We start from the raw sequence: 288358 nt of genomic DNA on the forward strand, positions 1-288358 counted from the left end.
ATACATATATATACATATATACATATATATATATATATATGCAAATTGCTAATAAGCACTACAACGGATTTTTATTTTTATTTTTTTTAAATTTTTTTGTTTAATAATATAATAAATAAACATGTGTGTGTGTGTAAGTGTAAATATATATGTATATTTTTTTTAAAGAAAACATATAATTTTTTTTTAAAGGGCTTTCCAATTCTATGAGTTAAGAATTTTCCTTTAATAATTGTTCTCTAAATTTACCTACTATTCCTTCTAATAGGTTTGTCCATAAGCATCTAAAACCCTAGTCCACTAGATTCCCCATATCTACGCATGTGGGATTTTCTCATATAGGAATTTAACTACCTATGACAAGAATGCATACAACCAAGATATTCAACACATGAAATCCTCAGAAAGCATTCAGAAGACACGAAGAAGGCAGGAAGTGCAAGAAGCAAAATATCATATGCAAAAATTACGAGTGTCTACCTAGACATTGATGCTAAATCACTTCTCCTCAAAATTTTGCAAAGCAAGCTCCTTCCTTCTCCAACATTCCCAGGTCCTCCAAACACGCTCTTTAAGCTTCTAGGAGTACCTGAATATAAAGAACTCTCAAGAAGCACCTAGAATGTCTTTAGAAACAACCAGAAGATGAGATAAGCATTGAAAACTAAGCACACATCTTTTCCAACCTTCTAGATGAGTCACAAGGTTGTAGACACCATATGCTTAATTTGTGTGCTAACTCCTGTGTTGTAGACATACATGCAATCAAGAGGTGCACTTACTTCTGGATAGACTTATAAATTTTATTTTAATTCTTTTATTACTATTATTATTATTTATTTATTATTTATTATTATTATTATTATTATTAATTTTAATTTCTTTTATTTAATTGTTTAACTCAATTAATTTCCATTTAATTAATTAAAATCAAAATATCAAAATATCATAACATTATATTAATTTTTCAAAAATAATTAAATTATTAATTAAATCTTTCAATATTAGACTTAATTAATAAAAAATTCACCATAGACCTCCAAAATAAAATATGAAAACCCATCATAGAACAATCTACACAAAATTATTCTAAAGGGTTAAAATCACAAATTATGTCATCTAACACATTCGGTAGGTAAAACATCTCAAATACTTGTCCTACATCTCTAGGACAAATGGTTTAAGGGTTTAAGATTTGGACTTGAGAATTTATCTCCCCTCTCTTACCATTGAGATAGTGCGATAGGGTACGCTCATCCTGGCAATTTAGGGAAGTCGATACCCAATACCTGCAATCTGCATAAAATCCATGCATGTACATACTATATACATATATGCTAAGCTAAATAGACAATTGTAGGAAGTGGTGCATCGTGTAGATCCTGACTAGTAGGTGACTACAACTCCCTTCCCTAACCACATTAGAAATGCCATACAATAAGAGAAAAAACACGCACACCATATACATGCAAGTATGGGGTAAGTATCCATAAGAAAAAACATGTGATAATAAACCATCTAACTAATCACCATCAATAACTGAAAATAATGTAATAATCATCATGCATACATGAAATGTAAAGTCTAAATAATCACATCATATATCAACTGAATCTATAACACAATATCTGATAGTCTCAAAACAATGCTACTAACCATCAACATAAAACTAGTCTAATAGAGCTCGACCATGATAGCAACAATGTATCTAGAAAAATGTGAACAAGGGCAGGCACTACATCCACCCCCCCTAGGATTAGGCTTACTCCTGGAAGCCTACGAATAAGTAGGGATATAAATCTTGTAATCTAGTTGCATCCTCCCATGTAGCTGAAGAGTCATCAGTAGGGTCCCATTGGACCCTTACCTGCTCTATGGTTCGACCTCTGAGGGTCAACTCCTGCTGCTCCAGAATACAAACCGAAACCAAAGCCAATTGCCCATCCTCTACCTACAATGCATTCCAATCAATAACATGTGCTACATCAGAGATATACTACCTAAGTAATGGAAAACATCATGAATGTGAGCTAGGCTAGGCGATAAAGCAAGGCAATAAGCAACTGGACCAATCCTCTCAAGAATCTCGAATGGTCCCACAAATTGAGGTGCTAGCTTTGAACCCTTTCCATATCAAATCGGACTCTTCCATGGATGCACTCTCAAGAATACCTTGTCTCCCATAGAAAATTGCTTATCTGTCCTATGTGCATCAGCATACTTTTTTGCCTATCCTGTGTCATAGCCAAGTGCTCACAGATATGCACTCCCTGTTGCTCCATATCACAAAGCATCTTAGGATCCAATAAGATGTGATCCTCAAGACTATCCCAACTCAAAGGTGTATGACAAGGATTTCCATATAAATCCTGGAATGGTGCCATGCAAATAGAACTATGATACCCGTTGTTGTAAGAAAACTCCACTAGGTAGAGATAGTCCTCCCAATGTGTCTGCCTATCCATCACATACATCCTTAACATATCTTTCAGAACCTGATTCACCCTCTCTATCTAACCATCTATCTCTAGGTGATATACCAAACTAAAATTCAATTTCCCTCCAAGCTCATGCTGCAACGATGTCCAGAATGTGGATGTGAATACAAGATCCCTATTTGAAATGATCTTTTGGTGAATACCATGTAGTCTCACAATTTCACGCATGAAGACATTAGCTACAGAATTTGTCGTATAGGAAGACCTGATTGGTGAAAAATGTGACACCTTAGTCAATCGATAAATGATGACCATGATAGCATCATGACGACGAGCAGTCATAGGTAAACCTACTATGAAGTCCATAGAGATGATGTCCCACTTCCATGAAGGAATGAGATTTGGCTGCAAGAGTCCTGCCGCATGCTGGTGTTTTTCCTTGAATCTCTGACACTTAAGACACCTAGCCACATAATCAACAATTCCAAACTTCATCCTGGACCAATAGAATAAACGGTGCAAATCAACATGCATCTTCTTGACACCCGGATGTGCCAAGTAAGGTGCACTATGGGCCTCTGCTAGAATCAAGGTGTGAAGCTCATCCTAATGCGGCACATAAATCCTTCCTGAAAGCCTCAAAATATCATCTAACTCGAGGACATAGCTTGAAAACTTACCCTCCAAAGGTCTTCTTGAATCTATTTCTCTGCACACCTCCTGGTACCAAAAATTTGTAGGAAGTGCCTGAAGAATCTGACTCCTCAAATCAACACTAAGAGTCATAGATGATATCACATGTCTCCTGTGACTCAAAGAATTTTCCACCACATTCTCCTTTCCTTGAATGTACTTTACCTCAAAATCATACTCACATAGAAATTCAATCCATCGCCTTTGGTGAGCATTCAAATTAGGCTGAGTGAAAATGTACTAAAGACTGTGATGATCACTATGTAGCTCAAATCTGTGCCCCAACAAGAAATGTCTCCACCTTTCCAAAGCATGAACTACTGCTACTAACTCAAGATCATGTGTAGGATAATTTAGCTCATGATCCTTGAGCTTGCGTGATTCATACACAATCACCCATCCATTTTGCATCAAAATCACTCCAATCCCTTCAAGGGAAGCATCTGTACATACCATGAAATCACCTTCTGGATCAGGTACTACTAAGATCTATGCACTAGTCAAAAGCTCCTTGAGCTTCCAAAATGCTTCCTCACATTTCTCTATTCATATAAACTTCTTTCCTTTCCTCTAAAGGGAAGTGATAGGATGCGCTATTCTAGAGAAGTTTTGGACAAATCTACGATAATAACCAGCTAGACCCATGAAACTACAAAACTCTGACACATTAGTCAGTGTAGGCCAATCTACTATCGCATGTATCTTTGCAGGGTCTACAAAAATACCATCACCTGAAATGACATGCCCTAAATACTAAATCTCTGATTTGAAGAATTCACACTTAGCTACATTGGCATAAAGTTGATTGTCTCTCAAGCACTGTAAAACCAATCGCAGGTGTTCCTCATGCTCCTTTTGAGACTTAGAATATATCAATATGTCATCAAGGAACACAAGTACAAACCTATCAAGATAAGATCTAAACACCCCATTCATCAAGCTCATGAAAATTGATGGATCATTAGTCAGCCCAAAAGGTACCGTTGTGAACTCATAATGCCCATAACGAGTTCAAAAGGTGGTCTTGTGAATGTTGATTTCCTTAATGCGAAGCTGATGGCACCTTGACTTAAGGTCAATCTTGGAGAATACTGTAGCTCCCTTGATCTAATCAAATAAGTCATTGATCCTTGGTAGAGGATACCTATTCTTTATTGTCACCTTATTCAACTATCTGTAATCAATACAAAGGTGCAAAGAACCATCTTTCTTTTTCACAAAGAGCAATGGATCTCCCCATGGTGACACACTAGGTTGAATGCTCCCTTTGGCCAAAAGTTCCTCTAGCTAAAGACACAACTCACCCACAACTCACCCAATTCCTAAGTAGTCATATGATAAGGAGCTTTAGAGATACGATCCGCTCCCAAAATGAGGTCAATGCTGAAATCGATGTCCCATTTTGGGGGCATGCCTGGAATCTCACTTGCAAAAACATCTACGTACTCCTATAAAGTCGGGTGATCTAGAATCTTTCCCCTAAGATCTTCCTCATCAAGCTCATTTATCGTGACAGCAAATATCTGACATCCCTTACAAAAACTCCACTTCAATTACATAGTAGAAATCATTCATAGAGATATAAGCCTTGATATCCCAACAATCTTCACATCATTCCTCTAGTCATCCTGGCACATAATAATCTTCTTCCTGCAGTCTATACTGGCCCTATGAGAGCCAAGCCAATCCATTCCTAAAACCACATCATAGGAGCCAAGAGGTATAACCCAAAGGTCAACTACAGTATCAAATCCTCCTAAGCTAAGCCCACACTTATGAACTATAGAATCTATGGAGACCTTAATACCAGAGGCTAGTTCCACTTGCAAACCATGATATTGCTTCATAGCATCCAGCTTACACCTAGCAACTATAGATGGAGAAATAAAAGAATCTGTAGCACCTAAATCAAATAACACTGAAAGAGGTGTACCTCGAATAGCTCCTATGGCTTCAACCACTATTCCCTGATGATCTACCTGACGGTGATCTACCGCTGCAAACACTCTATGAGTTCTACCTACATCTCCAACTGTAGGCTTGGATGTTGTTGGCCTAGGTCTTGAATACTAAGGTGCTCACTGTGGACAGTGAGCTACAAAATGTCCAACTTGCCCACATGTAAAACATCTTGTACTTCTTCCAGATCCTCTCCCCATAGGTGGTGCATTTGACTACTGACAATTATCCTTGCTAACAAAAGATTGACTGCTTTGAGTGGGCTGAGGGGGCTGATTTCTTTTATTGCGCTGAGCATTGCGGTTGTTCTTGGAGTTAGAACCTCTGCCACCGCCTTGAACCTAAGGGTGTGATCCCTTCTACTATTGTGTCTGCTAAGACTGCTGTTGATACTATTTTCCCTTAAGAAAAGGAGGCTTCCTATTTCCACTTGCATTGTGGTTTCCCTTAGATCTTGATGCTAAAGGAGCTCCCACAAAACCTCCCTGACCAAGGTTGACACTTTTTTCTACAAGGATGGCTCATCATACTACATCCTTGAGGGTTTTAGGCTCAAATACCTTGACACCCCCAAATATACGGTTATTCAATCCTCTAATAAAGTGTTGTGTCAACTGAGCTGAGTTATCACTGAACCCTAAAAAGGACATGAGCTCATAGAATTTGTGATCATACTCCGTTACAGTCATAGAATACTACCTGAGGTTATGGAACTCATCTGCCCTTTGTTGCTTCCATTCCTCTGGTAGGAATCGCTCGCGAAAACTCTCTAAGAATAGCTCCCAAGTGACATTGTTCATATCTATGCCCAACTTCTTTTCCTTAATTGTCCACCAAGTGGCCCCAAAATTCTCTAGATTAGTAATGACAAATCTTTCCTTAACATTATTGTCAAAGTTCTGCATAGCAAAAATCCTATCAAGGGCAATAAGCCACTATTCGGCCACATATCTAGAACCTTGCCCATTAAAGGGCTTGACCGTGGATCTCGAAAGGTCCTTCATCTACATAGATACAATGGATCTCTATCAATCCTTCTGAGGGCTCCTAGACTTGGATCTATGCTCATGTTCTAACTGATGTGCTTTATGTTGATCATGAATAAGAGGTAGGCAATCAAGAATGGTCTGCATCATCTGTCTCAAGTTAACCTCCTCAAACTTAGCTTGGTCCCCTCTAAGGCTCTCTTCCTTTTGCTCACTAACATGCTCTCCCTTTCTCTCTTCATGAGCAGGCCTTCCAAGTATAGACTCATGGACATTGATAGCTCTACCACATCCATACCACAACCTCTAATAGAAGACCTTATCCCAGATACCATTCTACAACAATATCCAAGATACAAAATACTATCATAACATAATGCATGCTATTGTATAGCATAAAAGGCACATGTTTAAAAAATAGACTAAGTTCAACTCCAGTTTTGCCTATGTTTAAGTTTAAGTAGAATTTTCAGTTTTGAAAGCTAAGTGTTGTATATGCAAGTAACAATTTAAGTTTTGCTTTAGTTCGCCTAGTTTCAAGTTTGAAAGAGATACACATAATAGTTCAAAGTCCTAGTTTTGTTCCAAAATATCTAGAGCTCCCAATGTAGAAACTCGAGCTCTGATACTTTCTGTTCAGCTTGCACTGACTTTGCTCAACACCTACTATCCACTTCGTAAAGCTTGGCAAACAAAATTTGTTTAACTTTTTCTTCTAGACTTTTTAAGTGTAGCCAGCATTTTGTAACCTTAAGTAGATCATCAATACATCATGTCATCACTATCTTAACTGATCTTTGTACTTTATTGCATAATCATAACTCAACCTTCCTCTAAGTGTTATTGTTACCTCTTATTGATCAAATCCTCTTCATCAATTAACTAAGTGATAGTACTTGAATCTTATAAGTAGTTGTCTTACCAGCACATAGCAGGTTTGACAATAGTGACAAAACAATAATTGAAACACATAATCTTCCTCAAAAATCTCCCTCTTAACAATCTCTCTTATCAATGATCTTTCCAATCATATCTCAACAATCTCCCTCTTTGGCATTGATGGCAAACCAAACTGATCAACCAAGTAAATCAAATGATGAACATCTTGTTCAATCAAAAACCAATTTGACCAAGTTAAAATAGTAAGGCAATACTAAAAATATAAAACTTGTATTGAATTTTCTCCCTCTATCAGCAACTTCCATCTTTTGATTAGGTTACAAAACTCTTTCTTATAACTCCCTCTGATTTTTTTTAATATCTCCCTCTTACTAGGTAGATTAAGATTTCTCCCTCTTTATTTCATCATTCACATGTCCTCTTCTAATTAGCAACATCAACAATTATCTGATCTCCCTCTAAGATTGGTCTTGTTCAGCTTCTTTGACAAAAATCTCTTACATTAATAAGGAATATCTCCCTCTATGATTACACTTTCTTTCTTTGATGTGCATTCTCTCTTTCTAATCAAAAAATTTCTTCTTCTAATAATGATCAGTTTTAATGTGGTTTCTCCCTCTTTATTTTGGCAACTCTTGATCAATAAATCTCTCCCTCTTTGACAACAATGCCAAAGACATATACCAAAAAAATTGTCATCTTAAAATATGTAGATATAAGCTTTTGCAGTTTCTTTTTTTTTTTTGTTTCTCCCTCTTTCACCTTGCTTGTGACTAAATTGAAATTTTAGCTTTATGATTACTTTAGGCATCTCCTAAAGTAAGATTTTTTCATCAATGTGTATTATATGAACATCAGCTTGTTTGATGCAGGGCACACCTTCTATTACTTAAATAACCTTTGATAGGGGCATCACCCCTAGTTTACCTCTTAGATACTCATAAGCATCCTTAGGTAATGGTTTTGTGAAGATATCAACAATTTTCTCCTTTGAGTTAACATATTCCATCTTCACTTCTTTGTCTTGAACTAACTCTCTCAAGTGATGATACTTGATTGCAATGTGTTTTGTCCTTGTGTGCATCACTGGATTCCTTTGATATATTGACAACACTTGTATTATCACAATAAAGTATCATTGGTTCTGTGATCTCTTCCTTCATCCCTTTGAGTAGTTGTATGATTCATATAATGTTTGTGCAGTTTATAGTAGTAGCAACATATTTTGCTTCAGCAGTAGATTGTGAAGTACAACTCTGTTTCTTGCGTGTCCATATAACTAGTCTCTTGCCTAAGAAAAATGCTCCTCCACTAGTACTCTTTCTATCATCAATGTTTCATGCCCAATCAGCATTATTGTAGGCCCTCAATTAAATATTTGCATTCTTCTTGTAGTATAGACCAAACTCTTTTGTTCCTTTTAGATATCTCATTATTCTCTTCATAGCCATTAAGTGATTATCCTTGGGATTATGAAAGAATCTTGCAACTATCCCTACAGATAATGCAATATCAGGTCTTCTATGTACTACATATTAATGTTTGATTCACCTTAGCTAAATCATCATTCTTTCACAACTTGTGTCTTGTCACCATAGGTGTGCTTACTAGTTTGGAATCCTCTAATCCAAAAGTCTTCAATATCTCTTTGACATATTTTGACTGAGTGATATATATATATCATACTTCATCTAGTATACTTGCAATCCCATCAAAATTTGATTTCCCCAAACATAGACATTTCAAATTCTTGCTTCATCTGATTTGAAAAATCCTTACATAAAGCATCTTGTCCTCCAAATATGATATCACCAACAAATATTTCAAATAGAAAAATACATTTTCCTTTTTCTATCTTTATGTACAGATTGTTGTTATCATCAGCCCTTTCAAATCCAATATTCACAAGATAAGTATGAAGTCTCTCATACCTTGCTCTTGGTGCTTGCTTCAATCCATATAGGGCTTTGTGCAGTCTACATACCATGTTATTATTGTTATCATCAAAAAATCTTTCTAGTTGTTCTATGTAAACTTCCTCTTCTAGTATGCCATTCAAAAATATAGATTTAACATCCATCTGATAAACTTTGAAACCTTTGTATGTAGCATAAGCAAGTAGAGTTCTTACTCCTTCCATTCTAGCAACAAGAGAAAATATCTCCCCATAGTCAATTCCTTCTTCTTGTGCATGTCCCTTGTAAACTAATCTTGCTTTGTTTCTTGTGACTTCACCATTTTCATCTAGCTTCTTTTTGAATACCCATTTGGTGCCAATCACATTTTTGTCTTCTAGTTTAAGAACCAGGCTCCATGTTTTATTCTTCTCTATCTATTCAATCTCTTCTTCCATGGCTTTGTACTGGTCTACATCTTCTAATGTATCTTTCATTGTTTTAGGTTCCTTCATTCTTATCAAACATGATTCACTTCTCAATCTATTTCTTTTCATTTTCCTAGCATTTTCATCTCCAATGATTTGATCAACAGGATGATGTCTTTTGACATATTTAGACAATCTTGGCTCATCTCTTGTTTCTACATTCTGTCTTTCAACTTTAGAATCATTGTGGACATCTTTGTTAGGTATCTCAGCATCTCTTTCATGTATACTAATCTTACATTCAAAAAGTGCATCTTCTTCATTCTGTAACTCAACATCTGAATGTAGCTCAGTTCCAAAATGCAACTCGACATTTATAGGATATGACTCGGCAGTTACTGATACTTGTTGTTGATTTGTAACTTGATTTGCAACATCTTCTTTAGTAGGCATAACTTCATAAAAGTATAAAAATGATTTGTATTCTTCTGATTCTTTCATAAGTTCAGCCTCATGTACCTCTATAAATTCATCAAAATTCGCATTTGCACTTTCCACAATTTTTTTAGTGTTAGTATTTAAACACTTATAAACTTTACTTCTTATGGAGTATCTAAGGAATATACCTTCTTTTCTTTTTGTATCAAGTTTTCCATTTTTAACATCTTTAAGAATGTAACATTTACTTCCAAATACCTTAAAGTATTTTACATTGGGTGGATATCCATACCATAGTTCAAAAGGTGTTGAATGAGTACATTTCTTGAATTGCACATGGTTCAAGGTATATATAGCAGTACTTACAACTTCTCTCTAATATTTCAAAAAAACATTTTTCTCCATCATAAGTGTTCTAGCACAGTCCATTATAGACCCATTTCTCCTTTCAGCAATCCCATTTTTTGGAGGGGTCCTAGAGGTAGATGTTTGTCTTTTGATTCCTCTATCATTACAAAACATCTTAAACTCTTTTGATGTGAATTCTCCTCCTCTATCTGATCTCAAGCATTTTAGACTTTTACCTATTTCTTTCTCAACTCTTGCCAAGTACGACTTAAACATTTGAAAAGCATCAAATTTATATTTCAAAAACATAGTTGTCATCATCCTAGAATAATCATCAACAAATAGCATTATGTACTTATCTCCTTTGTAGCTTTGCACTTCAATTGATCCACACAAGTCAGTATGAACAATCTCTAGTATTTCTTTAGAGGTATAAGCTTTACTCTTAAAGCTTGACTTTAACATTTTGCCTAGCTAACATTGTTTGCACACTACATTATTAGGTTTCTTCAACTTGGGAAAACCTCTAACATTCTTCATGTTATTGATACTAACCAAGTTATCAAAATTAAAATGATATAATCTCTTGTGCCAAAGCCATACATCATCAAACTTAGCAACAAAACAAGTAGCATCCTCTATATCAAGATAGAATAGATTACTTCTAGTTTGATCACCTTTTCCAATCAGTTTCCTATTTGTGTCATATATATTGGTAGTCTTGTTTCCAAATTCAACCTTGCATCCCAAATTATTTAATTGTTACGCACTCAACAAGTTATAATTTAGTCCTTCAATGTAGTAAGCATTGTCACATGAAATCTTGTATGTCAGTTTGATAGAACATTTTCCTTTTATCAAGCATGGTGCATCATTACCAAATCTTACACTATTTCCATCATAACAATTCAAGGTAATGAACTTACTTTTGTCTTTAGTCATGTGATTTGAGCATCCACTATCAATGGTTCATCTATCATTTTTGTTCACACAAGTCACAAGTGCAGTTGCCTCATCTTCACCAAATTTTTCCTTCATTGCAACATACACCACTTCATCATCATGTTCATCAGAATCATCCCTGGTTTCTCCTTTAGCAATGTAGCATGACTTCTTTCCTTTTTCTCTGTAATCTTTGTTGTCATCTTCTCTTTTGTTTTTGTACTTGTTGCCATCTCTATAGTTCTTCTTCTATGTACATCTTGTAGCAATATGACTAGCCTCATTTCAATTGAAACAAATGATCGGTAACTTACCTTTGAACTTGTCTTTGCCTTTGTCAATTTTTATTGCCAGTAGTGCTTCCAATTTTTCAACATCTTCCTCATCTGTATCACTGTTACTAGATACATATTTTATCTTTCTCTTCTTTTTCTACTTCACCTCATCAGAGTCTTTCAATAACAACTTAGCTTTGAATGCAAATTCAAGGCTCTCGGGTTTGTAATTATAAAAGTTAGATAGCTCAAAAGTAGTGAGTTTACCTACCAAACCTTCAAGGGTTAGATCATTTCCTAGAAGACATCTCAACTCTTGAATTGTAGAAACTTTAATAGCATAAATAGGCAATAATGTTCTCAAGACTTTACTTAACACAATATCATCATCTATATGACTAGTAGCTCCTCTTATTGCACTAACAACTTCTTGTATCCTAGCAACATATTGAGAAATATTTTCACCTTCTTCCATTCTCATATCATCAAACTTACCTCTGAGCCTCTCAGATTTGGCTCTTTGAACATTTTTGTCTCCTCCATAGATGGTGTGTAGGGTATCCCACATTTTTTTGCAGTTTCACAACCTTTAATATCATCAAATTTGGCATAGCTTAGGGTTGAGGTAATCTCCAACATTGCCTAATTGTGTTTTTTCTTCTTCTTCATATATGTAGTTGTTAGGGCTCCAACTAGATCAACATGTTCCACTATAGGTAGATTGTGCATGATCTCCAAGTCGTCCAAGGTGTAGCTTCATCAAACTTTTCCATCTAGGAAAGTTATCTCTATTGAGCTTGGGTACCTCTTTTTTAGGCATCTCGATCTTTGTGCTTATACTACCTTAAAACTAGTCATCTTAAGTAGATGGCTCTGATACCAATTGTTAGAATACTTTAGAATAATTGGGGGGTGAATCAATTATTCAAGGTCTAGATGTATAAATAAAACTTTTCACAAGTTAGTGAACCCATAAAAAATTTATACCCATGCATGCATCCATTAGGTAATTACTAAAACTTGTAAGTTACTGTAAAATCAACTTGCAGAAATGTAAAGCATGAAATACAACACATTCATTAGCACACTTGACACAATGATTTATGTGGAAACCCAATTTGGAAAAAACCACCAGTAACATGCTACTCCTTTTCACTCTTTTGAAGTGATGCCCTGTGAAAGGTCAACCATGTTAAAGGTTACAATACACACTGTTAAATGTGACCCAGTAAAGGGATTTCAATCACCTTGTTAAAAGTGAGCCTTGTTAGAGGACTTTAGGCCATTCACTTGGAATATCACCCAGTGGAAGGATTTTCAAATGACTGTTAGGTCAACCTTAATCTAAAGGATTTACCCTAGACTGATACAATTTTTAGAGAGTAACAGTAGAGCTTTGATCTAATACAACTTACAACATCTCTTACAAATTACAGATCTCTATTCAGTCCTCAATTATGATTGGCCTTCATACTTTGTAGCTCTAATAGCTTGTTCACCCTTCAAGCATTCATCTCCTTAATCCTTCTTGCTTAACATGTCATTGCAGACTCTTCTCTTGGGTCACTTGATGAAGCAAAACCCTTAATTCTTTCTCCTTCTTAGGTTCTTGCACATGACAATAACCACTTTTGCCTCATGACCAAATATTCCTATAAATAGTAAATTAAGATATTTTTCCACTCATTTTCCATGATCCAAATTAAGGTTTTGGATAGATTAGGTAGGATACAATGTATCTACCCCATATCTTTTCTTTTCTAGAAATTTCTCCTAGAATCCATTAGAATTCACCTAAAAAAGGTCTACGTCAAATTTTGTGCCACTAGCTCATCAACCTTATCTTCCTCCTAGTTCACAAGTTTAAAAAAAACAAACTTGTCAACTTAGATTTGGTGAATCTTCTATCTTTTAACATAATGTAGTAGCTTGGCATTATCAATCTTTTGATGCTCAACACATATTGTGTTGTTCAGCATCAATTGTAAAATCACTCGGTATCAACTAAAGTTTATTGATGCTCGACATCAATTAAACTTTACTCGGCATCAACTATTTTTCTTGGCATCCACTAGAATTTTCTTTCACTCAGCTCCAACTGACATTCTACTCAACTTGCACTAACTTTACTTGGCACCTACTATCCACTCGGTCAAGCTTGGAAGACAAACTTTGTTTAACTTTTTCTTCTAAACTTTCTAAATGTAGCCAGCATTTTGTAACCTTAAGTAGATCAACAATCCATCATGTCAACATTGTCTTAACTAATCCTTGCAATTCATTACATAATCATAACTCAACCTTTCCTCTAGGTGCTATTGTTACCTCTTATTGATCAAATCCTCTTCATCAATCAATTAAGTGATAGTACTTATAAGCAGTTGTCTTACCAGCAGATAGTAGGTTTGACATCAGTGAGAAAACAATGATTGAAACACATAGTTTTCTTCAAAAATCTCCCTCCTAAGAATCTCTCTTATCAATGATCTTTTCAATCATATCTCAACATGGAATTGGATCAAAAGATGAGAAACACAAGAAGTTGGGCAAATGGAAGACCAATTACATCTCACTGGTGGGAAGGTTCCAAGTTTGTACTACCAAGCTTCCATACACAAAAGCCAAATACATCTACAAAATCTTCATAGACAACCATGACACTCTTAAACTATGTACCAAATAGAATCTAAACATGGAAACCACATATGGGAATAAACTCTTCTTACAACTATGGCATACACCTATTGAACCAAGAAAACATCTTTTTCTTGCAGCATCTTCTCATTTGTAAACTACAATGATATTTATGGCCTTTATTTGCACTATAACTTCAATTCAACACATAATTTGAATGGAAAACTCATGAGCCACTAAAGCAGATGTATTTGCACTATAATTTCAATATGCCACATATTTCAAATGAAAACTCATGAGCCATAGAAATAGTCAAGGATGTTTTTTAGTTTATACTAATTGTGTAAATAATGTGGACTATTTGGAAATTAAAGAATGAAAACATATTTAACGGTAGAGCTAGAAATCTTACCAAGTTTCTTAAAAAACACATAGGTTACTATTTTAATTTTGTGCACCTCTTACTATTATAAACCATGTAGACCTCTTGAATGAAGGGACTAAGAAGGTTAATAGAGGGAGTTGCTTAGATCACTAAGTAGAGGTAGAAACAAAAAAATCCCTTTCATGAAGCCTTGGCCAAACTCAAGAATGGCTTAAAGGAAATGTTAGAAGGCACAGGACAATCCCATTGTAATTCGAGTCCTGAATTGTACTACAACGACCTAGAGCAATCATTTTAGCAAACCCATACATCAATTTGTTAAGAATGATGAGATTATGGGCAGGATTGAAGGAAGCAGTGGACAGATTGAAGAAACTAGTGGCTAGATTTCTTGGTTAAAGAGGTCTCAAAAAGAAAGAACAATAAAGTAAGGACCTACCACATTGTCTTTCTTTATGTATAAATTAAACATCAATTAGACTGTAGAAAATAAAATCTAAATCAACTATTGTATTGTCTAGTGCATTTCTTAGTGGAAAAGATGTATTCATAATTGTAGAGATAGAATTAAAAAAATTCAATAACCTCCAACCATGCCAGTATACATTCATTGAATCTCTACATACTTTGTCTAAATGTCCAATAATTGCATTAAAGTCAATAATAGAAGCAAGAATAAGTGAGCTGAAGCATTGCATGTTGTAGGAAGTGTAGGAATATTTACCTTCTAGAAACTGATGATTGAGACATAATGGATGGTTAGAGATTGTGGGGTGTGGTTGATACTATATACCATATATCATATTGAATCGACCTGCTACACATATTAAAAGTCAAAAATTAGGGAAGTAGAAGTCTATGTTGCTCTACACATCACATGACATTATTATGAACATTATTTTGCATATAACAAGTCATATTTTGCAAGGACAAAAAATTAGTTACGAATATTGAAGAAGCATATTTACTATTTTAATCTCTTTTAATCATATACCTTTACATAAGTAATTTATTCATATACTAGATCATTATTTATTCAGAAAACATAAATGTACACCATATTCTTAAATTCAAATCATTCATTCATCTATAAACTTCCCAAATATTTCAAGCTATTCAAATACACTCCAACTGTCAAGCTAGTCATAAATATGCCTCAATTTATATTATACAACAAAATGTATAATATGCCTCGCTACAAATAATCTCAAGATCTGTAGTCTTCCCACATCCTCTATTCTATTTCATCTTGAAACTTTCCCCAATCATCTCTATCCCGCTGAGTCATCCCATATGTCTCAAATATTGGTACATTTACCCCCTCATGCTCATCAACCTCTTCAATTTCAACTTTCAATGGGATGTTCTCTTCTATCGTAATGAAGTTGTGCACGATGCAACATGCTAATACAACCTTTTTTTTGTGTCATGATTGCATAAGATGTTGCATGCCTCAAGATAGGAAAATGTTGCTTCAAAATGCCAAATGTAGGTTCTATTGTATTCCAAAGTGAGGAACGTCGGTGGTTAAATAACTTTTGTGGATTTTTTATTGGATTTTCTCTAGAGAACTCCTTTAGGTGGTAGTGTGTACACCTATAAGGGGCAATAAATCCTGGTACATTTGGATATCCCGCTTCAACACATAAAAAGAAAAAAAAAAATCCTACACAAATATAGATATAAAGTATATTGTTATAACCTTGAAAATTTATTGTAAACTTCACTATATACAAAATGATTCTACATACTAGGGGGAACTACCACTGGATCTTATCTTGAGAGACAAAAACCAAGAATATGGCTATCTGCAACTAACCCTTCCCAACTAGGAAGAGTATATTGGAACTTATTATCAAAGGAACATACACCCATAACATTTTGTAACAAATTGCCTTTCCTATCGTGGTATTTAGCTTGTATGTCCACATCAATAGTAACAGGTATATGAGTTCCATAAATTTCTCCAATACAATCCTACGAAACTAGAATTGATAATTAAATTTTCACTAGTACAATTTAAGGTCAACAAATCAAATATATGCAAGTAGGAGAGTTACCTTAAAGTAGGGATCAAAACAGTCCTTCCCAACAATTTCAGGAGGAGTGGTTGGAATAATAGGTATCAAGTATTCAACGTGTAGTGCTAATATAGCTCTCAATACCTTGTGGAAGTGTCAACTTATTATCTCTCCTGAGTGACTAAAGTTATGGGCAATCTTACGATTCCTCAAATTGTGGCCAAGTGCATGGAGGAAAATCACTAGTTGTTCTTCTAACGATATATTTATCATATCTTTAATGCTTCCATTTCTCCTTATAATTTGTGCTAGATAAAAGAAGGCTCTCCTACTCATGTGAATTTGATCATGACAATCTATCTCATTTAAATAGATACTATTCTTACAAAATGGAATTTCATCTCTTATGCGCTTACACCTCTTTCATCTAGCTTCTTGTGCAGATGCTACAATGGATATTGCATGGGCAACAAGAGAAGCTACAATAGCAAGAATGATTCTATTCTTCCTAGCAATGAGTCCATAAATCCTTGGATCATTAGCAAGATCCATCTGAATGACCTAAATGCATATTAGAAACAAAGATTTCAAAATGTATTGAGTCCAAAGCATTTGAATTTTCAGAAGTAGCATTTCAACAATAATATGTTGGTCCTAGCTATTAATTTAATATGTTTTTTTTACACCATGCAGTTATTTATATAGTCTAATAAGGTATTAAAAGTCTAATAAGCCAATCATAGATACTTATGTCATGTTTAACTTAGATGATGTATTCATATTTAACAAGAGTGTGATGGACATTTGGTGGATTAGAGAAAGAATTTATAAATTTTGAGTAGTAATAACCAACTAGTGAATTGGAAGAAATGTATGTTTTGCACCACAATCAGTTGCCTATTCAAACATGTGGCTTAAGATGGAGAAGTGGAAAATAAATACTTTCTTATAGCTACCACAACACTACAAGTACAACAAAGCCTATTCATACAAGAAGAAGAATAGGGGTTGGAATAGTAGGTCGGATGCTAATTGGAATCCATAGGTTATGGCAGCCTTGCATATGGGAAAGCTCAAGGTCATAAACTTGGAGGCTTAGTATTAGGATCCATGAAATTGAATATGCTAAAACATCTTTCAACAAACATCTTTACTAATCCTATTGATGCTTTCAAGAAATATCTTTACCTCAAATACAAAATTTCATATTGATTTTTTTTTCCTAATTAAAGTCATAGAGAGTGTTGAATAACTACAAAGGAGGGCTAAAAATTACATAATTCATTGAAACATTGCAAAAGTCACCTCAATTTTTATTGAAACCATGTACAACTAATCTTAGATCTGATTGATATTTTCTACTATTTTCATGTAGTATTCCCATCTTACATTTCTTCATGTATGACTTCAAAAATGCAAGTTTGATTACCATGTGTCATTTATTACTCTATAGCCCCTTTTTTAGTGGATTACGATATATAAGTTTGTAAAGTTGTAGGACATTGGTTTGATTACCATGTGTCATTTATGACTTTGAAAATGTAGGTTTCATATGCAAGTGATTGGCATGAAGTTGGATGTTGTGTGCTACAATAGTGTCATCAATGCATGGTACAAATTTAGGATTTGTGGAAGGTATAACTCTGGAGAATCTCCTCATGTTGTAGTGGTGTGCCTACTTTATAATTTTTGAAAGTTTTGTTTAGGGCAAAGGAAAAAATTTATAATATTTTTTGTCACTACTGTAAATAGTTGACAAGAAAAAGTACAACTACTTTTCTTATATAACATTGTTTCCTGTACGCAAATCTATCAATATTTTTCTCTCATTAACACATACTAGAATATCTATTTATTGGTTGGATCAGGCATAATAAAACTCAAAAAATTTTGTAAATTACATGTTGTAATACCACGTGCAAATAGCTCCAATCAATATATTATTATTTTCATAGTGAAACTAGTCCTTTGTTCTCTTGCTTTTTGATCTGGACTAGGACCAAAAGAACAATAATTTGTGTAAAAATACAATATTAACACTTCTCTTTTCAAACATAGCAGTTGAAATCATAGACTAATTAAACATAGAATTGGGAAAAACATCAAGTTCCTATTTTAAAAATAGAGCATTTTCCTGTCAAGAGAGCACAAAAAGTTAGAGACATAGAAATCAATGAACCTAAATAATCATATATTCTATGTTAAGCACTATATTAACAATATTTGTATCAAAAATGAAAGATAAATTGAAATCCAACAATCAAACCTAAACTTTAAAAAGGTTCCATTAAAAATGGACTATTAGAATTCATCTCCTACTAACTTTGCAAGATAAGTAGAATTGAGGGATGAAGAGAGAAATTGTAGCACAAACATTAGATTTTTTTGTTTATTTTTTATTTTTTAATAATCAAGTATTGAGATTTTTTTGTATCAAGAGGCAATAAAATATGGTTGTCCCAATCAAATTTAGAAAATAGGTTGAACTAAGATTTTTAAAAAACACCATAAAATTATTAATATAAAAATAAGATAAAACAACACCATAAAATTCTTACTATAGAAGATCCAGAGTGGAAATGTGCAAGAATGTGTTTTGCACAAATTTGAAATCATGTCAAATGTATAACATTGCCATTTAATTTTTGTAATTGATTGTCCCACATTTGGCCATTTAAGGTCTTGTAGGCCCAAAAATAATTCATAATTTTTTGTGTTCACTATGTTTATGTACAAGCTTTTTGTTACATGCAAAAAGTAAATTAGAAATAGAGATGGCAGTAATAGAGTAAAAAGTATACATGTATACAACCACAGAGCTCTGTGCTTGAACTAACTATTTATGGATAAAGTATAGTAAATCAACTAAATTACTCAACAATAGCATCCATGGAGCAACAGTATTTTCCTTGCTATTTCCTCATTTTGTTGAGGGGTCATCTTATAGGCTGCTTTGTTAGGTAGGGTAGCTCCTAGGATAAGGTCTATCCTATGACTTATGGCTCTTTGAGGGGGTAAGGTTGAAGGTTGACCATCACTTACAATGCCTTGGTAAGTCTGCAACATACCTTGAATCTCCTTTGGTAATTCAGTCTTCTTAGTCACCTTGTCTTCATCTCCTTCTCTTGGTTTCAACATCAATGCATACCCTATTCCTTCACCTTCTTCCATGGTTTGTAGGAACTCTTTTTCACCTACCATAAGAACATTTGGACCTGTTGTCTTTACTTCAGCATCCTCCAACAATGACTGAATTTTGAAGGTAGTATTATCCTTCTTGAAAGAATAGGAATTCTTTCCTCCATCATGTATGGCTTGACGGTCAAATTGCCAAGGTCTACCTAGGAGAAAATGACATGCATCCATAGGCAACACATCACATAAAACTTTGTCTTTGTACCTTCCAATGGAGAACTCCACCCATGCTTGTTCATTTACTAACACATGTTGACCCTTATTGAGCCAAGTAACCTTGTAAGGATTGGTATGGGATATCCTTTTCAATTTGAGCTTGCTGACTGCTTCTTCTGACACTATATTATCAGTAGAGCCTGAATCAATAATGACCCTACATACTTTTCCCATTATCTTGCATTTGATTCTAAACAAATATCTTCTTTGGCTTGGCTCCTCCTTCACCGATTCCTTGATTAGAGTTCTCCTCATCATGAGGTTCTCCCCTTCCTCTGAATTTAATGGAATCTCAGAATGTTTATCTGCTGCATTAGTGTCTTCATGAACAAGGTTAGCTCTCTTATCACCTCCTTGTGATGAGACACCTTTCTTAGGGCATCTATAGGCAAGGTGCCCCATTTGATTGCAATGGTAGCACTTCATATTGGCAAAATAATTGCCTCTTCCTCTTTGTGAAGAACCACCACTTCTTCCTCTAAAGTTAGAGTTAGAATTCCTTCCTCTACCACCTCTACTTGAGCTTCCTTCTTGCTACTCACTGAATTTTACCTCACCTTGAGCTCTAGAATAAGAACTTCTTCCACCATAGCCACCTCTTTGACCTTTTGTATCTTTTCCTTTGCCTTTACCTTTGGAGCTATCTTGCTTTCTCTTGCTCTTCTCCTCTATCTTCAAGGCCATTTGATAGCATTGCCTAATGGATTTGAAGTTCACTAGGCTCATCTCTTCTTGAATAGACCATTTGAGACCATTCAAATACCTTGCTAGCTTGATGCTCTCATCTTCAACTACCTTGGACCTCAAACACAATTTTTGAAACTCTTTGGTATATGCTTGGACATCCAAATCTTTTTGCTTAAGATTTTGTCTCCTTCTATGCATTTGGACTTCATAGTCATCAGGAAGATATGTTTGCTTGACTTTGGATACCATACCCTTCCATGTCACAATAGGACCTTTACCATCCTTTTCCCTCTCAGTTTGCACAAACTTCCACCAAGTAAGAGCTGAACCTCTTAGTCTAGACTTGGCCACCATTACCTTTTGTGCTTCAGAGATACCATCACATTCAAAATGGTTCTCAATGTTGTCTATCCAATCCACAACTAAATCTGGATCCATTTGTCCACTAAAAAGTGGAACACCTTCTAAAGCCTTGCCACTCAATGCCTTCAATGCTTTCAAGAATGGCTCTTCAGGAAGAACAGGATCAGGAGCTGGTGCTTCTTCCTCCAACTCTAATTCCTTTTCCTTTGCTTCAGCTTCTTCTTTAAGTTCAATCTTCTCTTTGACCCTATCAGCTTTGTCTTGGACTTCACCCAAGAGCTGCTCCATTTGAGCTATTCTTTGTCTTAACAATTTTTTATACTCTTCTCGTTCCTCAACCTTCTTTTCTAGTTCAGCATTAGTCACCATGGCTCGGGCTGGTGTATTCTCTCCTACTGATTTAGAATATTGATGCATTGACCACAAGCTTGATCAACCAAGCTCTGATACCAATATGGTGTAAGATAAACTCGAAGGCTTGTTTTCACACCCTCCAAGAGACTTCGCTTGCCTCCTAGTATCCTATTTCTCTATAGGATCTTCCAATAGGCTTAGATCACTAACTAAGACCTATTCAAACTCTTCTATAAGAGTCAATCTCTGAAAACTTCACCTTGAATGATCAACACCCTAGTTTTGATTCACTTCTCCACACTCACTTAGAAGGCTCTAAGTGCCAAATCTCTATAAACATGCTTCAACATTGTAGGGGTCTTCTCCATCATGTAAAAAAAAATCATAATATTTCCCATTTGAACCATTTTGGAAGGATCTTGAATCATCTTCCAATCAGCTTCATCGATTCATCATGTAGAGACCTTAAAATAGGTTTATTTCCTTGTAGCCTTCACTAGTCCATTTTTCCCCTTTTTAGTAAAATTTTTCCAAAAAACTAAAAAAACTAAAACTTGATTTGGATACCATTTTTGAATTTTTAAAACTTTCATTAAGGGTTCTGGGTCTGAAAGTGATCGTACAGGGGGTTCCTATAAACAAGGATAAGATGCCTAATAGGCCTAATTTCTAGGACTGAACTGTGGTTTTGATAGCAAACTTGCTCAAAGAAAATCCTAAATGACTGGTATGACTCCTATATGCATAGAATGGATAGATATGATTTTTATCTTCATGAAAAATTCCTGGAGCAGTACGGATACGTACAACCATACGATGTTTCTTCACTCTTTTCACCTCTAAACCTCTAACCGGGTTGCACAAACTCGCCTAGGGCCTAGCATAATATATAGTTCTTAATGCTTTCATGACTCCTAACTCCTAAAAATATATAAAATAATGACTCCGCTTCCATTTCCATCTATCATGAATGATTATCCATGGTTAGATTTCATGGAGGAGCCATGACTCTCTAAACTACTCAAAACAAGCTGAAAATAGACTACCTAAACTAAAACGCCCAAAACCAGTACTTAGATGAACTCAAAATGACCTGCTATTCAGATGAAAAATTTCATAAACAACCTATAGAACACTAATCAAGAATTATATTTAGTTTTTCAGTCCATTAAATATGACTGTCAACACAATGTTTCTTCACTCTTTTCACCTCTAAACCTCTAACCGGGTTGCACAAACTCGCCTAGGGCCTAGCATAATATATAGTTCTTAATTCTTTCACGACTCCTAAATCCTAAAAATATATACAAAAATGACTCCTCTTCCATTTCCATATATCATGAATGATTATCCATGGTTAGATTTCATGGAGGAGCCATGACTCTCTAAACTACTCAAAACAAGCTGAAAATAGACTACCTGAACTAAAACGCCCAAAACCAGTACTTAGATGAACTCAAAATGACCTGCTATTCAGATGAAAAAGTTCATAAAAAACCTATAGAACACTAATAAAGAATTATATTTAGTCATTCAGTCCATTAAATATGACTGTCAACACAAACACCAGTAAAAATCTGTTAAAAAATGCTTGCAGAGCTCTCTAAACTTTCTCTAAACTATTACAATGCCTCCATAATACTTTGTGTTCGAGTATTAGGTATCATTAGATGCCATTTCCTTCATTTTTGGGCCTATTGGCCACAGAATAACCATCCTATAACTTAGGGAATCCAAAGATACCTGAATGACATGCACTCTTTTGCAATAATTGCAAAATTGAAGACAACTTCTTCTCAACACTTGGCAACTTTGTCATGTGCCTCAATCCTATATTCTAGGACTCATAACCACCTATGTTTCATGGATCCAAGGCCATTTATGACCTTATGGCATCTTTACAACAACCATTATGTGTTTAGAACACATTTAAGACTCCAACTTAAGGTAAGCTCCTAACACTAGGAAATTTAAAAAAACAACAAACAAAGGTTAATTAGTGACCTTAGTCCTAGTGTCTAATTCACCTAACCAACATTGAAAATTACCTTCTAAGGTCTTCAAAAAAACAAATCTATCCTCTTGACTTGGCTAGAGTCAAGTACAAACCAAAAACTTATAAACAATAGAGGCTAGCCTAGGTGCTCCTGCACCACTTGATGATATAAAATCTTCTTTGTTTTTGTTGAAAAAATATTGATCAGCCACTCATATAAATTTTTAAAGAGAAAGGTCTAATGGATTTATAAAGGATTTTTAAAAATGTGAATAGATATAATTTTTATTGAAATTATAGCCTATGGAGGAATTTTATGAAAATAAAACTTGAAAGTTATAATAACTTTTTCAAAATTAATAATCTAATTCAAGAAACACTTTGTATTTTTGTGGCTTGAGTTCCTAAAAGAGATCAAATCAAATTTTTCTCATATCCCTCATCAATGTTAAGGAAAATATAATTTTCAACAATGAATTCAGCATTTGAACTCAAAGTACCATCTAAAGTTACTTTAGAATATATTCTCTTACTATCATTGACATTCTTAGTCACAAAATTCACTTACAGCCACAATGACTTCAATAATTACCAGAATATCTCTAAAGATATTAGCCAAGTCATTGTCATGTACCACTATATATTTTCTACAATTTCTCCCAATTTTGTGTGTATTTCGTAATTATAACACTTAGAATGCACAACATGGATAATTTTGATTTGAACTTTGTTGCACAATTCACCCCTTCTAAATCTCAAGACAAAACTCTAATACCATTATATTTTCAATAATAAGTCAAATGAACAATTGATTAATAGATGCAAAAAACACACAACAATAGACAAAGCAATATAATTGAAGAACAATAATAGTGGTTTTCATTACCAAGTGAAAGTAATTAGGTTTGGTCTTTTTTTATTGAGATCAAAGATTATTATAGTTGAAATAAAAATTTGAAGAACTTGTACATAGATTATTAAGAATATGAATTATAGGATTTTTCTTTTAGTTGTCAAATGTACAATTTATTATAATACCTCGATGATAAAAATAGATTTTTATAGAATATGCAAAATGGCTTATTTTAAATCATATATTTGGACAAAAAGTACATGTTTATTAGTAACATAATTTGACCTAAATTAAGTTTCTAAGTCCCCTATAGAATAGTGATACACTGGTGAAGGTTGGTTAATGATTTTTTATAACATATAATTTTTTATTCACCCTAATTTTTGTCCTTTAAAATTCCACATGTATGGAAAACACAATTTGAGCTAAAATAATCAAGAAAAATATTTTTCTTCACAAATATGATGATTTCTAGATTGGTCAAACATTTCTTTAAAAAATAAAATTAAAGTTTATTAAAAAGATAATATATCTCATTTCAATTTTGTGAGTCCCTATATTTAAAAATACTCATTACATAGAAAAATGTGTCTGGTAGTTTTATTTTTATATTCATATTAGATATAATGTAAACTAAATACAAATATGGAACTATTTTAAATCATATCATGGTTAACTTCTTATGTTTAAGATAAAAACCTACTTCATCAAAGTTGTCATATATAATGATAAAAGGTATGAGAAAGTAAAATAATATGGATATGAGTTGGAGTAAGCCATCTAATAGACTGCACACAAAAAATGTATAAAAAGTGAGCACAAAATGTATAATGTGATCACATAGATCACTGCCTATGAAATTCTCCCTTCGAATCTATATCATCTTTTTTCTTCTACTCATGTTGTCCATCCATCTACTCCTACCATCCATCTAAGTATTCTTCCCTATCTTGAAAACTATGTATGAGGATGAACCACTTTATCAACTATAGGAATAGGGAGTACATATGCCCCTGGGGGAATAATAGCAAGTAGAACCACAAGCTCAAGTGTCATTACAGCAACATCAATTATCTACCTATGTCATTCAAGATCTACCATTAAGTTTTGAAGCACTATCTCAAAAGGGGATATTTCAATTATGGTCCGCCTCCATGTAGGGCCATAGAATATTTCTCATCTATCAACCCTGACCATACTCATCTGTAGAAAGCCTTCAAACTTCTTTCTTTCTAGCCTCGTCATGGTAATATTTTCTAAGTAAATGTCATAGAATATGAATCTCCTCGAAGATTTGGTAAGGATTCTAGCCCTACCACTAAAAATATTGTCATTCTTAAATTTCCATATAATCCAAAGTATTTCAAAAAACATGCAAGACAAATATATTAAAGTTTTCTAAGGCCCAAGACATTGCCAAAAAATTATTTTAGGGATGGTGATGTTAATGTTGGATGTTTTCACCCCCATGCAGTCGGACATTGATAACCGATCTGAGAGATCTTTTACGAGATTGATTCTTTGTAGACAAGATCTTTTACGAGATCCATCATTAGATGGATCCTTGATCAATGACTCTCACTATGTCATTATGAAAAGTTGCAAGTCCTTTAGCCAAAGCGACATAATGAAAATGTGTCGCATGTCCCACTCAGTGTTGGAGGGTTTTAAATGATGGTTTATGGATGATGATTTTCTATGGTTGGGATTTAACCTTGAAGGAATCATGGCCACCCATCAATTCCAACCGAAGATTAAAAGATCATCATCTGATCTATTAGACAACAAAGCACATCAACAGCTTGCGGGTTGTTGTGAGATGGTCATCTTGTTTCCTAAGGGTCTAAGATGTTTCCAGGTGTCACATTTTTGGTGTTTCTTCAAGTTGTAGAGTCTCTGGGAGGCTTTAAAAAGCCTAGAATGACACAATAACCATTGGATCTGACACATCTTGGAGATCTCCTCATTGCATCTCAATTGTCTGCTAAATAGAGAGGATTTGTATTGACAATTGTGTTTTAATCTTTCATCGTTGGAGATCCCTGCCACATCTAGGTCATCCATTTTGAATGGAATATCTCCATTATCAGTCAAAGTTCATTTTTGGTGAAAATTGATTCCCCCTCCCCCTATGTTCAACCCTGTATTTTGTGGGCATTTTGGCTTCTTGCAACCATGACGTGTAAATAGGGCATGTTCTTCAATGCTCAACTATTTCTTGGGGCTTGTTTCCATAGTGTCAATAAACTCCATGCCTCTTTAATGCATTAAATGATCAAATTTTGGTGATTTGATCTATTGTGGCTAGGTGGACTTATTTTGGTCTCATCCTGTCACTTTCAACATGCAATTGCACTTGACGATCAAATTTCTTCTTATTCTCAGTTATTGCACCTCTACAACTTGACTCCACCCTGGTTAGGGTTTGAACTCCATAGTTAAATCACAATTATGCCTAAACTCTATAAAAGGTAGTTCTAAATATATTTTTTGGGTTCCTCTTTGTCTATATTTTGTAGCAACATTATGCTCTGCAACTTTTTCCTTTCACTAATGAAATAGCTCTATTCTTACCTCTTCTTGCCATTCATTATTTGTGCATGTATCTTGACTTGTTTTGAATGTTTCCCTTCTATTCTATTAGATTTACATGTTTTGTTTAATCTATTGGCAATTTTTGCATAGTGAAAATTATCTTTCCTTTCAACATTTCATCAGTTTTGAACCTACATGTCATTTTGAGAAATAGATTAGAGTCAATATTTGTGTATCTAGGTATTTCAATGATTTTTTATATAGTTGTGGGAATAGTTATAACCCTACTTCATCTTGGTGCATCACACCCTTTCACTTTCAGCATTTTAATTTCAGCTCTTCTTCTCCTTTTTCCTCTCAGGTGGTAGTTTAGGTGCACCCTAATAGTGAGGAAGTTGGCCTTCTCTAGAGATTCAGCCTCAAAGAACATGCCCCACACTTGGAGGTTGTTTTCATTTTGCACAAGGTTGCTTGAGGGTCATACCTCAAGCAAGGGTGCAGACTTTTGTATCAACAATTTTTGGCACTCCCTGTAGGACACAAATTCAACTTCATAAGTCGGTTCATTAGCCAGTTTGAAGATCCATCCATTGGGAAATTGGGTGTTTTTCTTAGTTCCATCAGCCTTTGGAGGCACTCATTCAACACCACATGGAAACTCTATGCATCTACTAGTTTCAACAGACCAATTACTAGTATGTTTTTTATTTTCTATGTTTCCTTAGGATTTCTATGAAGGTGCTTGTTTAAATACTTTTTCATGGATCCCCTTCATAGAGATACCTCCCGTTTTCCCCCATATCATGAAGAAGTTATTCCTCATCCCTCTCACCCTCTATCTCAGTCACAATCTAGTTATGACCAATGTGATGACCTAGATCACTGGAAGGCTGATTTTACTCCAACCTATAATGTCATCTATGGCCATGAATATGTGAAGATTTACCCCTCCAAGTTCATCACAATCCTAGAGTTCCATGAGCAGCAAGAGAGGAAGAGAAAATCAAGCCCATATGTAAATTCCTCCTTAGGTCAGATCTCCCCTACAATATCAAATGATCAGTGTGGTCAATTTCCAATCAAACCTTATAATGATCTTAAGGCCAAGTTAGAAGAGCTCTGCAATCATATAGATGGTTTGTCCATTGGCTTTTCTAACTTGGGGAGGATTTTTTATGAAATTTGTAATCCTTGTGATTTTTCAAGTAGTGGGAACATTTACTCTGTTATGCTCCTCATGAGATCTTGGATTGATGTAATGTGTAGCGACAAGGATATGTGGATATCTAACCCTTATGTGTGTCAAGTGGCATCTGAGACAGACAATGTTTTCAAAGAGGCTCAAGAAGCTCTCCTTCATTTGCAGGAGGAAGAATTCAAATAAAAGAGATATGAGGAGGAAGAAAGGCTTAAGCTTGCCAAAATGCAAGAAGTTGAAGGACAAGAGCCTCGAAGGAGGAATTTTTCTATCTTCAGACAAAGAATTCCTCCTCAAATTTCTATTTCAAGTTTCCCTGACCCTCAACCTACAGTTTAGATACCCCCACACACTAATGATGTTGAGCCCCAAAATGGATATTGTCCCTTCTTTCTTGTTAATGAATAAGTGGATATATCTTTGCCCACATCAAAGACACCACAAGCAAAGCTGCCAATTGTAGAGAAAGTGTTGTAGCAAGGGGTAAAGGAGGAAAAGAACAATAAGGTTTTTCTTGTTCTTGAGGAACAAAATTTATCTTTTGATCTTATGGTGGAACCTAAGGGCCTGCTACAAAAAGAAGAAGAATTAGACCATGTGTTGCAATAGGAGGTCTCCTATGATATGATGGAGATAGAAACATTGCCTAGGCTGCCCAAGTACATGAGGTATAGGTTGTTTCTCACAAGCTAGCTCATACTCCAAAGGGGGAAGTATTGTTGTAGCTACTAGAAGCACAACGAAGGCAATTTGAGATAGAGCTTGCAACACATTTGGAAGCCCAACAACAAGAGCATGAGGCAATTATTGCAAGGGAGTTGGCTACACAAAAGGAAAGGTGTAGGAAAGAGCTACGAGTGAAGATGATAAGAATGTTGTATTATATAAAAGATACATCAAAGGAGGCACATCCATATTTTTCTTCCACATCACAAGAGCCTGCACAAGTGTAGAAGATGCATCCTATTGTTTGCAAGGATTCACATGGGCTATAGGAGGAACATATGTTGTATCAGCAACATGAAGAAACACACAATGACCCAATCATAACATCAAAGCCAACTCTTGTTGGCCATAAGGATATGGAGGTTGCAGAGCACAAAAAAGCCAAGGTTGATTGCCTAGGCCCAGTACCATCAAGAGGATTCCCCATTAGACATCTAGCTTTGCAACAATGCATGTTGCCCCGAGTCATGCTTACTCTTGAGCATGAAGGAGATTCTCACAAGGAGGAGCAAGAAAGGCTTGCTCAAGAAGATGGCGTCCCAGTGTCAAAAAGCTTCATTTTTTTCAACATTGTAAGGAAGGTGTTTCAAAGTGTAGCAATATGCTTGTCATACTTGATGATCTGTCTAGCTACGCATGTGCAAGGGAGAAAAATCATCTTGTAAGGAAGGGAAGCTACTTCAATAAGCCAATGAATGGCTTTGTTTGATTTTTTTAATTGTAAATACTTGTACATAGTACAGTAGGTGTTTTTAGTTTCTAAGAAGTGCACAAGCACAGCTATTCCCACCTAGATATAGAAAAGTTTGTATTTTCACTTGTTTTAGAGGAAGAATTTTGTGAGGTTGTAGGTGGGACTATGCCTTATTCTCTTTGGTGACTCCATGTCCAATGGATTTCTTAAGGTCACTGATCCTATACTTAGCAGGAAAGCATCTCCTTTGAGTCATCAAGAATATTAGCTATTTTTGCCCTCATTTAGCCTGGCATTGATAATCGATATGAGAGATCTTTTGCAGGCGGGATTATTTGTAGATGAGATCCAGCAGCTCTCATGTTTCTTGCGAGATTTTCTACCATCATTAGATGGATCCTTGATCAACAACTCTCAATATGTTGTTATGAGAAGTTTCAAGTCCTTTAGCCAAAGTGACATAAGGACAATGTGCCATGTGTCCCACTCAGTGTTGGAGGGTTTTAAATGATGGTTTACACATGAATATTTTCTACGGTCAGGATTTAACCTTAAACAATTTGTGGTTTCCCATCAACTCCAACTGAAGATCAAAATATCATTGTCTGATCTATTAGACAACAATGCACATCAATAACTTACAAGTTGTTGTGAGATGGTCTTCTCATTTTGCAAGGGTGTGAGATGCTACCAAGTGCCACATTTATGGTGTTTCTTCATGTTGTGAAGTCTTTGTGGGGCTCTTAAGCCTAGAATGGAAAATAGTCATTAGATCTAACAGATCTTGGAGATCTCCTCACTACATCTCAGTTTTCCACTAAATAAAGAGGATTTGTATCGACAGTTGTGTTGTAATCTATCATCGGGGGAGATTCCTACCGCATCTAGGTCGTTCATTTCAAATGGAAGATCTTCTTCAATGGCCAACATTCATTTTAGGGGGAAATCAATTCCCCACCCCCAACCCCACCCCCCCGTGGTCAACCTTGCATTTTGTTGGCGGTTTGGCTTCTTGCGGCCATAACATGTGAATAGGGCATGTTCTTCAATGCCTAGCTACTTCTTGCGTCATGTTTCCACAACATTAATGCACTCCATGCCTCTTTAATGCATGAAATGTTCAAATTTTAGTGATTTGATCTCTTGTGGCCGGGTGGACTTATTTTGGTCTCATCCTGTCACTTCGAGTGTGTAATTTCATTTCACAATTAGATTTCTTTTGATTCTCAATTATTGCTCCTCTACAACTTGACTCCACCCTAGTTAGGGTTTGAACTTCATAGTTAAATCACAATTATACCTAAACTCTATAAAAGGTAGTTGTAAATGTATTTTCTAGGTTCCTCTTTGTCTTTATTTGCAACAACATTATGCTCTGCAACTTTTTCCTTTCATTAATGAAATAGCTATATTCTTACCTCTTCTTGCCATTCATTATGTGTGCATGTATATTGCTTTGTTTTGAATGTTTCCCTTCTATTCTATTAGATTTACATGTTTTGTTTAATCTGTTGGTAATTGTTGCATAGTGAAAATTATCTTTCCTTTCAACATTTCATCAATTTCGAACCTACATGTCATTTTGAGATATAGATTAGAGTCAATATTTGTGTATCTGGGTATTTCGATGATGTTTTGTGCAATTGTGGTAAAGTTGTAACCCTACTTCTATCTTGGTGCATCACCCCCCTTTCTCTTTCAACATTTTAATTTCAGCTCGCCTTCTCCCTTTTCCTCTCAAATGGTAGTTTAGTTGTACCCTGATAGTGAAGAAGTTAGCCTTCTCTGGAGATTTAGCTTCAGAGTGTAATTCCCACACTTGGAGTTTTTTTCCATGTTAGGTTCATACTTCAAGAAAGGATGTATGATTTTGTGTCATCAATTAACATTAATAGAGAACCCAAAAAGACTTCATATTTATTTTGCAAATAGATAGTCAAAGAGAAGATGCCGCAAAGTTTCAAGAGCTCTACAAATTGGACAAGAATTAAAATCACCATTAAGTTGTTTAACAGGGATCTTTTCAAGAATCACGCTCTTCAAAAAACATGTATGCTTGGGCTCTACCGTCATGTTCCATATATTATCAAGTATTTAACTCGACAAGGAAGAGTCAAAAGTATGAACTATCATGAGTTAGAGTGAAAAAAGATATCCTCATTATCAAATAAAGAAGAGTATAGTATTTTGGCTTTGGTATTATGTAGGCAAGAGTCATCAACCCATTGGAAGGAGATGAATTTATCTTTCATGATAACACACATTTTAGGAAGGGAGAGAGGATTGAATCTTCCCAAGTATAGAATGTATACATAGATTATTGATATGGTGCCAGAAAATATAATAAAAGATTTTATTTTTATTTGTTAAATATACAATTTCTTATACTACCTAGATACTAAAAATTAAATATATATAGTTTTACAAAATGACTTATTTATTTTGGCAAAAAATATGCATGTATAGTGGCAACATAATTTGACCTAAAGGAAGAAGTTTTCTAATATCTTTTGTTAAATGATGTTACAATGGTGAGGTTTGGTTAAGAATATTTTTTGTATTTTTTTAACAAATAATTTTTTTATTCACCCTAACTTATGTTCCTTAAAACTCCACATGCATAGAAAACATAATTTTACCTAAAACAATTATCAAAAAAATATGTTTCTTCATGTATATGATGATTTCTAGAATTGGCCAAACATTTCTTTAAAAACTAAAATTAAAATTATTGAAAAAGATGATATATTTCATTTCAAATTTTTCAATCCCTTTATTTAAAAATAATCATTACATATAAAAATATGCATAATAGTTTAAAAAGTAACATAATTTTAAAAATTTACTAATCAACCCATTGCCAATTCGAGCAGGCTTCATCTTTGCTAAGCTTGTTTGGAATTGCTATTGACTACCTCCCTCCCTTCTAGTTCTCGCTCGATGATCTCTCTCAACTCCTCCCCTCATGGCAAGAGTTGAACATGCATGTCAAACTTGACAATTATAGATAGTATATCACCACGACTTGGTGTAACCCTGCTCATGGGTTATGCTTGAAGATGTCATTTTACACCGAACACTTTATGGTCATCAGTGACAATACTAGTATTGTGCCTCCTAGCTACTTGTCTCAATCTTGGTGTCATGCCTTACGCATCTCTCTAAACTCCTTCAAAGTTGGCTCCCACTGGGTTTAGATTCAGACAAATTGTCACATGGATGGAGAATATTGGACTTATCACTTGTGTACCTTGGGTACACCCGAGATGGAGATCCATTTCATTTTCACTGTCCTGCCTACTATGAGATTTGTGGGAAATTCTATTGCTTATTTAGAGATTTTTTCTCCCTCAAAACATTCTTCATCTACACAAACCAGAGATGCCTTGCATTATACCATAGAGAGACCATGTAGCTTTGTGACCACGCCTTACAGCTCTTATTCCCTCAGAGAGTGACCCCAGTTCAACTTATTGCTGCTTTTCTCTCTCCCTCGTCTCCTACACATGGGACAAAGCTACCATTTAGTGTCATCACCAGTGCTAGTCACTCTATATTTGTGAGACCTCATAGTAGTTACACTTGTCAACGACACCCTCTCAGCATTTCTCGCTGACAGTTTAGGGAACCTTCTCGCCTTGGTCTGTACCCTTCAGTGCTTGGATTCTTCTTATCAAGGAAGGACCCTTACTCGTTTCCTTGTTCTTGTGCTCATTTTTCTCCTTGATTTTTCTTGTAATTTTTTTTTTCTTGTTTTCTTTCTTTCCTTGGCATCATTTGGTTTGTGTGCTACTAGCAATCTTTTATTTTGTACATTTTTTAGTCCCATAGACCGTTGCAGTCTCTTGTTGGATATTAATAAATTTATCTTATCTTATCTAAGGGTGGATGATAACACAACATCCATGGTCTTTTCCACCTTTGCACGTATTTTGGTTGATATTATCTCCACACCTCTTCATAGAGGTGTAGGTTTTGTGGTGGGGGATAGATGTTGACTCAATCAACGGATTATGAGGGCCTCCCATTTTGATATCGTTGATGCTTCTGTACAACTCACATGACAACTAACTATTCTCTTTTTTGAGATAAAGGCATTTCTACTTGGTGGAATGGTGCCAATTATGAAAATTTTACTTTACATTCATCTGATTATTCCACATATTGTTGATGACTCCTCCTAAGATGATGCTCCTACTATAGCTCTAGATGATACCCATGCTAAAAATTTGGCCTCTACAACCCCTATGTGTCCTTGTACTACTAATATAGACCTATTTGGTTATCTAAATCCTTCTTTTGTGATTTCTCTTGCTCTACTCCAATCTTCAGTTGACAATGTGCAACCGAGCTACTAACTTTTCTATTTGTGTGTTGTTTTTGGCCTATATTTGTAATAGATAGCACCTCTATTTTTTAATCTGTTTTGATATCTTTGTGTTGTGGTTGTGGAAGGGTCAAAACCATCATTATGTTATTGAATTTAATCAAAAGCATATTTGAAAATTAGAAATGGTCATCTATAATGTCTTTTAATTCAATCCAAAAAATCTGAAAAAGGTCATCAACTATATTATTAAAGTTCATTGTTATTTTGTTATTTTCATGGAATTATGGTTGCAAGTTCAAGAATGAGGATTGAGTTTCAAATCCTAAAACAAAAACTAAATCATGGGTTTAAAACTTCAAATTTTATGAAATACATATACATTAAAACATATACACATGTTCTAAGAGGGAACAAGTATAAATATAGAAGTGGGTGCCTTTTTTATTTTTAGAAACCTGAATCAAACACCCATTCCATAAATGTAGGTTTTTAGGTTTAGAGACTTGATATTAAAATTTGTCATTTTACTTCTCATGCTACTCTCTTACATCTCAAAAATAGATCATAGAGTGTCATCCAAAATGTTGATGTTAAAAAATACCCACATGATAAAACTTAGAAACTATAGCATTATTCTTATGGATTGTGGAAATATAATAACTTTGATAGATACCCTTTTTTAATAAATAAATACATTCTCTTGTTTATTTTTCCTCCCTGTAACATTTTCCTAAAGTGGATGCACTTACTTTCTTTACCATATAATAAATAAATATTCATGTTAAAATCATGATAACCATTCATGTGGAAGATTTAAACAGATGTAAACTTTGTACAATGAATCCAACCCTCTTTAATAGAATCGCAAACTTCAATCATTAGTAATATTCAATTTGTCCACATATTGACCTTTTTAAGCTCTCATTTTTATCAAGTTACAGTCTTTAACTTTGCTAGTTTCAACCAATGAACTTCTACCTAATTGTTTAATTGTCATCTTCTAACTCTTGAAATTTGACATTCTAACTTCTAGTTCAAGCATTTCTAAAGAATCTAGGAAAGTTATTAGAGAAAGCAAGTAGATATTTTGACAGAAAATATTTTTTGCAATGCCCAAGACATGCCAATTTTTTAATGCCCCATAAAATTCATTCAGTAAATATTAGTTGGTTCATAAGACATTCTTCTTCTTTGATAATCAATTATGTTTCACTTGTCTATGTAATCAAACTTTAATGCACAAAACCCTTTGCACTAAGTCCTCATCTTTTTGTGTGTGAGCTCTAGAATTGATAGTATTTTTCATGAAGTCTAAATGGAAGGGAAACGTCTATTTACAAAGTCAAAACTCATTTTAGAATTGAAATCAATCTAACACAAATAGAAATTTTCAAAATTTTATTGCCCAAAATGACACACCATGTGCATGGACTAGACCAATTTTCAAAATTTATTTATTCAAAAACACAATACAATATGCACAAACTAAAGCATGTTTTAAAATAGAAGACAATAGGGAAAGAATGTCCACAAAATAAATATTTGGTTGAGGTAAATTTCAACAAAACCTAGGATTCACCTACATCAAAAGTGAATGAAGATTAAAAGTGAAACATATGGGCTATATTGTATGTTATGAGGAAATGAGTATATCTTAATTATATCAACGCAAAGGTAGATGGTTAAGTGTAGCCAAACTTCTTGAAATTGAAAAATGTATTCTTCGCCAATCAATCCAATGTCAAGTTAAGTAACACCAAACCATGTTAGAAACAAGAATGAAACAATTCCCTATTAAAAAACACTTTGAAATAGGAGATAGTGTATTTTTTGCAATTACAAACATACCCACAAACTCCTTAATGCAATTTATTGAAAATTGCACCCCCCTAATGTAGTAGAGTAGAGGAAACAAATTGGCAAGCTCATGTATTATGGCCCCTATAAGGTTTTAAAAAGAATAAATAATGTGGCACACAAATTTTAATTGCCTCGATATGTAAGAATACATATAATGAATGTTTCATGTATTGTGCTATAGAAAGATGATTTACAACAATAGTCAAAATCAATGGCCAAATCTATCTAAAACCTATAGCTCATATTGAAATCTAAGATATATTTTTATTTAAAAAATCAAGATAGTGATTAGGCTTATCATGGACTACCTTGTCCAATTAATGAATCTACCAAAAAATATGTACATAGAATGTTAACTATTTCCCACAAAAATATTGATAGTCAATGTAGATAACACTGTTAGTTTCAAGAGGTTAGTTATGTTGCATGTTTAATCTCTCAAAATTTCAAGTTGTCAATTGGCCAAATTTTGATACAAATTTCTCTTAAGTTAGTCATCAAATACTTTGTATATCTAATTAGTTTAAGACAAGTTGGTCTAACTGAAAAATATCTAATTATGTTGAATAGGGGTTTCTATTTAGTATCACAATCATGTTTTTTTAAGGTTGTGAAAATATCTCCTCAAGGTAAATCAATTCTTTTCTTGTTTCTAAAGTATTCATGGAATGCACTATATTGATATGAATGGTATTGTTGATATGTTTTCATTTGATACAAGAATTCATTATAACTCTAGATATTTGTGATTCTTTTTAAATAGCATAATCAACAAATCCCAAACATGAAATCAAAATACAAAAGGTCATAATCTTCACATTAATTTTCCAATACAAAACTAAGCCATCTACCACTAACAAAAATGTAAGAGGCATAAAATATAATCAAGATAGATCATTTTTATGGCAATAAGTGACACTGGTCATCCCTTCACTTAAGAAAGAGAACTAAAGGTCTCCAATAAATGAAACTTATATTTAATAAGTTCCTTCCATATATAATTAAACACTACCAATTAATAGAATGTGATTGTCCTAAATTTTATGCAACTGCTCCTTGTGATTGTATCCAAGTTTTTATTTTTTTTAAATCGTCAATTTTTTGGCAACTATGGAGAGTGTACAAATCTAGGTTTGATGACAAGGGTGTTTAAGTGTACCCAAAAACTTTCAACCTTTTCAAACATGACAAACAGCTTAGTCAAGAAACTTAGACCCACTTGCTTATTCATGATCATCATAGCTCGACAAAATAGTGTATAAATGTCAACCCTATGAAACATTAAAAACTCAATTTTCTGTTAATACTTAAAGTCAAGAAAGATAGACTCACTTGCATATATTCATGATCATCATAGCTTCACAAAATAGTGCATAATTGCCCCTGATTTAGGGAACTTGTGTTAGAAAAAAATTGTAATGAATAAATCATTATGTTCATTAATAGATTTGCAAAGAAAGTTTGACCCATGATTCATATGTCAAGATTTTGTATGATGAAATGAACAAATTGAAAATCTCTATATTATTTTTTAACACACCGTAGCATAATGGAAATAGAAATGGCACCCTCACTTATCCCTAAAAGCATAACATATGGTTTGTTTTTCACCTTTCAAATTGTTGCATCCATTATCTACTATGTGCATAGTTATAAATTGGCATTGTTCTCCCTCTAGGCATGAACTCCAAACTTGGTGTCCTTGTGTTGTCATATGTTCCTATTCACACCTCTACTTCAACCATTCAAGATGCTAATCAGTCAATGGCTTTCAGGAAAATCATGAGATTTATTTTACCTAAATGTGTATATTGTATAATATATTAAGTAGGGAAAAATATTACAATCAGAATTCATTAAGAAACTCCAAAATGCAAATTAGGAAATGAATATGCAGGTAAGAAAAGCGTTAGTTTTGAAAAGTTAGAAAAAGTTAGAAGAAAAAAATTATTTTCGTAGCTAGATAGCCACTACCCTTAAGGACAAGACACCTAAGAAGCTAAATAGGTCAGAGCTTGATAAGGAAAAATAAAAACATAAGCATCACGTGGAAATTCATATCCCAAAAACTCCAACCATTCACCAAGTACACATAAAAAGAGGAAAAGCCATGAAATAAGAAGTGCATTTCAAATAGGAAAATCTACAAAACATGCCACATTGGTAAGAGGATCATCTCACGCCTCTGAACCCTAGGAGGTAGGCTCACTTAGATCTAAAAGGAAACATTTTTTTGGCCAACACGTCTTGCACATCATTTTCCTCCCTAAAGTAGTAAAAAAATTGATATGATTCAAAGGAGAAGAGTCCCTATACTGTTGGAATATTCAAATATGGAAAGAGTACTTATGAGAGTGGGGGGGGGTGGGGAGGGGTGGTGAATCATAAGTATCCCACTTTAGCCAATAAAACTTTTAATTGAAAGTAAATTGCATGCATGTAAATACATCAAGTAAACATGAAACTAAACACATGCATCAACAACTCATAACACTGGAATTTGGTAACCCAGAAACCCTCCAGGAATAAGAAGGTAAAACTGCGGTGGGGATGATACCCACAAAAATTACTACAGAAATATTGTTCAACCACTTTTGATGGTCTACCCTATTAAAGGCTTTACACTGTGTCAATAGTGACCTGGTCACTTAACATGAAGTGTCACCCTGTTAAAGGATTTAGTCACCTAATTAAGGATTTACAAAATAGCTGTTAAGCTAACCTATCACCATAGTATTTTCATTCTAATACAATTTCTAGAGAGTATTAGGTATCATGAACCTGATAAATTACAATCCTTGATTGCTGAATGCAGGCAACTTTTCGCTTTCACTGATCTTGATCCTTTGTGATCTGATAACCTTCGCTTCTGAAAATAGATTTCCCTGTGCACCCTTGTATATCCACTCATATATTTACAAATTAAATTTTGTCTTCCTTATAAAGACATTTGAGGATTTAGGGTTAGGTATGGATCTACGATCCATATTCAATCTCCATTTTTCGCTCATTAGTTGCATTTATTCTATTGGTTGCATGTCTTCATCATTTTTCTTATTGGCTGCATGAAGATTGCATAGGAAAAATAAAAGATTCGATCTCATCATTAAATCCTTCGAAATTTACCTTATGTCGGCTGTAAAAACGGTTTGCATCATAGTTTGTGCAATTACAAACTCTTATGCTGATATACTGAGTTACTCGGCTCCTGAAGTATTGTTGATACTCGACACATGTTGTTTCCTAGATAGCTTGGCACCTGTTAACACTCGGCACTTGTGTTACTCGACACTTACACTTCACTCGGTATCTGATCTTCACTCGGTATTTGATCTTCACTCGGTATCTAAAAACTACTCGGCACATGAAGATCACTCGGCACCTGTTGTGCAGCTCGGCATGCATGGTGTACTTGGCTTCCAATGTGGAATGTGATTAAGTGTGTTGGAACTCAATGTCAAAAACCATTATGAGGTTAACAATCTCCCCCTTTGACATGAGTGATAAAAACACTTAACTGACCTTATAAGTACATTTACTAATCTGATTGGTATGTACAGACTTTAAAGAAAACTTGATCAAATTTTGTAACTTACAATCTTACAATATATACCTCAAAAATTTTGTAACTCCCCCTGAGTTGATTGTGCCTTATCTATATATCAAGCTCCTCCTTTGTATCTTTTCTCATTTTATAATTTTATAACTCCCCCATTAATTTATCTCATAATATCTGTATCTCCCCCTATTATGTTGTTTTCTCCCCCTTTTTGACACTTATGTCAAAGAATGTTTAAGGGTTAAGACCATATTTAGCCAAAAATGTGTTGTTTACCTCCATAATCATCTTGAGAGTTGCATCCTAATTGTTCAAAGCAATTTCCAGTGACTTATGCTGGATGGCAGTCTCGGCAGCAAGATGAATAAGTCCATCTAATGTAGAAAGATTTGGGTCTTTCCTGAGAACGGTTTCAGCATATACTTGCTCTTTATGGAGTATCTCTAAATGTGGGGTAATGGAGGACTGGAGCTGTATTAATTTGGCCTTGATATTAGGCTCATCTATTGTTAATACAGCTATTTCTTTGTGAGTGTGAAGCGACTGAGCAAAATGCTTCTCACTTTGAGCTGGATCATTTGGTAATTGCATGCTTGAAATGTTTAAATTTCTTTCCAAGCTCAATATCTACTGGATTGATAGAATTTATGGGCAATGACTCTAACAGCAAACTCAACTAGAGGATCCTTTATGGTGTGAATTGTCATTCCTCTTTTGTTCTACTGGGCACCAGTATTCTTTTCAATAACTTCCTTTGATTCACTTCTCAGGGTTTTGTACCGATCTAGGGTTGGGTACCCTGTTACTCTATGTGTAATTTATTTGGTCAATTTGATGGGAATATCTTCTAACCACAAATTTCCACCATGAATTTTGCTTAGTACAAGTCTAACCCATTCTGTTTTGAATACGGTGGGAAAACTTAAAACTTGAGTCAAACCCTTTCTTTCTACGATTTTGAATTCTTCTTTCAAGACTCCATCTACACACAATTTATCATATGCTTGTCTAATTTCCATGTCTCCTAGAGCACCTATCTTACAATTGTAACATTTTCTTACGTCTTGAACCATTACAAATTTTGGGGGAATATGGGAGAGAGCTCCGGCTGGGTCATTTTTGTAGGCAACTTCGGGAATAGGACAAAAATCAAGTTGCTTCACCTCATTTGAGACTAACTGCACTTCAAAAGACTCTTTTTCTTCGATTTTCTTCGAACTTGATGCCATTTATGCAAACTAGGGTTTTCACAGCAAAAGGATATGAAACTACGTAGCTCGACACAAATGAAAATACCTCAAGATTGATGAAAAATGTGTTGAATGTGGTTGCAATCTACTTGAAACATTGGATTCTTGCTATGAAGTCGCTCAACTCTCTTTCTTCTCCTTTGCTTCTTGATCGCGATGAGTAAAAATTGATTGAAATCACGATAATATACCCTAATTCCATTGCATTAAATGCTCAATTGCCAACTCGGCTTTTGAAGAAATTTTAACCTAAGTTGGCTTCCACTATTTCCATTTTACTCAGCTTCTATTGGAGTTATCCAACTCAGCATCAGTTATTAGCTCGGTCGCTATTAGGAGCTCGGCATCTGTTTTAACTCGGTATCCAAAGACAACTCGACAACAATATTTAGTTTTTGTCTTGACATCTTGTTTCATGTAGATTTATACTTTGCTTAGCTTCTATGTCTTGGGACTGATGTGTGATATAGCTTTGTATATCAGTCTTGTGTACTTCTCATGCTTAGTTTGATGAAGTGTGATCACTTGACCCATCGGGTGAAGTGATCCCTCCACTTGATGTGTTGCACTCATCTTTCTTTTTCCAAGTCTTATTCATTTGCCCCCTTATCTTTTTGACATCAATCTTTTTTTTTTCCTTTGTTTTCTTCAATCTTGGGTGCCTTTGATTTTGTAGGACAATTTTTGCTGATATGACCAATTTTCAAACAACTGAAACATGTAGTTTGATTCAACCATCTTTTATAGTTCCCTTTGAAATGTGTTCTTATGTAGTTCTATGATATATGTCCATATTCTTGGCAATAGTGACAATTGTACCTAGTGTTGTAATCCCAATGATAATGACTTTCATTCTCTTATATTTTTGCTGGTTGATTTGTTGTCCACATAGGTTTTGATCTGCATTCAAATGCCCTATGTCCATACATTTTGCAATTGTAACAATGTCCATCAAATCTCTGAGTCCTTGTGACATTGGATCTACAATTTTGTGTCATATGTCCTTGCATGTTGCACTTGTGACAAAAACTTTTGGGTATGTTTCATTGATTGAATCTTCTACTCTTGCACACATTAGTTGTATGTCCCTTCTTATTACAGTAATGACAAGTGGGTTTTGCATTCTTACCTTTATCACTTCTTTGTTCAGCACGTTTTGATGATTCCCCAACTTTAGTGCTATTGTATCCTAGTCCTGATGTATCATGGGAAGATTTTGGAGATTTCAGCAACTGTTCAAAATAATTGATGGCTTCACTTGATTTATTGAGATTCTCTGCTACCTCTTTTTCTATATTCAATTCATTCTACATCTTCAAAGTAGAGATCTCAATATCTTTTACATTAAGTTCATGATGAAGGTTCATCATTTGGGCAAGTATATCCATCTACATGTTTGAGATCCTTGTTAGTTCAGTACATTTTTCTTCAAGTCTGTTTGCAAGATTTCTTTTGTCATTTTCCATCATGACCTTATCATCAACTGCTCTTTTCTTTTGTTCAGTAATTTCACATATCATTATGGCCTGTGATTCGTGTTCCATTTTGAGAGATCTTATCTCCTCTGCTTGAACTTTATTTTTCTCCATCAGTTCTACAATTGTTGCATCAAACTCTTTTGTATCTCCATTGAAAAATATGTTGGTTGTATCAATCTCCTTGTAGTGTATATCATTTTCAGCTATGGCTACATCCTTCCTTTTTTTTAATGAGTTTCTCAACTTGTTTTTGAATTCCTCTAAGCTATGCAAAGCAAGTTGCACATCTATTACCTGATTTTCAATGATCCCAAGTTTGAAAGCTTCCATCTTTAGATATTTTCCTCCAAGCTGTTAGGCTTTTCCTTGTGAGAACCTGGATTTGCTTTGATACCAATTGTTGGAATATTCAAATATGGAAAGAGTACTTATGGGGGGCGGGGGGGGAATCATAAGTATCCCACTTTAGCCAATAAAACTTTTAATTGAAAGTAAATTGCATGCATGTAAATACATCAAGTAAACATGAAACTAAACACATGCATCAACAACTCATAACACTGGAATTTGGTAACCTAAAAACCCTCTAGGAATAAGAAGGTAAAACTGGGGTGGGGATGATACCCACAAAAATTACTGCAGCAATATTGTTCAACCACTTCTGATGGTCTACCCTGTTAAAGGCTTTACACTGTGTCAATAGTGACCCGGTTAGAGGATTTCAAACACTTAACATGAAGTGTCACCCTGTTAAAGGATTCAGTCACCTAATTAAGGATTTAAAAAATAGCTATTAAGCTAACCTATCACCATAAGATTTTCATTCTAATAAAATTGCTAGAGAGTATTAGGTATCATGAACCTGATAGATTACAATCCTTGATTGCTAAATGCAGACACCTTTTCGCTTTCACTGATCTTGATCCTTTGTGATATGATAACCCTTGCTTCTGAAAATAGATTTCCCTATGCACCCTTGTGTATCCACTCATATATTTACAAATTAAATTTTGTCTTCCTTATAAAGACATTTGAGGATTTAGGGTTAGGTATGGATCTACGATCCATATTCAATCTCCATTTTCCGCTCATTATTTGCATTTATTCTATTGGTTGCATGCCTTCATCATTTTTCTTATTGGATGCATGAAGATTGCATAGGAAAAATAAAAGATTCGATCTCATCATTAAATCCTTCAAAATTTACCTTATGTCGGCTATAAAAATTGTTTGCATCATAGTTTGTGCAATTACAAACTCTTATGTTGATATACTGAGTTACTCGGCTCCTAAAGTATTGCTGATACTCGGCACATGTTGTTTCTTGGATAGCTCGGCACCTGTTAACACTCGACACTTGTGTTACTCGGCACTTACACTTCACTCGGTATCTGATCTTCACTCGGTATCTAAAAACTACTCAGCACCTGTTGTGCAGCTCGGCATGCATGGTGTACTCGGCTTCCAATGTGGAATGTGATTAAGTGTGTTGGCACTCAAGTGTCAAAAACCATTATGAGGTTAACATATACCTCGTTAAGGATGTAACAAATTTTCAAAGTAGAGGTCTCAAAATTTTTGAGAGCAGTAATAATATGTTGGGAATCACCCTAAATAACTAAATTTGAAACTTTTTAAGTAACTACAAGCTTCACAAACTCTAGGAGATACCTAGCCTCAGCAACATTATATGTGTTCTCTATAGCCTATAATGATGTAGCTGCCAATATGGTGGTATCTGTGTTTCTAAGGATAGTACCATGACCAAAGATATCTGGATTGTCTTTGTAGGCACCATCAAAGCTCAGTTTGATGATATTGAAAGGTGAGGGCTTCCATCTAATCTCCTTTCTATTTATTTTCTTGTATTTTACTGAAGAAGAATTGCTTTGAAAGGTACCTTTAATGTTCCTATATAGATAAAATGATGGGATCTAAGGAATTGAAATATGAGTAAGAACTCTTAGTCTTTAAACAATATGAATTCACTACTTCAAAAAATTGAAGTTTCAAATTTTTGAATAACCACCTCCTCTTAGTCTTTAAACAATATGAATTCACTACTTCAAAAATTTTATGTTTCAATATTTTGAATAACCACCTCAATGCACCAACCCTCATTTCAAAACTTTCTCCTATTTATCTCCCACCAAATATTTGAGACTAGAATTGATGGGTCTATAACCCAAATAGAACCCAAAAAATGAATCCTGGGACATGCATGCTCATGCATCACACACCACACCAAGACCACCTCCAAGGGGGGGAAACAAATGAAGTTTCCCTTAAAGCCACTCCTAATAGGAAGTGGAAGAGGAGCAATGAATCAAAATATGTTTACTTGTTTCACCATGATTTCCACATAGATTACATACAAATTTAGTAGTTATACTAAGGAGAACTAGAATATCACTACTCAAAATCCTTCTAGAAAGAGCCAACCACAAAAATGATCCCACCTGAACAGTAGGACTTCTAGATCCCACAAAGTTCAAATCTTTTAGAACATGGAAGAAGATGATTTCTTTCAATAACTTGGTATCCATGTTTAACTGTGTAACTCCATGAGGAATAACTAGGGCTGTATGAGTTGATCTTGGGAGATGAATAACTCTCTACTTAAGAATCTAAGTCTAGTTTACCTATTCTTTCTCACCTTCAATTTGTTGACGATTCTACTATTGTGGGTCTTGCTAGGATCAAGGAAGCTAAGCCTTTCGACATACTCTGGATATTTATTTGGCAGCTTCGAGCCAAAAAGTTAATGAGAAGAAATCTTCCATTTACTTTTTTAACACTCTTGATCCTATTCAACAAAGGACTGTTGATATCCTGTGGTTTCAGATTGGGTCGCTTCCTTTCACTTATCTTGGCATCCCTATTGTCGTTTCTAGGCAACCATGTCTCTTCTGGAAAAAATTTATTACCAAGCTTCAAGATAAGGTAAATCATTAGACTCATATATGGCTTTCTACTACTGCTACTCTTCTTCAATCTATTATCCAAGCTCTTCCTACGTATCGAAGCATGGCTCAAGCTATTCATGTTTACTTTCTCAAGGAGTTTGATGCTCTTTCTTGACAATTCCTTTGGAGTGGTAATTTGCATAGTACTAAATGGAGTTTGATTAGCTGGGAGACTATTTGTAGGCCTAAAAAGGAAGGTTGTCTCGGTCTTCAATCAGCTCTCTTGAGTAGTCAAGCGTTGGGTGCTAATCTTTATTAGTGATGGTCTCTAGACAAAATCAACTTTTGGCTCGTATTATCACCCATAAATTTTTTTGTGGTGCTTATCATTGCTCTATTTCTGCACTTCCTTTTGCAGGTCGTGGATCGATGGTCTAGAATATCTGAAGATTGGTGTTGTGTTAGTCAAGAGAGGTATGTTCTAGATATGTAAGTGAGGTTCTCAGGCTTTGTTTTGGTCTGATGCTTGGGATGGATTCCCATCTATTTTATACATGTGCTCTCATCTTCAAACTCTTTGTGATTCTTTTCATGTTGTTGGATGGGATAAAGTGGCTCCATCCATCTATATTATACATGTGCCCTCATCTTCAAACTCTTTGTGATTCTTTTCATGTTGTTGGATGGGATAAAGTGGCTCATTAAAAAACTCCTTATCAATTGGGATCTGTTGTTGGTTACTGATGGAAGCACTCTTCTAATTGGCCTCTTGGAGGCATAGATGTGGATCATTGGGAGTTTTCTCATATTTTGGCCTCTAGGGAGTGTTTCTCTTTGCCAGGTCCAGATGTTTTGGCTTGGGGAGGTACCTTGTCTGGTAAACATCATGTCTCTGTTGGGTATCAGGAGATAACTAGACAATTATTTGGGGATGTTGAGGTCCCTTGGTGGAAGCAAGTTTAGAATAAAGTTTCTTGGTCCAATTACAATTTTTTCATGTGGCTAGTGGCTCACAATCGTTATCTTACGTGGGATAATCTTTGTAAACGTGGATTTCAAGGCCCCTCTTATTGTGTTTTGTATGGTAATGGGGAGGAATCTGTCTCCCATCTGATCTCCATTGCTCCCTTTCTACTCAACTATGGCACCTTCAGCGAAGTGCTTGGGGTTTCTCTTGTAGGCATGCTTCCTCTTTGCCTAAATTTTAGGTCCGCTTGGGTGGTACTCCCTCCAAGTCTTCTCCTCTCAGTGCTGGTTGGATTGTTGCCCAATCATTCATTCTCTGGAATATCAAGCTGGAGAGGAATCATTGAATCTTCTAAGATGTTCGGCTTGGTGTTATGCATCTTTGGTGGAAGATCTCACATTCTCTTCAAGAAACTATTCAAGTAAAGTGTGCGCTTGATGGGGGAATGGATCTAGTTGATCTTGCTATATGCAATTGCCTCAATTTTCATCTTCAGGACAGGGTTGCAACTCAAAGGTATTAAAGAGTGACCAAACAACCTTAGCAATAGAAGAAAGGTCAAGTCAATTGGGATGGGCATTGGACTCTTCCTTCCCATCGAGTTCTGAAAATTAACACTGATGGTTCTTCCCAGGGGAATCTAGGTCCTGCTGATATTAGGGGAGTGGCTCGTTGCAGTTCTAGTGACATTAAATTCTTTTTCTTAGTGCATAAGGGTGATTACACTAAGAATCTCATGGAGGCTCAAGCCATTTTATATGTTGTGGTACAGTGTTGTTTGCAGGGATGGCGCAAGATTATCTGTGAGTCTGACTCCCAAGTGGTGGTGAACTTGCTTTCCTCACAAGAGCTTGAGGATGTTAGTTGGAAATTGACCACTATTGTTAATTAGACTCTTCTCTTTTGTACCTCTCTTGAGTCTGTTAGGTTTACTTACATTCCTCATGAATGGAATAGAGTTGTTGATTGTTTAGCCAAATGGTCTTCCGGTCATGCTCTGGTCTGGAATATTATTGATAAGGGGCAACTTCTCTTTGAGATAGTGCAAGAATTTGATGAACTTGTTGCTCAAGATAGAGCTCCTTGTTGAGCTCTCCTTGTTGTAATCCTTTCTATCTTAATAAATTTTTACGCCTCTTTTTTCAACCAAAAAACAAAAGTCTAGTTTTTTATCCTCCAAAACGAGGTTGCTGAGAGATATTTTCATGATGTTTGTAGGTAATCATTGGTGTTTATGATATTCAAATATTATTTTAACTTTAAATCCCATAAAACACAACAAAATCTCCTTGGTTTTCTCCATTGAATCAATCAAACTAAGAGGAGGGATTTTCTTCCAGAAATCATCCCAGAAATTAGCTTTTCACCATGATATAAAATCTATGTAAGAAATGGATGAAACACCTCCCTGCATTTTATCATAATAAATTTCCATGTGGGAACCAAGATGGGCCTTAGATATGGAGAAAATTCTCTTGATAATGGTGTCATCTAGATACTAACTCTTTAGGATGTCAACCCACTTTAAATGAGGATTAGAGAGAAGAAGAAAAAAACCATACTAGCTTCACAGCCAACACCAAGTTTCTACATTCTAAAAATAGCTATGTGCTTTTCCAAGAGGCAATTCTACTTGGAATATATTTGAGGATGGGATCCCAAAAAGATCCTTTATTTCAACCTGAGAAATAGTATAATACCAAGATAAGTATTGGGGATAGGCTCCATATTAAACCCAAAGACTTTGAGATGTCTATTTAATTAGAGAAGAAAAATTTGTGAAGAAAATTTAGACTTAACACCATTGTATCTCTAACCTGAACTAATGCAATAGTTGTCTAAAGTTTTATTGATGGCACAAGCTTCTCTCAAGATGGATTACCCAAACAATAAAGTATCATTAGCAAATATGGTGTGTGTTACACTAATATCTGAATTTGATATTATAATCCTTCTTCATAAAATTTTAATTGTGGATTGCAACTATGGGCTGACTTAAAGCATTTTCCGCGATTATAAAAACATATGGAGGCATTGGGTCTCTTTGCCTAAAACCCTAACATAAATTTTTTAAAAACACATTTTATACCATTGATGATAACTAGGAATTTACACCTATGGGAGAAGCCAAATTTTAACATTGCTTAGCAAAGGAAAGTCATGTCCACTCTATCATATGCCTTGAGCATATCAAGTTTAATGAGCATTGTCTACATTTTATGAAACTTGATTGTATGAATAGTCTTTGATCTACAAAGGCCCACTTCGTCATCTCCTTTCCAACCACAAACCATTTTCTCCTACGAAATGATTTTGGCAATTACAAGCAATATTCTTCTAGCTATTGCCTTTTAGCAACTTTTGTACATTAAGTTGCAAAGAGAGACGGGTGTCAAGTGAACAAATCAAAGAGGCTCATTTGTTTTGGGAATGAGAAGAAGTACAATGTTGTTGGCATGTTCCAACATAACCCCACTCTTCATGGACCCTTTTAATGTTGCCCAAACCTCTGAGGTAATGAAATCCTAGCATTTTTGAAAGAATAACAGAGAAAAAACATCTATTGTATGGGCCTTATCTATTCCCATTCGGAGGACCATAGAGAAAATTTCATCAATTTATAAGGATTTGAAGAGAGCATCATTGTCCATTTATAAGGAGAGAAAAGGCATGAGAATTAAGGTTGGTAATGCTAGCAATTTTGAACAATCTAATCCTTGTTGATGTGATAATGCTAGTGTTAACATCACTACATTGAGTGATGAGTCTTATTTGACCCTTTGTGACATAAACTATGACCATTCGCCAATGCATTACTTTTGTTATGCTTCCTTATGGTTAGTTGTGCTCGAGAATGGAGATCTTTACATGCATGTGAAAATGGTTTATATTTTTACTAATGTATTGCCTTCCTTTTCTAATTGGTACAAGTGGGTCCTAGATTTATTGAATCCTCTCATCCAGAGTAAGATCAAGCTCTTATTTTGTGTTGAAGGCTTTTTCATTACACCTTTTGCCTCTTCAAAGGACATGCATCGGGTGTTTGGTGATAGGTTATGGACATGGAGATACCACTCTCTCAGTAAAGCCTTGGACTTATCTCTTTCAATCGCCTCCCTAAACCTTTCAATGTATTTGACTTTTGAATCTTTCTCTTCAGTTCTAGGAGTGTGTCTTATATTCGTCCTCTATGATGGAGTCTTGTTATTGACCTTCTATGAGGGAATCTTGTGATTAACCTCTATGAAGTCATTCTATACTTTCTCATATTCTAGTGGACATTAATATCTCCAAACCTCTTGTGAGTGTGTAAGATAGGCCTTGGTCTTAACCACTTGAATGTGATATTATCATCTTCGTATGTAGAATATACATTCACATCAAACAAATGGTCTCTATCTACCCACTCTCGAACACAAAGATACAACAATATGGTGGAGAAATATCCTCGAAGATCACTTGATCATTTGAATCTTCATGCTTCAAAGAACAACAATATGGTAGAGGAAGATCCACGAAGATCACTTGACTATTTGAATCTTCATGCTTCAAACTCTCTAGTTGATTTTAGATCATAGTTCCTATTAGGGTGATAAGTCATCTCAATATGTCGTACATTCTCCTCATGTTCCCTTGAGAGTTCTCAAGAGTGTTTCTCATATGAATGGTGTGACTACCTAGTCCAGCTTCTACTATTCCATCAACATATATTGGTGAGTTATAACAACCTTTTTCTTGGATTGCTTCATTAGATATTCCATCAACTTTGACTCAAGTTTTGCAAATTCCTCGAATGATTTTTAGTCAATAATTAAAGTGTAAGAATCAATTCAACCATATTTATAAGGAGATACATACTATTTTTCATGCACTCAAACCATGGAGGACATATCTAATGCAATGGTCCTTCAAAATAAAATCATAATAACCAAAATATTTTTTTGGGACTAAGATTATCTTTTGAATTGCAACAAATGAATAGCTAAGATATTGGTGTGTGACTTTGAGATTATATACAAAAAGGGAAATAAAAATATTATCATTGATGTAAATATCCATAAAGGATGAAAAACAAATGAAGCTTTATCATGTGTCATTTTGATATTCCGAGTGGATTGGGTAGTAGAAGCTGTAGTAGAGTGTGAAAATGATGTTGCTACAAGTAATCTCCTTCAGTAAATACAAAGTGGTTTGAGTAGTTTAGATAAGTTTTCTTGGAGTCAAGATTCTTTGTGGTACAAAGAGAAATTATACATATCAATGATTTCGCTATCAAATAAAACATTCACACATAACCTTACGAATATCCAATTGGTGGTCATTCAAAATTTTTGAAGACACCATTCAGTAGTCAAGGCTTCTTTTGGGAAAACTAAAGGGGGGTGCTCAAAAATACGTGGTTGAATGTTTAGCTTGTCAAAGAAATAAAAGGGAGAGTCTATGTGTGGCTACCTTAACTCCTTATTAAGTCAATATCATTATATTGTTATTTAGATATTTAACTTAGACTTGAACCTATATAGTCATATCTAGGTCTAAGTAGGGTATATGTTACAAGTAGTAAATCTTATGTAAGTGTGTTCTCATTAGAGATATTAGGAGGCTTACATTGTTAAATTGGCTTGTTACGCTTAGCTATTACAAAAAAAAATGCATGTTTTAAATCATCTTTGTCATTTGTAAAGTAATTTCACTACAAAGCTTGAGCTCCTTTCTTATGCCAAAAGTTGCTTCATTACAACTTTTGCCCCTCCAAAGGACATGCATTTGGTGTAAGTGACAAGTTAAGTATATGGTGTAGTGCCTCTCGTGTTTGCAGTCTAAACCTTGTTATATTTTGTTTCAAGAGATATTGGATACTCATGTTAGGTTACTTTTGAGATGGCATGAGGGTCGAATGTTATAATACTCTGATTTCAGTATCATAGATCCTATACTACTATATTGTTCAGTTTATCATATTTGCATGCTGATGCCATTTTGAGATGACAATAGGTCTATGATGATATGTGGTTATTTGGTATTTGGACATATCTTTGATTCTGTTATGTGATGGATTTTATGCTATGAATATTTACTTCATTCTTGTTTCATTATGTTTTATGCGAACATGAGTGATGTAAATGGATTACATCAGTATAATTGAGTAAATGGTTAAATTAAGTATTTAATGCATTTATTGCTTTGGGTATGATATTATATGCAATTGCACTTGATCATGTGTTTTAGTGTGCAGGATTTATATCCCTGGCAATGGCACATGGAGTTAGTGATTCAGCTATTCATTTTACCAATGTCGTCCACGTATGGTCGATGTATCTTTTAAAATGTTTAAATTAAACCCTTCAGTGATTTGTTAAATCCATACTCAATTGCATTATGTGACTAGACATGTGAAAGTTTTTGTGCATTTAGAGGTTCACATTGTCGCGAACGTTGTTAAGGAAATTTCTGTGATTTTGGATTCTTGGGCTTTGTTTATTTGATTTTTAATTTCTGGTTACTTTGTCATAGATGAATTCCAATTACTTAGAAGAGCATGTTTTTGTTTGGTAGATTCGGAGTCTAGCTAGTCTAACTGGCTATTTACCCTAATTGATAATTGACTCGAAAAGTGAATAAGTATTGAAAGAGGAATTTAATTCCTCACTTCTCACTTTTGCAATTTGGAAAACTGAGAGCTATTTCTGAAATCTTTTTCTAAAGGATTGGTTTTATGTTCGTTGTGAGAGCTACAGGCGTGGGATCTTAGTGAGGACGGACATGTTGGATCCAACTCAAGGAGACCTTGCTTTGCCATCATTTTCAGTCGTATCTGGGGATTATTTAGTTTACCTGGCCGTTTTCTGTTTTAGCCCTTTTTGACTATCAAGTAGGGCTCTCTTGTTTTCAAGTTTCAGCTCCATTTTTGGTTTCGTTTCTGGTAGTTGTTTGTTTGGAGGTTAATAACTAGTGTTCCCCTCCGTTTTTGCTTGCTTGTTCTGCCCAATTGGTCGGGTGTGAACGTTTCCCCAATTTTTTGTATGAAGGTTTGGGTTTTCGCACCATTATGCTAGTCGTTTTTGCATATGGTGTTCGAACCCAAATTTTATTGGATTTTTGAGGCTTTTGTGCCCTAAGACCAAATCAATTTTAATTTCAAAGTTTTCCAATTTTGGGGGTTTTACCTCGTTTTGTGTGCCACCCTATTTTCTTGAGTTTTCCTAGCATGATGTTGGTTGTCGACCTAGATCATCTGTTTGGATGTCAGTCAAACCATTATTCCATGTTTATGTTGCATTGGGATGTGTGTTGCACTCGTCCTCCCGAGCTTGATTTCAGTTGAGTGATATTTTACTTGTATTCCCATCCAGTCCTTATGATCTTCATGATGGTGATGTGCCACACACGAGTACATGCACGTACATTTGTCAGGTGACTTGCAAGGCCTGATCTTCTGTGGTTTTCTGGAAGTATGATCATTTGGGGTTGTGTTGGGAATATGCATGCCTATGGGCACTCATCGTTGGATGAGCATGGGTAGGGTAGGGTAGCTTTTCATGGAGGGGGCCTTCTTTTTCCGCAACCTGGTGACCATTCCCAAGGGTTGGCATGCACAAGTTTTAAGTGATAATTAAATAAAACACTAGGTGGTAATAAAACTTAAGATAATAAAATGTGAGTGAGATCTTTTTGTTGGGGAGTGAGTCTGCATGATCTAAGCTTGGGCTTTCTGATGCCGAGCGACTCTCCATGCAGCGAGCCCCTGCATAGTTGCCCACTAAGTGTCTAACCAGGACCTGTAGTACTTGCATTATCTCATGATCTTGGTTTCAATCATCATTACTATCTGGCGTGAGTGTTAGCCGTGGACGTTTTTTTTGTGTGTTTATGGTTCAATCATTATCTCCATCAGCACGACAAAAGTGGACCTACAAGTTTCACATGGTTGGGAGGCATAGCTACATATACCATTACTAAGGACCAATGTACAAAGATGATCTATTGTCCTAGTGTGACCGTTGTTGGATGTTTTCACTTGGTACTTTAGATTCTGGAGTATGCTTTCTTATGATTTATGCTTTCATTGGAATGCTTAGATATCATGTTTAGATTATGTCAGTTTATTGACGCATTCCCTTATTATGATGTTTATCATATGATTAGATGATGTGATTCGATTAGTTGGAGTATCTTTTGCTTTTCGATTAGCATGTGAGATTTATTGTTTTTATGATGTTATTACACTTTAGTAGTGACGCCCTTAGAAGACAACTCCAATTATCTAGTTGGCAATTGGGATGTTACGCACAAGGGATGGCTAGGACCTTCAAGGTTTCATGATGCTATTAGGATTGGAACGAACCATGCACTTAGCTTGTTATTTTAGTACATTGCAATGTTGCTTTCAATTCTTTCCCTCCACTACTATGTTAGATGGTTAAATGCAGTTTTCGTCTTGCGGTTTAATGTTCGAGTGTCTATACCTCGATATGTGGATCCAGTACTCCCCAATGTGGAGGTTCTATCTCTTCTTCTACCTTTCTAAATGTTCATTGGAGCATTCTTGCTTGTTTTGGGTGATTGTGTTCCAGCATTGGGCGACACTTATAAAGTGTCGCACACCCAATGGAGAAATATCGTGTAATACTAGAAAGTATCGCATGTCTTAAGGAGAAATGTCATGCGATATTGGAAAGTATTGCACGCCCATTGACGAAAGGTCGTACGATACTTATGAAGTATCACACGGCTTCAGGAGAAGTGTCGCCCAGACCCTGAAAGAATCGCACGCCTTCTTTAGAAAGGTTGTACAATACTGGAATGTATCACACAATGTTGAAATAAGTATCACTTGGGTCTTGGAAAAACCTATCTGAGCAGACCGCAAGCACTTTTCGAGTTGACTAGAAGCTTTGGAGAGGTGTTTTGGCTACCCTCTACGATGTTCTTGAATACCTTGGAATTACATTTTGATTTTGAAATGTTTCGAATTCGAAATCATTTGTGTCCTTCCGTGGTTTGTCATTTTGGTCGGTAGTGGCATTTGGAGATCTGTTGATGTTTGGATGCTTGTTTAGTCTTTCGGTGTGATCTTTGCAATCCTCATATGTTGCATGTCATGTGCCTCTATACTTGTTTTTAAAAGAAATTATCTTGGCTTATATTTATCCTTGTTCCAAGGATTTTTAGGTAGGGCACTACATATGGAGCGACAATTCTATCGAAAAAGTCTTCGACTTCTCCTTCAGCCCCTTCATTGAACCTCTCAATGTTAGGCTTGTGTGCATGCAGCTTCTAAATCTTCTTCATTTGTATGAACATTCCTACAACTGGCATCTACAAGGAAATCTTGTTATTGGCCTTCTTTATGGAATCTAGGTATTTGCCCTCCAGAAGTCACTTAACATTTCCTCATGTCCTAATGGACATTGATATTCAATATTGGGAAATAGGCCTTGGACTTAATTTCTTGAGTTTGAGGATCTCTACTTCATATCTATAATGCGCATTTACATCAAACACTTGATCACTACTTGCTCACTCTCCCATCAAAAAGATCTAACACGGTGACTTGACCATTAGACTATTCAGATTTCATGCTATCTAGTTTATTCTAGGTGATGGTTCTACTCACGAGGACAAGTCTACCATTAGGCAAATGGTTGGGAGGAGATATTCATATGCTCCTATTTAAATATCAACACCACCCTATATCTTGAGTAGATGTTTGTCGACCAGAAACCTTCAAGCTGACCTTAAGAAAAAGCATGGTTGAGGAATATGTAATTTTGTATAGGTGGCAGGTAATGGGCTACATTCAAAAATCCTGGAGATCATTCCTCATATATTCAACTTCGTAAAAAGCTTATGACATCATGGTTTGCCCAAGTTTTGAATCATTGTGTGGTTCAAATGCAATAGACAAATGTTTCTAATCATAAAGAATTTATCACAAATTACTTAGATTTCAAAAAATTATAAAATAGCTTTAGACCAAAACCTCAATACAAAGCACTGATTGAAATTTCATTTATCTATCATAAAGTGACCCAACTACCAAAGTACATCAAAATAATAATCATATAGTCGGCTTCTAATATCTTCTAATTTCTAAATTATAGTAGCCAACATTAGTGATCTGGGTTGCATGCTAAAAGTACTCGTACAGGCCACATGGATACATACTAGCACAATGGCATATCCAACTTGCCTTCCCATCAGATCCTCATAACAAGACTCGTAACATAAGTCAAATAACCTGACACCATTATCATTTAAGTTATATTGTGGCAGTGTCAAAATGTCATGAAAACCATCATTATTTATGACTCACGCACCCAACAATATATTCAAGGCAACATAAGGTCAAAGATTTCAATTCAGACATAGTTGTTAGGTGGAAAATTAAATATGTTGCTCATGTGATATCTACACACATTCATACATATAAACAGGTATAATAAAACCCTACAGCAAATAGAACAGCATTGGCAGTAACTCATCTGTAAACCAGACTCTTGCGTTGCGCCTTATTTGTTGTTTATGTTCTTTTCATTGGTCTATTAATTCATGTTTAGAACAGATACCAAATTTATATTATAGAAACTAAGAAATCAGGTAAACCCTCACTTGCCAACAATAAATTTTGCAATAAGGATTTAGTCCGACTAAAATTTCATGCATACACAATTACAAAACTATAATCGATACTGATTCCTAGTGCAAACTTCGATGATGAAATAGATATGTGCAAAATCTGATTCTAATGCCACATACACATTTTACCTATATATGTAGAAGACATGAAAACTTGCAATCACATGCAATATCTATATAAACTGTACTCCCCTTAAGATGTGAAAAATGAAGCAGTTTCAAGAAGCAAATTCACAATTTAACATTCAGGAGGATTTCACAAGCCCATACAATTCTCTATTGATACACTCAAATTATCAAAGTTGGTAATTATTACAAAATTTCTGGTAAACATACAAAAAGTTGTAATTTTACAACTTCAAGAAAATGGATGCTTCCTACCCTACTATGTTAAGAAATTTCTGCAAGACACAATCACAGAGTACAGTTATGTGATGAGCTTTCAAATCAAGGTGAAGCTCAAATATATTCCATCGGCATTGAACCATTTAAGAAGAAAGAATGGCTGAACCATGATTATACATGAGAGAGATGTGTGTTCTCAGCAGAATGCCTAATTACAAATTATATATGGTGTATGATCATGCTGAATTACAAACTTTGCACTCAGTGGCATGAAATGCAAGTCACTATTGCATGTCTTCTTTTTCAGGCCACTAAATTATGAGGAAAGTACTCTAACCACCATCAGTAATTGCAACGCAGGGAAAATTAGCTCCCTCCAAGTACATGCTGTTAAAGGTGTAGAAAGATATTTGAAGCTACCACATAAGCAAGTTCCTACAAAATTGGGGACACAGATGTCCACTCCAGTCTTTCAAAATGTCTATTTTCGCCGCTTGTACCTGTACAAATCAACCAAATTACAGCTGTTAAGATATGGCTGTAGGAGTAGAATGAAATTCTAGAATGATAGAAGACAATCAATAAGCTCTGTATAAATCCGCAGCTCAAATAAAATAGCCATAGAATGATTGTATCTTATGATGGACAATCGAACAATATTTGTCATCTTGATAAATAAATAAAGATGCAAATGGTAGATAAATGAAATTGCCAATAAAAGATGACCGGCTGCATAAACAAACCCAATAACCCATATATAATCCACGAAATGACACAATCACGTAAGCAAGGAATAACATTAATTGCTAAAACAATAAATCAAAGGACAAGAAACACTACTAACAAACTTCAAACTCAAGGATTAACACGACAAAATGTAAATTATGAAATATATAAAGAAAAGTATTGGAGTACTGTACTAAATTAAACTTAAATTGAAAACCTATGTTCTATGAATCAATGGTGTGTTTAGGTTCAACAGTATTAAATTTCTGTATCCTGATCTGTGAAGACAATAATTCAAAATTGTGTGATTGATAACTAAGAGATTTCAAAAGTTAAAGCAGCTAACATGTATTACACAAGCAGCATGGGCTGAGCAAATATCAAGGGCAGTAACTTTGAGCAAGCCCTTTAGAAAATAACCCAATTACCCTGATAATTAAAAACCATTACCTCAAATTTTCATGATAAGGAGCGTGATTTTATTTGATAGTTGAGTGGTGAAACCTAATGACGAGTATATAGGATGGCTGACATCCCTAAGAAATCATTTCCAAGGTGCACAAAATGGCTTCACAAAAACAGAAGAAAAAGAAAAAGAAAGACTACCAACTATGCTACTAACATCATGTTCTCACCCAAATAAAACTCAATAAATACCATTGATAAGAGGCAGAAATTGAAGTGGATATTTTGTTTGCAATCTTCATTTCAAGGAGGTATTCTCTAAGCAGCATATCATGCAATCTAAGCACATTAGGATGCTCTTTGTTGTGCTTTCTGGGATCAATAATAATTTACAAAACTCTGTAACTGGAGTCCTATCCATCTTCTATCCAGATTGTTTTGTAGGTCCTACAATGTCATGTGGAAACCTTCAACACAATGCTTGTGAATGTAGGCAACTTTTGCTCTAACTTGAAAAGGGGCTCACCACCCCTTTCTAATGGGACGTCAATGCCTAAACCAACTTATCAGGAGCAATTGATTTACATGCTTTGATGCTTCACTTACACTCATTGATTGCATGACAATCCTCAGCTCCTCCCAGCTTATTTGTATAGGGATGCTCTCAACAATGGTTCATTGACTCTAATGTTCTTGGGTAAACAATTCATCTTTGTTTGTTGGTTTGTCTACTTGGTCAAAGAGCTCAGTCCACACTTTGCCAAGCAAGGGTAAGTGTCTGGCTATCTCTTGCTACTCCTTACTCGTATGGTTTCTCAAAGAGGAGACATTTGAGTTGTAGTTCTGATTTTGGCTTGCACTCTAACTTCGACTTACACTCTAACATCGACTTACACTATGACTGACATTGTTCTTGGGAAAAACTCCAACCTGGAATCAAATAAGAATGCTTTCCTCAAGGTCTGCTTGTAAGTTTCCCCTCCTCTCTCTTCAGTTGAGATCCTTATGGGTCAGCTTATCTCTTGTTCTATTTTATCACCATTTTTTGATAGCTTACTAATTTTGTGTATTTTACGCATGTGCATCACTAAAAAGTTAAAACAATAGAAACTTCAAAATTCAGAATTCCAACAACATTTGTGCTTAGAGAAAAATGGAAACATTAAGAAATGATCTGTTTTGTTGAAGGGGAGACTTTTAGTTTATGCTCCAACTGTTTATTTCTCTTCTTTTTAAGTCCTACCAGGTGTATGGGTTTATCAGCTAGACACTCCCATTTTGGAAGCATGTATACAAAACCAGGGTATGTAGTAGCAGCATACAGAACATACACAAGTGCATTTTTTCCTCAGAAATCACAACAGTTATTGTTACATATATATATAAGTAGTCCTGCTATAAGTTTCCAAACCACAGCAATTGCTTATAAGAGTATAGTAAACTAATTAGCCAAAAAACAGCTGTTTCCAAACAATTTTGAAAAGGAATTCAGCATGTAAAATTTCTACATTTAAAGGCAAGAGGCAGACAAATTTTGATTAAAATCCCTCACCTGAATTGTCAAAAAGAGACATTAACTAAAAGGGGCATATTAACTGAAGCACACATCAACTATAGAGTTTCAATGGCATGCCAAACTGTTCAAAAATAATGCAATACAAGACTGATTTGCATAACCAAGTCCTATTTTCCACTGTGTGCTAAAAGAAAAATGGCACATTGTACAACATCAAGGAAAACAACATCAATATGGATACATGTACCCATCTTCTTAAAAATAAATCTTCAAATACAATGAGAACATAAGCTCTGATACCTTACCAAAAATAAATAAACTAACGTACCTTGACTTGCTTTTGAATGCCTTTGTTGACTTCTTTTTCCCTCCACTTAATTGCAAGCCACGTGAGGTACTATGTGTTTGCTTTTTGGCACTCATGTCATTTTGGAAGAGTTCTTCCATTTCTCCTTTTCTTCCTTTGTCCCTCCGAGGTTTCTTCTTCATAGAAGGATCTTTCTTGATGAATTTACCAGCTTCTCGTGCCTTGTCCGTGGCCTTAGCAGATTTTGCTCGCCTATATGCCAATTCAACAACAGACATTCCAGCCTTCTTTCCACTACCTTTCTTAGTCCTCTACAACAGGATAATAATCAATAAAATGCCCAAAACGTATCCCCGAAAAAGAAAAGCATTCATTTTGCCAACATTCAAAAGGGAAATCAATCCAGAGAATCATCATTTAACATATTCACATTTTTCCAAATTGGGCATGTTTCAAACATGAAGCTACAACAATGAGTATCTTGAATGCCAGGAAAAAATTACAGGTGAAAGAAAAGGTCAAAAATATTTGTTAAAACATTTCTTTGAATGTCTTTTCTTGCCCAAGTTATGTATATTAAGTAGGATAATAGTCAAAAAAATGCCCAAAATCTACCCCCACTAATTACAAACACCCCAAAAAGATATTTTTCATTCATATTGACAACATTAAAAAGGGAAATCAATCCAGAGAATTACCCTTTAACATTTTGCATTTTTTTAAGTCAGGCATGTTTCAAACATCAAGCTAAAACAATAAGTATCTTAAATGCTAGGAAAGAATTACAAGTGAGAGCAAAGATCGAAGATATTTGTTATAGAACATTTCATGAAATGTCTTTTCCTGCCCAAGTTATGTATGTGTAGACTGAGAAGTTGAGAACAGAGTTAAAACATATAGAAGAAAGGTAAACCTGTTCTTCTTCAGAATTATTTGGATCATCTTCTTCTAACACAGCACGGGCAGCTTCTAATTTTCGACGTTTCTTTCGTGGTAGATTTCTCTGCCAAACGAAAGGTGATGTAAACAAGTAGATAGAAAATGTTGAAAGCATTTAATCCACCAAAAGAAAGAATGCACCCTTTGTTCCTTAGAAAGGTGGAAAATTATAAAGCTGTATCCAGGGCTCATACCTCACGTTCAATTCGTCGCTTTTCTTTTCTTTTCATCTCATCTGCCTCTTCCAGACTAGTTACAATTTTACCAGCAGAGGGCTCTGCATTACTTGAAGCCTGCTATGATCATCAACTATATAATGGTCAAGATTCGCACCCAAAAAATAATTCAATCCATGGTGAATAATGCTGAATATTAAGAACAATCATAAAATAGTACTAAAAGGGCAATGGTTGGTAGAAATTGTGCAAAACAAGGAAGTTAGTATTTGCAAGAATAATCTAAATTGAGAAGGTGGAACCTATATGTGCCTATAAAACATTATGAAAACTCAAAAAATGGCAGAAAATTTAGCTAAAATGATCCAAAAATAAGTGTTTCAAATTCTAAGGATGCTAGCAACTAAGATAATGCAAAAGTTCAGACAGTGGCAGTAAACTTTCCAAAACTATCATTATGAATTGTCAAAAGTCACCAGGAAAAGTAATGCTAGATGAACAGAATAAGGGCATATTAGCTCAATGTTTGTGAATTCTAAATGTAGGAAATTATCCATAGACAATAAAATAAATTGAATTATGGATCGATTACTACAAGAATTGAAACTCTGGGTAAGATGATGGAGAAGCCATGTATGAAAACCTAGAGCACACCTAAAATTCACAAATAAATTTTGACATAATAAACAAGGTGAAGATATCATTTGAGAGAATACGTTAGTTGTACAAAATTAAAAGGGTCCCTCCTACAAATAAAGTCTGACAAGCACACGATATTTGAACAAGTTTACTCTGCAATAAAGAAAATTGCAATCGTCAGCACCGGACAAATAATGAATTTTATTTAAGAGATGAGCACTGTCAACAACAGTAAAGGAAGATTTTCCTGGTACCTAGCACCAATCAATGGTAAGCAGATACATAATGATATCTGACCAGGAAAATGTTTTACCGGATATCCTCTTAAACATAAAAGTCAACTTGTTTGATTACATAAAATTAAACTCCAATATACTAGTAGTATGTTTTGAGACAAAGCTGTAGCAGTTACAAGACAACATAGAAATCATAAGCACTCTTAAGTATCAGTTCAAAGCAAGAGTAAGAGATTAGTCCTGCTCGTGAAAGATTATACATGAGATCCTTCTATGTAGTGAAGATATCAAATTTATACATGATGGTGAATGTTCTATGCATGTTTTACTAGAAGATAAATAATTTTATATGAATTTCTATGCATGTTTTACTAGAAGGTATATACAATTTTCTGTACAATAAACCTGAATTTGTTCTAAATCATCAAAACGATTCATTCACCTAAGAATTCATAAAAAATAGTCACATTAATATAAGGGCTCTCAGTTTATACAGGACTCTAATCTATATTGTGATCGTTTAAGGGCTAAAAAAAATTTTAAAAACATTAAACTAAGCAGCTGCAGGAAAAACATTCTAAACATAGCTGTCTGCTAGCATTGTTTCAATCTCCATTCACTGATATACATAATGCATACACCAGATATCCCAAAAAAAATTCACTCGAAACAGGAAGCAGCAATAACAACAAAAATTATTCAAAAATCACCTTAGATGCTTTTGAAAGAAGTTTCTTGTCTCTTTCTGATTCAAACCATGTTCTTTTAGGACGTGAATGAATTTCATCCTTATGCTCCATCATGTTTTGTGCCTGCAGTATTCTCATGAAAAGAAACAAAAAGCATAAACTTAGGCCCTCACTTCGAAAGAAAGTGCTTTAATGCATGTAGTTACATGTAGACATGCAGGTTTACTACAATATGAACGTAAAATACCTTATTAACTTCCATCTCTGCTTTCCTAAGTGCTCTCTCTTCCCTGCAATGAAAAAAGAAGTTAAAGGTATCAATCTCTATTTAACTAACATGAAACAATTGCAAGTTTGGCATCACGACAAGGTTGAATTTTGCAACCTTTCTTCTTCAATGATCACAGCCACATGCTCTTCCATCTCTTCAATAGCCTTAGACCACTTGTCAATGGACTGTGCTGCAACTACCCTGCTGAGGAGCCTAGAATCATTCCTTTTTGCCTGTAACACACCAAAAATAAGTTAGAAACAACAAATAACGCACAATAGTAAGAAAACAGATTCACGCATTATGGCATTTGTAATACATATACAACTAGTATATGCTGTTTCAACCCAAGACTCTGTGTCCTTATTGAGGACATACAGATAGTCTTCTTTATAGAATATACACTAGTCAATTGAGACATAAATTTGAGCATTTTCGGGTAAAAATTACCACAAATATAAGTTTTTGCCTTTACACGAAAGTCAAAGAATCCAACCTTATGCTCCACAGAGTTTTGGAGATGGGGCAGCTATTAGAAAAATTCTCCAATTTTTATATGGAGAGAAATTTAAAATATGCATACCATAACATTGATAAAGCATTCATCATAGACATTATTAGACTTAAATTGAGATTTCACATGTGAATCAAGAAAAAAAAATTTAAAAATTCAAATGCTTTCATTGTAAATATATGGCATACATATAGCAAAAATGCCCGAGGGCTCATATTAAAATGTAAATATTATAACTAAACTACCAAACAGTTATCATAGAAGTCCGTAATAATATATAACTGTCCATAATCAATAGATGGAAGGTCTTATAGTCAATAAATTAAGTTTGACCACTTGCTGCTCTTCTCCTTTGTGAATGTGAAAATGAGTTTATTTTTCTTCCTTTTGGTTAGTTTATGCTTAGATTAAGTTTTTGAATTTTTAAATGTGGTTTAGGTGTCCTTGTGGACCAGCCAGACTTCTTTTTCAAATTTAAAAATGTCTTTTCTTTGTTTTCGTACTAGCAGTCCAAAACTGGCTTGGGCCATAAGGGATGGCCAGAAGTACCTCGGACGGGTAGGGGACTTCTCATCGTCTCCTAAGTCCCCAACCAATTTCAGGGCCATTTCAGGGACCATTTCTGTAGGGGACTTCTAGTCGTCTCCTACGTCCGCAACCAATTAAAGGGCCATTTCGGGGACCGTTTCCAAATTTTGCAGAAAAGGGTACGAGGGGGGGCACGGGAAAATGACAGCCCCGCATCTCCATACTGTACTGAGGATGGAAGCGAGTCAAAATTTCCAAGGGATGTGTCCCTTGGAACATAGATCCAACTCCATTTGGTGGATTACGTGTCTTCTACAATTAAGCATTATGCTATTAACAGCTATGTGTTAATATCATGAGTAGTTGTTTACAAAACATCACCTGTGTACTTAATTGTCCACATGTAACTAATTGTACATGGGCAATGCTCACACAGGGAACCACCTCCCAAGAAGGCAACCTAAGTACTATGCATGTGTGCTTGAGTGCAGAATGTTCCCTAAGAATTTTCCTTCTTAGCCTGCTACCCCATTTTAGATGTGCCTTATGGCCCAAGATATAAAATGTTCAAACTACTAGGATTCAAATACTCAATAGTTGGAAATGAAAATGAAATAATATAGAGAGCTACAATACACAACACATCCAAAAAGAGTTAAAAACAGCCGATAAATTATTAATTTTAAAATTATAAATTTTAAAGTTACAAAGATGGTGGCCATCTCCCAAGAATATTTCAAAAGACTAAACAGCTTTAGTGGGACATTTCTTTTTATAAAGTTGTCTTGAAAAGATCTTTGTATATCCATTATATTCACCAACACAAGAACAAAATAATAATGATAATACATACAATCCTACTCCCAACTGAAAACAAATCAGCATACAATTCCTTAGAATGATATATTGTTGTGACAAGGATTTTAATGGTGCAATCCTCCATGCCTTAATGAGGTAACATGATAATCCATTTACATTAATCAAGGTTGCAAGGAGATGTGTCCCCAGGCCTCTGGAACACGCTTTCTGCACCAAGGATGTGGTTGGGAATGTTCTCGCAAGCAAGAGACAACCTACTCAATCTCTGAACATATCCAGACATGCCCAGTCAAAAGTACAAAAAAACTAAAACAACACCCAATGAAATAGAAAGAAAGCACACACAATGAATGTTAGGGGGAAATGACCATAAAAGGAAAACAACAGAATTACAAAGCATGCGACAGAAGAATAGCAAAGAGGAACAACAAAAGTTGTATCACTAGAAGTACAAGTAGATTTATCATTTAATAGATCAAAACAACACATAAAACCCCAAAAGAATGCTCATAAAAATTCTCGTTGTTCTACTGGATTTTCCTGTCCACAAATGCACACGCATAAGGTATTGAGTGCACAATATTAATCATTAGGATATTAAATATTTAGATTTTAATTTTTAGGTTTTTCTTTTTGTTTTAAACTATGTCAATTCTTTAGTTAAATTTATTATTATTCAAATATACTAAAAGTTCAATAATTTAAAAATATGATTTTTAAAAATATTATATATCATATTATTCTATTTTTAAGGATTTCATACTTATATTTTAAAAAATTAAATTCATGGGGCAAATTTAATTATGATTTTTCTATCTATTAAAGTATTTTGTCTATCCTTAATAGTAGCTATGTTCACAACATTAACATTTGCAAATTAAAACTTTCCAATTACCCTTATCTCTGTGCATCCCAGACATAAATAATACATATTCATCTAGGTAACCAATCATACTGAAGCTACCTCTTTTCAAATAGTGTAACACAAAGATTAAATAGCCCTAACAGTTACAAGGAAGATGACAGGACATAGAAATCAAAATGGTTGATGGTTGCAGCATAAAAAAGCAAACCTCCAGTCTTATTCTTGAAAATAACCTGCTTTGTATATGTGGGAGTATTCGCTTTTGAGTTTCCACAAGTAATTCATAAAAGCTAGCATTTCCTAAAAGACTACTATTCAACAAAGCATTATTTTTACTAATTTCTCAAACAGGATTGAATCCAATAATCTACTATGACTAGATGATTTACAGCAAAAACAAAAAGTATGGCCATTGACATCTTATTTGAACTTTAAAATGAAATGCTCCCTAGGGACACATCCCAAGGCAAATATAACCATGTCTCTGTAGGAGACATTTTGGGAACACATCAAATTGTAGGATATGTCCCTACCCCATTCATTATTTAGTGAAAAAGCAGAAATGTCCCCAATACAAAAATTTCTTTAGTGGGATGCATGGGCATTGTAAGATTTGGGTGAAAAGCCACCCAAGGTTGTGAATGAATGAAGGAAAGAAAAGCAGGAAATCAGAAATAATCAACAATTATTGTATTCTACTTAAAAGAAAGCAAGCATACAATGAAAATGAGATACTCATATCATAGAAAAGGGATACTATGTAGAGGATTTCCACTCAATAAACTTAAAAACCAATATTGAACAATGAAAAAGTACCCAAGTAAACTTAACCTGGTGCAAAAAGGACTTGAGTGAAGAAAAAGATAGGAAATGAACTAGTTAGATGGAGTACCCATTCACATGAACACCCACTTTAAATGCAACTTACAAGAAATGCATGCAAAGATGAAAAAGAAGGTCAAGTTACAAGGCTTGATGGGGTGCCCATGTACAAAAGATCCCCTCAAACAAAAAAAGGAGAAAACCTAATGGAGAAAAACTCGAATTCATAAGAGGATGATGCAAGAAATATCCTACACGCCCAAGAAAGACCAAATATGTACATACACACTCTCAAAGTGACCCCCCCCCAAAGAAATATCCTACACACCCAAGAAAGACCAAATCAAATATGAAATACTCTCTCTCAAATAGACTGCCCCACCCCCACCTCCCCCTCTAAAGAAATATCCTACACGCCCAACAAAGACCAAATATGTACGTACTCACTATCAAAGCAACCCCCCCCCGCCCCAAAGAAATATCCTACACATCCAAGAAAGACCAAATATGAACATACTCACTCTCAAATTGACCACCTCACCCCCCCCCCCCCCCCCCCCCCCCTCCTCCCCTTCCCTCTCTAAAGAAATATCCCACGCACCCAAGAAAGACCAATTATGAATATACTCGCTCTCAACGGATTTGGTTAATGTTTTTGTAACCTGATTTTCTATAGGATAGTAGTGTCAATCAATGACCTATTCCTAAATCAGCCCCCTAGAAAATGCATGGGGATCTCAATGTGTTTCGTTCAATGATGATGGATTGGATTCTTTAAGATGTAGATACTAGATAGTGCTTTGGTTTTTACAATACATGATTAATAACTTTTGAAAAGTGATGCCAAGTCTAGTAATGATATTTTGAAGCCAAACAGTCTCAATATGACATTGACAACCCCTTGATACTTAGACTCAATCAAAGAAAGAGAAATGGCATGTTGTTTCTTGCTCTAACAACAAATGCAACCAGAACTAATGTGTGAAATATAGCCGCACATAGAATTGCAATTGTCAAGATCCCCAACCCAGTCAAAGTTTGTGTAACCACTCAAATCTAAACCTATGTCTGTAGTGTAATGTATCTTGTACCTATGAGTGCCTTGTATGTAGTGAAGATGTGTTTGGCTTCCTCTAAATTATGGGGTTCCATGGGTTTTACATGGATTTTGATGGCATTTTTAAGTTCCTCTATAAAGAGATGAGTGAGTTGTCCTTGAGATAGATTTGGAACCATTACTGATAAATATTGGAATTGATTAGAAAATTGTTCTACTGTTTTTGTCTATTTGAGGTGAGTTAGTTCTTGGAAGTGCCACTCAAGGTCTCTTTGATCAAACCTACTCACTAGCCTTTGAGAGAATTCGTTATAGGTGGTAATGTTTTTATGTCCTAGAGAAGTTTTCCTGTAGTGCCATCATTTTTGGACTGACCCTCTTAAATGGAGTATGGCAAACGTCATAGCACCTTCTTCAGTCATAGGACTGTAAGATAGATATGTGTCTAATTTTTGGACCCATGATTGCGCAGTTTCTTTACCTTAACCATCAAAACAAGGTAGTTTTACTTTATTTACTTTTTCTTGAAGGTCTTCATCCACATGATTCTTCTTTTTATTTTCTATGATATTAGTTTTGCAGTATTGTTCAAACGAAATAAGTTGTCGAATGTTTGGATCCAAATTTGCATACATTTGTGCAATTTCTTCCACATTGTTTGTGGTTGTTTCTTCATCTACAACAGATTCTCTTCTTGAAATGAACAAAGGAAAGGTATCTTGTGGAGCTTAAGTTTGTAATGAGGGTTTATTTTCCTCATGATTAGAATGACAGTCTCTCTATGGGTTAGGTCGTTCATTTTGATAATTATTGTTGCTTAGTTTTTGTATAGCTTCAAGTAGTATTTTATTGGAGCTTTCAATTCTTTTATTAGTTTGTTCCATAAAGCTTCTTAATTCTTGGGCTAGTTGTTTTGCCATTGTTCCTTAGATGTGCAAAATAACTAAAATTCCACAAGATGGCAGGATTATGCTTTGATGCCAATGTAATGTCCCCACTAATAGGATTAAATTGGGATAGTAATAATTGTAAGAGAATTGTTAAGTTTATCATAAATCTAACTAAATATTTCACCCATAATTGCAAATGAATGTTCTCCACATGGATCGTATTATGACATTCAGAATGAATGCCCTCCACCAAGCATAGCTTGGATTGTATTATGACATTCAAAATGAATGCCCTACACCAAGTTGGCACTTGGATTTATCTTTTATTTTTTATCTTGCTAATTGCTTTCATAAAATATATATATAATATATAACTTGCAATTATGTTCATTATCTTATAATTAAACTTATTACTTACATAATTATTGACTCCATCACATGCATTTGTTAGTTTATTAATAATTTGAAATAATTCCTACATACCTTAAGAAATATGTGGGACCCAATGCTTTTAATGCCACTGAGGGCCCACACTTTTATATAATCCTATACTCTCACTCTGTTTGCCTTTGTGCTTTGTGCAAGGTTACATTGACTTGGACCTGCACTTTCCTTGCCACGAGGTCCGATGACCCTGCTACGTCAACGATCCTAATACTATTAGTGTTGCGTGGCTATATTCTTTCCTTGGGCTCCCGTGTTCCCTTGCAAGATTGCATGGATACCACGTAAATAGTGGGTTGCCCGCAAGTTCCTTTGATGGGTTTGCACTTGCTATGCACTTTGATTATTCTTGTAATCCTGCGAACTATGTCAACCCTTAGGGCCGGTTTGATTCATGGATATCACCTGGAATTAGAATTCGCGATTCAAGGATTTGGTCTTCCTTCCAAATAGTTGGTATTGCTCAAATACCTATTTTAATTCCAATTTTGCAAAAAACAAGCATTCCAAATTAATGAAAGAAACTTTTATTTGAGCAGCAGTCTATTTCATTCGCCCAGTCACTGTAAATAATATCGATGTCATTTAAATCTGCCTTGAAGCGGAGGAGTGCTTGGGATTCACAAGAAGAGATTATGCTGATGGCATTGGAACTACAACAGATTGGGTCTGTTGAGATTCTTCCAGTGGTAATGTAACTACATGAGATTGGTTCTGTGGAGTTGCATAGGTTGTACAATGCATCTCGAGCAGAGCTTTTCTACAATGGCAGCACATTTATGGTTGTGCTGAGTTGCTGCGGGTGCTATGTCAAGACCAGTCAGTCCTTCATCATTCACGACATTCACAAAATTGTGTTTTGAATAAGTTCTAAATGCTTTCTATCATTAGATAAAATATTTTGCTATAAAAATAAATGTGCAACCAAACGGTGGAAATGTTTATTCTCATAATGAATTCTTGGTGAACCAAACAATCCCAAATCAAATCCTCAAAATAGTAATCTGGATTTCAAGTTCCAGAATCCCAAATCAAGATTTGCGAATGCTAATTCCCAAATCATATTCCAGCAACCAAAGGGGCCCTTATGTCTTTTATCTTCATTCTTTTCTATGAATTAATAGCATGTTATCCATCAGACAACCCTTCTAAGGGTCGTGATGCACTTTATGTATTAATCTAATATGTTGGGTGCATGATACCATTAGCGAGTTAAATATTATCTGTTAGTGTTATTATTTCATATTAGAAATGTATTTAGAATTTAATGATTATGTTCTATTATTAATTATTATTATTTGAATAATATGAAGGTAATTTATCAAGATAATAATGCTTCAATTGTATTAATATTCAAATATATTTATTGTTACATATCCATATAGGGTTATGACAGCATTCTTCCAATGAGCTCAAGTGGCTCCATCATGAGGTATGAAACCATGCCAACTACAAAAGAGATGTCAAGGCAAGTATCAGTCACGTAGATGGTTCTACCAATAAGTTGACAAGACAAGTGACATCAACCAATGATGTGAAACACTTTGCTTCAAGCTTGACTCCAAACAAAAAGGCAGTCGATTCATAATTACAATCAAGTCATAGAGAATTCAAAGCACTTGGGCTATGCAAGAGAGATCCCAAAAGAGATTTTTGTGATCTCAATCCCAAGAAAGTGATGCAAAAGACCCATGTAAATCATGGTTAACATATAGTGTAAAGTAGTATCAACACTTCAATGATGGGTGAGGTGCTTCCTAAACAATCAAGCCATTAAATATAGAGAACCAATAAAATAAGATGATTCACCTATTGGAAGAGCTAAACTAGAAAAGGAGTCCATCATGGTAAACCAAACTCATGGAACCTGCTCGAGTCCATAAAGAGACTTCCTTAGTTGACAAACCAATGAAGAATTTTAACAAATCCATATGACTACCCCACATAATCATACAACAAAGCCCAATGAAAAAATGCACGCTTCACAAAAATCTGATTTGCAGCCTAACCATGAGTCATGTCAATTGCAAGTATCAAGCGAACAGAGTTCATTTTGGCGATAGAGGCAAAGGTAGTAGTGCAATTAAAACCTACCACCTACAAGAAAACTTTAACCACATGTGCTCTGAACTTGTCAACAAATCCATCCACTACAAATATGGTTAGAAACATCCACTTATACTGAACTATTTTATTCCCTTATGAAGTGGAACAAGATTCCAAGATTTTTTCTGCATCAAAGTACCATCCTCCTCTATTGTCAAATCAAACTCAATAATACTTGATGCTTCAAGAAATGACTATGGATTTGAAGCCACGACAATGTAGGAATGTGGAATGCCCTACTGTTATAACCAAATCCTTTGAATATCTAAAGAAACCCAACAAGCCCAATGAGGTAAGCAAAGTGATGAAGGAGCATGTTTGGAAGAGGATAAAACCTCAAAATAGAGGAAGAGGATGAAACCCTAGGATAGACTTTAGGAACAGAGGAAGCTCAAGAAAAATCCTCTAAGTCATTATCATTTAAATCCACTATAGAAGGAAGATAAGAGGATGAGCTCGTAAAGCTTTCTACCAATGCACACTACGCTTAATAAAGAGCTTCATCTATCTTTTAATCAAATACACAATATTCTTTGACACTATCAAGGTAACCATCAAAGATCCAAAGCCTATTATGAAGGTTTGAGGCCTCACGCCTCTCCAAAGAAATGTGTACCTATGCTAGCAAGCCAAAAACTCTAAATTGCCTTGTGCAGATTCTTTTGGATTTGGCACAAAACTGTAGGGGAATTCTTTTTGGATGTGAGCAATATAGTTGATAGCTTTAACCCAATATTCAAGTGCAGGTGAGTGTGTCTAAATCATGTAGCCATCCATTTCTTTTAGGAACCCATTTTTCTTCTCTCCAACACCATTTTGTTGAAGTGTATAGCAACAGTAGAAGATCAATTCCTTCAAAGCGCAAAATTTCTCAAAAACAAATCTTCACATATACCCTCCCATTCTCTGTAAAAAAATTTCTTGAACTTTTTAGATCACTTGTTGGCACGAGCCTTAAATTTGTGGATTCGTTTATCCTTTCTACCAAAGATTGTATACCTAAGTATGTCTGGAATAGTTATCAATGAAGGGGAGTAAATAACTAGCCTTCCTAAAAGACAATGTTAAAAAAGTCTCTGACAAGTCACTATGAACCAGTACAAGGATTTCCAAAGTCCTCAAAACCTACCCTTTGTGAAGCTTATCATAGGGATGCTTTCCCAAGGCACAATCAAAAACAAAATCCATCTACAAAATTGATCCTAGGAAGACCTCTAACCATAGTCTATGTGCTAAGCCACTAAAAATAGCAATAGTTGACTATAATGTTCATTACTGGGACTTTACTCAATTTACCCGATAATTCCCAACTAGAGTTTGGATTGCCTTTGTAAATGGCAATTTACTTCGTCATTATAATGTTGGATTGTGTTTGTAAATGTCAATTTATTTCAACTTTGTAATGTTCCCCACTAGCAAGTTGTCTATTCCCAATGATTAACATACATCATTAAGCATTTAAATCAAATTAAATTAAGAAGCAACAAATGATTTGCAATACGTAAGCCCCAATTCCTTACTTATCCCCTAAACGTCAACTCTAAGGAGTATGGGGAATAACTTTTCCTTAGGACACTTGGAAACCATCTACAAGCAGGGTCCTTCAAGTTATTGGGAATGCATGTTCATACCCATCTCGAGACTTTTCCCTCGAGGCATTAGAAATATGTGTCCTTACCCATCTTGGACTCACCTACCTTGTGAGGAATTACTCTATCTCTCCATTACAAAACCAACCTATCCTTTTAAGAGACGATAGTGAGCGATTAGGAATTGCTAGAATATAATAGTATCTTTGGAATAATAGTAGCACTGTGTAATATTATATTTCCTAACAGATGAGAGACCAATCACAGTCAACCAAATCATTATGCATTATATCAATATATAAGTTTGTTGTTGCCTAATAGAAATCTGTTCTATTGCTTATATTCACTATCTATCTTATTCTATTTGGTAAGAATGTCTTATTTCCTCTTCTTAAACTTGATCCTTATGGACCAGAAGAAGGGACAAGTTTCCAATTCCATTCCATTTATTTCTAGTTTTTCTGGTTTCAATTGTGTGATATTTTGAATCAAAGTTTGTGATCCATCATCAGGATAACCACAAAGAGAGAGCTTCAGAAAGTGCATGAATTGTTGCAGATCAAGCTGGGATAAAAAGAGCAAGAGCATGATATAGTACATAAAAAACCAAGGACAGAATAAGAGGGAAAAAATCAAGAGGGGGACAAAAGGGAGGAGCAAAAAACCTAGAAGACTACAAAGTAGAAATGAATCAAGAAAAAAGGAAAAACTTATAAAATAACAACTAATAAAAAACCTTGTAAATTACTAATTCAACAAACACATAAAAAGGAAAGATAACAAAGACCAAAAAGATAAAACTAGCAACACAAACAACATAAAACGAAAAGGGAAAAGAATATATTCTAAAGAGAAACTATAGTAACAATTTAGTTTCAACAACCATAGCAGAGGGGTAGGGCCGTAGAATGGTAGGGCCCCTACCCACCCCTAAAGGGCTGGGGGTTCTAGCCATAACTCTTCCATGGGTTGCCGCTTCCAGAACCCCCGCAGCATAATGGTGTGGGGTTTTATCGTTTATATATATATATATATATCATGAATAAATAAGCTAGAAAACAAATTGCTAAATATCTATAAGTAGCAGAATGAGAAAGGGAAAAACAAAAAATATGTGAAACACATTAAAAGTGGATATCCTAATTATGGATCACAAGGTATGACCCGAAACATTGATTCAAAAAATATCACAAAGTGAAACCAAAAACACTAAAAATAAATCAAAGGGATTGTGAAAAACTGATATTCCTAATTCCATTTCATATCGATCCTTTTATCCCCTGTATATATTTTGTGAGTAAGGGTCAAACCTCTTCCATGTCTTACCTTTTCAATGTTCACACCCTTTCACATTTACCACCCTTCCTAAGGGTCACAATCCTCCATTTTTGTTGAGCTTTTGAAAGTTACTTCCCCCTCCTTCAATTAATCATTCCTTAATTCCTATGCTCCCTTTATGCCGATCACAACTGTCTTATATCTCAGAACGTAACTTAATATGTTTATCTCCCATGCCTTCAACAATAATTTTCCCTCCTATTTATATCTTCATGATGGGAGAGCCACAAGCTTTCATTATTACAACCTTTCAAGAGAGTCACAACCTCTCATAACTACCATAACTACCACCTTTTGAAAGAGCCACAACCATTCATCAATTCTTCCCATTCCAATCTTCATCCATTACTCCTTCCTTAGTTGCAATGCTCTCCTCTTTCTTCTTTTCTTCGTGTCCCCTTCCAAATTAAATTATTTTCTCCCTTTTATATCTCATGTTTTGAGGGAGTCATGTCTTTTCATTTCACGCCTTTTGACCATTCATTAAACTTAGTTAAATTTGTTTAGAAGTACAATCCAGCCCTCACAACAATTCTCAAAGCATCCCGACAACATCTCAACTCTGCTCTGACAATCCAACATCAAGGCTCACATCAATATCACCATTCCATACTTTACAAATGAGAAAAATAACTTTCCTTTATACCAATTACAATTAATCAATTAGGTCATCCTATTCGGGCTTCCCCAATGCATAATTATAAAAACATAGGACCATTCTAAGGCATACATGCCTTCTTAAGAAAATATACAAACATTTCATTAAGTGTTCCACATGCTACAATACATATTTAACACTTGTCAATAATAATCAACACAATACAATGACCCAATCGGTTGCAAGTAAAATGCATCACACGTTATACATCAATGACCTTTCTAGAATGAGCCAAATGATCCACAAATCCGAACATGAGCACTTCAAATAGTCTTCTATTTTCCTCTAAGCTCGCCAGCATTCATTCCTAGTCACCATCATGCTAAAGCCAAAATGCTGCAACTAACTCTGGCATAAATCTCTTCTTACTAGTTTGCTACCAATCTTCACCAAATCATATGCAACTCTACTAGAATATTACATAAAGTATAGCGAACATAGACATGATGTCTACACTCCTCTGGCAACACAAATATAAGCTCGCATATCAATAAATGTCAATCATTGTCTACTCTAAACTGATCAGCAACATATAGAGTCTAAGTCTGTCTGCAACTGTACAACATACGTTGACATCAATGACAAAACCTGTCATTAATACAACGTGTCTACTACCTGAACAACCACTCTAAGTGCCAACAATCTCTTCTAATCCCAACAATCTCCCCCTTTGGCATTGTTGGCAACATATGGTGAAAAACCATCAATCCAAAAGTAATCATCTCTCCCCCTAACAGAACATCCTCAACATATACAATCTTTAACATACATATACACATACCTTCCCTGATGAAACATTTATCATATGATTCTCTCCCCCTTTGACATCAATGGCAAAGGGTGCCAAAATAATGTCAAGTATCAACAATCTCTCCCCTTTACGAAGGTCTCTCCCTATAAAACAAATTTCTTTCCTTAAGAAAGATATGCAATTTAATCAAAATATCTACTTTGGATCAAGCCAATATGCAACCACAAACAATGTCAAGTGCCAACAAACATTGCTATCAAAATCTACTCAAATAAGAGCTTCGAGATAGCTCTGCTCAATGCAACCACTCCCCCTAAGGAGTGGTACCAAGCATCACATCCAGATATATGAATGTGCTCTGATACCACTTGTTACAAGCTAGGGTTGTCATTGCACCAAAAGATTGACCTATTAATGCTCGATAGAACCACTAGACTTATAGAACAAAGGAGGCAATTAAGTCATGTCACGAACCCCGTAGGAGAACGTTGGAGGTTAGTCCAACAAAATTTTAATTATATTTGATTTAGTTTATTATTATATCTTATTTCAGAAAGAAAACATGGCATTGGCATAGTCAAAATACTCATGTCAGAACAATGCAATAGAATGTGTAGTAGTTACAAATTGAAAGAAAGCATAGTGAGTTGTGATCAACCTTTCCAATTGCACGAAGTGCATTATTTTTAAGGTCCCTAATGATGACAAAATCTAGAGCGTTAACTTTTCTACCATTCTTTGAAATTTGGTACACGAAGAGAAGATTGGCTCAAAAATTCAACATACAAAAAACACCCGCAAATGTACCATTGTCAGCATCAATTGAACCCTTTGTGATAACATCCACCAATAAGAATGTGAGGTATTGAACAAGGCTCCAACATAGGAAATTGTTCTCTAACAGCCAAATATGATGTGATGCACCCCAATCAAAAATTCACTGCTGAGAGAATCAATAGAAGAAACAAGTGTTATTGCTTGTCCTATACCTGAGTTGGATTGAAAAAAATGTTCCTTGTGACCAACATTCTTGCAATATCTACAAGTTGGCCTTCCCTTCTTTCAAAAATTCCCTTTGAAGAAGAGGAGTTGGAGCCTATTTTTGGGGCAAATAATGATAGTGCCTGATCTTTCCATGACTTCTTGGGCTTGTATTATGACTTGTCAAGTTTCCCCGAGTATTCTTTATAAATTGATTAACAAGCCAACAAAGCCCAAGACTGTGAATACTCAAGGAGACACGTGGAACGAAGCTCCCTTATTTATACATCAAATTTTCACATAAGGAAACAAAAGGTGGAATATATGTAGATCCCATGGCCAACTTACGAGAGTGAAAGATAAATGCAAAAGCTCAATATTTAGGTCAAAGTTTGATAAGAGAATTTAAACAAGTGTGTTGTTTTCCTCAAGGGGAAATCATTTACATTGTACTCTATGGTCATTGAATTTTGTTACACAATCCTTGATGTTGTCAAAAAACTTAGGATCAAAACTTATTAATCCATTGTCAATTTGATAACTCCTAACTTCATTAATTGTACCATTCAATTTTTTTTATATTTTCCATACATTTGGTGAATTTGTACATTATTCACTTTTAGACATAACATCAAGGAAAACTAGACTCTTAAGACAACCAATAGCTTTTAGGGATGTTTAAACATCCGAAGTACTTTTTCCTTATTATCAATAGATTCAATTACCTTTTGTTCAACATATAATGTATATGATGGATGCACTCAGGCATCCCAAGTAGTTCAAGAGAAGACATTGTAAAGTAATCTCAGCTCTGTTTGGAATGGAGACCTCCTTCAAAGATCTAATCTAAAGGTTGGACCATCCAATTGTCTTTACTAACAAGGCCACAGACAAAAAGATTGAGACCCTTTGGATGGTGCAAGCAGTACGAGCTGAGATAGCTGATCATATCCAAAAGTTCTAAGAACAACTAGCCCAACAAGCACATGTTAGCATGAATGCTAATGGTATTTATGTGGAGGAGTATCATAGTAGTGCTAGAGACATGGTTTAGACCTTATGCGTTGCATTCATGACAGTGTTTGTCATTGATGTCAACATATACCTTATTTTGTGATGATTACCAGAGCTACAGAGGAAGAATTGTTTTACGTGGTCAACGGTCAATGAGTTTGGTTATGCGTAGTTGGGAACATATTCAATAATGTTTGGGGATACTACAGTTAATTGCGCAAAAGGCAATATGAAGATATGACAGAGTTATGCAAAGTTTTCTGATGGTAGCTTCTAGAGATACTTTATGGAAAGCAGTTATTGGTAAATTGATCATATCTTTTAACGGAGATGTAATCTAGTTAAGAGAGCTTAAAGGAAGGCCAAAGACATGTTGAAGATGCTATGTTTGAGATGGCAAAAACAGATGTTCATTCTGTAAGGTTCAGTGAAGACTGTTCCAAAGATGTTTTATGTGAGCCAATTTTTGCTAACATGTAATGTAATATCTTAAGGATGTCCTATATTATTATTATAAATTTGGAAAGCCTCAAGGCCGACTTAATACACGTTTTAGGATTTAATATAAAGGAATTTTTGTTTCCTTGGTTGTAATCATCAGTGAGATAATTTTTATTAGTTATGTGAATTTGTATTTGATCCTAACAGGGCAGTAAAGCTCCTAACAGGGTTGGAATCTCCTAACAAGGATTCAAAGTCTCCTAATAGAGACTCATATGTATTGATTGTATTTCATTTGCTCCTAACAAAGTCCATCCTTTCACAAGGAACTTTTATATTAGTACATCATCTTGTGGGCGTCAGTCCCACCAAGGTTCTCCCTTTGATCAAGGGTAACCCTAGCTAACATATATGTTGTTATTGTGCATAGTTATCTTTCTATGGTTGTTGCATCTATTGTTTACATGTTTCAAAACTAATAGTGATTGAGAATGTTCTAATTACATAGCTGATTCACCACCCACCCCTCTCTCAGTTATCTTGGTGGACTTTACTTTCTAACAATTGGTATCAAAGTCAAGTTCTTGAAGAAAAACTTTAACAGCTTGAGGAGATCCATGGCTTTTTATTTTAGAAAAGAAAGTTCAAAGTTTGATGGAATCAATTATGACAGTTGGAAGAAAAAGATGAAGACTCACTTGTGATGCATGGGGTCCAAAATAATAGCTAGTTACACTGAATGAGGAGGTGATAAAAGAAGCTTGATTCCTGTGAACAAGATGAAAAATATCTATTCATGTAGAATATGCTTGCTAGAGAAGCACTATTATCAGCTCTTCCTCAAAAAAAATATGGAGAGGTAAAATCTTTAAGACTTGCACATGAAATTTGGATTGCTTTACTAAAAATATTTGAAGGTGATTATCATGTCATAGTTATAAAAATCTCACTCGGCAACAACTCACCAAGCCCCAAAAAATTTATTCGGGAAAAAAGTGGCTAGTTTTTCAAAAAAAAAAAACACGAGAGAAATTAGGAACCTAAAAAACCACTAAAATTAAATTAAAACACACAAATGAAAATTGGTGAAGAAAAAATCTAATATTTTAGCCTATATCCCTGGCCTATGCACGCAAGGCACGTCGTTAAACTTAATCATTAATAGGCAAGTTTTTTCAAACTACCGAGCTTTTGAAATGGCAACTTTTTGGCGGAAAAAATCGCCGTGCAAAAATACTTGGCAATTTCTAACTAATCATAGATCACTCTACAATTATGCCAACTATGGATCATGCTAAGAAAGCTAGATTACAGAGTTGGATATGTATGTTTCAAGATGCTAAGATGTAGAAAGATGAAACTATAAGAGGCTATTTCGGTAGAATATCAGATACTGTTGTTGGATTTGGAAGTTTTGGTGGATCTAAGACAAAAGATGAGATTGTGTGGAAAATTCTGAAGACTTTGACACTTTCTTATCATTAGAGGGCACAGATGATTGAACAAGTTATTCCCTGTGCACCTAACTTTAAAAGGAACTCTTCTTGCAAGATTGCAATCATCTGAATTGTGGATGAGACAAAATGAAGAACAGCCTAGACTAGAAACAACTTTAAGCGTACAAAAGAATAGACCTATATTCAAAAGAGAAAAGAAGTTTCAACCTAGAAAGCCCTACAACTCAAGAATACCTAAGAATTGCTTCTATGTTGATGAGGATGGTCAAGTTGATTTTAAAATGGTAAATTTCCTAGATGATAGTGATAATGACAATGATGTAATTGGATTTGTTGCTACTAAGGAAGAAATAAAAGAAGAAAAAGCATTAGTATCACAAATTGAAAGGAAAAAGTCTATTTGAATTATAGCTAGTGATTGTTCTCATCATGTGATTGAAGATATAAATAAATTTGTTGAATTCAGTAGTTATGATGGAGGAATAATTAGAGTTGGAAATGATGCAGCATGTCACATAAAAGCAAAAGGAACTATTACACTTGATGGAAAGACTATCGCTGAGGATGTTTACTTTGTAGATGGTTTGAAACATAATCTTTTAAATGTTGGGCAGCTTGCTGACAAGGGATATAAGTTGTAGTTTACAGAGAAGACTTGCATTATCAAGGATAAATATTAAATATGGTACATTGATAGGTACTGGTACAAGGACAAAAGGTAATGTATTTCAATTAAATCCTACTGAAATGATATGTTTAGCTGCTAAAGTGGATGACAGTTGGTTATGGCATAAGAGATTTTGTGATATCAACTTTGATAACATTGTGAAGGTCAATACTACATTTGCAATTATAGATTTGCCTAAAATTGTGAAACCTACTAACATAATTTGCAAAGAATGTGTAACAGTAAAACAAGAGAAAAGTTCATTTCCAAGCAAGACATTTACTACTTCAGCAAAGTTGGAAATTGTGCATAGATATCTAAGTGGTCCTACAAGAACAAGAGCTTATGGTGAAAGGTATTTTATATTTCTGATTGATGATTTCACTAGAATGATGCGAGTTGCATTTCTTAGAGATAAATTTGAAGCTTTTGAGAAATTCAAGATATTTAAAAATAAAGTTGAGAATGAATCTGATTTGAAGATTAAATACTTGAGATCTAAGGATAAATTTGAAGCTTTTGAGAAATTCGAGGTATTTAAAAATAGAGTTGAGAATGATTCTCGCTTGAAGATTAAATGCTTGAGATCTGACAGAGGATAATTTATTTCAAATTAATTTTACAACTTTTGTGAGGATAATCATATAAAGAGAGAGCTTTCAGCCCCTAAAACTTTGCAGCAGAATGGATCATAGAAAGAAGGAACAGATCAGTGACAGAAGCAGCTAAAGCAATGATGTTTGAAAACAACGTATCACATATCTTTCGGAGAGAAGCAATGAACACAACAGTATACACTATGAACAGAGTTCAGATTAGACAAGGCATTGGTAAGACACCTTATTAACTTTGGTTTGGACATGCACCTTCTGTGAAATACTTTACAATCTTTGGAAGTAAATGCTACATCAAGAGACATGATGACATTGGAAAGTTTGATTCTAAAAGTGATTAAGGAATGTTTCTTGGATATTCATTGAAAAGTAAAGCATGCAAATGATTTAATCAAAGATTGAAGACTGTTATTGAAAGTGCTAATGTGAAAGCTAATGAAAAGTTCAAAATACAAGAAAGAATACATTTTACGATTCTAATGGAGAGGCTAATCAAAGGACTAACAATAAAAATGTTGAGAAAGAATTGGTTTATGAAACTGACACTGATTTGCAAACTAAACTTCAAAGCGATGAACAAGAACCAAGATCTACAACTAGAGCAAAAATCAAGATTGAAAAAGTAACACCTAACAGAAATGTGGCAAAGAATCACCCTACAGAACAAATCATTGGAAGTGTGAACAAAGGAATTATGATAAGGAACAAAGTTAGTAAAGAATTGTGTTTAATTTCTCAAGTTGAGCCTAAGAATGTTGATGAAGCTTCTAAAGATGACTAGTGAATTGAAGCTATGGAAGAAGAATTAGAATAGATTGAAAAGAGTGAGACTTGCGAATAGGTTCCTAGACCTAAAGATAAGAATATTATTGGAACAAAATGGGTATTCAAACACATGGTGAATGAACAAGGTGAAGTTGTGAGAAAGAAAGCAAGATTGGTTTGTAAGGGATATTCACAACAAGAAGGAATTGATTTGAAGAAACATTTGCACCTGTTGCTAGATTATAAGCAGTGACAATGTTTTTGCCATATGCAGCTAACAAGATCTTCAAAGTTTATCAAATGGATGTCAAATCAACTTTTTTGAATGGAGAACTCGAATAAGAGGTATATATTGAACACCCTGATGGTTTTCCTTTGACAAATGAAAAGGATATGGTTTGCAGATTAAAGAAAGCATTATATGGACTGAAACAAGCACCTAGAGCTTGGTATGCAAGATTGAATAAAAATTTGTGAAATTTGCAATTTGTGAAAGGTAATGTTGACAAAAATCTATATTTGAGAAAGAATGAAGATGGTTTAATGATTGTTGTAGTATTTGTGGATGACATTATTCTTGGAGGTAATGATGAAGCTAGCAAGATATTTTCCGAGGAAATGAAGAAAAAAATTGAGATGAGTATGATTGGAGAAATGAAATCCTTCTTGGGATTGCAGATTGTACAGAACAAAGATGGCATTTTCATATCACAAGCTAAGTATTTTAGAGACTTGTTGAAAAAATTTGGTTTGGAAAATTGTAAACCTTATGGAACACCTATGGTAACTGGTTGTAAGTTAGCTAGCAAAGATGAATCCCCTAGTACGGAGCAGACAAAGTACAGATCTATATTTGACAATAATCTATATTTGAGAAAGAATGAAGATGATTTAATGATTGTTGTAGCATATGTGGATGACATTATTTTTGGAGGTAATAATGAAGCTTGCAAGACATTTTCAAAAGAAATGAGGAAAGAATGTGAGATGAGTATGATTGGAGAAATGAAATTCTTCTTGGAATTGCAGACTGTACAAAACAAAGATGGCATCTTCATATCGCAAGCTAAGTATCTTAAGACTTGTTGAAGAAATTTGGTTTGGAAAATTGTAAACCTATAGGAGCACCTACGGTAACTTCTTGTAAGTTATCTAGCAAAAATGAATCTCGTAGTACAGAGCAAACAAAGTACAAATCTATGATTGGTGGATTGCAGTATTTGACACATATTAGAGCTGATATAGCTAATATAATTGGAATTGTGGCAAGATTTCTGGCAGATCCTAAAGAAACACACCTTGCAGCAGTAAAAAGAATTTTCGAAAACTTGAAAGGAACACCTGATTATGGTTTATGGTATGACAGATTACAAGATTTCACATTGTGTGCGTACACTGATGCAAATTGGGCAAGAAGTCTAGATGACACAAAGAGCACCAATGGTGGAGCATTCTTCTTAGGAGGAAGATTGGTTTCTTGGTTGAGCAAGAAACGAGATTGCATTTCACAAAGTACAGCAAAAGCAAAGTATGTAGCAGTAGAAAAAAACTATAATCAGATTACTAGGATGAAGCAGATGCTGAAAGATATTGGAATAGAATTTATTGAGCTTGTTATTAAACATTGCGATAACAGAAGTACAGTGAGTATGTCAAAGAATCCAATGTTACATTCAAAGACAAAGCATATATCAATTATCACTTTTTGAGATAAAAGGTAGCAGAAAAAGAGATCATATTGGAATATGTTAGCACAAAGGAGCAGATAGCAAATATATTCATAAAACCTTTGGCTAAGGACACATTTGAGTACTTGAGACGTAAGCTTGTGGTTATGCGTGTTAAGTTTGTAGTTATAGCCAGATTGATATGACCATGAGTTTCATTATTGATGATAATTTAAATATTCCTTCATATATATATATATATATATATATATATGGTTAGTTATATTATACACGATCTAAGTTACTTAACATGGTATCAAAGCTAGACTACTTATGTAATGAAATAAATATATAAGAGAAAATCAAAGTTTGAGACTTGTTTAAAGTTTAGGACTCATTAAAATTGCCAACCTCAAGATTCATAGAAGATGGTAACCCAGTTGGTGTACACAGAAGCAGCTAACAAAAAAATTTGATAATCTCTCTTCCATGGCTTTCGATCTGATAAAGCCATTGTCTGCAGTGGAATAATTATCTTAGACGAAGCATTAAAGAAGAACATATAGTCTTAGGAACAAATTATTTATACATCTTTACATACTGCTGGTGGTTTAAAAGAATAAAATCATGGACTTGGATTAGATGTGATAATATGGTTGACCCTCCTAGCACGTAATCTAATGCAACAAGCATGTATTGGGATAGGATCACTGCCTGTTACTTATGTTCTTAAAGGAAACAATATTTTAAGGATCGCAGAGCCTACAATGAGTGTCTCGAGATGTCTTACTCTGGCTCAACAATATCACACGGAGGAAACCTATCAATGATGAGCAATGCAGCGAAAAATGCAAAATGCTGAGTCCAATCTTGAGATGTCCAAATGTAGTACGAACTGCAATGGAATTATACGAGCCTCTGGAAAGTTTCAAGGAATTACTAAACTCGCCTAACTCTCTCTGCAAGCAGTCACATAATGCTAGACCTCAACATCAATCCCTTAGTTTGCACAAATAGTTGCAGGCTCCTAGACTGACTTGTTGTATGAACCCAGGAGATTATCTATTGCGCTCGACATCAACCCAATGTTGACTTCCCAGTGGCAGATATGTTGTTACTCTCACTCACAATAGACTAAACAATTGTGATATTGTTTGCAAATTTTTAAACACAATCCTTGACCCACGTTCATATTTTACTCATCTCAAAACACTTGAAAAATCAAAGGCAATGCACTACAATCCATCAAACCTTCATACTTAGCAAGCTCAATGTCCCCAACACAGTCGATCATTACCTCGACTAATACAAGTATGTCATATTGTTCTTTGATCAATTTGATTTAATGAATAGCAACGACGATCTATGCTTGATGACTGTGTAATATATATTTAAAGATTCAAAGGTAAGTTCGCATGAAGGATCAAGAAGTCGATGAATTCAACCATACGCCCAAATCACAAACCTAATGATGCAAAGAGACATTCTACAGCCTTATCCATCATTCATGGGACCTATAAAATGGGATTTGAGCATTCATCAAAGCACGTAAAGTCAGGTTTCTATCAAAAATTATAAGTTGAAAATGATTGTGGATACACACATAAAAATGTGGAACCAAAGTTGGCAAAATATGTCTAAGAATTGCGGTGTTATCTATGGTTTATTATCATTAAATGTATATGGTTGGTGAAGCACCTATAAACACGTATACTAAATATGGAAGCAATAAGGCAACACATTAACTATTTGACACAATCCCTTGAACAAATATGGCTTCTATGAATGTGATTGTTACAACTAATTCAACTTGTTAAAATTACTTTTGAAACTCTTAGGCCGCCCATGTGCAAAGAGGAAGCCTTCAAAAAACAAAACATATAGGCATTCACCAAAGTGAAATAGAAATCATATTTTTTGACTAGCAATGTGAATAGTCCTCTCAAAATGTTTTGGCCATTTCAAAAGCATCTCGATGTGAATTTGATGTCAAGATTATTGGAAATGGATTATCATAAGATGTTATAAAAATGTGGATGTCAATTATAATAGAATGTTGGATTAGAAAACAATGTTGGATTAGAATACTGGATATAGATGATGCAACAGTTGAAAATGACTTCCATCATAAAGTAAGGAGTTTCCTCATCAAAGAGTGTGGAATACCATCGTATTTATGTACAACAGATGCATGCATTTTTTGCAAGACTACAACTAGGGATTCTGACACATCCATCAGAGGGAGCAGATAGAGGATACAGTTTCATCAACCTTAAGTGATATCGATCATATTGATACAAAGCAAATAAACCAATGTTGTGATGGAATCTTCAATGATCGATAGATTGTACCAGTCAAGAGGACTGTAATTCATGCAACTATGTGAATGGGCCTACCCCTTGTGTACATCATAAGAAAGTGGTGACTTTAATTGAACCATCTACGAGTCTCTCTTTGATAAATGAAACTTGACGTATGAATTGTAGAGTCATTCAAGTGGCACAATCATAGTCAATTAAGATATTGGCGTATTGTGGACGAGTTTGTGTTCGCTTCTACTATTAAGCTAAATGAATGTTTGGACCTTCAATGGATAAAAGGAGCAAGTTCGAACTTAGAAAGGAGTTATCATATTTGATACAAAATTGTTCAAAGAATAAGTGGAAATTTTACATTGTGGGGAAACACTAGTCAATGTTCCATTCCCACTTTTAGAGGGGAGATGTTCCATTTTCAAATGATTTAAGAAGAAAATTTTGAATCTTCATATGCAGATAAGTATTCTTATTTTTGACATTTATCTCTCTTATTTGTAATTTCTATACATACTATAGAGGTTATTTGCCTTGATCTTTTCCTTTTGAGGATGTTCTTACAGGAAAAGAAAGTTAGTACTTTAAACATGCTACCAGATATTGTGCAAACTCAACCTAATGATAGTAGCTCCAAAGAACCTGATGATCAAGATGGATAAAATAAGGCTCTCATCTTTGATGATTGAGATTATCAAATTCTTTTACATTAAGAGGGAGTATGACACTTCTTTAAAGGCAACGCAAGAGCTTAGAAGATTGATAGAGGGAGTCTAAAAATACATGTGGATGACTACACAATGTTGATGGGCGTACTCCTACGTATATCATGAGGAAGTGATGACTTATCACCACGAAATCAGAAAATTAGATTCAGAGTGAGTTTGACAGGCATCCCTGGGTAAAGAGAATTTATGAGGAAGTAACTAGAGGACCTGACTTCCAAGGATCGATGTTCAGAGGGAGAAATTTTGAGATGCAATCCTTTGTGGATGATATCTTCTAAGTAGTTTTTTTTTAAATAATACACACGCCGACATATGTATATGTATACATATATGTATATGTATATGTATATGTATGTGTGTAGGTCGATATAGGTGTTAAAATAAAAATTATAAGGACGACTTAATGGAATCGAGAGAGCCCAAAAAGAATTGGTAGAGGGAATCAAACCTGCATCTTCTCCTTGGCAAGGAAACATTCTACTAGTCAACCATGAGGAAATAATGAAAATTGAAAAAACATAAAGATAATGTTTATAATTCTGCGAAAATGTATGCACGTAACTATGTGTGTGCATTCCGTGATTTCACTAGATGTCGCTTGGAAGACAGCTTTCTTTTGCTTTTCATTTTTTGTTTTTTCTTTTTAGTGGGGGGATGTTAGATTGTAATAAGTAATTAGTCCTCCATAATCGTTAGTCAGCAGTTATTAACAGTTGCCATGCACCCAAAAGATATTTTATGCCTTTTGAAGCGTGAAAAAGTATATAACCAAGTTTAATCTATGTTTTAACATAACTCTTTATAAGTGTTCCTAAATATATGATGTTATTTTGTAGGGTTTTTTACCAGTAATGGTTCTCCCCTACATTACCAGATTCGCTCATGCCTAGGAATTTGAAATTCAGTTTGCTCCAAAATCTGCTCCTAGTCAGATTCGGTTAAAATTTTGCCACAAAGACCAAAATTCTTTGGGAATTCTCACAAAGGAGCCCAATCAGAATTTAGATGAATTCTGGACAACTTTTGCTTCCAACAAAGGAACCTGGACAGAATTTTGCAGGATTTTGAGCAAATTTGGTCCAAAAATGCTTTTTGTCTTTTTCAAAAAAAAAATATTTTTGCAAAATTAGGTTTATTCAACTCTCCAACCCTAAAAGTGAGCACTAAAAAACCAAAAAGGTATTTTTTTTGTTATTTGTGCATTTGTGAAAGTGTTGTACATACATACATACATACATATACACATACACACATACATACACACATACATACATACATACATATTCTTGTATAGACGAACTCAAAACAAACCTGAACCTAAGAAAAAAAATAAAACAAATTTGGAGCCCACACCCGAACCTAAACCGGCAACTTAGGTTTTCCCCACATAAATCTGAATATTCTCTGTAATATTACATTGTCTCAATATTTCCTTATCATTTAGGCAAGAGCTTAGAACACAATGGGAACTTGAGAGCCTCTCATCTAAGAGGTCTTGGGTTCAAGTCTATTCAAGCTTAACACATAATAATAATTAATCTAGGCTTTGGCCCACTACCAATCCAAAAAAAATTATCATTTAACTTCTTGATTTAAATATTTTGTCATTCAATTAAATATATTATCAAGTTTTACCTAACCCATCACCACCCTTCTCACACACTTATGCAGTCAACATATATAAAATGAAACTTAGGCTAATCTCAAACACATTGAGAAGCTCTAGATTAGTGATCCGTTTGTATAATTCCATTCAATTTAATTATCTCTTGGTGTGTACTGACACAACAAAATTTATTTGGAATTTATTCAAATCCAATCATTTGATTTTTAACCTTCTCTATAAAGAACGGTAATGCTTTTAAAAAGGATTTAAACTGGCTAAGAACCAATTTCAAATAAAATATTTTCTATCGGTCATGGAGAAACAAAAGTCCAAAATTTGGTCAGATATTTCAGGCAGAATGGAAATAAAATCCTCATCGATCAATAAATCAATTCTATAAAATGTTAAATATTTTCAAATAAGACATACTTCCTTGCAACGATGTGGATAAGAAAAAACTAACCATCTCCTTGAGCAATCTGCGATCTCGTTCAGTGATAAATGTGATGGCATAACCTTTCCTGCCAGCTCTTGCTGTTCGACCAACTCTATGAACATAACTGAAAGACAAAAAAAAAGTATCAACATACCCACACATGAAACATAGATGTTCCATATAGATGAGGAGTTCAATTACAATTTTTTACTCATAAAGGGGGATTATAAGTATAAAAATGACATGAAGCACAATGGTGTTGCAGATGGCCAAGCGAAATCCCCTTCAATCCCACTGTTCTGGAAACACCATTAGAAATAGAGAACTCGTTTCAAGGCTAGGGATGCATCCCCATGCCTAACCTTGAGTGTTTCTCTATTTTTTGAGAGTTTTCTCGATTTTAAAATCTGTACATTGAATTCTTTCTAAAATCTAGAAATGCATTCCCATGAGAAACTATTTTTTAATATCAATTATAAGAATTACACAAAAAAATTGAAGGCTTACAAGTTCTCACCTTTTGATATCACGAGGACAGGCAAAGTTAATAACTGTCTCAACACCAATTATATCCAAGCCCTGCATTGAAAATGTATTAAATGAAAAATTGAACGAAAAAGCATAGCATAGACAGAAAATGCTTCAGAATGTATTTTTGCAATCTTTTGAGCATATTTGATGATACCAGCACAAGAAGCATATTATAAAAAACTGCACTTACTCGAGCTGCAACATCAGTTGCAATAAGAAAATCAACTTCTTGCCTCCTGAATAGGTCTAAAGCCTGAAGAATGAGAGTGAAATACACTTGCTTTAGTTAGAACACCAAAAACGAATTATCTACCAGTTAACCTATTTTGAATGTAGATACGGCGGAAGAAAGCTAACCTTGTCAATCAACAAAGCTATAAACAACTATCCATATTTATAACATATAAAAAGTATTGCTAAATAATCTCGTACGGTATCATTCTATACAGGCTTGATTATTAAAAATAAAATTTATACAATCATGATCAAAATGAGAATTTGGAAACTGATACACTTGTGCACACACAAGCACATTTCTAGATCTCTATACAAAATAAGATATCAAAATAGAAATACAAACACAAACATGGAATTGAATTACAAAGTAAAAACTCTCTAAAAAATGCTTTCAAATATCAAGGTAGATATATGTTGGTATGAACATCAAACAAACAATTACAAGTTTGTAAGTTAGGGCTAAGAAATGGCAAAAAATGTAACCACACTCAGTAATAGACATAGTGGATGATAGTTCAGTAGTGGTGTAAGTTATGATTCATCACTACAGAGGTAATTTCAAGTGAGAGGAGAAAACAAAATGAGACATCAAGGTCAAATCACATAAGCTGTTCTGCTAATGGTTTTATTATTAGTTACTTCAGTTTCCGTTCGAATTGGTGTTTACTGTGAATTCAAAGTCAGGAATTTTTTATGTATTCTGTAATTAGGTGGGAGAGTTCAATTATTCCATAGTATTGTCAAAAGTGCATCCATCCTATATATATACAAGGTCTTGTTCAGATGGTTATTCGACAGAAACGCCTAAGCAAAACCATGATGCATATTAAGACTCTTCATCAGTTTTAGATGGCAAAAACTAACTGAAGATTGAACATTAGGGCAACATTAGAAACAATAATCAATTACATTCCAGGTCTTACATTGATAACAATGTCAACTGATCAAATGGAATAACACAATACAGATCTATTTCTGGAGCAACAAATCAGTAGCTTGTTGGGTATAAAGAAAATTTCCCCAAACCAACCTTTACTTGCAGGCTAGTTTCTGCCATCACCCTTGGCAAAAAATAAACAGAACCATTAACGCTTGGAAGAATAAATTCTAAGAGGATCTCAAAGGAATTTGAATTAGAGTAACCAACACAAAAAAATTTAAAAAGTGTTACATGGGGACTCGCACCCCCTTCCCAAACCTTGGAGTACCCATCCCCAAGACGTCCTTGCACCAAGTTCTCACGTACCCAAGTACCCACACCTCCGCCATTCCACAACCATGCTGCTGCTGGAATGGGGACTTGGATTTCTATTTGAGTTTTGATTTTTTAATGTTACTATCGAGTATGTAATATGTTACTATGTTGAATGTTCAATGGTTCTAGTTCATGTTGCAATTTTGCTATGTTCAAGTATTTTAATTTGGAATGTTCTACTAAAACATCATTCTAATAAGCATTTCAATTTCTATATGTATACTATAGAACACCCCTCCTTGCCCCATCCTCCCCTTGCCACCGTCTCAAAAATGAGGCCCATTTTCCCCCGTCCCAGAGACTCGTCCCCCCGTTCCGACGTACCCCAATATTGGGGTTACATACATACACACACACACATACATACACACATACACATACACATGCACATGCACATACACACATACATACAGACACACACACATGTACGTACATACATAGACACACACATACTTACCTACATGCATACATACGTACATACATAACTACATACATACACACATACAGGCATACATACATACACACATCCATACACACATGCACACATTCATACACACATACATACATACACACACACGTACATACACACACATTCATACATATACAGACATACACACATATATACATACATACATATACATATACACCTACATACATCCACACATATAGGCATACATACATACACACAAACACACATACATCCACACATATAGGCATACATACATACACACAAACACACATACATACACACACACACACACATTCATACATATACAGACATAGACACACACACATTCATACATATACAGACATATACACATATATACATACATACATATACATACATACAAACATACACACGCGCACATACACACACACATACGTACGTACGTACTTACATACCTACACACACACACACAAGTACATACGTACATACATACATCAAAATGCTAAAACCAATCTTCATGCCCAGCAATTAGATAGACAAGCTCAACCTCAATTTAATTCCCTTAAAATTGAGGGACAACCAACAACATTGCTAACAGTTTACAAACAAGAGATATGAGGACAGCACTCTTTCCTACTAATGCCCTTCAATCATTCTCAAGATTATACATGTCCCAATGAATTAAAGGCCATCAAGGTGGTTTTAGCTAAAACCATTTTCATAGCTCTCAAATTATTCTCCAAAAGCAACGATGAACACTACGTGTGCAAAGATTCTCCAGATTGATCAGTATGCCTATAAAAGTGCCATGGAGAAGAAATGAAGGATTAAAATAACTAACAATGATGAACCGTAATTGACATAAAAAATCATACACATGTATTTCCAAAAACTGTATCAAAAAAAAGTAAAACTATCATTACCTAAACAAGGATGATGATTGAATTCTAATTCAAACTTAAAAACACATCATCCCACAAACTTTGTAATGGAGTTGACCCCTAGAACCAAGATTAAATCCATATAGTACAGGCCCAATGTCTGGATTTCAAACAGTATATACATGGCTAGATTTTCAAGTTCTTTTGTGTATCATTAAAATAAATCCTCAATAACAAACTAAACAAATACTATTGAAATGAAGAAATCAAAATTCTAATACAAACCCTCCTCCCTGCAAGAAGAAAGATGTGTAACTAACAATACCAAAGAGAAAAAAGGAAAATTAGAAAAACTAAAACAATGGAGTATATTTGCTGATAGATCTTATGCACTGGTGTTTCTAAAATTTGTATCAATAAAAAACTAAGGATGATGTGGATTCTACTTCAAAACTAAGATAAAATTCATATAATGTAGGCATGTATGCCTTAGGTGATCTGGCATCTACACCTCATATTCAGGAAAAGTTTCATCAATTCACCTCATATTCGGGAAAAGTTTCATCAATTCCTTGCAGTTACTATGATTAATCATTAATAACAAGTAAAAAACACTTGCTACTGAAAAAATTAAAAAAAATGCCCATATAAATCCTCAAATTCACAAAAGAGAAAAAGGATAATGAAAAAACTAGAGTAGAATTGGTATTAAAATCATCCACAAGATTTCCAGATTCAGCTCTAGATATCTTTGGTTGATTGAAGGTTCAATGTGATCATTTTTTTACATTATGAAAATTTCAAAATTGACATGACACCCTATTGCTTCAAAATTCTTAAAAACTTCTTGGATCCATCTTCATTTTATGGGGATATAAGGTTCTTTAGGGCACAAGAACTCTTCAGCAACCTCTCACTCTGTATGGACCTTATCTGCTTTGCTTGAAAGACCATGCAATCTGTTTCCAAAAGTATGCTTGCACCTGTTTTTCTTTAAAACCAGAGTCAAATGACCCTTCTGTTGTTCTAGATGTTCTTTATATGAGATCATGGACCCACGTTTGTCTATGCTAGTTATACTTGCAAACACTTAAAATTTAAAATAACATAAATGTTAAGTCATTGGGAAATCGTAAAAACATAAACCCCAGAATGAAATTACCAAACACAACATATAGAGATGATACTCAAAAACAGGAAGGACTGCGATGTTATGGAAAAAGAAAGAACATCAATTAAAAATTTAAATTCAAACATGTAGCTGAAAAATACTAGCCAAGCCATTATATTTTGCATGCTGCCATAACTCAACTGGTATACATAGCGCATTGTCACATCGATAGAAAAGTGTTGTCCAAGACTATCCCATAAAATACATAAATATTATCATGTATTTATGGGATTAACTTAACAATGAGCAGGTAGAACGATTGACCAGCAGATTGTCAATGTAAGAATAAGAGATGTAGTATATGGTTTCCTTGCAACTATGCAGATACAAAAACTTAGAATAAGTTGTCAATTATTGAACAACTAAAAAATGGGATCTAAACTATCCGGGACAAGTTTCACTTTAAGAAACTTTAAGAAAGCAGATGTGAAAGAACCCCATGCAAATTAATAGCGAGAATTTGTTCAGTTTCTGCATGTGATGGTAGACAGACTTGTGCAAACTTCAGTGTGAAATGGGACCTTGAGAAACTAGTGGATTTCAAAGGTTTAATGGAAACAAGTACATAGGTCAACAATCCTTTCAAACAAAGAGGGTTGCAGACAAACATTTCTCAATTTCTCGATTACTCTAATTTAATTTCAAGCATTTAAGATTACTCTATGTTTGATTAATTGAATGCATTCTTTAGATATGACCTATAGCCAATATACTTGTCTTATTTTGTTTTATAAAAAGATTGCAGAGTATCTAAGACAAAAATGTTCTTAAATATAATAAACATTGCAAATATAAATGTAATATAAAACAGAAATTCAGGATGGAATACTTTACATCAAGCCTCTGTGCCTGAGTGAGATTCCCATGCAGCTCTGCAGCTTTCAAGCCAGACAGTCCAAATAAAATTTTCAATCGGTGGGCTGCTTGCTTAGTGCCACTGTCAAAATGTCATCATCATTAATATGATTTTTGTACTTTTGACAACAACAGATAAGTCACTTAAGGAAATGAATTACAATAACCAAAAAACCTTATATTCAAGCTAGCCTTGTCCTAACAGCCCAATATATTTTCCTGACATGAGATCATTGTCATTTCCTGCTCTCCATTAACGAAATAGGAAGGGAACTTGAACCAGGTAACTACCATAAAATCCAAGACATAGGTGGGCATACTTAAATAAGGAAGTGTTGTAGGTGACAACTAAATTATAAAAAATGTACATGCAACTGACACAGTATTTTGCTGATGAACACTAAGGATTCGAATCTACTGTATAACAAATACCTGAAGACAATAACTTTGCTGGTGAAATTCCTGGAACACAATGCAAGCAATATTGCTTCCTGTGTTGCTTCATGATTTTGACGAATTTTTATTACCCTGAATCAAATAAGAATGCAAGGAATATTAGCCATCCATAATGAACAACAGTATAGATCAAATAAAGTTAATAAACAAACACAATATTTGGTGCAAGCAACTTTTCGACAAACTTTTATGGATCTGCTAAAATTAATCCACTTTGAACTAACCTATTTAATTTACTTACAACTCTAGCAATAAATCAGAAAAACTTTTATCCCAGCTTCTCTGAGAATTGTTTCGCTCATTAAAAGGTGTCATCAAGAAATTGTAAATGAGAGACTGGGTCAAAAAGATGAAGCACCACAGGGGGCTAGAGTTTGTAGAGGATGGAGGTGACAGTTTTCACAGGAACGATGTCAGTGATTATCGCGAGGATCGGACTGCAGGACACAGTGGTGGAAGAAAGAGCCAACATCTCCCTTGGCCACCCCCCAAGCAGGCTTGGGAGCATCCAAAAAGAAAGAGTTGTTTGTCTTCAAACGATGGGCAGTGAAACGCAAAATCTAGCTCAAACGATGGTAAAAATAAATGGTGATACTCCAAAATCATTAACGGGCAGAGAAACAGCTTTAAATATTTGAATAACAACAAATGGCGACCAAAGAATCATTTCCTTCCCACTCAGATGGCTATTGAGAAACCCACCACTATGGACAACAGAGTTATTTCTGTAAGAATTGAATCAAGCATATGGGTAGACTCAATCAGAGACTTTTGGGAAAAAGCTTTCTTCATGAAATGCTCAATCTAGCTCAAACAATGGCAAAAACAAATGGGGATACTCCAAAATCATCAATAGGCAAAGGAGAGGCTTTAAATTTTTGGAAAACAAGGAATGGCAGTCAAAGAATCCTTTCCTTCCCACTCAAATGCCTACTGAGAAACTCACCAATATGGACAATAGAGTTATTTCTGTGAGAATTGAATCAAGCGAATGGGTAGACTCGGTCAGAGACCTAAGGGAATGAAAAAGCTTTCTTCATGGAATATGGTGGAGGCTGGCCAATGTATCCTTGCATCCGTAAGTAGATTGACGACAACTAGGGTAAGCAGTTCTCAGTTAAAACTCTCCCATATGGTTTTTTGCTTGTCATCACCACTAATGCTAGGGGAAAACAGTGGATCATGAATAACGAATGCTTTATGATGGGCCGGATAGGTTTTTCCATCAAGGGCTCGGTTCCAAGCTTTAACCCTAAACAGGTTTCCATTGAAGAGGTGCCCATTTGGATTAGACTATACTATCTCCCTCACAAGTATTGGAATGAAGAGATTATAAAATTTGTACGTGGTAAGTTGGGGACTTTTATCAAAGCTAATGAGACAATAGAAAAGGCTTATTTCAACATGTATGCTCGAATATGCATTTCTTGGTGACCCCATCCACCCCTTCTTCATGCCATAGAGATCAAGACAAGTGAAGGCTAGTGATGGCAAGAAATCGAAGTAGAAGAAACAGTGGAAAATTCTAGCAAATGCAAGGAATGGAGACACATGGCTAAGGAATGCCTTGCAGACAATAAAGGGAAAGATGAAGAGTAATATGTCTGAGGTGAGACTAGCAAAGCGCACAAAAACCCAAAATGATGGAATTGGGACATCAATGACAGTGAATGTAGAAGATGTGCATTAACCACAACTAGTTTGTGTTCCTATAATGGACTCGGGTCAAGAATTGAGAACGCGATGCCAATTGGAGAAGATTGAGAAAATGAGCAGTGCACATAGGATAGTTGCGGACCTGCAAGGAGAGTTCATGAGGGCTCTAATTGAGCCAATGGATTCTTTCATGCCAAGGAAGAAACAACCGCAACCAGGGGAGCAAATGATTGCTTTAGAACCTCTTGTTCAAATCTCATTGATAATCGCAAATGAGGGGAACCTTCCCACCTTGCCTGCCATGTGGAAGTTAGGATAGTGAAAAGGGAATAATGCTTCCCCTTTTTAAGCCCAATACTGATAATATTTTGGATGAGGATTTGCAGAAGACATTAAGTGATTGTAAACTAAATATTCTTCAGATAGGGGAGTCTGTTGCTCCATCCTTAGAGCAACCTACAACTGGATCAAAAGTCAACTCATACTTGGAGGTCTTCAAAGATATTGACAGTCTCCCATTCGTAATGAATCAAATGACAAGGACACATTGGTGGAGGCGTTTGATGGTGTTTGCCTCAAGATAGTTCTGATGAAAAATTGGGAATAACTGATGGGGAAGGAATAAAAGAGAAGATTTATCACCATTACCAAGATAAAAATCAAAAAGCCAAAAACTACAAGTTAAAGATCAAGGAATAGAAAAAACAAATAGCATCTTTTGGAAGATGTTGGGAACAAAATGGGTTAGAGAAAGCTTGGTTCTGGGAGAGACTTGTTCTCTCATGGGCAGCCATGAAGTTCCTTACGTAAAATGTTAGGGGCTGCAAAGTCCTTGATAAGCATTGTCTAATCAAAAGGTGTTTTGATCAAATGAGATCAGATGTAATTTACAGAAATCAAATTAGTTTGTCTATAGGAGATTAAATTATCTTACAAAGACGCAACAAGGTTCTTAGGTATTCAACAAAGATGGTCAAGCTGTTTGTGGATTTGAATGGTGCTTCAAGAGGTTTAGGCATTCTCTGGAATCTGGGAATGTGAAGGTAGATGGTATTTTTCAATGTAAGAATTGGCAATTAGTTAGGGTGAATTTACTTCATTTACAAATTTCAGTTTATTTGTTCAACGTGTATGGCCCAACAAAATCTGATGACAAGGCAGCAGTTTGGAACAATATTGTTGAGGCTTTGGATAGGCTTGACTCGGAACAGCAATTATGTATGGTAATTTTAATGCAACGTTAGAGTTGGCAGAGAAAAGAGGTGGGAAAGGAACGATTGGCAGGATGCAAACTTACTTTTAGAACTCTGTCACGAATAATGGATTATGATAGGTAAAAACTAAAAATGGAAAGTTTACATGGACTAATACGTGCCTCAGCTTTTCTAATATTGTGGAAAAGCTTGATCGGTTCTTCCTTGTAGGGGATCGGCATACCATTCCAATTATTTTTGAAGCTGATATTACTCCTGCCACAGGTTCAGACCATTTCCCAATTGCCTTGGTGTAACAGAAGGATTGGGTTCCTATTCGGTGTCCCTTCGAAATGAAAAATTCAGAGAGGTGGCATTTCATAAAATGGTTGCTGATTGGTAGCGGAATGCTCCAAGGATTGACAGCACAGGGAGTTTTCAATTCTTCAAAAAGCTACATTTCACCAAACAGAACTTAAAAATTTGCAGTTGGGAGCATTTCAAAGACATTTTGCAAAAGAAAGGATTTTGGAGGACCGCCTTGAGGCTTTGAATTACAAAGTCATCAGCAATGCGATGGATGAGACTAGTTTCTTAACTACGAGGGATCAAAGTAACAAAAATCGAAATTTGATCGGAATCAGCAAAGCCGAATCGAATCGTGAATCGGACATGAATCAGAATTGAATTGGCTATGAATTGGCAAATTTAAAAACCCTTGAAATTTAGAGATTTTAGCAATTTAGAACTTATTTCATGCACCCTTTATTGAATATAAATTAAACACACTATGATATCATCAAATAGAATCTAACATACATAAACAAGGAACATAAATGTTAAATCCATCACATATGTAAAATATAAATTTTAGCTTAAGTAAATAGAAATCATAGGATCATAATGAGTCACAACATAGATATATAGAATTATAAATGTTGTCAAATCATAAATGTATGTAAGATGAAAATCCATAAATCATATGTCTCTCTGTAAAAAAAACGAAAAGACAAGTCTATCTGCTCTAGCTCTAGCTCAAGTCTATCTCTCAATTTTCCTCTCTTTTTGTCATACTCAACAAATAGAAGGCCTTTTAGAGTTGTAAGAAAGAGAATTGTGAAAAAAAAAAAAACATTAAATAAGTTGTATTTTTTTTTTAAATGTTTTTTAAGTTGCCCTATTGGGCTGCCCGATCTTTCCACCTAATTCATGGTGATTCATGCCAAGAAATCATCGATTTGATTCACTGATTCACAAAAAATCGCCAAGCTTTAATCGAATCGTGTGAATCGTCATGGTTCTCATTACTACAAAAGGGATATAAAACAGCAATATAGCGAGATTCTATTCAGGGAAGAGGTATATCGAAAATAGAAATTGAGGGAGAATTGGCTTAGGGAGGTTGATCCTAATACCAATTTTTTCCACTACTCAGTTAAGGTTTGGAGATCAATTAACAAGATCTCATCCTTGAGGCTATCTAATGGGATGATTTCGGGTGATTTGGAAGAAATTAAAGATGTTTTTTATCTTCTTAAAATATTTGGCAAGTCAACGACAACATGCAACAAGCAGATGTGGAGGAGGCTTTGAACGTTTCCAACCTTGTTGCAGGGGAGGAAAATAGAATGCTACTTGATCCCATATAGATGAAAGAGCTTAAGGAGGTGGCTTTTTCTCTTGATGGTGACAAGGCACCTGACCCAAATGGGTTTCAGGCCTCCTTCTATCACAAGTTTTAGGTAGTCCTTAAGAAGGATCTTCTTGGTATTGTGAGAGAATCACGATCTAATGAAGTTGTGCTCAGAGATTATATCAACACCCTAGTGCCTTTGATTCCAAAGAAGGAAAGGTTTTCTGAGGACTTCTGCCCTATTTCCTTGTCCAATAATATTTACAAAATAATCTCTAAAATGGCTGCCAATAGGTTGAGATGAATTCTTGCAAATTGATTTCCCTAAAGCAAAGAGGTTCTTCACCTAATAGATCTATACTAGATAGTATCATCATTACCCATGAAGTAATCCAATTGGATGAGAAACATGTTCCTAAAATTGCACATCCGAAAAGTATATGATAGAGTGGAGTGAGGCTTCTTGTATAGTGTTTTGCAGAAATTTGGATTTACAGATGGGTAGTGAATTGGATTAAGGGAACGACATCTGAATATTGGGCGTCAAAAAAGTCCTCAAGGATTCTTTCTACCTCACAAGGTTTGCATCTAGGGATCCAATTTTGTTTTTCCTCTTTATCTTGATGACAAAAGTTCTTGGACAAATGATCACTAGGAGACGGATTTAGATGTGGAAATAGCTAGAGGCACGAACCCTGCGTTTGTTGAAAACACATTTCTAATGGGTGAGGCTTAAATAAGAGAAGAAAGATTTATCAAATGGGTATTAGATATGTATAGTTGAGTCTTGATTCAGTGTATTAACTAGCACAAATCGAAGATTTATTTCTACAACACTGAAGAAGATTCCCTACGCGTTGGTCCCAACTGGTACTGAGAGGAGGGGTCAATCAATACCGACTCCAAAACCAGTTATCCTCCTAACCGTTTCAAATACAGTAAACAACAACCACTACTATAAATGCAGTAAAGTAGAAGTAACTAAACTCACACATAAAAGCACTCATCAATGGACACAGATTTATACATAGAAACCCTCGATGAGAGGATGAAAACCACGGTGGTGATAATGTACCCACTAGCCTTTTACTGCAAATAAAAGGTTGTCCAGAAAAGAGATACAACTTGTTCCTCCTCAGAACACATATGTTTAAGAATGTCTGCAACCTGTTAGGATTACAATCACCCTATTAAGACTACATGGTTACAAGATTTTAGCACTCCTAAGAGGCACCTTGTTAGAGGATTTATCGTATGCTTTCTTACTGAAGCATGCTCGGTTAAGAGCTTACAAAATGATTACAATGGTTAGAAAGCAATCAAATATGACCTAGACTATATGTCGCACCTTGCCTAATTGATCTCCAGTGTATATCTAGAAGAAACCTCAATTTTCTCTTGCCGCTTGGGTGATCACTGTGATAGCTTCTGTATCACAACTACCTTTCTCTACTTGCCCCTGTCTGCAGCACACAAAGTTGCTTTGGGATGATATTGCCTTCCATTCCTTTCCTCTATTCAACAACACTCGTTCTTCATTCTCTCATTCTCCTCTTCTTTCAATCTTATTCAGCGTATACACTTGCACCACACTCTATTAACACACGCACACACTTCTCTCATCGCCTTTAATGAAATGCATAACCTTATATTTTGGTTGTCAAAACCTACAAAAATACCCCACTCAAACCAACGAATTCAAAATTTGAATTGTGCTACTGAGTAGTTCACGAACAACCCATGACACCTACGTCATATGGTCTAGATTGGTAGCCCTGCCAATTTGCTATAGGTCTAGGTCAGAATGCTAATCCCATAGCAATGCTTGCCATGTCTGCTTTTTCCTTGTGATATAGTTGACTCATCATGCTAACTGTAACAGTTTTCATCTCAGCCTCGTCTCTTATGTTGACTGGTGAGGAATCTATCAATACTTGTGAGATGGTATACTTCACTTGACCGGTTGCCAATCAATGACAACATTTTGGTGTGTAAAGTATTTATAATACCAATCACCCTTCATAATGCCAACGAGACCGATAGGGTCAACACAACAAGACATTGTCAGGGTGTTTGCAATGCGAATTACGTGACTCCCCAATAAGTTCCTTGGGTGGAATCTGAGCGAATATCATTAACTAGAAGTACCTTAGGTGGAATCTATGACTAAGCTCCGATAGGATCAAGTGTTTCCGCAATTGTCGGACTCAACTTCAAGTCCAGTGCTTTCCACTCAACTCCTCGAACTAACATCTCGGATCCTTTCTTGGTTTTGCTGCTGGACGATGCCATGCTCGGTAGGGTTCATGAAAAACACGGAAAACCTCAATAACAATTTGCACAAATCACTTGGATGCACAGAAATCTCTCTTTGCATAAGCTCTTGAAAATTCACAGTGATGAATGAATTCGATTTCACCCTTTTTAACAAATTTCATTTACCAATCGTCATAAATGCTTGGTATGTTTGCTTGCTCAATGACGGACTGTCTTCCACTCAGTTTGAATTAATTGCTCGGCAGGGTCATCAATGAATCGATGTCCACACAATGACTTCGTTACTCCCGACCTTGCTTGGCAAGGTCTTGCAACCCGACCTAGCTCAGTAAGTTCTAGAATTTCTTTAGACACTCGATGATCCCTTTGCATCTTGAATGCTGATATGGATCTTTCCTTCTAGCTGACTGGAACTAATGTAAGATATCTGCTTCAGAATCTTAGTTCCAGTTATCCTTGTGGGAGATCAAGTAGAAATGCTTGAGTCACCCAATTCTTGAGTGACATGTGCTTCATTTCTCAGACTTGCATTCTCAAAAGATTTCGGAATCCATTGTTGTCTCATCTGGTTTCTGATGTTGTCAACCTTGGCCATCTTTTCATCTTCAATTATTCCGGTGTTCATACAGTTCTTGGCAAGGTGTCCAAGGTCTGTACAAATGAAACATCTTCTAGTGGTGTCTCTTGTCCTCTTGTGATGTTTCACACAGTTTATTCCAATGTGTCCAAATTCTCCACAGTAGTGACATCTGCACCAAGTGTTGTAGTCGCAACCAAATATAGCTTTTACAATCTATTTTGTTGGGTTCAATATCTTTGTTTTGCATTTAGAAGATTTGTGCCCATGTTTTTTATTCTTTTGAGCTCCTTGCTTGGATTATTCACCTTCTTCTATATATCCAATTCCTGCTTTGCCTTTCTATCTATATTGGCTTTGCTCATTCAATTGATTCATGTCTGCTTGAGATTTCATCATCCTCTCATTAGTTTGTTTCCCAGTGTTTAGATCATTCTGCAATCTTTCATTTTCTGATCTTAGATTCATGATTTCTTCATTTGCATTAGTACGTTGATCAATGAAGTCTGCTTGTTGAAGGGATAGATGCTGAATTTCATTGTTCTTTCCTTCTATTTCTTCTTTTATCTTATTTTTCTCTTCCATGATTTTACACAATCTTATTGACTGAATCTCCTGTGCTCTTTTCAGCTTTCTAACTTCTTCTTGAAGGTTACCATTTTTTTCTAATAGTTCTTTGATTGCCTCATTAGCTTCAGCTGAATTACTTTCTAAATGGATATCTTCAATTCTTTCTTCAATGTAGAGTTTGTCATTCATCTGTACTGCAAGATATTTTCTTCTTTTTAGGGATTGAGTGAGATGCTCCTTTTCTTTCTTAAGTTGCCCAATAGCCAATTCCAAATCTAGCTTTTCATTGTCAATAGCCTTATCAAGTCTGAATACCTCCATTGTCTTTGATCTTTGTTCATGTTGTTTAACTTTTTCTCTGAGAAACACAAAGCTCTGATACCAATTGTTGGAAATATAAGATAGTCTACCTTACTGAGACAAGAGGGGTGAATCATTAACCAATAAAACTCAATCTTAATTCACCAATTAATCCTTTATTTGTACTCTGATCTAATTGCATGAAAAATGAAAGCATTAAAACATTCATAACACTTTGACACAAGATATGATGACCCAGAAACCTTCCAAATAGAAAGTAAAACTGGGGTGGGGATGATACCCACAAGCTTTAGTACTGCAGTATAAAGTTGGCCTGTTAAGGCTTACAATGATCACTTCTAATGATCTGCCCTGTTAGGAGCAATAACAACTACTAGGTCCACCTTGCAAAAGGATTTACAAACACACAATGAAGTATGCACTCGGTAAAGAGATTTACAAAAGACTGTTGTAACGTTTCTGCAAATTCTGTAATAAATCTCCGACTTCTATAATATCCTTTAATTTGTTGAAGATAATCTTCTTAATGTTCTATAGGTAGGAGGAGTTATCAACTTTAGCTCTGATCTAAATTTGACTTATATCTGCAATATATTTGTATAGGTATTATTGCTTGAGGGAACAAATTTGTGATTATTGTGTGTCCTCAAACTACAATAATACCTTCCTTTAATACCAAGATCAATGAGCGTGTCCCTCAAAGGGACATGTCCCCCTCTAGGTCGGCCCATACCATGCTTCTAGAAACCAGTGACCAATCTAGACAAGCCAAATGTTAACTAACAAAGTTGTTATGTTAGTGTTTAAACATTGATATCTTATCAAGAATCACCGCCTCTCATTTCAAGAACTGCTAAGTATATAATGCCTAAACCGGTAGTAAAGGGAGAAGATTATGGTGCGGTCTACACTCTCTCAGATCAGTATGATATTGCAGTTATAAACTTAACACTCCCTCTTAACTCGATAGTTATACTGAGAGGTAACATATCTAGCAACATCAATTACAATGAATAAGCATAGATTGATACTCTATATCTATCTGAATCTTCCTGAGCAAATGGCATCATGGAACACATGATACTGAGTCATATAACCATCTTGTAATATGACTTATCACTTATACTAGTGATGTCAGTATTGCATGTAATGCAATACACAGAATAAATCTAAAGGATGATTAGATTCTTCATTTATCTAGGTTGTGACTCATAGGAACTGGTAATCCTATATCACAACTTGATCTTGAGTTTAAGATCTACCAGAACATAGGATAAAGACTTAAGAATGATTTCTTCCTTTATCCAAGTTGTGATAAATAGGCATAGAAATGTTTATTTCACACATGATCTTGAACTCACCTAGATCTAACAGTAGTTCTCTATTGTTCAATACATTATCTGAGGGATTGTCATCTCTCATAATGTCTTTTATACAAGTATTCTTTATCTCAGAGATCGTTACCTCTTAAATAATGAATATAAATGGTGGAGCCCATAACAGTCAACAGCCTGACAAATAAAATTATTTTATTATAATTTAAAAAATACAAATGAATTACAATTCAACCATACCAAGTCTTCTCTTGAAGTGATCTATCTTCACTCTAGATAGAGGTTTGGTAAGTATGTCTGTTGTCTGATCTGCATTGCAAATGTATTCTAATTTTACAGTATTCTTGTTTACCATATCTCTTACATAATGGTAAGGAATTTCAATATGCTTGGACCTATCATGAAAAATTGGATTCACCGAAAGCTTGATGGAACTCTGATTATCACAATGAATAATCGTAGGATTCATGGCTTGCCCAAATAATCCCACAAGTAACTTCCTTAGCCAAATTGCTTCTCGGGAGGCCATTGTTGCTGCAATTTATTTGGCTTTTGTAGAGCTTTGAGCTCCTAAGGATTGCTTTCTACATCTCTAAGATATCATTGTTGATCCTAAACTGAAACATCCTGAAGTACTTTTTGTCTTTAACACTTCCACCCCAATCTAAGTCACTGAATCCATGCAAATCTAAATCAACTTTCTCACATTTGAGTCCAAAATTAAGAGTGCCTTGTAAGTATCTCATAATGTGTTTAACTGCAACTAGGTGAATCTCTTTTAGCTCACACATAAACTAGCTTAAAGCATTAACAGCATAGCAAATATCAAGTCTTGTATTTACTAAGTACATAAGGGACCCAATCATCTGTCTATAGAGAGTAGAATCTATGGAAGGTGATTCTACTGCTACTTCTTTAAGTTTATGTAGATTAGTCTCCATTGGAGAAGACATAGACTTGCAATCCCACATTCCAAATTTCTTCAAAATATCTAATGTATACTTCCCTTGATTAAGTATGATACTGTCAAAATTATGTCGTACTTCCAACCCTAGAAAGTAATGAAGGAGTCCCCAGTCTTTCATCTCGAATTCTCTAATTAGATCTTTCTTGCATTGATCTATAAGATGATCATCACCTGTTATTAGTAAATTATCAACATATAGTATCAAAATTATCATATCATCTTTATCTCTTTTATAATATAAATTTGGATCAGCTTCATACTTGAAAAATCCTAAGCCGGTGAGATACTTATCAATTCTTTCATACCAAGCCCTTGGAGCTTGTTTACGCCCATAGAGAACTTTCCTGAGCCTGTAAACAAAAAAGTTAGGATCATGAGTTTCAAATTCTTCAAGTTGCTCCAAATATACTTCTTTTGCAATCTTTCCATTTAGGAATGTTGTTTCTACATCCATCTAATGTACTTTCTGTCCCTTCGATGTTGCAATTGCTAGCATTCCTCTTACAGAGGTATATCTGGCGACAAGAGCAAAAGTTTCTTCATAATTAATCCCTTCTTTCAGAGAGAATCCTCTGGCTACAAATCTAGCTTTATATTTCTCAATACTACCCTCAGTAGCATGCTTTATTTTAAATATCCACTTGGAATAAACAACAGATTTTCCTTTGGGTCTTGGAACAATTTCCCAAACATCATTTTTTCATAATAGATTGGTATTCTTTTGTCATAGCTTCTTTCCAGGCTGTATGCTTAATAGCATCTGAAGGATTGGTTGGTTTTGTTTTGGACAAATCATTCGTGTTTATTGTATAACTAGAAAAAAATTTAGGTCTTTTGCTTTCTCTGACTGTTCCAAAAGGTGCAGCAAAGTCTTGTGCTTCCTCGACTGTTTTAATGACACAAAGTGGTGTTTTCTTTGAATTTTGAGTTTCTCCAATATTTAGATTTTGAATTTCATCTTCAATTTCTTCTCTCCCTCTGAGACTTAGACTCACTATTCCTTTCAGAACTAGGTAAAGGAGAAGGTTCTTCAGAACTTAGGGCTCTTTTGAATGCTAGATCTTCTTCAACAATTACATCCCTATTAAGTTCAATATTTTTCTGTCCAAGTATGAAAATCCTATATGCCTTAGATGTTTCACTATACCCTACAAAAATGCCTTTCCTCCCAGAGGGTTCTAACTTGGTTCTCTTTTCTTTTGGAACATGGATATATATAGGCCACCCAAAAATCCTAAGATGACTTATATTGGGTTTAACCTTAGTAAAGACTTCTTCAAGAGTTTTATCTCTAAGGTAAGACTGAGGGCTTCGATTTTGAACATAGACAGCAATAAAAGAGGTTTCTGCCCAAAAATAATATTCTAGATTTTGATCGAATATCATAGCTCTAGCAACTTCTATAATTGCTCTATTATTTCTTTTTGCTACCCCGTTTTGTTCTAGATTATAAAGAACGGTGTACTCCCTCTTAATCCTTGTTTCTTTACAAAACCTTTTAAAAAAATTTGAGGTGTATTCTCCTCCATCATCAGTTCTAAGAGTTTTAATATTATGTCCTGATAAGTTTTCAGTTAACGTTTTGAATTCTTCAAATCTCTTTAGGATTTCTTTCGACTCTTTGCACTTTAAGAAGTAAATCTATGTTTTCCTAGAGAACTCATCTATGAACAAAATATAGTACCAAAATCCTTCAAGAGAAGGAACAAACATAGGTCCACATAAATCTGAATGAAGTAATTCGAAAACATTATTTGTTTTTCTAGTGCTATCATGAAATGAACTTTTGGTGCTCTTACCCATTGCACACCCTTTGCATATGCTTGAGTGGTCTTTATTTAGTTTAAGTAGACCAATAACCATCTTCTCCATAGTTGATAAGGTTTTGAAATTTAGATGCCCTAATCTTATGTGTCATATTTCATTTATGTCTACAACTTCGTGAATTAAGGCTTGAATAGGTCAACTAGATTCTGAATTCAATCCATACAAATATCCTTTTCTCTAACCAATCAACTTCACTTTCTTGATTGAGGAGTTCTTTGCCTAGGTTATTACTTTACCATCCATGAATGCAATGTTATGCCCGCCATCTTCAAGTGTTGTAATTTAGATTAGATTTCTTTTTATTCCTAGTACATAGAGTACACCTTTGAGAAGAAGAGAGTTTCCTGATTTTAGTTTCAAAGTGCAGTTTCCAATTCTTTCAACGAAATGTGTTGAATTATCACCAATGGTAACTTCACCATTAACCTTTTTCTGATATAGAGTTTAGCGCTTCTTTGTATCCTGTTATATGTCTAGAAGACCCACTATCAATTACCCATGCTTTACTTGAGATTTCATTTGATAGTGATGAATACAATACACGATTCTCAGGATCATAGGCATCTTCTTCCCTAGTAAAATTTGTAAAATTTGCTTGTTGTTTAGAATTTTCAAGACAATTAGATCTGTAGTGTCCAAACTTTTCACATTTGAAACACTTTATCTTTGATAGATCTTTCTTGGGTTTGCCATTCTTTTGATTTCCCTTTTTCTTCTTGAAATGCTTCTTCTTACCCTTATAGAAGTTTGTACTAAGAAATTTCAGTTTCCCTCCTTTCTTTAATTTTTTGGATTCTTCTTGAAGACAATCCCCCTTAAGTTTGTTGAAATCAAGAAGTTTATCTCTGGCACTTATTCCTTGTGCAAAAGCTTCCCACGAATCTGGTAATCCATTCAGCCATTAGTGTTAATTTTGTGTCACTAATAATGGTTCTTATACTTGACAGTTCATCTCTAATGTCTGCAACCCTTAGGAAGTAAGAATTCATTGACTCTCCTGTCTTTATTTGTATGTGATTTAGTTGCCTTTTCAGTACAAGAACTCTTGTTGCATTGTTGACCTCAAATGCATTTAGTAATGCATTCATCATATCAAATGTTGGTTGATGTTTTGTAAGTATGGGTACGATATCATTTTTTACTCCATCTAATATGATTTGAATGGCTTTATTATTTCCTCTGCTCTAGAAAGATTTATGAGGTTCAACTAGAGATTGTTTGGATGCTTTATCAACAAAATGTTTTACTTCATTTTCTTCAAGAATCATCATGATCCTGAATTTCCAGGCATCGAAGTGTTCTTTCCAATCAAACTTGTCCTTGGGTCTGATTGTGTATGTCACTGAAGGTGGGAGAAAGGTGCTAGATATGTTTAAGGTCTGATTACTTAAATTTGAAGAGCCTAGGTTCAACTACTAGAGCTCTAATACCATGTAAAGTCTCTACAGATTCTATAATAAATCTTAGACTACTATAATATCCTTTAACTTGCTGAAGATAATCTTCTTAATGTTCTAAAGGTAGGAGGAGCTATCAACTTTAACTCTTATATGAATTTGATTTATATCTGCAATATATTTGTAAAGGTATTATTGCTTGAGGGAGCAGACTTGTGATTATTGTGTGTCCTCAAACTACAATAATACCTTCCTTTAATACCAAGACCAAAGGGCATGTCCCTCTCTAGGTCGGCCCATACCATGCTTCTCGAAATCGGTGACCAATCTAGACAAACCAAACGTTAACTAACAAAGTTGTTATGTTAGTGTTTAAACATTGATATCTTCTCAAGAATCGTCGCCTATCATTTCAGGAACTACTAAGTATATAATGCCTAAACTGGTAGTAAAGGGAGAAGATTATGGTGCGGTCTACACTCTCTCAGATCAATATGATATCGCAATTATAAACTTAACAACTGTTAAGTCTACCTTGTGAAAGGATTTGATTGTTCCACCTATTAGGATGAACCAATGGCTGATCTCTAATCTGTAACCTTGATTTGTTGAATGAGATTCCTTTGGAGTGTAATGATCACCTTCTTGTGATAGATAAATCTATGTTGCTCCTTATACTGCTTGTAGCCTTTTACTTTGCACTTCTGCTCTTAGTGTGTTTTCTTAATATTACATTTCATACTTCGGATGTGATATAGTACATTACATATATATACCAATCCAATTTACAATTCATCAAAGTCGGCTACAATACAAGTTTCACCAAAATACACAAGATCGGCCCAATTGCTGGTACTCGGGTTTTGAAGACAAACTTAGTGAGGTTCTAACACTCGGCAACTATTGTCAACGCTCGACATCGTCATGCACTCGGTGGATGTAGAAGCTCGGTTCATACTAATCACTTCTAAGTGTTCTGAACTCGGTTTGCACTGGTAACTTGGTGAACACTACGAAACTTGGCATATAAACTAAATCACTTGCTTGACACTGTATAGCTCGGTCAACACTATCACTGCGAGCTCGGTATAAATTGAATCACTTGGTTGACATTGTATAGCTCGGTCAGCCTGCAAACTCGGTAAGCACTGGATAACTCGGTTTGCACTAAGAAACTCGGTAAACACTATGAAGTTCAGTTTACACCGATAATCACCAACCTAGTAAATATTGCTCAGTGCGAACTAAATATTGTTCCTGGACCTTGGTAGCAATTGTAGAACTCGGTAGAGCCTGAATTACTTGGTTAACATTGTTAACTGTACTGTAAGCTTGGTAGCTACTAACCATCTGATTAAGTGTGTGTGTCACTAATAAACAAACTTGACTGTAATGTCAACAAACATTACTGTAGAAGTGTGGTTTTAAAGCATATCACCTGGCAAAATGGCAAGGGGGATCGAGCGAATCTCTAGTCTAATTTGTGGGATATAGACATCTCACTACAACAAGTATATATTCCTATAATATACATGTAACAAAGCAAAGATGGAGGAAGAAAAGTTAGGGACTTCACAAACTTAACAAACAATAATCTTGATGAGGAAAGCACATGGAAGGACCAGAGTGAATTGGGATTGCAAGTTAATGAGCTAAACATTCTCAGGAATATTTTCAAGGATAGGAAATTGGCTTTAACGGATGACTTGGATAAAATTGAATGGAGTGCTTCAAAATGTGGACAATACTCAATAAAAATTAGATACATGTTATTGGAAAATGAAGCAAGAAGAGAGGATTGGTGCAAAGGATTTGTTGGAAAAAGCATTGCCTTCTGAAGGTCAAGGTAGGATTCTAATGGTAGATAGACTACAGAGGATCGAGTTTGTTGGCCCCTTCAAATGCTTTTTGTGCATTAGGGTTGAGGAAACATTGCACCTTCTGCTCCTCAATTACGACTTTTTACAAGCTTGTTGGAAGTTTGTCTTGCAAAGATTGGGATAGTATGGACCTTTGCCTAGCACAATTCGAGGATGGAATGGATCTTGGTATATTCCAAAAGAAAATTCTACCTTCCCTTCAAGTTTCTCCTTCCATTACCTTGTGAGAGATTTGGAAGGAGTGGAACTAGAGAGCCTTCCAGTGTAAGGAGGAAGACATACCTAGATTCTCATGAGTTTAGAAAGAGTTGTTTCAAAATTGGTTAGCAGTGCAGCAACCTGCTCCAATGTAAAGAAGGTACCCTTATGTTAAAGTTTTACCCAGAAATAAAGATAAACAACAATAAGGAAGAGCAAAAAATAGGTGCAAAAGAAACAAGTAATTATCTTGGGAAAATCCTTCCACTTGAAGGGAAAAACCCAGCCACACCACGAAAATATTGCTTTTATTGATAATAAAATGTTCAAGTACAATGATTTCCACTAAATACAATATATAAAGAATTGAGAGACTCTTATCTCTCAACTGAAGGCCTTTTTAATTTCTAAAAACAAATCTTTTCATATTCCCAAACGCATGCCTCTTCACATTACACATGACACGTTTCATATAATATCATCTCAAATAAATATCTTAAATATCTTCTATAGCTATAAACAAAATATATAGGTATTATCTCATTTTCAACATATAGCAAAATCAAAGAAAAAGATCTCTATCGCAGCTACAATCTTCAACACTCTCTCTTAGCAAAAGAGAGATCTTTAGTATGGCAAGCACACATAGTTAAATCAAAGATGTCAATCACATAAAACATGTTATCTCAGCATAACATAATTTACCATTATTACTTCATAAGCACATAAAATTAAAGTCTTGGAGTCGCACACATGATTTCCACCATGCCTACTTGCAGAGGGTGGTCCACCATAGCCACTCACAGAGGGGGGACCAAGGGCTTTCACATAAGACTTCTAGAGAATAATGCATTTCCACCATGCCTACTCACAAAGGGTGGGAGGAGGGCTTTCACCTCAGACTTTCCCAGAGAAGAATGCATTTCCATCATGCCTCATCACAAAGGGTGAATCCACCATACCTACTTGCAAAGAGTGATGGAAAAATGGTCAACGCTCCCCTTGAGATTCCTCGAAAGGGACTAACTACCTCTTATGGATTCTATAAGTCTAATGGTTGTATCAGGCATTGAAAGGTCGATATTTTGGTGCAACGACAACCACCACTCTAACAAGTGGTATCATAGCTTGGTAACAAGTTTGAATCTCCTCGAGTAACACTAAGGGCAAGATTGTTGGCAAAATGATTAGCGCTCCCCTCAAGATTTGTGACAAGGGACTAGCTGCATCATGTAGATTATATAAGTCTAATGGTTGTATAGGGCATTGATGTCAATCTTTTGGTCCATTGGCAACCACCATTCTAACAGAGGGTGGGGCAAGGGATTTCACCTCAAACTTCTCTCACAGAGAACTCATTAACAAGGAATTGCACCTCAAACTTCCCTCACAGAGAAGAACTCATTAACAAGGATGGCACCTCGAATTTCTCTCAATGATCAAGTTAATATCAATATTCAAGAAAAAAAAAACTTCTCTTTGAAAATTCACTCCTTGATTCAAAGGGCTTGAAAATTCTTTTGTTCTCCAAGACTTTTCTCAACACAAACAAAATAACTACAGTTAATACTAGATCTATGATAAATTGAGGTACCTCTGCAATCATCATTTCGTTGAGCATTTGTGATGCTTACATTTGTGTCTTGTAACTCAAATGTTACAAGGCTCTATATGTCTCCTCATGAAACCAACAATAAATGTTCATAAATTGATGGCTCCAATCAATGTTATCCGCCGAGTCCAACAGTCCTTTTTTAACCACGTTGTAAAGTCCAATCAGACAGACTTGGTCCTATGATTCCCCGTCACAAAAACCTTTGTATACATGGGCAACATAGAGAGCTCCTCCTCGTCATTGTACTCATCAAGCTTACACAAAGTTGAGGACGATAGGACTCCCAATAGAGGGAAAAACCCCTCCACTTTCTGCATTTACTTCCCCTTGCAGTAGCCAATACAGGCAAAAATTCAGCAGAGTAGCCTGCTCCTTCCCCTGTCCGAAAACATAATGGCAAATTGTATCCCCAACTAAAAACAAGCTCTTGAACTTGTTCCTCCTCCTGGTCACACGGAACTCAGTCCTTTTTTTGGTGGCCACTACTTTTCTTCCCATTTTTCACGAATATCTCACACATGCTCATGATAATAATTCCTTTTTGTCTGAAAGAAAACAAATCCTCAACTCCCTTTCAAGATATCGATGATGATATGCGTGCTTCCGCCAAGAAACAAGGAAGATGGAAACAATTCTTGAGTTTCCCAAGGGAAAACGCCATGCCAAAGTAATGATCTACTCCATGCGAATATTGTGCCATGCCAAAGTAATGATTCCTGCAGTTATGTCATTTCATGTGACTCTTCATCATATTGTGCGTTTTAAGTTTCTTCGCTGGCCAAGGAAGGTGTTCACAGTTTCAATGCGATTCCAGCATAATGAAGCAGACAGATTGCTGGCAGAAAACACATCTCTGCATAACTAAGAACTCTTGAATCTGAACCACAGCAAAAACTCATGCAGCTGGGATGCCGATTCTAGGAGATGAAATCTTGAATTAAATGGTTGCCTCGGAATGGCTTGGAATCATGCCTGAGGGCTAGGTCACAGGATTCACCGAATTTCATCCATGAAGTTCGAATTTCAGCAAATTTTTACCCTTTCTGAACTTCATCCAAACTTTATGATATTTAATATAATACTGTTATTTATAATAATATCAATTTATTTTGATATAATATTGAGTTTTTCAGTTTGATTATTTAGCAATGTCAAACAATTTTGACAATTTGGTGGATATATTACTTATATTTAAAAGTAAATAAATTCATATAAGTAAAATTTAATGTCGAATTTTTTCCAAATTTTTACCCTTTGCAAATTTCATCCGAAATTTATGATTGATGAACTCGAATTCAAATTCGAACCTTGTGACTATGTTTGAGGGTATCAGGCAATAAAGAATCAAAGCATCATACAGAGTTACTGGTATCACAGGCCTCCAATATCGAATCCTTGACAAAATGGAAGCATGAATTCTCCATAGGCCGTTGTAAGGGTGACAGAATCAGCATGGAAGCTAACTTCTCCCTCAACTCCCCTAATCAATTGTCAGCCTTTCGAAATAACATTAAAATTCACAGGTTGAGAAGTTTGTTTAAGTTCAATGATGACAAATTTTGGAGCTGTATTACGGAAATGCACAAGGATTCTTGAAAATAGATTTGAGGCCAAGAACCAATCTAGACATTTCATTCCTTTTCTTGGCTTGGACTATTACGAAAATGCTCAAGGAAGGATTCTTGAAAATATATTTGATGCCAAGAACTAATTTAGACATTTCATCCCTTTTCTTGGCTTGGGCATTGCAAATGGGGAGTAGAGAGGAGGCCTTGAGAACAGTGTGAATGTGAGTCAAGCCAGAGTGGGTGGATGGTACAGTCCCCATTGTTGGCAGGGCAGAACCTGGTGTAGGGTTGCAGACAGGGCAGGGCTCATGGTGAATGAGTTCCAACCATTCCTGGTCTGGAGCTTCTCAAAAAAAGGAATTACAAATTGATGAGGCCAGAGGGTTGGCAAGAATTGCTAGACTATTTGCAGCAGGTGGAGGAGAATGAACAGATGGAAACTGAGTGCAGGTGCAGAATGAAATCTACCCCAAAGAAGTATGAGGCCAAGCTGAAGGCAGACGCAAGCTGTGTGGAGCCAGGGCGTCAGATGTAGACAGTAAAGAGGCCAAAGCTGGCCAATGGTTTTTCCATCACCGACGAAACCAAAGAGGAGATGATGAAGAAATGGGTAGGCTGAAACACCGTGTTTACAAGTTTTGTGTTTTGTCAAGTTTTTGTCTACTTTGCCCAATTTTGTTAATGCAATGAGCCTATTGTGTCTAGTTTAATGTTGATGTTACTCCCACTAGGTATAGGGTATAATGATCCCATTTTGGCTTGTATTTTGTTTGTCAGTAACAAGCATAGATGCAGACGATGTATACAGCATGTTGGCTATATCAGATGGTAGATGATTTTGGACTGTGTCTGCCAAAACAGGTGGCAAGCATTTGTAAAATCATTATTATTACCATGAATAAAAAATCACAATTCACCGATCAAAGAAAAAAGAAACACTTTTATCCCACTAAAACATGAAGAAACGTGAAAAAATGCACTATTTATAATTTTACCAGATCCATCACCATCCCAAATAACTCTTATTGACATATTTTCTGAAACATTTAAAAACACTTAAAATAAATTAAACTGATTCATTGTTCTATTATCTCACTCTGGACCAAATATTTTCTGCATTGGCAAGAATAACTAAATACTATAAAAGTAATCACACTGTTGCAGACATTGTCATCCAGAGAGATGATTCACTCTCAAGAAAGCTGATAAACTTTGAAACAAGCCCAGAAACTTTATCATCTATTTGACATTATGCAATTATGAAACATATAGCTAATAGCACTATAATTATACAATAATCCCCTCAAAACAAGCAACTATGCAGGTATGGAATTATGATGCTCTAGAAATTAGTTGCAGACTGCTTTATTTTCTCTACCTCCTAGATGTAAGTAGTTTAAATAATAACTTTCTATACTATAAGTCACTTTTGTCTTTAGTTCTCGATCATTTCCGTTATGGAAAGATCTTTTGCTATTCTCTGTAGTAGTAGACATCTCCCTTGTTATACAGCATACAATTATCATATTGCAGTATCATAGTGTAGGTTACTTTTTAGCAATTTTTTCTAATAAAATAGTGGTCCAATTACTCCCTTGTTAACACAACATACAATTATCATTTCACAGTATCATAGTGTAGGTTACTTTTTAGCATTCTTTTCTAATAAAATTGTGGTCTAATTACCCTAGAAATTTTGAGTAAATTTCCACAAGTTATTTTAATATATTTGCTTTAAACAAAAATCAGGGGTGTTTTGGCAGATATTTTATACAATAAAATTCATGTTTTTTTCCTAAACATTTTGTGACGAAACTTTCAGAAAATTTTCACTCAATTTTTTAATAAAATAATTTTTAAAAATCAAGGGTTTTTATTACTACAACGAAATTTTCAAGGGTTTTTTGATTGGTTTTTTTGCTTCAACAAATACAGAACTTTTTTAGAGCAAAGGGTCTGGCTGAGAGTTTACTAAAGCGCTGCATTTTTCAAATCATTAAAGGTTTACTGTTCTATAATATCAAAGGTTTTTGACAAAGTTTATCACAAAAAAAAAATCAGATTGTTCCTCATTAAAAAAAAAATGGTGATTTTTTAATGAAATTGTGGATATTGCGATTTTTCCCTGGTTTCTTTGACAGTTTTTGGCAAAATAGTTGCCCTTTCGGATACAGTTCTGGCTACAATATAGATTTTACTGACAACAGTTTTTTTGACTATTTTTTACAAAATCATTGCCCTTGTATTTTTGACGAATTTCGGCAAAATTGTTGACCTGGTCTATTTGACGATTTCCAGTAAAATGAGTGCCCTGATTTCCTTACTATTTTCGGTAAAATCACAGATTTTCAGAATTGCGAAGCCTTAGAGCAATTTTACAGAAAATTGAGGGTATAAAGAACTTTTGCACAACTTTTTAAAACAAATTGTGGGTTTGAGTTTATAGCCAACTTTTTAATATTAATCAATAAAAGTCAACGTCTTTTGAGAAGCTGCATTTTTATCATGCCCTTAGATAGTGGGAGGGATGACTTTGCTACCCAACATCATGTTGGAAGACAGCCAGAGATTCAGTGACAAGCAGAAACCATTGTAGTTGGCATCGAGGATAATGGATTGTATTGCTTGGTTGTAAGATTTTGGCACAAATGTTTTAGTTACTAGAATGATCATCAAGCTAGGGTACTAAAGTAATTATTAATATTGTAATATTTAGCTTATAATGGTAATTAAGTAATTTAGTTAGTAAGTTTCTATACTATAAGTCAGTTTTAGTAACTCCCATTTATGTCCTTAGTTCTTTTTCCAGTATGGAGGATCTTCTGTAACCTTCTATTTAAGGAGCATGCCTCTCCTTTGCTAATATAACATTCAATTATCATTTCAGTTTATCCATTTGGGTGGCTTCCTCTCCAATCTCTACTCTTTGTAACAATCAATCCTATTAATAAATAGAATACTAATATATTGTAATCTATTAATTTTTGCAAGATTAAACATATTTAATGATATCTGACATCTATAATGTACTCGAGCAATTATTTAACATTAATGGGTATTTCTTTTTTATGTAATACAAAAGTTAACATAACATTGATACAAAGAAAGCTGTAAACAGTGTGTGATACCTGTGTAAAGAGGTTGAGATTAACAGAAAGCACTTATACAATCATGACAATATAGACTTCTTTCAAAACATGAGACAAATTCCCACAGGAAGAAATGGAGTTGCATATCTATGTTGTCGGTAAAATCTATATTGTAGCCGACGGGTAAATTTGTATCTGAAAGGGCACGTGACAATTGAGTCACCCCTTCGGGAAAGTACATGTACAGCGTCCGAAGGGACTATTGGATTGGCATCATCATAATCATATTGTAAGCATTGGAGTGCATATTGCATATATGAATAAAGTATTTGTACTGTGTTATATCTCACTGTACTACATGCGATAAGTATCCATTTACGTTGTACGGTAAACATTTGGCACCGTTCCCAGTCTAACCTGGAACAAAGTAAGTGTTATGAAGATTAATGCCGAATTTTCTTAATAAAGATAGGAATAAGATAAAAGACAAGGATGAGATACGCACAACACAGGGAGTATTAATTTTAGCACAACAGACCAAGCACAGACAAAAGCTTCAACAGCTTACACGAACACCAAGGAGGTGAAGGAGCACAGACAAAGGGAGTGCATTCACCTAGCAAACCGAGGAGTGTTGAGGAATTGCTAGAAGAAACTCGACAACGATTGAATTTGGTGAAAGAGACAAGGGAGGAGTTCATTAACTTGTATACATCGAGGGTAGAGAATGTGAACGAAAGGGAAGTAACTCGCACAGCTCAAAGTGTCAAAGGAGCACGAGCGTGGAGTGAACTCTTCGTTCCCGATATACCCAATGAATAGATATAGGCAAAGAATCAAACAACTTTGCTTGAGGACGATGTTTTCTCACCAGGTAACACGATTGTCCAAAGTAGGGCAGTTGTCCGAAGCAGTGCGGTTGTGCAGAACAGTGCAGGTGCTCAGATGCTCAGAACAACACAGGTACTTAAAAGAGCATGCGTGCTCAAAACAGCGTGGGTACACAGCAAGTACCATAAAATTAGAAGAAGGTAGCAATGGCAAAACCAAAGGAAAAATTGCCAAAGTTCAACGATGATGGGACGGCAGTCCGATCAAACGTTACGAAACATGCGAAACAATATGGACGGTGAATGGTGTAACGGACCAAGATGACTGGGTCCGACAGATCCTAACGATGCTACAGGGTGTAGTGATTGATCGGTTTTTGGATGTTGATCCGCAGAAATTAACTACGTGGACAGAAGTCGAAAAGGAATTCACAGAAGAGTTCCAACTACTAAGGGACGATAATGAAATTGTGGCAGAAATATACAGTACGAAGCAGGGAAAAAATGAAACGATTTGTGTGTATACAAGAAGGCTGAAAGAGTTGGTGGGGAAGATGGAGAGCCAACAAGCAGACGGATTAAAGAAAAGATGGTTTGTTGAAGGGCTACGACCGGCACTAAATAAAAAGATGAAAATTGTACCTCCAGCATCATACATTGATGCATATAATTAGGCAATGGATCTAGAGAGTGAGCAAAAAACGAGCAAAAAGAAGAAACACAAATAGTCGGATTCGGACGATTCATCTTCCGAGAGTAGCAACAATGACAAAGAATCAAGTAAGAAAGTTCGAGCGTTGTAGAAGGATATGTTATAGATGATGAAGGAATTTAAAAATCTGAAAAAGAATCCTAACTCGATGAAAGAGGAATTGTGGTGTACGGATTGTAAGGAGGAGGGCCACACAAAGGGCTCCTACACGAAGAAACAATTTTGCGATATCTACCAGATTGCGGGACATTCCACAAAGGAATGCCCGTTCAATATGAAGACAAAGGGACATTAGCAAGAGTTACTGACGCAGGAAGTGTCCACCGTAGGAGTAGGAACGAACACAAACAATGATGCAACCATAGAAGGGTACCAAAAAAATAACTGGTGCGGACGAGGCGGTAAGAATAACAATAATAACAATAATGGAGGCCGAAGTCAAATACAATATGACTCAAGTGGATGGCTGATAATACAATGTCGTGTGTGCAACCTCTGGGGTCACTTCACTAGAGACTATACCACGAAGGAAACGCCACAACTTCTGTGCAAATGGTGTGGTCCGGGAGACCACGAGGATTTGAAATGCCCTATGCAAAGGGTGAACTTGTTAAGCATCGAAACATGTGATGAGAAGATACTAGCCATCACTCACAAGCAAGCAAAGAAGGCAATGTACCCAGATGCAGAGGAAGAAAAGAAGAGGTTGCAGCAAGCACAAACGGAGTTGGAAAAACAAATGGAAGCTGAAAAATTACAAACACTACTGGCACCTCAAAGAGGAACCTAGCAGAACAAAATATTATTAGTCAGGTAATGCAAATGAAAGTTCCTATGAAATTAAATGACCTTCTTACAATGCATCAGTTGTAGATGGCAATACTGAACATGACACCACTCCCGAAAGCAACGAAAGAGACGGGAAAGGATGGTAGTAGAGCGACTACAACAGACCCAATGCTATTGGCACTCATTACAAGAAGACATCCGACAGTAGTAGAGATGGGTATCTTGGGAACCGTACTCACTACTACTGGATGGTCAAGAGTAAACATACTACTGGAGGATATATGGAAAAAGTTGGGACAACCTATGTTGTGGCCACCTACATTTCAATTACTCACTATCGATCAGCACGGAATCAAGCCCTTAGAGGCCCTAATGGCACGGCCTATAACCATCGAGACACAGCCATTCTTATTGGATTTCGTGGTCATCCCTTTAAAAAGAAAAGGGTATGACTAGCTGGTACAAGCAAAGGTGAAACATGATTCGAAACGAAATACCCCGTCCATGGAATGCGGAGGCCGAAGATTTCTAATCAACTTACACACACAGATGATAGGTGAGGAGGCACCGTTGTCAAATTCTGAAGGCGAAGGTGGAGGGGACGACGAGGTGAAGAAGAGAATGGAACCTGATGAAGAAAGAGTATTGAGACTGGAAAGGAGGGTCTAACAATGATGACTTAGACTTGATGAATGGCCTCCTCCATTGGCAGATGGATGATTACGAGCTCTTTCCGCGCTGTAATATGTTAATGGTCGACAAAGGTAATAAAGTAGAGGAAAATGAATGTCCAAAGGAATACAGAGAAGCGAAAGAAGGAAAGGTGATTACGACTTAAGCTGAAGGAAACAACATACCGTATGGCCAATACAAGAGAAAGAACATACCATACGAACCCAGCAAAAGGAAAGATTCCACTATATAGTACATGGTGAACGAACCACATGGAAAGAAAAGGTTACACCGCACCACGGATTTAGTAGAAAGGTGTCGACAGAGAGGAAAACACATCGTAACAAAGAGACAGGGCTTAATAAAAACTTCAGCAGTACGGAGTGAAAGTCCTAGAATCAAGAATACAGTTATCAATGGCAAGGAGTGGCAGCCAACGGAATTCATGGTACCAAGTTTAAGGATCGCAATCAAAAACAAGATTGGAGATATGGAAAGCCTAAGGGGAAGAATGTATAATTTAAATAAACTTGATGAATGATGTCAGCAAGTACAATAGGCCACCAAAGTTACTCAAAACAGGTGTAAGGCATGGCATGACAAGCACTTGAAGTTGAACAAATCTCAACAAGGCCAACTAGTGTTGAAGTATAATCAGCACAACCAGATCAGACCACGCAAATTTAAAATAAAGTGGGTCGGGCCATATAAAATCCACGAAGTTCACGATAATGGGGCAATCAAATTATGGACGCTCAATGAGAAGTAGCCAATGCAATCAATGGGTCGAAGCTAAAAGCTTATCATGAAAGAAATAACGTGCCTCCGACCAACTCAGAAAGAGTATAAACATAATAATAAGGGATGTATACAAGTAAATATAAGTAATTATAATAAGTAGGTACAAAATGAAGCAGTCAAATGAACATAATGTATGGACACCAAGCATCAATCAAAAGGAAAAGTGCAATTAATACCGTATAACATCAAGGAAAAACATGGGAGTAAAACAATACTGTACTGTACGGTCATCAATTAGAAGAGTAGAAGCAATACTGTATGATATTAAGGGAACACCTGGTGGCAGGAGAGAACATCATTAGCATCATATGGTATTATAGCACACAGTAGGTACCGTACAGCTGACCAATAAGGAAAGGAGAAGAACAAATAGGCACTGGATGGCTATATTAACATACGGCCAAGACAGAGAAAGCATACATCAATCGTACGGTCGTACGACAACAAGTAAGCAAGGTACACCGAGAAGGGCAAGCCATCATCGTCGTACACCATACGAACTCCTTAACTAGAAACAATCTCATGAGACATTTCATACAAACAGAACATTTCAGGAACTGAAGGGCAAAAATGTGAATCGTAAGGCCTAGGGATAGGGAGTATACCATACGGCCTACAAATACCTGTGGATAGAGAGTGTACTGTATGGCTTGCAAACATGTGTGGATAGAAAACATAATGTATAATCACTTTTTGAGCATACTGTACAGCTAGGAGGGTATTGTATTGTCGTACGGCCATAACTGCAAATACACAGAGGTTAACAATATGTAATAATACTGTACAACCGTAGAAGTGCACTATACAGACACGAAAAGAGGGTCATTAATAGCCATTAATAACACCATACGAACTTATGGACTTCGAAAACACATTAAGGAGGGATACCGTACATATTACAAGGTAATTGGTAAATACTTGCTTATTAATAACAGAGACCGAAAGGTCAATTTATACAATCGAAAATCGAGGCACAAAAATCGAGGCACCCAGAAAAAACGGACGACAACCCAATTGAGCTCTCGAAAAACCCACCAAGAATCTGCAAACAAAAAAAATTTTCAACCCCAAAAATTAGGATTTCGAAAAAAAAACGGCCCTAGCTGAAAAAAGCTTGAAAAAACTTCAGATTTCTTGATGAGAAATGGTCGAATCTGCTTCCCAGAGCACGATGACAGACTGAGACGGCTAAGAGCATGAAGATTTGATATAGAAACATGCAGATTTTCACCCCAAAAACGCGAGTCTCCAAAAAATGGCCACGATTTCCACGCGATTTGCAGACTCGTAATTCGGGAATTTCTCCAAGCAGAAAAACCCTAGGTGGGTTTTGGAGAAATTAGCTGAAATAATTTTGGAAAAATTTAAACAAATAATTTCAAGAAGAAATTATAAATTTTTCCGAAAAAATTTAAGTATTTAGCTCTGATACCATATTACAAGGTAATTGGTAAATACTTGCTTATTAATAACAGAGACCGAAAGGTCAATTTATACAAAAGGAAGAGATGATGTTTCCTTAGGAAACGATCGTAAAGAATAGAAACATTCTATTCCAGAGAAAGCAAAAAACGAAAGCAAACTAAAGCTAAAGATATTTACAAGATAACCATTAACTAATAATAGACGTCTTATCTATTATTGTAATAGTACAACCATAGTAGTTCAAGAACAATATAAGGTACAAGCCTACGGGTGAAGACTTTTGCATCAAGAGTATTGAAAATGTACTGTACGGACTTGAGAGCAAACAAGTACAGTGCACGGTACGGTGAGCAAGTGGAAGAACAAGAGTATTGTACGGATATTGTTTTGGAAGGAAGAACTACCATTCGGCTAATACAGAGAAGGGGGCAAGGAAAACACAAGGAGTTTTTATCTTTTCTAAAAAAACGTAATTAAAAAAACGATAAATCAAAACAGCTCACAATGAATAAGGTATGGTACCGAAGGGAAAGACATAAACAGGTAGTGAATAAAATATAATTGGTTGGCAGAAAGAGTATGGGATCGGAAGAAAATCACAAAAATAGTGTGTTCCATGGACTTTTGTGTGGGTTTGAAGACGCTAATTTGGTCTTGCATGGGAAGTGTGACCAGTTGCTGCAGACATGGAGTGTCTATTTGCCAGAGGTGGAGAGAGCACTGGAGCAAGCTTTTCAAGAGGGATGCTGCACTTTGAGGCACTCGAAACAGGTGTTGGACGTGAGGCTATCTTGATAGATGCATAGAGAGCTCAAAAGGAGCTACCATCCAGTTGGAGGCAGTAGAGCGACACTTGGCTCAGCGTACCCAGGAGTTGGAAGCTAAGAAGGCAGCATGGGTGGCTATCAAGGTCAGATTGGCTAGGGAGATAGTATTGTGTTAGCAAAGGCTTCAGATACAACGTGTTTTTGGAGACTAGTTTGGTGTAGGCACGGGAGGAATGTGAATGTGATGTGACGGAAAAAGATCTATCCCGTTATAGTTAGTCACAGTTAATGTATTCCATTTTGTTGATCTGTCTTGGTAACTTTGTAATTGTCATCCGAAGACAACTTTTCTTTTTGGGGGGGATGATGTCGGTAAAATCTACATTGTAGCCGACAGGTAGAATTGTATCCAAAAAGGCACATGAGGGTTGAGTCACCCCTTCGGGAAAGTATATGTACATCGTCCAAAGGGGCTATTGGATCAGCATCATCATAATCATATTGTAAGCATTGGAGTGCATATTGTGTATATGAATAAAGTATCTATTATGTGTTATATCTCACTATACTACATGTGATAAGTATCATTTTACCCTGTACGGTAAACAATCTCTTGCAAAACAGCTAGAGCCTCTTGGTTGTGGACACAGACAAGAATTGGGCAGATGTTGATAGGTCAATAGCATTGGGAAAAGAAGCCTTCTACATGGAAAAATGTGCCATAGAGAAGAAAATAACTAACAACCGATTTCAAGTTATAACATTTGGAAAAATTGTCCCCCCACCCAGATCTATTTTTTGGAGAGAGTACTCTCTCTTACACTTTTAAGAAATTAACTCTTTCCAAGGAGACTCACTAAGAATGTTACATCTAGATTTGACTTATTCAGAAACATGCTCCATTTGCGCACACTAATTTAAAAGCTGAGATCCTCGCACCCTCACCTCTATGGCAAGAACACCTCTTAGTGTGAAATACATTTTCTCTTGATTTTAGTTATAGCTATAACATAATGAAGCACATGGTTCCAGAGAAAGAAAAAATAGAACTTATTAAACATTCTGATATATTTGTTTCCTTGGGATCCTGTAGCAAGCATAACCATCACATGTTTCAAGGAAAACACTGTATCGCATCTATTGATTCTCAATGGTTTCAAAAACATAAAACTGATCTTCAGAACACAAGAAGTAGGCGACTGTAAGATCTTCTACATATGCCAAATATGAATAATGTTTAACATATGCCAACACGCCAGGTATATCACAGCTGGAATTTTGAAAATTTGATGATTTGTACCCCTAAGAGTTAGATTTCTCAAATGACCAGTCAGTCAGTCATAATGGAAACAAGATAATACAAACTATAACTAAAATGTGCCTACTCTTCAATCAGTGTGGAGGGTCGCTTTGTGAATGGATCTGCTGAAAGGCGTACAGGACAATTAAGTGAAAGCTTGATAAGTTCATCCACTTCTTCTGTCATTGTAGCCGAGAACAGCATTGTTTGTCTTCTTCTTGGGCAAAGTTTAACCTGCAAAATCACATCAACACATTAAGAACCCAAATGAAACCTTGTATAGAACCAAAAGAACAGCAGACATATTTTAACTTATTCTGCTTGAATTATGTCCAATGTCATCCACTGCTAACTAGCAATAGTTTATAGAGTTAATTTTAAAAGTTTCTTAAATGGTACTTCAAATTTCTCCAGATCAGTAAAAATAAAATCTTAAAAAGAATAGATATTGAAAACGCCGTGTCTCCTTCAATAATGTATTTTGTCTTTAGTGACCAAGTAGTACAATATGTATATGGTTATTTTCAATAAATAAATAGATATGCAATGCTTTATGTTCCCCCACAATTGACCAAAAGCACTTATTAAAATATATATCTCATGTCCTGATAGTAGTATTGTTAATGAAAGTTGACATAGATAGTTAAAAATTATACTGGCCCTGCTTGGTTGGTGTTTGATGTTTGAGTGTAACTGCTCCAAGTATGAAGGTCTTCAGTATTTGAAGGTACTGGAGACATTTATTACCAGTATTGATGATGTGCTGTTTTCCCAAATTGTAATGCTTTGACTGCTCACAAGCTAGGACAATGGTATATCATTACCTATCATATGCTGGATAGCTTCTGATTGGGTCGGTGGATAGTTAGCAGTGATAGATGGCATAGCTCGCTCAGTGCATACCCTAAAGCATCAATCTCAATCTCCAACTGCTGATGCAGTTCTAGTAAACAGGTACCAACGGGGAATGAATTGGTCCTTCAGTTGTTCAAACAACTTATATAATTAGCTTGTATGTTTGACCTAGTGAATAATGTTCTATCACTGCAATTAGTTTTTTTATTTGAAGGCTGTATAATATAAGAAAATCAGAAAAAACTGGGTGGAAATCTGCAATAAAATTGACTAAGCCAAGATAGTTGCGGAGCTCTATTATGATTCCTAGGTATTGACCATTCCTCGATCTCATGAATCTATCGTGGACCAATATGAACTTCTCTTTCATTAATGTGTTAATACTCTTCACAGAAATAGAAAGCCTCTTCAAAATGGCATCTAGATTTTGGTGCAACGTTCAGAGACCTTGCTAGAAATGTAATCTGCCCATGGCTTATTAAAAATAACTAAATCGTCCATCCAAATAAAATAAAAAAATTAGTAACTGATTCATATACAATTGAGCTTAGAAGACTTTAAAAGCTATAAATCAATACATAAATCTATAGGGTTTGGCACCTGAAAATTTGAGTGTTTTTTGAGTTTGCAAAATGTCAAGAGAAATATTCAGTGTAACTGTATATATGTATATAGTTCCATACAGTTGTACAATAATCCTAAGATATGATTTGAAAAACTCACTGTATATATGTATATAGTTCCATACAGTTGTACAATCATCATAAGATATGATTTGAAAAACTCAGTCACAATTGCTACAAAACAAATCAGCTTTCATATCCATTGGAATATTATTTTGTGTCATCATTATTGGTTTGAAAAGTGAATTTCAAACACCCAGGATTGCCCCATTTGAATGTTACCTTACACTGTCAATTTTAAATTTATGTATTTTTGCAAGTTTCCACCTCCCATTGTGATTTTTCACCATCAATTGTTTAATATCCCAGCTTTTCCTCCTCTAAATAACACTGTCATTTTACTCATTTCAGTCGTGCTGCCTGCAATATAATTTACTTTCAAGTTTCAAGAAATAAGATGCATGTTTCTTCAGCTAGAATATATTTTCCTTGATAATTCAACACTTCACTATCTAACAATCTTATTTCTTGCTGAGTTCTGCTCACACTCCCTCATGCATGTGCACATGAACAAAAGTGTGAACATGCACGTGTGCATTAACCTGCACACAAACATGAATGAATTAACACAGGCATGTGTACATTAACAAATGCACACATGCAAGCACACATATAAAACTGTGATAATGCTCACGTGCAAGCACACAAATAAAACTGCAATCTCACGCACTTGCAAATGTGCAAATTTATTGGATGAACCAATAGAAGTAACAAAATCTACTTAGTTATATAGATGAGTTTCATAAATTCAAGACATCTCTATCCATCTCACGAAAACCTGCAGATCATTAAAGTACAATTCCCTTCTTTGTACGGAAGTATACTTATAAACTAATGAACTTACATTAGTGACCATAGAGGTGAGAAAGTTGGTAGGTGACCACAAAGGTGGATTCGTTGTGTTTAAAGTAAAGTTATTCGAATATATTAGAAACTATCTCCTTGTAAACTAGAGGTTGCTTCCACATTAAAATTCGAGATCATACAAGTAATCTTACAATTTGAATGTTGACTGCCAATTTAAAATAATTCAATTGTCCACGTGTAGAATTCACTGTCAAAATTTGAGTATTTTAACTCTTTTCTCATTGACGAACACTCTTTCCTGCAAATTCCAAATTTCAAATATTCAAGAATTTCCTGTTTTGAATGCTACACCTCACTATCAAAGTTTATGTATTCTGGGGAATTTCTGCCTTATACTGTGATTTCTCCCCATCAATTTGTTAATCTCTAAATACCAGCCATACCAGTCCTTCTGCCTACAACATATTTTACAATCAACTTCAAGTAATAAGATGCATGTTTATTCAACTAGAATATACTTTACTTAATAATTCAATGCTTTTCTATTTAAAAAATTTATTTCTTGCCAAAATCTGCAATACATTGTAGATGTGGATATTTAAAAAAACATTTAAATGCCAGAGATATCTTAGTTGAATGATTGTGTTCACTGATAGAAATTCTACGGTGGCCAGTAGAATAAAAATTGTTATAACAGTGTACCCTAAATATTTACCCATGGCTGAACGATTCCAATGAACTTAGCTAGAAACTTCCCCATGTTCCCACTTTTTCTTATCCTAGAACTTACTATCTATTTTATCAATGAATATCCCCACCAAGAACAAATATCTAATGGATCAACATATCAGAACTGAATTTAACCTTTACCATCTTCCTCTGCAGATCTCAATTCAACTCTCATCAATTATCCAAAGATCACACGCACCAATATCAAAATCAAAATGCTATACCCCAATCATGTTCCCTCTTTATCATATAAACGTCGCCATTGGCTTAATGAAATCCCCAAATAATAGAGATATGCATGACATTGAATCCAACATAGGTAGCTCTATTTCTGGCTCATTGACCAATTTAACAGGTTCCCATAAAAAATACAAAAAAATTATAAATCTAAGAAGTTAATGCAAGCACAAATTTAGGTTTAGGTTTGCCAGTATGCATTTTCACAGCTTTAATACAGCTGGGTTTGGCTGTAATACACACACACACACACACACATATATTACTTGTTTTGAGCTCAAGGTTCCAATCAGGGAATGGAACGTAGCCTTCTTTCATGGCCTATGTTTCCTCTCCTTCCTTGGTCCAATTTATCATTCTTTCTTTGGTTGTCAATGATCGCCCCTGTATTCATCAGGAAAAAAGGGGGATAGCTACAACAATTTGTGTAGTTATTTCAATATATTCTTTGATTATTGACAGCTTTTGGGGTTTTTGTTATAATTTCCCTAGTCCTTTCCCTAGTCCTTGTGCTCATAGCCTTCCTCCTACTAGCAACTTATAAAATGGGTATGGCTTACTAGGCCACTTTCGTCCATCAATAATAAATATCCATACATACACACATACATATATATAGAGATATACATATTATACAAATATTATACCCACACACACATATACATATACATATACACACACACGTGACAAATTAAATTTAGTTTATAAATACAAAATTGGTATTGATTTAAAAATACAAAACAAGTTTACAATAATAAATTCATTTATTATTTATAATCTAAAATATTTAAGGAATTACTGAATATCTATAATTTCATAAATTAATTGATTGATAAGTAGGAGATAATTTCCACAGCAAGTCAAATTGTGATATTGCTATCAGGATTTTACTGTGTAGTTTTTGGGTCAAACTCATCGACCCATATTTCATGAGTAGTGATTCAACATGAATCCATCTCTCGTGGGAATAAATGGAACACTCAGCACTCATTGGATCTAGGTGATGCTCACAGAGGTCAAGCATCAGGACTTCCCGAGAGGACCATCCTAGTACTACTCTAGCTTGAGTGCACTTAACTACGGAGTTTCCTCCATGGTTAAACCCGCTCTGATTGCACTCCCCAAGGAGGAACCTTTGTAGTTAAGCACGCTCAAGCTAGAGTAGCACTGGGATGGGTGACCTCCCGGGAAGTCCCGATGCTTGACCTCTGTGAGCATCACCTAGATCCAATGAGTGCTGAGTGTCCCATTTATTTCTCATGAGAGATGGATTCATGTTGAATCACTACTCATGAAATATGGGTCAATGAATTTGACCCAAAAATTACACAGTTAAATCCTGATAGCAATATCACAAATGAATTGATGTTAAATATATAATAGAAGTTGTGGATAAAATGTATAGATCAATTACCAAGATGATATATTATAATATATTTATATGCTTCATTTAGACATACAATACAACTAATAAAAAGCTATGTTGCCAGTTCCTAATAATTCATGACTTCGTTCTTGTAACAACTAACTTTCCTAACCCTTAGTTTCCTGATATTTTATCAATCAAAATAAGCTATCTACATATTCACATGCATAAGATTAACAATTACAACAAATTAACTAATTCTCGTGAAATGCCTTAACTAACAAATGGAGATTTAATCCCTTTATTCAATAACAATAAAGATTAAACTTGCATGAAAGAGAGATCATTAACTAACTGATAGATTTGAATATCACTTCGTTTAACTGAAAGGATTAAATGTAACTCCAAACATAAATAAATACATATCTAGCTGAACTTGAAAAGAAACATGAAAGGAAATACAAATACCCACTAGATCGTATCAAGCTAAGAATGCAGACCCAATCTGTCTTGGGCAAGTATATGCTTTGGCAGTGAGGAGAAGCATTGTCTAAGGCTTAAACACCCAAGCATGGACCTAGTGTAACCCCCTCTCACTCTTAGCTGAAAATGGCCCTACCTTGCACATGATAAGGCACAGGAACACCATCTCCTCTTGTCACCTAAGCATCCTAGTGTTAAGAATGTCAACCAGACAACTAGTTAGACCATGGAACCCTCCTATCAGCCTATCCATCCGACTGCAAGTTATCCTTACCTCTAGTGATCGCAACAACACCATTTGCCACTAGATCTACCTTGGCAAGGGACTTACATGGATTTACATGGACACTACATGCCCGATCACCCACCACTTGACTTGACAAACAAGACTACAACCAACTGCCAACCATGAGCTGACTCAGTTTACAATTTCAGACTTTAATTTATTTCAATGTAGTTTAATTTATTACTAATTCAATCTCTTAATTTGCAGGGGTATTCCCACAATCCATTGTTCACAAACTACACCTTTCATCTTGGCCATGCGCGACCATCCTTGCTGATCTTTAGTGTAATTGTTCATCCTTCATGGAATTTGCAGGATGTTTATACAGTAATAAGTTCCTTGCCTTATAAGGGATTTTATAAACGATATCAAGAGTAAAACATGGCTTTCAAGAGAATTCATTATTATAATGCCCCCCCACACCTCCCTGCCTCTGAGACATGTGAATTTTAATGCCACTGTACAAAGGCCTACAACTTGTACAAATTATCTGCTTTAATTCAGTACGAGAACCTCATTTGTTTTAAAATGATAAGTTATAGCATATTTCAGGTCTGTGCAAAGCCGGTGTGATCTTTTCTCATCCATTTGTGCTTGGCCAGTAGGAATTATCAAACCGATTGTATCATGAAAACAATAAAATAATTGACACAATGATTGATTACCGATTGGCAGAGATTTCACAGTATAAATATAAAAAATTTCATCAAATGTATGACTTCTACGATTGAATACAATACTAGACAATTTTGAGATTCGGTAAGGAATAAGAAAAGCATTTCCAAAATACAACCTAACGGGGTTGTGATGCAAACAAAATGCATCCTGAGAACCCAAGTTGCAAGCTCCAATGTTGGACTTACTGACCTCTATTGGCACCACTAATAAGACGAAATTTTACTAATATGAAATATAGCATACAAAAGTATAGATTTGCTGTATTTTGAAAGCAAGCCCTTGAGCGGCTGCAATCTTCCATCTTATAGAGCAATGCTCGGTTACACGGGAATAATGCCCGATCAAGAAAGAGTTACATGAATGAAAGATTTGCAAGGTGGCGAGCATGAGTTACAATCTTGATAGAACTTGAGAAAAAAATGCTAAGGGGCTGAAATAATGAGGAAAATATAAGAGGCTGATGGACTTCATGCATTCAATTAATTTGACATAAAAAAAGAAGAAAAATAGAATCCTTCCCATTAATTTATTATATCAATAACAGTCATATTATTTATGCATGTTTGTACATGTTATTTATACACATGCATACATATACATTATATTTCAAAAATACCTATGCTTACACACATTATATTTAAATATATGCATACATACATATACATACATGTAACACATACAAATGTACGTAAGTACTATGGGTATTATTTATATGATAAGTTGTGTCTGACATTACAAGAAAGATGCAAAGCATCTAGACTCCCAAATCAAAAGTAACAATTGTTTTTATTTCACTTAATGTTCATGTGAATATATGTTTATGTATATTTTTAGATTAGAAGACCTAGTTAGCTCATGGTGGACAATTGCCATAGCCTTGTTTGTCCAGTCTTTTTTATCCTCACCACGGTGGCTTAGACTCATACTTGCTAGCCCAGTGGCAAGTTGGTGCACTCATGCCCTATTCCCTCTCTACCAGTGCTACCCCCCATCGCCTCACTCCTAGAAGAAGAATTAACATGGTGAAAGCATACTTCCACAAAATTCAAATGAAAATTAGTCATCATAACTAATAACCATATTAACTAACCATTTCCAATTCATGTAATAGCATATGGTTACCCAAAATCTTCCATTCTACATGAAACATAACATATAACCAATATTTCGATTCATATGAAATCAAAATGAGTAACCAATTCAACCACCGGTTTTGGATTAGCCTGAAATATCAACAACTAAATAAATTTTCAAAATCAACAAAATAGGGGATGTAATAGTTTCTAATCACAATCCTAGTTAAGTGCAAGTGGGTGTGCAACCAGCACGATGTCCCCTATTTCTAAAGATTAAACCAAATTAATAATAATAATATTGTAGAGTGAATAAATAATAAATATATTATTAGAAAAATTAAATAATAAATGATAAATTATTATCATATAAATAATAATATGTCATACTACATACATAAAAATAATATTGGAATTATAGAATTATTATTAATTATTAATAATAATAAAATAAAACTAATAATCATAAATAAATACACATATATAGAAAAGTCCCTGAGTTGTTGGTATAGGTTTAGGGGCAGATTCAAATTCGAGTTCGGATTCATAGGTTCGGGCAATTTTTCTTTCCATTATTTTTCATACTAAGAGTATATGTTGCTTGATCATTGATCAATGTCAAATGTCAAAGATAAGCATTAAATACTCGCCCATTAATTTATGTTCACAATTCTAAAGAAAGTCATATATTGAATTACTGAATTGCAAAAGGAAATTTCAAAACATAGACTAATTCGTCAAATAATAAAGTTTGAAACATAAGGATAAATGAAAATCATAATGACAAGTGTTTAATAGTTTATCATTGTATCAATGCCTTTTGAGGATCGAATGGGTCATCAAAAAATGAGGGATCAATGGCTTCATCCCCACCTGCAACTAAATCAAGATCCTCATCACTAGAACCCAAATCAGTTCCACTACCCCGAAATGGTGTTGTATCATCGAAATCCAACAAGGTAGCTCTAGCTAGATCCTGGATGGTCATATCAAAGTCAACAAACTGAGGGGCTACATCCCACAACTGGTTTGGCCCCTTCTTGTATTTTGGATCCTTGCATGGCAAGAGACACTAGTAGTTGTGAATATATACTAAGTCCTCCACTTTTTTGAAACCCAAATGGTTATGCTTCATTGAGTGGATAAAAAGGAGTTTGTACTCCAATTCCTCTTAGAAGCAAAAGAGCTCATAACATAGAGAGGCAACCAACAAAATTTTTTTAAAAAAATTAGAAATACTATATAAATTTAAGAAAGTTAATTCTTCAACGCAAGTGGCCATAAAAAAAGGAGAAAAAACTTAAAACTTACTTGTGATAGGATCTTAATGGCAAGAGGCTAGAGGTAGATATAGACTTCTCCATGTAGGTACCACCATCTAATACCATCCATTCTACGTTGCCCATTAATTGAATCAAGGTTAGCATGCTTTTCCTAAGACAAACTCTACAAACTCTCTCCTAATATTTGATGTCACCTCAGGATTGCTAAAGAGCCTATTGAATGCCTTCTTATACCCACTAGCAACCTCAAAATCTCTATATGGTAGCATGATACTAGGAATAGCAAGTATCTTAGCACTAAAATACCTCGAAGCTAGTGCATATGTCAAGAGATGTAAAGGTGTAATCATCTTGTTTCAACGATGAAGAACAACTGACTCCAACTTTTGTACAAAGTGTCCTTTGGATCATACTCTCTCCTATGAATGACCTCGTATGTCAAATGTCCATGTAAGTTATCTTGATGTAATGTCCATTAAAAATTTAAAAATTAAAATCTATCAGTAAACAAGGATAGAGGATTGTATTGAACTTACTGATTTCACTCTCTCTAGCATTGAGTTCATGGCATCATAGATGTCCCCCAAACAAGGATCATTAGTGTCGGCAAACCAAAGCATAGTCATGTGTGCGGATACACGAATTTCTTTTTTGAATTTTGGATGCGTCTAATACACACACGCACACACACACACACACACATCTATTTGTATGTATATATGTGTGTGTGTATGCATGTATATATATGTATATATATGAGTGTGTGTGTGTGTATACACACAAAGAAATGCAAGAAATATACAAAAGTAAATCATTCAATTGTGAGCTTGGAATCAAAAATTCCAAGTACCTTAGCTACCTAAGCTAGGCTTTAAAAGCCCAACAAGCCAGGGCATTAATATGTTTTGAAGGACAATGACTTCAACCACATCTTTTCACAAATAATGGGTAAGCAGCGAAAGACAATTCCTCACCTCAAAATGGAAGGCTCCACAATTTGAAATGTTGGGATACCTCAAAAGAATCAGAAATAAAATTTGTCAACTACAATTGACATGCATAAATCAGATAGAAAATCTAATTTTCATAAGACAGTTTGGATGCTTTCCTGCATTTCCAAACAATGATAACATAGTCATTTGGTTAAACTTGACTACCTAGGTATACAATCAACTTATGACTTTCTTGATTGGCCTCAGGACTTGCTTTTGCCTAGAAAGTAGAAATATTTAAATCAACAACTCCAAAACTCCACAAAGTGGTCAAAGGTTGTTGCCAAGAAATAGGAAAGATAAAATAAAATGCACAAAATCACATACAGCCATTACAAACAGTTGAATTCTCTGCAGCAATCACATATACATCCTTAGAAAAGTATCACCAAACCTAAGAAAAGCATTTGTGGCATGTCATTTGTCTTGGCCAAAAAAACAATTTTTTACATGGGTAAACTCAACTTATAAGAAGATGCCCTCATAATAAAATCCATATAGTTTAGGGAAATCCATGGACCAACAATATACCCCAAAAAGCGCCTCCACAAGCATCGACAAGCCCAAGCCCAAGCGGCACTTCCTGGGTGCATCTAGGGAGAATCTAAAGGCATCTAAGAACCAGAATGCATTGACGTCAACATCCAGGGGTTTCTAGACAGAATCGCTATCTAAGCTATTAACCATCTAGGACAATGCATCAGTCACCCTCACAAGTTGTCTAAGGACGTATGAAGCAAAATGAGTTTCTACCACCTAATAACAAGTTAATTGTAAATTAATAATGCATTTAAATATGTAAACAACACAAAAAATATTGTATTCAACAATATACATGACAAAATGATAAATGAAAATTAAATTTCAAGATTTACCTTCAATAATTCCAAATTGAAGAAAATTTTCAAAATTTGCTTGACATATGTTGATTTGTCACAAACATTTGGATCTCCTTGGGCTCCTCCATATACCTTTTTCACCCATTAAATTTAGGTGTCAATTGCTTTCATCACAAAATTCAAGGAGTGGATGGTGCATGGTGTCCAAAAGATGTGATCATATCGTGCCTCTACCAAAGCACCCATGGACGATATGGATTCATATCATGTCTATTACTACTTGGACAACATTATCAACACCCACGGACAATATGGATTCATATCGGGTTTGTTACTACTTGGACAACATTATCAAAACCCACGGACTCTATGGACTCAATGACAATCCGAGCAATAAATTCAACATATTTTACCTCTCTTTCACAATCAACTGCCATCAAAAACATTGCCATCTTGGGAGAGACAACAATCACATTTATTAATGGAAGGTTTTTGCAATCTTTCCATCCATCAAGGACAATAGTCACTCCCATTTTGATCCAAGAATCTCTTATTGGTTTGAGAAGGTTGTCTACATTTTCTTCTGAATACGTAATATGGTGGTTCTCACCTTTTCATATCCAGGACCTTGGAAAACATTGCTTGATTTATCACTTCCACCATCTCTCTCCAATAAGGTGATCTAACTAGATTGAATGGAAGACCATTCACAAAGAGGCAACGTCCAACCTTTATATCTGTAGTTTCTCTTAATTTGTTTTATATGCCCTATCTAATGGGCCTCTCTTGCGGTTACTGATCTCGAGTATTTCTCATCTTCTTCATCCCTAGAAGTCATAGTTAAGAAGAAATGATGTATAGTGGTTATTTGAGGGGATGGTGTTCGTAGTTTGTTTGTTGACTTTTCTTATTTCCCCCTTGAAACTAACCTGTAGCTTCTTGTTCTTGTAATACAGATGCTATTTGAGAAGCTGGCAACCCCTTCTTTTTTGTCTCTGAGCCCTCACACATATAGATCCCTTTACCCCCAGGGCCTAGAAAATGAAGTTTTATATTAGGAATTACAAAACTTACATTTCCATATACTTCCAGAGAGAAACCTTTTTCAATTTGAAAATTTTGGGACCCCTACTCACCCACTGTGTTCGGACTACTCATTATTGCAATCTATAACAAAACCGAACAAAAAAAAATTCAAAACTTATACAAAAACTTAAAAAAGTTTAGAACAATTAAAAAAATAAAACAAACTATCAAAGAACCAAAAGAAATGATCAAAAGCATACCTAGAACACTTAATGCTGATTCTTGGAAGGATTTATGACTCCAAAATCAATCTCTAGCTCCTTCTCTTCAAACTTGCAAAATGGGCACACCAAAATGACATAGCTAAATAAGAGAGCAAATGAGAAACAAAATGAGTGATGTGCTTTTTTTCCAGTGTTTTGCCACTAGAGTCATGGATTTGCGCAGGTTCCTAAGGGTCAGCGTGGGATCCTCTTGGGTTCCTCGGGGTCTACTAAAAAACAAGTGGGTTCATGGCGGGTCATCAAAGAGTTTGTGCCACGGACTGTGGGTCCACACTAGTCCATCAAACCCACGGTCTGTCGTACAAACCCTATGAGGACCCGCCATGAACCCTAGCGAAATCCGGACACATTGAAGTCCTGGACCCACCTGGCTGTCTGGTAGGGTCCAAACGTTGCAACTCAGAAAAGGCTTGATTATGATCACTCATTCCCAAAACAAAACTCACCTTGAGACGTAAATGATGGCTCACAAAAGTTCCACTCTACAAGTGATTAATGCAAAGAGACAATCTGATTTTTTCAATAAAACAAAATATGTGAAAAAGCATTTGCAAATAGGAATCAGCAAATTCAACTCCTTCAATGACTTCTTTGGAACAAAAGAATCATCAAGAATTAATTCATTGTCAATTGAGAAACCAATAAGACATGCAAAAGGTGTGACTCGAAATCATGAACAAGAATCTGATAGCTGGAGAAACCTGAAGCCTCCAACTGTTAAGGTAGGGCATCAGTAATCTGATAATCTGCGAACAAGGTACTTCAAGACCACCATTCCATCGGAGGATAGGAGGTATCACAAACCTCAAACCACTTCTCATATAATCTTTGGGTCTTCAGGATTAAATCTTGATCATTAAAATAGGGAAAATAAGTCATCCTTGTCAAAGGATCAAAGCCCCTTTTTCAGCAAACATTTCTCAGATTCCTTCTCAGCAAAATTATGAAAAAGGTTAGATTACGGTCCATAAGGGTCAATCCAAGTCTATAATGGCTACGGCACACTAGAGAGGTGATAAAATATTAAGGGTTATTAAAGGTTACTCCCATATCAAGCATTAATTTGACAACAGCCTTTGGGGCCAAAAAAACTCCTTTGGGAAACCCTGGAAGAGAACATGGAAAGCATGCCAAACAATGCAATCCAACATTAGGCAATGTGCGAGTGGAAGGAATGGACTACATAAATAAAGCAACAACCTTATCTTCTACAATATTAAATCCTAGTCCAAGCACCCACGCACAAAATAATAAGGGCTCAATTAGCAATCCTCAAAGAATGGTTTAGTTTAACCAGGAAGTAGAAATATTTGGAACAAACCATAAAGAACCCCTATTTCATATCATGAGAACCTCAAAGCCAAATAATCCAAGTAATGATGATGGATATGGAGGGGAATTGAGAATAAATGTAACATGATTGTATTGAGAGACGGATATACAAAAGAATACTCGCATCATTGCAGTAAACATGGACTATTTTCTTATTGGTGCGGTCCTTTCCTCCACGAACAACATTGTTGAATGGATGAAGGTGACCTTCGGTAAACAAGTAGGTAACAATAAACTTTCAGATAATTTTATATATATAGATTGTAAACATATAGATCGTTTGGGAATTCGCTATTAAATGGTCCTATTTGTCTCTATGAAGGTTATTATATTGAATTTTTTAAGTGGAGATCAAATTCTAATGCAGTTAATTTTGTTTCTCTACTCATCCCAACATGGGTAGTTATTAAAAACTTTCCTATGGAATTATTGCATAGTAGAATTCTCAAACAGATAGGAAACTTAATAGGGGAAATCATAGGTATAGAAACTAATTCCTTAGGACTCATTAGGTTAGATTTCTAATAAATCTAAGAATAGACTCTCAGCATATAAAACCTATAAGATGGTCACAAATTGATTCCTGTATAATATGACTACCACCATTTTTAAAGGATATGAGCATGACATGGCAATCTTCAAATAGGAAGCAATGAATAATATTTAGATGGTAGTTTTTACAACTTAGCAACACAAACCTCCAATTTAAAACCTAGTTTCTCTAGTGAAGTTTTGATTAAATTTGTGCATGGAGGTTTGACTATTTAGGAGGTAAATGGTCACAACAATTACAATTCATACAATAATTCTGATGAAATCAATTTCTATATAATTATAAACCAATCAAAAGACATGGACAATGAGACTCGTCAAGAGATAGAATTGTAAGAAGGAAAATAATTGATAAAGAGAATAATCAAATAGATCCAATTTTAGTACCAACACACCCCTATCTTGATCATAGGTCTAAGAAGGACACAACTCCCAACATAACCCAACAACAACTTGCAAAAGACACTATTCTTCTAGGCACAAGCACCATGGAAGAAGCTAGACAATTCAAAGATATTCTTAACCTAAATATGGAGACTTCAAGCTAAAAAGTGTTTTTATGTAAAGCCTAATCAGACTCGAAGGTTAGTTCTTTCCCACTTCCTTCGTCGCAGTTTCCCCCCAATTTTTTCTACAGGGGTTTTGGGGCAATGCCCTTATGATGGGGTCAAGGGGCAGAGCCCTATGGAGGATCCTAGAGTCGTTATTTAAATGATTTTATTATTATAATAGATGTCAAGAGTTATTTTTTCTACTGGACCACATGTTCTAGCCCTAATTTTGTAACCAATAGTCTTGTATAAAATGGCTTAGGGTTAGGGATTTTAGTATGGTATGATGATTTAATAGGCTTCTTGTAGCAGTATTGAGTTACGAGGGATTGCAGATTGTAATTAGGTTGAATCACTAGATAATAATATTGGATGTGTTGTTTGGTGGACATAGCCCAAGGATTGGGTGAACCACATTAAATCTTTGTGTCTTCTATTTGATTTATTTGTGCTTTATTCATGTATGTTATTGGTTATACTTGCATGTAAATGTTATTTTTTATCTCTAACCCTAACAAAAAGCAAATGTAAATAAATATTTTAAATTTTTCCTCAACGCTAAACCATCAGTAGAACAAGGTATATATAAAATCCCCAAATTCAAGGTTTGAAACTTTCCCTACAAAAACCTTGGTATACTTTTAGACAAAGGACATCAAAATAAACAACTTTGGAAAGCTATAATTTCTGAGATGCATAACAAAGCGAGAAGTTAGAAAGAAGGATGGTTATCAAATGTTGGCATAACAATGATGGTTAAATCTGTCTTATCAGCCATCCCAACATATCAAATGTCAAATGTTTGAGCTCCCTATTTCTACCAATTTTAAGAAAATCATAGATAGCAAACTCGGGAAATTTTTTTGGCAAGGGACCTCTAATCACAACAAATTTGTGATGATTAAATGGGCTCACATTTGTAAACCCATCCTACCTGGAGGGCTTGGTATTAAAAACCCACAATGGCAAAATAAGGCTTTGGGAACTAAATTAGTCTGGAACCGTTTTCAAAACCCTAAGAGAAAATAGGCTTCAATTATACTAAACAAATACGTTAAGGAAGCAAACCCTATCAATATTTTTAGAACGAGAAATTTAACTTAAGGATCACATATTTGGAACTTTATGATTAATTGTAAAGATATCATCACTGATTACTTAACCTGGGATTTTGGTAATGGAGAAAATGCCCTTTTTTGGGATGATTCTTGGGCTGCATATGAACCAATAAATACATTGGGGCTTAATCTTAGAATCAAAGAAGTTTCGTCACAAGCATGGGGAGTTAAACTAGATGGTTATATCTCAAAAATGCTAGCAATCCTTCTCTAGGATGGCAATAGAAATCAATGGATAACATTCCTCTACCAAATGAGCATAAAACATTGCTTACTTAAATTCTTCAAACTAGACGTTTGACCCTAAAAAACAGAAAGGATAATCTTATTTGAAAAGGCTCAAACGATGGAAAATATAAAGTTAAGAATGGATACAACAAAATTACTATTTCACACGATAATCTTGTTTGGGAAGGCTCCAATGATGGAAAATATGAAGTATAGAATGGAAACAACAAAATTACAATCTTGCCAAAATATCGACATCCCTCTTAATTTGCGTTGGAACAAAACCTCTTTGAAAGCTGGAATGTTCCTATGGGCAGCCCTTCAAAAAAGAATACTAACAGCAGAATGGATTTTAAAAACTTGGATATTTTGGGCCTTCAAGATCCATACTATGTAAACAAGATGAAGAAACAGTTAATCGTATCCTTTTCAATTGCCCTTATGCCAAAAAATGTTGTAATGAGATTAGCTATAAATCGTGTTGGGTTTTAGGCTTCAACCCATCCTAAAAACTTGGTTAACTTTCTTGAAGTGTGGCCTACTTATTTAACGAATAATTTATATACAGACTATTACAGAAGTAATTGGTAAAAAACTTGCTTGTTATTAACAGAGACCGAAAGGTCAATTTATACAAAAGAATGAGACAATGTTTCCTTAGGAAACGATCATAAAGAACAGAAACATGCTATTCTAGAGAAAGCAAAACATGAAAGCAAACTAAAGCTTAATAGATATTTACAAGAGATAACCATTAACTAATAATAGACGACTTATCTATTATTGTAATACAGACATATGGATCATATCTCCTTCAATAATAGCTTGGGAACCTTGGAAAGAGAGAAATTGAAGGATATTTCAAGACAAGAAAATGACCACTTTTCTTTGATAAACAAGATAGAAGCTAGTATTGTGAAAACTACTAACAATAGGCTCGGGAACACTAATCATATAGAAGGCATTTTCTCTCTATGGGATAGAAAAATAAGGAAAAACTGGTGTGGTTTAATCATTCCACCCCAATACGGCAAAGGAGGGACACAAAGCAAAGCAGATAGGGCTACTTGTAAATGGTTTTAGTCACAATATGGATGATTTAAGCTAAAATTTGATGAAGCCTCAAGAGGCAATCCTGGTGAAGCAGGTATTGGTTGCATAATACATTCTTGGGAAGGTACAATACAAGCTGAATTGGAAAAACCTATCAACATAACCACAAACAATATGGCAAAAGATAAGGCTTTGATAATTGGTTTAATGTTATGTAAAGAATTAGGGATTAGGGATCTAGAAATTGAGGGTGATTCTCAAATAATCATTAATGCTATGAGATCCCAAGGTTCTCCAAATTAGAAACCCAACTAAACCTTAGAAAGGGCTGTTAACTTATTAAGCTTTTTTAATGAAACATAATTCGAACATGTCTACAAAGACAGAAATAGACTGGCAGATGGTCATTTAATTAAGCAAATATTCCAAAAGCCTATACATAATATAATTTGAAATACCCTGGCATATTTGGATATTTAAATTAGAATTTGTTTATTATTTAATAAAAATATATACAAGTATATGTGGAGTTGAACATATCATCAAAATTATATACATATGTATATATAAAATTAAAAATTCAACATATGTATATGTATATATGTATTTATCACATTGGTGAAAGCTTTTTCAAGGCTTATTGTTTAATGATTAACTCGCTAACATGGTTCCCTTCTAAGCTCATTTAGATGAGTCATAACTCCGGGATCAGAGTACTAAATAGTCTTCTAGAGAGACCTTTTTCTAGGAACTTACCATTTTCAAGTTTTATGAGATTTGTCCCTTTTAATTGAGATATTCGCCATACTTATTATCCAGTCAAATCCAAATCTGTACAAAACCTCACTAATATACAGACTTTTTAAAGTAAGGATCTTGATTTTAAGAATAATATTTATTTAAACAACAGGTTTCACACAATTTTGAGCAGGCCAGCTCATAACTGTAATCAGTCATCATGATTTCTACTGGTATTTTTTCCAAAGCCCGGTAAAGTTAAGGTTATAAATGTAAAATGACGTGCATTCCTTTTTCGTTCAACTATTTCAAAATGGATACACTCATAAAGATGAAGGTGAGGAAACAGGAAATGACTTTCTTAGGAGATATTAGTGAGCTGAAGATAAAGAAGATCATGAATTCTAAACAAGGTCTGATCGATGGGGTTGTGTAGATTACAGGTAAGGAATTTTCTGCTTTGATAGATAGGCCCAAAAGGAAAACAGAAGTCGTTGCAATATTTGTAGCTACAATTCTTCATGTAGACCACGATAAGCCATCTGTTTATAACCTCTGAATGTGTTTGTTTAAGCATTTTCTCTTAGCAGAGTTAGATGTAGTTTATTACTACAGAATTGTTATTGGCTGCTATGAATATCTAAAAATTAATACCAAGTAACAGCATACAATATTATATTAAGGGTAAAGAATCCTTGTGTGTGTGTGTGTGTGTGTGTGTGTGTGTGTGTGTGTGTGTGTGTGTGTGTGTGTGTGTGTGTGTGTGAAAAATTAGTAAGAAAATCAGAACTATACTTAGACTGTGTACATATATAAACCAAATCATCTTTGTATATATATATATATATATATATATATATATATATATATATATATATATATATATATATATATATATATATATAGATTAAATTGGAATTAGCAAGGTGATATTGTGCATTACTTAACCTATGTACTAGTATCTAGATAGAGTAAGTATGAGAAGTTAAAGTTATTATCCTGATTTTTCGAGGCGCCCTAAAAGGGGACATTACAGCTAGGGATCATACAGTTTGGCATATGGGTTTGTCTTGGACACACCAAACCCTTGACACATTTTGTCATATTTTTGATGCAACAGTGAGCCTAAGGTTTTTTACTATAATTTAGTTTATTATAATCAAATTCTTTTTAAAATATTTTTTTAATGTCTCGATCATTAAGCTTTCTTCCAACACCTTTCACGGAAGACATGGTGTCCATGGTGCTTCTAGCATGATCTTTGGAAGGTTCTCATGTAGGAGTGTAGTCAGCATTTTATGCTGAGCATTCATAAATAAAGATGTTGTTAGCTTAAGTATTGATTATGTAAGTAATAGTCAGATTATTAATTATTAGTCTGCTAATATTATTTTATAAATTAATTAATTAATTTTGTAATGTGTTACCAACCTCTCGGAACTGCCAAACCAATTACCCATCGGGAACAAATGACAACATAAGATGACTAATGCTTACACAATTAATACTTTGGCTAACAGCATAAACTGTCGAATATAAGGAGAAAACTCTCCTCATTGTCCGCATCACTTCCGTCCACTACAAAAGATACTTCTATCAGCAATATAACACAATCAAATACCCCATATTTAGGTCCATCTTGGCAAGATATACAAAATAATAAAGACTACTTTTTCCATCTGCATGTGGGGTTGCAACAAAGGGAATAGTTGTGTTGCTACTAGATAGCATCAATGACAATTTCAATTATTAATCATGCTTTTATAAGCACACAGGTGGATAGATAGATACACAAACACACACATATATACATGTACATATTTTTGTATACAAGAACCCAAAAGGAACCTAACTTCAAAACTAAATTGTCTAAATTGGCAAATATAACATGTGGACACAGACCCAAACCAGGACAAAGATTAGTAACATAAATAAAATTTTAAGCAATTCATCCTGGCTGTGCCTCCCTCCTCCATAGCTATATCCAAAACCAGATGGAAGCAGCTCCCAATGGCTCATGCTCCAGCCACACAGATTTGTATATGGGGATCCTTATAACTCACCCCAGCTGAATAACACCTGAAAGAGAAATCAGGGATCTTCACGGGGATAACAGTTTTTATGTGTTGCTGGATCACTAGTTTAATGAATACACAATTGCATTTGCATATCATAAATATTTAAAAGAGAACTTTTTGAATCAAAATATTGTGTTTGACTTTTTTTATGTGTTTATTTAATTTTTATTTCTTTGCCTGGAGTTTCTCAGGGTCCATCTGTTACATATCCAAGTCATACAGACAACCAGGCAACCTCTTTCTGCGTCTGGACCTGTTCAGTCTAGGTGTAGTGGTCTCTGGGACAAGCCTAAAACATAGCTAAGAAACCCATCACTCAAGCCTTTATTGTTACCAATTTGCAAAAACAATAAACTGTATGATAAACTATCAGATCTACTCTGCCTCTGCTAAATTTTCACACAACAAATTAATGAGAAGTTATGGTTGTAAAATTATAAGTCATTATCACCTAAGTACATTGTTAAAATTACTAATTTTGGCTAATAAAATTGAGCATTTAGAAAAAATAAAGTTAATTCACATTACATCCACCTAGATTATCTAAAATATATGAACGAATAAACTAATAACAAGCAGTGCCATTTCAATTGCAACATTATTTAGCACATTACCAGTTCTTGAACTTCATTGCTAAATCCAAGCTCAAGAAGACGATCTGCCTCATCAAGAATTAAGACTGCAAGTTCTTCCAATCCCACAGACTGTGCATTATATAGATGATCTATCATTCGCCCAGGAGTAGCTACAACAATATCAGGCCGTGACCTCAATGCAGCTTCCTGCACCTGAAATAAGGCAACTCATAGAACATAGAAAGAAATTAATATCTTTGCGGTCCACTGATATTCTTGTAGCAATAATTTTGACAAAATTATGAGTTATTCTATAAAAAAGGAATAAAGAAAAATCGTTTCAGCTAGTGTAAAGAAACAAATTATCAATAGTACATCAGCAAAATAAATCTCTAAGCAAGTGGCAGATAAATTAGCGACAACACAATAATGGTTTTTAAGAGTGTTATTTCCAAACATGTGCACTAGAAGTGAGGAAGTGGGGGGGAATTAACTGCTACAGCCATAAAGCATTCATCTAACTGGAAAGTTGAAGTAGAGGTATATGCAACATAACATTGCTGAATCTTGAAACAGAAATACTGAATAGATAGTGTTTTGCAACATATTTAATTATATTTCCCCATAAATATTGTCAAACAGCATCACTAAATTCACATTCAAATTGGTATTCAACATAATCAATGCAAAATATTTCAGAAGCTCTAGAATTAGCATGCACAAATAAAATAGAGAAGAAAGAAGTTGATTATATTTATGTTATACATTAGCTGAGAGACCCCCAACAATGAGGCAACATCGAATGTCGGTGAACTGTGCAAGCTTCTCTAGCATACTGTGAACCCTGTAAATATCAAAGAAGCAGAAACCAATTACAATTTATCCAAGCCACCACATTGGCAATCAACACATAAATAATATAAAGATTTTAACAATAATCTCAGGAACAAACGGCTAGCACAAAGATTTACAGTCTTAACAAAAATATTAACATTGTATAGAAAAGATTCCAACTATGCTTTTAATTAATTTTAGAAATGTTTTTCATTAAGCTAATTGCATTGATGACCTCTTCTATAGATGAAATGTGTTGAAGATTGTAGCTGCAAAGAGATCTTTATCCCTGATTTTATAAAAATATGACCATTATGGTCATCTTCAGTTGAATAAGACATTTGTAATAATATAATGTGTCATTAATAATATAATGTGTCATGCATCATGCAAAGAGGAATGCGTATGGAAATATGAAGAGTTTTTATTTGAAAAATGGAGAGACCTTCAGTTGTGTAATGAAGTCTCTCTATTCTTTATATATATGATATATCACATCAAGTGAAAAGTATTCTACTGGAATATTTTATATTATCGATAAAAGTGATTTTTTGTGGTGTGGCTGGGTTTTTCCCTTCAAGTAGAAGGGTTTTCCCAGGATAATTTCTTCTGTCTTTTTGAGCATTGTTTATTCTCTTTTTTATTGTTGTTTATCAATTATTTCTGGGTAAAACATTAACTAAGTACCAGAGCCAAGTTCGATAACAGCAATAAAAGGAATTTCCGGTTTTGTTCATTTGTCCGTGCATCTATTTTAGAATTGCTATTTTGTAGGCAATCTAAAAGCATTTCAGTATTGCTGTTATGATAGCTTCATTTTTCCCTTCTAAAGTGGTGTTCTACCTTTTGTCTCTATTGTGGCCGGTCTCTATTTCAGTTAAATAGACATTCCATATTATGTATCTGTGTCTTGAATATGCTGAGGCCAAAGGTTGTGCCGGCAAAAAAAAATTTAAATGTTCTGGAAATATCAGTTCATGATTATTATTGGTCATCAGTCTCTTTTGTCATGATCAATGTATTTTATTAATGTCTCTCCTTATATATTTGTGGTCGCTTTGATTTCATTCTTCAATGTCATCATGGCATTACTGTTGTTTATGTGTCTAGATTATATACTCTAGCTTGAGAGTTATGTTTCTAATATCAGGTGTTATATTTCTCATCTCAAGTGGTTCAAAAATTTTCATATGAAGAGTGGATGGGGAGCTCGTATATTTTTACAGGCAGTTGGTCAGAGTAGCCAATATACGATTTCCATGTCAATCTGCATTGGCTCCTTATTGGCATGTCTCGTATTCATGCTGTATACCCTTCGCTTTGTTTTTTTTCTGTTTACACTGACCTCATTGAATCATCTTGAGACATGACATGCTTTTTCTTCTTTCATCATATGTTTTCTGGTATCCCATTCTTTTGCAGAGGAACTGTGCAGTGTCAGATGAAGGAGTTAGGAAATGGAAAGGAAGAGCACCTGGAAAGGAGCAATGCCGCTTACATTTCAATATGCACTCCATCTTGATTCTTGTACTCTGTTGTATTGGTTGGGGAACCAAAAACATCTAATGAGATCACGGTGGGACAGTCCAACCCAGGTTCCTGAAATCAAACATCCGACTGCAATCAAGTCTTTAAACTTTTGGAATTTGTACAAGTCAATGGCGCCTCGATTCCTTGTGACAGTTTGCCTAGACAATTACTTAAGCTTGGAAAAGAATGCATTATCAGCATGTTATTTCTTTCCTTGTTTGATCTTTATTATTGTGTGCTTTCATATTTCGTTTCTTTGGACCTATCAGCAATTATACTTTGAGGATCTAACCATCATGATAGTTCTTGTATTTTCTACATATGTTTTTCGGTTCTGTTCTTTTCCAGTACGCTTATGTTTGTTGTAAAGAAGAATTTTTATTCATATGATAATGGCATATTCTGGTTCCTTTATCAGTTGTTTTCCTTGGTCGTCTTTGATTGCCTTTCATATGCTCGGTGAAAAAAAATCCGTTTCAGTCATATTGCTTCATGTACCTCATGATGGAGACTTCAGTGTACATGACTGTTAGTTATCGAAGTATATTGTGCGAGCGTAACTGTTGGTCGAGGAGTCTTGTATCTAAACGCTTGTATTGTCTGTATTTGCGTCTGAGTATAGTTGAGTCTCCACAGTGGACATTTTGAGTGGGATTCCTCCTCTTCGAACAATTTACGCTGATGATGTATCCCTAAAATTCCATAACCGTGGTAGATTTGCACTCATGGTGGTGGCTTATTCTCAATGGAGAAGATGGATAATCTTCCAAGTCTGAGTCATTACTGTCACAGCACAGAGACTCTGTCGACATAAGTAACGGTGTCATTTTTTTTATATACATAGTTGAAAAAGTAAAATAATTTTCTGTTTATCGGTACTCGTAATAATTTCAGTTAAGATCATTAGAAATAATCTCCTTTGATGGCAGTGTTACATATGATCCACAGCTCTTGGATCTGATTGTATATGCAGCAGGATGCTTCATTAGTGTTCTTATATGTTCTATTTCATTGTGACTTGATTTTATGTAAGATACTATGATTGCTAACTAGGTTATTCAGATGGCTTCATTGTCGGTTGAACTTGGAGATTTAGTTGACATGAATTATCTTGTGTATTAATTAATATACTGAGATTAGAGATAAGTATTATTGATGATGAATTTTTATTATATCCCTAAGAATTGTTTATGCTTTTAGCATTAATCTCTATGGCAGATTGCTTTTATGATCTCTCTTTGTTACTATTAGTATAATAGATAGTTTCTATTATCTCTGTTTAGTTTCTAATGGTTATCTATTGTAATCTTCTATAAATACTAGAATGTTTCTAATATTTAGTTTTCTATTTCTAGAATACAATGTTTCTATTCTTTGTGATTGTTTCCTAAGGAAACATAGTTCAGCCTCTTGTATAAATTGAGCTCTCGTTCTCTGTTAATATCAAGCAAATATTTTCCAATTACTTCGTAATATGATATCAGAGCAAATGATCTAAATTTTTTCGAAAATAATTATAATTTCTTTGTTGAAATTATCTGCCTTTTTCTTTCGAAATTATTTACATGAATATTTGCTTCCAACTCTCTCTATAATCCAACTAGGGTTTCCGTTCTGAGAGATCTGAATCCGCCAACTTCTGGGTCAGTTTTGCAACCCATTTCTGTCCAGATCCGTCTATTTTTTCTACACATTTCTACTAGTTTTTGTGGTTTTTTTGCAGCAGGGTCAATTTTGTTCAAAACCCAAATTCCGAGTTAGGATTTTATTTTTGATTCCACATTCTTCATGGGTTTTTTGAGAGCTTAACTAGGTTGTCGTCAAATTTTTTTGGGTGCCTTGATTGTCGAGCCAGCCAATCCAAAAATCGACAACATATTCATTATGGGTTTTTTCGAGCTCTCTTTTGGGTCACCTTTCAAATTTTTTGAGTCTCTACTTTTTGAGAGTTGCATGTACTTGGATGTTGTTTGCATGTGCTGCTTTACCATGCAAAGTCTCGTGTTTTGCCTCCCTTTAAAATTCTAGTAGATTTTCATAATTTTTTTCCTCAAAAAAGAAAAAAATTTCTAATGTGTTTTCATTTTTTTTTTCCCTAAAAAAAAATTCTTATGGGTTTCTATAAATTTTCCCTTAAAATTTCTAATTCTGTAATTCGCAAAGTTGTGTAAGATTCATTTGTGGGTTTCTAATTTTTTCCTCAAAAATTATTTGTTGGATTTTACCAGTTTCCCTAAGAAAAGGAAGCTTTGTATTGTCAGGTTTTGATTGTTTTTCACCTCAAAAATCATGTTGGGTATTTTCATTTTCCCCCTAAAAACAATGGCTTTTTGTAGTTTGTTTTGGAGCATTATGGTCATCTGCAAAGTTTTAAAGCATTTTCCAAAGTACCATCAACAGTCTTCTTAACAAACATCCTTTGCTCCAAATTCAGAAGGCTCCTGGAAAAAGAACATTCAATGAAACTACTGCCACAAGTAAGGGCACATGAAGGTTGAATGCCAGAAGTGCTTAGCTGCCCTATCTAAGCAACCTAGTTCTCAGCCCAAAGAAAACAGTGCATAGCCCCTTGAGCAAACAAAATTTGCCTTTTACCCTTTTTGACAGCTTCGTGCTCTGGATAAAATAACCATTAAAGGAGGGTATTACTATAATAGATAGTTTCTATTATCTCTGTTTAGTTTATAATGGGTGTCTATTGTAATCTTCTATAAATATTAGAAATGTTTCCAATATTTAGTTTTCTGTTTCTAAAATACAATGTTTCTATTCTTTACAATTGTTTCCTAAGGGAACATAGTTCAGCCTCTTGTATAAATTGACCTCTCGGTCTCCGTTAATATCAAGCAAATATTTTCCAATTACTTTGTAATAGTTACAGGATGAAGCAGTAAGATGAATATTGCTTTGCATACAAAGAGAGATGTTTCAGCTTCAGAGGGAGGTTCCCTATTGAGAGGGAGTCTCTATTAAGAGATGATTTCAGTTATCAATGCATTCTCTCTGGGAGAAGTTTGAGGTGAAAACTCTTGGTCCACCCTTTGATCCGAGGCATGGTGGAAAAGCATTCTTCTCTAGAGGAAGTTTGAGGTGAAAACCCTTGGTCCACCGTATGCACTAAGGCATGGTGGAAACACATTCTTCTCTGGGAGAAGTTTAAAGTGAAAGCTCTTGGTCCACCCTCTGTGTTGAGGCATGGTGGAAACGCATTCTTTTATGGGGAAAGTTTGAGGTGAAAACCCTTAGTCCGCCCTCTATGCTGAGGCATGGTGGAAATGCATTCTTCTTTGGGATAAGTTTGAGGTGAAAGCCCTTGTATACACCTCCTTGGCTAAGGCATGGTGGAAATGCATTCTTCTCTAGGAGAAGTTCAAGGTGAAAGTCCTCGTTCCACCCTTTGCAATGAGGCACAGTGGAAGTCGTGTGTGACTCCATTTTAAGTAACTATGGTGAATTATGTTATGCTGAGATAGCATGTTTTAGTGAGAATCTATATATTGAAAAATTATCGTTAACATCTTTGGTTGCAGTTATGTGTGCCTGTCTTACTAAAGATCTCTATCTTGCTAAGAGGGAGTGTTGAAGATTGTAGCTGCGATAGAGATCTTTATCTCTAGTTTTATAAAAACAAGCAAAAAGCAATGTACTGGAAATTTCTTTTTTATCAATAAAAGTGATTTTTTTGTGGTGTGGCTGGGTTTTTTCCTTCAAATAGAAGGATTTCCCCACAATAATTGCTTGCATCTCTTTTTAGCATTGTTTATTCTCTTCTTTATTGTTGTTTATCAACTATTTCTAGGCAAAACATTGATAAAATAAAGGCTTCATCCATCTTAATCAACCGGATGATGTGAAAGCCAAACCTCTAAAAATCTACTCCTCAAGGACCTTTCAATTTATCTTTCAATTGAAAGTCTGATCAAGACCATCCTCATTAATAACAGATGAATAAAAGTGTTGTTTAACAAGAGAAAACGATTGCATGGAAACCCATGACAGCAATTGTGGTCTTTTAAAATCTTGAACCACATAATGATAAATACCAACTATAACCAACTGTTGGAGCAAACTCTAATCATACAAAGTTCAAACAATGTCACTCACGACAATTCTAATATCAATCACAAAAAAAAAATTCATAGATTAAACTTTGCACATTTAGTTATTAGATTAATATTTCATATACTTGTGTCTTACAAATAGATTCCATGTTTGGATTAAGACAAGCATTGCCCCATTGTGGTTACAGAATTCAACAGCTAAAACCTCAAACTGCTTTTATATAATCATTTATAGCAATGTTTCTTAGGAGAAAAGAAAAATACATGGAGATATATTATACTAAAATTTGAATCGATGTCTCGAATTTGCTAAATTAACAAAATGTTGTATGTTGTGCACCAATAAGCAAGGCCTAGTCAATTATAAAAATTTGACATTTAAGAGAATGTACTGTTATTATTTATTCGAGTAATTCCTTGACAACAATTCATATCTACTAGATTACCATATGTTGTAATCAAAGTAACAAGACTCGCCGCGAGTCGGGCAAGTCTCCCGAGTCAGCGAGTCAAGGGGTGACTCACAGGTCAAGGCGTGACTCATGGGTCACGACTAGCTTGACTCGGCCAAGGCAATCAAAATCCGAGTAAGTCAAAACAAAACAAAAAATGCTTCTTTTTTTAATATTTAATTTGGTTCATTTTTATCCTTAAGACCCTAAAAGGGTTTTCATAACACTCTATTGTGAGAAAGAGAGAGAGAGAGAGAGAGAGAGAGAGAGAGAGAGGAGAAATAGAGTGTCATTGTTTTGCAACCAGCTGAAAGGAAGAGGAGAAATGCTTGCATTTGTGACATTGGAGCAACTACACGCTTGCATTTAGATTATCAAAAAGTTTATAGGAGCTCTTCTCAATTCATTTCAAAGAGGTAAGAGTTGATTTTTTGGATTTTGATGATTTTCTATGGTTTTTTTCTCTATGCTTATGGGTTTTTTGGATGAATTTTTTTTGTATGTTTATGGGTTTTGCTTTACTTTAGATCTTCATAAAATACAATGCTTAAATAGTAATATTTGTTCTAAAATATCTTATTGCAGCAACCTTGACATTTTTCCTTACTCGTGATGGCTCCTCCAACTTAAAAACCCAAGCTCTCTAAAGGAAATAAAAAAGATGAGTGCTGAAAGTACACCGTAGAATTTCCGGGTAGAGGCAGAACTCAAACAAAATGCCTATTTTGTAAGGTCGTTAATAGTGGGGGGATAAATAGATTGAAATACCATATTGTTGGCATACGTGGTCATGATGTTGAGCCTTGTAAAGTTGCAACTCCTAAGGGTAAACGTTTTAGTTATGTTGCCTTAGAAAAATATGAACAAGAAAAGGAATTAAAACAAAACCAATTCCCTTCCACGCTCATCTGGCACTACTTTTGTATCTAGTTTTACACCCCTAGGTTCAATAGGTTGTGTTGGAGAAGGTGCTTCCCTTCTCCCCTATCGTCCTATTGCTTCTGCTAGTTGTACTTCTTCTACATCTATTCCTTGCATTGCTAGTGAGGCTGCCCCTACTAGTAGTACTAGCATTACCTTTGGTCCTAGAGTCAAAAAATCTAGGATGGACAATTTTTTCCTACCACGTTCCACTCCTGGTCCACAACCCTCACTTGAGAGCTTGGTCTGGAATAGGGAGATCCATGAAGTTGGAAGAAGAGCAATTTGCAAGTTTTTGGTATTTCTACAACATTCCATTTATAGCAGCCAAGTACTTCAAATTCATTTATATTTTATTGTTTTACGTTTTGAGTTTTAAATAAAAAAATTTAAATAAAATTTTATAATTTTAACTTGATGTTGAAATATTTTAATTAAAATGTTTTTTACAATTGTAACAGGACTCCTTGTTGGTGTTTACCGTACAGGGTAAAAGAATACTTATCGCATGTAGTACAATAAGATATAACATAGAACAGATACTTTATTTATATACACAATATGCACTCCAATGCTTACAATATGATTATGATGATGTCTCAATAGTCCCTTCCAAACGATGTACATATACTTTCTCGAAAGGGTGACTCAACCGTCACGCGCCCTTTCGGATACAATTCTACCCATCGGCTACACTATAGGTTTTACCGACAATATCATCCCCCCAAAAAGTAAAGTCATCTTAGGACAACAATTACAAAATATCCAAGACAGATTAACAAAATGGAATAAATTAATTGTGACTAACAGAATAGATCTTTTTCCGTCACATCGCATTCACATTCCTCCCGTGCCTGCACCAAAGTAGTCTCCAAAACACGTTGCATTTGAAGCCTTTGCTAACACAATACTGTCTACTTAGCCAATTTGACCTTGATAGCCATCTGTGCCGCATTATCTGCTTCCAACTCCTTGGTATGCTGAGCCAAGCGCCACTCTACTACCTCCAACTAGATGGTCAGCTCCTCCCGAGCTCTCTATGCATCCACCGAGACAGCCTCACGTCCACCAACTACTCCAAGTGCCTTAAAGCATAGCACCCCTCTCAAAAGGCTTGCCCTAGTGCTCTCTCCACCTCTGGCAGACAGACACTCCATGCCTGTAGCAGCTGCAGGTCTCATCAACTAGTCACACTTCCCAAGACTGATAACTGAACTGACCGGGGGTCTAAGGGGCAACGCCCCCAGCGTGGTCGAAGGACAACGCCCCCACAGGGTCCTGGGGCAGACCCTAAGCACGCTCCCCTCACACCCACTCAAAAGTCTATGGAACATACCATTTTTGTGATTTTCTTCAAATCTCGTACTCTTTCTACCAACCGCCTATATTTTCTTCACTACCTATTTATGTCTTTCCCTTTGGTACCATACCTTATTCATTGTGAACAGTTTCGATTTGTCTTTTTTTTTGTTTTTTTTTTTTTTTTTAAGAACCTCCGATCACCCTTCTTTTGTGTCTGTACGGTGGTCGTCCCTTGTATCAATTTATGTCGTACGGCCATACAATGATGCTTTATAACTTTTATGTGTTGACCGTACGGTATATGGCAACCTCCTTCCCTTCAAGTGATTTTGTACGCTGAACTTTTGCTAGCTAATGGTCGTACGGTGTCAATTTCTATCTGGTAGTCGTGCACTGTACCATATACCTACTTTGCAATCCGTACGGTGATCGTACTCCATATCTGTATGTTTCCCTCCTTGTCTGTACAGGATTCACTCCTCTCCTAATAGTCGTACAGTGTACGATAGCCTTCCAAACCGTACAGTACTATAATCTATCCTTCAACCGACCTTTTTTTCTTCTTGTTCATTCGTATGGGTCATACGGCACTTGCCAACACCATACGCTATGCTCGCGCTTGGCTTACCTTCACGTTTGTACAGTATCAAATTCTATTGCTTTCCTTCATCTGTACAATGATCTCTTCTGGCTTCCTCAGCACCTTGTTTTTATAAAGACCGTACAATGCCAAATGCTTCTTATATATCCGTACGGGATGCCTTTCCTTCCAGTGATAACCGTATGGTATATTCTTCCCTCCAAGAGATGGTCGTAAGGTATCATTTTCTTTCCATCTGCTGGCCGTACGGTACCTTTTCCTTATCTTTTGGACCGTACGGTACTTTTCCCTAACTTTATCTCATTGTTCTATTAGCATGTTCTGATTTTTCGCTTTAGTATTTACTTGTTTGCTTTCTCCTCAACAGTCATATTATGAAATTTTTTTTTACTTATACATTATTTCCACTTATTTATTTTACATATATATATTATTTATTCTCTCAATTGTTTGTCAACTGAGGGGCATTGTTTCTTTCATGATAGTTTTTCAACTTTGACACATTCACTGCATCAGGCACTTCCTTCCCGTCGAGCATCCATAATTTTATTGCTCTATTATCGCCCACTTCGCAGATTTTTTATGGCCCGACCCACTTTATTTTAAATTTGTCTGGTCTAATCTCGTTGCGCCCATTATACTTCAACACTAGTTGGCCTGGTTGAGATCTGTTCAACTTCAAGTACTTGTCATGCCATGCCTTACGCCTGTCCTGTGTAACTTTTGTGGCGCAGTGTGTTTGCAGTCGTTGCTCATCAAGTTTATTTAAATTATACAATCTTTCCCTCGGGCTTTCCATATCGCCTAGCTTGTTTTCGATCATGATTCATAAACTTGGTACCATGAATTATGTCGGTTGTCACTGCTTGTTGTCAATAATTGTATTCTTGATTCTAGAACCTTCACTCCATACTGCTAAAGTTTTTATTAAGCCCTTCCTCTTTGTTACAATGTGTTTTCCTTGTTGCTGGCACCTTTCTACTAAATCTATGGTGCAATGTAACCTTTTCTTTCCGCGCGGTCCATTCATCGTGTACCGTACTGTGGAATATTTCCTTTTGCTGGGTTCATACAGTATGTTCTTCCACTTGTACTGGCCATACGGTATGTTCTTTCCTTCATTTTCAGCTGTAACCACCTTTCCTTTTTTCGCTTCTCTATATTCTTCGGACATTCATTTTCCTCTTCTTTATTACCTTCATCGACCCTTAACATATTACAACTCAGAAAGAACTCATAGTTTTCCATGAGCCAATGGAGTAGACCGTTCACCAAGTCCAAGTCATCATTGTTAGACCCTCTTTCTAGTCTCAATACTCCCTCTTCATTAGGTTTCAGTCTCTTCTTTCCCTCGTCATCCCCTCCACCTTCAGCTTCGGAATCCAAAGACGCTGCCTCCTCACCTATCATCTGTGTGTGTAAGTCGATTACAAATCTTCAGCCTCCGCATTTCATGTACAGGGTATTTTGTTTCCAATCATGTTTCACCTTCGCCTGTACCAACCAGCCCCCATCCAAGGAAGACATCATACCCTTTTCTTTCTAACGGGATGACCACGAAATCCAATAAGAATGGTTGCATCCCAATGGTTACAAGTTGCACCACTAGGGTCCCTAAGGGCTTGATTTCGTGTTGATCGGCAATGAGTAGTTGAAACGTAGGTGGCCACAACTTAGGTTGTCCCAACTTTTTCCATATATTCCTTTGGTAGTATGTTTACTCCTGATCCTCCGTCTACGATTGTGTCCATGAGTACAGTTCCCAAGATACCCATCTCTACTATTGTAGGATGTCTTCCTGTAGCAAGTGCCAGTTGCATTGGGTTTATTATAGTCACTTCGCTGCCATCCTTTCTTTTCTATTCCGTTGCTTTCAGGAGTGGTGTCATGTTCAATATTATCATTCACAACTAAAGCACTGTAAGAAGAAAGTCATTTAATTTCATAGGAACTTCCATTTGCATTACTTGCCTTACAATATTTTGTTCTGCCAAGTTCCTCTTCGAGGTGTCGACAATGTCTTTTGCTTGTAATTTTTCCGTTTCCATTTGTTTTTCCAACTCCGTTCATGCTTGCTACAACCTCTTCTTTTCTTCCTCTGCATCTGGGTGCATTGCCTTCTTTTCTTGTTCACAAGTGATGGCTAGTATCTCCTCATCACATGTTTCGATGCTTATCAGGTTCAACCCTTGCTTAGGGCATTTCAAATCCTCATGGTTTCCTGGACCGCACCATTTGCACAAACAGCTGTGGTGTTTCCTTCGTGGTATAGTCTCTAGCGAAGTACCCCCAGAGGTTTAACCCACGGCATTGTATTATCGATCGTCCACTCTAGTCGTACTATATCCAACTTCGGCCTTCCTTACTGTCATTATTGTTATTGTTACCGCCTCATCTGCGCCAGTTATTGTTCCAATAACCTCCTAATGTTGCATCATTGTTCGTGTTTGTTCCTACTCCTACGGTGGACACTTCCTTCGTCAGTAACACTTGCTAGTGTCCATTCATCTTCATATTCAACGGGCATTCCTTTGTGAAATGTCCCGCAATTTGGCATGTATCGCAAAATTGTTTTTTTAGGCAGGAGCCCTGTGTGTGGCCCTCCTCCTTACAGTCCGTACACAACAATTCCCCTTTCACCGAGTTAGGATTCTTTTTCAGATTTTTAAATTCCTTCATTATTCGTAACATATCCTTCTGCAATGCTCGAACTTTCTTACTTGATTCTTCATCATTGTTGCTACTTTTGAAAGATGAATCGTCTGAGTCTGATGATTTGCGTTTCTTCTTTTTGCACATTTTCTACTCAATCTCTAGGTCCATCGCCCGATTATACGCATCTATATACGATGTTGGAGGTATAATTTTCATCTTTTTCTTTAGTGTCAACCATAGCCCTTCAGCAAACCATCTTTTCTTTAATCTGTTGGCTGGTTGGCTCTCCATTTTCCCCACCAACTCCTTCAGCCTTCTTGCATATACTCGGATTGTTTCGTTCTTCCCCTGTTTCGTACTGTATATTTCCGCTACTATTTCATTATCATTCCTCAATAGTCGGAATTATGCAATAAATTATTTCTTAAAGTTCGGCAATGTCTTTAATTTCTGAGGATCGACATCTACAAACTAATCAATTGCTACACCCCGTAGGGTCACTAGAAACTGTCAGATTCAGTCATCTTGGTCCGTTACACCATTCGCCATCCAAATCGTTTCACATGTTTTACAATGTCTGATTGGATTAGCCATCTCATCACCATTGAACTTCGGCAATTTTTCCTTTGGTCCTGTCATTGCTACTTTTTTCTGATTCTGTGGTATTTGTTGTGTACCCGCACTATTCTAACCATCCGTGTTGTTTTGAGCACCCGCATTATTCTGAGCACTCGCATTGTTCTAAGCACCCATACTGTTCTGCACAACCACGCTGCTTCATACAACCGCCCTACTTTGGACAACCGCATTACCCAGTAAGAAAAGATCTTCCTCAAGCGAAGTTGTTCGATTCTCTGCCTGTGTTTGTTCGTCGAGTGTATCGAGAACAAAGAATTCACTCCACTCATGCTCCTTCGGCACTTTGAGCCGTACGAGTTATTTACCTTCCGTTCGAATTCTCTACCCTTGATGTACACAAGTTAAGGAACTCCTGCCTTGTCTCTTCCACCAAATTCAATCACTGTCAAGTTTCTTCTAGCAATTCCTTGGCACTCCTCGGTCTGCTGGGTGAATGCACTCCCTCCATCTGTGCTCTTTCACCCCCTTGGTGTCCGTTGGTAACCTGCTGAAGCTTCTGTCTACACTCCGCCTGTTGTGCTAAAATTAATATTTCTTTTGTTTCAGGTTCAACTGGCAACAGTGCCAAATGTTTACCGTACAGTGTTAAAAGTATACTTATCGCATGTAGTACAGTAAGATATAATACAAAACAAATACTTTATTCATATACGCAATATGCACTCCAATGCTTACAATATGATTATGATGATGGCTCCAAAGTCCCTTCCAAACAGTGTACATATACTTTCCCATAGGGGTGACTCAACCGTCACAAGTCCTTTTAGATACAATTCTATCTGTCGCCTACAATATAGAATTTACCAACAATTGGCAAGGGATGATTGATGCAGTTTCCATCTGTGGTACGGGCTTTAAAGCCCCCACTGAAGATGAATTAAGTGGCCCCCTCTTACTAGAAATGGTTGAGAAGATGAAACTTGAGTTGGAGGACCATAGAATGATTTGGGGCCAAAGGGGGTGTACCATCATGACGAATGGATGGACAGATAGGACGAATAGGACTCTCCTCAATTTTATTGTTTCTAGAGAATGTAATTCATCATCCTCTACTTCTCGAAGTTTAAAATTTAATGTATGATTGAATAACTAAAATCTTGTTTTATTGACTATTCAATGATAACTATTTTGTTTAATTTTCACTTTTAGGATCCACCATGTTTTAAAAGTCTATAGATGTTTCTTCACATGTCAAAAATGCAAAATTCTTACATGAGGCTATTGAGGAGGTCATAAGGGAGGTGGGGGAAGAGAATGTTGTCCAAGTGTGACTGATAATGCAGAGAATTATGTTGCTGCAGGTAAAATTTTAACTTCTAAGTTCTAAAGATTTTATTTTAGTTTCCATTAAATTTTAAAAATTAAAAGTTTTTTAACACATCTAAATTTTTAATTGTTTACTAACTAATTTAAAATTGTTGTAGGAAAACTTTCAATAGAGAGACACCTCAAGAATCTTTTGGACTCCATGTACGGCCCATTGCCTCAACCTCATGTTAGAGGATATTGGCAAGCTTGAATGGGTGAAATCATGTGTTGCTAAGGCCAAAAATCTTTGGAAGTTCATCTATAATCATGCCTTGATCCTCAGCATTATGAGGGAATACACGAAGGGAAAGGAGTTGGCTCGTCCCAGTATCACAAGATTTGCCTTAAATTTTATCACACTAAAATCCTTGTTGAGTTCAAGGTTAGCTTTGAGGTGCATGTTTGTTGGTCCACAATGGAGTTCCTCCTCCTTTGCCACCACCCCTACAGAGATAGATGCAACAAAATGCATTTATGATGAAGGTGGTCTTTGGGAGCCATGTAAGGAGATTTTGGATGTAATTTAAATTTTAAAAGCTTGAGTCTTAAAAATTTAAAAATTAATTTATCTCATACATATTTTTGTTTTATTTTCATTATACAACTTTGCAAAGTTTCATCATTCACTAAATTGATTTTTTGTTTAATTGTTTTGTAGATCATTGAGCCCCTTGTAGCCCTCCTACAAGTTGCTGATGGGGAGAAGCCCGCTATGGGCTAGATATATAAGGGCATGGATAGGACCAAGGAGGCTATTAAGGCCAAATATATAAGAGTTGAAGACAAGTATGGCCGTATTTGTGACATAATTGATAGGAGATGTCAAAATCAGCTTCATAAACCCATCCATGCAGTAGCCTATTACCTCAATCCGGCATACCATTTCCGTGAAGATTTCAAGGCAAATGAGGAGGTTCTTGGTGGCCTATAGACTATGATATCGAAGATGGTTACTAATGTCACAGATATATTGCTTGAGATGGATGCCTATAATAATGCAACAAGGCCTATTTTTTCAAGTCAAATTTGCAAAAAAGGTTGTACAAAATTGCAGCCAGGTAAAAATTGCAGCTTAAGCCTTATACAATCTAGTTTCTAAATTTCTAGCTTTAAAGTTCAAATTTTGAAATAAAAATAAATTTTTTTTCTTTTCCTGTTTTCAAAATTCAGATAGATGGTGGCAAATGTTTGGGCCTTCAACCAAAAACCTTCAGCAAATCGTCTTTAAAGCTCCTATTTTCATGGTGTTAAGCTTGAGGTAGGATCTATCCTCCTAGGTCCTCCCTTCCCCTCATCTATCCACTTGGAATCTACTCTTCGCATCATAACAGCTATATCTCGAATTTTGTACCTGATTTTGGGTCTCCTCTTCAGGTCCCAAGTTCGAGTACCTTTGGGTGTTAATTCCTAGGTAGGTCGGCATGCAGGAGTTAGTTAATTTCGAGCTCTATATAAACCCTTCCATTAGCTTTATTTTTCATCCACGAGCGTTCTATGATCCAAGCATCGCATCATCGAGCATTCAAGCATTCAAGCTCTCAAGTTCTTAAGCATTCTTCAAGCATTCTTCAAGCATTCAAGCTATTTATCCATTGCAGATCAAGGATTTATGCATTCAAGCTATTGAAGGAGTTTGTGCTAGATTTTCTATTGCATTTTCAACAATCAAGATCTCCTTTCCTACATTCAAGTCCTTTGGCTACATCTTCTACATTCATCCTTTCAAGATCTACATCCATCTACAAAGCAAGGATTTTGTGCTAGATCTTCTATTGCATTTTCAACAATCAAGATCTACTTTCCTACATTCAAGGTCTTTGGCTACACCTTCTACATTCATCCTTTCAAGATCTACATCCATCTATAAAGCAAATTTTGTGCTAGATCTTCTATTACATTTTCAACAATCGAGATGTCCTTTCCTACATTCAAGTTCTTTGGCTACATCTTCTACATTCATCCTTTCAAGATCTACATACATTCATGAAGAAATTGGTTTCACTTTGATGTCCTTTTTAGGGTTTTGAAGTTAAGTCAAAGCTATTACATCTATATACTTATTAAATTCCAAATTCAAGAGCATATTCATAGATTTACATTGTTTCATGTTAAATCTATCAGTAGTACTTGCGAGCATTCTATCTTTATTTCAGTTCAGGGTTAATTCCTAAATTGGTGTTTGACCAAGGCAATAGCCCCTCCACAACAACAAACAAACATCTTTGTTTTGCAAGCTTCGAGTTTTGGATTGACGAACAAGTTACGAATTGGCTACCCTTTTCGGCTCTCTGTAGAACTGCGAAATTAGAAATGTCTCACACAATCAATCACACTTGTAGTACATCCATGATGATCCTGTTCACCCCTAACAGATCTCCAACGGTTTCTAGGTTTCGTCTGCTTTGCACATTCCATCTTAGATCCTAGATTACAGCAGCTTTTGACATCACCCAACAACACATTTTCAGGTTTGTATTCTATAAGGTATACCATCTTCTTCTTTTCATGTCCATTGCGACAATACTTTATCCATTTGCTTAAATCCTCTTAAGGTGGGGGTGAGAGGGAAATAAACCCGAGTCATTCATTCCTCTTTGTATTAGGTTTAGATTGGGACTTCCCCTTGTATCAATCCAATCTAATCAAAAGGGATGGATCTTAGTCTTCCCCCTTTCATTTATGTGTGTGGTTGGTATGCTTCCATTTTCCAACCATACAAAAATTGGTGAACCCGTATTGTGTCTTCTTTTTCTTGGAGTTAGATCTTTCTATTTTTTTGTTTACCTTCCTCCATTGTTGGTGACCTATATTTATTAGATTCTTCTCTTGCTTAGCCTACATTTGTATCATGAAGATTTTTTGGTGTATGGTTAAGTTTTTCAATATTCTCCTCCGTACATCTCTTTATAGCACTTATGATGTTTATGAAAGTTTTATGCATTTCATTGTTTTGATGACTCTTCATGCTCTCCTTGCTTATACTATCATGAAGTTAACGAATACATCTTTTCCTTCTTTCAAGATTATGATTATGATTATGATTATGTGGTTGGCTTATTTCTTCTTTGGATTATGTGAGAACTTTACTTGAGGATGCTCCTAGTCATCTTTCTAACCCTCCTAATCCTTTGCCTAACCTTCCTAACACTCCTCCTTTGTCTCCTAGCACTTCCCAAACATATGTTCAAGCTCAAACTTCAGTTCATGATGAGGATGTGTCCCCCATTCCTTGATGAGCCTTCTCCTCCTATTACTCATAATAAGGGGAAACGTAAAGTTTATTTTGTTCTTCCTCCTATAATCATTCCTTACACCACCTTTGCACAGGATTCTAACAAAAAGTCTCCTCTTGTTGACAATTTGACGAATTACTATCCGAAAGGTTATTACCTAATTATTAAACAAAGTTATCATGGCATTGGACTTGGTAGTAATGAGTAGGGTCTTAAGATTTCTATTCATGTATCTCCTAAGATGGACAAAACTGGTATTGAATATTCTCCTTCTGACATAATGCAAGAATATTCTAGACAACCTCCTCTTCATCTTCTCTTATCTACTTCTAATCTTGATTATCCCGATACTTGTAGATATATGACTTTAAAGGTGTATATTCAAGCAGTTGTTGCTGAATAGGAAAAAATTAGCATACCTCTTGAAGACTCTCTTTTTGTATTTGCATGTCCTTTTCATTATGATGATTCTCACATGATTGCCGATTGTATTCATTTTTGGTTGTATGTTATGGAAAAGGCTTCTTTAGGTATTATTCCTTATACGCATGAGAAGTTACAATTTCTTTATAGTTTCACTTAGTCTTATCTCTCACCTATTGGAGTGGATTCCCCATTATCTTACATAATGTGTATTTGGACTCTCCCAAAGGGTTTCTTTTTCTTGTTCCTTTTGACTAGGATCTAGAATTCCTTCTTTTCTTTCCTAGAGATCCCTTATTCTTCCTATTTGTGAGCATTTTTCTCGAAACCTTATGTGGGAATAGGAGTTTGTTATTTCTTCTTGATTAGAACTTATATTTTCCTTTTGCATGATCCACTATCTCTATCTGCTACATCTATTACCTTACATGGGTATAGATAACTTTCTTCCTCACATTTGTTCTCTAGATGTTATAATGGTATCTTTTGTAAATCTTCCTATAGATTGATATTGTTTAAAAAACATTTTCATCTATGGATATGTTTTCCTTTGAAAGTATTATTCATATCTTCGATATTAATGTTCCTCATATAATGTATTATACTTCTCTATAGTGTAGTATTATATTTCTCTTGTCGGATATTGGGTGTTTGCATTTTGTGCATGACTATCAATTTTTGTGTACGACTCATCCTTTTGTTCTTCAAGATCTGGTTATGTAATCCACTATAGATCTCTTTTCTTCTCTCACGCTTGGGGGGCAAGAAGTTTTGTACATTCTATATCTTTTTTCCTTAAGAACCCATTTTCTTCCAAGCTTCAGTGGAACTTGTTTATATTGTGACATTGTTCTTGCTGAAGATAAGGTAGATATGGTCAGATCAATGATCTGTGTGTGTGTGTGTGCGCACGCGCGTGCACGGGTGTGTGTGTGTGAATATGCTTTGCATTTATATATATATATATATATATGAAGAACAAATAAAACTCAACCAACCTTAAAATAAATAAGTTGAATAGAGGCAGATTAATATCGTGGACTTCATTTTTCTAGTTGATTAATAATCATATTGATCATTGATTGATTGATAACAATAGCAGTTAGTATTTACTAACTAGCCACTTTGGGTTGGTTAGCAAATACTAACTAATTATTAACCAACCATTGCAAATGAATAGTCATAACTTATTCCAATCGGTTCTTCAAATGATATTTATGCATGCTATCAAGAATGAAGTATGGTCATAGAAATTGATAAATGTTTCATGCAACCATATTGCAGACCGATACCATTCCACATTGAAGATTGATATTGTTACATATTGCAGATTAAATACAATATATATTCCAGATCGAATATCTTAATAGAGAACTATCCTACATTAACACGGTATCAGAGCAAAATCTGGGAGTGATAAAGTTACAGTAGGATATTGACTCGTATGCAGCAGTACACAAGGGGCCTTCATGGACAATTTGATCTATGATGGAGACTGTATCACCTATTATCTAGTAGTGCAAATTGAATACTAATCTATTAAAGCATTCTCAATACTAAACAAAGCTAACACTTAAAGATAGGACCCAAGAAGACAATATAGAAGAAAGTAGACCAAGAATGGTAAACTCCTCAAGAGCTTCTCATGATGACAAAGCTATGTCCCTGATAGGAGGGGATGTATGCTCACGTTGTGCTCAAGCTTCCAAAGGATGGGGGATTTCACCAAATGTGAGTATGGATGAGAGTTTCAAACAATCGATGTATGGAGAGATTTCAGCATTATGATGGTATTTTGGTAGTTTTTAGGCTCTCAAAATAGCATGATAACTTTGCATGAAAGGTGGATGATATTTGTGAAGGAAGAGGGTTTCATTTAGAAGGTCAACAGGTAGAGAGATGGATGGTCAGGATGCAAAAATGGTAAGATGGTGAGGGAGAGTCAAGATGCACTCAAAAGAGAGCACATGGATTGTGCTTGTTTAGAACCAAAAAGGAGGTGACACTTGTCACAAAAAGGATGAGTGTCAGAGGATAGGATGAGGGTTAGTCAAAGGAGTAAAGAGGGAGGTTGAGTACGTAAGAGGCATGTAAGAGTCATAAAGGGAGGTGTAAGAGATGTAAGACTCATAAAGAGAGGTGTAAGAGATGTGGTTGAGTTTGTTGACTTTGGCTTGGGTTAGCAAGTCTTAACCCTTGCTTAAAGTTGTGCACATGTTTAAGAGGGGATTAGGATTAGCTTAGGAAGAGGGTTAGGGGGTAAGTGGTTTAGCTTTGATGGGATGGGTGGGTTAGTTGGCTAAGTGAGGTTAGTATGGGTGAATGGGTTGGATTAGGGGTTAGGATAGGGTTTAAGAATGCTTTTAGGATTTTAGATATTTTATTAAATGATTTATTTAATAAAATAGGGGTATGGGATTAAATTAAATAGATTTGAGGATTTATTCAATTTAATAGAGGAATAGGATTTAATTGATAAATTGATTTTGGGTGATCATTTGATTTTATCAATTGGACTATAATTAATTTAATTAATTAATTAACTAGGGGATGACAATTAATTAATTAAATAGTAAATATTTAATCAATAATGTCCTCGGAGATGACTAAATACGATTACCTATTGATGTAATCAGATTTAGGTGTCTACAGAGACCAATAATAAATATTACATATTCCATTACACTGCGGAAAGAGAATGGACAAAGGCATGGAAAGAATGGAAGAGCTGGTCATATACTCCAGCAATAAGATGACAAAGGACAAGTATTACACAGTGGAAAACACATTTAATTCCATTCAGTCTGAGTAAACAGGCAGAAACATATCCACAAATATTATCACTTTTCACCCACCAGGCCATGAAGCTCTCCTAGGGGATGTTTCTATTCGCATACCCATCTATCCAAAAAAAAATGTCAAATAATCAAGCCAGACAGGTGCACGTAGCTTGACCATGTTACCCGTGAATTGAAATATAAGTTGGAGATGTGTTGACTGTGATCTAATGTTACATGGAGGATTATATTACTTAAGTAATTAGAGATGAATCATTGACACTCGGAAAAGAATTCCAAGAATATGCACATAACCTGAATCGTGGTCAAAGACCACAGTTTTGATGGAGGATTTAAGCCTCATATATGCCGATGCCATTTTGGTGGTGGATTTACATTAAATGCACACTTTGGGGGAAAACTCATTATCTGTCGCTGCTCGAAAATTTGCATGTCCTGACTATCCAACAGTGATAAATGAGTGAAAAGGCCCACAGTTAATGTGGAATGTGATTAAAGGATATTATTTTATCCCCAGAGAGTGAAGCTATAACCTCACTGCAAGATGTTCAAAGTGGTGGCTTCATATATTTATCCATCATCGCAGATATTAAATTTCCATTGTCCGATATTTGACAGTTCATAATATGTATTAAAGCTGATGGCTGATCTAATGAGGATCAAAATTTATGAAATTGAATTAGTTGGGTGAACACACAAAATCATCATTTCTGTTCACTGCAGTTGTACTGAAATTTATGAATCAGAGAATTCTATTAGTCAGAGGAACATTTATTAATGGAGAATGGTATATACTGATCTTCAAACTACATATGGACATGATAATCATTGATTTCTTTCTAAAAATGGATTTGCCTGTATAATTTAAAAAGGGATTTGCCTGTGTAACCAATTCTATATCCATATCCTCCAGTCTTTCAGAAATTACAGTGAGATCAAGCCTCTGCTGCTATTAGCATGACTGACTACCAAAACAGCTCTTGCATAACAGATATGTGCATCTGAAAATAATATAAGTGACTTGTGTCCAAAATTAAATCTGGAGACTGTTGGGACAAATCAGTGAGATCAACACTCTTCAAGCGTCTTGGTTGGTCTACCTACAGATATTTTATTATGACTACACATAGTATTGAGACCTTATTGTTCACTTCCTTTAATGGCATAATGTCATTTGGAAGATTCGTGAATTGACAATACAACAAAGGTCTAAAGATTGTGCTGAATACGGATTACCAACAGGATAAAAGTGTGGTCTGTGGATATCAAGGATGACTTAATATCAATATTATTATCAGCTGCGTTGGTGGTAATACTTTCCCAAGATCAAAATTTGCAGTTGCCATAGATATGGCTTGCCAGCTGGGTTCAAAAAGAGTGTGGACTATGATTAGTCGTATGTGGAAATCCTAGCAGGCTCTGAAATAACCATGGTTAGCCACAAGAAGTTGATGTGTGTTTGTACATGTTTAAGGACTGGCTCTAGAGAAAATTTTTTGTCTGTCTCTAATGTAGGTGATGTTTCCTATAGCACCCATTGCATGGAATAAATTGCATAGCAGAGATGCGGGGAAAAAAAAATGCATCTCATATTTGTGGATTTATTTTTGAATTGAAGAGTGCAAATTGCTTGAGTATGCAATTAATTTAACAATATTGATCAAGGAGATGGTGATGTTATTGCTAAGGAATTTGACTGTGTTGATCTGAGCATACAGCACATGCTTTGTTCCTTGGGATTTTCACTACTGTAAAAGACTGATGTTGCTTGTTGGTAGATAGTTATTGGCAGAATTTATTGAGTTCAAGTCTCATCAACAAGACAACATAAAGGAATGTGCTTGCAGAAAAATATTGCCATTGCTCTTGATGTATCACAGATAAAGGTCTCGCTTTCAGGCCTTAGAGAAGAGCTTGGGAACAAGTGTATAGAGTTAAAGAATTTGCAAAATCTTGATCTCAACAAAAACCATCGTATTTCAAAATCTGTGGTACTCTATGATCAGTCATGGAGTCGTCTGATTATTGGTGCAAGAGCCTATGAGTTGTAAGTATAGCTCATTAGTGCAGGACTACCTTATAAAGAGGGAGCAGTTTTCTTTAGTAAGAGATCTTCCATGATAGGACAATTTGATGTATCAAATAAAAGGAAGTTGCCATATTTGATGTAATGAAAAATTGTTCAAAGATATAAGAGTGGACATCCTACATTGTGGGGGGGAATGATAACCAATGTTGAAGGAAAGATGGAAGAAAAGAGGCATCTTCAGAGAAAAGAAGACTGGTACATTAGGCATATTGTGTGGGACTCAACTTTGTACCTCCAAAGAAGTTTCACAGCCTAACTACATTTACTATGTATGCTCTCGTCACAGAGGGAGCAAATAAGGGACATCTGAGGACCATGTCAAGATGAGTTCCCTGGTAACCATGAAACTGCAGCAGTCAAGAGGACTATGATTTTTATGATGAAGTTCTATGTTGAAGAATGAAGAAAATAACTTTCTGCCATGGGTCTTAGTTGGTGGAACTTATCTAGATCAAGTTCTTCAAAAAAGAAGAATTAACATTAACATGGTTCTCTGATGAAATCAAAAGGGTTAGTGTCTACTACCGGTCACCTAAGGATGTTGATGTACAGGGATATTCTTCTATAAAGTGAAGAATGATGCATTTAAATGCTGCTAAGACATCTCTTCGGGTGATAGAATTATCTTATGACAACAGGACCATTGTAGTATTGAATCCTCCACATTCTGTTGTATAGGAATCATAACAAATGACAAGAAATCTCTTAGAACAAGTTATCATGATTGAGATCATGTAAGCTTCCATGACAAAATGAGTAACTAGGGGATCTACTTCAGTTAACATCAGAGGATCTTGAGGGAAGTCAGTCATATTGAGACACTTTCTGTAAGTGATTAAAGGATCAAGATTTACAGGGTGAACTTCTAAGTATGAAGACTGGAAAACCTTTATGCGGATATCTAGGTCATGATGTTCATAGATAGATAAATACATGTCAAATCAGAAGCATTCAAGGGAGAAGACTGATGGATCCTGTGTGTCATACAGGTTGAATGATGAAGTCACAGCTTGCTTCCATAAAGCTAAATTGGTTGCGCACCTTTTAAAGTGGTTATAGTTCTTCGAGAAAGAGACTCAACATTCAAAGGGAGTCTAAAAATCCATCACATGCAACCTTGGACGAGGAAGTTAGTAGGCTGATGTCTAATTTAGAGGCAGTTTGACATTTCATTAGAAGAAACTTTGACGATGAGGTCAAAAGGATAGTGTTTTCTTCATAGTGAAGGAGAAGTTCAAAGTGCAATCCCTTGTAATGCATTCTTCTTTATGAGAGAGAAGTTTGAGGCGAAAGCCCTTATTCCACCCTCTAGGAGTAGCTATGGTGAACCCACCCTCTGATATGGTTCATGATGAATGTCATGTGTGTGACTTCATGACTTGAATGGGCCTGCCCCCTGTGTACATTACAGAAAGGTCACGATCTTTCTGATAATATACACTTTCATTCAGCATTGTAAGGTGACAACTTCACAATGCTTACTATCACGACGAATATCATGCTGACTTGATATTCTTAGAAATGCCTTGATAGTTAATATCTCATGGACTTATTGATAGATATCGTGCTGACGTGATATTGGCTGTGTATCAATATGTTCTTATGAGATAATCATGGTGGATATTATGTGATGTAATATCCATGGATATGCCATGATGAGTTATGGTAGACTTCATGCAACATGATGTCAATGCACATAACATAACGAGGATATATGAATATCATGATGACTTGATGTTCAATATACTCCCTGATATCACAAGTCATGTGATATCTAAACTTGTTAATACTTAGTTAATCTTCCCTAGGTAAGAGGGAGTGTTGAAGATATGGTAGCTATGGTCAAATTAATGATCTATTCGTACATATATATGTGAATATATGCTTTGCATATGTATACATACATACATACATATATATATATATATATATATATATATATATATATATATATATATATATATATATATATATATATATATATATATATATGAATAACAGATCAAACTCGGCCAGTCTTATAGTAACTAAGTTGAATAGAGGCAGATTAATACCGTGGACTTCATTTTTCTAGTCGATAAATATTCATATTGATCCTTGATTGATTGATAACAATAGTAGTTAGTATTAATTAACTAGCCACTTCGGTTTAGTCAGCAAGATACTAACTAATCTATTATTAACCAACCATTGCAATGAATAGTCATAACGGATTCCAATCGGTTCCTCAAATGATATTTATACATGCTGTCAAGAATAAAGTATGGCCCATAGAAATTGATAAATGTCCCATGCTACCATATTGCAGACCAATACCATTCCACATTGAAGATTGATATTGTTACATATTGCAGATTATATACAATATATATTCGAGATCAAATATCTTAATAGAGAATTATCCTACATTAATAGTTCTTTTTTTATGAAAAACTGTGTCTTGGCTATGGATTCTCTCTTTTGCAAGAGGTGCATGTCCTAAATCATCACCTCTTCTTTATGAACTAAAGCTATGTCCATTATGAGTGCATTCCCTTGTTTGGAGATTGTTATCCTTTATCTAAGGATCCCTATTTCAAATATATGCATAGGGGGGTGAATAGGTGTATTCTCATTCTTCTTCCCCTCTTCTTAGAGATGTTATCTTAATCAAGCACTCCCCTTAGGTGGACGTCTTGTCATTAAGATTTCTCTATTTTGAGAATCTTCTTTCCATAAGTACTAGATCCTTTTCACGGTTGTCTATGTTCTTAGACTGTAAGAATTAAGGCTCTTCGCTATGAATGTAGTTTGCATTGTTGCTCTAAGGACATCTCCTTGTTGTGTAAAGTAGGTATCCTCTTTCTCTTCCTTCTCATGTCTAGTCTCTAGACATGATAAGGAGGGGGGCATATATATGCCCTTCTTGTATACAATCTTGCTCTCATGGGGTAGCAAATACGGATTCTAACCATGGCTTAGAATACTTTAGCCCTAGATGCTAAGTATGCTTTCTAAGTCATTCTCAAAACTACGCATTGTTACTTCATTCCTCTTTTGCACACACAAACACATGCTAAATCTCATAATGAGTAATGCAAATAAACTTGCTAAATCTCATTCATGGGTAACGCATCCAATCACATATATGCTAAATCTTATATTCGGGTTATGCATAACAACTTGCTAAGTCCCAATATAGGTAACGCATTCAAATACAGCATGTTAATCACCATACAAGGGTAACGCATCTTTTTACACAAGACCATGTCATGGTGATACAATGGATGTTGATCTATGGATGGAACTTTGGTGGGTTGACTAGCGAGTTACCATCCCATTCGACCATTCAACGCCATCTTTTGTAGCAGACCTTTCGGTGATTCACAATGGGGTGGGCATTCTATTGAGTGAGGTAATTACTCTTTCTGTCTTCTCTCTCTCTTTACTTTTATGCTAGTAGAGGTGGATCTAAAAGTTATGTTGATTAATGATGTTACTCTTGCATTTCTTATGTCATCACTTATGCTCTTGTAATGGCTTTCCAAATATGATATTAGTAAGTGAGATATTTCTTTAGCTAAGGGCTCTCTTACTGGTTGATTTGGGTTTGTTTTAGTACTAACCCCTGTGTCATGTTTTTTGTCATTTTGCTTTTTGTTGTCTTTTGTTTTTCTTTGCACCCTCATGCATGTATGTGGAGTTAGGACCCTTAGTCTTGGGGGCTTGCTTTCCTTGATTAAATGATGTTCTATTTCGTTGTGATTCACCGGATTCTTTCTCCTCTTCTTCTTCTTCTCTCTACTTTACTGCAAGTATGGGTTGACGCACACTTTTGCTAAAGTGGGGGCTAAATGTGTCGTCCTAAATTGGATACACTCCAATTTAATGGAAGTTAGCACCTATTTAATGTGAGATCACCAATCTCCTTGCACCTTTCATTCCTTCTTCCCTTTTTTGTCCTTCCTCCTAGGTGGAATTGGGTTAAAACCCAATAGATCCTCTTTAAAGCTCCTATTTTCATGGTGTTAAGCACGAGGTAGAATCTATTCTCCTAGGTCCCCTTCATCTATTCACTTGGAATCTTCTCTCCGCAGCGCAATGGCTATATCTCGGATTTTGTATTTGATTCTAGAGATCCAGGACCTGTTTCGAGATCCCGAAGGGATCTTGGAGGTTTCAGGACCTGGTTGTCAGTGACGCAGTGCGCTCCTGATGAGCCAATCAAGAGCACAGTACACCCCTAATTGGGACCTATTTTGGGTCTCCTCTTCAAGTCCTGTGTTCAAGTACCTTTGAAGCGTTAATTCCTACAAAGATTGGTTTGCGCAAGTTAGTTAATTCTAACCTCTATATAAACCCTTCCATTTGCTTTATTTCTCATCCACAAGCATTTTAAGATCCATGCATCTCATCATCAAAAATTCAAGTACTCAAGTTCTCAAGCATTCTTCAAACATTCAAGGCATTCAAAATATTTCTCCAATGAAGATCAAGTATTTATGTATTCAAGCTATTGAAGGAGTTTTTGCTAGATCTTCTATTGCATTTTCAACATTCAAGATCTCCTTTCCTACATTCAAGATCTTTTGTTGCATCTTCTACATTCATCCTTTCAAGATCTACATCCATCTACAAGGCGGATTTCAAGGACATACATTCATGAAGGTTTTGGTTTTATTTTGATGTCCCTTTTAGGATTTTGAAGCTGAGTTAAAGCTATTACATCTATATACTTGATTACATTCCAAATTCAAGAGCATATTCATAGATTTACTTCGCTTCATGTTACAACTATCATTACTACTTTTTGTCATTCTATCTTTATTTTAATTCAAGGTTAATTCGTAAACTAAGGTTTGACCAAGGCAACCCCCACCCCCCCCAACAAACAAACAAGCAACCTCTTTGTTTTGCAAGCTTCGGATTTTGAATTGACGAACAGATTATGGATCTAGTTACCCTTTCCGACTCTATGCAAAACTGTGAAATCACAATCAATGTCGCATACAATCTATCAAGATCACAATGCACCCATGATGGTCCATTTAGCCCCTGATGATCCAATTCACCCTTGACAAATCTCCAATGCTTTCTGGGTTTCGTCTGCTTCGCAGATTTCAGCATAGATACCAAATTACAGCAGCTTTTGACATCATTCGACAACACATTTGCAGGTTTGTATTATATAAGATATATCATCTTCTACTTTCAATTTCCATTACAACATTACTTTATCTTTTTGCTTATATCCTCTTAAAGTGGGGATGAGAGGGAAATAAACCCGAGTCATTCATTCCTCTTTGTATTAGGTATAGATTATTACTTCCCTTGTATCAATCTAATCTAAACAAACGGGGTGGATTTTGGTCTCGCCCTTTTCATTTATGTGTGTGGTTGGTTCGCTTCCATTTTTCAACCATACAATAATTATTTAAAATAATTAATTGGGCCAAGAGTGGTGACCCTTAGTAAAGGGGCACCACCAACATATATAAAGGAAGATTAAATCTTCCTTTTAAGAAAGGAGGATCGGTCATACACATGATGAGATAAACAACATGGTATCCGAGCAAAAACGAATGTTTCTAGGATTGGGGAGTTGTGTTGAGAAATGTCTACCCTACCCTCAAACGAACCAAAGGATGGTTGATTTTTGTCATAGTCTTTTACTTTTTTGCATGGATTTGGTGAGGTCGTTGAATACAAAGGGTACGTTGCCACATTGGAGAAATGACTAACAAGCTATTTATCTAACTACACTGGCATGGATCATGATATGGACAGAATTGGAGTCCATTTTGGGCGAGTTCATTGTACAAGAGTAGCAAAGATATTGCATAGTTTACAGAAGTACGCCTATGTGGTATAACTCCCAAGCACTATTGATAAATCAAGTTATACATGCAGGTGGCCTGTAGATGATAGCGAGTTAGACCAAATAGGCTTGGTGGAGATAGTTTCCACTTGTAACTTGAACTATCAACATGGACTTAATGTTTCTCACATGATATATGAATGCATTTCCCATGTTTTAAGTTTTGTTGTTGTCTTCAATTTCATAGACCCACTTTGACTTGCATGCCAAAGAGTCAACCCTTGTGTGAGTTCAAGTTTGTGAAGAATTTGATATATTTTGGGCAAAATATGGTGGGCCCCAAACTTATCACATGGAAAGATGTTTCGAACACATAATGAAATTTGATATGATGATTCTGGAATAGAATTGATGGGCAGTCACAACAATTTATATGCCCAAGCCAGAGAAGGTTGTATAGATCACCTTGAAACAATATATATCATTAAGTGGCAATAATATGTGAATGAAATAAAAAGAGGAAAATGAATAAGTGGAATAACAAAATATTCACGACAATAGTTTTCAAACTAGGCACAAACATACAAATACGTGAGGCAATGGGCAAAATATAAAATTCATGAAAATTATTGACTAAGTGCAACAGAATATTCGAGCCTCTAACTATGTGAAAAAAAAGGTAAATAGTGCCAGCACAGAAAGTTCATCCTTATTCGAGTGTATATCACAGTGGGTCCGATTTGGTTTCAAGAACCTCCATAGCTCTAACATCACAATTCATAAGCTTTTGCGCCATTTGCACTAATCAATGGTTATTATTTCTCACCACAAACATCAAGAAGGAAGGTATTGAGGGTTATGCTTTTGAGAAAGGTGAAAAACAGTTCTGTAGTTACTATTTCAGAGTTTCCCCTAACTCTCCAGCAGCATGTGTATTAAGAAGCACATGTAATTTCCAAGGCATGAAGCCACTGACTCATATCGGGCCTTTCCTTTGACAGAGTTCTTTTGATTTGAGTGGAAGGAAATTCTAGCTATTTAAGTATGTATTTGTCCTTACCAAAAAAGAAAAAAGGCTACAGAAACAGCACATGAGCAAGTACAAATGGGTCACTTTTCACACCAACAATACAAGAAAAACAATATTGAAAATCTGAACTCCCAACCAGTTAAATTTAAGGTGGTTAGAATCAACATTTGTAATATTGAAAAATGATGTTGCTTTGTGAATGGGAAATTTTGAACAAAAGGATACTTGATGAATTTGTAGTGATCTACACTAGTCACAATTATAACTATTTGGTGAAGTTCACCAATAATGTCATTAATGCATATTGTGTATGGAGTTGCCAATGTGTAGTGTGTTCTTGTTGATGTTGAACATATGTGTGAATGATGCCCCGATCATTCTGCTTTTGAGGATATCTCGGTTTCGGAAGTGTATAAACTTGATGACTACATGGAAGTAGCATAGGTTCAAAGAAAGAGGTGTGTCGTGTGCAGAGACAAGTGGGGGAAGTCTATGTTTTTAATGGACCTCACACTACTCGAATCAATGATTCTACGAAAACGGATGCCTCTATCATAATACCTGTGATCATAATCGAATGTCCATTTCAAGGTAATTGTCATTCCAAGTGGAAAGTTGATAAATTGTCAACGTCAAATTACCAATTGGAGATCCATTGGTCTCTACTAGAACTAGAGGTCACAAGTGTCAAAGAATAGTCTTCATGGAGTTGGAAATGAGCAATGTGAATTCTTAGGGATTTGTCGTGCCGCATGTGTGGTCCGCTTGTTGGAAGCCTTGGATCCTATGATGAAATTATTGATGACCTACGTTCATTGAGAAACTTCGTTACACAAAGTGAAGAATACCGTCACTCGGTTAACCACAATGACTTTCCAATCACATGCTGCATAGGAGTCAATGCGGCAATCATGAAGGAAATTAAAGTCATATGTTAAGGGATATTCATATACTTCTCATGCAATGCGTTTGGATCAGAGGTACCAACTGATATGATAGTGATATCCCTATTTTACTTTACAGTTAGGACAAAAGAATAATCCCATAACTATGGGTTACAAAAACTTGTGGTAGTGGTTATGGAAACTACCTAAGTATTGCGGGTTATGACACTAGGGAGGGCAGTGTTAATAGTGGGCTACATGGGCTTTATGGTTCACAGGCAAGAGCTTTGTAAGTTGGATTGACTAGCTACCGAAATTTGAAGTTGAACCAAGTATTGCAATTGACAAAGCTAGCTTAAATGATACTAATGAATTTGAAACCAATTGTATAGATCATACAACCTTTTGTGATGAACTGCTTAAGTGTTTAAAGAATGAAAGCATAGATCCTTCTTTTAATGTTGAATTGAAAGATCAAATCAGAGGCATTACACTACACACAAACTTGTACAGATTCAAATTTGAGTATTGTTTAAAAGTCAACTAGCCTCACAAGATTTGTTAGTATTATGTTTATCCCACAATTGCTCTAAGTGCTTCATTAGAATATCAAGGAAGATCTTGATAATTATTGCCATGAGACTGAGTTGGTGGCTGAAGACCTTTCTTCGAAGAGGAGGAATTTACATTCAGAGGGAGTTTGACAATCCATCACAGGCAACCTTGGACGAGGAGGTCAGAAGGTCGATATCAAATTCACAGAAAGTCTGATATTATTTCATCAAAAGCAACCCTCAATGAGATCAAAAGGTAGATATATGTTTTAGAGAGAGCCTTCTTAACAATTCTTCTCAATGAGGGATAAGTTTGAGGTGCAATCCCTTATATGCATTTTTCTCTATGACGGAGAAATTAAAGGTATCAGCCCTTGCAACATTTTTCTCTGAAATGGAGAAGTTTGAGGTATCAACGCTTTATGCATTTTTCTTTGAGAGAGAAATTTGAGGTATCAGCCGTTGTAGCATTTTTCTCTGAGATAGAGAGATTTGACGCGTCGGCCCTTATAATGCATTCTTCTTTGTGAGGGAGAAGTTTGGCTTGTAAGCCCTTATTACCACCCTCTAATGTGATTCAATGGTGGATGCCATGTGTGTAATGCCATGGCAACAACACGTGTTAGAATCTGTGGTGACTTTCTTGTACTTAAGTGTTAATTCTCCAGAAGAGCCATCGTGAATATCAATGTAAGGTGATGACCTCACAATGATGGACACTTGTGCATCTTACAATCATTAATGTGTAATGTCCCTTCTCCTAGCTTGAGTATTTGATGCTTAAAACATGTAGCAATTATTAGCATATGGAAGAGATAGCATTAATGTATATAAATGAAACAAATTATAAGCAATTAACAAGATAAATAATTATTAAATCATCTAACTCCCATCCTAAACCCACTTAATCCTTAAAAGAAGGTTATACTCGTATTTACCTAACCCTCTGATGAATATAACTCTCAGTTAGGCAACCATCATGTTAAGAGTGCATTCTAAGGCCTTTGGCATCTCTATTAATGAGTGAACTCATTAACAACACATACTTGGGACAGATCCCACCTCTAACCGAATCTCTTGTCTCTAACCTAAGAGATTCTCTACAAATCTCTCTCTGGGTTCCAATTTGGAATCCAAACATTCAATAAAGAATGCTCTCTAATCTCTTAAGTTCTCTTAAGAGAAACACAACATTCTAATTTATGCCCTCTACCAAGTTCTTACTTGATCTCTATGAGAACTAGAGAGTTCTTATCTCAAGCATGATTATCAGTCCTTGGACCTATAAACTTTCAAGGAATCCATTGCAAAATTGGTATCTAGGCAACTTGGATAAGACCTGCTTTATCCCTCGTTGAGCTAAAAAAGTGATACGATTGGATATATGGGGATTAATGTTACTTTCTATTTATGAATATTTTAAAATGGTATAGATACCTAAATTGGAATTATATAAATATATGTATTGATACTCAGTGTATTTCTATTTGGCTAAAGAAGGGAAGGTGGTGATGTTACCAAGGAGGGTCTTGTATAATTCCAAGCAATTGGATCTTTGTCCCAAGATAGGGTAGGGGTCAGTAATCCATAAGTCTTTGGGATGCAAACTTGGACTTGTAAACTTTGAGGGAATCCATTGCACATTTGGTATCTAGGCAACTTGGGTAACATTTATATCCTTCAATCCGCAAATCAAATAGTGAAAAAATTGGGCATGCTTGTAGAATACTAACTTCCTACTTAATGTTTTCATGCGTTTGTATGTCTACTTTGTGTCTACTTCATGTTTTCATGCATTCATATGTCTACTTTGTGTATGCTTCATGTTTTCATGCATTCATGTGTCTACTTTGTGTTTTCATGCACTTGTGTGATTAATTTACGGGTGTTTTGTGTTTTCATGCATTAAGATGTATACTCCACAAATTCCTTAGGTGTTCTTGCATGCAAAAATATGCTTTGCATGTTGGCTCTATAAGAAAATTTATGATCTTGCTTGAGGACAAGCAAAATTTGAGAAGGGAGAATTGCGATGTCCTGACTTATATTATTAGATGAACAATTAATAAACAAGAATAATATAATTATAATATAAATAATGATACAATCATAATATAATATTTTACTACGACAAATAAATACAATGATATATTTTATAAGTATTATATAATATTATAAATATTATATATATTTAATAATGATATAATGATCCAATATAATTATCAATTATAAATAATGATATTATGACAAATAGAATATATTCAAAATATTGAAAAGTTATATTAATTAAATATTATAATTTAACCAATATTATTCATATATCAAAAGTTATACATTAATTTATTGTTTAATACCATATAGAATATTAAAGATAAACAATAACTTTTATAATAAGTGATTAATATAATATATCAAAATAATAGTATATGATAAATTAAATATGATAGATCAAGACATAAGAAAACTAATTATAAGTAAATAAATCTATTATTAATAAAATATAAATAAATCAGGAATATATATAATTAATAAAATCTTTTGATTAAGATGATATACAGAGACTATATGAAATAAGTCTGCAAGAAAGCTTAATGGAGAAATGTTTTAACTAAGTCTCACCATGGGACATTACAAAGTCTGCAACACAGTTATAATGATCACACTAGCCTTAGTGATGGGACTCAATATTAAGATCACTCTTACTTCACTCCGATTAATAATGACTTCAAGTCTACATAAACCATTTTAGAGCTAAAACACTAAGTCACCTCAATGTTAGGTTTTATATTGTTTCTTTAAAAAAGTGTCCATTATACATAAAATAACTAAGAAGTATTCTCTCCTCCAAGATTTCTCGTGTTCTTGGTTGATTTATTTGTTCTCTGTTGATTTTTCCAATATATTAAACATTGTCATTGGCAACAAAACCATTAACTATCCTATGGTCTGATATTAGATTCAATTCCAAATGTTCCAGTTACATCATAACTTTGAGATTGACCAATATTTTTCATTTTCAGTATATTTTAACTTGCCTAAGCAAAATAATGTGTGAGATACTATACAAACAGAATGACATACTGAACAGCCAATTCTCTTGTCGGAGTAAGAATAAGAACTCTTATGGCTGGAATGCGCTTTGGACGAAAAAGTAATCTCTCCAACACTGGTAAGCCAAATGCAGCTGTCTGTGATTGGAAACATAGTAATTGATCAACTATCATCAAAAAGGAAAAGGAAAAGGAAAAAAACCATCATGTTATGGAAGGAAGACAATAATACTATACATATCAAGACCCAACTAACCTTTCCAGACCCTGTGATTGCACTGCCACATATATCACGCCCAGTTAATGCCAGAGGTATACAAGCTGCCTGTGTTTTAGAGTAACAGAAGATTTTAAAGATCAGAAAAAGCTTATAGATATCATCAAGAATTGCGAAATTCTGGAGCCTTGCATTACATTTAAGTTTTTAACAGGTCGTACTTGGAAATGCTATACCATTTAACTAGCAAAATAATGACATGTTATCAACTCAACTTGATCACATGAATAAAAACATGTTCACATCATCACTGCTATATAAACCTGTACTTTGGAAAAGCATATTTATTACAAGCAATGCATACCAGCCAGGCAATGCAACAAAAATGTAACACATAACAATTGACTAAACCAGATTTTATCATATACATTTAAGTAATAAAAAACAATGACCATAATGCATGAAGAAAATATTAGAATTTTTTGTCCAACATGCAAATTGGATGCAACTCTCAAAAATGTCCTTGGGCACTAGATAAAAATACAGATTGCAGGCATGATTAAATTCAAATGACACAATACAAAAATTTATTAAATGCCGTTTTATTTGATTACAACCTTTTAGCATTAAATGCATTTTTCTGACAACTACTCATTGAGAGGCCTCCAATTTACTGGTTACAACCACCCTTTGTAAAAATTATAAAACTAATTTACGACACTTCGGATTGTAGACCAAACAAACCCCCCCGCAAAGCCCCCCCGCCCAATTCAAGGGAGTGAAAAAGATCAATTCAACATGACCAATTACAAAATGTGTCCATATCAAAAAATATTGCAAACTATCAACTAGGCAACTGTATCCTAGTAGCTTAAGCCAGTACACGACAGGAATGGGGATGGATATTGGTATGGTGGTATGGCAATGTTTTCCCTTGGGTATGGAACATTTGGATAAGTGCATGTGCATGTATGCACACAAAAAACTTAAGAAATATGCACAATTGTAAAGGTAGATACATTTAATAGTAATGATACTTCATCATGGTAGTGACAAAGGTAAATATTGAATACGAATTGATGGTTAATATATTTAATATTTATCTTTATCAAATGGCATTTAATAGTACTAAGTATACCTGTCTATGTTCTTGATTCTGGTCTCCACACCTAGAACCCCTAATTGTAATCAAATTTCTTATACGACAAGAGATCCCAATAACCAGCGGGGGGTTGGGAATAGAGGCCAAAATGGATTCGTGGGCCAGCAACATAAGCTGCGCAGGTTGTTAGATGTGAGAAATTCCCAATAATAGGATTGCGAGGGAAATTTTTGATCCAATGCGGGTCAAAAGTAGGGGTTCAAGGGCCCTGCACCCAAAAGAAAAACAAGGAAAATGAGAAAATAGAGAGTGAAGGGAGTAAAATGATCTTTGAATTGGACAAGATGACGCTTTTAGGGACATTTTTAGGGATTTTGATGCAAAAGAAGTCAAAAAATGTATTTTTTTATTAACTTTGGGTGGTCAGCAACTTTGGGTATCATAGGTATAACCCATACATACCATGGGCTTAGTTATCGGTTCAATTCGAAATACGGGTTCAAAGAACTAGTTCACCACTACGGCAAAATTTTGGAAAGGGTTTAGGGTTCATCCATACAAAATTATAATATATACATATTAATGAAGCCTAGAAGCATAGAGTATCATAAATTCATATGATTTAATCATCTAAACAACAAAAACACCATAGGCATAAACTTTAAACAAGTAATCATAGCATCATGAATCAAGATCATACCATCATATATTTCAATTTTCAAGTTCAACATCAAAGAGTAAAATTAAATCATGATCCATGAATCATAACAGCAAGTTCAAGTATCATTTCAAGTTCAAGTTTCAACTAATCATAATGTATAAAATTTTAATATTCATCATATTCATCTTCTTCATCATCTTCTTCTTCTTCTCCTCCTCCACCTCCTCGTTGTAGTAGTCCTTCCGCATTAGTTGACTCAGTAATATAGAGCTAAGGCCAATGGGATCAGTGCCAATGACAATAGTATGGGCATCATAATCTTCTAAGTTTTCAATTGTAAGCCAAGAAGCAAAAACATCCAAGTGCACCAACTTTGCATCTGCATCCCACCTCTCTGTCTACCCTTCTTTGTATTCTTTAGTCTTGTGCAAGAGGAGACGCAAGTTGTAATGCACAAATACCAAGTTCTCCACTCTTTTTGACTGCAACTATTGCGCTTCACTGAATAGATGAAAGAATATGTGCTCCAATTTCTCTCTGAAGAGGAATGAACTAGAAATCTATGAAGACATGACATGTAAACAATTAAAATAAAATTTAAATTATGTATCTTGAATCTTAGAATTTCTAGAAATTTATGTAGAAATTCACCCGGGTTCGAACCAAATTCAATCTGGGAAGCTGAAATTCACCCAAGTTCAAATTCTTTGACTATGGGTTTGAACCAGCCCCAAGAAAATTGAACCCTGTTCGAACTTGGGCTGAACTGGACCAGTATTTCGAACTGGTTTGAACCAAGGCAGGGTTCTAGGGGCAAAACTACGAACCTGGGTAACTATGACCATGGGCATTGGGCATATCCGAGCACCTGGATGCATACCCAAACACAAGTGCATACCCTAGGCCTACCCAAGTGTACCCCCAAGCAAACCCATATGCAATTACAGGGGTGGGAGGCATCAAGGGTGTACCCAATAACATAGTTGTAAAGCTCGCACTTACCAAGTACCGAAAATGGGACTCGGCAAAAATGCAGCAGATTACTTAGTAACTTGAAATTTGCTTAATTTTCATTAGAACCCTTTTTTGTTTTGCAAAATTCAATGAGGGGATGCATCCAATGAGTCAATAAATGACAACATAAAGAAGCAAGCTGAGTATAGTTATATGTGCTTGATTTTAATATAGATTGGGTACAAAATGCCATTCTCAAATGGAATGTTGATGGCTAATAGTCTGAAGCTAAATAAAATAGCAAGTTGTTTTTGTAAAACCAATAAATACTACATCAAAACATTTTACATCTTACTCTTCCCAACTCTAGTAAAACTGGAGAGGTAGAATTGGAGGATCTACTCGTAAAAGTTCACTTTGGTTGTGTCCCCTTGCTTCACATGACAAGTTGTAGCTCAGCATCCTTGATGTAGATGTTGCTGGCATTGGCAATGACTCCTCATCATCCTCGACCACGTCATCCCCCTAATGTCATTTACTATTAATCCAAATCTGCCACTCCTGTTCCACTACCTACCTCTACAAATCATAGATGTCATCCTCAATATACAACAAAGGCTGGTCCTATGCTATCCAATCACTATTAGGATCTATATCATCCAAATCGATTGGGCTACCTGATAAGTCCTCTACCTTCCTTTGCACAACCAAAGATTATATTGCACAAAGACAAGGCCATGGAGGCATTTCTGAGCTAACTTATTCTTCTTCTTCATGTGTATGGCCTCGAACAAGCTCCAATTGTGCTCACAGTTGGATGAACTACAAATCTTCACTCCTTGGCACACATCATTGCAAATGACCACAAAATATTAAGAGGGTGCCTTCCAGTGGAGGAGCACAAGAAATCAGCCAAAATAAAATTGGAATAATCTTTTTTTCACCCTAGGCATTATATTTATCTATAGTCGAGGTTTAGGTAAAAAGCTCAACAAGCAATGTTTGTGACTATTGGGCATAAATACTTGTCATGCAAAAAAACTTGCAAGTTTTTAAAACTCTTCAATATTTTGGCAAGTGTTTCAACTATATCTGGTAACTTAGCCTAGTACTGATCAGCCTGTGTTAATAAATCTAGTGCCCTAGGTCAATGCCTTTCCCTCAGTCAACTAACATGACCATTCTAATGGAAGCATTCCTCGTTTCACATCAGCCTCTAACCTTTCTTCTTATGCATGTATCTAATGCCTAAAACAAATGACCTTATAAAACTGTTGGACCGATCTAGCAAACCTTCCTCCCTATCAAACAAATGACCCAGTTATAAAATCACAAAACTATTAAATATCTTGACAAACCAAAACTAAATTCTAAAGCAATAAAAAGGCTACAATACATTTGCACTGACTTGTGATCAAACTTGTTACAAAACCAACACAGCCAATCGTAGAGGCATCAACAAGCTAAAGACAATCAGATACACTAGAATCTTGAGATACACGATGCTATCGACCATGTGGCAAGGCTAACATCAAATCATGGTGTAATTCATATGTTGAGAGGCAGCATATTAAACTAGTACAGATATCTTAAATAAATCTATCTAAACAAATGCCAATAGATATCTACTACAAAATAATTATAATTTAATTTACTACATCTAAATTTATTTATATTCTCTTTATCTTCATTTATCTAGTTTTTTACTAACTTAAGCTTTTTATTTTAATTTCCTAAAAAATGGATGATTTATATCTCCAAATATTATAATTTAAACAGATATTTTATGTGGTATTCATTAAATTGTTTTTAAAAGTATATTGTATTTATAATAAGATTTAAATTTTTGAAATGTAGATGGTTGTCAAATTTAATCTAAAAGAATAAAAGTTAACATTAACATGCTCACATCATCCCACTCCCCCATTCTGCCATTGTAGAATGCCTATCGGCATTAATGATATTATCATCACAACCCAATCACAGATGCAGCAGCACACCGGAGATGATTGGATCCTCTACAATTTTGAGGCACATGACGTTATTGACCAAGTGGCAAGACTGACATCAAATAATGGTGCAATTCATATATCAAGCAGCAGCGCATGAAACGATATTAAATTTACCTGACTTAACGCCATGTCCAAACTCGGATGTGCCTGAGTGCTAAGGTTACCCAAGTTTGTCAGTTTTCAGGGGGAAAAAATGACTTAGATCACAAACAATATACTTATATGGGTGTTGGGCATGACTGAACATGCACCCATACAAGAATGAACTGCACAGAAACAAACCTTGTTTCATTTTCCAACCACTTATTTCTCCTTATAGTCCTAAAAAGAACTTACAATAATTCAAATCTCTTGTTCCTCCAAGAAAAAGAATGATTTATCTACACAATGATGGACACCTTTTACAATAATGGTAACTGCCCACTCCGAGCTTTTCAAAATAGCACACATCACTTTAAGTCTCTAGTATTAGCGTTTTACTTTATGTCAAACATCAATGTTACCAGGTTTGCCTGGGTCTAGGGATAATGCAAGGGTTTATCCTGATTCCTGACCAGGACATGTCCCAGCCTCCCAGGTATGCCATAAGTGTACCCAGGTTTTTCAGGCAAGGAAACCAACCCCTTTTTCTAAACCATCATTTTTGTTTAATTGAGTATCAGGAAGAAATTCAATTCACAAATCTTCAATATATTTAGCATTTTCTGAAAAATGTGATCCATTCTTGCTCCTTGCTTGGACAATCCTTACAGTCAACTGGCACTGTGTTAGGGAATCAATCCAGCTGTATGTTTTTGCATACCAGTTGATCAGAACCAATCTTTACTGGTTGTGAAACAGACCTGAGATTCACCATCCAAGAATCGCATACTGTAGAGAAACCAAATTAACAATGCCCTCTCCATAATTTTATTTGTTCATATATATATATATATATATATATATATATATGCACTCTCCTAATTTTATTTGTTACTGTTTACCAAATAAAATTGGGGGGGTGCATAAAACACAACCTGCACTAGACCTCCCTGGTTTACCTCTTAAAGCACCATCAGTATTCAACTTAAAACTCATCCTTTGAAGAGGTATTGATTTGGATTCATCCTCGGATCTTTTGGGTGCTTAACCTCTGAAGTGTCATCAATGAGAGAATATAAAATATAAAAATATTATGTTTATAACATATATTATTATGATAAGTATATAGTAATAATATTTTATGCATAAATTTAAAGTAATATACTGTAAATATTGTATTTTTATGTGAATAATAATGTGATGGCTGATGCTTTGTCTAGGAAACCTCATTTACATTCTATCTCTGATATATCTGCTGATTGGAGGTTGTTAATGATAGCTTAGTATGTCAAAAACCCATTTGCCAACAATATTGCACAAGGCAATGTACAAGATGACAGGTTGAAAATAGCTGATGACGTGATTCTTTACAAAGGACAAGTTTACATCACACCCAAGCCAAAAGTGAAAGCTTGCCATGATACCCCACTTGCAGAACATTCAGGTTCCTACAAAACAAATAAACAAGTGAGGAAAAGTTTTGCTTGGAAAGGATTGAAAAAAGGATGTAATGCAGCATGTGGGCAACACAAAGAATGTCAACAAAATAAGGAGAAGCATGTGTTCCCAGCAGGACTATTCCAGCCTCCGCCCGTCCCAGATCAGCTATGGGAGAGCATATCTATGGAGTTCATCACAGGTATGTAAAGGGTCCAAGGTAAGGATTGTTTATATGTACTGGTGTATAGGCTCACAAATATGCATAGTTTCATGTGATACCATCACATTTTGAACCACCACAAGTGGTAGATCTGTTTTTTAAAGAAATATTCAGACTTCGAGGGATACGAAAAACAATTGTAAATCATAGGGATAGCAAGTTCCATAGTCTGTTGTACCAAGAGCTATTCCATCTGACGGACAAAATTGATGCATAAGACCAGCTACCATCTACAGACAGACAAGCCAAGTGAAATAGTAAACAAGTGGATTGAGGATTACTTAAGGAACTAAGTTAAAAGTCAACATACAACGTGGATCAAGTGGTTGCATTTGGGTCAGTGTTGTTACAACACCACTCATCATATGTCGATGGGTCTGTCACCTTTCAAGGCACTCTACAGCTCTGATGCAACTTTCTTTGTGGATTTGATTTTTACCAACAGTAGAGTTTCTAGTGCTAAAGATGTGAAACCAAGCAGGAGTATTATGGTGATTTTCAAGAACTTGCAAGATGGTTGGAACCAACAAAGACTATATGCTGACAGGTAAAAAACTGAAAAGACATTTGACGTGGGTGAATTGTGCTCTTCAGGTTGCAGCCTTATAGACAGTCATCCATTAAGGGAATAGAAGAAAAGTTGAAGCCATGCTTCTATGGTCTTTATCGAGTAGTAAGAAAGGTGGGACAAGTCACTTATGACTTGGAATTACCACCCAACAGCAGAATACACAATACCTTCCATGCTTCATGCCTTGAGGAGGCCCTTGGAACTATCACCACTTGATTATGAGGAAAAGTTAAATGAATTGGAGACAATCCTAAATGTGAGAGAAAAGATGCTGAGAAACAAGGTGATATCTGAACACTGGAGAAATTGAAGGGACAGACACCTCAATATCTTTGAACCACTGATAGAGAATTTTGAACAGCCCGATCTGAATTTCTGAATTTGCTTAAGGCCAAACAATTAGAGGATGGGAGGACTTTTGTGATCCCAATCTAATTTAAGGCATATTTTATAGTACCTTTCCACGTGAGTTTTCCTTTTAAAAAACTTAATAAATTGGAAATTTTAAATAAATGTGATTATTGATAATTCCGTAATATTTTTTTAAGTTGGTAGTTAAGTTATTTTATTGTTCTTTTTATTTTTTTGTCTTTTTAAGAGCGGACTTGAGGTCAGCTACCCTCCTCCAGTGTAAAAGCCTATATAAGAATCCATTATATTAAGAGATAGCATGCAGAAAATAATTGAGATTGGCCTCTGAGCACGCAGGAAAATGATACCACACACTCAGAACCCAGAGAGGTAGGAAGAGCCCTATTTCAGTTAGCAAGTTCATCTTTCACACCCAGATAAATCTGAACTATGATTTAGTCTCTTCCAGCAGCAAGTTGACAGTAAGTTCAGATTTAGTTCCTTCCTGCAGAAAATTGACAGTAAAGTAAAGAAGACTGGTGCACATCTCAGGCAGTAAATAGCCCAAGACAGATAATGACAGCAGTGCCATTTCTAGGGCAGATTTGCAGTGCACCATGCTTCAGATCGGGCGTCCACATTAGGTTTGCACCATATGCACCTGGCTGGAAACGATAGCTCTTTTTGCCAGAAGATCTCCAACGCCTGCCAATTACTAGAATAACATTTTTATTATTTATTATTTAATGTCTATATTGTAACTTATGTAAATAATAGATTGTTTCTATTTAAGTTTTAACAAATACTTCATTATAGAAACATTTGTTTTGTAATCCTTCAACTGGTCATTTGATCATTCCATTTGATTCATTAAATTATTTTACCATAACACAGTATCAAAGCTGTAAATCAAAAATTTGTTTTTTCCTATAAAAAATTGGATGAGTTCTTTTAGGTTTTGGGAAAATGAATTTTAAGATTTTGTGTGTAGGATTCCCTAGCTCTTTTCTTCGTGACCAACTTCTTAAGACCTGACTGAGTTTATTCTTGCTTATTAAGTTTTTTCCTTCTTACGTGCATTTGAGGGTTTTATCGTCATTTTGTCTGTTACACAAAAACGTGTTCCCTGTCCCTAGGGAGCTCATTTCCATCCCCAAAACATTTCAGGAACAGTGGGATGAAAAGAAAACGTCCCTTAGCCATCCCCGATTTTAAAAAACAGCAGCAAAGTGTAGGAAATGTCCCCTCACATCTAGGGACACTGAAGCATCCCTGATCCATCCCTGATCCCTCCCCAAAACCCCAAAAAAAAAAGTGTCCCCAAAATATTCAGATGAATTTTGGCATTAAAAATTAAATAAAAACACTTTTATTAATATTATTTTTACCAAATCAACAATTCATGAAAATTAAATTTGTTATTGAAATCATTAAATATGTTTAATCCTCCCCAAGAAACTGTAAGAAATGTCCCATGACATTTGGGGACACTGAAACATCCCTGATCCCTCCATGAAACAAAAAAGCATCCCCAAAATATTCAGATGATTTTTGGCATTAAAATTTAAATAGAAACACTTTTTTAATTCTTTTTACCAAATCAGCAATTCGTGATTAAATATGTTTAAAATTTGATGTATTTAAGCAAAGAAATAATAATATATTAAAATTATAAATATACTATTTAATTTAAGCTTTTTTGTATTCATCATAATAAACATATGTTAAAAAATTAGATTAAATAAAAATGTATTATAATTATAAATTTAATTTGATAGCTTTTAAATATTTAATTATTAGAATAAAAGACAATTCTAGTAATAGTGACTTAGATGATTCATTCCTGTTTTTCAAACATTCATTGGATGATCCATTCCTGCCAAAGGGAGATAGTGACATAGATATAACTGAGCCTTTGGACATTTGCTAGCGAAAATGAAGCTTAGTTTCATAGGTTGTGACTATACCCTGTTATATTTTGATGTTCGAGACTTTTGGATACATGTTTGAGACATTTTGATTTGGATATTTATATTGCTAGACCACAGTTTTGATGTTTGAGACTATTGTTATAATGTTGTTATATTGATTTATACTATTACTACCATCCTTTATGTTGTTATACTACAATTGTAACTTGTGAATCGGTGATTTATTTGCATATTGTTTTGTTAATAATCAATTATTTCCATATCTCTCTTTCCCTCTCTCTATCTACAATATTCACACACAAATTTTTTTAAAATTTGTATGTTGTCGTCCCCTATTTTTTTAATTCTTTAGTAAACATCACGAAAACGGGTCCTCTGTCATTCCCCCATCTTTGTCCCCAAAACATCATGGAGCATAGAATTTTTGCTTGTTCATTGGTCAATAATGCTTCTCTTTGAATTGTTTTTGCTTGACTATAGTTGATCATTATGCAAATTGCGTGTGTTGAATTTCTCATCGAAGACTTTTTAACCTACAACAACCCTATTTGTTTTCTTCAATGACTCATTTGTGACATTTTCAACCCTCACAAAGCCGCCCAAGCTACTAGCCCAAACAACCATATTCTAATTGATTTTTTTCTCTGATCGACTGCTCATGCCTCTTTTCCATCAAATCTATGTTTCCTATCTTTTTTTGGGGCTAGGGTCTTATTCCCGGAATCCTCTATATTTTGTTGATAGCTTCTGATTTTCAGTATTTCTTCTGTAGATCTCGATCTTTCAGCCAGCTAGAGTTTTTGCAAAATCTCCTAAATTTTTGGTCAAAATAAATTTTATCCTACATGTTCTTTATGGGTTTTTTGAGAAGATATATGGTCTTTGTCATAATTTTTTGGATCTGTGGAAATTTTGATCACTGAATTCATACCAACTATACTCCGTACTTCTTGAAGTTTATATCTACATCTATCTTTGTTTTTGCACTAGGACATGTGCCTCGAATACCATAATCAATTTTTTGCCTCTTCTTAATTTCTCATATTTTGTGCCCCGAAAAGCATGCACAATGGAATCTTTGACCAACGTAATGTTGGAAGGCAATCAGCAATTGAACAGCAAAAATTACAACACATGGAAGCAGCAAATGGAGACTATTTTTTAATATTGACGCCTCAATGAGCTTGTTTTGGATAAAGAGACTCATCCTACCGAACCTAAACAAGATCAAGATAAGTTTGACAAGCACAACCAAGAAGCGGTCATGCAAATCAATCTTTCAATTACTTATGATCAGCTAATACAAGTGCTATCTGACAAGATAGCTGCTGAGATTTGGACTATTTTTGAGACATTGAATAAGAGTTGTGTGTTCTTCCTAAAGAACAGCTGTTTTCTATCACGATACATGAGTGTATGTCCTTACAAGAGCATCTAACAAGGATTGAGGATATTTGAGATCAGCTAGAGGCCATTGATTAGAAAGTAAAGCAAGAGGATATGATAGTAATAACCTTAAAGAATCTACCTAAATCCTATGAGCACTTCATTAAAACACTCAATAATACTATGACTAAATTTGACTTTAAGTTTTCAAACTTGTGCAACAAACTTCTGCAGCAAGACCATTGGGAAAAACAATTTGGTAGCAGTGCCACTTCATCCTCCTTAGAGCTAGCCTTCACAAGGAAAATCCTTTCTGAAGGATAAAGGCAAATCTCAATCAGTTCGGCAAAAAGGTTGCAATCAACCCCTGGAAAGCTCAAAGATGAATGCCACAAATTTGGTCACTTGATAAACGACTATCGAAATCGGATTGCTTCTAAACAAGGAAAGTTGGGAGGATCTCGACTGAAAGCTAATGTCGTAAAGAACTCTGAGGAAAAAGAATCAACATTTTATGCTTTCATGGTGAAACACCCAACAGATTATGCTTGGTACATAGACTTTGGTGCTTCTCGACACTTTACTCATTGGCATGATTGGTTCAAAGACTTCTTACCTTTCATTGATTTAGTCATTTTTGGAGGAGTATATTGTTGTTGGCAAGGGCAACCTACAGATACAGTTTGGTGGGAGGAATCTCATGTTCCTCAATGTACATTACAAAACTAGTATGGAACTCAATTTCCTCTCAGTGAGCTAGATTATGTGACATTCTCCTTAGCTTGATGTAATATTCAATTCACACAAGTGTTCAATTGTTGATTGCCTAACTCGCACTATTGTGATTGTTGGCATACAATTGATATTCTTGAGCATGGCTTTGTAGCTCAATCATCCTCTAGCAATCTTTGGCATTGGCAGTATGGCCATCTATACATTCACTATCTTGCTCAGCTTGTTCAAGAGGATCTAATTCTTGGCTTACCTGAGATTCGTTCTTAGCATCACCGAGCTTGCGGAGCTTGTTACGCTCGAAAGAAGTACATGACACCATTCAAGGATGGTGACACATGGCGAGCCTCAAAGGTATTGCAGTTGGTTCATATTAATGAATGTGATCCAATAAATATACCTTATATTACTGGTTCTAGGTATTTCTTTTTTTTTTAAGATTTAATCATAAAATTTCGTTGTACTTTCTTAGACAGAAATCAAATGTTTTTATTGTATGCCTTAGTAGAAAAAGAGATTGGCTATCTCATAGTCACTCTTAGGTCAAATTGTTGGGGGGGGGGGGGAATTTTCTTCTAATGTTTTCTCCAACTTTTGCGATGCACACAACATCAAATGCCAATTACTACACTTTACACTCCTAAACAAAATGGCATTGTTGAACATTAAAACCACACTATAACTAAAATAGCTAGGTCAATGATGGAACACACAAGTGTTTGTAAGAAATTTTGAGCAAAAACAATATTCACTATAGTCTATCTCCTTAATCGGTATCTTACACAGGTTGTTAAGGGGAAAACTCCAAGAAAAAAGACTAAACTGGCCGCATACCTAGTATCGGTCATCTGAAAGTTTTTGGTTCTTTAGCATATGTTTGGATTCCAAAAGCCAAGTGCTCCAACAATGATTCCAAGAGTTAGAAGCTTATGTTCATAGGGTACAGTAACAACCACAAGGCTTACCCGTTGATTGATAATAACACTAATCATCTAATCTTTAGTCCTGATGTTGTTTTTTATGAAGAATGAAAACTATTTCAACTTTCCTCATCAATGCAAAATTCTTAGGATCAACATTTGAAGGTTGTTGATTTGGGTGTCCAACTTTCATTTAGTTCATATGATGGAAGAGATGATGTAGACTATGAGTTTCATGTGAACTATTTGAATTTCTCGGTGATGTTCCTCCTATTGAACCTGATCCAAATCTTATTATTCCTCCTACCTCTAATGATGGTTCTATTAGAATATTATACTATTTCTTTAATGGTCATCTTAGTTAGTCTTTAGTTTATTAGGTAGTTTCTATTTGTCTTTAGTTCATGATTGTTTCTTTTAGAATCATCGTCTTTGTAAAACTATATAAGGTGCTTTTGTCTCCTTTGATAAAAAAACTACAACAATATCAATTTACCATAACATGGTATCAGAGCAAGTCGATGGGATTTCATAAAATTTGGCAGATTTTTTAAGGAAAATTCAAGCCTCTTCTAGTTTCTAGAAAAAAAAAATTTCGATTTTTTGAAATAAAAATTGTTTGAGGTAATTTACGAAACTTTTGCAATTCATCTTCGACAATTTTTGCTGGAAATCGCAAGCCTGGTTAAGGGTTTTGATCCCACGATTTCTTGGTTGCAGTAAAAGTTTATGATTTTTTAGGTTTGCATGTACTTGGATGTGCTTGCACGTTGCTTGCATGTGCCGGTTTACCATGCGATGTCTCGTGTTTTGCCACCCTTAAAAATTATGGCAGGTTTCCATTTTTTTCCCCCTTAAAAAAATTGGATTCTGTCATTTGCAAAGTTGCATGGGATAACTATGTGGGTTTATAATTTTTTCCTCGAAATTATCTAGTGGGTTTATAATTTTCTCCTCAAAAATTGTTTGGTGGGTTTATAATTTTTTTCTCAAAAAATATCTATTGGGCTTTACCATTTTTCCTAAAAAAATGAAGCTTTGCATTCTTTAATCCGTGTCTCAAATTTTGATGTTTGATTTTGATTGATTTTTCACCTCAAAAATCATGTTGGATTTTGATCAATTTTTCACCTCAAAATTTATGTTGGGTTTTCATCGATTTCTATCCTAAAACATTGTGGCTTTTTGCAATATTCTTTGGAGCATCATGCTCACATGCAAGGTTTGGAGGGTTTGACGATATTTCCTCAAAATCGTGCTAGTTTTTCTCAATGTTTGTCACTATCTCCAAGGAAGAGCAACTTTGCTATCCAACATCAGGTTGGATATTTTGTGATAATTTCTGGTTAGATGTTTTACTAATCCTAAGAGAGTTAGTGGCAAACTTATCTTGCTAGCAGAGTCAATTGCAAACTCTTGTCTTTTGTTGCAAACCCTTCTAAAGAAGGGGGCACCCTTATTTGTTCATTTTTGGGCGGATTTTGGCTTCTTGGTCATTTACATTTTGCAACTCCAGCAGCAACAAAATGTTTTGAAATATTTGTGACCAAACAACGTCAATTAGACAATGACCATTAAGGGAGGGTATTATAATATTATAATGTTTCTTTAATGGTCATCTTAGTTAGTCTTTAGTTTATTAAGAAGTTTCTATTTCCATCTTTAGTTCATGATTGTTTGCTCTAGAAACATCATCTTTGTAAAACAATATTTAAGGAGCTTTCATCTCCTTTGTTCAATAAAAAAACTACCAGCAACATCAATTTTCCATAAACAGGTTCTTCTACTCTTCAGCCTAAATGGTGGGCTAATACAATTCGTTGTCTCCATTCTAATCAGCGCATCGAGGGTAGATCTTCCAGAAACAAGAGTAAGCAGCAAAATATAGTCAACTTTGCTCTCATGGCCAACATTCAATATATATTTGAGCCTAAAACAAATACTGAGGCTAGAGGGATTCTTGAGTGAGAGAAGGCTATGGAAGTTTAACATCAGTCTTCTGAAGAATAACACGGGTTATTTCCGACCTTCCTCCAGGGAAGAAGCCCATTAGCCGCAAATGGGTGTATAAAGCTAGAACAAAGACGATGGCATCCATGACAAGTACAAAGCTCATCTCATTTTTCGGGGGTTCTCACAGAAATAGGCATTGACTGTGACGAGACCTTTACTCCTATAATATAGCCAAAACGAGTAGCGTATGGTTAGTCCCTGCCTTAACTTCTCAATATGGTTGAAAAGTCCATCAGATGGATGTTAAGAGTACTTTTTCAATGGTTTGTAGCAAGAAGAAGTCTAGATGATGCAGCCTCCTAGTTTCAAAGTTGCTGAAAAGGAAAGTCAAGTGAGCAAACTGGTGAAAGCACTCTATGGCCTAAAGCAAGCTCCTTAAGCTTGGTACAGCACAATTGACTTTGGCACTTGTGACCTCATTTGGAAGTTGGTTGAAGATGGATCAGTTCAGTTGCTATATATTCCGACTACGGATCAGACTGTAGATATTGTCACCAAGTCTTTGAGCCCAGACAAGTTTATAAAATTTAGCGGACAACTTGGAGTAGTTGATAGATTGGCCATTAAGGGGGCTGGTATTAGAATAATGTCTTTATTATTTATTATTTAATGGTCAATATTCTAACTTATAGTAAATATTAGGTTGTTTCTATTTTACAAAAGTTTCATTATAGAAAAATCTGTTTTGTAATCCTTTAAATGGTCATTTGAACATTCCATTTAATTCATTCAATTATTTTACCACAACACCAATAAGAGGTGCTGAAGTTGGATCAACAGGACATCAGAATTAGGAAAACTCAAGTCTGAATAATACGGGGAGCTCATGGAAGGAGTAGTCAGGCATAGCAGGGTTAGTGGAGGAACCTGACTGAGTTGTAAGATAAATATCAGGCGAAGACCATACTGAGTTGTAAGATAAATATCAGGCAAAGACCATAAGCAACCAAGGCTAGTAGCTGAAAGCTTTCATCTCTCAAATACAGCTAAAAAGAATCTGTATTTTTAGGAATTTACTGTTCCTGTTGATTGTAAACTTCTGAAAATTTGGCTAATGAATGCAAAAGCTATCTGATTCCTGTTTAAATTATTCTCTTGTAATATTTTTTTGAAAAAGATTAAGATGGTTTTCTGGCTGCATAGTGTTTAAAGTGTTTAACATCTTCCAGTAATTTTGGATATGGCATGGATATCATCATTCATGACAATGTTGTATCTACACGAAAAGGGCACTGTTACAAAAAATATATTTTTGGTGTACAGCTACACACAATATCCAAGCCATATCTCAGCTGTATCATGTCCACATCCATATCTGGTACAACAGAGAGGGGGCTGGCATATCATTTAACCTTGCTATTATCTCGACCTCAATTTAAATAGGGAAGAGAATTTTCTAAAACAATCTTTAAAATGAATATGAAATGTCTGTCTAGTTAGCCAATTTCATATCTCTAATAATTTGGCATACTTCAGCATACATGATAAATTTTGCCACAACTTCTCCCATTTCTGTGTATGGTATTATATTGCTGCATAGTTTTTTAATTACATCTTGTTTATTTATTGCACCCTTTGTAACCAAAAAATGGAAACGTGTACAGAAACAGAAAGGGCAAATTCCCCAGTGACCTTCAAGAAACAAAGAAGCGCAAGAATGTCTGTGCAAAAAGTATAATATATTTGCATTGCCAAGAATTTCTGTACAAAAAGAACAAAATACTTGCATAAAGAACTAAGTTTTTGTGCAAAGAATGACTGAAAACCCTGAAAATACCTTGGAAGATCTAAAAACTATCAAGAAATGTCAAATAATGACTACGGCAAATTTTTCAGGTGCAATGGCAGGTAGCACATCAACACATGCAAACACACTTAAAAAATGCTATGAGGTCGTTCAAAACCTGAATCGGAGTGGGCTTTTGATAGCCCAAACTTTCGCATGCCCTCAATAATGGACGTGAAAGATTCAATTCAACAAATGAATTTGCACTAAAAGAAGCCCCTTCTGACGACGCAAAAAAATCATTCGAGCCTTTCTTATGACTTCCAGTTTCTGTAGCTTTAGTTTCAACATTCTCCTGACATGAAAAAGAAATAAAATTCAGCAAATTTATCCTCAATTAAAAGCTTTTGTAGTAGATGAAAAAATAATCAGCACATTTCCAGAGAAAAAAAAAAGATTTACAACTGGGCAATCATTCAAAGTAATCAAGACCTTCCTCTGAATTTCAAGTTATCAAATTGAACTATTTTGTGCACAATTACAAAATAGTTAAAAACATTACATAAAAGGAAACAAAGCCAGAACACAAGAAAGAACTTTAAGGAGAGAAAATGTTTCTAGTATGTAATAATGAAAGGGAAACAATTACTTCAAAGAAAAGCAACAAAATAAACCTAATACAAGTGTGACATATGTTAATATTTTGCCAAAAAATAAAGATAAACAACAACCAAAATAAGAACTTTAAGACACAAAGAGAGACACAACAATTTATCCTGGGAAACCACTCCAGCTTAAGGGATAAAACCCAGCCACACCAAAAAATATCTCTTTCATTAATACAAGAAGTTTGAGTACAATGTTTTCAACTGAATACATGCTTATCATACAAAGCAATCATATATGCATCAAATTGAGAGACTCTTCATACATAACCGAAAGTCTCTTCATGCTTCCAAATGCATGTCGCATGTCTCTTCATATAATAAAATGTCAGATATTTAGGATCTGACACCTAGCACACCTTGAATGCCATGTTGCGCTCACTTGGTTATACGAAAGATACAAATGAATATGCCAGAAATATCATAATAAATCTCTTCTCTAGAAATATCAGAGCTAAAGATCTCTATGGCAGCTATAATCTTCAACAACATAAACCCCAACTCTATAATGAATTAAGTGAACATGAAATGTATACATTGTTTGAGAAAATAAAATAAAAGCATAAGATGTTCTTACTACTAAAACAAGTAAAACCATCAGGTTGGGGACCTAGCTCATTTGGCGAGAGCTTCCTATGGTAAAGCACAAGGTCACAAGGTCTAGTCTACCCCCAGCCCATGTAGTACTGTTGGATGTGTCATGCCAGCATCAACAGTCATGTTAACACATTTACCCGGAACATTGCAATCTATAGGGTGTGTGCTATACTCAATTCTTGCAATCTTAAAGAAAAAACAAATAAGAACACCATTTCTTTTATGTTAAAAATTAACATTATCTCTTAATGGTCATTGTGGAAGCTGAAAATCCACCATTGTCCAACATATAAACTGGTAGTGTATCTACCAAAGAAGCTAAATCCCATCGTCAGTAGAATTTCTCATTTGTCGGACCTCTGAATTACCTGCAAACTTTGTGAAGGACAAAACAATTATACTGGACCCTTCCTAGCATTGATGTGGCTTCACTGTTATGAAAAAATCTATTTATCTGATATATCAAAGTTATCAAGCATATCACAAATGAGGAGGCCACATTATTAATTGAGATTTGCTTATAGTCATTTTTCCCAGCCTCATGAGTTGTCTTTTGAGAAAGATAATTAGCACCCCTTACACCGTTCCTTTAAGCGAGATTCAACCAGGATTCACATTTGGACTAATTTGTAAAATTTTACAAACTTTGGAATTATTGTTTTGAACACATATTCTAATATGGAGTTTGGGCAGATTAAAATACTATATTTGTTAAGTCACCTGACCGGTCTTATGGAGTTTGCAATTAATTTCAATAGCCAAAAATTCTTTTCAATAATACTTGTATAAAAATGATGATTTGTTTTCTGCAAAATTGGGTCTGATATATATATAGTGAGATGAAATCGTAATATGCAATTATATAGGAGACATCAGGATAGATTGACCTATATATATATCCACCATTGTCCAACATATAAACTGGTAGTGTATCTACCAAAGAAGCTAAATGTATATATGTCATCGTCAGTAGAATTTCTCATTTGTCGGATATATATATGTCATCATTGGTAGAATTTCTCATTTGTCGGATATATATATATATATATATATATATATATATATATATATATATATATATGTATGTATGTATGTATGTATATGTATGTATGTATGTATCTATATATGTATGTATGTATGTATGTATCTATATATGTATGTATGTATGTATGTATGTATGTATGCATATATATGTATGCATATATATGTATGTATATATATATATACATACATACATGTATATGTATGTATGTATGTATATATATATGTATGTATGTATCTATGTATGTATGTATGTATGTATATATACATACATACATATATATATACATACATACATACATATACATGTATGTATGTATGTATGTATATATATATATATGTATGTATGTGTATATCCACCATTGTCCAACATATAAACTGGTAGTGTATCTACCAAAGAAGCTAAATGTCATCGTCAGTAGAATTTCTCATTTGTCGGACCTCTGAATTATCTGCAAACTTTGTGAAGGACAAAACAATTATACTGGACCCTTCCTAGCATTGATGTGGCTTCACTGTTACGAAAAAACCTATTTATCTCGCTTATCAAAGTTATCAGGCATATCACAAATGAGGAGGCCACAATATTAATTGAGATTTGCTTATAGTCATTTTTCCCAGCCTCATGAGTTGTCTTTTAAGAAAGATAATTAGCACCCTTATACCATTCCTTTAAGCAAGATTCAACTAGGATTCACATTTGGACTAATTTGTAAAATTTTACAAACTTTGGAATTATTTTTTTGAACGCATATTCTAATATGGAGTTTGGGCAGATTAAAATACTAAGTCCCCTGACCGGTCTTATGGAATTTGCAATTAATTTCAATAGCCAAAAATTCTTTTCAATAATACTTGCATAAAAATGATGATTTGTTTTCTGCAATATTGGGTCTAATATATATATATATATAGTGAGATGAAATCGTAATATGCAATTATATATAGGAGACATCGGGATAGATTGACGTATATATATATATATATATATAGAGAGAGAGAGAGAGAAAGAGTGAGAAAGAGAGAGTTTGTAACTGATTATCTATTTAAGAATATCTAATATCTTTATGGACTTACTAATATTGGTCGATGGTTCTTTTTATTCGTTGATAAACAGGAGATTTTTTCCACAGCGACTCAAATTGTGATATTGCTTTCAGGATTCTAACTGTGTAGCTTATTATTACAACAAATCAAGTGAACATTAAAGGTTTACATTGTTTGAGAAAATAAAATAAAATCATAAGATGTTATTACCACTAAAACAAGTAAGATCATCAGGTTCAGGGCCTAGCTCATTTGGCGAGAGCTTCCTATGGTAAATCATGAGGTCGTGATGTCTACTCTGCCCCCAGCCCATGCAGTACCGGAGGACGTGTCATGCCAGCATCACTAGTCATGTTAAAATGTTTAACCAGCACACTGCAATTTATAGGGGATGTGCTACACCCAATTCCTGTCTTAAAGAAAAAACAAATAAGACTATCATTTATTTTATGCTGAATATTAACATTATCTCTTAGTGGTCATTGTGAAAGCCCACCATTGTCCAACATATAAATGGTAGCTTATCTGCCAGCGCAGCTAAAACCCATTGCCAGTAAGAATTTCTCACTTGTCGAACCTCTGAATTATTTGCTAATTTTGTTAAGGACAAAAAAGTTAATACTGGACCCTTGTTAGCACTGATGTGGTTTCACTGTTTGAAACATATCTCTTTATCTCATATATCAAAGTTATCAAGCATATCACGAATGAGAAGGCCACAATATTAATTGAGATTTGCTTATAATCATTTTTCCCAGCCTCGAGAATTGTCTTTTTAAGAAAGATAATTAGCACCCCGTATACCATTCCTTTAAGCAAGATTCAACCAGGATTCACACTTGGGCTAATTTGTAAAATTTTACAAACTTTGGAATTATTGTTTTGAACGCATATTTTGATATGGAGTTTGAGCAGATTAAAATACTATATTCTATGGCATATTCGGTGGAGCTACTAGGAAAGATTGGTGATTATATTAAGAGATGTGTAATAGATTAAATCAAAAGGTTTATTTAATATTAATAAAGTATTGATTCAAATTTATCACTGGATAAATACTGGACCCGGTACTTGGACAGGAGAAGAACATAATTCACTAATTGCCAAGTATACTGCAACCTTGGCAATAAAATAAAGTGCAATCCGTGAATTCTTGAAGAGACATAACTAAGCTGCTACAGGTCTGGCGCAATTTGGGAGCAAAAAAATGCTACAGGTGGGGACAATTTGGGAGCAACATCAAACCAAGATTAAGGCAAAAGTTTGAAGCCAAGGAGCTTAACCGTAGCTTGAGGTTCTGCATTTATATTCTTCCCTCTATGTGGCCCTTCATTACTCAGGACAGTCGAATTTCATCAGCGTGAGGATTACATGCAGCTCCCTCTATTTTCACATTGGTTCTTTTCAATAAGTTGAAAACCAGGTTCGGCTTGGTATTTTTCAACCTTGTTGAATCTTAACAATGGCCAGAAAATTCCATAGATATTTCTGCCAAAAAAACTGTTTTCAACAAAATCAAGTTATTTTTTGGAATATTTGGCACCGTTCTCAGCATTTCAGAAATTTCAAGAAATAGGATTTTCATAAAGTTTCCACTACTGTTTCAAGAACACCTCAATATATTTGTTATTGCCAATCCATTTGGTACCAATTCCTTGTTTCTTACCACTTGCTTAAAAATCTTATTCTAGAGCCAAACTCATTCCTTACCTAACAGTTTGATCTTCATGTTTTCATAGTTTTCCAATTAACTATTTCCTATTCTTGGCATAATGAAGCCAATATTCCAAATACACTTGCTTTGTGAGACTCTTATGCCTGTAATTGTATGCATTCAGATTATTTGAAATAGTGCAGATTTGGCAACATAAGCCTACTTTGCAAAAATTATTTAGAAGGATGGCAATAGAGAGTCTCCCTGGATTACTAATTCTATTGCAACATTTAGAGGATTATATAGAGCTACTCTTAAAATTAGTGTATTTTCAGCTACCGAACCAAACAAACCTTACTTGTGCAACAGTTTTGGTGACAATAAAGAGATTTTAAATGATAAGCCAACAGTGAGCTATATTTTGCAGTAAAGTGTCAACTGGGAGCTCAAGGTCAATGGCATCCTACACACTACATTTGAGGAACTCGGCAGATTAGTGGGAAGGTTAGAATATCATATTGCAAACTCAGTAATTTGGTCCTTGAAGCATCAATTGCTCATCTATTCCATCACTGTGCAGAATATAAACTGGAAGATATTGAGAAGTGCCTTGAAAAGTATCAAACGATGGGATGATGTTTCATTTGCTTGGAACTATCCAAAAAACCAGAATATCTTAAAAATTATAGGTAATGTCCTGTAGAAGCTCCATCCAGATGAGCATAAGTCCTTTTCCTTATGTTTACAGAATATTTGCCCCTGATTTTGTTATGGACATTGATTTTCAATGTGGTCATGTACACTGTTCCACGAAGCACTATTTCCAGGCATCCATAAGGCATATATCCTACTTTATGACAGCAGATGCTTCCCTAGGTGCATCATCTCTTACACTGCATTTCTTGGTGTGACAATGCAAAAAAGGTATTGGCATGATCAGGCTCCAGGATCTCTTAGCTCCCCTTCAGCAGACCTCCACAAGCTTTCCCTTTCACACATACCAGTTGATACCTCCCAGTATACTTCACTTTCCCTCCCACCCTGCCATCTACATGTTTGACCATGGTCAAACACATCGCAACATCTGTTTTCACACTGAGAAGATGCAACATAGGAGATGACAAAATAAAGGAATTAAGTCAGTATTTATCTTCATCAAGCGGTAGGCATACACATGATAGTTTCTGAACTGTAAATTGTGTTGTCTTCAATCAAAGGTTGATGTAGATTTTGTTTATGGATGCATAAAAATCATTACAACTGCCAACAAGAGGAAAGGATGAGCTCAAGTAGTTAATATATAGGCTTTCATAGCAAAACTTCCACTTTAGATCCTTGAGAGAAATATTAATTGAAAACAAATGGTAAATGATTGAGCTTTTTAAGCAAGAATCCAACTCTGAAACCAAGATCCAATCCTAGACACAACGAAGCCAAAACAAAAGGGACCAAATGAATTTGGTGCAAAAGACAACCCTTAATTATGGCAAGTTGGCAACGAAGCCAAGGATGTGCTGCTTTCGTGGTCAAAGGAGGATCAATTAAAATTTTAAAAACAAAAACACTTCTTTAAAATATCAATCTCCCGAGCATGATTTTAGGGTTCAAATCCCCAAGTTGATATAGTAGCATCCTCCATGAAAAAAGGATGATTGCGTCACATGATCAAAAGATAAGCACATTTCCAGCTAGTTCATTTTAGCTCTCACGAGATGATTATGTTGTTTTTCCTGTCTATTCTGACAACCTCACATTTTAGTTCTCCAAAGGGACGATTAGATTGATCCTCCTTATTCTAAACTAGTTCACTTTCCAATTCCACTCGTTGCTCTGGCCGTTTGTGGACATCATAATTTTGGGATTGTGAGTCTTGTCAACAGTTGCTAAGTCCCTAATCAAGAAAGCCCTTGTGAATGCAGCTGACTCAACTCCCTCAACCATTGAAGATATACCCGAAGCATGAGTACTAGTAAAAGAAAAACTCCAAAGACGAACATAAAACAACTATAACAGCTAGAATCTTCTGATATCGATACCTTGAATATTCAATACTATCTAGTGCCTTCTTGCACCCAAGTGTATCTATGTCATTACCGATTGACAGCACAAAAAACATCCCGTTTGGCTCCTTTGACGTTAGTTTTGCCATGTAGATCAACACTAAAAATAAATCACGTGAAAATAAAGAAGAAGACAAAAGAATCTTTAAGCTGCATAACTCCCCTCTCCTCTGTCCCTCTATTTTAACATATACATTCCTGTTTTGTGGCAGCCAGAAAAGAAAACACAACTGACATCATGAAGGATGTTCGTTTCAAGTCATTTTGATTGAGTATTCACAGCTTAAATTTGTCAAGTTCTTGCCACTCCTTTTTGCACTAGTCTCGAAGTCCAATCAAACCCAAATTAGTTCTGCCGAGTCCAATCCAAGTCTAAGTCTCCATATATTATATAGATTAACTTAATTCTCGGTCTAATTGCATTTTTAAAAACTTAAAATCTATTGAAACAGAAGTAACAAAATTAAGCAAATTTTAGAGGAATAAAATAAAAACCTTGCGGATTTTGGCAGGAGTTTTTGAAGGAACGACAGGTATGTCATCCAGACTTTCGATGTCCGAGCTCTCCTCGTTTTCGTCATCATCATCATTAGCATCATCATTGTCACCCTCCCGTTGAGCTGCCTTCATTGCCTTGACATCCTTTCCATCTTCTTGCGCCATTCCAGGGCCGTTCCTTGAGAACTTTCCTCCTCCTCCTTCTTCCTCTTCATTCTCTTCTTCGTCTTCATCTACATCATTTTCTTCACTTTCATGAGATTTATATAAACGAGAACGGAGCTGAGAGATCTTGTGGTCAATTGAAGTGGTGTTTCTTCTGGCATGCTCATTCGCAACTGTTTCAGAATAGCCTGCGAACTCCCATGGCGATTGGGACTTTGGAGGAAGAACAAAGGGCTCTAAACCCTCGTCTTCGAATACGAAATCCCTGTTCATGTCTGCTCTAATGCCAGCTGCTGCTGCCTTTACGGCACTAGTACTGTGAACTAGGAAGAAAGGTTTATTGGGCTAACTTCGCCCCAATTACTACCTTTCGACCAACTGGTAAAAGCAGCTTCAAGCCGTGCGAGGGTAGGATATGCCAGGAAACCCACTATACTCTGAACCGCGAGAGCCGTCAAAAGGGTTAGAGAGATTATGAGAAAAAGCGTTAAAAAGCATAAACAGCTTTTATTCTATTGGGCGTTTTATCGTAGATAATTTATAAATTATGGAAGATTTGGTTAGGCAATATTATTACTAGTATATCTCAAAATTTAATTCAATTTTTTTTAAAATAAGCTAAGGTATCTAATTTCAAAAGAATTAATATAAATCTATCAAATGAACAAAAAAAAATTATATGAATAAATTATTGTATTTGTTTTAAAATATACTATACTTTGATATTAATACATAGAAGTTACTTTTATGAGACTGAAAAATTCAGCAAATTAAATTTAGAGTCTTGATCTGCCTCATTTAAACTTCCATTTCCTCTCTATAATTTTCACAATTTTTATTATATTTAGTCTACTTTTATTTTATTTTTCTGACATGTAAATGAACGTCAATTTTTTCTAAAATAGAAAATGTTACATTGAAGATTCCTGCCACTGTAGAAAGTCTCTCGACTTAATTATAAACTATAGGATTTAATACTTATAGCAATTAATGCTTAATTTGTTTGTCTAATTAGAACACTTTATTATTCAATTACTTTTTAACTATAAAATTTTCATAAATAATTTAAAACAATATATTTATTGACAATTTGAGTGGTTGTTTTGTGCTAATAGGAATGTAATTTTTTATTTATTTATTTGTTCAATCAAAATAATTTATTATTCAATTACTTTTTGCAACTATAAAGCTTTCATCTATATTATATTTCAAATAGAACTAATAATTTATAAAACATATTTACCTTGTGATGCCCTAAATTTACGTGGCAAACATAACAAAAAAAAATTATTATTTTTTTGTTTGAAGGTGTACTATAGATTTTATGAATGGGTCTATACTTGTTATGAACATTCCATTGAACGATGAGCTGTCTGAATAACAATTTATATTTTCTTCTCGAGGATGTTGGAAATTTATTGATTCGACCACAAAGTTTGGAGATGATAAGGTTAGTTGATGTAACAGAATTGGTTTTGTTTGAAATCTAGACTATAAATTTTCTTATGAGAGGTCACTTGGTTGTCTATCAATGATTTCAAGACTAAGTTATAATGATGTTATGGTCATATGTCTTTCATCTTCTATACTCCAATTAAGACACTTTGTATATGCAAGTGAAGTTGAATTTCTCGTCTTTATGTAATTGCAATGTTTCTAGGGTTTGCGAACACGGAGATGTTTAATAATTGTCCTAAATGATTTGAATACAAATTACCCTATCACATACATAGCTTTCCCATTTATCTTCCATTCCCATTTTATTGCATATATATATCCCCTTAGTGAACTACTTATCTTTTATTTATTTTCCACTTCGACCATCTTGGTAATTTACTAATTAGATGCTACTAACTAGGTCCCAAATATTAATTATTTATTAGATTAGTTATTTTATTATTATTATTATTTTTACATATACTTATATCTCTTATAATACCTATATGTAAGTTAATTAAATTACTAAATTTATCTTATACATCCAATGTCAATTTCCTATACTACAATCAATCTATAACATGGTTACTTTATGATTTATTAAATAAATTCTAATAACCCCCATTAACTTATTCCCTCTAATAATATACATTATTTGTTCATCATAACTCTTTTTAAATTGTTACTAGTTTTTATAATTTTAACCTCTAACACATGACACCAATCATAAACATTTTAATTAAAGAAACCCATGAACAAAACACTAAAATGAAATAACTTACTATAATCCTACTTTTTACATCTTTTCCTAACTTTCCAATGTTAATTTAAAACTACACCTAGATTCCTACACCTACTAATTTATAATAATAACACTAACCATCATAGCTCTTTATCCTAAGCTAACACGTGTCTTCCTAATACCACCTAAGACAAATTTGACATCCCAACCCTTAATACAATTTTCTTTAAACAATTAACTCTCCCTTTTGTGCAAAGTCTTCCTCCCTCCAACTCACATACCTTGGTGTTCTTCCCAAGGTGAGGTAACAATCATGTCAAGTGCAGATTTTTGATCCCAAGGCAATTCAAATTTGTCATAATTTTTCAAACTTGAAACATTTCCCAAGTCTTTTCTTACTCCTTCCTAGGCGGGGAAGGAATATGACATGACTTTTTCATCTCCTCCAAGTGGTAAACACCTAGGAAAAAGGTATTGGCATATGTCAATCATGTGTCATAATCATTATCTTTCCCAAGTCTATGGTGTTGATGAGAGCAAGGACACTTAGGTAAGACAAAGGTTTATTTTTAAATGTTTTCTTTTATCCTTTAGTTTGCTTGTCTCCTTTTTTTTTGTCCTTTATAAGCTAATGATTTAATTATTGTTTTTTTTTTCTTTTTGTTGAGCATGTGACTCTTAGGAATCTCTTCTTGCATAACTTAAAGTATAGTTCTTTTTTTTTACGTGTTAAAGTTTTTGACTTTAGGACATATGTTATATGATTAATATTCATGTACTTATCTTATTTTATTAACCCTCCAACCACAAGATTCATAGTATATTCTCCTTGATTAAAATATTGCTCTGTAATCTAGGGAAGGAAATTAATTTTCTTTCCCATACATTTTCCAAAGACTTAATGTGCACCTACAGGCTTTCCCTTTATGGGTATTGAACTATGCCTTTATTTTTCAAACTAGATTTCTCCTAATTCTACCATGACTTTTTCTTTGTGAATATGTTTTAATGATGCGATGGTATTACCTATCCTAAAAATCTATTAGAACTAGCAAAGATAAATGTTTTAATTTTTATACACAAAATGAACTATCAAGTAGGATATCTTCTTTTCATTTATTGAATACGTAGCTTACACATTTACACTACAACGGATTATGTATTGAATTAAATCAACCATTTCTAAGAAAAAAATTGCAAACTCTATGAAATATGTACATTAATTGAATTAAAAGGGGAAGTATTTCATTTACATGATTTCCCATATCGCATCAATCACATAATGCAAAGATTTACAATGAATGTTCCCTTACAAGAGAACTATGTACAATTTCTTAATCTTCCCTTACACAATCTCAACAATATATAATAATGAGCAATCCCTTTTACATCAAAATGCAATAACAATGAAGATTTGAAGACCACAATACATTTGAGGTAACATAAAACATTGGTTTTTCTTTACACATTTGATTTTCCAACTTGTCAAGGGCGAATCCCCAACATCTTCAAGAAAGTCATCTTTACAAAACCTGCACATAACACGCAAACTAGGAATCATGGAGGCTCACCTCCCATCCTAGGCTTCTATGAAGCCACCCACCAATCAAGGGAAACAAGGTCCAAATGGGATACACACATCATTTGTCATTGCATGAACACAACACATAACACAAATAGCTCCCTCCAGTGGCTTGCACAATGATTCACCATTGGAATCATTTCACATTGGGTGAAGGTGGACTCTTCAAAGAGGAGATGCCATAACCAACATAAACATCATTCTGAATTTGCATTTTCCTTTCAAGGCCATCATAAAGATCTCCTCCTTCTTACACACAAAACCTCTTGTATCTCCCAAAACAACAAGGTATATGGCTTCAATGGAGCCCATACTCCATGAAAGAAAAATAACTCCTCATCATGAGAAAAAATTTCTCAACTACAATGTTGAGCCCAACTAATCCCTTCACCCAAGGCTTCTCTTCCCTCCCAAGGGTAAGTGAAGCCTTCACACCCATAATCACATTCAACATTCAAAACCAACAAGGAAATCAAGAAGGAAAAACCAAGAAATCTTCAAGAATCACAATACACATTCACATTACCACAACACAATACCAAAGTCCTCAATGCAAGATTCACAATACAATGCATGCTCCATTTAAAAATCCTCCATACTTGCATATTTATTTGTCCATATTAAAAGCATGAAAGAAAAGAAACATGTTTTGAGACACCAACCTTGGTCCAAGCTAAAGGCAATGATAGTTGTAGTAGAGCTCCCTTAATCTCCCTCCAAAACCCTAACTATCTCTAAACTTAGAGAGTGGATGAACAACCCACTAATTTGTCCAAGACTCTCTAATAAGGCCCTCCCACTAACTATTTTAGCAAAGACACCTAGCCACTTCCTCTTACAAACTTGTCTCCTCTAAATTTTCCATTTTTGACTTAGTGGGAACATGGGAGAAACACATGTGACAACTCCAAATTCGAATTGATGGAAGAATGCATGGGTAAAGGGGCCCCCCTAGGCTGTCTAGGCACTCACATGGTCAAAATTAGGTCCCTAACTTGATATACTATCATATGGGTAACTTATTTTAACATAAAAGACATCTTGGGACCACCTAATGATCCCTCAAAACCCTACCAAGTCCAAATTCGAATTTCCTTTGATTGTGACCCATCCTACCCCTTGTTAAGTGGGTTTACTTACTCATTAACAGGGTAATTAGTTTTAGGGTAAATTGCCACCATGATCAAAAGCCTACATGATATGTCAATTACACACAAAATTCACAAGTGTCAAGTGACACCTAATAAACACATTCCACATCACCATGACATGCTCCTAATGCCTCTTTATGATTAAACATATCCACATGCAAGCATACTCTAATTTATTAAGAAAAATACTTGCACAACAAGGCTTTTGAATCTTCCAAAGATTAGCCTTGGTTAAACTATGTTCACAAAGGTTTGGAACCTATTTCCCCCAATAATTTTCATGGTTCCACTTCCTACACGTTAAACTCAAGCATCAGTAGTCCGAGGAAGTCGTATAAAATACATATATCATAAATGCATATAATTTCATAATTCAAATTCAATTTTATTCCCTAGTCATTTTAAATAGTTTATTCGAAACATTAGAATATCAACATCTGCATATCATAAGTCATCACAATCAAATTAACATTTATCTGCATATCATAATCATTCATCTGCATATCATAAATCATCATAATCAAATTAACATTTATCTGCATATCATAATCATCATAATCAAATTAACTTTTTCGTATTGCATGAAAACCTAATAGTATCATGTCATAAAACTGCATCCATATGTGTTTAATCATTTCATACACAATATCAGGTCCTTAGCACATATCATAATGTAAAACACTATTGCAATATCAAAATCAATAGATAAAACAATTCATTATCCATCTAAGTCTTGAATAGCTGTCAAAATATCAAAGTCTCGAATATCAAAATGTAAATAAAATGTCTATGCTATGACGATTTAGGGTGAGCCCTCACATACTTTTATTTGTTTGTTCAATCAAAACAATTTACTATTCAATTATTTTTTGTAGCTATAAAGTTTTCATCTATATTATATTCGAAATAATTCATTAAAATATATTTATTGACAAATGGACTTGTTGTTTTGCAGGGCTTTTAATTATTTATACACAAAATACATTATATTATTTTTGAGACTCTATATATTTTATTATTGCATAAACTGCATATTATTTTCTTCTATCAGAGAAATTAGACGCTTTGTATCCTTGTTATAATGAAATTTGATAAAAAAGAGTTTCTAAATTTTTAATTTATTTTAACACAAATTCTCTAAAAGTTTATTTATTTGCACTAAATCCTAAATCCTTAATGTAGATTATGCCTTCTATGTTCATTTATTTACACTTGTATTTGTTTATTTTTTCAAAATTGAAAGTAAGGAATACAAATCTTTTAAAAAATTATTTTACATAGTTGAACTAAATAGTTCAATTCTATAAATATTTCTTAACCGTAAATGTAATCAATTCAAATTTAATATTTTAAATAAATGAATAATTTTTAACAATATTTACATAGAACTAATAATAAAACAATACTTACAATTATGATGACTCTTGATTAATCATACAGTAGGAATTAAATTGTTATCACTAAAATTACAATTATTGTTACCAATGTAGTGATGATATGTCTATTTGAATTATTAATTTTTAGGAATTTTTTTTTAATCATTAAAAAAATTTAGAGACCCTTGTATATCAAAAACGTGACACACTTTTATAAACCATTATACTTGAGGGAACCCATGGAGAAAGAGTCTCGAGGTGGCTTATAGCTTTCTATCTATGACGTGCGAGAATTTAAAAGGGTATGAATTTTGGCTCTCAAATGAACCTCAAAAGGAGACCCTTGCAAGGTGCACTATACAATGGAAGATTCAAAGACAAGAGAAAGAATGCTTGTATCTAAGAACTTCGATTTAATGCAAATGCAAGCTAGAATGAGAGTAAACTAGATGAGATTGTAGGTTTAGTCTAAATGAGATGCAAGTACAATCAAAGTAAATTTAATTTAAGTACAAGGAATGTAAAAACTAAGTCAAGAACAAAAAAAATAAAGCTAAGTTATCAATGCATGAGTAAACTATAATGAAGACTAAGCTAGTATAGATGCAAGAGTGCTCAACTAGAATGCAAGAGTGCAAAAGTGCTCAAGAGACAAATTGACAGCATAACAATAGCATGAACATAAGATATGAGAAAGTGAGGGAAGAACCTCCTTTTAAAGAACAATGGACGGTGGGAGATTAAGAGGCAAAATTTATTGTAGAGAAATATTCTCATTTTGACAAAGTCAATGATTGTGGATAAGAGGCAAAAGATGTGTTGAGGAGATTAACACCCAAAAGAGATTCTTCTCACCTTGAAAATTGTACATTAAAGTTGTAGACAAAAAGCCTTTTATTTTTAAATTGGAAATTTCCTTTTTCATGTGCACACATAAGATAAAAGGGATTTACTTAATTAAAAGGGGGCATGTTCCTCTAATTAAAAAAAGACTAAGGATAAGGTGCTTAAACCATAGGTTATAATCAAATTAATAATAAATTGATGATTTGATCAAAGATAAATGATTAAATAATTATACAAAAATGATTAAGCATAAGATGTAGTCTAGCATAGAGATTTAAAATGTTGGAGAGGGGGCTTAAGGTTTACTAGACCATTTTTGGGTGAGTACATTTTCCCATCTTTGATTGATGTGTAAATGATTTGGGAACACTTTAAGTTAAAGAATGATGATGTCAAGATGAATGATAGAGATTTGACTCCAAACTTGAACAAATGAAGCACAAAGAGATAACTAATCTCAAACTTGATCGAACAAGGACTAGCAAAAATAACAAGATTCAAATACTCAATTTGAAGCAAAAATTAAACATTGAAATAAGGATAAATAATACAATATCAGAATGATTATGATGTGATGAGAACTAATATGCCTAAGCAAGTAGATCATATCAAGAGTATGCCCCAAGCAAAGCAAAAAGCAGATAGATATGGAAGAATCAATTTGTAGATAGATTATTCCCATCCCCTCAGGATCAAAATCAAAACAAGGTAGATGAGATGAAGAAAAGAGATAGATTTTATTAAACTGAGATAAGGTAAGGTTTGTGATTATTGATAAGTGATTTAGGGATCATAGGACCAAGTTTGACCATGAAGCATTGGGAATATGTCCTAGTTTGATTAAGTTTGTCCAAAAAGATAAATCATGAGAAGTAGATCAAAGTATAATGAAATGATGATGTGATAAAATGAAGAGGTATAAATGATGAAGAAATGATGGAGTGATTGCCTCAAAAGATTCAAAGGATTAGCCTCCAAATGGGGTAGTCCATTGTCTGTAGAAGAGAAGAATTTAAAATGTGATTTCGACAACCAAGATGAAGTCAGATTTTGATTTCGATTCCAAAAATAAATCCAGAATATTTTAATTAGGTTAGGGTATGATTTTTGCGGAGATCAAAGACTTTGAAAATTAGGTCAAAAAATGTTATCTCAGGGGTCCAAAAGGATAGATTAGATAGAATGATATGATTAATCCCTTTGGATTGTAAGATAGAGAAAAGATTAAAGAGAAATGATGATGAAAGACCAAGAAAGTGACAAAGACACGATCAAAAGACAGAAGAAAAGATGATTGGGCATAGTTGATGACGCGTCAAAAAAGTGATGAAGGAGACCCTCCTATCTCATGTGCAAGCTAACAATTAAACCTTAAAATGTCAACTAACATGAAGATGCAAAGTTCAAGTTGAAAGGTTCAATTAGATAGGTCCTTCTTTTTATCATCAAGCCTTATTAGAGATATCACAAGATCATACAACCATCACTAGCGCAAGACTATGAAGATATGAATGTGATCTATATCAGATATGATGTGGGAACCTAACCTATACATCAAAGACATAGAGGTCAAGATTCCCTAGGTTTGATATATCATTACATTGAGACACAAAATGTCAAGATGTCCATAAGCATGGTCTTACATGAGTAGATACAATTGAACATACAAGGATGAAGTCTTGATCATCCTGAGTGCCTAAGGGGTGAAAGAAAGAAACAACTAACATCATCAAACCTACATCCATAGAAATAAGTCAAAGGAAAACATGCCCCTGGTCCTCTAACCAAGTGGCATCTTGGAGATTCTGAGGAGGGCACACTTAGCAAAATCTTTAACAATCAGCACATCAAGAAAATAAGTTATCACATATCCTAGTTATTTCAGTTTAAACCCAATGTGAAAAAGAAAAAGATAATCATTGATTCATTAGGACTGATGTTTATAGATGAGAAATATTGCACAATCCCAAACTATAGACAAAGTATCAACTTAAGGTAGTATAACCAATAAGTGGTAATCAACACTCGATATCAAGCAAAGCGTTAAGAAACATTATTTGGGGTGAGCCACCAAGAAACACCTTCGCACACAAGAGACCAGAGTAAGATATAGTTCGTACCCCCTAGACTTGGACAATGAACAATCCTAGACTAAAGAAACAAAGACAAGAAATGGAAGCGAGAAGGGCTCAGAGCGCAAAGTGACAAGCTCATAGATATGAGTGCATAGGTCTCAAGTAGCACCTATTTCTAGGTTTTCACCACTTGGAAGATTTTATTTATTTATCTATTTTAAATTATTTTTTCATGACTTTTTGTACTTCTTTTATGTATTTTGATATCTAGTTTTTTTGGTGATACATCAAAGTACCTATTGCTAGGTTTTCAATAAGATAACCAGTTTTTCTATATATTTTTCTAATTTTTGGGATTTTTTCAGGACCATATATCAATTTTTTGGGAGATATTTTCAAGACATTAAGATGTGTACAAAGATCTAGAAGGTAAGAGCATCATGTGTAGAACTGCTTCAAGTGAAGGATGTTGAATTTCAGGGAGTTGGTCTCCCTCAAGTGTAGAAAGCTTATATGCACCAAACCCAACAAAAAATAATAGCTATGTAAGGACCCAACCAATTTGGTTTGAACTTGCCTTTATGTGCTCTATTCTATTGATTTTTTTGGGATTCTCTTTGAAGGTGAGTTCTCCAACCTGAAATGCTTTAGAATGAACCTATTTGTTATAGCTTTGTGATGTCCTTTTCTAATATACCCTCATGTGGTCAAATGCAACTCTTCTATACTCATCTAGAAGTTCTAATTCTTGCATTCACATGAGTTTGTAATCTTCGTCCATGATGAGGCCTTTCAAAGAAACCCTAAGTGAAGGTATCTCAACCTCAAGAGGAAAAACAACTTCTAATCCATAAACAAGTGCAAAGGGTGTAGCTCAAGTGGGTGTGCTAATGCTAGTTGTGTAGGCCCATACTGTAGGATTGATTTTCACGTGCCTTTCTCTACCTGATTTGTTAACTATTATGTGCATGATTTTTAGTAGTGTCTTATTAGAAGCTTCAGTATGGTCATTACCTTGAGGGTAGTAGATTTAAGACCAGTATTGCTTAATCTTAATTTCCTACAAGACTACTTGAGTTCCTTGTTTTTGAATTGCCCTCCATTATCAGTAACTATAGAGGAAGGTATGCCATACTGAGAAATGATATGATTTAAGATGAACAAAGATATTTGTTTTCTAGTAGCAGTTGAGAGATGGATAGCCTCAACCCACTTTGTGAAGTACTTTTTGGTAGTGATGATGAACTTATGTCCACTATAAGAATTAGGATGTATTTGACTTACCAAGTCAAAAGGCCACTACTAGATAGGCTAATGTACAATTGATGGTATAACTTCTCTACTTGGAGCATGAATTAATTTCCTATGAAGTTGACACTTCTTACAAGATTTAGCATAGTGCACAACATTTGTTTGCATAGTAGGCCAATAATAACTAGCCCTTAGTAGCTTTCAAGCTAGCGCAAAACCATTAGAGTGAGACCCATTATATACGATAAAATTAGTGTGCGAAGAATACAAAGAATAAACTAAGCATTCATATACTAATAACAAAGCAAATAAATAGATTAACAAAAAGGAAATCAAATAACAAAACATGCATACCTTGTATCTCTGTAGCTTCTTCGATGTGTGGATATGGTCATGATTATGGACGTGTATTGAATTGTATACTCGATGCTTCAGAAATGGACGATCATGGATGGATGCATGGAAACCTGAATATCACCAAATAACACTTTGAAAGTAATTAGCTCTCAAAACGATGTAATAATTCTACTCAGAAGGTGGATGATTTGTGAGGAGTAAAGTTTTCAATTTATAGGAAATTGGATGAGGATGAGATAAGAATTGTTGATGGATAGTTAACTAAGTGAGGTGTGAGATAGGCTTAAGTTGACTATTTATAGGTGGAGGAGATAGACTTTTGTGTTTAGAGGTGGATGAGGGAGATGTGGCATGAGAATGGACTTAGGCTTGAGTCTGAGAGAATAAATCGTGCCTTAATTTATGCAAGTGACTTGGAGAGGGATTTTAGACATGAAAGAGGAGGTGATGTGTTTTAGTTAAGGTGGGTGAGGTGGATCAACTAACTGGAGGATGCATTTGTTGGAGAAAAAGGTTGGTGGGTGAGCTTAATTAAAAAAATGAATTATTTAATTAAAAGGGGAATTATTGGTGCAAGAAATTTAATTAAATACACGAATTATTTAATTAAAAGAGGGGTATTTAGTGCATGAGATTTACTTAAATAAATAAATTATTTAATTAAAAAAAGAAATTATTGGTGCATGAGTCTAATTAAATAAATAAATAATTTAATTAAAAGAGGAATATTTTATGCATGGGATTTAATTAAATAAATAAATTATTTAATTGAAAGAGGAATATTTAGTGCATGGGATTTAATTAAATAAATGAATTATTTAATTAAAAGAGGAATATTTAGTGCATGGGATTTAATTAAATAAATGAATTATTTAATTAAAAGGTGAATATTTGGTGTATCAGATTTAATTAATAAATAAATTATTTAATTAAAAGAGGAATTATTGGTGCATGAGATTTAATTAAATAAATAAATTATTTAATTAAAAGAGGAATTATTGGTACATGAGATTTAATTAAATAAATGAATTGTTTAATTAAAAGAGGAATTATTGATGCATGGGTTGAGTCTAGGTAACTGTTGGTTCAGAGGATAAGATTGTGGGTGGAGGATTTAATTAATTAAATTAATTAAATAGAGAGGGGTTTTGGAGATTAAATTAAATGGGTTTTGCATTTATTTAATTTAATAGAGGAAGGGAGATTTTATTAATAAATTAAACTATGGGTTGTCTATTAATTTATTAAATGGGCTATAATTAATTGTTTAAATTAATTAATTAGGGGATAGCACTAAAATAATTTAATATTTAATATTTAATCAAAATATGCTTTAGAAGATGACTAAATTTGATTACAGTAAAAGCAAGTTTTGAGGGAACCTGAAACCCCTTACAACAACAAAAAGAAAAAATGTTAGAAGTCCCACAGGTTTTACAAAGACCTAGAACGTACAAAATAATTGAGAAAAGTTCAAAACCAGGTTTTACAAGGACCTGGAACCTAAAAATAGTTTATCAAAATAAACAAAAATTGGAAAAAGGAAACAGACACACAAAGAACCAAGACTAGCAACCAATCTAGCAACCAAAACCAACAATTAAGCTAGCTCTTTAATCGGCTTAGCCATTTTATTACCAGCAGTCACAGTCCCTTGAAGGATGCCCTCCACTGTCCATCCAGGAGCAGCTTCAACAACTTTCTTTGTACTTTGTTTGGTTCTCTTACTAGGGTCATCAATTAGCTAAATTGTAATAGGGGAAATAATTTCCTCGTTGCTTCTTCTATTGATGCTCACAACAACAACACACAAACTCAAGGTAACCATATCCATCCTTTGACCATTGTCCTTTACTAGTTGACATTGCTCCATTCATAGGCCTTTAGCTTCTCAGGGATATTGCCCACCTGATTCTCTAGCTAAATTATTTTTGCTCTCTCTTCATCCATGTATTTTGAAGCTCACCCATCTTTTTCTTGAGGATAATACTCTTTTTGTAGATCCAAGAATCAACTTGGAGAGAAGCAGTTGCTTCCAATTTAGCTTTGTGGAGGAAAGTTAGCTTCTCATTGTTTTTCCATTCTTTATTGGCCTCTTCTTCAACCAAATTCTTAGGATTGAAAGTAGCATCCTAGATATCATTCAGCTTTAACTCATTTTCCTTGTTTAAACTCCCTTGGCCAGTCTCTTCCTCCTAGTTATCCTTATTCAAATTATTATTATTAATCACAAGGGAATTTTTATCATCAAGCATTTCCTTTTCAAAGTCAACCAAGAGCTTCACCTCTTGAGTCTTCATCTAGGTAGGCCCTTGTCCTTGAGTCATGATACATTTATTCGCAGTAGGGCCCAAAGGATCAGAATGAGTCTTGGTCACCATTTTCAAGGACTCATCATTGCCACTTTCCCCATAATCTTTAGCCAAAGAAGCTCCCCAACTACTAGAGTACCCATCAAAGTTGGAGCTGAGATCACCAATCTCTGCCTCACCCTCCTCTTCTTCTTCACTCTAAGATTTTGTGGCATCCATGTTTACCTTATAGAAAATCTTTGGTATTAGTGTCCTTATTTTTATCCTTCTCAATAGTTTTCTTTTTTTCTTTCTTCTCAAGCTCCTATGAGTTTGACATCGACTTAGTGATGATATTCTCTCTACGAAACTTCTCAATTTATGTTATTAGATTTAGGTGTCTACATTTTTTCCATCTTCGATATAATGTTGGTACAACACTATTTCAAAGATGTTTTTAAATAATAGACATCATAAAGAAGGTTTTAAAGCAACTAGGTTGCCCTAGTCTCGATAAAAGATTGTATTATGCGATGTCCCTTTGAGAAGGTAGTAGGGAGAGAAAATGAGACTACATGACATCTCAAAAAGTAAGCAAAATGGGGTGAGATGGAGGATCCACAAAGGATGAAAGAGTTTTAAAAGTGGCTCATACTTTCACTACGAGAGTACAAGATAAGGGGAGATCAATTGTACAAACTAGACAAATTTGTGAGGTAGGATGGAGGACATGAGGGGTAAATGAGGGATTTAAAAAAAAAAAATTGAACCCTTCAGGTGGATGAATGGTTGGGATTTCAAAAACTTTGTAGGATTCTACTAGGGTTTTTTTATAGATTTAAAAATAGGATAAGGATGCAAGATAGATGTTAATAGGATGATTTTTATAAGTATAAAAAATTACTCTTTTTGTTGTTTCCTTGTTGTGAAATTGGGGGATGAGATGAAATCCATTTGAGGCTTCGAACGTGGGATTCTCCATGAGGAGAACCACCATATAGTTGAGCAATTAATTTAATAGAGTAATATCAGGGACTGGCCAAAGTTACCAAGAACATCAAGGCCTTTTCACCATTTTTGCATAGGACTGACTCAAAACAAACACATAAGGATTTCCCCAGTATCACACTTGAAACCCAATGGGCATCAGAGTGGAAATGACACTAGGTAACCCACAAACAAGTTATATTTCCCAAGTACACCATGTAATCATAAATGATCATATATTTGGATATGCAAGGGTTATACCTGACTAACTCATAGGAAGAAAAGAAAAAACTGAAAGACAAATCAAGAACTTGCTTGCTAATTGCCCCATTCACAACACACCATGCTATGAATGATCACAGTGGCCTTGAGGATGGGATAACCAAATTGATCTAAAAAAAATCAAGAACCAAAATTGAAATCCAACATCAAAAGAAAGAGTGAATCAACAAAGAATAACTATGTGCTAGAGAGATTGATAGGCCTCAATACTCATGGATCCAAGTCTGATGAGAGGAAAGATGTATCCTACAAGGACTTATTGATAACACCTAGCACCTAGACTCAAAAGCAACCAACAATTCTAAGGACAATACTATAGTGATAGAGGATTGTGCATAAGAACTCTCTGAAGTGGGGAATAGTGAGAACTAAAGTCCCTGATCTAGGATGAGACTGGGTTATGTATGATGGGAGCAACGAATGATGATGACTAAGGACTAACAATGGATGAGTTAATGATTGGTGACTGATATGGGGTGATAGTGATGACTAACAAGAACTATGGGGTATGGTATGTACAATAAAACTGACTAAGATATTTACAAGGATGACATTGTGCAAGAACTATTTATAGGGGTGGGAGATTTATATAGGATGGATTATTGGTGGTGCAAAAAAAATGTATGATGGTGTCTTAGTCAAGTTAAAAAGCCAAGATGGATTGATGGTGGATAGGGTGATGTGGATAATGAGAATAATATACCTCACAACAAGGCAAGGATTAGGAAGGATACATCCCAATGATGATGATTGGATTTTGATCAAGGCTAGAAACAAGACTAAGGGTTTGACTAGATGGGTTTATTGATGCACAATTTTAGATAGCTAGAGGGGAAGAATGAGATGTTGCATGTGATGGTAGATTGCTAAGGGATATGAATGGATGACATTGGATTACATGGTGATAACATGAAGCTAGATACCAATGACAAGGGTTATGTTAGGTGATGAAAATAAGGAGGATATATTAGGAGGTAGAAGGATGGAAGAAAAAGGTACAGTGAATAGGAAGATATGGATATATGAATGTGGGAAGATAGGTATTGGAAGATAAAGATGGAAATGGAACAAGATTAGGGAGATGGAAGGTGGGAAGATAGGGATTGGAAGATGAAGATGAAAATGGACCAATAATAGGGAGATGGAAGGTGGGTAGGATAGGGTCTCCAAGGAATACAATGCCACCAGTTATAATATGTCATGCATGAGGAGGACTTAAGAGGGGTATGATAAGATGGAAGATAGGGCAACAACAAGATGAGGTAGGTAGATGGAGGATAACTAAGATGGGTAGATAGAGCTAAAGGAAAGGAGTGTGATGGATTATATAGAAGGAAGAATGGGTGGAAAAAGGATAGATGGATACACATTGTGATGGGAGAATGAATGTCAAAAGGGGACCAAAATCATGTATGTATGGTGGTGACTTTTATTTTATTTTAATTTATTTTTATCAAGATTCAGAGGATGGAGAAGGTGATATGGACAAGGTGTGGTGGGTATGGTAGGAAGATGGGATGGTTATGGTGAGTAGAAGAACTTGGCCCCAAGTGTATAGAGCATTTGGATGGAAGGATTATGCATGATGCTCATTTGCCAAGTTTTCATCACGGTACTTATCCAAGGCATTTGTTTGCTAAGTTTTCACCATTACATAATTTTTTATTACTTAATTTATTAAAAAAAAATTGGGATTTTTACTCATAGATGTTGATATAGTGGTGGATAAGGAAGAATGAATTAGATTGGATTAAATGAGTGGAATGGTGGGTGGGAGTTTGCAGACAATGGATGGGCAGACGTAAGACTTGTGGATAAAAGGATGAGGGAATTGGAAAGATCGTTATTGATGCACACATTGAAGGGTGATGAAGTAGTGGGAAAGATGATGTTGAATGAGATTAAGGAGAAAATGGAGTAGGATGAATATAAGGACAAAAAGTAAAGTTGGAAGATGGAGGATTGGAATGTAGGATAAGAAGCATAAGGACTAAGAATGAATTCGGGGGATGGAGGATGTGTATATGGAGATTTGGATAACTTATAAATAGAAGAGGATTTTTGAGCAACATGAATGAATGCCAACTGATAATTTTATTTGAGATGTATTTCTTTTATGATTATCTTGGGTGTCCATATGGTTTTTCATTTTTTCATTTTAGGCCTTTGTGGCCTTTTAAAAATTTCTTTCTTTTGGATTAGATTTTTCTCTTCTTGAACAAGTATTTTAGATGGGACATGTTGATACTTGAATTTTTGGATTCATGCTTTTTAATTTTGGCATCCAATTTGCTTCTATTAGCCATGGTATGGGAACAAGAGTAGGGAGGATATGGAGAGATTATGGATGGAATGATAGAGGTTGAAGGTTGGAAGGAATTCAAGGATGAGTTCCTTTGATGATCTAGCTTGTGTATTTGAGGGGATGGGGTGATGGATAGGAATAAAAGATATAGATGCATGTAATTGCCCAAAATGGATGGGATGAATGAAGGATAAGGACCTAAAACATATGGAAGCAGGGAAGGAGTAGGACCCAAAATAGATGGAGCAGATAAATGCTTTAGGTGTATAAGGACCCAAAATGGATGGAAAGGGTGAAAGATTTAGATAAGGGATTTAGCAACCCAAAATGGAGGGATGAAAAGAAGCAATAGGATAAGGTCCCAAAATGGATGTGAATAAGATGGATGGGAATTTTGGGGTGAAGATGGAAGGACTTGGGAGCATGAAGGGATAGAAGGCATACCAACATCTAAAGATAAACTTTTATTTCTTTTTTCAATATGATGTTCATTATTTGGAACAGAAAATGTGAGTCCATTAGTAGGTGGAGGAGTAGAAGTTTTGGATATGATAGTTTTTTCTTCTTCTATAGATGTATTGCCATGGATTACAAGAGATGTAGGATCATGAAGCTGAGGGGATGGGGCTTGATTATCTTTATTTGAATGAGTGGATGGAAATGGATATTGACTTGGAGGGATGGATGAAATAATAATATGTTGAAGTGGAGTGACAGATGAAAGGGTAGGACCTTGATATGGAGGAGATGGTGACTACTCTTTAGATGGAGTGGATGGTAAAAATGGATCATGTAGGGGAATAAGTGGGATGGGAGGATCTTGATATGGAATATGTAGAATGGTATGATTGTAATTTATGCCAATAGATATTTCAACATACTTTTGGCTAAGATCTTGACATGACTAGTTGAGAGTGGATAGTGTGATAGGATACGTATGAGTGAACTCATCAGATGGGGTTGATGAGAGGATGGGTGTTTCTTCAATGGGGATGGGTAGATGGAGGATGGTCTCATGAGGTTCATTAGATGAGGTTTGGATAATGTTAGGAGGAGGAGATGTGGATAGGAATTGGATGGATTCAATGGATGAGAGGGTTTCAACACTGGTAGGAGATGGAAGGGGATATATAAGTGGGGTGGATGAAAGAAGGATGATAGCTAGGGGATATGGTAGAGGAGTGATGGGTGCAAGAGATGGAAAGGATTTATCACTAACTTCATGTGATGGAATTAGATGACATGACTCATCAAACTTAGGAGATGCAATTTCTAATAGATTCCTTGTAAAATTCCTTGGAGACTTGGGTGTTAGATTTTGAGGTGGATGACTGGTAGAAGTAGATGGTGGAAAGCTATATAAAGGTAGGGTGACATTTTGTAGGCTTGGCTAAATAAGTGCAGGTTTAGAAATGGATGTATGAGATGAAATGGCTAGATAGTGCACATAAGGGGTTACCCTTGTTTGTTGGTGTTGTGGTGGTGCAAAATATTGGCTACCTTCGAGAGGAGGCATTAATAGGTTATTAGTGATGAGTAGTTTTTTTTCTAGTAGAGGTGTGATAGATTGGGGTATGGAACATGAAGTGTATTGAGGGGTGTGGGTTTTTTCTAGAAGGGGGTTTTCAGTGACATAGGATAGAATGGAATATGGTAGACTAATACAAGGTGGAGGAGTTATGAAGGATAAAGTTGATGGAATTGGATTGGAAAGAGTAGGCAAGTCACGTTGATGCATTGCATAACTATGACTAAGTTGAGGATTTGGAAAATGGGTTGGAGGATATGAAGGTGGTGGATTGGACTAGGGATGCATCTATTAGTATCGATATGGAAAGGTGGAGATTGAGATATGACTATGGAGGAAGATGGAGACATGAATGATGTATATAGGGGATATTGAAGGATTTGAGAAATACAAATCCACAAAGCCTGAAGAATACCTACATGTAAAAGCCTATCACACAGAAGAAAAAGACAAGAAGAGCTGAGGGTTTTGCTCTAAAAATATGCAAATTGTATTCTTAGAAATGAAAAAGATAAGAGATAACTACAAAAGATCAATCCTTATAGAAGGAGATCGAAAACCTAAAAGGTAAAAGCCATTTAATAATTACTAATTAATTATTAAAAGTGAATGAAAAAGGCACAAAGGGAAATATCAAGGAGGGAGTAAAGATAATTTAATAAATGAAATTAAATTAATGCTTTATTCTAACACCCCCCCTTAAGATGAGAAACAATGTAGCTACAAACAATGCAGAAAGAAAAAGGAAACTACAATGCAATGCTAAAAGCAAACTTGGGTCCTGGCAACAAGGCCTGATGAGGTAACCAATCACAATCAAATCTCTATGAAATAGAGAAATAGAGAAAATCTAGTGGGAAAAAATCTACTCTAAAAAGAGATAGCAAGAAAAAAAGAAGGAAGGAAGGACTCATCACTAAGACCCCCTTAGGAAAACTTCCTTCACCCCACGCATAAAACACAGCTCAAGATGCAAAAGGTTTAATGAAGATGTCTACAACTTGCTGAGCAATTGGAATATACTCCAAGCTCAAAGTGCCATCCTAAATCAAATGTCTAATGAAGTGCATGTGAAGCTCAATGTGCTTGGTCTACTAATGGTCAACCGAGTTGCAGGAGATGTGTATAGCACTCTGATTTTCACACCACAAAAAGGTGGGACTATCAGGATGAAATCCAAAGTCTATCATCAACTTTCAAAGCCATAAAATCTCCTAACTAGCCAATACAACTGCCATGTACTTTGCCTCTATAGATGATAATGTGTGAGCATGTTGCTTCTTGCAAGACCATGTGATAGGACTAAAACCAAGATAGAAGACAAATACATAAGTAGACTTGTGATCATCAATATCACCTGCCCAATTTGAGTCTGTGTAACCAACAATGTGAGGATCCCCTGATGTGTAGTGAATGCCATAACATGTTGTACCCTGAATATAACTCAAGATACATTTTGAAGCTTTCTAATGACTCTCATTTGGATCACTGGAGAATTGAGAGACAATTCCAATTGTAAAGGAAATATCAGGAGATTTGTGTGTTAGGTACAACAAACTACCCACAAGTTGTCTGTATAAAGTGGAATCCACTATAAGAGTAGAGCAAGTGGTAGATAAAACAACACTTGACTGAAAAGGTGTAGTTGCAAGCTTGTAATCGAGCATGCCAAATCTCTAAAGCATATCAAGAGAATACTTTTGTTGGAGTATGGCTATCTCATTGAAAGACTGAACAACCTGTAGGCCCAAAATATAGTGCAGAAGTCCAAGGTTTGTTATCTCAAACTACTCTCTCAAGGCTTGTTGAATACTTTGTATCATGAAGACTAAGCTACTTGTCATGATGAGGTCATCTACATAAAGCACAAGTATCAATAAGTTAGCCCCATGACGTTGGATGTAAACTGTAGGATCAGAATGACACTGAGTGTACTATGAAGCAAGCAAGATAGTTCAAGCAGGAAGGAATCCATCTTCTCATACCAAGCTCGAGGGGCCTATTTGAGAACATATAAAGACCTCCAAATCCTACATACTAATGAAGAGTCCTACACAAAACCATGAGGTTTCTCCATATAGATCTCCTCATTAAGGTCTCCATGCAAAAAGGCACTCTTCATGTCCATTTGAAAAGTTGTCCATCCCTGTGAAGTTGCAAGAGAGAGTACAAGGCAAATAGAATTCATCTTGGCAATAGGGGCAAAGGTCTCAAAGTAATCAATACCCTTAACATATGAAAAACCCTTTACAACAAGATGTGCCTTGTACCTATCAATAGAACCATCTACAACATACTTGGTACAATACACCCACCGACATCAAACCAACTTTATTCCTTTCGAAAGAGGACAAAGATCCCATGTGTGGTTCTTCGTCAAAGAAGAGTACTCCTCATCCATAGTCCTATCCCATTCTAAGTGTCTTGTCACCTGTGAAAAACTTTGTAGATAATCTAAAATGGCATGACTCAAGAGGCCACTACCTGCAATCTGAGCATGAGCGCAATGAGCATCGGTAGGATCACCTGCCAGAGGTTTGGTTGCATCAACATTATCACAAGCCCATTTGGGCACTTGTAGAACATCTTGTGGAGGTGGTGAAGGGGGATCAATTTCTAGGTCTTCCTTAGAGGATGCATAATCCTGTAGAAGAGTAGAGGAAGTATTGGGTAGTGAGGAAGAAGTTGGAGATGGAGGATCCATCTGAGGCTAACACTCATCAAATTGAACATCTTGCTGAAACAAGACATCTCCAGAATCGGGATCAAACAACATGTATGTCTTCACGTCCTCATAGTAGCCAACAAAGACGAGTGGTCGACTCTTCTTCTCCATGGATTTTTGTTGATTATTTGGAATAAATGCCCAAGTCTCACTACCAAAAATGTGGAAAGTAGAAACATTAGGCTTTACATGAGTGCATGCCTCCTTAGGAGTCAAGTGTTGCAATGCCTTGTGAGACAAGCATTTGATTTTGAATATAGTTGGCACAATTGATAGCTTTAGCCAAGATAAAGAACTGATGCAAGAGTTTTTAAAGTCTTTTCTATTTACCATGGTAGTCTGATGCAAGAGCATCCTGGCTATCACGTTATCCTGCTGATTTTGTTGGTTGCTATCAAGTTATAGACATTGTCGAGTGCCAAAATTTTTTTTGTCATTGTTGAGTTGAAGTTTTCCAATGTCGTGTTAACCCTCGGATTAGTGTGTTGTCCCATTTCACTCTGTAGTGTGTGTCGAGTTTTGGAGTGTGTGTCAAGTTCTTCAATGGGTGTTGAGCTATCTAGTGTGTGCTAACCATTCCTTCATGTGCCGAGTGACTTGTTGATGTCAAGTGTCAGCATTTTAGATGAGTTTTCTATGTTTGTTTCCAGTTTGAGCCAACCTAATGTGTATTTAATTTCATGATGGGTATTTAATATTTGTTGAGAGCTAACTTGTGGCTTGGTTTTGCATTTAATTTAAGGGTTTATTTATTTGGTAATTTGTAATAGGCCAAATTGTGGACATGCAAATATTTAAGGGGTCTTGGGTAGAGTCTTAATCATAATTTTGGTAGAGGAGTCTTAGGTGGAGCAGCTTGGAGGTAGAAGTCTATATTTGAGTTTGGAGATCTGTTCTTCTTTGTAAGATGTATTCTTCTTTGTAATGGCCATAACCTAGAAGGTCATATAGTTGGGCATGTTGGATGTAAACTTCTTGACTCAAATATATGAAATATTCTCTCTGGATTTGAATCTCGTTCCTCTTGTTCATTTTCCATTGTGTTTTTGTTTGTTGGTTTCTAAATCACCTCATTTTGGGTTACATCTAGATTCACACTACATCATCTAGTGTGCGCCGAACATTCCTTCATGTGCCAAGTCAACCTATTGATGCTGAGTGTCAGCATTTTAGATGAGTTTTCTGTGTCTATTTCCAATTTGAACTGACATGTCACATATTTAATTTTGTGATGGGTATTTAATATTTGTTAAGAGCCTACTTGTGGCTTGGTTATGCATTTAACGTAAGGGTTTTTTTATTTGGTAATTTGTAATAGGCCAACTTGTGGCCGTGCAAATATTTAGGGGAATCTTGGGTAGAATCTTAATCATAATTTTGGTACAGGAGTCTTAGGTGGAGCAACTTGTAGGTAGAAGCTCGTATTTGAGTTTGGAGATTTGTTATTCTTTGTAAGATGTATTCTTCTTTGTAATGGCCATAACTTAGAAGGCCATATGACTAGGCATGGTGGATGTAAACTTCTTGATTCAAATATATGAAATATTCTCTGTCTAGATTTGAATCTCGTTCCTCTTGTTCATTTTTCGCTGTGTGTTTTGTTTACTAGTTTCTGAATCGCCTCATTTTGGAGTACATCTGAATTTGCGCTACATCATTTGGTATCAGAGCTCAATTTTTACTGAGTGTGCAAGAAAATCACCAAAGTGTGAGGTAGTTTGTACCAAGACCTTTGTTGGGTGAAGTTTATCAGAGAAGGGTTTTTTATTTTGGAAGTCCTAGCTAGTTGGTGATTTGGTGTAGGGTTGCAGATATATGGATTTGGCCTGCACTTGTAGAGGACTTGTCATTTGATCATTGTTTATGAAAAGATGGTTTTTGGAAGGAGAGATGTTGATCTATAATTATTTGACATGTTGAGGAAACTTGCAGCTAGAGTAGAAGCTACCAAGTTAGCACAAGACCATGGAAGACATCTTGATGATGTTGAGAGTGATGAGTATGATTCTTTTTAGGATGATTTACATGAAAGGATTGATGATCTGGAAAAGTCTAATTTGAGTTGGCATCTAAGGATTAGAAAGAAGGTTTGTTGTCTAGTTAAAGAGATTATGAAGAGAATAAGATAGATCATGGAAGTGCATGATGATATTGCTAAAATGGAGGAAGTATCTTTTGGTTTTCATGAGCAAATGGATAGATCTGACATGGAAATTGCAAAGCATCTTGTTGTACACAATGAGATTGTTGAAGAAGAGAGTTTTCCTTATGTTGGTAACGATTTGGATGTTTCTATTATTCAAAATGATGAATGTGATTAAAGAGTTATTTATTGCTGTTGTTACTGATCTAGAGTTATATGTTCATTATGTTATTGATTTGGATGTTGCTTGTGGTAAGAAGATGGATTTAGTTGCTGGTAATATGGTTGAGGGTTTCAAAGATATTATTGATGTGGATTTACCTGATGTTGTTGTTGCTGATATGGATATGAACTTTTCTATTGCTGAGATGTTGAAGGATATGAATGTTGCTACTGAAGTGGATTTTGTTGATGCTATTGATCTACATGTTGTTGGAGAATTGAATATATATACTATTGTCATTATAGATTTATATGTTGCTACTATTATGGATATAAGTTCATATGTTTTTACTAATTGGGTTTGTGATTTGGATGTTGTTGTTGATTTGGTTTTCATGTATGAGGATGTTGTTATGGATGATCATGATGATAAGTTGCAAATGGAGCATTGCGATTTTTAGTTGAGTGAGTATGTTGATTGGTTGGATGAGATTTTGATTTTTTAATGGATGAAGCATAAATGGTTGATTTTCATATTTGATCTCTTTTCTTTGATGGAGTGTCAACCTTTGGTGAAGATGAAGCTCAGTACATAATTTTCTTTCGAAGGCAAAGCATGGGACACATTTTTCTATTTACCTGGGGAGTTTGATGCAGGAGCATCTAAAGTCTTTTCTATTTACCATGGTAATCTGATGCAGGAGCATCCTGGCCATTACATTATCCCATTGATTTTGTTGGTTGCTGCCGAGTTATAGACATTGTTGAGTGCCAGTAAATTTTTAGTCATTGTCGAGTTGAAGTTTTCCAATGTCATGTTAACCCTTAGGTTAGCGTGTTATCCTGTTTCACTTTATAGTGTGTGTCGAGTTTTGCACTGTGTGTCGAGTTCTTCAGTGGGTGTCGAGTTATCTAGTGTGTGTCAAGCATTCCTTCATGTGCTGAGTGAACTTGTTGATGCCAAGTGCCAGCATATTAGATGAGTTTTCTATTTTTGTTTATAGTTTGAGCTGACTTGCCACATATTTAATTTTGTGATGGGAATTACAATTTTGTTTGAGAGCCGACTTGTGGCTTGGTTATGCATTTAATGTAAGGGTTTTTTAATTTGGTAATTTATAATAGACCGACTTGTGGTTGTGTAAGTATTTAAGGGGATCTTGGGTAGAGTCTTAATCATAATTTTGGTAGAGGAGTCTTAGGTGGGGCAACTTGGAGGTAGAAGTTTTTATTTGAGTTTGGAGATCTATTCTTCTTTGTAAAATGTATTCTTCTTTGTAATGGTTGTAACTCAGAAGGTTGTACAGTCAAGCATGTTGGATGTAAACTTCTTGATTCAAATATATGAAATATTCTCTCTCTAGATCTGAACCCCATTCCTCATGTTCATTTTCCACTATGTGTTTGTTTACTGGTTTCTAGATCACCTCATTTTGGGGTACATTTGGATTCATATTGCATCAAGAACTCATAGCTTGAGACTGAATCATACAATTGGCCATCTCCTGTAATGTCTTGTTCTTTCTCTCTGCAACCCCATTCTACTCAGGGGTGTGGGGAACTATGAGCTAATGTTGTAAACCATGCTCAATGCAAAAATTTATGAAAGAATGATTCACATATTCCCCCCCATTATCAGTGTGTATTTTCTCGATAGACAAACAAGATTACTTCTCTACAAATGTCTTAAAGATTTGAAAGGAATCAAAGACATCAAACTTTTACTTCAAAAAGTACATCCATATGTGTCTAGAGAAGTCATCTATGAAGGTGAGCACATATCAAGCACCTAAAAAAGATGGAGTGGGAAATGACATGAGATTACTATGTATCAACTCCAATGGTACCTTAGCACATGTGGATCTACCTGTTGGAAAAGGATCTTTGTGATGGTTGCCAAGTGTGCAAACTTGATACACACTATCAGTACAAGAGATATAAGGTAACCCAATCACTACCTCCTATGTACTCATCTATTGTAGATATATGTAGTTGACATGGCCAAAATGCTCATGCCAAATTTTTCTCACCATGTCTGCATGAGCAATGAGATAAACATTTGTAGAACCAAAGCTCTTAAAGCTATCAAACTAATATAAATGAGATTGTAGATCAATACTCCTAGTAGCAACATTTAACTTAGGATCATGGAGGTCTAGAATAACCATACCATGTGGTGAGAACTCAACTATCTTTCCAGAGCCTATATGATAAATCTGACAAACATACAAGAGGTTTGAAGATATGGTAAGAACCAAGAGAACATCCTATAATGAACCACCTTTTAAAGAGATAGTTCCCGAACTTGTGACTGAAAGCTAAGAAGAATCACCAATTGCAATGTGTGTAGTAATGCTTTGAGCAAGTGAGGTTACCAAATTAGGTGAGTGTGTCATATGATGTGAAGCTTCAAAATCAAGAATCCAAGAAGTTGTAGAAGATAATGCTCGTGTAGAAAGAGCATGGCCTTTCCCTATAGGAGGAGGTGGTGGCTTCAAAGAAGTAATAATGTTATGTTATATAGCCTCCTCTAAAGCCTTAAGACATTTCCAACACCTGGAAACTAGATGTTCTTCCTTGCCACAAAAACTACAAGGATCGCATGTGTACTTCATAGTCTTGGAGGAAGACTCACCAAACTTAGAAGAATTACCCTTCCGAGAGGACTTTCAAGCATCTGATTTAGGAGTAGGGTTGGAGGAACTCTTACTACCTGCTAAATCTGACTTATACTTTAGTTTTTGCTTTGAATTTTGTATAGATATTTGAGCTACCAATACCTTTATCTTTGAACTAGTCATAGTATCCAACTATGTAAGCTTGGGTTGCTCTCTAGTCAAGTAATCACAAAAGACCTCAAATGTAGGCATAAAAAATCTATTACCCAAAGCATCTTTGGTGGAATAGAAGGTAGAAGCAAAAATTTGAAAGTTTCCACAAAGCTTATAGAGAATCAGATAAATGCACTCAATGTCAGTCTTTGTCTTTCCACAACCCTACAATAAGGATCTCTATTGATTAAACTTCATCAAGAAGTCATTGATGGTTAGAAAGGAATTTGGTATAAGAGAGGTAAGCTTTGCCTCAATGTGAAGTATCTTGAACTTGTAGACTGTCATATACCTATAAAGAAATCAACCTCATTGCCTCATCCATCTTGTTCCTATCTTCCATAACCTCATAAGGCCTCTAAAAAACTAGTTGTACTGCATCTAGATAAAACCACAACACTTTTGACCAGAGAAGCTAAGTCATTGAGGTCTTCCAACTATGATAGTTATGAGGGGTCAAAATTTCTAGACAACAAGAGGTCTTGACCATTGTTTTAGAAGGTGTTGAATTATTTTTTAATGAATTTCTATTTACATATGTAAATAACAAAAATAATAAGATAAAAAGCCCCCCACAATGCAAAAAATCGAACCCCAACTGCTCGTAGGAATGCGTAAATGAGAGAAGAGCAAAAAATATTTAGATATGAATCACAAATACCTAGTATAAAATGCTAGTGAAGTGATAGACAATATATAAAGTTCCCGAGAAGAGCTTTTTGGCACTTTTTTCGGATAAAAAAATGGAGCTATAACAAAGAAGTTACGTCCCTCTAAAGATAAAAGTCATCAACAGACTTCAAGCAAAAAATAGGTACCAAACTAGAAAAAATCCAAAAAATACCTACTCGATCGTCTCCATCTTCGAACCATCTTTCTAGTGCTTCTATTAGATTGAAAAAAGACCCCTATATGCTCAAGATATTGCAAAAAAACTATAGGGCCCCCAGAGTAGCAATAAAAATGAATTTATTTATAAATAAATAAATAAAAATAAAGCACCACTGTTGGTGGTGCGATGGTGGCTAGGTGGAGGAGCAACCAACTAAGTGGAGTAGTGAGGCAGTGTGCAAGTATAGTAATGATGGTGGTGGATAATTCGGTAGCGATGGCCAGAAAGTGGTAACAACAGTTGAAAAGTGGTGAAGTGCCAGTGGCCGATAAACAAAACTGTTGAAGGCAGTTGAAAACCACAATGGTATGAGGTAAACACTATGTGGTATAGTATAAATTGTGGCAGTTTTTATAACTACAATGCATTCAAGCACTTTTTTGAATTTTTTATTTTATAAAAGTGTCTTGATATGTGTACCAAAGGTCATACGACCATGGTATGCAAAACAAATTTGCCTCCCACGTCAACGTTGTCCAAAATTGATAAACTTTATATAAAATGAGGGGTTTGGATGCCTTCTAAATCCAACCGCGAGGTTTGTTTGTCCTAAAAATGCTTTGAAAATCAAAGACCCCCTATTTTCACAAAAAAAAACTCGAAAAACACCAGATCTATTTTGTCAAACCCTCGTTCTTCTTTTTCTCCAAATATTGAACAAGCTACAACAAATTTGGCTTTGATGCCATGAAGGATTTGAGCAATAAAAATCCATAAATCTCGAAGAATACCTTCATGTGAAAACCTATCATAGACAAGAAAAAGACAAGAAGAGGCAAGGATTTTGCTCTAAAAATATGCAAATTGTATTCTCAGAAATGAAAAAGATAAGAGATAATTACAAAAGATCAATCCTTATAGAAGGAGATCGAAAACCTAAAAGGTAAAAGGTAAAATCCATTTAATAATTACTAATTAATTATTAAATGCGAATGCAAAAGGCATAAAGGGAAATCTTAAGAAGGGAGTAAAGGTAAATTAATAAATGAAATTAAATTAACGCTTTACTCTAACAAATATGCAGGTGGAGGTGTAGATGAATGAAAAAAATGGATTTCCCTTGACAAAGGTGGGATAAGGAGGACTAGTGGGTATGCATGATGACATAATGAGATAATTTTGAGGATTTTTTTGAATTTGGAGGATGTGTGAAGTAGGATTTCCAAGGCTTTCAACATATGAATCATGGTAAAAAAGAATCTCATCAACACTGGAATAAGATGGAGTGGGATCTGTGATAGTGTTGGATGGTGGCATTCGCCCAAAGTCAAAAATTATAATGTCTTCTCTTTAAAAATGTGTCTTGATGGTATCTTTATGCTTAGCAATGATGACACTGATAAATAATGCATTCCTAGTCTAACCCATAAATGCCTTTATGGCCGAATCTATGCGTTGTGAAGTGATGATGTTTTTGGTGTTAGGTTATGGATCTTAAGATATTAGGTCTTGCATGTTTGTTGTTTTCTTAGGATTGAGATTTGCACTAGTTCTTGTGTTGAGAGGATATGGAGTAGTTCCTTTTTCTTCCTTTTATTGAGACATGTGATTGGTGGCATGAAATGACCCTATGACCTAGGCATGGAATGAAAAGATAATGTGATAGTGGATGCAAGCTAGGGGACAATGTCTATGATCCTTCTAAAATGCACAAATTTCCTAAGGAGATAAAGGTGGTGACCAATCCCAAAAGATAGTTTGATGGTGGAGGATTAGTCTAAGGACACGATTCTTATAAGACCATGAGGATTATCTTGCTATGAAATATAGGATGTGATGTGTGTAGGGGTTGTAGTATGATGGTAGATAATCAAGTGTGGAGCCCAAATTTTTTATCAAGGTGATGAGGGACACAAATAATGAGATACACTACCTTGGACAAGTGTGTTAGCCAAGGGATAGTAGTGTCTCTATGTGGATGTGAGATATAACATATGTGGCCGCTAAGATGATGATACCAAAGACAAGATGTAATTGGGGAAGGATTATGGATGTGCTTCTAAGGGATGGTGAAACTAACAATGTTGAAGAGGATAAGCTATATGATGGCTCAAAGAAATGACTCTACGATAAATAAAGTGCGAAGTGTGTGAGGAAGAAGCTGGACCTAATCATAATAGTCATAAGTGGTGATTTTGATAATGGCGTAATTAACTCCAGGGGGGCTCTTACTCTGTCAATCTTGCACTCTCACTCTACTTGTAATGTGATTTAATACCATCTCTCTCAATTTGATCTAATCAGGAAATTCTTGGATTGGGTGCTTCTTTTTTGTGTTTGGCTTCTATTTCTCTATATATTTGGGATGCTCAAAGCTTAACCTTTTTGAACTTGGGTTTATATCATTTTAACACAAGGACTCAACTTTTTAGATTTTCCTAGTATAACAACTTTTAGATCAGGTAGTGACAACAATAAATATACCTTAGCTTTGGTTGAATATCTGATTTCTCTGGAACAAATCCTAAGGTGTTGTGAATGGACTGGCTAACAACCTTTCAGACTTAATGATAAATATCTTAGTAAAAAAGTGTAGGATGTGTGATGAGGCTAAAAGGAATCATGATGGTTGATGGATGAATGGTCAATAAGCCCGTGGTTTAATCCTTTCCTAAGGATTAAATTGTTGACTTTATTATCCCACTCATTTTGTAATGTTGTTTCAACTCCTCAATTTGTAGTTCCTTTGCAAGTTTAGGATTGGAGGGTGTTGCTTTTTGGCCTGCTGACTCTCTTTCTCTATATGCTAAGGATGGTTTAAGCTTGACCTTTGTAAACTTGGACTTTGGTTGGTCATATATGAGGACTTGACTTCTCTGTGGAAAAATAAATAATTTCTATAATAAATAGGAAAAATAATCTTTTGAATAGATAAAGCAATGATATGATTTTGTAATTTCAACCGAAATAATCCTAGGGTTGTTGCGAATGAACTTGCTAACAACCTTTCAGTACCCAAAGATAGATTTCTTAACAATAAATAAGATATGTGAACAAACAATCTCTCAAAGGACATAGCAACTTTAGGAGAGACAAGTACATGGTCTTTTTTGGAAAAGAATTTGTGGAAAATAAAATTGAGAATTGTGCATGTTCAACACATGTTTCCACTTAAGAGTCTATTTTGACTATACTTAAATTATAGAAAAATTTTCCTACCTCATACTACCATGAGAAACACATCACACAAACTTACATGGATATAAAGCGAGATATTTTTTTAATGCCTTGTTTCTATACCAGTTGGGGAATTTACCAGTGTGAGGTTGATCTTTGATGGGGTGATGCTTCCCAATGGAAAAGCCTCTCTAGAAGTGCTCCTAGGGTTGCTATAGATGATATTGCTAACAACCTTTCGATACACATGTCACTTAATTAACTAGATTCTAAAATGCAAGAAATCAAATGAGCCCACAAAATGTTGTAGTAGAAACACTCCTAGAAACACACCAAAAAGTTTGATCTTTCCAAATTGAAGATTTTAAGTTAGTTATCTATGACAAAAGGCACATGTGATTAAGAAGTAATATTCACTTTTCCAACTTGAAAACATGCATGGTCAACTTAGTAAATTGGTCGTCAACTTAATACATCATTAGAAGGGGTCAATTTAATAAATCAAATCATGAAAACAAGAAAGAGATGGGAATAAGACGATGCTAACCTTAGTCATTCAAGAATTGTGCATTCATTTAAAGCCCAAATTGAAGTGTGTAATCTGCAATGTTCTTTGAAATTTTATGCATTCAAGATTGTGTGACTTCATTTTAGACTAAAATTGACTTTTTTTTTTTTTTGGTTTATCTCTTAATTATTCAAGATTGTGTGTACGTGAGAGCATGCATTGTTCTATTTAATACCCAAAATGAAATGTGAGTTAAATTTTAAGATTAAAATTTTTAACTCCTGAAGCTTTGTTTAGGTTTGAATGTTTTATTGTAGCCTCCTAACAACATCTCCAACCTACAAAAAAGCATTCATTAGACAATGCCTTTATTTTCTCTCGAAAGATTTTTTTAATGAAAATCATGAAAAAAATTATAAATTGTGAAATATTGATCCAACAAATTTGAATTTTTTATAGTAGGTTGCTGGCGTCAACATCAACTTGCAAAAAAAATCAACCAATTCTTTAGTTTTCTCCCAAAATAATATTTTAATGAAAAGTCATGAATAAATTATGAATTGATAGAAATTAATCTTTAAACTCTGATTTTTTTACTATAGGTTTCTGACATCAATATCAACCTACAAAAAAAAATCACTAAATTATTTTATTTTCACCCAAAATGATTTTTTTATGAGAAATCATGTACAAAATATTGAATATTGCAAATTGCTCAATTTTTTTGAATTTTTTTATTGTCTCTTGCGCACATCAACAAGACCTTACAAAAAAAATTCATCATCCAATTATTTTATTTGCTCACAAAATAATTTTTTGATAAAAAATATGAAAAAAATATAAATTAATCCAATTTTTTTTTTTTTTTTTTTTTTGTATTTTTAATTGTAGTATGAGAACATCAACAACAACCTACAAAACAAATTTCATCATCCAATTCTTTAATTTGCTCATAAAATAATATTTTTATGAAAAACCATGAAAAATATTAAATTATAAAAAACTGACCCAAAAAATCAATTTTTTTAAAGTAGGCTACACACATCAATAATAACCCACAAAATAAATTTCATCATCTAATTCTTTTATTTGCTCCAAAAATTTTTTTTTAATGAAAAATCATGAAAGTAATATAAATTGGTAAAAATTGATCTAGAAACTTTGAATTTTTTTATCGTAGGCTCCTAATATTAATCTTGACCTACAAAACCCAAGAAACTATACAAGTGAACCACAAACACACAAACATGTTACACAATCCATTAGTATGTTAACAAAGAAAAATGAATCTTGGATAGCGAAATGACCCATTTGCGATGTCCCACTGGGCATGCCCAAATGTATGCGATAAAATTACTATGCTAAGAATACAAAGAATAAACTAAGCATTCACAAACTAATAACAAAGTAATCAAATAGTTTGACCAAAGAGGAAACCAAATAACAAAACATGCAAATCTTGTACCTCTGCAACTTCCTCGATGTGTGGATACAGTCATGATTATGGATGTGTGCTCAATTATATGCTTGATGTTTCAACAATGGACAATCATTGATGGATCCATGGAAATTTGAATATCATCAAATAGCACTTTGAAAGTAATTAGCTCTCAAAATGGTATAATAATTCTACTCAAAAGGTGGATGATTTGTGAGGAGCAAAGTTTCAATTTATAGGCAATTAGGTGAGGACGAGATAAGAATTGCTAATGGATGGTTAACTAAGTAAGGTGTCAAATAGGCTTGAGTTGACTATTTATAGGTGGAGGAGATAGACTTCTGTATTCATAGGTGGATAAGGGAGATGTGGCATGGGAGTGGACTTAGGTTTGAGTTAGAGGGAATAAATCGTGCCTTAGTTTATGCAAGTGATCTGGAGAGGGTTTTTAGGCATGGAAGAGGAGGTGATGTGTTTTAGATAAGTTGGGTGAGGTGGATCAGTTAATTGGAGGACTAGGGAGGTGGATGGATTTGTTAGAGAAAAAGGTTGGTGGGTGAGCTTAATTAAATAAACAAATCATTTAATTAAAAGAGGAGTTATTGATGCATGAAATTTAATTAAATATGTGAATTATTTAATTAAAAGAGGAATATTTAGTGCATGAGATTTAATTAAATGAATGAAATATTTAATTAAAAGATGAATATTTGGTACATGGGCTTTAATTGAATAAATAAATTATTTAATTAAAAGAGGAATATTTGGTGCATGAGATTTCATTAAGTAAATAAATTATTTAATTAAAATAGGAATATTTGGTGTATGAGATTTAATTAAATAAATGAATCATTTAATTAAAAGAGGAATTATTGGTGCATGAGATTTAATTAAATGAGTGAATTATTTAATTAAAAGAGGAATTATTGGTGCATGAGATTTAATTAAGTAAATGAATTATTTAATTAAAAGAAGAATAATTGCTGCATAAGTTTCAGTTTGGGTAACTGCTAGTTTAGAGGATGAGTTTGTCATTGGAGGGATTTAATTAATTAAATAGAGAGGAGTTTTGGATATTAAATTAAATGGGTTTTGTATTTATTTAATTTAATAAAGGAAGGGAGATTTATTAATAAATTAGACTATTGGTTGTCTACTAATTTATTATTTGGTCTATACTTAAATAATGAATTAATTAGGAGATAGTGCTAAAATAATTAAATATTTAATATTGAATTAAAATATGTTTTAGAATATGACTAAATTTTATTACAAATTTATGTGATCAATTTAGGTGTCTACACCACATATGTCATCATGGACTTCAACTAGCACATGTTTAGAATCATCTTTCTCTAGACACCTAAGAATTATTTTGTCTAGACCCCTCTAAACAAGTCATCAAAGATGAGGGTATAACGGGAAGCATTATGAATAAAATGTCATTTCGTATTGGGATTAGGCCGCCGAGAATGATTTTCTCATGTGGGTAAGAGTAGATGTTAACATATCAAGAGGAATCATAACCAACAATGGTGCAACTGACATGGTTATTAGGGGAATCATAGGTAGGATGATGTAGTTCTTCCACCAAGAATTCAAATCTAGACTCATGTTCTTGCAACTGTAGAATGGAAGCTAAAGTATTCATGGCATCAACCGCCTTATTTTGAGCTCTAGTGATCTACTAGAATGTGCCAAAAATGAAATAATTATTAAGATCATCAATCATTTTCTTGTCAAGAATCAATTTCACGTCTTTAGTTAGGTAATCATTACTAGTCTAACTAATGATAAGCCAAGAGTCTCCAAAGATATGCAATTCAATAATCCTTGATTCGATAGCTAGTTTAATCCCATTTGTCAAAGCCTCGTCTTCTACTATATTCTTTGTGCAAGGAAATAACAACTTGTATGAATTTGGAATAGTCTAACCATGAGGTGTGACAAACAAAATATCAACACCAACACCATTCTAAGTGTGAGATCCATTAAAGAATATTTACCATGTTTGCTCAATCACTTACATAATAGATGAATCAAGGAAGTCAATCTATATATGTGCATCATATTATAATGGGAAATCAACAAGTTGATCTATTTAGCTTATCCTTTGATATCCTTATGACTGATATATTGAATTTCAAATTCAGATAGAATCATAATCCACTTAGATAACCAACCAGTAAGGGTAGTCTTGCTTGGAAGATACTTCAGTGGGTCAATCTTAGATAGATGATGTATAATATGTACAAGCATGTAGTGTCAAGGTTTTTGAGATACAAACACCATAGAGAGGCAATTTTTTTCAATGTTATTTTAGTTGACCTCATAGGCTACTAAAGTTCTATTGATATAGTATATAGCTCTCTCCTTCCCATTTTCATCTTGTTATACTAGTAATGCCCCCAAGGATATAGTCTTAGCTAAGATACATAAAATAAGTGGTTTCCTTGGATAAGGAGGCATTAAGGTCATAGGTTTAGATAGATATTCATTGATCTAATTGAAGCATTTACATTCCTCATTTCATTTACATGTAGCACATTTATGCATTTTCTTATTGAAGCATTGAGCTCTATCAACAAGTTGGGATATGAACCTCCTGATTAACTTAAGACATCCTTGAAGATTCCTTAATTGACTTATGTTTTTGGGAGGTGGCATCTCTAGTATAGTATGAACCTTTTCATGGACAACCTTGACTCCTTTAGCTAAAACGATACATCCTAGTAGTTTTCTAGAGGTGACATCAAAATCACATTTTTTAGAATTCAATCTAAGTTTGAATTGTTTCACCTAATATAATATTAAGATCAAATCTTTGAGATGTGTATTCCTTTTCTTAGATTTTTCTAAGGTATCTTCCACATAATTTTCCATGTTCTTATGCATCATGTCATGAAAGATGGTAGTCATAACTCTTTGATAGGTAGCTCCAAAATTCTTTTGTCCAAATGGCATGACATTCTAGCAAAAGGTTCCCCATGTGCATGTGAAGGCAACCTTTTCTTGGTCTTCAGGAACTACTTTAATTTGATTATATCCCAATAAACCATCCATGAGAGAATACATTTCATAACCTGTAGCCATATCCACTATCATGTCTATGTTTGGAAGTGGAAAGTCATCCTTTGGGGAAGCTCTATTACGGTCTCAAAAATCAGTGCACACTTGAATGGACTTGTCATGTTTAGACATTGGGACAACATCTGAGATCCATTAATTATAGTCTATAGCTCGTATAAATCCAACACTCAAGAGTTTCTCTAATTTAGCTTTGACCAACAAAGCTATGTATGGATGATCTTTCTTAATTTTTGTTTGACTAGTTTAACACCAAGAGCTATGGATATATGATGCATAATTAGATTAGTGTCAAGCCCTTCCATGTCTTCATATGTCCAAGAAAATTTGATTTTCTTTTCTTTGAAGTACTCAACGATTTTTTTCTTCTCTACTAGCACAGATTGAGCTAAATGTATGATCTTAGGTGCTTCTTTTGTTCCAAGATTTATAGGTAGTGTCATCTCTATCAGTTCTAAAGATCTCTCCTAAAAGTAACTAATTAGGCTATTGAGTACCTCATCCTCAAGTGCCTTAAAGAGGTTTTCACCTTGAGATACATCTTTTATTTTTACATTTTTGGCTCTAATACTGCCACAAAGTAGTTTTTGTCATCAAAGCACCTATTCTTTTTATTTTGTGACCAAGATACTTGATATTTACCTCGGTCATGTTTTTTGTTGGTTTACAAGTGGAAGAAACTATAAGTTTAAAGGTAACAGGTTATTTCATAGTCATTTTGAAAATAGGATAATTCATGTTGTTGGTTCTATTGCAACCAATCAATGAGGTTGGGGTGGACAAGTAAGAGTGAAGTGGAAGGTTCTAAGTTGTTGATATGGGGGACATCATCTCCAATGACAATATATTCATAATCTATAAGGTCCCCATCAAGGGTAGCTAAATCCATATGAGTTTTAGAGTGGTCAACTTGATCAATGAAAGAAACATGCAAGTTTGACTCATCAATCCTACAAGTGACTCGTCTACCAATTTGGTTTGATTAGAATAAGTATGCACAACATCTACTCCCACCTCTATTGACTCTAAGAGAGCATCCCATTCGTATTCACGTGGGTTAGTATTTTCTTCTTTTTGTAGCAAATGTGCTATATTTTCATAAATTTGAGCTTGATTAGGATCTTCAATATCTGACTCTTTATTTTGGTGATAATTAGAAGGTTCATTATTTAGATATAATGGAGGACCTTCTTTATTCCAAAGAACTATAATAGAGGGAACACAATTTTCTTCATCTTGGTCAGAAGTGTTAGTAGGCACAGTCTATTCCTTAGATTCACTAGAATTATCAGGAGATGGATCAAAAATAGGTTGTGCATCAACATTAGAGTATCTCAATCTAGTCTTGTCCTTGACTTAATGGTTCAGTAAGAGCATGTTTCTTATTACTCAAAGGACCATGACTTGGGTAACCCATCTTAGCTAGAAACTCATAACCTTTTCAATATCTTTTGGAAGAGATTGTAGTAGTAAGTGTAACTTCCTCAAGCTCTTCCTCTCTATAGATCTAGTCCCTAATAGCTTGTTATTCTTTCTCATCTTCTAGAGGTACTGAGGATTGAACAAAGGTCCCATATATTGTCATAGAAGAAGATGTAGGTTTCATAGCTTATGCTTTCTCATCTTCTAGAGGTACTGAGGATTGAACAAAGGTCCCATATATTGTCATAGAAGAATATGTAAGCTTCATAGTTTATGAAGGTTTACCATAAGAACAAGGGGAAACTAGAAGTGTAACAATAGAATCTGGTCAATATTCCCCCATCCCAATATGTAGAATGTTCAACTTTTTCTCATAATCAACAACAATAGTCCTAGCTTGATCAATGGATCTATTATGTGGCACTAAGTATTTAATAGTAAGAGTATTGATAGATATAGAATGATACCCTAGAATAGAAATATCAGTACCATGGAAGGGAAACTTTATGCACTGGTCGTAAGTTGAGGGAATTGGTTGCATGCCATTGATCCATGGTCTCCCTAACAATTAGTTGTAAGCAAGGGATATATCAAGAACTTGAAAGATTGCATCTTTTTTTCCATTGGACCAACTCAAATAGAAAACACAACCGACCCATTTTAAGACCTCTCAACTTCATCATAAGCTTTAATGGTAATCTTCCTCCTAGGATCAATAGAAAGTTATGACAATCCGAGTTGTTTAACACGCATTGAAAGAACATATATTTAACTAAGTTCCATTTTCTTTCTCAAAAAATGAAAGGTGGTGTAGAGAAACAATGTTATTCACCATGGTCTAAAATTAATCAGTATCAGTGTTTTAGGGATACTAGTTGCTTGCAATTCTTTTTCTAAAATCTCTATGTGCATAGGTGATAACTTGAGCAACTCAAAGATTGAAAGTGAGATGGGGTACACTGAAGTTGATCCACTAGATTATAGATTGACTTGTTGGAAGTATAAAATATTTTGGAAGAGGATCTTGCTTGCTTAGAATTAGTTTTCTTGGAATAATTTGGAACCTTAAGGATAATCTTGGGATGACTCCTAGTAACAAGATTTAGACTTTCACCATGTGAAGGAGAGTTGACACCTCTAAGCATGATCATGGGTTTATGCTCATTGTAAGTTTAGGGTTGCATGGAAGAACCAATACCTCTCAAGATAACTCTAGGTTCCTCATGAACATTGTAGTCATAGTTAGGTCCATCGTGTTTAGGTCTAGCGATGTTAATAATTTCATTCACAGGTTTAAGCATATGAATAACATTATCATTTTCTATATAGGTATAGTCAATCTTAACATCCCCATTTTTCTTTGATGTTGAAGTTTCTCCTTTTTCATTTTTAGGGAATGACTACTTAAAAACCTTATGATCATAATTTTTAACAAGACCATTAACTCCAACCTTTTCCACATCAACAAGATCTTGGATTATATGTTTCAATTTTATCCAATTCACAATTTTGTGGCCTTTGTTCCTATGATAACCAAAATAACGGTTTTGATTCCACCACTTGGGCTTCAAATCAAGATCATAAGGTCTCTCTCTTTTTTGGAATGGTAATGATTTTGTTTGATACCATAGTCTTGAGTATCACATCATAAGAATCCCCAAAAGGTGTAGAATCACACTTAGGTTTAGATGTCTATGGTTTGGTCTTATTAGAGTCATTATATTTTGAAACCTCTTTTTGTTTGATTGCTTGGATAACACTATTCAAATTGAAAATAGGCCCTTTACACTTAGGTCCATCAACAACACCATCATTGACAACATGCTTGTTGTTGTTCCATGTCTTGTTCTTATCTTTTTTATATCCATTACTATTGTTAAATTTGTTCTTGTTCAATGTAATTTCTCCCTTTTTGACCAAAATATCCTTTATGTGAAAGGCACTTCCAATCATATCATTAAATGTGAGGAAGAATTTCTTTCTAAGATCATGATGCAACTTAGGTATAAGGTTGTTGACAAGAATGTCAATTTTCTTATTTTCAAAAATTTGTTGAGGATATCATGAGTGTAACTTCCTCCACCTTTCTAAGAAAGTGACAAAGGGTTCACCTGATTTTGTTTGAAATTTCATAGATCAAGCATTGTAACGAGATGTTGAATGTTGTAGAAGTATTGTTGAAAAAATCATTGAACAAGTTCATCAAAAGACTTAAGTGGAGGTGTGATTTTTGTCAACCACTCCATAGCTTGACCACTTAATATTCTAGGAAAGAGTCTCATAAGGTATGTGTCATCATGCACAAAGTTCATGCTCAAATCATAAATTTTTTTTTATTGCAATCATGCAGATCAACATTACCATCATACTTGTCATACTTAGAAATCTCAACATCTCTTGGAAAAGGCATCATGTATAAACTCTTGTAAATAGTAGGGAACATGTAGTCTCAATAGAAAATGATGACTTAAGCTTTTCCTTTTCTTTTTCCATGCAAGATGATTTTTTTTCAAGTCTTGTGTCTATTTCATCAAAACCTCTATTTTAGAAAGTTCTTTCTTTTGAATCAATTTATCAACGTCAAAGTTGTGGGGAAGTTTCAACCCTCTAGAAGCTAAGTGCATTAATTATTGTTCATGATTTTGTTCTAAGGTTTTCAAAATGGGATTTTGATAATGATCACCTAGTGGAAAGTTTAGGAGTTCCTCTGTAGTGATTTAAGATCCACATTATTGCCATGTTGAGTGTCATTATGTGAAGATCTTGGAGGTGAGTCAAAGTCATTATGTTGTGTCCTTGGGGGGATCTAGGAGCTGTGTTATTTCCATCATTTCTTAAGATATTGGCATTGAATTTTTGATCCAAATGGTTTGGTTGTTCCTCCATGTAAGCTTTTCTCCCTAACTTAATTTGCCTTAACCTCTCATTGTGTGTGAAAAATCATTTAATTGTTTGTTCTATTTATCCCTAGACATGGTGAGAGATACACTATTTTCAGATATCAGTGAAGCAAGAGGTACCTCAGAGGTACTTCCAAATTTACTAAAAGGATCAAATCAAGTCTCAAAATTATCCTCTTCCTTGTCAAAGATAGGTTGAGGTTCTTTGTCTCGATGACATTGATGCCTAATTGGATAAGGTAATTTGCCAAAGCTAATTGGAGGTTTCTTTACTTGACCAATTTGATATCTAGTTATTAATATCATGAAAGAGAATGAAAAGAGATAATCAAGATGAAACAAGACAACTTGATGTCCACGCTAGAGAAGCAAAGTGTTCACTTGTCAAAAAAAGCAAAAAGATGATGAAAGAGAGATCAAGATGACTTGTCACAAGGTGCCCAAGTTGTAGGTAAATACCCTATGTACAACACTTGTGACTTGAGTCAAGAGATAATTCCAAAACAAATAGAAAGAAAATGAAAGAGATAGACAAGTGAACAACTCTACTAATCAAGAATGTAACCAAGGTATCTAGGTGATCCCTTTTCACTAAAAATAGTCTCTAACATGCTAATTTCAGACCAAGAGACTAGAAAGAGTCAAGTAGGAGCTTTCTAAACTAGCTAAGAGAAAATTTGAGGCAAAACCAACTCGGCTTAGCAATTGGGTGACAAACCTTAATAAGACAGAAGATAATGTCAGAACAAGACAGGTTGTATGATACTTCACAATAAATCTAGATAATACTTCAGGATGAATTGACACTCTGGAAGACAAAAAATGATGCTTCATAGTATATCAAGATGATGGTTCTCTCAAAGGCAAATGATATTCTAATAGGTTGTATGATACTTCTCCCCAAATAGGTGATAGTAGACCAAAAAGCATGAAAGATCGAATTGCGTCTCAAAAACTATTTCAAATGATCATTTTGATTGTTTTGGAAATGTAGATAATTGTGACAATGTGTAATCTCAGTTTGAATATAATTTTAAGGTTTCAAAATCAAAATTTCAAATGAAATGTGATGCATAGAGTAGTATTCAAGCAATTAAGCAAGGGATAAAGTAGCCTTGTATGATACAAACACTTGGGAGGTTTCAAAGAAAACCACATGAATAGTATCATCATGTGTGTGTTCCAATGATTTCCACATGTCTTATCACAAATGAAGACACATCAAGAACATTCTACCTAAGGTCACAGTTCATTACTCAATACCTTATTCCACAACTTGGTGTTCCCTCCCCTCACACAAAGTGGTTGCTCACAATAGATATTGGCTTTGTCATAGTGATTTGAACACATCTAAAGAAATACATATGGTGAGTCAAATTTTTGGGTGATTTGGTTAATCCACTAGGATCAATCCTTGCACCAAGATATTGAGCTACTAAATAAGGTGGTCTCTAATACTTGGTTTCTAAAAGGGTCTCCATTCATATAATTCCTCTTGCATCCGAGATGAAATAGAGCCTCACAGCCACAAGATAATTTAAACTAACAATTTCCCCATGGTTGCAATCCCATGAGTGCCCTCACTGGAGTGAATGAAGATACTATGTCCCCCAAGGCTTTATCCTTTGTCTAAGGCTTTGTGATTGTAGTGTGTGGGAGAAGCTTGATTCACTTGTTCCCACTTGGGTCATTCCTATTGAGATATTTCATCCAATAGCAAGCCCTCTAGAGGTAAGAGTCTCACTAAGAAATTAGACACAAAATAAATCCACACAAGGACGTAAAAATAATTATTTACCTCAAGAGAAAAAAATTGTACTCTCTTGCTCTAAATGTATCTCCCAAACATGCCAAGCAAGGTTAATTAAAGCCACTAAAGAGTGACCTCTCTAGTCAATTTCTTGGTTCACATGAATGGGTCAAGATTTTTTATTGCCTCAAAGAGACAAGAGCATACTCTCCTACCACTAATTATAACCCTTAATTGTGAGTTATTAAGTGCCTAATGAAATAAAATATAATGCAAGCAAGCACAATGATACAAGCAATAAGCAAATGAAACAAGTACAATGAAATATTTTGTTTTTACTTTTTCTTTTAGGGCAACCCTACAAAACCACATATTAGTATGCCTTTTCAATGCAATTTCTTTCTTACAAGAAATCCCTATAAAACCACAAGTTAGGGCACAAAATATAAAAATGAAACAAAGAGCCTTGCAAAAAAACTTGTTAAGAGTTGTTAGGAAACTAGATAACATGAAATACAAGGAAATGACAAAAAACTAGGTTAAGACACTTGGACTGTGCAAGCAATCAAATCTGGATGACTCTTTACAGTTTGTTAGAGAATCATATGATGCACCTAAGAGAAGCTAGATGACATTCAAGTTCTAGGTGATAGATTGTGCTAAATGAAAATGATATCCTATCAAAAGAGAGGTGATGGTTCACAGAGAGAAACAATAGTCCAGAAACTGGTAAGAATTATTTGGTAGTTATATGAAATATCTCCCCACTATGTTGTGAAATATTGTATGATATTACTATAAGAAAAATCAGAGAGATGAACTTGCAACAACAAAATGAGAAAAGTGCAAGAAAATAAAGATAAATGTTTGAGTCCAACCCACGGTGGGCACAACAAATTTATGCCAAAAATGTGACACACTTCTATAAACCATTATACTTGAGGGAACCCATGGAAGGAGTCTCAAGAGGTGACTTATAACTTCCTATCTTTGATGTACAAGAATTTAAAAGAGTATAAATGATGATTCTCAAGTGAACCTCAAAAAGAGACCCTTGCAAGGTGCACCATAAAATGTAATATTCAAAGATAAGAGAAAGAATGCTAGTATCCAAGAATTATAGTTGAATGCAAATGTAAGCTAGAATGAGAAGAAACTAGACAATATTGCATGATTAGTTAAATGAGATGCAATTAAAAATAAAATAAATTTAATTTAAGTACAAGGAAAGTAAAAACTAAGCTAATAACAAGAAAATAAAGCTAAGCTATCAAAACAAGAGTAAAGTACAATGAAGAGTAAGATAGTATGGATGCAAGAGTGAAAAAGTGTTCAAGTGCTCAAAGACAATTTGACAACATAACAATAGCATTAATAGAAGAGAGCCTCCTTTTAAAGAACAATGGACAACAAGAGATTAAGAGGCAAAATCTATAGTAGAGAAATATTCTCATTTGACTTTGATGCAAAAGATTCTCAAGATGTAAAATCAATTGTTGTGGTTAAGAGGCAAAATATGCGTGGAGGAGTTTAAGAGGCAAAAGAGATTCTTCTCACTTAAATAAATGTGCATTCAAGTTGTAGACAAAACATTTTTTTTTTTTTTGAATTACAAAATTCCCTTTTCATGTGCACGCATAGGGTAAAGGGTATTTATTTAATTAAAATGGAGCATGTTCTTCTAATTAAATAAAGACTTAAGATAAGGTGGTCAAACCATAGTTTATAATCGAATAAATAATAATTTGATGCTCCGATCAAAGATAAATGATTAAATAATTATGAAAATTTGATTAAAGCATAAGTTGTAGTCTAGCATAAAGATTATAAATGCTGAAAAGGGGGCTTATAGTTTACTAGACCATTTTGGGTGATTACAACTCTAAGTAGTAAAAGCTAGAATTACTAACCAATTCGAAAACCATAACATGCCTATGATTTAGAACTTTAAAAAAATTAATATCTAATTTATATAACATAACATAATATAATAATAATTATTATAATATCATTTATTAATAAATTTCAAGTTTGTTTTATGATGATCTAATTTTATTATAAAATAATATATTAATATAGTAAATATAACATAATATCAAGACAAAACTTTGTATTCTTTAATGAAAATAAATTCTAAACTCATAAATAGATCAATGAAAAGAAATTATTAAAACAAAAACAAATCAAGATTTTTTTTTTTTTTTCAAATGTGACCATAGAAAAGCTCTCTTTTAGTTGGGATATCCATAAAAGAATTTACAATTATTTGCTTTCATTAACAGATTTTGGTTACAAACATTTCAAGCAAGTTGTTAGTGTTAAATTTGTAGGATTTAGGAGGGTATAAGAAGCAAGAAAAAAGTAATCAATATATAGAAGATAAGAATGTACATCCAAGTAGAGGAAATTATCAGTGTATAAATGATGTAATCATCTCTTGTATAAATAGAAAAAAAGGGATTCCCCTTAATAATCATACTTTATATAAAGGAAGGTATGCCTTCCTAAACAATCCCAAATTAAAATTGGAAGTCTTGATGTAAGAGAGGGTGTGCCTTTTCAAAGACCTTTTTTGAATCAAGTACAACTATTATCGAGACAAATACAAAATATAAAGTCTCGAGTTACGTTGGAGTTTTTCTTCCCCTTTGTTTTCCCTCCAATTCCTGCACTTTATATAGGGTTAAATATTTTTTGTAAACTGTTTTAAAATAATATATAAGGCAATATGCCTTCTACCAACAAAAAATATTAAAAACATAATATTATTAGTGTAGGTTAAATTTATATTTATTAGTCAGAGTTTTGCTCCTCTCAAATTACTTTTTGGTCCCAACAATTGCTAGCCCTTCCCATTATTTATTTATTTGGTCATTTTTCATCTCACTCCACTTTAATTCTTTTTTTTTTCCTATATATTTAGCTTAATTAATTTTTTTCTTCATTTTAACTCTTATTTTTCTCCTATTTATTTTATAATCTCAGCTTTTAACTCATATTTTTTCCCTATCTATTTAACTTTTTGATTTAGGTTTTATTTTTTAAATTATTTTAGTTTCTCACTTTAAATGTTATTTTTTTTATATTATGTATTTAGTCAATAGGATATTTGTGGGAGGAGTTGTTATTTTTATTTTATTTTTTCTATTAATGTTTTATAATAGATTTTTTGGTGGAGATTTTTTTAAATGGTTTTTTTAATCATTAATAAGAGCATTTGTATTATTATCAATTTTATTATTATTATTTGATGATATCAATAATAATAATAATAATAATAAAATATGTCTCTACTCATGAAAATGTCGAATAGCTAATTTCAGCAATGGTATCAACCGAAACATAAAAAGGGAAGACCTAAATACAATAAGGGAAGTTAGGGTTTTCCAAGACATGCATCAAAACCAGTTGAAAATACTAATTTGAAGCAGAAGGAAATAGGATGCCCACAACATCAATGCTTTGGGAAATTTGAGGGTTTTGTACTAAGAACATCAAACTCATTCCAGCCATTAGAAAAATTTAGGGCGCTGGAAAGGAAAAATCGTTGGGATGAAAGCAAGAAAGCAAGCCCTAATACTGCTATTACATATCATGCTGCTTCAAAACCAGATCCAAAGATTTTCAATTTGTGTTCAATTATTTTTTCCACTGAGAAATTTGATCAACAAATGAATTTTTTAGCTATACCAAATATGCGAAACAAGGGTTTTCTCAAAAGCTTTGCACTGGCTCTGCTAATTCAATAACACGTAACCCTTGCCTAGCTCCAAAAAGCCCTAAATATTCCCTGTTATATATTCCTCCTCATAGTAGAAGAGATAATCTTAAGGCAGTCGGTTCTCTCGAAAAACCTAAAGAGGGTTTATCCCAAAAAGCTGCAAAATTAGAGGAGAATGTGATTATTATAAGTAACCAATATAGTGAAAAACATTGGAAAGAATGCTAGGAATTAGGCAAATTCACCTATTGGAACAGTCTAATTGCAGAATTCACAACCTTATTGATTGGTTGGAAAACTTCTACTTGGAATAGGTAAGTATTTCTCACTTTACAAATAGAATAGCTTATCTTCATTGTTCAAATGAGTTGGTTAAGAAAGAGTTTCTTCAGCAATCAAAGTGTTTTTTCAAAGGTTATGTAATCAATTTTTTTGAGTGGTTTCCAGACTGCAAGGAGGAAAATTTAAATTTCTTATCCCTACATGGATAACCCTTCAGTCGATACCACCTGAATTGATGCATTTGGAAATTTCCAGAAAAATAGGCTCCTCTATGGGAGACCTTATAGGACTTGATGTTTCCTCTAAATTTTGCAATAGTATCAGATTATTGGTTAAATGTAAAGTCAATTCTTTTTCTTTTGATCCTATCAAAATCATTACCAATTCTGCAATATATTAAATCAATTGCCTCGGAAAAGAATCCGAGATGTTTGAAATTTTCAGATTAGACATTGAATGTAGTATAGGTTTTAAGTATATACAACTTACAACTGATCTTGTGGATGCCTTCCCTTCAATGAATATAAAAAATCAGAAAGATAAAAAAGAATATGATTCATTTCTCTTGAGGCCTCAGTTGAAATCTATTGTGATAAAAGGTGTAGACAAAGAAAACTACCCCAAGAGGGTAGAAAACCCTGATCAACCCAACTCATGCCACAAAGAGCCAGAAGCTCCATCCATAGAAGGGGATGAAATTTCCAAATGTTGGGAAGAAGAAACACAACATATATCACACCATGAAAGAACAGTTTCCCAAAAGGAAAAATCCAAAAGTAGAAGGAAGAAAAGAAGGAACAGTAAAGGGAAAGATAAAACTAAAAATAAAAAATCCAATAGTTTCATCAAGGAAAAAGAAGACTCTAGGAAGGAACAGGAGAATCCAAATAACAATCTCCTAACCAACAATGGAAATATAGATTTAGACACAATAATCTCTAAATCAAATCTAGAGCTAGCAATTAATGAATCTTCTCCAAACAGAGCAGGCAAAAAGTTCTCTAGGTTCTGGCAAACACCTGAAAATCTCAAAAATAATGAAAGGAAAGGAAAGATCAAGAGCCTTAATTAGGATATTGGGGCAATCTCCTAGGATTTTGGCAATTTTCTAAACAATAATATCAACTACTCAAAGGATACAGATAATGGAGACAAAGAAGACGAGAATCTGGAACAACTAACTGAAGACCTTATACAAGTCTTCATTCCAGAGAACATAGATAAAAGCAGTTCAACTCAAAAAGGGAACCTATTAAAAAGAGTTCTTAAATTGGGTGGAGAGGACTACTCCTTCAAATATTTAAGACAAGATATTATAAGTATAGAGGAAGAAGATAGAAAATAGAGGCAAATCTCAGACAAGCCCAAAGAAGATGATAAAATGGATCAAATCATAAATAAAGCAGAAGAACAAATTAGTATTGCAGAACATATCTTACAAGAATTTGAAGATGAGGAAAGAAATGTTCATGAAGAAGGTCATAATGATGTTATTAGCAATGCCAAGGATAATTATGAATAATTGGGCATTCTAATGAACCAAGAAGGCATTAAGGTTCCTAGATGTGGGAAAACTAAAGCCAAAAGAGGTAGAAAATCATTGAAAGAGCTCAGAGAAGCAGACGAACAGGCCAAAGAACAATAGAAAATCAGTAAAATTTTTAATTCTGGGAAGGGGAAGACCCTTCCCAAGGAAGCATGAAGATCACTACATGGAATGCTAGAGGCTTAAATGCCTCTAGCAAACAAAGTCTTTTATATCAAAATCTAAAAGCCTTTGAATCATATATTATTATTTTGCAAGAAACTAAACTTAACAAAGCTAAAGGTCACAGATTAGAGAATAAAATGAGAAGGTGGAAGCTAAATCTGCAAGAATCCAAAGGGGCTTCATGAGGTCTGGGTCTTATTTGGAGTCCTAGGAAGGTAATCCTTAAGATCATTGGATCAAGCCATTCTTGGATCAACAACTTTATCAAAGGTATCAACTCTAACTTATAGTTTATTCTGATTAATGTGTATGGTCCAATTCAAAATATAGATAGAAAATCTCTTTGGATAGAAATTAGTTTATTTAGAAAGGACCACAACAATGAACTCATAATCATTGGTGGAGATTTTAACACTATACTTAGATTAGATGAAAAAACTGGAGGTACTCAGCAGGTCCACCCAACATCTATAGATTTTAAAAATTAGGTAGACAATAATTACCTAGCTGATATTCCTACCAGCAATGGGAAATATACATGGAATAATAGGAGGAAATATTTTAGTAATATAGTTGGAAAATTAGATAGATTTTTTGTTAGAGGGGATCTCAACAATTTTGGTTTTGATATTCAATCCTCAATCCTCCCTATAGAAGGATCAAATCATTACCCTATATGAATTATCTTATATGAACCTAAAAAACCACATAGAAACCCCTTCAAATGTGAAAAGATGTGGTTTCTTGACCATAATTTCATGAACCCCATTAAAATATGGTGGAATGAAGAAACTTTCAAAGAATAAAAAATGTTCATCTTTGTGTCTAAAATGAAATATATCAAAGAAAAGATTCTTAAATGGAATAAAGAACACTTCAGAAATATATTTAAAGAAAAATTAGACATTGAAGAAGAATTAAACAAACTAAATATCAAAATAATTTAAAATGGTATGAATAACAGCTCCTACCTTTTAGAGAAAGAATTACTAGTCAAACAAGAAAATATATTAGCAAAAGAAGAAATTTTCTAGAGACAAAAATCTAGAGAAAAATGGTTAATTGAAGGAGACCAAAACACAAAATTTTTTCATAACAACACTCTATCTAACAGAGCCTTTAAAAGTATTACCAAGATTAAAGATTCAACAGGAGCTCTCACAGAAAATCCAAATGTGATCACTGAAACAATGGTCAGTCATTTTTATAATATTCTCAACAACTTTGAGAGTTCAAATAAGATTGCACAAGAAAAAATGTTGGAGACCATTCCCCCATTAATAACTTCAGAAGATAACTAAAATTTAAACAAACCCATTTCTATGGAAGAAGTCAAATCAACCCTCTTCAGTATGAATCTAGACAAATCTCCAGGCCCAGATGATTTTCAAGCCTTTTTCTTCTAGAAATGTTGGGATATTATTGGTTTAGACTTATGGAAGGCTATCGAAGCTACTAGTAACAAAGGTTTACTTTTATCTGAGATAAATTTTACATTTCTAACCTTAATCCCCAAAACTGAAAATCCTGAAAATCTAGGTGAGTTCAGATCAATAGCTCTATGTAACACCATCTACAAAATATTTTCCAAAATTCTTTCCAATCGTTTAAAACCCCTGCTATCTAAACTTATATCCAAAGAACAAATTGGTTTCATTCCAAGGCGATCTATTTTAGATGGTATTTTAATCATACAAGAAACTATCCACTTAGCTATTAAAAACAAAACCCCTAGCATGTTTATAAAACTAGACATTCACAAGGCATATGATATGGTCAACTAGAGATTTCTATGTAAAACTCTAGAAGCATTTGGTTTCTCCCGTCAATGGATCAATCTTATATATCAATGTATCTCTACAACCAAAATTTCCATTCTTATAAATGGAACTCCTGAAGGTTTCTTTGAAACTTCGAGAGGCCTAAGGCAGGGAGACCCCCTATCTCCCTTCCTTTTTACCATTATGGCAGAAGCCTTTACTAAAGCCCAAGTAGAAGGAAAAATTAATGGTATTTCCATAACAGACAATGTTCCTAATATCACCCATCAACAATACACAGATGATACAATTCTCCCTAGTGAGAGCTTTATTTATGAAGCCATTAACATTCAATCTATTATTCAATTATACTCAGAAGCCTCTGATCAAAGAATTAATGTAGATAAGTCTGAGATCTTCTTTACCAATACCAACCCAATAGTGGAAAAACAAATTTGTAATATTATGGGCTTCAAAAAAGGTAATTTCCCATGTAAATACTTAGGTATTGAATTAGAAAATGGAAATAAACATAATCAAGTTTGGAATCAGGTTCTAACTAAATTAGACTCAAAAATTGGAGGATGGAAGGACAAATGGCTAACCAAAGCTGGGAAAATCACCAAAATTAGAGCAGTCCTTTCAGCTTTAACCATATGTCCTTCATCCTGCCCCCCTTTGCTTAAGCTTATCAATAATAAGCTAGAAGCAAAATTGAGGAACTTTCTTTGGAAAGACTGTGATGAGGACAAAAAGATGGCCCTTATTAAATGGGATAAAATTAGTAAACCTAAGGAGTTGGGAGGTTCAGGCATCAAGAATCTAAATTGGCAAAATGAAGCTCTTGGCGCTAAGATAACTTGGAGGCTTTTTAAGGAACAAAACCATAAATGGGCTAAGATCTTGTACAAAAAATATCTTAATGCTGATGACCCCCTCTCTATCTTTAGAATGAAAAATCTTCCCAAAGGCTCTGATAGTTGGAATTTTATAGCTAATAGTAGACAACTAGTAACTAAATATCTTTCATGGGACATAGACAATGGACAAGAAGCATTGTTTTGGGAAGATTCTTGGGATGGCTATCCCCCTATAAATTCTCTAGGGCTTCTAGAAAAATGCAAAGATCTTCTCACTAGCCTATGGGGTAATAGAGTAAAGGATTATATGACTCTTAACGAAGAAAAGAAATGGATTTGGAAATCAGTAGATGATTTAGATCTAGATCTAGATGCTAAAGACTCATCCAGGAAAATGATCTCTAATAGGAAAATCAAATAGCTCAATAGGGAAGACAAACTAATTTGGGCAGCATCAAAAGTAGGTAAATACAGTGTTAAAGAGGGATACAAATCTATTATTAGTTCTTAGAAATGGGAAGAGGTCAACATCCCACTTAATCTCTGTTGGGATGCCTCTTACCTACCCAAAGCAAGATTCTTTCTATGGCTAGCTTTTCAAGGAAAGATCCTCATTGCTGACAAATTACAAAAAAGAGGTATTCAGGGACCATCGAGATGTGTTCTCTATAAACAAGACAATGAAGAAGTAGACCATTTACTATATAACTATGCTTTTGCTAAAATCTATTGGGAGTGGCTCAAACAAAGGATGGGTTGGACTTCTCTTTTAGAAAATTTTAAGGACCTCCTGATAGGATGGCCTAAAGATAATTTTTTTGGCATCTACAGCAAGTTATAGAACATTTTCCCATCTATTCTCATCTGGGAAATATGGAAAGAGAGAAACAGAAGAATTTTCCATAATCAAGAAATGTAGGCAACCAATCTAATCAAAAAAGCTGATGCTAGTATCATTGAAACTCTCAATTCTCATATTAGGAAATCACAATTTAAAGAAGGGTCTTTCTCCTTCTGGGATAGTATGATTAAAGACAAGTGGGTTAACTTGATCAATCCTCCTCAACTTTTACTCAGCTAAGAATCTAGCAGCCAGAAAAAACTGCAAATGGAAACCCCCTCCCTTGGGTTGGTATAAACTTAATTTTGATGGTGCTTCTCGAGGTAATCTAGGAAAATTGGACATTGGATGTATTATCAAAAATGAAGTAGGAAGATGGATTATTAAAAGAGCTAAGCATATTGAACCAACCTCAAATAATCTAGCCAAACTAGAAGCCCTCCTTGAAGGCATCAAATTATATCTAAAATTAGGATTAACTAAGGTCATTATAGAAAGAGACTCCTAGATAGTTATCAACGCTTTACGAAAGAGAAAAACTCCTAATTGGTCTTAAGTTCAAAACTAGAAGAAATTCTTAATTACCTAGGCAAATTAAAAGAATTTCACTTAACTCATATTTTCAGAGAAGGTAACTCAAAAGTAGATAAACTAGCCAATTTAGGAGCTGACGGTTGCAACCTCCTAAAAATTAATAAAATTTCTTAGTCTAATCTTACTCCTATCCTATTACTTTCATGTTTTCATAGTTTAACCCCTTTATTTCTGTATATAGCTTCTTTAGGACCTAGTCTACATTTCTGTTCGATTGTTATCCCTCCGTATAGCCCATTTATGTTTAGACGTATTAGGTACCTTGCTTATGATAGGGATTTCTCATAGCCTTAGATCAAGTGTTATTTAAATCAGTTATACCTTTGATCCCTTTATAACCTTAAGATGCGTCTTTATCATTATTTCTCTCTAGAAGCATCCATCCTTCTAGAATCTTCAAAGACCTTCCTTATTTAACTCCTTTCTTTGATCCTTTCGCTTTCATACCAAATTATGGATTCCAATATTTTCATCTTCCATGAAGCCGAGGTGAGGACAATGGCATTCAGGGGGAAAATCAAGCTGAAAAGGTGGAACAAAGTCTTGAATTAGGTCGATGACATGACTAGGGTAGCCATAAGTAGAGCTCTAGGTGAAGGTATGTTTAATTATGATTTTACTTGGAGAACAAACAATGATATAATTGGAGCCTTTATAGGATGTTTAGCTAAGGCAAGAATTGGGCAATGGGAAATGTTAAGATTATGCACCAATTTGTTTGATTCAGTCTGGTGCTATGGGCTACAAAAAACCATAATGAGTTTAGATGATAAAGCTAGGGTTCCACTCCCAAAAACGTATCCTCTAGGAAGTTTTGACATTGCAATAGTACCTAAGTGCTTGGCCCTAACCATCAGGGATATTCATGAATTCTCTCAGGTTTGACCCAAGATGGAGGCTAGTATAATTTTTTTATTAAGATGGAGAGGTATTAGGGTTGATTCTGATATTGAATGGCTTTCAAACTATCTCATCATTTTCAACTCCTACATAAAACTAGGCACAGATCTAATCAATTGGGTAAATCTCGACTTTTGTTTACCCAATTTTGAAAAAACCAGCAAGGAGCATAATTCTCTTGTCTTCTTATCTAACTTTCAATCTGAAGACTCTAATGAAATCTCTGAAGTCATAATGGTTTTCAAAAACCTTAAATAATTTATCTTCCTAGTTTTAGACTTGGTTATGTATAGACGTTATCTGCTCGGGCTTGATAGATGATATAGTATAGCTAGTTAGATAGGAGTCTATGGCCATTTTGGTATTCTAATGTAGTTAGCTGACTTGCATCTTTATTTTGGATTATGTGCGACTGTTTCCTTTATGATGAACAATATTAGTATGGACTAAACTTTAATTCAGGTTTATCATATAGTTATGTAGTTTGCTTCATTCTTAGTATAAATTTATTATAATACTTAGAGGCACTGTCATCTCTAGGGCATTGGCCAAGTATCTCCCTCCTTGCTTTTCTTATCATATCATGATTTTGTGGACCATATATATATATATATAGATTAGCATTTATACATCAGTGTATGCTTATGTATATAGTTTAATGTGATCCTTGGCATTTTTTGATCACATTGATATATGTATGTAAGTATAGCCTAATGTATCATGTGCTTATATATATATATATATATATATATATATATATATATATATATATATATATATATATATATATATATATATATATATATATATATATATATATATATATATATATGGGTTTATATTTATATTTGTGTATATATCTCTAGGTGGTTCCTTTGGTTGATTCTCTGGATATCAATTTCAAGATGCATCTCTCTATTTTGGATGACATCTCTGTTTGCTTCGTGATTTCCTTCAACAGGTAAATTCATACAGCTATGTTTTATCTATTTCTTCTATCTTTTTCAGCTTTAGTTTATCGTTCTTTTAAATTTAATCTTATAACAACACTTTAAATGGATCAGACTTAGCATATATACATTAGAATATGCTTGCGAATATAATTCAATATACTGATCATGCTGACATACATATGCAAGTATATCTCCATGTATTTTATGTTAAATCTTTTGCATTTATATCTATGTACTATGTTATGTGTGTTCCCCTTTTGGCTTCATCAGTTTGTGTTTTGCCTCTATTTGGGTTTGCCTTTTGGCTTATATCATTTGTAGTTTGTATGCTTGACTATGTTTATGATGTTTGGTGGTTATGTTCTTATATGTTATCTTTGTTAGGTGTATGTTGTTTTAGGACTATGTATTTATAGGCTAATATTTTTGTGGGTAGGCCTTTTATTCAAGTCCTCATATTCTCTGTTTCTTCTGAAGGTTCAGTTTGAAGGACTCCTTTTTTAATTTAGTCTCTTTGGCCTGGATCTAGCAGGTTTAATTGACAACATCTATGGTTCTGGTCTTATTCATAGATAGGTCTCATGCTAATTAGTCCCTGACTCTAGCCTTAATCATAATTAATACATAAATATTCCTAACTAATGGTGTACCATGCTTAATTAGGATTTTGATAGTTTTACTTGGTTTTCTAAAACTTATGGCATAGGATGTTTACTTATCGATATGACCTATTTTTGTGGATTATAGGCATTAGCTCTTTTATCTCTTTTGGAGCTACTAATTTGTTTTGTTACGACTTTAAAGGCTGGTATTGTCTTTCTGGGTTAATCTGCTGATTATTCATTCTATTGACTAAAAATTATGATAATCTAATATCCTAAGGTTTTTATCTGTAGATCTTACAGATCAGATTATTTCTTTCACGTTGCTAACCTATCTAACTAATCAATTCTTTCTAGCATGTCTTGCGGTCTCGTTGTTGTTGTTTACAGGACTAAGCAAGAGAAGGTATTCATTCAAAATCTTCACACTGCTAGAAGTCTCAATCGATCTTTAGATTAAATACTTGTATCTATCCTTATAAAGGATCAATTTGTATTTAAATTTCCTCAGTTGAATACTCCAAAGAATTTTGAGACTTCTAATCAGGGGTATGCCCCTTTGATATTTTGTAATTTTAGGACTTATCTCAAGGATTTTGAGACTTCTAATTGGGGGTATGCCCCTTTGATATTTTATAATTTTAGGACTTATGTCCCAGGCAAGACTGCAGGTTTTCTTCCACATTCTTTCCTATCAGTGCCCGTTTGAATGGAGGACACGTACAATAATTTTAATTAATAAAATATATTCTAAAGGCTTTGACCATTTACTGATTTAAAATAAAATAAAAATTATTATTATATTTATAAATGATAAATTGAATATAAATAAATAACATTTCATAACCTATTTTAAAAATATGTTATTTTATTTAAATTAGAAATTTTTAATAATTTAATTTATCCACATAAGGTTATATTTTTAATTTTATTATTATTATCAAGTCTCTATCAACTTATCGTTGCAAGTACAAAAGCATACAATTACTATTTATAACTACAATGAAGATTAGGTAAGGGTTATTCTTTATGAGCATATAGACTATGTGTATGTTTACAACATATAATGATGACATATGAGGATAGTTCTACATGTCAGAAGATAATTGAAGAATATTTCTTATGCTACTAGTGGCAGATTGTCACTTGGTGATTGATATGGGTGATACAATTAGAATAAAAGGACTGATGACATGTCTTAATTAGTTGGATAAGGAGTTAGAAGTTATGTGACCAAAGAAAGTATGGTAAGAGTATTCCAGAAGAAGCTTGTGGAGGTCAAATATGCTTTGATTACTCTAGGGAATTGCATAAGAAAAATAATGTTGATGAAGGTAGTGTTCAAAAACATGTTATGTACATAGAGATATGTGAATTTCATGTGGTATGAGTATGACAAGTTTGTAATTTGAATAGATGGTGAAGATTAAATGACAAAAGGACAAAGTATTTGTACGATGTTGTTTAAAGAGAAACACATGAAAAAGTAAATTATAGGAAATGATTGGTGTTTACAAAAAGTGTGATGAATTATGAAATGATATTGGAAAAGAGGAAAGCTATAGAGTGGACAAAGTAGAAAGGGTCTAATAGCCAAGTAGTGCTATAGATATATCATTCAACATGTTGTTTCCTAATAGTTGCATTAAGGGAAATCCCTTAACTGGGTGGATCTTAACCAGTCCCTTTGTGTAAATAGTTTGATAGGATGCACTCTTAGAAGGAGTTCTAAATCTTATAGTGAGATAGATTCTAACAAATCTTTGTTTTACCTTAATAGTATACAAATCACTCTCAATAGGGTGAACCCCTAGAAAGGGTATAAGTACAACTCCTAACATGGTCAAACATTTTATTATAGTGTATGGTTTTATGGTATCATCCCCATCCTATTTTTCACCCTCTAACAAGGGTTTCCATGATACCAAAATACCTATGATTGGTCGGTGCATTTACTTTATTACATTCCAACAATTATTTGATGTGTGTTTTGGAAGTGAAGGTTTGAAATAATCAAATTGGTAGTTTGAAGTAGCAATTTACCTATTGTATTGATTCACCCCCTCTTAGTACCTCATTATATCAATAAAATGTTATATTCATCTTGCATAAAAAACCTTCATGGATTGATGATATGATCCATCAAATTCATGAACATTCTTTAATGTATGTTTGAGATATAGAATCATTTAAAAAAAATATAAATGCATAGATCTACACCATCAGATCCTATATCTTGAGTGAATGTATACTTGATAACCTAAATGGATAAGGAGATATAAGAATATTGTGCTAGAATGATTTAGAATAATTGGGGGTTGCGGGGGGGGGCGCGGTGAATTAGTTATCCTCAGCTCTAGATTGATTGGTGTAGGGGCACCTTAGGGGAAAGGTAAACCCTAATAGTCATTTTTGGCTTGTAAATGGCTTAGCCAACCATTGACAAAATAAGGACTAGTAATGAAGTCCCAAGGTGTGTAGAAGGAGGTATTAGAAGGTTGAATGCAAGTTTGAGCCATGTTTTAATTGTTAAGACCTAGTAGGTCTTGATAGGGTCAACTTGGATGGGTTGGAGTCACACTTGTCAAGTTGGGAATGATACAAGGTCAATTGTCAAAGTTGCTCATGATAAAATTTCCTAAAAACTTGGAAGATGCATTTATTGGGTTTGAGGCTCAACCTTAGGGTCAAGATAGATGAAGTAGGGATATAAAAGCTCATCCAAACCCTAAACTAGAAGAGGGACCATTTGTGTATGAACTGGAAGCAAGATCAACACTGACTGTAATGACAGTTTTGGGTTTTTGACCTTCATTTCAAATTTAATGGATTGAAAGGTTGAATATCTCCATTTAATTAGTTAGTGTGTAGCTTTTGAACTATCTATGCATGGTTAATTTGGAGTTTTTAATCCATTTGTTGCTGTTTTGAAATTAGTTTATTTTTCACCGTTTTATTGCCTTATACATAGCAATTTATGTGAAAATGCCTGCAACTTGAATTCTAGCCATGGGAACTTGATGGTCATTTGGAATCAAGAAGAATACATTGTGCATAGTGTAAACATAGAAGGAGAAGTTAGAATGAGTCCATTTTTTAATTTTGAAAGTGAGCCCTAGGCAAGCTTAGAGTGTTTGGCTAGGAAACAAGAGGCTTGCAAGGAGAGTTTAATGGGTTTTCTTGATTGGGATGAGAAAAGCCTAGTTGAGGCAATGTAGTAGGAAGATTCAAGGGTCCATAGGCCAAAAGAGAAGGCTTGAGAAAGAAAACTTAGTATATGGTGAAGCATTTCCTATCATTGCTCTAGAAACCCTTAAAAATAGGGTTTTCAACAAAGGTACTGTACGAATGCCATGGGATTTTGAAACCTAGAAAACCTTTGAGTCTAGGTTAATGTGAAACAAATTCAAGCAGACAAAAAAAGGGCTTGTTAAGGATTTTTAAAAGTTTTTTCAATTTCCCTGTTTGTAGGAGGCCTAATTGGGGCTCTATCATGCCCAAAAATACGAGCAAAAATGCACGTAATTTTAATATGTTGTTTTGCAAGATTAGATTTACTACGTTCATCTTAAATTTAACTACACAAAAAAAATTACATTATCTTAGTAGTCTAACATAACTTGTTATGTTTACAAACATAATGATTAACTTTCTTAACAATTAAACTAAATTTACATTTAACCAAAATTTTACTAAACATTAATTAAGAATGCAACATGTATCGATTTGCAAAAAGAATATCACTATCTACATTTTACTAATCTAATCAAAACTAATTAATATTTATAAACTAAAACTAAACTACATAACTTACATAACTTTTAAACTAATTAACTTTCTATCGATTAAATTTACTAAGCATTTTAAATTTATAATAATTACTAACTAATATTAAGGAAAACATATAAATTTATTTACTTAACAAAACTCTTAACTATAATTAAAAACTTTATTACTAACATACCGACCCTAAACATATTAATATTAACATCACTAAAATCCAATACTACTAATTTCCTAATTTTAACTAAATAACATGATACTAATATTTAGGATGACAACTAAATTAAATTAAAAACTTTAACTAATTTAAATCTTAATAACACAACTAACTTACAATAATTATTAACTAAAAAAGACATTAACTAAATTAATTCCTAAAAAGAACCCATCAATTTCTAAACTCAAACAAAATTAATCTATAACATTAAATACATTTATTTCATAACTTCTTAATTAAACTTAAACTAACTTAAAATTTAAACAATCCTTAATTTAAACTAAATTAATGCAAAACTTAATCTTATAATAAACACTAAATATAAATAAAAAAACTAACTAAAAATAAATATTAATAAAAAACAAAACTTAACTAAATTAAACTTACAATAACTATTAACTAATGAGAACCCATTGATTTCTAACATTTAAAACAAACTTTCTTTCAAACAAAACAACTTTATCTAACTACCCCATTAATGACTACTAACACAAAATTAAACTAACTTAAAATTTAAACTAAAACAAAAAAACAAACTAAACTAACTTAATTACTAACCTACACTAACCTCCTTCTATCTCCATCCTACCCCACTAGCCATCCCATGTGGCACCTACCCACGTCAAAGCCTTACCACTACATGCTGCCCTAAGCACTTACAAACTCATGCGCAGACCAATTTAAAAATACTTCCCACCAACACCTAGGTAAGCGCTAGAAGGATGGAGATAAAAAGGTAAGGATAGAGTTAAAAAAAAAACTTAATGCCAAAGCCTTCAAGCAAACAGGTCTGTGCTTTCCAAGACCTGCACACCAATAACATGCTGCCCAAGGATAGTGATGGGCAAAAAGGAAAGAAATTTCAAGACTATAATAACAAACTACCACCATAAATAGCCTACGCCCCACCCAAATATCCATATGAAGTGATTGGGAGAAAAGACATGGTTAGTTTCGACCAGGGTACGAGCCACAAGAGTCAGGCCCTATTCTAATACAACTTGCCTAAAAGAATGTAAGAGGTAGTTGTGACTTAGGCCAACGGGAACAAGTAAAAAAAAAAAATTAGTGGGTGAAGATTAATGTTATAAAATTTGATAGATGGGGATTTTAGGGTAGACTTAGGATAGATATTTAATTTCATGCAAATTTTTTTTATTTGTTTATAATTTATTTGATATTAATAGAATTAACAAAGAATTTTCAAAAGAATCAAAGAAGGAATATGCTCTGTTGTATCCAAAAAGGTTAAAACCTTTTGCCATACAAAAACCAAAGAGTATTTTCTCTTGGGGATTTTTTTTTTTTAAAGTCCTTATTTTTTTCTAAGTATAGATTTTCAAGTTGATTTATTAGCCAAGGGGATTATATATATATTTTTAAATTAATCTAATAGGACTTGTTATAATCAAAATAAACCAAAAATTTGAATGATCCATTTTAACAACAATGCAAGATTGATTTTTTTTTTGTTTTCAATAATCATGAAAATGAATCTACGATCACAACATAATTTTCGTCTCAACATATATGAAAATTGAATTTTGCCTAATTGAACATCGTCATTTCATCTTATTTTTTATATACATCCTTGTAATCGAAAAATAGAAAAAAAATCTCATGAGAAGCGATATTACTCAATCACTATTTCATTGACAACCTGATTCAAAGGCTCAGCCGAGAAAGAATTAGGAAGAAAACCCAGCATCGTAAATAAAATTTACATAGGATTCCAATCTCGAAATTACATCAATCAAATTAAATTTCCTTCATGGCCCTTAAAAAGAGACCCATTTCATTTTTTGAAATACATTGCTGAGGTCGTGGAGGGAACGAAAACTGATCAGGTGACAAAACAACATAACAAGAAACTAAATCAGACATTCATATCCACACTAGGTTTTCACAATAGGATTCAACATTGAATCAAAACTAGGGAAAGGTGGATTTTTCCAATAGGAGATATCAGACACAACACCAAAATAGGTGCCCAATTGGGGCTATAAATCAAGAACTTCTGTACTTCCGTTCTTCCATTCTTACATGCCAAAACTCATCCATGGTTTGTGCTGATAGGTAGGGGCCCATAACACCCTACCCTCTCTGCCTCTTCTCGTCTTGAGAAGAGACTCTACACTGTTAGAGTCCAACTGAATACCTTTCCCCAAATTGGCCACTTTTTCCCTATCTAAGGGTGAGTAATGCCAAAACATTCATACAAGAAAACTTCAAAATTCAAACAAAAACATGAAAGAAAAGCATTCAAGAAAACATGGTTTCAATCCTTCTCAAGCATACCCAACATACATACAAGCATACCAATAAACAACACAATAGCATAAGCATGAATCAAGCATGAAACATCATGAGAAACATGAACAACATGAACAAGGAGATGAAGAACTCCTACCTTCACAAAGAGGTTATGGTAAAATGAACAAATTGAGAAGAGCTTTTCCTTCCTTGCCTTCAATCTTCCATGACTTCTCTCTAAAAGTAGAGATTGGGTAACAACCAAAACTACTCCAAAAAGGGCCTCTAAATAAGATCCAAACTCAACCACCAAAAAGGGCAATAACTTCCCCCACTCACCTAAAAATCTAGAAGTTTCTAACTCAACCAAACCTAAGGTTAACCTCTAAGTGGAGTTGAGGTTATTCAACTCATGGTAACAACTTTCAATTTTCGCACTAAGGCAAAAATAGACTTTTTGAGTGATCTCAAAAGTCAACAAAAGGGGCTTAGGGGGTGGAAAATGCCCCCAACCCATACCCATACCCCTTGGGTGTAAACATTTTATGATTTAAGGCCTTAGGAAAAGATTTGGGACCAAACAAATGCTAGGAATAATTAAGACTATCTAACAACTCCAAAAATGCAGATTAAGCACTAATTTGAATTAGGGATAACTAAGCTCGATTAAAAATTGATTAGCAAAAAGGGCACTAACTTAGCCAACTTAGGTCTATAGGTTACACAGATAACCCTAACTAGCATGCTAGAATGCATAAACAATTCACGAGTGTCAAGTGACACTATAAAAATACTGCTACGAAACATTAACATTTACTAAATTACAGAAAGATACATTCATACATCTTACAATACAATCAAGATACGAACAACAAGGCTTCCACAAATGGCACATTGGACCAGTTCCGTTCCTCTGTCAGGTTTCTCAGCTAAAATATCCTGCACACTCATTGCACACATCAGTAGCCCCATAAAACCACATGCACATATGTATATACGTATTAGGAAATCACATAAATTAAAACATACATCTTTCAAATCAATCAGGGTTTCTCTCATCCTAATCATATTCTTAATCATTAAAATTTTATAATCAAAGTGTTAATCCTGTATTTACTTATTTCATCAACATACATGTTCATAAAGCATTAAATGATGAACTCAAATATGTGAAAGTAAACATCACACAACATGAAATAATATAATATGTTCAAGTATCCAATAATGTCTCAAGTCATGAGTATCAAAATAATAATGTATCACTATGCTACGATGGGTCGGGGTGGGGCCCTCACAGGCTCATATGGCTATAAGGCCTAAAAGAGCAATTTAGTGATTTTGAAGAGTTGGGTTTGGAAATTTGGTGCAAAATTTTTTTTTGGAAAAAGATCAAGAACAACATGAGGATGAAAAAAAGATGAATTTTCCATGTTGGGGGTAGTTGCTGAGTTTGTCAACTTGTTGAGCATAAAGTTTCTTAGTTGGGTTTTGGAGAGTGAGAAGTGTAACAAGAATTGATAGGTGAGTTTCAAGGTTGGAGATGATTAGGAAAAGATCCTCTAGTGAAGGGTATCAAGAAAGAACCCTATAAAGGATAAGAGAAGGCCTTGGATAGAGAAATATAGCTCTAAGTGAGAGAAGCTGCACATCAAAGTGGTATCATAGTCATCGAAAGGCTTGGGAAGTGAATAGCGGATGTCAGTAGAAGGAGAGTCCATGGATGAGAACATCATGGTGACCAATGAAGATTTGGAAAGGGATCCAAATGAGCCAAAAAAAAAAAGATTTCTTGAGGAAGTTATGGAAGAGATGAAGAAAAAATTAGAGGAAATTGCTGAGACTGCAAATAAGGTGAAGGAGCAGTTAGAGGATGAGAAAGACAAGGGAAAAGACAAAGTGGAAGAAGATGAGGAAGTAACACCTACACCAGATCCTCCATTAACAGAGGAACGTTTCCTCAAGGAAGTAAAGGCATTGAGTGGTAAAGCATTAGATGTAACACCCTGCCAGGGAATCCAAAAGAAATTAACCTGAAGTTTCACTAAGTTTGCCAAACCTTTTTTTTAAAGATAATAAACAACAACAAGTATAATATAGTGGAAGAAATAATCACATACTTAAACACAACCCATAAAACAAATTACAGCTCTTAAGGGTCCCATGATGTTGAATCACATTTAAGTTTAATTAATACTAATTCTAATACACAAAAAACCAAATCAAAGAATAATCATAAGTACAAACCCATTTAAATAATATGCAATTACAAGATTCCATTTGGCATAATTAGAATGCATAATAATCCACTGTACAAGTCATAGGGTATGGAAAGCTCAAAGAATAAACATCATCAATAAAATACATCATCTCATAAGATCTCTACTAAATCAAGTATAGTACAATAGAATATAACCACCATTAAAAATACAAGATAAGAAAGGAAGGAACAACTACACAGGTACATCCAACAATGACATCCAACTATTAGATCTCAATGGTATAAGAAAATTGTACTACAACCCGACCTCGTAGAAGCTAAATGGAACACTCCCATTGAGCTGAGGAGATAACCTCGAGTCCTATACAAATATCAATCCACAAGTCATAACTAATATCTAGGTCAAGGAAATCCTACTAGAAAATTGTCTCAAAGGGTACCAAGACACAAGTATCATCTAATCCAAGAGGCAACAATGACATTTAGGAAATCTACTATGTAAGTGGGCAAGTATCATTGCATGAGCCAACTCTAAGGTTACCCTGGCAACCACTCTGGACTCCAGCCCCCTAGTGTCTCTATGCGACATTATCCTTTCGTATAGACAAGGCATACTAACAAAGCAAGGTTGCAACCAAGCATCCTCTCTACTCCCATCCTAGCCTGTACTAACACATGAGGCATGGGAAAGGAAAAAAACATAGGCTCTTATTAATTCATTTTAAAACCCATTTAATGAAATGTTATCACTTATTAAAACAACTTACAATGGGTTACCCAGGCAACCACTACGGGCTCTGGCCTCCATTGCAAGCCACTTCCTAATGCACACATAGATTACCTACCCTAGGCTCATAAAAGTACAAATCATAAAATCACAATTTTCACCTTGGCCCTTAACAAGTGACTGGAAAGCACCTATAGATAAAATAAAATAATCACCTCAATTTTTTACAAGCAACTAGAAAGCACCTAAAGATCAAATCTAAAATATTGCCTCTGTCCTATACAAGCAACTGGAAAGCACCAAAAGATAGAACACAATAATCACCTCAGTTCCACACAAGAAAACTAGAAAGCAGCCCAAACATCCAAACAACCTCATCATAGAGAGTATGTCACACATCACCATGGTTGGGTAGGAAAGATCATATAAAAAACATCATCATAGAACAAAACCCCCAAGCTTTGCTAAACATCCTGAATGGTCAAGCACTAAGCTAAACCTGAACCCAACATGAAATACAACATACATCTCAATAGAATTTTAACAATTATTTTTCATAGTTCATTTGATTTCAAAACACAAAGGTTCGATGTGCAAATAGGGTTCCAGTTTCTGTCTTTTCAACATATGATAATTAAAGTTTTCGAATAATAAAATTTTCTAGTAATAAAAATCATTTTCATATAAAATTGACCTGTCAAGTAAAATTCAAGTTTACTTAAAATAATCATCTTTCCAATTACCATTATCAAATTACTATACATATACATTTTAATAATACATTAATTAAAACTTTAAATGAATATTATTGAAATTAAACCAATAATCATTAATTATTAAAAATAATAATGATTAATTTATTAATAAAATAATTATTAATCTAATAATAAAATAATAATTATTAAAAAATAATATTAATGACTTTTAACATTTAATAATTATTAACATTTGTTAAATCTAATTTAACATATAATAAAAAAATGTTATTTAAAATTTAATAAAACATAATTTTTAAAAATAAACTTGTACTATTAACGTTTATAGCCCACTGAATTTAATGGCACGCTCCCGCAATAGCAGGGTACTACATTAGCAGTACCTCTTGCTGCCAATGGGAGATAAAAAGGTGGGGGGGTTAATGACCCACTCCCCTTCCAAATTAACTAAATAAATAATTTTTTTTTAATAATAAAAACATATAACAAGAAACCCCTAAACAAAATCAAATTCCTTTTTTATTTTTATTTTTTATTTTTAAAAAAAATTATCATAATACAATTTCCACAATTACCACAATAATTTAATTACTATATATATATATATATATCTCATTCGTAGATTTGGTAGGAAAACAAAAAACAATAAACAAATTTGTAAATTTAATTTCTAGTATCTTTTCCAAACCCTCGTCTCGATTCTAACCATTCCAAATGCAAATTTCCAAATTAACAATCAAGGTTTAAAAAAAAATGAAATTCATTTACAAATGTCTTAAAAAACAAAGAACAATACATTCACAAACAAGGGTTTCAACTCAATTGAAATTATGAAAACAATTTCATTCAAACACAAAGAAGACAAATATTTTCAATGAAAGAGCTACTGTGCAAAACCCACAAGATCCTACCTAGATCAGATGTTAAGAAACTAAATGCATAAAATTCACAAGCAATTCCACCCTTTTCTTTTTTCTTTTATTTCCTTACAACACCCTCTTCCCGAAAAATGGCTCCTCCAAACTTGTGTGTGGAGAAGTGAGCTCTGAATTCCTAATAAAGAATTTTTCCCCAAATTAGGGCTTTGATTTAGCAATCACATGAAACCTATTTCCCTTTATTAGTGTATTATATTTTAATTTAATGTGCAACCTTGTGCAATTTAATTTAAAATAACTTTATTAAATTCATTCCTTTTTCTTTTTTATTAAATCTTGAAACATTTTTAATAAGATATTTATTAAATTAACTAAATTTTATTTGGAGTTTATTATAAACATGAAACTCCTAAATAAATTATTATTAAATTAAATAAATATGATTATACAAAAATTAGAACTTTAATTAAATCTTTAAATTTAATTTTTTATTTGATTAATTTCTCAATCAATTAAATATAATTAATTATTGATTTTACTTTATAAAATTTTCATTAAATTAAATTATCTTCTAATTTGATTTAATTATAATTGAAAATCACCATAGACCCACAAGACCAAATACAAAAATCCATAATAAAGTACATAATACTAGATCAAACTCAAGGGTCAAAATCACGAATTCACATCACTAGACAAATTCAGAAGGGTCCTACTTTCTAGGACAATTGGCTTAGGGTTGGGATTTGGACTCAAGAATTATCTCACCTCTTTTACCATTGAGATACTGCGATAGGGCACACTCATCCTGGCAATTCAGGGAAGTTGATGCTTGGTACTTGTAATATGCATAAAATCCACACATGTACATACACATATTATCTAAACTAAATAGACAATGGCAGGGAGTGGTGCATCGTGTAGATCCTGACTAGTAGGTGACTACGACTCCCTCCTTCAACCACATCAGAAATGTCAAACATAAAGTAAAAATACACATATACCATACACATGCAAGTATGGGGTAAGTAGCTATAGTAAATCACACATCTCACTAATCATCATGAGATAATTGAAATCACCGTATGAACATACATGTATCATGATAGAAATAATCCTAAACACATGAAACAACTAAGTAACTCAACACATAAATTGAGTATGAAATAACATTTTATCAAATCTGGTAACCAAGTACCGCTAATCATAAAATATAATCATAAAACTAACCTAAAAGAATCTAGCAATACAATAGAAAAGTCAACTAGGGTTAGGCATTACATCAGAAGGCATACCTATTTTCACTAGCAAAATCAATGCTGAAGCAATTATGGAATGGATTGAAGGCATGAAAAATTACTTTGAATGTGATGATATTTCAGAAGCACAAAGAGTAAAGATAGGAAAATCAAGCTTAAGAGGACAAGCATTTACTTGGTCGAAGTTCTTGTAGGAAGAAAGAGAGAGAAAACAAGAAGCCTATAACCAATTGAAAGACTATGATAGCCAAGATAAAATAGAATTACCTACCAGAAGACTATGATATCCAACTACACAAGAAAAGACAAAACCTAAGACAAAAAGATCTAGATGTATCTACCTATACAGAGGAGTTTCAAAAGCTAAGACTTAGATCTAGAATCCAAGAAGTTGAAAGTACCAAGGTGGCTAGGTATCTGAATGGCCTTAGATGGAACATGCAAGAAGAGTTGAGTCTATTTTACCTTACTACCTTGCATAGTTGTTATCAACTGACCCTTAAGGTGGAGGAAAAACTGAAAAATAAGCAAGATTCTAGTAACAAGGGCAGAGGAAGAGGTAGAGATTCAAGATGTGGACATAGAGGTGGTTCTAGTGGAAGAGGCAATGGAAATAGAGGCCAAGGGGACAACAGATTAGGTAAACAATCTTAGGACTCCAATAACAGGCGAGGCTATAACAGAGGTAGAGGGTTTTCTAGTGGAGGAAGAGGTAGACTAGAAGGGTTTGGAAGAAGCTCACATTTTTCTTCCACGAAGTGTTATAACAATGGCCAATTGGGGTATCCTACCTACAGATGTCCTAACAAGTCATCATCTTCACAAGGAAAGAAGAAAATCAATTGTGTGCAAAAGGAGGACTGCAAACATACATAGGTAAGCTTGGACTTAGAGAAAGGAGAGAACTTGATGCTTAGGAGAGTGTTGATGAAGGAACCTGTCAAGGATGAACACAAGCAAAGGAAGGCTCTTTTCATAGTCAAATGTAAGATATTAGGAAAGGTATGTAGAGTCATTATTGGCTTAGGGTTCACTAATAATGTTATTTCAAAAGAGATAATTCAAAAGCTTAAACTTACCTTGATACCTCATGTGTGTCCTTACAAGGTCACTTGTTGAACAAAGGGCAAGACATATTGGTTAATGAGAAAGTATGGGTTGAGTTCACCATAGGCAAGTATCAGGACAAGATACTTTGTGATGTCCTACCAATGGATGCATGTCACTTGCTATTAGGGAGACCATGATAGTATGATAGGGAGGTAGTCCATCATGGTAAGGAGAACAAGTATTCATTTAAAAAGAATGGAATCACTTGAAGATACAATCTCTATTGGAAGAGGACAATGTTGAAAAGGTTGAAGCCAATGCACTCTTAGTGAGCCGAAAAGAATTCCTAATGGACTTGAAACAAGGACAAGGAATTGGTTATGCCATCAAGGTGAAGCCAAGGGAGGAGGAGTCACCAAAGAAAATACCTATACCTACAAAAGTACAACAATTGTTGGATCAGTTTGAAGACATCATATGTGATGGAGCACCACCTACATTACCCCCAAAGAGAGAGATAAGGCGCTAGATAGACTTCATACCAGGTGCCACTTTTCCAAACAAAGCAACATACAAGATGACACCTAAACAAACTAAGGAGATTTCAAGGCAAGTTCAGGAGCTATTTGACCAAGGATTGATCAGGAAAAACATAAGTCCATGTGTTGCCCCAATTATTTGGGCTCCTAAAAAAGGAAGTAAGTGGAGAATGCGTACTAATTTTAGGGAAATAAATAGGATAACAATAAGGTATAGATATCCTATTCCTAGGATACAGGACCTAATGGATTGTCTTGGTGGAGCTAGATATTTCTCAAAAATTGATCTTAAGAGTGGATATTACCAAATTAGAATGAAAGAAGGTGATGAGTGGAAATTTGCTTTTAAAACCAATGAGGGTCTCTATGAGTGGTTCGCAATGCCATTTAGTCTTACCAATGCACCAAGCACCTTTATGAGGGTAATGAACGAGGTTCTCAAAGACTACATAGGTGTGTTTGTAGTAGTATATTTGGATGACATCTTAATATTAGACAAGACAAAGAAAGAGCATATAAAACACTTGGAAATTGTGTTGAGGAGACTTCAAGAGGAGAAGTTGACTATAGATCTAGAGAAGAGTGAATTCATGAAGCATGAACTTGTTTACTTGGGCTTTTAAGTTTCACAATAAAATCTAAAAATGGACAAGAGCAAGGTGGAGACTATCCTAAGTTGGCCTACTCTTGGGACTATTACTAAAGTGAGGAGTTTTTGTGGGTTAGCCTAATTCTATAGGAAATTTGTAAGAAGGTTTAGTGAAATCTGTGCTCCTATGGAGGACACCATGAAAGGAGGTATGAAGACCAAATTTTCTTGCACCAAGCTAACAGATGAGAGTTTTGAGAGACTAAAGAAGGAGGTGGTCACTCAACCAATATTGGTTTTTCCAAGTTTTGAAAAGTTGTTTATTGTGGAGTGTGATGCTAGCAACATTGCATTTGGAGCAGTGTTAAGCCAAGAGGGAAGACCTATGGCATTTTTTTAGTGAGAGGCTCAATGAGGCAAAGACAAGGTATATTGCCTATGACTTAGAACTATATGCACTAGTTCAAGCCCTTAAGAAATGGAGGCACTATCTTCTACCCAAAGAATTTGTGGTCTACACTAACAACCAAGCACTAAGTTTCATAAACACCCAAGAGAAGCTTAACCTTAGGCACATCAAGTGGATGGAATTCTTGCAATCCTACACCTTTACCATAAAGCACAAGAAGGGGCTTAATAATAAGGTGGTTGATGCCTTAAGTAGGAGGTTGCTGACTATCCAAGAGGTCAAATTGCAAAGCATAGGGATTGAAGAGTTCAAAGATCTATATGGTGGAGATACTAACTTTGCAGAGGCATAAAAGGTATGTAGTATTTTGAAAACCATTTCCATAGTTAATTTTCTTAGTTTACCTTGCATAAAGGTTTTTTGTTCAAAGGACGACACTTGTGTGTGCCAAAAGGGTCTATGAGGGAAAACCTCATTCATGAGAAACATAAAGGGAGTATGAGTCGCCATTTTGGCCTTAACAAGAAACTAGACCTAGTAGAAAGGTTTTATTACTGGCCGAAGATGTAGAGGGATGTGAGGAGGTATATTGAACAATGTGGCATATGGAAAAAGGCTAAAGGCACCTCATCCAATGGGGGACTCTTCCAACCACTACCCATTCCTAATAGGTCTTGGGAATGTAATAGCATGGACTTCATAGTTAGTCTGCCTAGGACAAAGACAAGATTGGACAATGTGTTTGTTGTGGTGGACAAATTCAGCAAGATGGGCCACTTTATACCCTGCAAAACTACACATGATGCTAGTCATATAACCCATCTTTTCTTTAAGGAGATAGAATCCATGGTTTTTCATTGAGTATTGTTGTAGACAAAGATGTCAAATTCATGGGGAATTTTTGGAAAACACTTTGGAAGAGACTAGGCACCAATTTAGCTTACATTTTTTCCTATCATCCCCAAACAAATGGGAAAATAGAGATAATCAACAAGGTTCTAGGAAACCTATTGAGATGTTTGACTAAGGAGTATGGGAAAGGTTGGGAAGAAGTCATTCCTTAAGCAAAATTTTCCTACAATGACAGTAAAAATAGGACCATAGGACCGAGTCCATTCCAAGTTGTATATGGTGCACATCCAATAGGGATAATGGAGCTTATAGAAATACTAGGATATGATAGGGTTAGTGGGCATGGAAGTTATTTTTCTCAGTCAATGAAGGAGAGTCATGACTAGGTGAAGCAGACATTAATGGAAGCCAATTAGAAATTTAAAGAGAATAAAGACAAAGGAAGGAGAGAGTTGCAGTTTCAAATAGGAAACTTAGTCATGGTGTTTCTTAACAAATCTAGATTACCACGTAAGCTTCAAATGAAGAGGAGTGGACCATGTAAGGTGTTGGAGAAGTATGGTGCCAATGATTACAAAATTGACCTACCCAAGGACATGTCAATTTCACCAATCTTTAATGTTCAGGACTTGACACCATATATGGGACCATATATTGATGAGATACAATATCAAATAGGGCTAAATAAGGATGTATCAGAACTACAAGTGCCATAAAAGATGTAGCCTCAAGATGAAGGAATGTTGGACACTAGAGTTAAGAAGAGCACTAGGAACAAGGTTTATAAGGAACACCTAGTCAAGTGGAAGAATACCCTTGAAGCAAAAGCAACATGGATTGCAGAGAGTGACTTCAAGAGGTATGGAATTAGCATGGAATTCCTCTTGCCATAGGTAACTTAGTCTTTTCCTTGCAGGAGAGTATGGTGCAGGGACACCCTAAGGGAAAGGAAAACCCTAATAGTCATTTTTGGCTTGTAAATGGCTTAGCCAACCATTGAACAAATAAGGACTAGTAATGAATTCCAAAGGTGTGTAGGAGCAGGTATTAGAAGGTCGAATGCAAGTTTGAGTCATGTTTTAATTGTTAAGACCTAGTAGGTCCTGATAGGGTCAACTATGGTCAAAGTTGAAAATCACCTCAACAATCAGGGATACTTGTTTGAATGTGGTTTTTATGTGTTTTTGGGTCAAGTTGGATGGGTTGGAGTCACACTTTTCAAGTTGGGAATGATACAAGGTCATTTGTGCAAAAATTGTCAAAGTTGCTCATGACAACTTTTCCTAAAAAGTTGGAAGATACATTTATTAGGTTTGAGACTTGACCTTAGGGTTAGGATAGATGGAGTAGGGATATAAAAGATCATCCAAATCCTAAACTGGAAGAGGGACCATTTGTCTAAGGATTGGAAGCAAGATCAACATTGACTGTAATGATAGTTTTAGGTTTTTGACCCTCACTTCGAATTTAATGGATTGAAAGGTTGATTATCTCCATTGGATTAGTTAGTGTGTAGCTTGTGAACTATCTGTGAATGGTTATTTTGGATTTTTGAATCCATTTTTTTCTGTTTTGAAATTAGTTTAGTTTTCATCATTTCACTGCCCTATACATAATAGTTTATGTGAAAATGCAGGTGCAACTTGAATTCTAGCCATGGGAACTTGATGGCAATTTGGAATCAAGAAGCATACATTTTACATAGTGTAAATATAGAAGGATAATTCAGAATGAGTCTATTGTTAATTTTGCAAGAGAGCCCTAGGCAAGCCTAGAGTGTTTGGCTAGGAAACAAGAAGCTTTCGAGGAGAGTTTAATGGGTTTGCTTGATTGGGATGAGAAAAAATTGGTTGGGAAAATGTAGTAGGATGAGTCAAGGGTCCATAGGCTAGAAGTGAAGGACTGAGAAAGAAAAATTAGCATATGGTGAAGCATTTGCTATATAGGGCTATAAGGCCTAAAATAACAGTTTGGTGATTTTGAAGAGTTGGGTTTGGAAATTTGGTGTAGAAAGGTTGAAGAAAGATCTAGAACAACATGATGATCAACATAAGATGCATTTTCCATGTTGGGGGTCCTTGGTGAGTTTTTCAACCTAGTAAGCATAAGGTTGCTTAGTTGGGGTTTGAAGAGTGAGAAGTGTAACAAGAATTGATAAGCGAGTTTCAAGGTTGGAGAGGATCAAGAAAAGATCCTCTAGTGAAGGGTATCAAGAAATAACCCTTGAAAGGCTAAGAGAAGGCCTTGGATAGAGAAACATACCTCTAAGTGAGAGAATCTCCCCATCATAGATGTACCAATAAAACTTATTAACTCTTCAAAAAACTTAGATCTAATATCTAATCCACTCAGTCTCTATAGAAATATATCAATAACATAAACTTGCAGTCCAGTGTCCCAATAATAACAAACTTGCAAAATGTAAAACATTAATAGTAAGACATCTCAAATAACATCTACACAAGTAAAACACCAAGATTTAATGTGGAAACCTAATTTGAGAAAAAACACCAACAACATGTCACTAATTCATCACTCTTCTAAAGTGAGCTTTGTTAGGAGCCAACCCTATTAAAGGTTACAATACACTTTATTAGGTGTGACTCTGTTAGAGGATTTAATCACCCTATTAGGAGTGGGCTTGTTAGAGGACTTAAAAACATTCTATAAGAATTTCACCTTGATTAAAGGATTTACAAATGACTGTTAGGTCAACCTTGATTAAAGGATTTCAAATTGATACAATGGTTATGAATTACAATAGGTTCATTGAAATAAATACAACTCACTTTTCAAGTACATATCACAATTTAGTTCAATAGATGATTCATTGGCACACCTTCTTTAACATCTTCATCATTGATTGTCTTGGCAGCCCTTCAAGAAATCACTCGTCAACTCAAGACTTGACTGTTCATCCTTCAACTCAAGTTTTCCAATCAACATAATTAACAACTGCTCAAACCTTACTAGGTTAGCCTTTGTTCCTCTTTAAATAGGCATCTTGATCTTTTTGATGCTTAAACACCATCGTTGATGTTAGGTTTAGATCAAATTCATTGAATCCTTCCATCTTTTTATTTCCTCCTCCTCCTTAAAAATTCTCCAAACTTCTCATTGAATCCATGAATAGAAATGCTCAAGCATTGTGTCCCTTGCATTAAATGTTACAACTCATGAATCTTTATCTTCAACACACTTTACATATTACAATAATTCAACGATATTGGCCATGAATCTCAATTCCTTCACAAATTGTAAACACTTGACCAAAACTATGTTCCTCGACGTCGGTCATCACTAAACTTTCTCACTTGGCCTACAATGTCTTCACTCGATCCTCTTACTAGCACTTGGCCAACATTGAATTTTCTCAACTTTTACCGTTCACTTGGTTGAGACTAACATAGCTCAACTTCAACAATAAGTTCATTAATCTCCTACCTTGAAGCTTAGTTAATCCTATGTTTTAGTTCTTTTTTGATCACCTCTTCTAGGCTTCAACTCAACTATCTTCTCTACTTAGTGTTATGATTGAACAACACATTATCTTTTCAAGTTCCATATGATCAAGTGTCAATTCTAGTTCTTCATAACTCAACCTTTCCAATAGGTCTTCTTGTTATCTCTTCTTCTCAGGTAGCAGCTGTCTCACCAATAAGGTTTGACATCAATGCCAACATAACAATTGTTCCAATTGCAGTTTCTAATAATATTCCTCTTTGGAATTAATGGCAACACTTGCAGTTACCATTTAATCCAAAACACTTGACTTTCTTCAAACAACTCCCTCTAAGTTCAATTTATCATATCTTCATTAATATCCTTAGTTTCATTCTAATTCTCATCTCAATGTCCAACAATCTCTATGATCTCATCTTTTAATTTCATCCTGATTCTCATTCATGTGGCTTTGATATGCAATACCTCTAGTTACACTCCAATAGTCTTCCTCTATCATATCATAACATAGTCTCCCTTTGTGATATATAACATCTGAACTTCTCCCTCTTTTATGTATGACTTCTTATAATCTCTCCCTATTTTTCACTATTGATGGTAGCTGCTATGCAATTCTCTCCCTCTTGACTTTTTCTTCCACATGACAATTGTATATTCTCTCCCTCTTTGACAACAATGCCAAAGACTCTTCAAAGGATACTTAAAAATTTGCAGTTAACTCTATCTCATACATCTTCATCATGTAGATGGTTCTATGTTAGCCCTTTAAACTAGATTCTTCTTATGTCATCTTACTTATAACTGATTCAACATCTTGTGCTTCTCACTTCACAACTTTAGGCAGGTCCTAAAGTGTGACCTTCTACATCAACTTGTAAGTTAATTTGATCAACACATTTGATGTAGAGATCTATCTTAGCTTAAGTAGCCTTAGTTAGGGGAATCACCCTCAATTTACCTCTTAGATATTCATGAGAATCCTTAGGTAAAGCTTTTGTGAATATATCAGTTATTTGTTCCTTTGTATTAACATACTCTAATCCCACTTCTTCTTTTTTGTACCAGCTTTCTTAAGTAATGATACTTGATAGAAATGTGCTTGGTCCTAGTATGCATCAAAGTATTTTTAGATATGTTTATAGAACTTGTGTTATCATAAAATATAACAACAGGTGTGTTCTCTTCCTTCATTCCTTTCAACAATTACTTGATCCACACTATGTTAGAACAATTAACTATTGTTGCTACATATTCAACTTCTGTTGTAGATTGAGAGATGTAATTTTACTTCTTGTTTGTCCATGAAACCAGTCTCTTTCCTAGAAAGAAAGCTCTACCACCTGTACTCTTTCTATCATCAACATTTCCAACCCAATCTTTATTAGTATACACTTTCAGTTCAAACTTATTATTCTTCTTGTAATACAATCCAAAATCCTTAGTTCCTTTCAGATATCTCAGTATTCTTTTCACTGCCATCATATGATTCTCCTTACGATTTGTAGAAAATCTAGCAACAAACCTAACTGCTAGTGCAATATCTAGTCAACTATGAACAACATATTACAACTTTCCAATCATAGATTTGTACAAGGTTTGATTCACATCACTAGAATCATCATTCTTTGAAATTTTATTGCCAAGTAGCCATGGGTGTTCCAATTGGTCTTGAGTCTTCCATACCAAAAGTCTTTAGTATCTCCTTGATATATTTTGATTGAGTAATGTAGATACCTTTCTTCACTTATACACTTGCAAGCCAACAACTAGTTTGATCTCTCCAAACATAGACATTTCAAACTCTTGTCTCATTTGATTTGCGAATGACTTACACAATGCATCCTTTACTCCAAATATGATACCATCCACAAATATCTCTACCAAAAGTATCCCTTTTTCAGATTTAGTATTCAAGTATAGACTTCCATTATCATTAGTCCTTGGAAACCCAATATTTACAAAATATGTGTACAATATTTCATACCATGCTCTAGGGGATTTTTTAAATCCATATAAATATTTGTACAACTTAAATACCATATCAAGTTGTTGTTTGGGTCAAAAAATCCTTTAGGTTGTTAAATGTAGACTTCCTCTTCCAAAATTCCATTCAAAAATTTGGACTTGATATCCATCTGGTATACTTTGAATCATTTGTAAGTAGAATATGCAAGAAGAGTTCTCACTCCTTCCAATCTTGCAACAAGAGAAAATATCTCCCCATAGTCAATACCCTCTTCTTGTGCATACCCCTTCCAAACTAGTCTTTCTTTGTTTCTTGTTACTTCACCTTTCTCATTCATCTTGTTTCTAAATACCCATTTTATTCCAATAACATTTTTGTCCTTTGTTTGAGGTACCAGTGACCAATGTGTTTTTTTCTTCTCTATCTTCTTAATCTCTTCATCCATTGCTTGGATCTAGTGTTCATTATCTAAGACATCTTTCACTGATTTGGGCTCAAATTTACATAGCAAACATGTGTCACTTCTCAATCTTTTCCTTGTCATAACTCTAGAGTATTTATAATGGCCCGCTCAAGAACCCAAGAGAAATAAATCTAACATGTAACAATGTTTATTGAACTATTTAAAAAAAAAGTTTAAACAATATCAAGATAACATTAATGCAGAAGCAATATAAACATACACATCAAATACACATAAGCAATGTCAATACAATTTCAATTCTTCAAGGGTTTCTTCACGTTGAGTCACATTAAGAATTTTATAATAATTAGTTTAAGTTTCAAGTACAAAGTCTCATGATCATAAAGAAGTAACAGATACACAATCTCACAAAAAAATGCATAAGTATAACTAATACAATGAAAGTACTTCCAATAATTAACATCCTTTGCACATGTTGTAGGGTATGTGAGAATAGATACAATACATCATAATACATGATAACGTATATACATCAAAGGAATAGAGGTCTCCAAGATAGAAGTAAGAATGATAAAGTTACAACTGCATCATTGATAATCCAATAGCTTGCAGTATGAGGGGGACCCAAATGGTAATAAGGCACTACCTCCTGACCGTGTGGTCACCTAGTCAGGCTTCCACTCCACTATGTAGGGAAGATAATGAACAATCTACATATGAAAAATCAATCATGAAATATTCTTAAGTAAAGAATTCCAAATAGCTAAAACTACCTCAAAGGTAACACATACTACTCAAGAAGATAAGATAATCCAAAAAGGAAGGACACTCAATCTATTACCAACATCGCATAACAAAACATCATACATATACCAAGAATAGATCAAATCATAAAAATCATCAGATAAAGTTAATGAAAGATATCCACCTCAAGTCAAAAACCACATGCCAAAAGTACAACATCCATGAATCAACAATCACTATCAATGAAAGTAAATACAACATTAAATACATCCAATAATAAGTAAACCACCATTAACTACACCAACAAAGATTTAAAAAAATCTATAGAAGAGAATCAGATTACATACTAGGGAGTGTCATCACATGGTCAAACTACTTGAGTTACCTTGGACTAATCTCTCAATAGACCCTAGACCCTCAAGTGTTGAGTTACCCTAAATTGGTTACTCTAAACACTGGACCCTCAATGTGACACATATAGAATGAAAAACCCTCTCAAGAAAACAAGGCAAACCAATCACACTGTCATCCCATTCCCATCCTTTTTCTATACAAGAACTCAAAACATGGGCGAGGCAATATCTCTAACTTGTCTTTTTAGTCTAGATGATCACTTATTGCATAACTTATAATAGGTTACCCTGGTACTGACCGCTTTGGGTCCCAAACACCTACTGCAAGCCACTCCCAAAGACATGTACCTAGACAACCTTGTCTAAGCACATAAAACACAGTTGTGTCCCATACCTCAACACCCATAATGAACAAACTTGGCCCCTTATCAGGAAACATGAAAATAAAATGGTTCTCCCAACCCAAGTAAATAATAATTACTCAACAAAATAAATCTTATGAACATATGTCTCATTTAAAAGTATAAAATGCATCATGAGGTCCAATCATATACACATAATAAAAGAAAACACAAAAGCCTCTGGTGTATGTCCTATTAGGCCATGTAATCAACTCAAACCATTTACGAAACAAAACCACATGACTGTAAACAAACATAAAGAATACAAAGTCCAATCAAATGTTTTTGACAAATCAATCTCAGGGTTTAGCTAAGCCATCAAACATGGTTCTTCATAGAATGATAAACAATAATATTTTGCATAAGCAACTTCTTGTTCATTAATCCATACATGCAAATATAAGGAACTCGATTAACTAACAATTTCCAACTAACAAATATCATTAAAAATAAAATATCTAATAATTATTATTAACCATAATTATAAATTTAATAAATATAAATAAGTTTTAAAAACCTACATCTCAAATTTCTAGCTTTGCTAACTATAAATAAATTACAGTTTAAAAGAATCATTAATTAAAATTTATTACTTTTTCAATAATTTTAAATGTAATAAGCAAATTAATTTATTATTCTTTAAAAATAATAAAACATAATATATATTTAAAAAATATTTATATAGTTTTTTATTTTAAAAAAATATATTAAAAACATGCAATCATAGCCTAGAAGGGCTTATGCTACCTCCAAGATAGAGGGGCTACCAAAGCAGTGGCATACACTACCAAGGCAACTATGCATGCTACCTTGCAGCAACGATCAAGTTGAGGGTAGTGGAGGAAAAACCCACCCTTCCAATATTTATTTTAAAAAAATTTACGAAGATATTTAAATCAAATTGAAAATCCAACCTAAATAAAATTCTAATCAAACCCTGGCCTCACAATTTATTTTCTCCCTAACATTTTCTTCTAGAGAAACAAATGAAATTATGAATCCATTCATATAGATTTGGGAAAATAATCTAGAATAGCAAATAGGATTCAAGCACCTAGAAAACACAAACCAAACATATCCTTTCAAATAAAATATTCAACCTTGGTTTTTCAAACCCTACCTCACGCTGATGCTAAAAATCTGGCAACCTATTGAAAACCCTTATTGAAACGAAACCATTGAAGCTACCAAAAATTTCTTCTTCTTCGAAATCCAAATTTTTCTCCCCAAAACCTATGTGTGCAATAATGACTGGAAACCCTCTAAAATATAATTCTAATTACCTTTTAGGGTTTTTGTCTCCACAAGCTCTAAAATTATAATTAATTTTATTTAATGATTCCTTTCATGCACCCTTAATTCACTTTTTAATTAAAATATTCTTTTATTATAATTTATTTATTTCTCCATGTTTAAAAAAAAGTAAATTCATAAAAATACATTTATTTATTATTTGATTAATAAAGATAACTTAAGCGCATTATTTAAATTCCACTAAATTATTTTAAATCTTTATTAATTAAATAATAATGCTACACAATATTTAATATTTAATTTCTAAATTCTCTTAATGTAGTTTTCTAAATTATGACTTAAATTAAATCTTTAATTTAACAAAAAAATCCATTTAATCTCAATTATGCAAAATTGTCCTATTTTAACATTTTTCCATTTAAAAAAAATTAAATAATATTTGATAAATCAATATCAAGTGTACAAAGCACTTGGAATTCTTCTTCCTCTTCTTGTCTATATTCTTCTTATTCCATCTACTTCTTCTTCTTCTTCTTGTGGCAGATCTTGGCCTTTTTTTTTAAGGAAGCAAAATCATACACACTTTTTTTTAGTGCTTAAAATGAACTCCCAAATCATACTTAAATCCATTAAAAATTAAAAATTTGCAAAAAAGAAAAAATCTTTTAACAAGTGAAACTAAACCAATCTAATCATTTGCATCCTTGCAACATCAAGGTTTTAGATTCATTCATGCAAAGTTAGGAACACTTCATTTTTTGGAATTTAAAAAGAACTTCAAGTTTCCATTTCAAAAGGTTCAAAATCAACACTAAGTGCACACTAAAATCTAAATCAAACTCAAAGCATCAATCAAGGATAAAATGAACCTCATTTGAAAATATTTTAAAGTTCTTTTAAAAATCTCATGAAAACTAAGAGTCCTAAATGGTTGCCAAAAATTATCCTAAAAGCTTTTTTATTTGTTCCAAACAAATGTCTTATTGCAAAATCTTGAATGTTTCTTAGGATTTTCATGCATCAAAACAATCTAGGAATATCATTTTTGGGCTTAAAACATGCAAACTAGAACACAAAATCTTGAATGAAAAGCAAAGTCCAAAGAGTCATTTTCACTTTTGAGTCCAAAAACAATCTTGAATGATCTAAGGTTAAAAAAAAAAGCACTTCAAAGTTCTTAAAACAACACACAAAATCTCAATCTTGAATGCTCAAAGGAAAAAACTTGAATGTTTAACCACTTGTCTTTGAATGCGTGTTGCTAAAATCACTCTTGAATGCCATGGATTAAAATCAAATTTTCCTTGAATACATGCTTAAAACAACAAATCCAATCTTGAATTCCAAGGATCAATTAACCATTGCAATATCAAACACTTCATTTGGAGCTTCTAAAAATTGAACAAAACAAATCTCTTTTCCACATGCAATCTAGGTAAAGTTTGATTTTTGGACATTTAAGAAACCTTGTTAAGTTAAAATACAAATTTGCAAAAATCAATTTGAGTAGTTCCTTGGACTCACCTCTTTTCTAATCACCCATCAAATATTAACCATTGGTTGCAATCTCAGCGCCATTTATGGGGATGGGTCTACTTGAAAAAGGTGTTAAATGTTCCACAATCTAACTCACTCACTTGGTCTTTGAATTTTTGCTTTAACTTTATCAAAATTCTTAAATGATCAAAACTCTAGATTAAATCGATCACACTTCAAGTTTGGGCACTAAAATTGAACAACAACTGACATGGAGAGCCTCCGGGCACGCGCTTGAAATCGAATCTCACACACTTTTGTTTTAGGCTTAAAACAAACTCACACTCAATCTTGAATGCCTTAAAGAAAATTAATCGATACTTGACGTGAAGGGCCTCTGGGCGCGCGAGTTTGCTTTTGTTGACCCTAACTCTTCTTATTGTTTTCATTCTTCGATCGATTTACTTTTGTTGGCGCTTCAAGTTGGAATAAACATTGTATCTTAAACATGAGTTCTTGCAAAGTCTAGATCAGAAAACTTAAGCGTCAGTTGGTAAAAGAACAAATGTGTTTTTTAGCCCAAGGTCATCCAAGTCTTCTCTCCCCTTGTCGTCTTTCGAGGCCATCTTGGGTGCATAAGATTAGGATCCAAAACCTTGTTTCTTTTTAGGAGGCCTGCTTGGGGATTTCATCACCCCTTGGACGACCTCAACTCCAGCGTTCTGGCAGAGTATAAGAATCGGAAGGTGAATCGAAAGACACCTCTCTTGGGATCAAGATTTTGTCAATCGGGCTAAGCCTCAAGGAACTTTATACCCTTGAGAAGTGAAAGAGGAGAAGTGGGTTACCACTCCTCTCGGCTGTGTGACATCTTTTTGGTCTCATCTACGGATTTGGGCCTCACGTACCTTGGGTATATCGAGGACTCCTTAGCTAAACCAACTGTCAGCCTTGTAGACAACCATCTAGGATGTTAATGTGTTTGAGGTGACTGATCGAAACATTTGTAGAACATACACACTCCTTGGCGCAAGTATCACTTTCTGAGAATCAAAAACTTCTATCTGGTTGTTTCTATCTATTGCTTGATCTTTTATTTGTTGAATGAATGTTTGCCAAACTTGGTCAATCCTAGCTTAGGGCATACTTAGTGTAGTCACTGCCTATTCCAGAAGTTGAATGAGTTGAAGCAAAACAACCAAGATCTCTCAAAGCCAAGCAAATTCAGAAATTGATGTCAGAGCAACCCAAACCTAAACAGAAGTTCCACAAAGTTAAACTCAAACCATCTCTAGCATACCAAGAACTTTCAGCCAAGAGAAAAGAAATAACACCAAGCCCACGAATTGCCAAACTCCACAAAGTAGAGGCAAAAGCTACCGACGAAGCACTTCAAGAGGCCTGGTTAGAGCGCACCATCAAATTTAGCCAACATCCAGGAGTTAATCCTGCTTATGCCTTACCAACTAGGCATGATTTCTATGATTAGACACCCTTGTTTCTCCACATCTTCTTGGATAAGCTTCACTTTAGAGTCATTTTTGTAGAAAAGCCAGCCATCTTAGGTTATCCCCTTAAGCATTATTAGCTCATCCATCTCATTTAGAATCAAACCATCTAGCCAGCAACCAAAACCTCACATCCAAGCCTTCACAATTGTTGTCACTTTTGCCAAAAGTTTGCCACTCCTAAAATCTTCCAAATCCATCAATCTCACCAAGGTTATCCCTTTGACAGAGCTTTGTCTAGGGTGATCCAGCTTTGTCACTTGTTATCCCTCATCACCTTGAGCTAAAGGTTGGGATCCACAAGTGGTCAATCTCGTGTTCTTCCTAAAGGATCATCAGTCTATCCTTAAGTTGACACAATCACCACCAAGCTTACACATAGGAAAGCAGACCTTTCGTGCTTTGGCAACATATCTTTGAAGTTAGAATCTCCAACCCAATCCTCCTTAGGTTTTGTCATATAGCTTTGCCTTAACCTAGGAAATCATTTGCATAGAGAAGCCTTCCCCCTTTTGCATCCATCAGCATTATTGCATCTCATCCCTAAGAGCATTTTTCATGCCACCCGTCACTCGCTTAGCCAAGAAGAAAGAAACAATGGAGCCCTATCATTTGGATCGAATAGCCTCACCCCCCTTGAGCACTCAGCCATCCTTCAGCGCAGAGAAAGCTATGCCATCACGTACTGACATTGAAGCTTTCATGAACCAACCAGGAAATGCAGTATTGGTAAATGCCATTATAGACAAGAACAAAGAGACAATCATGGCTAATTTTCGAAGGGAAAATGTAGGAACCTTTGACTTTGGAAGACCCCCTCCATTATCAGATCCATCTCACCCATTGTTTGGGCAGCTACCACCACCCATAGGCTCTTATGATCCAAATTATCCTCAATATATGCCAAAAGAAGAGCCTCCAGCCAATCCATATGATCCAACAGACCCAAACATACCATCATCCACCCAAGTTGAAATCTCCATGCCGCAAGCCAACCCAGCCACCACCACTCCATCCTTGGTTCATACCTCTCCGCTCCAAACCCCCTTTACCCAAAACAGCTCACCGTTCACCCCCTTCACTATTGCTGCTGCTGCTCCCCAACCCAGCCTTCCAAATCCACCCATCTCCCAAATTAGTGCTAGCATCTTTGGCCAACCTCAGCAATATACAACAGGGATGCCACCCATGGGGCCAAGTAATCAACCTTTCATCACCCCCAGCTTGTTCACTGCAGCCCAACACACAATCCCATCATTTCCATTAGGTCTTGGGAGCTCAATACCATTAGCCACAAATCTACAAGCTACTACCCTCACTCCACAAAGCTATCAAATCCCACAAGCTACTACCAATTTTCTACCAAGCTCCCAAGTGACCCCAACCCCTGCCACCACTCTACCAAGCTTCCAAATCCAACCACAAAGCTATCAAACCCCATCAATTCCATTCCCAAGCTTTCAATTCCCACCACCTCCACCACCAACTAATCCATTACCTCCAATTACCAACTACTTTTCAATGCCACTTCTAGGAGGTAATCCACCACCCCAGCCAACCACCAATTATTTGCAGATACCATCCCAAATGGGGGCACAACCCACATATATTGGTCAAACCCCACAAGCCCCCCGATCCTTTCCCCAAGCCTCTCAACCATCTTATAGCTTACCTCCACAAAGCAATCCATTTATCCCATAGCCAGCTTATGTTCCTCAATCCCAACCTCAAATCCCATATCAACAGCAAGCCTCGCAGCACATGCAGCAATATGCGCAACCTCCCCCTCAGCAACCTGTCATCCACCATGCAGCTGCCCAAACAATGTACAATCCCTATCAACAAATCCCTCATAGCCATCCATATTCAGTGGCCCCATCCAGTACATACCTACCTCAAGGCACTCCTACATTGGGGGCACCCCAGCCATCACCTATCAATTCAGAATGGGAGCAAATGAAGATTGCTCTGAAAGCCATCCAAGAACGGAATGATCCGAAGACATTCAGGTTTGAGAATGTGTGTCCTTACCCATTTGACAGAGCCATTACCATGACACCATTTCCCAAACACTTTGAGGTACACAAATTTGACAAATTCAGAGGAAAAGGAGACCCTGTCACACATATCAAAGAATTTTACATGCACTGCCAGGATGTAGCATACAATGATGTCTTCCTCTTGCGCCTTTTTCCCAAAAGCTTAGCTGGACCAGCTCTTGAATGGTTTTATAGAATCCCCTATGGTACAATTAAAAACTTTGCTGAATTATCTGAGGCATTTGTAGCCCAATATGCCCATCTTGTTGAAATAGAGCTATCAATAGTTGATCTTGTCCACACCAAGCAAAAAGGTGGAGAAAGCCTTGCCGAATACCTGCAAAGATGGCAAACCCTTACCACCCGCATATCCTGCACCTTGCCAGAACGCCATGTTGTGAAAATGTTTATTGATAATGCCCATCCTAGCTTGGCTCACCACATGACCATGAACTGTTTGCAAACCTACAAAGATATCAAAGAGAAAGGAATGATCCTTGAGCAAGGACTCATTAAAGATGGTGTGGTCAAGCTTTACAAGGAAGCCAACCAAAATCAATCACATTCCAATGACAATTCTAGGTATTGGAACAAAAACAAGCACGTTGCAACAGATGGCGTCACTGACACCAGACATGTGAATATTGTTGGTCCTTCTCACAACCAGTCCAACCCACCATATCAACCAAAAAATCAACAAGCTATCAACTACCAACAACAGAATAACCAAAGCTATCAAAACCACACTCCAAGACCCAACTTTCAAGGGTCTAGCAATCAAGCTAATGCCATCAATGTAGCTGCAGGACAAAAGCCTAGATTCCAACCTACACCTAGAAACTATACACCCCTTGGTGAGCCATTGGATGTCATTTTTGAGAAATTAGTCAAAGAAAACCTCATCAAATTTCCTCCTACCCAGCAAATTGACCCAAGCCAATCCAAAGCTGCATGGTACAAAGATAATGAGTACTGAAAATTTCATAGGGTAAAAGGTCACACTACCCTCAGATGCATGAAACTGAAAGACTATGTGCAAGACCTCATTGATCGGAAGGAAATCACTGTTGGTGCCCAAACCTCTCCCAATGCAGGCTTACAGATCTATCAAAATGCTTTTCCTCCACACCACAACCAAAATCCTGGAAAAGCACCTATCCAAACCAACAACAACAACACCAACAATCGTCAGCCAAACCAACAGCATGGGAAGAACAATGACCACACTTCATCCTATATAGACTATGGTAGCCTTAAAGGTTGTATATCCGAGAAAGAGCCTTCCGTCAATGTTATCAATATCCAAGGACCAAACAATGAGTGTGCAGTCACCACTCGAAGAGCGCGATTTAACATCGCAGGCCCACCTGTTACACCAACACCATCAGCTCCATCAAAAAGCCAGTACAATATCTTGGAACACCTTGGGAACATGCCAGCCCAAATCTCCATTTTAGACCTTCTTCGCACTAGTCCTGTGTACAAGAACATCCTTGACAGTGCTCTCATAGAATCTCGTGTCCCTTCTGATATCAATGCTACTGATTTTTGTAATCTTGTTGGACACCTCTCATCCTCATGTGCCCTATCGTTCAAATCCACCGACATACCCGTGGTCGACCCAGATCACACCCTTCCGCTTCGCATAGCCATCATGGTATCCAACTTTGTTGTAAAAAGAGTAATGATAGATAATGGATCAGCCTTGAATATTTGCACCCTAAAATTCATAAAACAAGCTGGGCATACTGAGGCAGATATCATCAGTGAGGTTATCACCATCAAAGCTTATGACAACTTGGAAAGAACCACAGAAGGAACTATTTTGCTGCCAATCAAGGTTGGGCCAGTCATCCAAGAGACACTCTGCCATGTTATTGATCTAAACCTACCATTTAACATCCTCCTCGGTCGCCCCTGGATTCATGCCATGAAAGCCGTTCCATCCACTTACCATCAGTGCATCAAATTTCCGCATCAAGGCACTGAGGTAACCATCCATGCCGATCCAGAACCCTTTGCTTACTGCAATGCGGTTGAAGCTTCATATACAAACCATTGCCCTGGAATTGATATCGGCACATCCATCGCCAGCTCATCCCACACTTATAATGACCCAGAAACCATCCTTGCCTCTACCTTGTCTACCGTGAAGATCAATAACAAAGGTTGTGGAGAGTATAGTCTGTCAGATGCATTTGCTGTCGGGGCACTCCCACTTGATCCACATGCCCATGGACGACCGACATATCACAAAGCTAAGGAAATTCCACCTCCTCGATACAAATAGTTTGGCCCAACAACCTTTGTATCCTCGAAAATCCCTCTTCATGAGGAGCTCACTCCAGATATCAACAAATGGTTACATAAGGATGCACCTCAAAGAAATCAAGCACGCCTTGATTTCTTCAGCCAAAAGTATCCCCAAGAACATAAGCTCATCACTGACAAATGGAACTATCAAGGTGGTGGTCTAGGACCAGAAGAAAGAGGCATGCAGTGCCCCATCGACGCACACAAGTGGGAATCGAAGTCAGGTCTTGGCTTTGGCATACCCACAACTGGGGGCACCAATGAGAACGGTCACACTTTTTCAAACATTCACCGCGACCTTGTTGAAATTGAAGACATTCCTGAGGAAGTTGAAAAGAGAGCCTACGACGATATCCTAGACCAAATCTCCCTCGGAGACTCTGTTCTCCAAGAACTATCCATCCACCTCATTGACCTACCACTCGCCCATCCACAACTCATAGATTGGGACCAACCAAGTGTCATACACATCGATGAGTTCACATCAGAGGAGGCACTTATAAGATTCATGGGAGCTGAAACTCCTCACAAGAAAACAAAGCTAGATTCTGCCTATATCTACAAGCTAGATCCCAAAGGGTATTTTGGAGAAAATCCCCAACCTAGTTCCGATACACCCAAAACTGGAACTAAGGTGAATCTGAGACTAGCTAAGGCAACGAAGAGAACCCCTCAGCAAGAAAATCCAGAGCCACAAGAAGAACATGAGGATTTAGCATTGCCTCCTCAAGATAATCGACCAGAGGTGTCTTCTATTCTAATTGAGGATACTCGAGAAGTCAACATTGGTTCTTCAGAAATCCCCAGACTTGTTCACATTGCTGCATCCCTATCACAAGACCAAGCTGACCTCCTCTTTGAGGTCTTAAGAGAGAATATTGGCCGATTTGCATGGTCATATTAGGACATGCCAGGACTTGATCCAAAGCTTGTAGTTCATCATCTTGCAGTTGATCCAAAGATCAAGCCCGTCAGACAAAAGCTTAGAAAAATGCACCCGAAGGTGGCATTATTGGTCAAAGCTGAATTAGAAAGAATGTTAGCTGCTAAGGTTATCCGACCTATCGACTACTCAGAGTGGATCTCCAACATGGTCCCTGTCACTAAACCTTCCGGTGACATCAGAATCTGCACTGATTTTAGAGATCTTAACAAAGCTTGTCCAAAAGATGATTTTCCCTTGCCCAACATAGATATGATTGTAGATCTTACAGCTGGACATGAAATTTTGTCCCTCATGGATGGATTTTCTGGGTATAATCAAATCAAGATTGTAGAAGAGGATCAGCATAAGACAGCATTCACTACCCCTTGGGGAACCTTTTGCTACAACATGATGCCTTTTGGCCTAAAGAATGCTGGGGCTACCTATCAAAGAGCTATGACAGCCATTTTTCATGATCTCATCCATAGCATTTTGGAGGATTATGTGGATGATATCTTGGTCAAGTCTCATACCTTCATGGATCATCTTGCTGACTTGGAGAAAGTCTTTGATAGGTTAGCCAAATATCATCTCATGCTGAATCCCAAGAAATGTGTCTTTGGGGTCACATCTGGCAAGCTTCTAGGCTTCATAGTTTCTAAACGAGGTATAGAGATCGACCCCAAGAAGGTCAAGGCTATCTTAGACATGCCTCCTCCCCAGACACTGTGACAACTTTGCTCTCTTCAAGGAAAGCTCCAATCTGTTCGGCGCTTCATCTCCCAGCTTGCAGATAAGTGTACACCATTTTCACATTTACTAAAGAAGGATGAGAACTTCAAGTGGGATCCTTTATGTCAGCGCAACTTCGACCATCTCAAGCAGTATCTCATCAATCCCCCTATCTTGGTTCCACCAATTCCTGGTCGTCCCCTAATTTTGTACATATCAGCAACACCTACTGCTCTAGGGGCACTTCTAGCACAGCTTGATGACTACAAAAGAGAAAGAGCCATCTACTACATCAGTAGAACCCTAGTTGGTTATGAACTCAATTACACTCCTATGGAAAAAGCTTGTTTGGCAGTTGTCTTCTCAACTCAAAAGCTTCGCCATTACATGCTAAGTCATACCATCCAACTAGTCTCCAAGATTGACCCTCTCAAGTATATGCTCTCTAGAACAGCACTTACAGGCCGTTTGGCCAAATGGGTTATGCTCCTTAGTGAATTTGACATCTAGTATGTGGATAGAAAGGCAATCAAAGGGAAAGCTATAGCAGATCACCTAGCTGATGCACCTCTAATAGATGCTTATCCGTTGATCACAGAATTTCTAGATGAGCATATCTGTCTAATTGAAGAACAACCCCCATGGAAACTTTATTTTGATGGCTCATACACATCTCATGGATCAGGGGCAGGAATATTGTTGGTCACACCTCAAGGAGATTACATTCCAAAAGCCTTCAAGCTACAATTCCCTAGCACCAACAATATATCTGAATATGAGGCCCTCATAGCAGGATTAAAGATAGCTGTAGAATGGAACATTGTTGAGCTACAAATCTTTGGCGATTCTCAGCTCATCATCAAGCAAGCCCTAAATGAATATCAAACCAAAGATGAAAAGCTATTACCCTACAAAGAGCTAGTTGATCAGCTAACCCAACATTTTACAAAGCTTCAGTTTACACAAGTGCCTCGAATACAGAACAAAGCAGCAGATGCTATGGCTACTATAGGCTCGCTCTTGGAAATTCCCCAAGCAGCTACACAATATGAGTTTTTAGTGGAGCAGCTCCTCACACCCGCCTATGCGAATGAGGATTCAAACCGTGTTTGTATCTTGGTTGGGTCCCAATCCCCTTGGTACCATGAGATTCATGCTTACCTTAACGATGGTATCATATCCCCTCACCTCACACATACCCAACGCTAGAACCTCATCCGAAAATCATCCCGCTATGTTATCATAGCCAATACCCTATATCGTCGGGGTTATCACGATACTCTCTCTCGATGTTTAGACCAAAATGAGGCCGCGATGGTGTTAAAGGAAGTACACTCTGGACTTTGCGGTGCCCACACGAGTGGTATTGTCCTAGTGCGACAAATCCTTAGAGCAGGCTACTATTGGCCTACCATTGAAGAAGACTCCTGTGACTTTGTCAGAAAGTGTCTCCCATGTCAGCAACATGCAAATCTTGTGCACGCTCCAGCACAGGATCTACAACCTATTGCACCAGCTTGGCCTTTCGCTTGTTGGGGCCTTGATCTAGTTGGAACTATCACACCCCTCTCATCTAATGGACATAAATGGATAATAACAGCTACAGACTATTTCACTAAATGGGTGGAAGCAGTCCCCCTAGTCTCAGCTACAGGAGTTCAGGTCTCCAAGTTCATCTTGTACCACATTGTTTGCTTCTTCGGCATCCCATCCACCATCTTCACTGACCACGGAGGTAACTTTGAAAATCTCAACATGGAAGAATTATGCACTTCCCTCCGCATCCATCACCGCTTTTCTAGCCCATATTTCCCACAAGGTAACGGCCAGGCAGAGGCAACTAACAAAACCCTCCTCAAAATTCTAAAGAAAGTTGTCAATGATTCCGGTCGTGATTGGCACCTACAAATAAATCCAGCCCTATGGGCCTATCAAACTTCCTTCCGTACATCTACAGGCACAACTCCATACTCCCTAGTCTATGGTGCTGAAGCAGTACTACCTATAGAGGTTGAACTTCCCTCCTTGCGCATATCTTTGCAAGGGCAAATATCAGATGAAGAATATAGAGTAGCTCGGCTCACCCAGCTAGATCTCTTAGACGAGAAGCGAC

At 35.0% G+C, this 288358-nt stretch overlaps 1 protein-coding gene across 2 annotated transcripts; it reads right to left on the reverse strand.

Moving 5' to 3' along the window:
- Positions 1–55402: 55402 nt before the first annotated feature.
- Positions 55403–200247, reverse strand: LOC149555106 (DEA(D/H)-box RNA helicase family protein). 2 transcript variants are annotated; one of them, XM_089829110.1, is made up of 19 exons: positions 199582–200247; positions 192201–192377; positions 175962–176030; positions 175737–175843; positions 142310–142388; positions 141584–141757; positions 121784–121932; positions 92277–92372; positions 91824–91926; positions 87188–87250; positions 86984–87045; positions 86494–86590; positions 61512–61630; positions 61374–61416; positions 61148–61249; positions 59581–59679; positions 59361–59450; positions 58469–58758; positions 55403–55993 (listed from the first exon to the last, which is right to left on the reverse strand). In XM_089829110.1, exons 1-19 carry the CDS (start codon positions 200020–200022, stop codon positions 55975–55977), a joined length of 2379 nt encoding a protein of 792 aa, XP_089685236.1. In that variant the 5' UTR covers positions 200023–200247; the 3' UTR covers positions 55403–55974. The 2 variants fall into 2 exon arrangements, with proteins under 2 accessions (XP_089685236.1, XP_089685235.1); XM_089829109.1 differs by having other exon boundaries at positions 59581–59682.
- Positions 200248–288358: the final 88111 nt, after the last annotated feature.

This window comes from Cupressus sempervirens, chromosome 5 (assembly GCF_028749045.1).
Source record: "Cupressus sempervirens isolate cs-2001-9-10 chromosome 5, ASM2874904v1, whole genome shotgun sequence".
Taxonomy (NCBI): domain Eukaryota; kingdom Viridiplantae; phylum Streptophyta; class Pinopsida; order Cupressales; family Cupressaceae; genus Cupressus; species Cupressus sempervirens.

Coding starts and splice junctions, on each gene's coding strand:
- LOC149555106 (XM_089829109.1), bottom strand. CDS start 200,022: ATGAACAGGGATTTCGTATTCGAAGACGAGGGTTTAGAGCCCTTTGTT. Junction 61,631..86,493: donor GCAGATTGCTCAAGGAGATG/GTTAGTTTTTTC, acceptor GGTGTGTTACAG/GCAAAAAGGAATGATTCTAG. Junction 61,417..61,511: donor GTGATCATTGAAGAAGAAAG/GTTGCAAAATTC, acceptor TTTTCATTGCAG/GGAAGAGAGAGCACTTAGGA.